This window comes from Sceloporus occidentalis, unplaced genomic scaffold (assembly GCF_023333645.1).
Source record: "Sceloporus occidentalis isolate IW3139 unplaced genomic scaffold, rSceOcc1.0.p SCAF_9, whole genome shotgun sequence".
Lineage (NCBI taxonomy): Eukaryota > Metazoa > Chordata > Lepidosauria > Squamata > Phrynosomatidae > Sceloporus > Sceloporus occidentalis.
In genome coordinates this window covers 3,587,449-3,875,043 of record NW_028316989.1, presented here as the reverse complement: position 1 = coordinate 3,875,043, position 287,595 = coordinate 3,587,449, and the positions used below count along the sequence as shown (strand labels likewise).

Genomic DNA, 287,595 nt, shown 5'->3' with positions numbered 1-287,595 from the left:
GGCTCTGAGATGGAAGATCGAGAGAGAAAGGAGACATAGGATGCATCCGCATTGCAGAAATATTCCGGTTTGAAACCACTTAAACTGCCATGGCTCAAGGCTATGGAATTCTGGGAGGTAGTGGAATGAATGTTATTGTATGTTGTATGTTATATTTTATTTTATTTGATATCGTGAGCATTATTACTATTTATTATACTGCCACAGGAACTTACCACCATTCAAGTCTTTGAGAGCTTGTGGTACTAAAGCACAGCACCCTAAAGTTCCCAAACTGTGCTCCTCCATTTCTTTTGGACGTCAGATCCCAGAAGCCCCAGCCAATTTGGCCAACCGTCAGGAATTACGGGACATGAAGCCCAAAACATCTGGAGGACCAAAGGTTGAGGAACCATTGTACTAGTAACCTGTGGTTAAGAATCACAATGATAATCCATCAAGGAGTAGAGGGAGGCCTGCATTTCAAACAACAGCTTTTGCAAAGCCACTTAGAAACACGTGAGCAAGAAAATAAAAAAGGTGGCAAACTACTGATAAGGAAGGTAAACAAGTCTACATGAATTCAAGGCCGTGGGAAGAGGGCTGTGCAGCATTTCTAGTGTAATAACTGATTTTACTGCGGAACGTTCTCCGTTATCCTTTCCAAATTGGGAGAAGGAAGCAAACCTGCTGATTAAAGCGTCTGGCTGTTTGTCGAAAGGGTGCGGGCTTTTGCCATGGCATATAAAGGGTGAGAGAGTGCATTCGCCTTTAACCCTCTGTGGCATATCAGATGTACAGTGAGGCGGAAGAAAATGAGGACTATATTGTGATCTGCCTTCAAGCCATTTCCAGCTTATGGCAACCCTATAAGGTTTTCTTGGCATTTCTTCAGAAGGGCTTTGCCATTGCCGTCCTCCGAGGAAAGGCCAGGAGAAGGGACACTGATGAATTTCATCACAGGAAAGATAAAGGTTATGGCCAGATGGTAACGCTGGCCCAGGTGTCTCTTTCTCACTCTTGACACCAATACTGCTCCAGCACACTTTGTGCTTGTTATTTTCCATGACCAGGCATTTGCTCAGGGAAAACACAACCTAATCAACATCCTCTTGAGAGTCAGCCAGTTTATTGGCAAAGAGGCTGACCTTGCTGAAGGGTTTTCCTTTCAAACCTTGTGCTCCCTGCAACCAGGAATCAATACTTTATACGACGAATGCAAAGAACCTAGGTTGGCCTAAGACAATAAAAGCTAAGGTTTCATATGAAGACTGAAAAGCGAAGCAGCTGACTTGGGATGTATTTAGAAATTACAGCCCATGAAACAAATGTAGTATTTTCTTGGCACATTGTGTATGTTATATAAACACACCTCCGACTTCACATCACCAGTCCTCACAATGATAAAAGTAGCAGCAGAAATGTCTCAGGTGGGTTTTGACTCCAAAGAAAATTATTTACAACCTTATAGCAAGGGTTGTACTTTGCATCCTTCTGTTTCATTCTCTCCCATATCTGCACCTGTGCTTTAATACCGGTGGCTCTAATATCACTGAAGAACTGGATTGATGTCCATGAAAACTCATGCTAAAATCAATCCGTTGCAAAGGTGCTACTCCATTTTTATTTTATGTAAGGTAGCCCCCCCCCACTAAAAACTAGGGAGTTAGCAAAAGGGTTCATAGTATGTGGAAAAGCTGGTGCAAGAGCCCATATGGAAAAGGACTTGCAGACTGAGCACAAAAGTACCTGCAAAAGGCCCAAGATTCAGCCTCTGCCAGTCTGATAAGAAAGGCCAAAAAGGAGGCAATAGGAAAGACTTTTTCCCAGGGCTCTGGATAGGAGTAGCCAGGGAGAGCAAACAGTACTGGAGGGCATTATCATCCAAAATCTACATAACAGATATCTTTATTGGACCAACCAAAATGCACATTATACACCTTACAAGCTTTCGAAGCTCCACTGGCTTCATCATCAGGCAAGGTGTTAAAAACCATACAGGAGAAAGAAAAAAGAAACATTGACCATGCTACTCACAGACCTGCATTTGGTCAAGGTGTGGTGGTGGTTGTCCTCAGTTCAGATAGCATGGAAGGGCATTGATGCAAGTGGGCCCCTTCTCCTTCTGGCCATGTAGGGACTGGGGGGTTCTTAAGGTCCAGGAAATAAACATTCCATCCATTAGCAAGACAAAAAGCTACTGTCTTTGAGATCCAGTTTGTCTCCAATCCTTTGTGAGGCTAAAAGCTCTTTTATTGGGAAAGCTCAGAATTTCCCAGTAAGCCTTTAGATGTTGTTAAGGTAAAACTCAGATGCTTTCCCCACTTACTGTGATTCTTTCACAGTTTATTATTTTCATGAACTCTTACAGGCATTAAACCTGTAATGAAACTGAGCCTGACAAAAAGGGATAAGGATTTCCTTCTGCCAGCTGCTGGTAGAGAGCATGTGCCAGCCTTTGACAACCACCACCACCACCATCACAAATGAGGACTCTGCAAGAGCTTAGTCCTAAATACATTTATTTAGAAACAAGTACAGGAGACATTTCACATTCTGCAATGAACAGCAAACAGTAACACTGCTTTACCATAATATCTAATTGCTGGCAATTTGTTGGTTTTTGTAAAACCTGAATATTCCCGGCAGCAGTATGTTTAGTTGCTGTCTCTCTTCAGATTAACAGTAATATTTTACATTTTAATTTGATTAGAAACTACCTGTCACCAAGCCAAATCTCTAACATTCTTACACTTAATTAGGATTGTTTAAAGGTTTATATAGTTTAAATCCAGTTGTTAATCCCTATTAAAATATCAGAATAGAGTAGGTTCTGACCACACAGATAGCCCTTATGGTTATCTGCCCCAAATAACAGTTCTCATTGTATTTGTGTTGTAAAAGACAGTGAAGGTCGACATTCCTTCTGGTAAGACCAGCATAACTGCAGCAATCTACAGTAAGGACCTGAACCATCCTAAATACTTAAATATATATATATAAAAATATCTACATTGGCTAGCTGGCATTTTCAGCAACTGGTGAATTCACTTGTTACAGCAGGTGGCACTGTGGTGCCAAAAATGTCTAAAGCAACAGTCCCCAAACTTTTTCCGGCTATTGCCCCCTTTCCTCTTGGGCGACAACCATAGCGCCCCTCCTCTGAGCATATTTTTTGGTATTAGGGCTAATGTTCAACTACAAATGTAAAGCAGCCAGTCTCAGTCACTGCTCCCTTTGAACCCGGTCAGCTTGGGAGAAGCAACCAAGCAGCAACCAAGAAGCCTCTCTCTCAGCCATGCCAGCCTTGCAGCAAAGGCCAATGGAGACAAGAGGCCTCTTGGTCGCTGCTCAGACAGCTGCTCAGTTGCTGCTCCCAAGCTGACCAGGTGTAAGGAAGAAGCTTCACCCCAAAGAGGAGGGACTCTTAATCCTTCATCAGGGCAGAGAAAGTTTCAGCTAGTGTGTATATGTAGATGGTTTACCGAGGCCACATGCTCTGGAATGGAGACTGGTGTGGACTGGGAAAGGGAGAGATTTTAACTATAGGAGCCACTCTGAGACTAAGGACAGATACTCCTTCCCCAGAAACACTACTCTTTAGAACTCTGAGAGCAAGGGACATGTCTTCCCCACACAGCTTCAAGTGTCCACTCTCCCACCAAAAAACCATTTGTTCCGCTACCTCTTCTCTCAGCCTGTCTGATGAAAGAAAGCAGGAGCAGCATTGCAACTCCAACCTGTCAGCCAAATCCCAGCAAAGCTCACAAAGCTGAAGCAGGGTCCCAAATCTGAAAGCTCCATTTTGCCGCCACTTCTCCCCTGCCAACATGTGCTCTAACTTTTTGCTCCAGTCTGTCCCAAAATGGTGCCCCTCTGAGCCATATAAGCAGTGCCCTGTGCCCAAGCCTCGCAGGGGTTTCCCAATTGCCACTACTAGTGAAAGACACCGGTGAGGGAGTGAGCTCACATGGGCAGGAGGCAAAGGGTGGGAGATAGAACCACACAAAATGATCAGCAAGACTGTGGGGTGGTGTTTTTGAGGATCCTGAAAAGATGATTCATGCAACCCTCATCCCCACCATGGTCCTAAAGGCTCCTGGTTCCCCCTGTCTTTCTTGCACACCAATACTTTGACTGAAGGGCCCCCCTCCGCCGCCCTCTTTCCTCCTCATTGCCCCACTTTTCCCTCACTATCACCCTTGTACTATCCCAATGATCCTACAGAAAATCACAAGGATGTGAATGAGGTTAAAGTGATTTGGAAAAGATTTCAGAAAGAAACGTCAAGCACAGCCCTGAGAGCTGCATACTACCAAACTACTTGTAAAGCTGGAATCTGTTTTTAAGGGGTGCGTGGGTTACATCTCTTAAAGGACCAAACAGATCTTGTAGTATCTTTGAGACTAGCTGAGAGTTGGGAGCTATGAGTGTTTGAGGGGCAGAGACAGATTCGTCTATTTTTGTTTTATATGGTGCATCACTTAAAATATTTTCCTACCGAAGGACTGCTGCCCAGAATAGAAACTATATATTACTGTAAAAGTCCATCTGGTAAATTTTGTGTAGTGGTTTAAGTGTTGCCTGAAAAGCAGCAGGTTTCTTGCACTGGAAAAAAGGAGTGCTCTGCTTTCTAAAGTGAGAAATTAAGTCCACATTATAGCCTAACCTGACCAAGGATTTAGGTTTCCCGTTGCTTTGATAACTGATATCTAGAACACAGCAAGAGCTAACTTTAACAGATTGGTTAATAATTTACCCTGTCTGCCAACATGTACCTCCTAATGTGCTACTGATAGTATGTTATCCAGTTTTATTTCCCAATCATGCCATAAATTTGTCTGGACTTTGACTTGGTTTATCAAAATATAGGAAACAGGTGATGTAAATCTTTGCAGCATTTAGCAGTATATAGCTGGAAGAATTTGAAGAAAATGACATTCCCAACTGATGGAGGGGGGGATAGATATAGATGTAATGTAAAGGTGATGGTTTACTTCTGTCTTTTGGGAAGAAATGGCAAAAAGTTCTGTGTTGGCCTAAGGCTCACTGGGGATACGGGCTTCTGCCAATGTGATGTGGGATAGACATGGAAATGCTTCTTTGGAGAATGCTTCTTGTCCACCTCTATTATGCTGAACATGTGTATTAGTAAATAAAACTGATATTACAAAGTCTCCAGTGTGTTCTCATCCAAAAGAAACTGGAACAACATTGCTCCAGGACCCTCTCAGTTTGGGGGAGCTGGGAGCATGTAACAACATCTGACAGGCCTGCATGGAAAGTTTTACGATTGATTATTTAAATCTAATTGTTTTAAACTTTGTAACCTTTTTGTCATAGGGAAGTGGCTTATTTTGGGCACATTCTCTACCACTGTTTTTGAAATGCTGCCAGAGGAGTTACACACAGTATTCCAAGTGTGGTCATGCCAGTTTGCTGTTCCAGTTGATATGCAGGGCAGGCTGTGGACCCTTTGGAAAATGGAACACCATTTGCTCTTCACCCTAAATGAATTCACCAACTTTAAACCTGCATAAACAAAATGCTCAGCCAGCAGCGAGGAAAGTAAATGAAACTAGCATTGTTGGTCATACCAGTGCCCAGTGCTCACTACTACTAATGGCTTTTTCTCTGCCAATGTACCTTTTTACCTTATTACTGCAGAACAAAATCAACACAAAGCATTATGTGGGTGTACATACAGGGATGTTTATATTTCTACAATGGGATTTGCAGGGGGGAACACAGCCTATCTCTGCCTAGGGAGACTGCATTCACCACTGCCTTGAAGTCATGTTGGCTACCAAAGTTATAAGAAGAAGAGCTTATCACACAGCTCAATTGCTGGTTCATGGTGTAGAACTTGTCCTGAGAGAAAGGCCAACTTGTGAGCATACTTACAAGGGGCTGGAACCCGAATAGTTCCTGGCCAGTTCCAGTACATGTGGCAGAGCTTGAAAGTCAACCTATAAAAAGCAGGAGGAAGAGGAGAGGAGAAGAGAAGAAAAGAAATCCCTGATTAGAATTTCTCACCCTACACTCTTAACACTTTGTTTGTTCTACAAATAAATACTGGGAAATATTTGTGTTATTACTTGGCCTTAAATCATCTGATAAATCTCTTGGTATGCTGTAAAGACTGTTTCTTTGTTGAAAGCCATCAGACCTGGCTTACCATGTTCACTATTGGTGACAAGAAACAGAAAGGGAAATGGAACGAAGGAGGGCACGTAATGGAGAAATTCCATCAAAAAGAAAGGAGGAAAAACGGCAGCAAAGAAGCACTGAAGAGACAGATGGAAGCATAAATGATCACAAATAATTACAGGGTTTTAAAGAGATGGCAAGAGAGTAAGTAAGACAGAACACAAAGGAAGAGATCCCATCAATATCTTACAACTGAGATACTGTTTTAAGGTGAGACAGTAACTCCAAGCCCAAATCTCCATAAAGGATATTTTGCAGCCCCCTCAAAAAGTCCTGCTCAAAACAGTTTGCATGAAAACATAAAAATCATAAAATAAAAAATAAAAAAAGACAGCAGGTTTTCCTCAGCTAGAGCAAATCCAATGAAATGAATGAAATCTCTCATTCACCACATATAGGATCATCTAGCTGTAAAGGACTTATCAACTCCCTGCCAATGCAGATTATCTATTGCTAAAGCACTAATGTGAGGGGGCTATCTAATTTCTGTTTAAGGACGTCTGATGATGGAGAGCCTACCATCTTCCAAGGTAGCCAGTTCCTTGGAAGGTAGCATACTGGTCTCAATGGTTCTGTTGTTATTACTGGATCTGGCTTAGTATCACACATTAAATGCACTCACCTCTGCATGTGATCAGGACTGAGATTCGCAGTATTAATTACACAGACGTAATGAGTAGGGATGCCACAGCCTTGCCGTGCAGAGTGAGCTATCAAGTAAAAATCCACCCTAAAAATATTTTTCAAAGAGAAGAGAAAGATAAAAACCACAATTAATACCATTTTTACTTAGAGGAAAATTGGCGCAATATTGTAAGACAAAAGCAACATCTTTCTCCTGAATTTTATCCAATGACCATCTGACGAAGGTCTTTCTAGGCATATGTAGATCCTCCAGCATGGTTTTCTACATATGCCTAGAGAAAACATTTTTTGGGGGTTGTATATAGAGCAGAGGCAGTGGCAAATACTGTAATCCACGAATAATCTGTTAATGCTTACGCCATAAATGTGGAGGTATGACTGTGCATAAGGAGAAAAAAGACAGATTATCTAGATAAAATTAGTTCATAGTGTAACATTTTTATTTTGGAGAAAGAGACAGGAGAAGAGCAAACGCACAGAAACAACCTCTCATTTGTTAACAAGTACCTCTTACGAAGTGCAGATGAGCAAAGAAAAAGGAAAATGAACGCCTCCTTCTTACTCACCAGTCTCGGCTGGTGATTACATGATCTACCACTGTCCCAGGAGAAGGAGTTGTGAAGTGATCAGTGGCTGCTGAATAGATGTTTGTACTGATTTTCTTTTGGACTACAAACACCACCATTTTAGGATTATAATTCTCAAAAGCTTCAAAGCATTTCTGTAGTTGTGGGATCTCATAGCTCTCTACCATTTTTAGCTGGCCATCCGATACTCCATCTCTGTAGACCACTATCTTCTCAGGGAGGCAGTGGTTGACCTTCAAGAGGACAAACATACAAGGTAAGAAACTGAAGCTTGGATTATTTCAGATCAACATTTTCTCTGAGCGGCCTATATTACTTCCATATTAAGGAAAAACCGGTTGTTTACCTTTAACTGTAATTCTTCACATGGTCACCTGGTAACTCAATAATATGGGTTGTTAAGCGCTCTTGCAGAGCCAGCTAGAACCTTCTGGATCTGAGCTTAGTGTTTTCAGAAAGAAATGTGCCCCTCTTCCCTACACTGTAAGTACCTAAACCAGATTTCCAGACACCCAGCCTGTTCCACAAAAACAGAGAAATAATACTGACATCCTCATAGGGAGGTGGGTTGGTTGTGCGAGTTCACAAATGCCCCTTGAAGAATCACAGGCCGAATCCTGATACATACTTTACTTGACATGAATTCTCCTGTTTCCCCCTCTGTTAGTTATGGCACACTGTTCATTTTAAACCACTGTAGCAATTAATATTATTCCATTGAGACGTCCCCCTTGAGGTACTGAAATTTGCTGTGCGGAGGAGTGCAGTCAATTTTGGTTGCCCTTGTCTGCCACGCAGTTCCCCACTCCTGGCCTAGACAATGTCAGTCTTTCCCCTCGGTCTGAGGGAAAAGAGATGCCAAAACCACTGATTTCCTCACCTCATGGAACTTCTGTAAGGCCCCCACCATGCAGACCTTCAGGCTGTCGACAATTTCTTGATGAGGCATCTGGAATACAACCCTAGAGTACCATCTTGTCAAAGTGCTGTTGGGAGAAAGAACAGAGCAAACATTAACCCATGTTAATTCAAGACGTAACACTTCATTATTCACAGGCCATGCTCTAGCTTTGGAGGTTGACAATTTCACCAAATTATCAGTACCCACCAACAAGACTGCGACACATCAGTTCTCTGTCCTCTTTTTTTTTTTTAATATTTTTGCAACAATATGTTTGAATACTGTAGGAAACAAAACTAAGAATAAATTGGAGCTAAAACTGCAGTCATGGATCTAGATGGATCTGTGTGGGCTTTTACAAACAAGAGAAACTAGATCAAAGGATTCAATTATACATTTAGCATAATTTGTAGTATGAACTCAGAGCTTATTGCGAACAACAGAGGAGCATCACTATTCTGAATTCTTCTACAACTCAGACTTTGAGTTAGAGAGGACACCATTTACTTGCTGGATACTCATCGTCCTTCCCCTGCATCCACATACTGGGCTAGATTTGGAGTGCCATTATAACAAAAATTATAAGCTGCGAGGAATGGGATAGGAGGGAAGGAAATCTTTTCTCTCAGACAGATGCAGTGGCAATAACTGATGGGGAAAATCACATTTATTAGGCTTATTCTGGCCTGGTTCAGCATATCTCAAAGGATGGGAAGTGAATGAGTCCTCCTTGTTCAACCCTTTTGGTGGCTTGCTGCTAGTCCAGCATAGTACAGTGAGATGAGACAGCATAGAAAGAGAAGTGGGCTGAGCAGAGAGAGATCATGAACAAAGGCTGTCAGGTTACTCTCCAATAAGGAGAAAAGTACTTCGATTCTTTTCTGAACTTACGCAAAATAAAGGGATGGGGGAACTCACTTAACATTAGTTAAGACTTTAAAAAAAATTACAACAGTAGTCAATAATGTTTGTGGTGGGTATCTTCAGGTTGCCTATCGACCTATGGCAATCCCATGAATTAATTTCACAGGCTTTTCTTAGGCATTAAAAACACAGAGGGGAGGTTTCTTGTTGGTTCCTTCATCTGAAATATAGTTTAAAGCACCTGAAGGTCATTGGTGGTCTCCCATCCATGTACTAACCATAGCTTCTAAGATCAGATAGGATCTGTTGTCTTTAGGGTATTTTGACCAGATACCTGGAACTAAATTATTGTACACTGATATTAGCAGTGTGAACAGCAACAGCCACCATGGTGAGGTAGTCCCAGAGACCTAGATGGCAAACAATGTGGATGCACTTACTGATTGATACTTGCTACAAACCCAACAACTGATCGCTTTCCCCTGCCAGGGTCATGATACACATCCATGCCGATCATCATCAACTGTTTCTGAAATGTAAAAACAAGTCTGGTTGCAGTACAATAATTCCTGTTCAAAAATATAATTCAACACTACACTTGGAGAAAGCATTACATACAGAAAAAAGTTTTGCTGTAAATTTGCTGAATGGTTTCTATATGCAAAGGGCACTGGTCAAAAGCAATAAATATTTGAGATGTATGACTTCCTGCAGGTTTCACTGCAGTATGAAAAGGTAAACCAATTAGCTACATTGTTTAAAAGAGTTACAAGTAAGACTCTCCATCGGAATACTGCAACATTGTCCATGGCACCCAAGTTTGTGGCTGCAAGGACTGGGAAAAGAAAACAATCAAAGGCAAGCATCGTAACACAAATCCCTCTTCTAGGTACTGTCTTATTTCAGGTGATGGGCTGTGGGAAGTTAAGGAGCCTTCCAGATGCTCTTGAACATCAGAGAACCATAGCTGCCCACCCCTGAGATAGAATAGCGTGCATATGTGTACATTTCTGTGTGTATATACATAATGTATATTATACATACATGATTTTTTTTATTTACAAGCAAAACTAGTCTAAAAGCAAGTCTGTATGCTTGATTTAGCCTAGGAGATGGTTTTATGGGTGCCACAATCCTGCTATTATATGAGATCGTCACATAACAGCAGCATTTTCAATTTGTACAGACTGATGATGTAGACAGGATCCCGAGGATGTGGACAGGCCAGGGAGAAGTGGGAGCCACCACATGTTTGCTAGATCCCTGCCATTCCAGGTTCATTAAAAAGGTGACTTAGCTGGATGAATGAAGGGAGAAGTCAATGCCTGTTTACAATAATGCAGGGTTCCAGCATGCCTAAAGGAGACATTAACTCTATACAAATTCATAAGTGCATCTTAAGTCTATCTCAAGACTTCTGTTGTTATTGGTTGGGCAAGAAGGAAAGATGAGACAACAGGTGTGCAGTACAGAACACAAGTGTGTGAAAATTAGAACAGGTAAAACAAACTGAGCTCTTGCTTATCTACTTTTTCTTTCAGTAGAAATGGTTTCATAAGACTTACCAAAGGGATATCCACCCCCCAGAGTTCTCCACCCAGCTTGCAGTTAATCTGTAGCAGAATTTTTTGTGCTATGCTTCTAAGTTTGTTAGGCTGAGCTGCAATGGTTCGCGCATTAATAACCTGCAGCAAGAAATCAATATTAGGATTGACAGCCAAGACATTAACTACCGTTCCTTTCATAACTCTCTATTTAAACTCTAAAAAATAAATTATTTTAGCACATTCACAGAATACAAGATACTGACCCTTAAAAGAAAAGTTAACGATTTTCTGCATGCATGTACAGGACAATTAACATTTTTAATTCAACAAAGGGATTTAGTACATATTTCCAAACATCATAGCAAGAGGATGTTAAGTAAAAATACAATTATTAAATTCAGATCTCATTACTGAATAAATGCACAACAGGAGACATGGCCTCTAAGGTCATTACAGCCCAAAGGAAAAGGGGTGAGCTAGGAGTATTTCTTGTTGAAGATGAGAAAATATTCAAGGAAGAGCCAGAATCTTATTTTTTAAGAGGCAAGGCAATACTATTGACTACTCAAATGGCAACTTTAAATTATTAGCATTCCACCATCAGTTCATTTGTTCTCCCAACAGAGAACCTTGAAAAGGAAGTTTAAGACTTGTGATGTGAAGTTCCTACAAATGGTGCACTTCTTCACAAATAAAGAAGGTGTAAAAACCATTTGTGTGTGGCACTGAGACCGCGGAAAAAGAACAAAGATTTAAATTAACCCGTAATATCCTCAGATCAGCAACTAAACAGCCAACCATTTGACTCACCTGAGAAGGGATTGGAGATTGGACACAGCAAAGTTTTTTAATAGCTCCATATAAGTCATCTCTGGTCCCAGTGATAATACAGACTATCAACTGTATGGTGCTCTTAAAAAATAGAGTGGGGAAAAAAGTGACTGATTTAACTTATAATGAAGGCAAAGTGGAGAACTGGTAACTACAACTGAATTGAAATCATACTGAAATTGAAGTTAAAGTTGTGCAAGTACTATTACTGAATAAAATGTAGACTAACAATGAGACTGTAATATCAACCTAAATTTATAGGCATTTTAAGCAACAGAATACTGAATCAAGGAACAGTGCATGGATTTCAATCTAGTCTGGCTTTAGGACACTCAGGTAATTTTCTGACAATGTTGCACTCATCCAGGATTTATACCGTGAAGGTTCAGGAATGCTGACATGGGCAAGTCCCAGGAATGGTTTAGTTACAGGAGCATTCCTGGATCTTCACAGGATAAGTCCTGGATGAGTGCAATGTGTCTGAAAATCTTCAGCGTTATCGCACGATTATGCCAGGAGTATGTCTTTTACTCCTGGCTTTTTCCCCATATGATAATCTCCTTTGTCTCCTACAGAATATCAACTATTTCATCAGATCACATCTTTGGCCAGTATATTCAGGAGACTTCATCACCCTAGACCTGGCAGAGAAACTACCTGATTTCTTATTCTGACTCGGAAGGCCTTTCTTGTATGAGTGCATTATTTAGCCATCACTGAAGTGGTGTGAATTCCGAATCAATTAATATTTGTCGTGGCAGGATAACACATGGAGATATACAATGTGCGTTAAGAAGGCAGCACAGTAGGGTTTACTATAAAAATACACAATTAAGATTAATGGCTCTATGAAACACTGCATCACAGAAGACTTCAGAGAAAAACCAGGATCCACTAGTATTATTGATAACAGAATTAGTGTTCTATATGTCTATTTTTAAAATTTGCAGTAAAACTTTTCAAACCATGTAAACCACATTACCTCACTATTTACTAATGATTTGATGGCCCTGACATAAGTCTCTGTCCTTTCATCCTTCAATTCTGCCCAAGCAGGTGGGTTTAATGGGATTTCAAGAGGGCCTGAGATCTTCTGCAGCGTGTTGACCAGTTCACGGGCTTGCTCCATGGTCCGCTTTGGATAAATCAGGGCCCAGTAATGGACTGGAATCTGGGGAGTTGAACAGAAGTCAACATATATAGCTTCTTCGCCTCAGAAATCACCAACTTGTTATTTCCATGAGCTTTTGAAATATATCCCAATGGATTAATGACAGCATATTGTTATTTTTACCTCCCCCCGAGCTTTGAAGCGCAGCTGAAATAGTACAGTTATAAAATAATTAAAATAAAACAGTATTTGCAAAGCCTGATTCATGACCTAAATGTAAGTCACAAAATCCTCAGGGAAGCCTATAGATGGCAAGCGTATTCCAACACTGCATCTTTGTACAGTCACTAGAAATAAGGCAAATATCTAAAGAAGAGGAAGTGAAGGTAGGTTCTTGTTCTCAAGCACACAGATGTAACAAATACCACCCAATCTGCTTCACTGCTGGAAGGATATATAAATGCTGTCAATGTTAATAAACCTAAAACTTTAACAAATCCATTTTATACACACAAATGTGCATCAACAAGGAGTTGGAAGATACGTACCACAGGCTTCACCGTTCGTGTTTTTCTAACTACATATTGAAGAGAATCTATTATTGCAGCGCTATACAACTGTGTTTACATGTACAATAAAAAACTTACAGCAGAAATACAGGCCTCCCTTGTGACTTCTTTGGTCCAGTTTAGGTCCTCTGAAACACCAAAAGAATTCTTCTTCAGGTTAATTCTTTCCATGGGAAGAATACGCCCTTTTGCCTAATTAAAAAAAGAGAGAGAGATCAAAACACACAAATATAGGGCTTAACCCAGGTGAGGTCTCAGACCAAGAGCATGCTTCTTTGGCTGGTTTAGTACCAAGTACACCCCTGAACCCTTCTCCCTCACCAAGTCACTAGTGACTCAAACTCATCCCGGTTTAGGAGATCTTTTGTTTTTGTTGTATTATAAAAGATTTTGAGACCAGAAATGAAACATTCTGGGAGACTGAATTATCTACCAACACTACCATCTTCAGAGCCCAGTATCACAAAAATGATACTTAAGCAAAACATATGATAGGAGGTGGCTAGACCATGGCATAAACATATTCTTTTGGGAATCCCATCTTATAGGATCGATTAGGCATTTTGAGACCTCTGTACCAGACTATGGAAGACTTAACTGAGACTCTCCTTGAAAAGCTCTATTACTTCAGGTCTTAATTGGGAAAGAAGTTGGCTATGCTACTACATGATAGTAATAACTACAAACTGACATAAGCAATTGCCCTGCTCTGACGAAAAAGTGCTGTAAGTGGTTAGTCAATCTGTAATCATGTTTCCTTACTCTCAGTAGTAGTGTTGTAACCCATTTAATGTGGATTTCTTCCCTTACTAACCCTGAAAAAGTATGAAATTCTATTACTCCATGCCACATAAATTGATAATTTATCCATGTGGAATGAAGGCAATAAATGAATATTTTATTGGAAAAGAGACAACTGTCTTTAGTAATTAGTGCAAATACAGACTTACACCATAATTTTAACTTCCTGGACCTGTTAAAAAAGCGAGAGCACCGACATGAAATCTGACATTTGATATATGACTAAGTTAATTCCTATTTTTATCCCTTTGGCAGCTGTTTAAGAAAAAGTGGTCATATGATGCTGCAAATAGGATAAATTGAAGCCATTCCTTTTTGGAATACAGCTAGAATTGAGTTTATTTAAAATGATTGGCTATCAGAGAAACCTGGAAGGCGTGCCAATCTATGCCTATGGAGATCTTGATTCATTAGGATCACAAAATCAGACAAGGTTAATCTAATGACAAAAAGGTTATTCTTGATTTTAATTACCTTGCAAACATCACTGTCCAAACGAAGTCCCCACCGTGATAACTCATTATGAGCAGCCTCCGTCTTCTTAATTCTGCTCAGAAGCTGTCTCAGAGATATATGGTGTTGCTTAGGGCTCAGGCTGATTTGCTGCGCAAGCTCCTAATGAGTGTGGGGCAGGGAGCAAGAGAGAAAAGGCCACATGAGCGCTTCCACATATATTTATGAGACATACATAAATAGACTGTCCATACACCAAGATATCTTTTATAGCCTCCAGAGGTGGCTCCTTGTTTTTCTCATCATTTCACATACACACAGGTATACCTCAGTTAACAAAGTAAACGTGTTCTTGGGCATTATTGCTTTAATAGAAAATTTGCTACCCGAGGCAGAAATAACATGGAAAGAACAGGGTAATCTCCTACATCACAAAAAAGAAGAGCAGTTCAAACATTTCATTTCAGTTAGAACAATATGGACATGGGAAACGGAAGAACCAGACGTTTGAAGGGTGACAAGGGGAACTCCATGATGGATAAGGCATGAACAATTTTAGGTTGGCCTTAGCCAAATCAAAAATCTGCTGCCAGTTTCTTAGAGGTAAACATCTCTGCTCAAGAAACAAAGGAACCTTTTCTACAGAAAACTGACTTGAAGAATGTTGATTCTGAAGAAGACCTCCTGAGTAACATGTTTACGGACATCAAACAAAATCAAACTACAGTTGGACCTTTGTATCCATGGATTCTTTATCCATGGATTCAAGCATTGACGGCTCAAAAATATTTTTAAAAAAGCATAAGTTCAAAAAAGCAAACTTTAATTTTGCCATTTTGTATAAGGGAAACCATTGTATTTAATAGGACTTGAACATCCACAGATTTTGTATCCATGGGGGGTTCTGGAACCAAAGTCCAGCGGATACCAAGTACCCACTATATTTCTATATTTTGACTTCAGGCTAACTTTTGAAGTAAGAAGTTGGAAGTTTTACAACAAAACTCCAATTCCGCACACTATAGAAAATGAGCTCAAGGCACCTTCATGACTCTGAAGTCTTTTTTCATCTTCTCAGGAATTCCAGTCAAGAATGAGAGTTCTGGCAGCAGTAGGATTTCACCCCTTTGCAACTGCAGGAAATTTAACCAAAAACCATCAGCATGCATGGGTAAGTGCACATAATAAATAAAGTTTCACTATTATTGAAATTGGAGTTGAGATGTCCCTCCTAAATGTGTTCTAGCACAATTAGGCAGGAATGGTGGGGGGAAGAACTGCCGAGAGCAGCACTAGGAGCAGAACTTAACATGCATTTCCTTGTTTCAGTTTCCAATGGATCTGATGGCCATGTCCTATTAATTGTCTGACCCAACTCCACCCTGACAGCCAGTTAAATCTAATGTCAGCTGTGGCTTCTGGAATTGAATGTTCTTGTTATTAATTGCCCTTGAGTCGGCCTCTACTCATAGCAACCCTGTGGATGAGACATCATCGCCAAGACTCCCTGTCCCCCACTGCTCTGCTCAGTTCCAGCAGGGTCAGTCTAGTGGCCTCTCTGATGAAAAGTACAGAAAGGGTATTTTTCTGTTCATGAAGATAGGAAGATTCTTTTGTACTTCCAACAGCAGTAACCTTCCCCATTTCTAAGTTAGAAATTACACAATATAGCTGCAGAGCAGATGAGTTAATCCATTAGGGATGATAAAACTTTATTATCTCTCCTGAGCAGAGGTGTGATTTTCACTTTTCCTCCTCCCTGCCAAGCTTCCTTTTGTTTCACCTCCTTCCCCCTCAGTCATTTTCTTGCTTGGCTGTTCCTTGCCCAGCAAGTAAGGACTAGACAATTACCAGAGGTATGAACTGATCAATTGTAGAGGGCTTCTCCACAACCTCCATTAGTTCACTCATTATGGCTTCCAATACAGTTTTCTGACATCTGAAACTATCATTATAAAGGGCCTCCCACCCACCTCAGCATTTTCCAGCTGCCCTGGCTCTCTATGAGTCCCCCCCCCCAACACACTGTTAGTATGAAAGTGGCCTGAAGGGTCCATGTGATCCTTAGCCTACAGGTTGCCTTGCCCTGCCTACAACCAAGAGCTACATGATTCTCCTATGCAAACTGAATAGACAGCTTTGTTATTTAAGGCAATCAGTTTTCTATTTGTGCTTGAATTCTGGTTAATATAACTATCTAGTACCGCATGGAATGTCAACCTGCTTACCTTCCCGGGAGGATTTTTTCTTTCATTGGGTCTGTGAATTAGCAGTGGTTGGTCAACCTCCCTGATCGTAATCCCATAGTTTTTACTAGAAAAGGAATGTCATATGAATCCTAGAGTAACAAATTCATTTGAAATACAAATGGGAAGGATAAAGGACTAATAAAAAAAAAATCTCTATTAAGCCACATCAAAACAACATTTTTAATCAGGGCAGGCAAATTCTATGGGGTCGGTGCCCCTTTTCAGGTTCAGCAACTGCTTAAGGCTGGGTGCCAAAGGAATATGTTGCTATTTTTGTGTATCATAGGGTTCTCTTGGCAGGCTTCTTCAGAGAGGGTTTGCCATTGCCATCATCTGTGGGTGACAGCATATGACTTGCCCAAGGTCACCCTGTGGGTTTTTATACTTGAGCGGGGAACTGAACCCTGATCTCCAGTCTCATAGTCCAACGTTCAAACCACTATGCCAGTCTAGCTCTCTATGGAATATGGCCTAAGGATGAATAGTGACAGTAAGCAGACTTTTTAATGGAAAAAAAATCCATGGACTACTTTTCTATTTTGTTTATATATTTACATGTAATTTACAAATGAAAGCCTCCCATTCATTATTAACCAATAAAATCCCCTGTACATTATTAACTTGTATTTAAAAAGTACTAATTGATTAAATTAGTATTTTTAAAAAGGATTAATCTACTTATTTACAAATAAAACCTCTCACTGATAGTTGACTAATTTTTATTTATATATAATTCAACCTAAAATGTATTTCAACTGGCAAATACTGACGTGATCCTTACTGAGACTCTAACAACTGAATGTAATACAGTCAAAGGGATATCAATACCATCGCCATTTACTTCTTTTTCCACTCACTTCACTGCATTTGGCAGTTTCAGAATGTCAGTGGCAAACCACAATGTCAAATTTTGAGGGAGCACTGAGGGCTGCCAGATAAATGATTTGAGGACTACATGTGGCACATAGGCAACCCTTTGTCCTCCCCTACCTAAACAAGACAAACGTACAAATGTTCTCTCATTAAATGTGAGCTTTATTCCACTATCTTAATACTTCAACAAGTGTTGAGGAGTGCATCTCACCTGTAATATTCTAGGAAGGTGATCTGTTTCCCATCAGACATGGTAAAGCTGTCCTTTGGTGTCTTGTTCCAGTCAATATCATCGATACGGTAAGTGTTATTGTTGTAACGGGTTATTATAATGTTGCCAATTAGTTGCTTTGTACACTCATCTTGGAAGTTCTCTTGACTCTGTTGGTAAATTGCATGCCTTGGGAAAACAAAGAGAAAAAACACTTTGATCTCATACATTAAAAACTGATCTGCTTTTATGGGACAGAACTGCAAGTACTTCTAGCTTGAATTTCATTTCTACTTCAAACTCACCAGATTGCCTGATGCATGCTACTCTTTCTCAACATCATTTGCAACTAGCTACAATATGTCTCTGCTTTTAAGGCCTTTGGGGCACACATGTTGTGTACCCTTGTATTACTAAGTAATCTATGAGACACTATCTTAGTATTAATTCAGTACTATCCATTATACAGAGGAAATGTCTTATTTCCAAGAGTAATTCAACAGAGGTTTCACCACATCGATCCAGCTCTGCTAGCACAACCTCTCTCAACCTTTTTACCCTGCAAGAATCCTTGAAATGATTTTCAGGTCTCAGGAACTCCTGCATAAATATAATTATATCTATAGTTCAAAAAAGGTTTATTATTTCAAGCCACAACCTGCCACTCAATCCCTAGAAACGTCTCAAGGAGCACTGGCAGAGAAATTCTGCTCCAGTGGGAGAAATCTGAACAGAGCAGTAACAGAAGGTCATTGGAACTGGTTTTGTTTTACTGTAAAAAGACCAGTTCTCGGTTTCCTCTTTATATACTTTCTGCAATACTTCCCAAGTCTACTGAAAATACTCCCCAGAATTTCTTACTCACATCAAATCCAGGACAGAATCATTCCTAATAACCTTGTGAACGACATCTGCCAAAAGAAACAACCCTCCATCTGTCCTCCGGATACCGGTTGAGTAGCCAGGCCATATTTGCAACCTATGTGGAGGAAAATAATATGTTGCAGGAAACAGTATTTTCCAGGTTCCTTGGAAGCGATGCTATCAACTCTTATATTATCCGAAGATGCAGTCAACGTAAAGACTGCCAAGATGTTTACATTTACAATTATAATGTTTACCGAAGCCAGCTTTTAACTATTCGCTGAGGCCTCTTACAGACTGCCAAAATAAAGCTGCTTCGGGTCTCTTTGGAGGTATGCTATTTAAATGATGCATGGGTCCTAAGAGTCCGGAGGTCGCACCAAAGCCACACTCCATTCCTAAGCACCGGAGTGCAGCTTTTGGCGCAGCTTCCGGATTCTTAGGATGCATGCATCATTTAAATAGCATACCTCCAAAGAGACCCGAAGCAGCTTTATTTTGGCAGTCTGTAACAGGCCTAAGTTTCTTTGAAATGTATTAAACATACATGAATTTAAATAACTAGCAATATTTCTGCTATTACAAATACTTAACCAGAACATCATTCCCAGGATAAAATTATTCTGAAGTTCCTAGACGTTTGGGACCAGCCATCCAAATCTATGCTTGAAGCAGCTAAAACATCTGAAGAATAAAATCTCAGTTGAAATCCAATATCCAACTATCCATCTCAGAGGAAGCTTTCACAGGAAAGCTTTACCCTCAAAAAAGGAAGGTGTCCGAAATAAGATACTGAAGAACAGAATGCTCTTGCAGACAGTCTCCTTATTGCTTAGATACTATTCTTGTTATTGCTGCGGCCTTCAAGTTGTTTCTGACTTATGGTGGTCCTAAAGTGAACCTATTATGAGGTTTCCTTGGCAAGATATGTTCAGAGGACATTTGCCTTTGCCTTCCTCTGAGGCTGATAGTGTGTGACTTGCCCAAGGTCACCCAATGGATTTCTATGCCCAAACATGGAATTGTATCCTGGTCTCCAGAGTTGTAGTCCAATACTCAAACCACTACACTACACAAGAAAATATACAATTATGCTATATCTTCTCCATATTACTGATGCATATGTGCAAAATAGCAAATATTTTTTTCTGTGTGAATTTTATTGAAACCCAGGAGTATCTGTACATCAAAAGCACAGCAAAAATAATAATGCAATCATATACAGGCTTCACAAAGTATGCATTTTTCTCCTATGTGAAATCAATGTAAGTTTGTAACAGAGACTGTGATGGGCAGTGAAACATGAACTGAAAAACTAAAAGCAGCAGCAAGGTATATCTCCTTCAATTCTAGAGTTAATGTCAGAGATTCTCTAAGTAAAATCAGAAATTGGGATGAGTCAGGCATGTTGAGGAACAATAATGATTTACTGAAATGTTGGGATGTCTGGTTACAAACAAGGAAGACACAAAGGCAAATACCAACCTATACTGCTGTAGTATAGTTGCACTTGTTGGGTCAAAGAAATTCCTTCCAACCAGCTTCATATCTAAAATTCTCATAACCCTAGAACAGAAACTCAAGACAGTTAAGACACTTTAAAAAAAGGAAATGAATTCTACTTTAAAATTAGCATTAATTTATATGAACCAATTTTGAATATTGACAAAAGATACCTATATTTATATAATTTTATATAATTTCAACAGAAATAAATTTTCATTATCTTTTCTAAACAGCAACACTTTTCCCCTAATGTCCTTCAACAGTACATTAGATTAGGAACCTCAAATTATATTTCTCTGCTTGACTGGAAAAGATTTCCCCAAACTGGCATCCTGATCATCTCACTTGCAACTTTACGATGTTCAACCTCTCAAGTAATATGTTTCTGTCCTTTTGTATTACACAGAAAAACAACTTCAATTTATATCATCAAAAGTCACAAATGCAATCTTTAATATATATATAAAATGTATCTTTGCGTTACAAATCTTGTATTTTTAAAACAATTATTTCTAAAAGAGGAGAAAACTCTAGGTTTTACACTTACCTTCTGAAAACAACGTTATAAAATGGAATGCACAAGTCTGAGCTAGGTTCTAGGATTTTGGTCATCTGAATCTTTACAGTAACCTCCACTCCATCTGTCCTTCTTTGACACTTCAGATCGACAGTCTAAAGCAAAAGAAAACAAATTTTTATCACACAGCACAAACACATCAACCCATCTTCTGGCCTAGCATCATGTATGACAGAAAACCAAAACAAAGGGAAGTTTCTTTATAAGGGAAAGACAAATGAACACAGAAAAAGACCACCCATTCTCATCACTCCCAGCATCTGTGTTGTTGTTGTTAACTGCCCTTGAGTTGGCCCTGATTCATGACAACCTTATGGATGAGATGCATCCAAGCCCCCTATTCTCCACTACTCTGCTGAAGTCTTATAGATTCAAGACCTGTTGTTCTCTGATTGAGTCCATCAATCTGGCATGAGGTTTTCCTCTCTTTCTACTGCCATCTACCTTCCCTAGCATTATCACCTTTTCTAGTGAGTCATGCCTTCTCATGATGTGGCCGAAGTACGACAGTTTTAGTTTCGTCATCTTGGCTCCCAGGGAACCTTCAGGTTTACTCTGTTCAATGATCCATTTATGTGTCTTTTTAGCTGTCCAGGGTATCCTTGGTACTCTTCTCACAAATGAGTTGGTTTTCTTTCTGTTGGATTTCTTTACTGTCCAGCTCTCACATTTGTACATGGTGATGCGGAATATAATAGCTTGGACGAAGCTAACTTTTGTGCTCATTTGTGTATCTTTATACTTTAGGATCTTATCTAGTTCTTTCATGGCTGCCTTTCCCATTCCTAGTCTTCTTCTGATTTCCACTCTGATCAATGTTTGATCCGAGGAGCCTACTGAAAGTTATTTTCAGCAAAAGATTATTTTATTTTTCAGCATAATGTGATACATTTCAATCTCAACCCTTCTCTTGCTTTTCATTTTGCTCTCTTGCTTCAAATCACTTATTTCCATGCTGTCCTACAAGCAGGGAAAGGTAAGTTCAAGAACACTGAGACAAATACAAGGCAATTGTTCAATATTTAGTCCTGGTACATCTTGTTTTCAATATGGAAATTGTCTATTCTTTTGCATTGTACGACTCTAAGAACAACAGCTTGTCTTCTTAAAGATGACTTATTTCTAATGTTTGCAGAGACCTTGCACCATGGAATGTCACTGACTCTTCACAACTAAAGAGTTGGTGATCTTGGTCTTGAGCTCTGCTACCCATTCAGGGATGCATCAGATATACCTGAATCAGAAATGTCTTCAGTAAATAACAGCCAATTATAACTATTTATTTAGCTGTTTGGAAACCTGGCTATACTGTTAGTTATTGTAACTGTTACAGCATATTAACTTTTCTTTAGCAGTCTTATACACTCACTATTAGCAACCTGACAGACTATTAGCAACCTGACACTCCCTTCTCCTTCTGTGTCATGTCTTTTTAGATTGTAAGCCCGAGGGCAGGGAACCGTCTAACTAAAAAGTTTGCATGTACAGCGCTGTGTAAATTTACAGCGCTTCATAAATAAAGGTTAATAATAATAATAGACTAAGCGATACCTATGTAATTTTCTCATTTCTACATTGTAAAAAATTACATGAGACACTCCACCAAAAAACAGGTTTCTTGTGTACTATAACTCTACACAGCAAAATCATAAATGGAAATTTAGATGGGTAAGGATGGACTAAAACACAACATTTCAATAAACTTTGGGCCAAAACAAACAGACCTAAAGAATCGCATACCGCGGCCCCCATCCAGCATTTTTCTGGCCCAAAAAGAAGCGGTAAAATGCTGCGCTGCCAAAACACTGTAAAGCTGCTGCAAATGCAGTCAGCTGTGCAGCTTACTGGCAGCATGGAGGCATCATCAGACCATGCAGCGTCTAAATGCCAATCTTAAACGCCACTCCCAACGCAACGCTTACTTCTGGTCTGTTTGCCCTGTTGTTTTAAAAAATTCTCCAGTAGCTTTATCAAGCTTTACCTGAGGCAACTTAACAGGTAAGTAGAGAATAGAACCATCAAATGCAGTAACATCTCCTGTTACAGACTTATGTTCCTTCATCATCCCAAACCGCATATTCTTGCATTCCACATTAGGGCTGGAAAACAATATAAAAGTGCAAAAATAAATTAATAGTTATATAGGACCAGCAAAGTACTTTGTAAGTTAACACTTGTGTATATACCACTCATTCACTTGGGTCTACTCTACTGGGGACGAGCAATGAAATTTAGATCAGTAACTTAGTATGCATGTTCAAAAGAGACACTAATTGGTTATGCCTATCTTAGCTATTAAACCCACTACCCCTGCCCCCCCTCAAATCATTAAAATGGAACCTAGCAACAGCTGAGAATGTAAAACCCAAGCACTACTACCTGAATGTCACATGATATTGATACACAGCATCATTTTGACAGTGGATTTTAATTACGTTCAGTGCCAATGGAACTGTTATTCCTTTTGTGCCTTGCTTCAGTAAGGGTTCCCTGAAAGGGATAAAAGCATTCTTGAAATAATTTTCCAAGACTTAATTCAAGAGACAGACACAGTAATAAATCAACCATGCAGCCCAATCCTATGAATATTTATGTAGAAGTAATCTCGCCTTCTCAATGGCAGCTCCTCTGCTTCTGAATGCCCTCCAAGTAGAGCTGTGATTGAAAGCTTCTTCTGGCCAATCTGCAAATGGCTCATAAACTAAAGAACAATGGCTTTTACCAGCTTTTTTCCTTTTGTACTGCACAGATATTATTTTCTTGTATTTTACTATTCGTGTATTTATCATTGCTTTTGGAAAGGCACAGCCCTCAAAAAAGTGGCTTATAAAGCCCTTGAATATACATTTCTACTATCAATACCCTGATATCAAAGACAAAGAATCTACTGAAATGAAGAATCATGAATCCTTAAAAGTCATCCACTCTCACATACCTTTTCTCTAAATGCTCATTGAAAACTGCTGAAGGAATTTCTGGATTGGGCTGTTCCAATGCTGCTGACTGCAGAACTTCTGAGACAGAGGTAGAAATATCTGCCCGGATTTTGCCACGGCCCATAACTGCTCTTCCAAGTCCCGGGAAAGCCATTTCACCTTCTTTACGAGAAGGAACTCTGAATATAATTTAATGAAGTCACATGTAAACCAAATGGAAAATCTATTTTCCGTAACAGTTTCTACATGGTATAGGAGGTAGCTTTTAAAGCAAAGCTGAGACCCTAAGTAACTTATGACAGTAACTTTTTCCTATGCAGTATGTTGTTTTAATGAAAATAATTCACATTCCAATTCCCAGCAATAATAAAGATAACTATATACCTTTTGGATTTTTCTCATCCTAAAAAGGAGGAAGGGAGTGGAAGTTAAAAGAGGATATGGCAGCACCTTAAAGACAAAATGGTTTTTATTTTAGCAGGAGCTTTCAGGGATCTAAACCCACTTCTTCAAATGCAGTACAGAGTCTCACCCTAGTTTGTCATACACAGCTGTTCCATATGTGCTATATAAAGTAGACTCTGGATGTCTTCTCTATGGGTATGAATGGACCCACATAGTATGTCCCAATGTACCATTCTGTCAGTGGAGAAGTAGTAATGAATGGGATTTACTAAAGCTCAGAGAAATTGGGGGGTGGCAATGGTTTAAGTGGGTCCCACCTGTTGGAGGACACCTTGCCAAATGCAAGCTCTTACAGAAGCATATTTGTTTATCTTCTAGCACTTGGTAAAGGTGGCCTAGACACTAGCTTGCCAAATCTCCTCTAGAGAGGCAGGGGTAAAGTAGTTGCTGCAAATACAGTAGTGAGCAGTTACCCCTGGGGTTTGGGAAAACCCAGGGATTTATATGCCATATAAATATAAGCTTTAGCCACTTGGTTAAAGCAGAGAGAGATGCCTTCTTTCCTTCAGATGTGCAAAGGAAGGGCACAAAGAGGGTTTCAGATCTTCTTAAGAATCTGCTTAGTCTGATAAAAACTGTCAGTGCTCTTTGGACATTAAGTCTATGCCATGGACATGGGTAAGATGTGGACAGAAAGAAGGCAGAATGAGATGAGAGATGTGGAAGCTTCTCTTGGGCAGAAATCCTGAATCTAGCCACAGGGGAAAACAGCTTGCACCATATCTACAGAGGATGTAGCTGTGGAGAGCGCTGCCAGCTCTGGAACTCTTACCAGGGCAATGGCAACAAAATTCTTGATGACACCCAAATCTATTTCTCTACGTCTCGGACTGTTTCAGTGACCAAGGAAGGCATCTCTCCTCTGAATGACTGCCTGAGGTTGGTAATGGATTGGGTGAGGGAAAATACACTTCAGTTGAATCCAAACAAAACGGAGGTACTCGTGATAGGTAACCCCAACCTGGGTATGGAGATATGTTCGCCAGTCCTAGATGGGGGTCACATTTCCCCTGAAGGACTGCGTCCACAGCTTCGGGGGGCTCCTGGATTCGTCACTTCATCTGTCCTCTCAGACTGACGCAACAGCCAGGAGCTCCTGCTATCAGCTTCGGCTGATACACCAGTTGCGCCCCTACCAGGAGCAGCGGGACCTAGAAACAGTTGTACATGCCCTGGTAACCTCTCGTCTCGATTTCTGTAATGCGCTCTACATGGGGCAACCCTTGTGCCATGTCCAGAAGCTTCAACTGATACAAAACATGGCAGCCAGACTGGTCACTGGAAAATCTAGGTTTGACCGAATTACACCTATTCTAAAGTCATTACACTGGCTGCCTATTAGCTTCCGGGGTCAGTACAAGGTGTTGGTTATTGCCTACAAAGCCCTACATGGCCTGGGTCCAGTCTACTTGAAGGAATGCCTCCTCCCATATAATCCTTCCCATACACTCCGTTTCTCCGGGAAAAATCTTTTACAACCAAAAAAGACCAAATTGGCAGTGACTTCCCGGAAGTCTTTTTCTGCTACGGCTCCAAAGGCTTGGAATGACCAATTATTTATTATTATTATTATTATTATTATTATTATTATAAGACGGCTTAAAAGAATATATCACAAAGGCTCAAGTGGCAGTCTAGACTAGCCTTTCAGAACCTTGTGTGGGATCCAAGTGGGAAAGCAGTGCATTAGTTCACCACAGAATCAGTTCACTCACATGCCACGACCCAAAAGTCCCCTCTCCACCTTGCTGTCTCCAGATGGACCTGCTCCCAACTGTACATGTGTACCTTGTGCTGTTAAGACCGCTTTGGTGTTCATGTTGCCCATAATTCCTCGACCTAAACAACAAGGTTTTTAAAAGGCAGAGAAAGTAAGTTCTTCATGCAGCTTTAGATAATGCCCAAAGAGAAATATGACTGCAGCATAAGAAAGAAGTTTACATACGGCAGGACTAACTTACCCAAAGGAGGCCTGGGGGAAGTCTCAAAACCAAGTCCCCTGAACATGGAGGACAGGGTTGGAGCAGTAATGGTGGGGTCCTAAAGTAGAAAAGATAATAAGTTATTACCCAAACTATTTCACAATTGATAATGAGAGAAACGTATTCTGGAAAACTGAAACAGAATTTTGCAAAAGAAGAAAATGTAATGTTTTCCAGCTCTGTAAAGTTGCAAAGTATTTTTCTATCTAGTGAAAGGATTGTACTTTCTGCCCAATCAAAAGTTTTCTTCCATAAGCAATTCATTTCCTAAACTTCAGATAACGGTTTTCTAGCCACGTTCATCCAAAGATTTCTAGACGCATTTAGAATTATTAATTTAAATTTTTTTAAAATTTAATGTTTTAAAGAAACACCACAAATTGATTCACAAAATGCCATTAGAAATCCCAACTATTTTAAAAATATTTGTCCCTGTTTGAACGAGGATTTAAAATCTGGTCAGTTTTTTTTAACAGAGGCAAACTTTATATTCTGTTACATGGTTACAGAAGTTGCAAATCTGGGCTGCTCTTACAATAGGGTCCCTTGAAGGCGATGGGTAAGGAAGCAGAGTGCAAACAGATTTGGCATGCGACAATAACCCCAACTCCTTTTAAGGGGACAACTCAAAAATTGGTCCCATTTAGCAAAGGTCCCAGACAATTTGGCTTGAAAGTCTGTTGTCATTTCAACTCTATGATTCTATTTTATTTCTTCTTTATCTTAGCTGGAGGCCTATTGATAATCAGTCGTTTAAATGTTCCTTGAATAATGTCTCACAATGGTCCCAAAGCTAGTTTCTGTTCTAGGATGCAGGGAGGCTTTCATTACCCCTTTCCCCCGCTCTCTTTACCCTGAAGTATCATTTCATAATTTTAAAAAAGCATTCTGTAGTTAAAGCTTACCTTAAGACCAGCAGAAAAATACTACAAATGCAGCCGATTTCCACAAAATGCCATAGAAGCTGAGAACAAAGTATCCAGATACTCCATAAGAAGTTTTTAAAAAATGAAAATGGCAATTTATAGAAAAGGAAAGTACGGAAACAACGGTCACAGAGTTTTCCATTCTTTCAATGTACTTTTGTTTCATGAATAATAAGTGTTCCTTGAGCAATAGCTGCAAATATCAGCTCACTCAAAACAACAAATCTTTCTATATTCAATTATAGTGTAGAAGCATCCAATCAAATGTGGCCTGAGAAACAATCTGTACCAAAAGAACAAGGAGTAGTGCCATGTGTGCCATGGATTGTTGTTGCAAAGGCTGCCCATTTACCTGCTGCCCGCGTCCTGGTGCCAGCTGTGCCATCTCCCATTCTGCTTGCATCCTCTCAGCTGAAAGGAAGGACCTTCCTCTGGCGTATGCCGGTTTCTCAGCTGTGTGGCCTCCATCACAGGGAGCGTGGGAAGACGCACTCCCTCGGAACGGTGCTCTTGCGGGATGCATGGCACTGATTGAAGGGAAGCAGTCGTTTTCACAGCCATGTACAAATAAGTTCACTTAATTTATAAGCTTTTTCCACACATGAGCCCCAAGGTTGGAGGACCTACAAAAGCCTTGAGAGGTGTTTTCTCTATGCTCTCCAGCACAACTCTATGGTCAACTTCTGGCAGAGTTGCGCTGGAGGACCTAGAGATTCCTAGAGAGAGCATATTATTCCAAACCACAAATAATCAAATCCACAAAAGTCAAATCCACAAATGTGGAGGGCCAACTATATAATGGTGACTACCTGGGGCAGGCATATCAGCTTGAAATTTTCATACCTCAGCTAACAAAGCCTCAGGCAATGAAGATCCTTTATGCGAAGTCTTTTGGTGCCTCTCCAGCACCCCTTTCCTCCTTGTCCTCTGTCAAGCTGGAAATTTGGTAGCAGCGTAAGCCTTGGAAGGATGGCAAAGAAAGATAGGAGAAACACAGACTTTCAGTACTGGGCTGCAGCAATATGCCTGCATTAAGAAATGCAATATAGCTTGAGACCGGAAAGGATAGATTCTACTTAGGGCCATGTGGAACTTACCTTTATTTCATCTGTACCATAAAGCTGTGCCTGTGTATGAGTTATGCACAAGATATGTAAGTAAACCTATTTATGTTACTTTAGATCAGTGGTCTCCAAACTGTGCCCTTTAAGAGATTTTGGACTTCCGCTCCCAGAAGCCTCAGCCCTGTTGGACAACCGTCTGGGATTCTGGGAGCTGAAGTCCAAAATCCCTTAAAGGCACAGTTCGACCACTGCTTTAGATGAAGACTCTTTCCCACCTTTTACTACGATGATAACGTGTTTGGGAAGGATTGGCCGGTCTCCCGTTTCTCACACTTTGCTGCAAATGATCTGTTGCTGAAATTTACCAATGCCTTAAGAGGCTTCCTTTGGAAGACGCATATTATATCTTCTAGCTCTCACATAAGTGATATACATCCATTCTCTCATCCTTTAGTCAGGGAGCTTTGGCACATCCCATGCTAGGATGTTCCCACCTCCATCACTGGAGAAGGAATATAGGTTCTTACCTGTTAAAGGTAGTGCCTTGACATGAATGTCTAGTCGTAACTGACTGCAGGGTCTGGTGCTCATCTCCGTTATTAAGCCAAAGAGCCAGCGTTGTCTGCTCTGGTGGTCATTTGGCCAGCATGACTCCCTATCTATCTACTTACATTTCAATGCTTTGAAACTCCTGGGTTGGCAGAAGTTGGGACTAGTGATAAGAGCTCACCCCATCATATGGCAACCAGGCCTCGAACTGCCAACCTGCCGATCTTTCAATCATCAGAACTGGCGTCTTAAACTACCTTTACCTTTAACAGGTAAGAACCAATGTTCCCTTTTCCAGCGATGGAGGTGGGAACATCCTAGCATGCAACACACCAAAGCTCCCTGGCTAAGGGATGGGATAATTGATGCAAATCACTTATGTGAGAACCAGAAGATATAATAGGCGTCTTCCAAAGGAAGCCTCCTCTGACTGAAAGGCAACCTAAAAGGAGTGGAGTGCAAATGTGGAAGACGAAGGCCATGTCACTGTCCTACATTTGTCTAAGATGGCTGGGACTGTTGCTAGCGCAGGGGAAGCAGCTGCCCTGTAAATAGAGATATCCCAATCTTCTTGTAGGAGGTTAAAATGCTGCTGTGTGTGTGTACCTGCCTACAATAGGAAGAACAAACAGCAACTCATTCCAGGATCAGTCAATGAGCAAATGGGAAGAGCAATGCAGGGAAAGGGGGACAGAAGGTAAGCAAGGATGTTAAAAATGAATGGATCACTTTTCTTTTCTTCTTCTCTCCTTTTTCAACGTCTAGAGTCCACTTGAAGGCTTCTTTGGAAAGAAGAGAAGCAATAAGGAAGGGAGAGAGGATAGGAGGGGAAAGGAGGGAGGGTAAAAAGGAAGAAGGAAGGAAGGAAGGAAGGAAAAGAGGGAAAGAAAGGAAGATAGGGATAGGAAAGGAAAGGAACCCCACAATTAGATCGCCAACGACTTGAGTGCACACAACAACATCAGCACAGGTCCAAAACACACGGCAGAAATGACCCAGTTTGAGACCGCTTTAACTGCCCTGGCTCAATGCTAGGGAATCCAGGGAATTGTAGTTTATTGTGGCACCAGAGCTCTCTGACACAAAAGGCTCAATGTCTCACAAAACTACAGTTCCCAGAATGCCCTAGCACTGAGCCAGGGCAGTTGAAGCGGTCTCAAACTGGGTTATTTCTGCCGTGTGTTTTGGACCTAAGAGCTGATTGCGGAGAGAGTTTGTAAATTGCAGACGACGAAATAGTAACGTTGGAATTAATTACGTACGTTTCGAAGGTGTTTGTGTGTTAAGAGTCTTATGGATTTCATGTGCTGTGTGCGTTATGAATGCTGCGTTCGATAGGACTAGCAAAACTATATATATATACAGTATATATATATATTATTTAGATTGTAAACCTGAGGGCAGGGAACTGTTAGAATAACTATGCGTAAGCTGTTCTGAGAGTCTTTCGGGATGGAGAGCAGGGTATAAATAGCATAAATAATAAATAAATAACTATAACTATAACTATATATATATATATTACACACACACATATGTATATTGAAATTGTAAGCTTGAGGGCAGGGCACTGTCTGTAAGCCGCTCTGTAAGAACTGAGTATAAATACCATAAATAAATATAAGATTATAAATATATTATAATATAAAATATATTTTCTATCTATCTATCTATAATATATATATATATATATATATATAATCTATAAATATTATCTATAGCTATAATATATATATTATCTATCTATTATATATCTATCTACCTATAATATATATATATTATCTATCTATCTACCTACCTATAATATATGTATATCTATCTATCTATCTATCTATCCATATATATATATATATATATATATATATAATCTCTCTCTCATATATATGTGTATATATATATAATCTATCTATCTATAATATATATATTATCTCTCTATATATATATATATATAATATCTATCTATAGATACATAGCTATGTTGCCTATATCACCATTTAAAACGCCTAGACTTCCAAGTTCTTCCACCCAAATAAAGACCATCCTAAACGCAAAGTCTGCTCAAAGCAGAAAATGCTCATTCCTGGCTGCCTTTTGGAAGAAGCCAAGTTGGCGCGGACGAAGCGGTGCCAAACCGGGTTCTCTCTCCCGTGCGGACGCAGCCTCTGCTACTCACCGCGACGGCTCCGTTCCAGTCTTCTCCTTTGGGGACAACGACGACGCTTCAACGCCTGCTTTTCCTCCCTCAAGAGATCCTCGAGGCTCCAGCCACGCAACTCACGCCTAAGCCAGGCGGCAAAAAGCGACCACACCCTCACGCCTCCGCGGATTGGCCCCTTAACCAATCACTTAACGGAAATCTGTCTCCTTATTGGACGACGGGTAGGAATAGCCCGCCCTTTTGTCACCTCCTTCAGGATAAAAAGCAAGGAAGAAGTTGGAGGGATTTTTCCTCTCCGATTGGCCTCTTCTTCAATCACTTAACACAAATCTGTCTTCTTATTGGACGATAGGTCGGAATAGCCCGCCCACCTTTCCCCTCCTTCAGCATAAGGCCTGGCAAAATCACATACGGGGGAGGAGAATGAGGCAACCTTCCTCTCTGATTGGTCTCTTCCTCAATCACTTAAAAAAATCTAACTTCTTATTGGTCAATCCTTCGAAATAGCCCGCCCACCGTCCCTCCTTCAGCATAAGAACAAACCAAGTTTTATGTAAGGGGGAGAAAAAGAGAAAAATGAGGAGACATCTTCCTTTTTCTCAGTGACATGGCTCCTAAGTAGCAACAGTTTAACTTTTGTTCCCCTCACAACGACACTCAGTGACATCTAGCCGAGTTGTATTAGCGTTTCTCTTTAATCTAATATTTCATTCCCCCCTTTAATAAATGGTTTAGCCCGAGGGAACTCTCTGGAAGGGCCTCAGGGCGTGGCCTAACTTTAAAGGGTGGTTTTTTTAAAAATTGGATGACGTTAGTGTTTATATTTGAATTTGAAGCCCCGCCCCTCAGGAAGGTTTGGCAGTTGGAAGGCACTTAGCCTGTTTTTTCTTAAAGGAACAGTTACCTTAAAAGTGAAATGGGGGTCTGAGGGGAGTAGATCCCCTGGATCTCCTCATGATGGACTGAGGAAAAGGGACCCTCATAGAATCCTATGGGTCCTTTAGTCCAACCCCATTCTTGCCATGCAGGAATACACAGTCAAAGCAGCCCCCAACACATGGCCACCCAGCCTCTGTTCAAAGAAGGCAGTCTCTGAAGCAGTCCCAGAAGAACCATAGGCCCTTATCACACAAATCTGAAGTTATCCCAGGGCCAATGTGAAGACAATGCAGCAGCAACCATGGGGTTTCAATCAGGAGCCATCTTAAACACAATCGGGGGTCATTCCAGGGTTAGGTCAATCCTCTTTCCCCGTGAATTTACCTAACCCTGGAATGACTCCTGATTGCGTTTGGCGTCATGTGATAAACAAACCTGGAACCCCATGATTGCTCCTGCATTGCCTTCACATTGACCCTGGACTAACTTCACATTTTGCTCGTGTGATAAGGGCCATAGAACCATAGATTTGGAGGAGACCCCCCCCAAGAGGTCATCCATAGAACCACAGAGTTGGAAGGGACCCCAAGGGCCATCTGGTCCAACCACATTCTGCCATGCAGGAACTCTCAATCCAAGCATCCCTGACGGTGCAGTGCTTAGAGCACTGGCCTTCCAAGGCTGCATCCGCATTGCAGAAATAATGCAGTTTGAGACTGCTTCAGTTGCCATGGTCCCATGCTATGGGGTCCTGGGATGTGCAGTTTGCTGTGGCTCTGGACAGAGAGGGCTAAACATCTCACCCAACTCCAAATCCCTGGATCCCTTGGCAATGAGCCATGCCAGCTGAAGCGGCGGCGTCAAACTGCATTAATTCTGTGGTGTAGATGCAGCCAGTGTCAGCAACACACAATGTCAGCGATACACAACTTCATACTACAGTGATGAGCAGGGCTGGGCCCCTGCAATGGGGGTGCATCTCTAAGCTGCTTTTAAGTGTTGCAGCATCAGCCTCTGGGATCCTGGGATGTGTAGTTGTTGTTTTTTAAAAGGCACAAAACACTGGGATGTGTAGTTTGACAAATGGTGTGTGCCTCTCTCACCCAAACTGCAGGCCCCAGGATTGTGTGGGATGTTGGATGGAGCCAGCAGGGCAGCCAAAGTGATGCTCCCCATCAGAAGAAGCAGCCTCTTCTTTTGCAGCCTTCCATCCTGAGTCTAGGCAGAGAGGCTGCAGATGGGAAGGATCTCGCCCAGGCTCTTGTTGCCTCGCGGAAGCTTTTGCCAGAGGAGCCACAAGGAAGGAAGGAAGGAAGGAAGGAAGGAAGGGCAGGTGAGGATCTCCTCCTTTGCTTTCCCCCCTTTGCTTCCCCTGAGCCCAGGTTTAGGAGGAGGATGCTGAGGATGCTGATGCGCAAAGGGCATCCCCGGCTGGGAGCTTCCTCCTATTTCATTGCTCCCTCTCCCTCCTCCTCCTCCTCCTCTTCTCTCTTCTGCTCCTTCCTCTTCTCCATTGCTTCTATTTCTTCCTCTTTCTAGTCTTCTTCTTCTTCCTCCTCTTCCCTTTTCTCCTCCTCCTCCTCTTCCAGGTCTTTCTCACCTTCCCTTATTTTCTCCTCCTCCTCCTCCTCCTCGTCTTTTCCCCCCTCTGCTTGTTTCTCCTCCTTTTTCTTCCTCCTCCTCCTCTTCATTTTCCTCTTCCTCCTCCTCTTAGTCTTTTTTCTCTTCCTTTCCTCTTCCTCTTCTACCGCTTCTTTTCCTCCTCTTTTACTCTTCCTCTTCCTCCTCTCCTTCCTTTTCTTACTCTTTTTCCTCTTCCTTTCCTCCTCCTCTTTTCCTCTTCCTCCTCTTCTTTTCCTCCTCTTTTCCTCTTTTTTTGTTCTTCCTCCTCCTCCTCCTCCTCCTCCTCTCCTTCCTCTTGTTCTCTTCTCTTCCTTTCCTCCTCTTCTTCTGCTTCTTTTCCTCCTCTTTTCCTCTATCTCCTCCTCCTCTTCCTCTTCTTTCCTCCTCTTTTCCTCTTCCTCCTTCTCTTCTGTTTTCCTCTTCCTCCTCTTCTTCCTCTTCTTCTCTTCCTCCTCTTAGTCTTTTTTCTGTTCCTTGCCTCCTCCTCCTCCTCCTCCTCTTTTCCTCTTCCTCCTCTTCTTCCTCTTCTTCTCTTCCTCCTCTTAGTCTTTTTTCTCTTCCTTTCCTCCTCCTCCTCTTCTTCTTCTTTCTCCCCTTGGACAAACAAATGGGTCCTAGAGCAGATCAAGCCAGAGATCTCCTGGAGATCTGTTGTACTTTGGACATGTCATGAGAAGGCGTGACTTACTAAAAAGATAATAATGCTAGGAAAGGTGAAGTAGAAAGCGAGGAAGGCTGCATGCTAGATGGATGGACTTTATCAAGGAGGCCACGGGGATGACTTTGCAGGACCTGAGCAGAGCAGAGGAGGACAGAGGGTCCTGGAGGTGTCCCAGCCAAAGAGACACCATGGCCAGCACCAAATCAAAGGCAGTTAACAACAACAACATCAACAACAAACCTAGTGACCACAGAGGAGTTACTGAATTCTAAAGCGGACCACAATGAGATCAAAATAGCCGATAGAATCTCGCTTGAGAGTTGTAAACCGACTGGGCTTCTGATTTTGGTCCTTGGTGATATTTATCATTTATCAGCACAGCAACACTCACTTTCATGAAATGGTTACACCCTATATTTTGAAGATATTTTAAAAAGAATTTTTATTATCAAATTTAAAAAAACAACAGTGAATAAAAAGCACAAGCACAAACATGAAACATATGCATACACTATGTCCCATGTACATTCGTTCCAATTTAAATGTAGCTAAGTTAGCATTCATCCAAAATTATAATAGCTTTTATAAGACATTTTTGAAATGTGGATTGTCATATTAGGACCATCATTCATAACGTATCGGGACCATTATTTCCTCATCTACAACCTCTTAGTATTTCTCTGAATTATAGCATTTAGGACATTTATGTCATTGTATGTGCTGGACTATGACTCTGGAGGCCAGGGCAAAGTCACATTTTCTCAGCCACAGAGGATGGCGATGGCAAAACCTCTCTGAAGAAAGTTGTCAAGAAAACCCCATAACAGGGTTGCCATAAGTCAGAAACGACTTGGAGGCACACAACAACAACAACGTCATTGCATGTGTTTTCTGTTTCTTATTTATATAGTAAAGTATCATATATTTTGAATAATCTTTAACTATTTCAACGTGTCCTCTATTTTTGTTTTAGGAAAGAAATCTAGTTCGCCTTCAGATCTGGGCAATAGAAACACCAAAGCAATGTGGCTTGGGGAATTGTACAAGGACCTCCTGATCCGGCCATTGACGCGGAACGAAGCTTTTGGCGTTCTCCTCCGCCTGACTATTTTTGGGGCCGCCACCTATTTCAGCATCAAGTGGGTCTCCGATGCCCTGGATCCGACTCGGAAGCAGAGGATACAGTTAAAGAAAAAGGTACGCAGTGATCAAAATTCAATCGGCTGTAATCATATATAGAACTAATTTCCAGTTCTTCTGCTCGTCTTTTTTTGAGATCCTATTTGTCATATTTAGCAAACAGATCTGTGATTTCATCTGATAACTAATATTTAGAGCCATGGCATTTAAAGCGGTGCCAAGTTCCATATATTGGGCAGCTATTTCAGAGTGCTGGGCCCAAGTCAGTATGAAGAGCCCTTCATTACAGTTTCAGTATTCTGTGCTGATGCTCACATTCAAATCGCAGCCAGGACCAGAATTCAGACCCTTATTTTTGATTTCCTTTGGCAACAGGCAAAACACTTGATGAAACAGATTGGAGTGGAGAAGCTCAAGCTGACAGAACATGAGATGACCATTGCCACTCACTTGGTGGTTCCAAGAGACATAAAGGTAAGATGGGAGGCTACTCCATCTCTTAGATTTAGGCTTGTGAAAATCTGCTAGTTTCGCTTCCATTGCCTTCTCAGAGCCCTGTTGGGATTCTCACCCCATCTTCCTGGCGCAAAGGAAAAGGAAGGAAAAGGAAATCTTAGAAAGTGCAGCTGAATGCAGCATTTAAGTACTTGGAATCGGAAAGACCAAGGGTTTGTCTACATGGGTTATTGCCTCCAATTCCATCCCACTGGCTCACAGTTTATCTGATGCAGGGCCAAAACTCCAAATCTGGTGCACACTGTCTCCATGATGTTTGCACCCCATTTGGTCTTTCATCTCCTTAACCTTACCTTTTGCTCCAGGTTTTCGTCTCTCTTTGCAGTTACAATGGGCACCTGCCTTCCCACGCAGTCCCTGCAAGAAGTCTGTCGCTGTGCGGTCAGAATGAGGTGCCCAGCATCAATAACATGGATGGGGATCTTGTTGTGATCTCAGTGGCAGCTCTAGGTGACAAATGGGGATTGTGTCAGAAGGCAACCACTTCTCATGGCTGCAGAGAGAGCTTAGGTAATGGAGGCAATTTGGGGCCCGAATACTCCAGATTTTCTGGCCAGTGAAGACAAACCCCAGGTCTTTCATCTCTGCCATCTGAACAATCCTCATAGCTCCTCTCATCCACAGGTCTCTTGGAAGGACATTGCAGGCCTAGACGAGACAGTCAATGACCTCCAGGACACGGTGATCCTGCCGTTCCAAAAGAGGCACTTGTTTCGGCACTCTACGCTCTGCCAGCCCCCAAGAGGTATGTTTTGGGAGGAGGATGCAAGTGATGAATTCACCCTCTCTGCCCCAGATGTTTAAGAAGTGCCTTCTACAGTCTTTTGTGAGAGCCTAGATTTCCCAGGAGGGTTGGCTCCTTACTTGAGGGCCACCTAAATAGGGACTGAATATTATTAAGAATGGTATCCTTCCCAGTGGGCAGCAGAATCAAGTGCTCAGCAAATGGAAAGAGAAGCGGTAGTATGCCATGTGCTCTCTTAGGATGAAAATTATTTTGTTTGTTGTGTGCCTTCAAGTTGTTTCTGACTTATGATGACCATAAAGCGAACCTGTCATGGGATTTTTTGGCAAGATTTGGTCAGAGGAAGTTGCCATTGCCTTCCACTGAGGCTGTGATTGTGTGACTTGCCCAAGGACACCCAGTGAGTTTAATGGCCAAGCAGGGAACTGAACCCTTACTTATGTAGGCCTAGACGAGACAGCCTCTCAGCCTCAGGGGAAGACAAGGGCAAAGCTCCTCTGAACAAATCTTGTAAAGAAAACCCCATAATAGGCTCTCCTTAGAGTCACTATAAGTAGGAAATGACTTGAAGGCACACAACAACAACATGAATGAGACCTCCAAGATGCCTTATCATCACCAGCCCTGCTTAGGTCTTGCAGACTTAGGACCATGGCTTCCTTATTAAGTTTATCCACCTGTAATGTGGTCTTTTTCTTTTCCTACTACCTTCTATCTTACCCAGAATAAGTGCTTTTTCTAATGAGTCATATCTTCTCATATGTCTAAACTACTACAGTCTCAGTTTATTATTATTATGTTAATGTTTATTTATATCCTGCCTTCCTCCCAGTATAGGGACTTAAGAAGTCAGTCTAGATTTTCTCTTGGAGAAAATATTGGAGCAAAGATAAGCAAAACTAACAGCATTATCAGATCAAGAGGAGGAGACACTGAATTAGTGTTTATGCCTTTATATTTAACCAGGTGTCTTACTTTACGGTCCTCCGGGCTGCGGCAAAACCCTCCTTGCCAAAGCAACTGCCCAGGCATCAGGATGCAGGTTCATAAACCTACAAGCGTCTACCCTGACAGACAAATGGTACGGAGAGTCGCAGAAGCTCACAGCTGCAGTTTTCTCTCTGGCAACAAAGATCCAACCCTGCATCATTTTCATAGATGAAATAGGTAACTCCTGTATCCATGTCTTCCATATCCTACCATTGTTGCTTAAAGATCTGTTCTGACTTTTAATGTTCCACCTGAGTCATCAGCAGTAGCGGGATGGCAAATTGGAAAGATAGGCATTTATCACAACAACCCTTTATAGTCATGCCTCTAAGAAAAACACAAAAGTTCAGGTAGTTATGTGGATCCATATTACCAAAACAGCTTCAGTAGTTTTCATTTCTACCAGGAGCAACATTTTGGTAGTGGCTTGTTATGTGTCTTTAAATTGACTCTGACTTATAGGGCAGGGCTGGTTACTGCAGGCTGCTAGTAGTGCTTAGGGCTCCTAAAGCCATCTGAAGCCCCAGGATCCCCTGATTTTAAAAGCATTGGACAATTTTTCTCCCCCCAGACTGATCAAAATGGATCAATACTGCTGCTAAAAACAGGTTTTGCCACCCCAGTCCCCCATGTCCCTTAAACTTTTTTAAAAAATCAAAAGAGCAAGGCAAAAATTTGGAAAACAGAGTGTCAGGTGGCCTGGTGAAAAATGCCCCTTTCCTCTCTGGAGTTGCCCAGCCCTGGCACAAGGAGAAAGGAAGATGCCCAGACTTTTTGCCCAATCATTCTTGTTATCCTTCCTGACAGATGCTTTCCTGAGGAATCGCTCTGAGGCTGACCATGAAGCCACTGCCATGATGAAAGCTGAATTCATGAGCCTCTGGGATGGCCTGGAGACTGGGCCCAGCTGCCAGGTACTGCCTAGCAGGAATCACAGCCTCCATTAATACAGTACTGGCCAGAGATGGATCCTTCCTCCTTAAACCACATTTTAAGAGTTCAATCCATCTGTGGCACCCTGGTATCAGATGTTCAGAAAATTATAAAGCCCAGATCCAGGGTTGGCATACATCACCCCCTGTGTTGGGAGTCTGTCCAGAGATTAGAATAAGATGGAATCCTATTGATACAAGGGCCAAAATCCTACTCGGTGTTGGCAAAGTGAAAAGCCTTGAAGTTACTGTTTTATGGGAGTGCCCACTACAGATATTGTACATGAAGTGCTTGCCATCCCAGAACATGATTTCTATTTGCACAACAGTGTGCAAGGGCTGAGAATTTCATAAGCAGCCTGAAATTATAAAATTGTCCTGTTCTGGTGTCTCACCAGCAAGATTGATATAGCAGAATACTCAGGTCAGTCTGCGTCAGGGACAGTCAAACAATCAGTCCAAATGAGAGGATCTCCAAAAGGGCTATCCAAAAGTGTAGTCTGTAAACAGAGCAAAGTCTGAGGTTATCAGGCAATACAAATTATGAACACGAGGTTGCATCTATCTGGAAAGGTTGGTTGTGAGCAACCTGTTGCCTGAGAGAGGTGATGGGATTTATGGTTGGTTGTCAGCATGTAGCTGTTCCCTGATTAATGAATGTCTTGCATTTAAATGCTATGACCTATGCTAGGTCTCTCTCTCTTTCCCTGTTGTGGTGGGTACCATAAGCTCTGTATCTTTTTAAAAGTATATTTTTTATTCTATCGAATGCCTGATTTAAGATGCTGGTCGTGCTCATTAATAATCTAAAAAATTTACCTTTTTCTTTAAAGTTTGTGTTTTATTCATATACAGATTGTTTGAATCAATTAAAGCAAATTAAAAATTATCATGGCCCACTTTTGTTGCATTTCAGGTCATGGTGCTCGGAGCAACCAATAGACCCCAAGATGTGGATCCGGCCATTCTGAGGAGAATGCCAACTACCTTCCAGATTGGTCTCCCTGTAAGCAACCCTTACCCCCCACTTTGCAAATTCTGTTCACATCTGCTCCACATCTATCTCTACTTTCCACAGTAGAATCTCCCATTAGGGTGGCCAAACTACATCGCCAAAACAAAGTGATAGATTAGCATTAACACTTGTCTATGCTAACACAGAGATATCCAAAATTATAACTATTGTTGTGTGCCTTCAAGCCATTTATGACTTTGGCAACCCTAAGGCAACCCTATCACAGAGTTTTCTGAGGCTGAGAGTGTGTGACTCAGCCAGGGCTTCCATGGTTGAATGGGGAATAAAACCCTGATCTCCAGAGGCATAGTCCAACACTTAAACCACTACATCATACTGGCTTTTACAATATAAGATATATTATAAGTTGCAATATAACATAGGCCTGTTACAGACAGGCCAAAATAAAGCTGCTTCGAGTCACTTTGGAGATATGGTATTTCAATGATGCATGCATCCTAAGAGTCCAAAAGCCGCACCAATGCCACGTTCCAGTCCTAAGGACTGGAGTGCAGCTTTGGTGTGGCTTTTGGACTCTTAGGATTCATGCATCATTGAAATACCATACCTCCAAAGTAACTTGAAGCAGCTTTATTTTGGCCTGTCTGTAACAGGCCATAGACAGAAATGCATGCCTAAATTCTTATAGTTTAAATATTTCCACCCAATGGAAATGTCCCACAGCCAGGTTGTGGTCACAGGGGGCTGCCTGGTTCAGTGGCCATTTTGGAGCTAGGCAGTGAAAGGTAATAACACTTTCCTGGATCCTCATGGATCTGGGACACCAACCTCTCCTTTCACTGATTATGCTAAGGCACATTCTTGGAACCACATCATGGAGTGCTGCCTTCCTTGTGGTGGAGAAGGCTTGCAAAAGGCGGTAATGAACATCTCCTTTTGCCCTGCCCCAAAAATGGCAAATTGCAAGGTAAATTCTAAGGCCAAGTGGTAGAATATGCACATCAAACTGAGATTCAGATCATATGCCCACTTCCAAAGATAGTCAGGTTATGTTAGCCCACTTCTTGATTTGCTTTCCTCCTTAAATCCTATCAGAATGAGTAATTTGTTGTTGTTTCTACCTCAAAACTGGGAAGAGGACCAGTCCTCTCCTACACTGCCAAGTTTTCAAAATGATCAATTCAATCATTTTCTGAGTATAAGCCAATATTTACCCTCCACGCATGAGCCTCTAGTTCTAAGTATGCACCAAGTCCTGTTCTCTCTTCTTTCTTCTGGTAGACACAAAGACAGCGGCAGGATATTCTGAAGCTCATTCTTGCTGGCGAAAATGTGAGTCTCTCTTTTCTGACCTACCTCTGGATAAAACAGGGCAGGCAGATTTTGGCACAGAGTAATCACTGCAGCTTCCATCATTCCTGGAAAAGCTTTTAAAAACTTCCAGTTTAGATTTCCCTTTTACTTTGGAAAGATAGGAGGTGCTGTCCTTGGTTGTAGGAGAAAATGTCATCTTGTGGGGATGGCCTTGCCATCTCAGCCAGCTTTTATCTCCTTATAGGAAGGGGACAGACGGATCTGGTTAGCTGGTACAGTACCTGGAGGCCTGGTCCTGTTGGGAGCAGATGCCAGGCAACAATCCGCAGGGAAAGAGAGGTGGAAACAGGCAGAGCACCAACCTCTCCTCTCTGAAGTGTAGTGCTATTGGTCAATGCTGGTTCTCTCCCTGCTCTGCTGACTCCTCCTTGTCCATCAGACCAAGCTCATCTAGGAGCCCATGTGAAGCTAAACATTTGACTCGAGATGCACTGTGTCTTTGGAACAGATGAGCAATGCTGTGAGCTTGAAAGAGCTGGCTGAGAAAACACACGGCTACACTGGGAGTGACCTGCGGGAATTGTGCCGGGATGCTGCCATGTATCGAGTGTGTGATTATATCCGAAAGCAACAAATGAAGCAGATAGCATACATGCTGCATGAGGATGGAGACAGTGATGAGGAAAGGTGAGGCTTCATTGCATTTCTCTCCAGTAACTTTTAAAAGTAGGCAAACATGCTTAAATTCATAATCTAAGGATGTGGACTTTTGAGGGGGGAAGGACTTTTAGACCTATAGTAATTGGGTTCATTGCTGGAATCATCAGTCTTGAGAACGTGAGATATATTTCTTGCCAAAATAACTGCACTGTCGTTTCAGCTCTGCAGTTCGACAACATTTATTTCAATGTAGATCCTTTTTTCTTTATTGGGTGCTCAGTGATTTGGAAGAGGAACAGTTGCGGCCAATTACCCAAGTTGACCTATTACTCGCTCTGGAGAAGATGCAGGAATCCAAGATGGCTTCAGCCTCCATGCCAGCGCTGAAAGAACCAACTTGGTACTGAGCTTGCCGGCCACATAAAGCCTGGAGATGGAAGATGATCAACTCATTTGGAGTGCAGGGAGGTTATGGCAACTCTTTGTTAGGGAGATGGGGTAGAATCCACATGCAAACTGTAGGAGGGGGATCGGAATCTGGCTTGAGCACACCCACCTGAGATAGTAAATGGACCCTTGTGGATATCTGGAAACACCTATGCCAAAGAAAATAAGTTGTAAGGGGTGTGAGTGTGCTTGTGTATGTGGGATGGAGGAGATAAGAGATCATAGCTTTTCAAGAGGTTGTAGAGGAAGGAGAAGTAATAGATACAAGAGAGCAAATGTAATCACGTGTAAGATTTTTGGAGCTACAGTCAGCTCTCCACATATGCGGCTTTGACTTTTGTGGATTTGATTAATAGGTTCTCTCTAGGAATCACTAGGTCCTCCAGAGAAATTCTGCAGGAGGTTGATCATACTGTGAAGAATACTGAGTAAACTCCTGAGTAATGCTGAGTTTGTGGAATTTCCTCGGTCGCTCCAACGTTCAGTAGATGTTATATTTCTTGCCATACTGTTTTCTCCCCTTGTATTTGTTTTGATATTAGCGAGGGAATGTATTTGCTTTTTGATGGATTGGTAAACATTATTCAGTGTCCGCATGTCACTAGGTCCAAGACCCATTGATCCGTCGTTATTTCTGGCCATAATCTCCTGAAAAGCAGAAGTCTTCCTCCTACCTTTACTCTTATATTGTCAATATTGATTTCTACTCTGTTTTGGTAATCTATTTTGGATCTGTTTGAGAAATATCCCTTTCATCCAAATTGATTTCTTGATTTGCTTTACTGAGATCTTATGCTGTCTGTAGTTTGTATTTCTATACAGCCCTTTTCCTCAGTGAAAGAGGTTCCTCCTCGAAAGGACTTTTTCTGTGTTGTTTTCTTTTGAGGCGTTGGCATAGCCTCCTCCAGCATAATTCTATGGTCAAATTCTGGCAGATATTGACCAGACTTCTGCTAGAGGATCTAGAGATTCCTAGAGAGGTGTTCTCAGGTTAAAAAGTTGTGGGTTTTTTTAATTGTGGTTTTCCCACTTTCTTGCAAATCCTGTGCCCCTAACCCTTGCGAATGTGGAAGGCCTACTGTATTACTTATTGCATGAGTAAACAGCAGACTCTTCTAAAAGTGGTCCATATAAAAATACTGGTGGTGGGGAGGTTAAAACAAATGTTTAGGTCTTGCAATAACTAAGGACTTCCTCATATTTGAAGCATCCTCATTCTTTCTCCAAATCACTTCAGCATCTTAAATCCTCCTCCTACTCTCTCATTCTTTTAGAGAAGGCACCAGTTGTACCTCTCCTGTTCTGTAGCTTTTAACACTAATACGCTATAAATAAAGCATACAAGATGTTCAGTTTTTAAAAATGGCTGTTATCCCTTTCCTCTAAATTTGGTGCTTCATGAGGAATTTAGGTTCTGTACTGTTCCAGCTGTAGAATCTGAAGACAACTCCTGACTCATCATTGCAGAGATGTGCATCAAAATATACAAGTGGAAGGCTTCTTCTTTCATATTTGCATGTATCTCTCTCCCAAAACTTTATTTTTTTAAAAGGGGAGCTTTCACTGCTGTCTGCTCTGTTAGATTTGTCCCCTTGAAGCACAAGTGCATTTGAGAAGTGTTAGATAAACTGAACTATTGCTTCCTATTTTTATTGTGGCATAGCAACTTATAGTAAGTAAGTTGCTTTGTCACAATAGAAATACAAAACAGTTGTTTAGTATATCAGCCCAGGTACCGTTTCGAATTCTGAGCCCCTGCCTGGGAAAAGCGATTTTTCAGATTCAGCATGGCCAAATTGGTTTAGAAAGATTGATTCCCCCAAATGAGTGAAACACATTTCTTCTAGTCCAGAGCGGGCAGGAAGATAATGACTCTTGACTGCATTCTGGAAAATGCTATGGGAAATTTATTCCCATCTAACAGTTACAGATGTGTAGCATGTGTTACATTTATCTATAACTGCTCTTGAAATGTGAGGTGGTTCTCAGGATTAAGAAATTCAAGGCCAAGACAACACCAACAGAAAGCAAAGTGATTTGGTTTATCCTGGAGAGAGGTTCCTTATGACATCACAGTCAGAAAGACTGCCATAGTAACAAGGCCAATGGTTCTCTCTCCAGTTGCCAGAGATCTGGAGCTGAGAGCTAAAAGGCCATGAAAAGGAGCTGAGGATTAGTATCAGCAGTGGCTATACCACCAGGGAAAAATATCACAGAGACTGGAGAAGGATTTGGGAGTCCAGAAACTTGCCTCCACATTATCCTTGCCTCATTCACCAAGGACTTGTCAATCCACACTGGAAAGAAAGACACTCAGTAAGTATCAGCATCCTCACCTCCTCTTTTCTTGAAGTACTCCATCTCCCTGGGCAAAGCACATTGTGTGATGGAAAGCAAGCACACCTCCCTGATTCTGCTCCTCCGAAGACTAAAGGTTCGAAAGGTGCCATTAACCTGCTCCGGAAAGTAGAATCTTTCTTCGTCCCAACTTCTGAACCGGTTGCAAAGTAACCTTAAGCCTAACAGCTTACCCTCATCATCAGCAAATGACCGTCTGGCAGCAATACATCCATAACTTTGTGAGATCTGGCATGTGTTGGGATGCTGCCATTGTTTCTATAGCTCAACAGCAACTCCTAATAGCCCACCAAGGCGGCATCTTGGCCCGAATGACCAAAGCAGAGATCCAAGCCCTCCTTGGCAGAAACCGGGATATCCTTCTCACTGAAGGGCTGACACTTGGTGGCCTCAAGTGTTTGGTTATACGTGACAATCTCTACGCAGATGCCCATTACCACACTATGGATCTCCGGACCAAACTTGTTGGGGACAACGGCACCCGAGCAATCGCCGTAGTCCTTGTCAATCCTGTGTGCCTCATCCTCATTGGGGAGAAGGGGATTCAAGGAGGAACACTCAGCTTGAAGGCTTTTCAAACCGCTCAATCCATCAAAGAAAATTACAACAACAAAACAGTGTCGTGAGTGACCACCATGACACTGGCTGCCATGTTCTTCCTTTATCAGGATGAATTCCAAAGGGTGACATTCTGTTCTCTCTCCTGTACCTTCCTTGACTTTGAGGCTTTGAAAGGAGAATCCTGGCAACCGCTTATTTGGGGAGTGCAGTGTCCTATGGGCTTGTGGATGAAATATTGGGAGTCCAGGTGGATCACAGCAAACAGTATCATGACAATAAGCATACAGAAAATGAAAGAGGTCATCATTCCAGCTTTTCTCTGCTCCAAATTCTCAGTGGGAAAAATACACCTCACTACAAAGAACCAAGCAAGGATCCAATGGGATCGTATACCAGCATTGGAGACAACAGGACATTTTATGGGCCATTTGCTACAGCAACAAGTTCAGGTTTCATCTGGAAACTCACAGCTTTTGGACATTTCAAAGAGAATGCTGGTGAAATCTGGGCGTCGGAGAAATGTGTGAAGGCAATTTCAGCACTTGTCGTTTTTGTGTCAAGAAAGTTATTGAATCAAAGAAAGTACTAATATATCCCACCTAGGCTGAAGCACACTTGCACACTGGTGTCTTCTTGAAGTGCCCTTGGACTAAAGCGATCAGCTGAAGCCAAGTGAGCAGCGCAAGCTGCCATCTAAAAAAACAGTGTGGTTTTGTGAGCTGCTGTTAAGACACTGCAAGTTCAGCTTTTACCTATTAATAAATATTTCTTAAGGTATTCTCCTTGCCTTTTAACTGCAAAGAAGAGGGGGAAACACAATTGATTTTTAGGTATGGGCGTTTAAGTAGAAAGCAAGGAAATCCTCACAGATCAGGGTACCCAGACCCACCACACAGTTATAGTGCTAGAAATGATGGTCCTGTTTAAATATTTGAAAGGATGTCATAGTGAAGATGGAGCAAGCTTGTTTTCTGCTGCTCCAGAGAATAAGACCCAGAGCAATGAATGCAAACTAAAGTGGAATAGATTCCTCCTTGAGATTAGGGGGGACATCTTGATAGTAAGAGCTGTTTCAACCAAGGCTGGATAGCCGTTTGTCAGGGGTACTTTGAGTGTGTAGTCCTGCATGGTAGAAAGAGGTTGGACTGGATGACCCATGTGGTCTCTTCCAACTCTATGATTTGTTGTTATTGTGTGCCTTGAAGTAGTTTCAAACTCATGGTGGCCCTAAGATGAACCTATCACATGGTTTTGTGGGGCTGAGAGTGTGTGATTCGCCGAAGACCATGCAGTGGATTTCCATGCTGAGGAGGGATTCAAACACTGGTCTCAAGTCTACACCACATTGGGTCTTGAGGGGAATGTTATCTGTCATAAATACAAAATTGGCAAGCGAGAGGGAGCTAATTCTTGCTAGGTGATCAGTTTGATCCCCTAAAACTCAACACTTGTCAGCCATACATCTTCCCAGTTCTTCTTTATTTTGCTAGATCCCATCACCCACAATGGCCATCCAGGCCACTCTGCAAAGTTCACAAGGTGGCAATGAAAACACAACTCACACTAGCAATTGGTCTTTATCACTGTTCTTTCCCAACAGCTGGTACTCAAGACTGAAGGTACAATGCGTGGATTAAAAAAAAATCAGTGGATATGGAGGGTTGACTGTATAAGCAGCTTTTATAAACAACCCAGCTAGTCCCCATTGGTAACCATACCCTCCATGAATTTGTCCTACCCCTTTCTAAAGCCATCAGACTCAACATCTTCTGATAGTGAGATCCATAAGTTAATGTTGCACTGTGAGAAATACTTTTTGCCTGTCCTGAGCTTTTCCCACCCATCAGTTTCATGGGATGACTTCAGCTTCCGGTATTTTGAGAGAACAATAATCTCCCTCCTGCTTTCTCTTCCTCTTGAATAACTTTGAAATTGGATAAAAACCAGTAAGTCCCTTCCATTTTTATTTAGAGGCCCATAGCCACCAGATGGAGCCTAAAGCTTTATCAGTAAGACTCGGCCTTGTTGAAAAGCAATGCTTTGATTTCAATATTGTTAATGCGGAGGATTGTAGATAGTTCATTTATCTGACTCATGTAAATTCCTAACTGCTCCGAATTTAAAAACAAACAAGCCCAAACACTGGTTCTTAGATACAGCTGAGTACAGATGAGGAACATTTGATTGGCAAAATGTATAAATGATTAACAATAGAAATGGAAGAAGCACATGCTAAAGAGTGTGCGATAAAATGGATAACATGGTATTGTTTATTGTATCTCGGTCAGTGGGAGAAAATGTGGTCAATGGGAGTAATATTTACATTATGTTTTGATCCTAAATAAAGTTTTTATGAGGTGCCTTTGGCATTTGATGCTTGAGATACTTGGAGATGTATAAAGGGGTTAGTAATGTCTGCTGGAAGTGTGAATAACCAGGAATGTTCTACCAATGTGTGGTGGACATGTGATAATGTGAAAAAGATTTGGACTTTGATTCATAGATTTGTTGAAGATACATCCTAAATTGAAACCTCAACTTTATTTTTGGGACTGTTAGATAAACAAGTGGAGATTAAGTATGGGGGAATTACACAATATATGATCATGGCTGTGAAGGACAAAACAACCCTGACGAAGGAAGATTAGATATTGGAATTGTATGATTTAACTGAGATGGATAAGTTGACTCTCTTAACTAGAGAGAAATCTCTGAGTAATTTAAATAAAGTTTGGAAACCAGTAATTGCTTTCTTACAGCTAAAACAGGGGAAATGTTCAGTAGTTGGATTTGAAGATTAGTAGAATTAACCAGTAATAGAAACGTAAGGGATTGGTGATAGAGGAAGTTTGATATCATATCATATACAACTATTAGCTGAAAAGTTGGAAGTCATTATTACCCCCTTTTCCTTTTAGTAGCATGTTTATATTTTAATGTTTATCTATGTTGGGTAGGTATACATTTTTTTCTTTTTGTTTGTTTGTTTTATGTAATTCCATTATATGTAATTTTATAGTATATAAAATTTCTCTTCCTAATATATTTTTAAACATGTGCTCCATAGAAACCTCTGAAAACACATTGTCTTGCTTTCCCCAGACATGATAAACAGTAACTGAATTAGAACTTTCTTGCCATCATACCTACATGAAAAAAGCAGACTAGGGGATGAACGCAGGACCACTCTATGGCAAAGTCAGAGTGTTAATATATGCAAATACTCACTCTCAAATTAGTGATACCTTTATTTTTGTACAATCCCACATTTTGCTCTACTTGACTTCCATGACTGGAGGAAGGGAGAACAAAGCCCTGGGAACATACCCATCCACAGCATTTTAATCCCCTTTGCTCCTGTTGCAGTGTATGGCTGTAGCCACTCAGGCTGAAAAAGCCCAGGGAGAAAGGGCTTCATCTTCAGTTCTCAGAGAGATTTGGAATAGGAGTATCCCCTTGCTCTTCTGCAGGAAGTGGATACTGAACAACAAACCTCTACCCCAAGCCTCACACATGTCACACTGTGTACTGTTTTTTGTTATGCTCAGTGGCAATATGAGCATTCTACAAATAAAGCTGCCTCTAAACCAGACCAGTGAAGGTCAGTGCACAAAGCTCTTGCCTTCTGCAGCTACTGGAATAGCCCCTAGCTCTTGAGGATTGAGCACTGCCAGATGTCACAAAGTTCCCTTCCGCTATAGCATGATTGATCTTGTCTAGGAGAGTCTTCCTTGGAACACCTCTGAATTCATCTTCTAAGGAACAAGGCACTTCTGGACAGCCCATGTCACCACTGTATATAATAAATCTCCAGGAACGTTCAGCAAGTTTGGCACAGGCCTTTGCCACAGGCCATTCTTCTTCTCTATCGATGCTTGTGTTCCAGCAGGGATTCAAAATCTGGTGCACAGACCAGCTTGTGCTTCACATGGCCCAGGACAATCATTTCGCCACTTCTGTTGTCTCCAATGCCCACTGATACCAGTTCCTTCCAAGATAAAGAAAGCTTGGTGTTACTACCAAATCCTATCCAAAGCTGCGCGTAAATAACATGACTGGTCAAAGATACTTTTGTGTAGCAGTCATTGTCCCAGCAAGCAAGGGAGGCAGCCACCTCAGGCAATGCATTTTGAGTACCACAAATAACGGGGGCAAATAAAGGGTCACATGTCCCTTGCTTTAAAGTAACTTTGTGAGAACAGCCCTGCTGGACCAGCCAACAGTGGAGAGCCAGCAGCTCCTGGGGAAGGCCACAGAAAGAACAACAGCCCTTCCAACTCCTAAAAATGGGGGGTGGGAGTAGTTCTCCTTTTATCAGTAGCTAGAAAAATGGACTTTGAAGAAAGGTATTATTATGATCAATAAGACATGTTTTCTGAACAAGCCATACCTGGAGGAAGGAGCAGGGGGTCCCCATGGTGAGATCAAGAGTGACTCTGCCTAGAACAAGTTGTACCTTCCCTGATTTGCGGATCAGCAGCTTCCCAACCTGCCCTTCAGACAGGCCCCCTAAGGTACAGATGTTCTCTGCCTCCTTGTTTTCCTGAAATCATGCAAGGTTACAAGCAGTTTATAATCTTTGTAGAAACCAATTTTACAATATTTAGTAGCTCTCCTTGTGCCCACCATGTCTGAGTGCCCATGTAAAGAGTACTCTCAGTGTCTCTGCCTTTGCTGGCATGTGGCCAAAGTTGGCTGTGCTCATCTGTGTTCAAGAAGGATAATAAAACCAAAATTCTGCCCCTGAACAAGACAAGCAGCTCCTGCAAAGACTAGTATGAGATGAAAATTCAGCAACCTTGACCTTGTTTTTTCATTTACATATTTTATTCTGCACAGGCTGGGGCAAGAAGCATAACTGCACTGATAAGAGTCATTACCACCACAGAAAAATCGAGCAAGTGCCCTGCCTACTGATGTCCCTCAAAACATTCTCTAAAGTGTATCTCTTAAACCATAAGGTCTACACTTTTTAAAGTGTAGTGCAAGAAGGAAGTTGTGCAGCCTGCACTACTACTGTGGGCATTTCTCCTGCCCTCTTGCATTTCTACTCATGGTGCTAAGATTAGGAACATGTGCCATTAAAATCCTATCCATCCTGTATGACATCTTACTCCATCATGAGTAATCCCATACCTGGTTCTTCTCCTGCTTTATCACCATCATCTGCCCATCCTCATTCTGCACCTCTGTCTTGACTGGTTTGGAGTCCTGGGTGGATGGCTGCCCCGGTAGTGTATCTGGCAGCTGCAGAAAGAGGAACTCATCCTCCTTGCAGAGACTCAACCTTTGCAGCAGCTCTGCCACCGACACATCCTGAGGGAAGGGAGGAGGTGCCTTTGCAGGAGTTGCTCTGAGGGCAGATGGTGGTTCTTCTTCATCATGGGGCTCCTCTTTCACTAGAATAAGGCCCAAGGGAGGCAGGATTATAGACCTGGCAGAGATTAGCTGTCCCCTTCCCAAAACAAATCTCTCAGCTTCCCTAAAGCCACGTTACAACAAAAATGAGATTCCAGCTCATTCCTCCAGCCATTTCCAGTAGACTTCAGATACAAGCTGCTATAGAAGTAAACAATGATTCTAATATTTGCCATGAACAGCCTCCAAGATGAAACAAGGTTCTCTGGGCCAGAGGTGCTAGAACAACTAGTCCAGTACTCCATTTGCAACTGTGGTGAGCCAGATGGAAGGCAAAAAGACAGAAGCCATATTGTTTATCCCAATGTTCAAAGATCTATTTTCTCTGACATGGAAAGTTCCAGGCATATCCTCAATGAATTTATGAGCTTTTTAAAAAGCCATTTTCCCCAGCATGTAGTAAAGTCTACTGCTGTCTGTCCTGCTGTCTATTCTGAATCTATTGCCTAATCACTTAGAGCAAGAGTAGGTAAAGTATGGTCCAAAAGCCATTTCTGTGATCCCTAAGGCTAACCTCAATATTGGGGGCCTGGGGTGGAAATGCCCCCAAGTGGCTGATAGTGATTTCACAACATTTTGGGGGTAATTTCGAGAGACCACTCACAGCAAAAAGCCCAATAGCATCATTTCAGGGACATTGTTGGCTAGTTCATGGGGAAAAAACATAGAACACCACATTTGGACCTCTCAGCCCAATCTCACCCTCCATCCCTAGTGATTTCCCTGCTCTGAGTTAAAGGCTTGGCTAGTGAGAAAGTGATCCTACAAGGATCTTCTCCATAAACCCATGTGCCTTCTGGCTGATTCAAGCGACCTACCTTTCACTGAAGAGAGATCTACCTCCATCTCCTCCTCCTTAGGGCTGGAGCGCAAAGGCTTGACATCCTCTTGATCATCCTCTTTGAAAAGCCAGCCTGAATGAGCCAGAGGCAGCTGCACAGGCTTGTTTCGAATGTCATTTTTCAAGCCTGGGTCATCAATGAACTGGCAGAAGAGACCGAGAAAAAGGAAAGATTAAAAATGAGAGCAATCCCTGATGCTTTATTTCAGGGTATCTTTATACGCATGAATGTGTGTGCATGTGCATGTGTGTTTAAAATGAAAAAGAAATATGGATATACTGGTTGTGTAGTAGGATGGGGCAAAGATTACATAAGCAAGTTCATCCAAGCCTCAGATTTTATATAATATTTCATCAGCAACTGGCATGGCGTACAGAAGTAACTTCCAAGACCCTCCCATCCCCCTGTTCCAGGAAAGATTGCACAGACTCAAAGAAAGGAAAAATGTCTGAGCTGAATGAAAAACAGATGATCACTAGCAAAGAAGAGTGTCTGATTTCAGTGAACTGAAGCGCTCACCTTTTAAAGAATGCACACATCCCTGTGTGAGAGGCCAAAACATAGGACCCTCAAGGAGGCTTACAAAGGGTTCAACAAGGAAACACATCAACTCTAGACTAGGCCACACCTGCAGTCTCAACACCTGAAGGCCACAAACACCTGCCAAAACAATAGTTTTCCCAAGCTTTCTAAGACATCATGACAGCACAAGCCTGGCAGGATTCCAAGGGAAATGAACTCCACAAAAAGAAATCCACCACTGAGGCTAGGTTGTTCCGCTTCACACTGCAGATGGGGGCTCCTAGAAGTAATGTTTCTTCCCACAAAATAATGTTGAATTTTTTTAAATGATTCAGAGACATCCAAATTGTTTAGAAACAAAAGTTACAGCCAAAAGTCACCAAACAGTTTCCTAAGATACGAGGTGACTAAAAATCCAGCACAAGGTATTGAAAATACATGGTGAATATCGGAAAGCATTTTTTGAAAAGCAGCATCGGAATTTAGCACCTTCCTGGATGTGAACCAGAAGAAGGAGGCAAGAAGAGTGAGTGGCAGGAAAGTCTGCCAAAGGCCATGCTAATTTCACACCTCAAAATGGCAGAAGACACCACCACTTCCAAAAGAAGAAAACAAAGAAGTCTTAAATGAGCTGGCTGCTAAGGTTACGGCCTCCGTTTTTTTTAAGTTCAAAAATTTAATGTAGACTCTTGTCTCAAATGCAGCTCTCCCAAAACTCACATCATCCTTCTCCAGCATGCGCAAGATGTGCTTGGTCTCCTCATCTGTCTCCCTTTTTTCTTTCTTTATGTTGATGATGTGGGATGGGCCAAAGTCAGACACATCCACAGTCTTATCCCAGGTACCTGTGTAGAAAACAACAATGGGATATCTGTAATCTTTCAAGTGGTAACTTAGTTTGTACAGTGTACAGTACAGTCAGCCCTTCTTATACATGGATTTTTTATACACGGATTCAAGCATCCACGGTTTGAAAATATTTTTAAAAAGTATAAATTTCAAATATCAAAGCTTGATTTCCCATTTTTTATAAGGGACACCATTTTGCTATGTCATTATAGTTAATGGGACTTGAGCATACACGGATTTTGTTATCCACGGGGGATCTTGGAGCCAAACCCCAGCGTATAACAAGGGTCCACTATACTTCATTTGGACAGCCCAACTGGAAGTGGTCTATGCTGAAGTCTGTAGATTAAATTATTCCCTAGAAATGAAGTCAGAGAGGTCTGACTGTTGACGTCACTGTGCTACATCTTCAGCTGTACAAGCAAAGACAAAGGACAAGGGCAGGGATGGGGGCAAGGAAGTTTCTATGCCATATTTTACTTAGTTAATATATCATGAATAGTAAAATTAGAAGTCAACTGCTCTGCAGTTACAGGTTATGCTCAGCAGCACTTCCAGAACATTATTACTGATGTGTTACTGGATTGGCTTTAATGTTTTAATGAAGACTTTGTATTTTACCTCGTATACTGGGCCACTGATATCCACTCGGGTATGGTTCCTGGACCCTTTGTGTATACCAAAATCCATGAATGCTCAAGTATCATTATATACAATGCTATAGGAAAATGGTGTCCCTTATATAAAATGGCAAAATCCAGGTTTGCATTTTGCATTTTATTTCCGTGGAGGAGAATATTTCCAATCTGTGGATGGTTGAATCTGTGGGTGCAGAGCCCATGGATATGGAGGGCTGATCTGTAACATGAATCTTAATGAGATGAAAGAAACAAGCACCTATAGGCTTTCCTACTTCAGATGATGTTGTACTTAATACATCATAGAAAATAAAGATTTAATCCCATGGTGCAGGTTGGGATTAAAGGTGGATCCTGGGTTTTCAATTACAATTATTGCAATATTTTGTATGCATCAAGCAGGGCAAAATAACATCTCTCACAGCTGATAAAGAAGCAATGCTTTACCAGCTGCCCAGTTTTATATCATTGATTCCAACATCCCCTCTGCCATGTACCCATCTGCATTTGTTCAGCCTGCTTGCCAATATGGCTTCAGCTTTTGCTCTATTTACTACCACAACTGAATTTATGATTTACTATCACCCCAAGAGGATTATATATACGTAACTGAAAGCAGAAGCGAACTGTTTCTGCTTATATCCCTCAGGACTGTTAGAGAGGACATCCTGACAGTTTACTCAAAATGCTTCTGTAACAAAGCTAACTGATATTCCTGTTCTGTTATTTGGAAATGTACAGCAGAAGCCATTCCTGTGAGTCCACACAGATAAGCAAGGATCTGAAAGTAAAAGAGCAAAGCTACAAACCTGGGCGGTAGATGACACTGCCTTATTATTGATGCTGATCTTTCACATACCTTTCTTTTTCATCATTTCTGCTGGACCTTGCTCAAAGATGGAGTGAGATTGGATGACCTCTGGCCTCCCTCTGCCTCGTCCATGACCATCTCTCTGCCGATCTCGATCACGCTCCTTCTTCTCTTTCTGGACAGAAACATCCTCTTTTGGCCTAAAGGGTAGCCACCAAAACCAATTCACAATGGGGTCAAATGTTGTTCTTCTGAGTCTTCAAATAGTTTCTGAATTATGGTGAGCCTAAAGTGGCCCTACTGTAGAGGTTTCTTTGCAGATTTTGTTCAGAGAGGGTTTGCCATCACCTTCTACCGAAAGAATAGGCCTTGTTCAAAGTCACCCAGTGGGTTTTCATGGGTTGGTTGATCAGGGACTCGAACCCTGGTCTCCTGGGATCCTAATCCAGTACCCAAGCCATTACACCACTACACTTGGGGATCAAAGTTACCTATTTTTTTTTCTTAAGATACGCTTCAATATACTCAGAAGACTCTCAAGCCCTTTTCTGTCTGTAGCTTCAAAATATACTTTATTTGATGAGTAACAGTGAAATCAAATGTGCAGAAATAGGATGCCATACATTTTTTTCTGGATTGCATCTCTGTACTGCAGATGAAGCATCCATTACATGTCTCAATACCATTCACTATAATAAACTTCTTCCATTTGGAAAGCTAGCATGTCAGCAAGAAGACCAAACTAAAATCCCTCCCACGTAAGTGCCTCCAGTGCATTAAGGCTTTTCATTCCCACAATAGCACCCCATGGAGATAATATCTAAATGCCACTTACTCTTCTTTGATTTTCCTGCTAATTATGTTGGGGGCAAAAGTTTTCTGTTTTAAAGAGAGAGAAAAGAATTGAGATGGTTAATTTTTTAAGACTGAGGTTTCTCATAAAAATACATTTTGTAAAATCAGGGCTCTAATTCTCCAATCTGGATTCTCAAATTTGTAGGAAGGAAGTAACACAGCCTTATAAGCTTAATAACATTCAGAGGAATGAGGAAAATATGTATTTTACAATGTTCCAGCATCTAGAAGAAGGTGCCTCTATGCTCTGTCTGTCTTCCAGACCCTTCCCAGCTTCTGCTATTGTTTTCTCTCATGTATCTCCAGCGGCCATTATCGCCACATTCCTTTCTTCTTTCCAAAACAGATTCTGAAATCTGCAAATACTTAAAGTGGGTTCAGAAGGAAGCATAAAAAATTGTTGAGTTCAAATATAAAACAAGCAGATTTTGCACTACGTACAAATTTTGCATTAAATGCCCTTTATGTTTTTTCAACAGAGTAGCCTTGACTACAGGATACTTCCGTGAATCCACTCCTAGGGTGGGAAGTGTGTCACAATGATATAAGGGAGAAATCACTATCATAACGGCTTTTCAAGGTTTTTGCTAACTTCATATGATCATATATTTGTGCTGGCATTATGGGTCCCAGAAGCAAGCCTCAAATACTGTGTGAAGTGGAATGGGATGTCCAGGTTTCTGCCAGTTTCCTAGCAAGCGTTATAATGAAATCTCAACGCATTCCAGATATTGGGCTCCTGGGCCATCATGTGCCTGGGATTTTTCCAACCTCTCTTGGCTTCTCTTCCTTGCATTATTACAACCCAACAGGTATCCCTATAGTGAGTGTAATTTGCTCACTATTCACAGAGATGGACCAAAATATCTGACTAACTTCCAAGCATACTGGAAAAACATGTTTCAAACAGTAATGTCAAAATGAACATGGAACTGGCCCTACTGCATTTTAAGCTCAGAAAATATATAGTGAACATTTAAGCCATAATCCTAAACATTTCTAAGGAGGTATAAAATCGCATTCTCCTTTGCGCTCGGGGCAGTAAAACAAAGTTATTAAAAGGACACTGAAATTATTACTGGGCACACCTCCTTTTCACTGCTTTCAAATCAAACGAAGACTGAAAAGAACCTCAAGAAAACAATTTAGCATCCAACAGATCAGTTCCAGGAGGTAACAAATTTAATCCCTTTCATATGAAAGCCATTAGCATGTGCAATCCCTCTCAGGCTCTTGCCAAATAGGTCAGGTTAATGTCAACAGCCTTCCAAATTTTCCATAAAGCTACATTTTAGCTGGCAATTGATACTTCTTCCACCTGGAAACCATCTATCTATCTGTTTTGATTAATTTGTTTGCTGTTGATTGAAAAGCACTGGACTGAATTAGCACTTCCAGATAACTCAAGGAGGTCATTTTAAGGGCTCACTCAGACTACCTGAGCCTGCTTCCAAAATCCGTGTGAACTGCTTTCAACACTTGGATTTTCAAATTTTCCACATCAGCTCATCTTTTCAGAGTCCTTCCATGCAAAGTCAAGCATGAGTTGGGACAGTGTGGCCTATGGGTTGCTTGTGGCCCTCAGTACTGTTCTTGGGGCCCTAAGAGCTCCATGTTGTTAAAAACCCTCCCCTCCCACACACACAATGCACTCCAGGGAGCATGTAAGGTAATTCTGCCATGCTTTTGGGCACTGAAGTGGCATTTCTTCTAAGAGAAAGTGAGCTGGGAGTTGACTCTGTGACTTCCAGTTCACTTCCTCTTGTAAACAAAAGACTTCTCTTAATTCTTAAGCAACCAAGAAGGGCCCAAGAGAATAGTGAAATTGCCCCCAAGGAGCATGGGGGCAGAGGGCAAAAATTTGGGATGTTGCCTTCCAACGTCTCTTGGAGGTTCAATGCAGGCCTCTATGTTCCACAGTTGTCCACTCTTTCAGTAGAGTATTACAAGGAATGTTCCAAAATGTGCTCTCAGTTAATGGAGGGCATCGGTCAATTTTATCTGGTGGCACTGGTCAGTTTTATCTTGTGCCACCGATTCTCCAAGTAATAAGTGTGACCCTTAGAACACTAATATGGTTGATAGCAGTGGCTGTTTTCCAGAACCTCCAATAACTTTCTCAGCAACTTCCAAGGTTGGAGGAACATAACTGACTTCCACTGCTGACAGTTTACGACATATCTACTAATCACTAAGTTCTACAAATGTGATTTAATCTCTTTGGCACTATACTATATCTTTTAATAAAGATTCTGTGAAAATCATTTATGGTGTTTTTCAGCAATAATCTGTCTTGGAAGCACTGACCCTCCTCCTATTCTCTCATCCATCCAGACTTTAGTGTGAGCACAAAAGTTATGTCTGCTGGGATTTTGTAGATTATTTAGCATTGTTTTCCTTTACTTCACCCTTTAAATCTTTTGTTATATGCTCCTAAGTTTTACCCTCGACCTATCCACGGGTCATATCAAAATCCATAATTTTGACCCCAAAACCTGCCTTCGACTTATACATCAGGTCAACCTATAGTCAAGTATATACAGTGATTTGTCTCCCGTTTCAATCAATCTATATAAGACTGCGTTATAAGCCCCCAAATCAGTCTCTGACATTTGCTGGTATCTGATGGTTCAGAGGACAAAAATATTATCTGGTACACACATCATTCACAGCATAAACCAGGTATATCTCATTGCTTACTCCCAGGTTCTGGCAAATCAGAAATGGTAAGGATACTCTTGAGTAGGAGTTTTGATATTAAGTTAGGGACTGATTAAGTCTTACTGTTAAAAGAGGTGGATAAGTGGGAATCAACTGTCAGTCCTCTGCCCTGATCCTTTATCTGCATGGGAGTCTCTTTTCCGGATCGCACAAGAACATTCTTGAGGTTCTGCTCTACTAATTGCATCCTTTGAATGTGGAAAAGGCTTTCTTACAGGTTTCTCCCTTCATTAGACACCTACCTTTTTCACTCCGCCAAGGGTAAGGTCCCGAGAGCGGATGGAGGGCAGGCGGCCTGGATTTATGGGGGCCGTGGGTCGCCTTCCTATCAGCCCTCGTGGGGCGTTAAGCGTGGGCCGGATGCCGCTGGGGTTCCCAGGATCGCTGCTTGAAGCCCCTTCTGACATCTTGAATTATCTGCCAAGAGAAAACAGGTTTAAAAAAAGGTTCTTTAAAACTCTCATCTGCCCTGGTTCAATGCTGGGGAATTCTGGGAACTGTAGTTTTGTGAGACATTGAGCCTTCTCTGTCGGAAAGCTCTGGTGCCATAATAAACAACAGTTCCCAGGATTCCCTAGCACTGAGCCAGGGAGGTTAAAGCGGTCTCAAACTGGATTATTTCTGCAGCGTGTTCTGGACCTACGTTGATGTTGCTGTTTCCGATTCATGGCAACCCTAAGGTGACACTGTCATGGGGTTTTTCTTGCCAAGTTCCTTCAGAGGAGGTTTGCCATGGCCATCCTCTGAGGCTGAGAGAGTGTGACTTTCCTACGGTCACCCAATGGGTTTCTATGGCCTGAATTCGAACCCTGGTCTCCGGAGTCATAGTCCAACGCTCAAACCGCAGAGGAAAATAAATACAGTGATGCTGTACCTTCTACATTATATTGATGCCTATTTGCTCACTGCTGAATAATAATAATAATAATAATAATAATAATACATATTTTATTTATATCCTGCCTCTCCATCAGGATCGAGGCGGCTTACAATAAAAAAATAACAATATAAAATACAGCAATATAAAATAAAACATATTATTCCTTCCTATCAATAGAACAATTAAAATTCCCCATATATATATATATATATATATTGTGTGTATGAATTGTACTGAAACACAGTAGTATCAATAGAGCACAGTGGTTTGAGTGTGGGACTGTGACTCTGGGGACCTGGGTTCGAATCCTGGCTCAGCCATAGAAACCCATTGGTTGACCTTGGGCAATCAGTCACACTCTCTCAGCCTCAGAGGAAGAAACTGGCCAAGAAAACCCCATTATAAGGTCGCCTTAAGTCTGAAGCGACACAACAACCACCTTCCCGCCCCCAATAAGAGAAAAACACCCCAATTTCCCCTCAAACCAACCTAAGATCCGACGCTGACTCCAAACCATCAACTCATCCTCTTAGAACGACGAGGGCCCAGTTTTTCCTAGTGCGCATGCGCGGGAGTGCGAGCAAAAGACGTCGGCCATCTTTGAACAGGGCAAATCCGCCTTCTTCCCCGCGTTTCTGATAACAGATGATGGCGCGTCCGCCATTTTTGCTACGGGCACGTTCTTCTTTGCCGTTCTGCCTTTTTAACGCGCCCACTTTAACTGTCATGGCTCCTCCCAATGGAATCATGGGATATGTAGTTTTAGTGAGGCATTCAGCCTCTGGTGTGTTAGATAGCTCTCTCTGGTGACCAAACTTCTTGCTGTTGTGTCCCTTGTTCAAGTGATAGGCTTGCCTCAGGGTTCTCATAACACACTGCAGAAATAATCCAGTTTGAGACCGCTTTAACTGCCCTGGTTCAGCGTTTAGGGAATCCTGGGAACTGTTTCTTATTGTGGCACCAGAGCTCTCTGACAGAGAAAGATAAAATGTCTCACAAAAGTTCCCAGAATTCCCTAGCATTGAACCAGGGCAGTTAAAATGGTCTCAAACTGGGTTTTTATTTCTGCAGTGTGTTTTGGGCCATTCATAGGGTTGCCATGAGTTGGAGTGTTGTTGTGTTAACAACAACAAAAATTGCACAAGCCTGGAAAGAAATGGCAATGTATGCTACCACTAGGTGACACTACCTGGAACTACCTGGATTATTTTCAGACAGTGAAAATAATCCAGGTAGAATCTGGGTTTCTTTGTTGTTCACATGCATTTTGAATACATCTAATTAAGATTTTTTTTGGGGGGGAGGATCTGCCAAAAAACCCCACATAACCCAGGTTTTTATTATTATTATTATTTTATTAATGAACAAATTATCAAATAACTTATAGACCAAAAAAAAAAACAAACCCATACTTATGAACATAAAATACAATGCAATACAAGAAATAATAGTAAGGAGATCAAAACAAACAGTAAAAAACATCTACTCTAACCACTAGACAAAAATAGCAAAACGACATACACAATACTCCACAATAATAGATAAAAATAACCGTTAACATGTTGTTTTTTATTATTAAATTTTATTAATCAAATAACATATAATATAAAATAACTTGTTCTGTTCACACACTTCTCAAGTAATACATGTAAACCAGGTTATTTAACGTAGAGATTGCTCCTTATAAATCGATACCAATTATGCCACTAAGTCTTTTTGCTTAAATATATGTCTTGAACCTCATATAAACCTTGACGCTTAATCGTGTTCCTTTACATAGATCTAGTATTAGCAGTCAACCTAAGGCTAAATCGCTAGTAAACCCAAACAATGCCATTTCTCCTCTGTTTTCTCTGTCGAATTCTCTCTTAACATAGCTGTCAATATATCTATGTTTCTGAGTTTTTCTAAAAGGTTTGCATCGACGGCAGTGTGAATAACTGATGCAAATAATAATAATAATAATAATAATAAAATTTATTTGTATTTCCCCACCTCGATCTGAAAGGGTGAGGCGGGGAAATACAACCTGATAAAAACCTATAGTTACATTCAATAAAGTCCATAATACACCATCTCAACAATAATAATGTCAATTAAGACTTGTTTATAGACTTGGAATCAACTGGGATAAAGCTCTGCGTGCCTTGAATGTGTTTTGAATGCATCCGCATCGTTGACTCCATCTTGATTTGAGTGGTGGCACGGTGTGTGCGCAACCAAATTCGCAGAGATGCGCAGAGATAGAATCATAGAAATGGAGGAGACCCCAAGGACCATCCAGTTCAACCCCATTTTGCCATGCAGGAATACACAATCAAAGCACTCCCAACAGATGGCCATCCATCCTCTGCTTAAAACCCTCCAAAGAAGGATACTCCATCACTCTCCAAGGCAGACTATTCCACTATCTAACAAATCAGTTCTTCCTAATGTTGAATTGGAATCTCTTTTCCTGCAGTTTGAACCCATTGTTCTGCATCCTATTCTCTAGAGCAGCAGAAAACAAGCTTGTTCCCTCCTCAATATGACATCCCTTCAAATATTTAAACAGAACTATCATATCACCTCTTAACCATCTCTTCTCCAGGCTAAACATCCCCAGTTCCCTTAGTCGTTCCTCATAGGACTTAGTTTCCAGACCTTTCACCATTTTAATTGCCCTCCTTTGGACACGCTCCAGCTTCTCAACATCCTTTTTGAACTATGATGCCCAACACTGGACACAGTATTATTGCAGGTGAGGCCTGACCAAAGTGGAATAGAGTGGCACTATTACTTCCCTTGATCTAGATTCTACACTTCTATTGATGCAGCCTAGAATCGCATTGGCCTTTTTAGCTGCAGCATAATGCATAAAATAATTTGCATCGCCGCACTAAAAAAAGGAATCACATCTGAATAATCCCTGAGCAAACTCTAGGAAAGTACTAAATGGATAGTGAAAACATTGCTACCCCTCCCCCCCCAATTAATGAAGAAAAGCCACAGATCAATATGGTGAATTCCTGGAGTCCTCTTTTCAGTTGTAGGACTCAGCTATGGAAGCTGGATATTAGTGATTTTGCATTTCTGTATCACCTGAGAAACATCAGACAGACCATCACCCATTAGGATGCGGGGTACAAATAATAATAATAATAATACAGGCAAGTTTGGAATGGTGTTTCTCTTGCTATCTGATGTGGCCATCTGATGCGAACTGCATAGGGTTTTCCTAGGCAAGGAATCCTCAGAGGTGGTTTTGCAAATTCCTTCCTCCAAATATATAGCCTGCAGCACCTGGGATTCATTAGATGGCTTTAAAAATGGATGGGACATATTTGTATATTTTCTGCAACGTGTTTTGGAGACAAAGCAGTGCCAAAGTGGATCATTTCTGCAGTGTATTTTGGGGCTAAAGTGGCACCTGGGGCTTTTGGTGGAGATGCCAGCATCCCAGTTTGACGTTGTCTTAGGTCCAAAACACACTGCAGAAACGGTCCACTTTGGCACTGCTTTGGCTCCAAAACACACTGCGGAAACAACTCTGCCACAGATGAAGCAGATGCATCATGCTTCTCCTGCAGGGCCTCCTCTGCGTTGGCTCCACCTTTGCAGCAGAGTCATGCAGAACGAAGTGCTCCAAAGGCATGTGGTGAGCCTCAATGCAATTGGAGAACCTGCACCTGATTGGCTGCTCACCTGATGCTGGGCAGGGGGCGCTCTGATTGGCTGGGCGGTGCCAGGATGCTGCTTTCTCCTCCTCCTCTTTCCTCCCTCTAATTCTGCTCCATAATGTTATGATAATGATGCTGATGCTGCTGATGGTGATGCTGCCTCCCTCCTCTTTGGGCTGCTCTCTGCTTCCCTAACTTGCCTTTCCCAAGAGGAGCCCAAGGTGGAGAGAGAGACAGATTGCTTTGCTTCCATTCCTTCTTTTTCTCTTCTTTTTCCTTCCCTCCTTCCTTGGCATGGGAAGAAGCAGCTGCAGGATCTAGCAGCTGGGGGAAAAGGCTCCTTCTGCTGCAGCCAAGTTTCTGCTCTAAGGACGCCCTTTCAATAGATATACATATATACGTATACATAGTATCTCAGTTTTTGCAAGCTTCCTTCCTCCTCCGGATCCCTCTCTTCCAGGTCTCTCTGCTTCTGAACCCAAGGCACGATCCTAACACAACCGCAACCACGTTAACTTCTCAGAGGTCCGGGGCTTCCTGCGGAGCCAGGTAAGGCAGAAAAAGTTCCTTTTTAATAATGATAATGATAATGATGATGATAAATCATCATCATCATCTTGCCAACTTTACAAAATTGACTGTGTTTCCATGAGTTGTGGGTTGTTGCTGTTGTTGTTGTTGTTGTTGTTGTGTGCCTTTGGGTCCTTTCTGGCCCTTGGAGAGCCTATTGCTTTGCAAGGTTTGTTCAGATTTGCTTTGCCATTGCCATGCTCTGAGGCTGAGAGAGTGTGACTTGCCCAAGGTCACTCATTGGGTTTACATGACCGAGCCAGGATTCGAACCCTCGTCTCCAGAATCCAACACTCAAAGTGCTACAGAGAGACAGTGCTGTGTAGTAGTTAGACCAACTTGCTCCCTCCTTGCTGCCCCACAACTTGGTGTCATTTTAGCCCTTGGATGGGAATTCAAGGGCTGCCTGGGGCTAAGGATTGGGATTTGGGAAGACCCAGATGCCCACTTGCAGTGGGTGACCTTCAGTCACTATGGCCTGTTACAGACTGCCAAAATAAAGCTGCTTCGGGTCTCTTTGGAGGTATGCTATTTAAATGATGCCTGGGTCCTAAGAGTCCGGAGGTCGCGCCAAAGCCACTCTCCATTCCTAAGCACTGGAGTGCAGCTTTGGTGCAGCTTCCGGATTCTTAGGATGCATGCATCATTTAAACAGCATACCTCCAAAGAGACCCGAAGCAGCTTTATTTTGGCAGTCTGTAACAGGCCTACATGTCTCAGCCTTAACCTACCTTGCAGGGCTGTTGTGTGGATGGCTGATGCAGAGCTAAATCCTGCAATGCTCCCTTTGAGTATTTTAAACATCAGCCAGGGGCAGAAATGCCCAGACAACTTAGTTATGGGACAATCTGAAAAATAATGGAACTAAATAATAATAATGAACACAAATGCTGGCAAGGACGATGCCAGGGTTCCTTCCGCAAGGGTTTGCCCCAATCCAGGAAGGAAGAGAAAAGGGTGAAGTTCTTCTTAAGTTTTGAACCTGCTTCTCTACAGAGGACTTTTAGCCATTGGCAACTTATTCCGTCTGCGGGAACATCCTTCTCTTTACTTAATTTTATTATTTTTGAAAATATTTTATTCAGTTTCCCAACATAGAATGACAAATAAAAACACATACACACACACAATATAGTCGGCTAAGCATAAAAGAGATTTCCTCATGTACTTTGGCAAACATATTTACAATTTCGTTTCTCATACTTATTAACTTTGTGCCATCCTTAACTAAATCCAGGACCATCCTTCCTCTCCCTTTCCTTACTTCTTCAGCCCTTGTTCTTTTCCTGTTCCTTATCTTTAGTCCACCTCTGTTCCTACAAATTCATGGTTCATCTCCCCTGCAAACACATTATTTTCCTGCAGCTTGTTTGCCCTACCCTTTTATATACCTTCGCCGTCCGTATTTTCCATCTCATTCTAAGAGTAAATATAAACAAATCGCTACGATCCTATTTAAAAGCCAGCTTTTTAATTTCTTCTCCCATACAGCTTCTTATATGTATATTGTTGGCATATGCCTTCATGTCATTTCTTATAAGGCAAACTTATCATGGGGGTTTCTTGGCACGTTTCTTCAGAGGGGGGCTTGCCATTGCTATCCTCTGAGGCTGAGAGAGTTTGACTTGTCCAAGATCACCCAGTGGGTTTCCAGGGCTGAGCTGGGATTCGAACCCTGGTCTCCAGAGTCATAGTGCAGTGCTCAAACCACTGTGCCACACTGGCTCCCTATATATGTGTGTGTACATTATATATATATATATATATATATATATATGCACACACATATACATATATGGTTCCCCCCCCTTCATTTTTGTTTCCTTTTTCCCATTGTAGCTATATCTCCCCATTTCTCAGACCTCACTTCAAAAGGAAATGCCAAGGATGCTTTTAAGGTGCCAACCTTAGACAGGCTGGAAATTTTTCCCCTTTGTAGCAGAAGGGATTGCAGAAGGGAAACCTTTCCCAAGGATGGTTCTGGGTGGAGAGGGTTGGAGGAGTAAGGGGGGCACTAATGCAGCAAATAGCTGCCCCCCAAAAAACAACAGCCATCCCCGCATGTGGCAGGACAGGTAGGAGAGATTTAGTCCAAACATGGAACTGGATGGGCAAAGTGTGCAAGTCCTGCCACTTGGATGCCTGCTCACTGTGCCAACTGCTCAATGAAAGGTGCTGGAAATGTCCAGCTGAATCCCACTGTCCCCAAAGGAATGACCTTCCTTGTCTTGCTGCAGTTTTTTAGGTGGGTGGCGGGTGCGGGTGAATGCCAACAGCGTCGGCTGGGTTCTTGCAAAGGAAGGGTAGAACAAAGAATTCAAGAGCGGAGGGATTAGTGAAAGAGACAGAGGGGGGAAAGAGATGCAGCGGAAGATGCAGTTTGTCGATACATTTATCTACACAGTCAGTGGTTCTTGGATTTGTTGCTTTTCCTTGGGATCTACATTGATTCATGTGTGGGTACGCCTGAACAGGTGTATCATTTATGCTTTTATGAGTATGGACTATGGATAGGGGCACAAATGGGTTTGGGGCATAAGCAGATTTGCCCTAACTTGGAAATGACTTAAAGGCACATGGCAACTACAACAGATCCATGCATGCACCTGTACACATGCTTGCATGACCACAGATCCATGGCAGGTGACAGTTGCAGTTTATGAGTACACTGCTCTGCATGCAGGCATTGTGAGAATGTGCGCTAACATTCTTGCGCACACAGTCAGATCAATCTGCAAGAGATACAGTGGATCCTTGTTATACGCTGGGGTTTGGTTCCAAGATCCCCCGTGTATAACAAAATCCGTGTATGCTCAAGTCCCATTAAGTATAATGACATAGCAAAATGGTGTCCCTAATAAAAAATGGAACATCAAGGTAAATTTATACTTTTTTGGAACATTTTCAAACCGTGTATGCTTGAATCCGTGTATAAAAAATCCGTGTATAAGAAGGGCCGACTGTACTGACATATGCATTTTGCAATATATTTTTAACATGGCGTATGTTTGGGTACTAAGGTTTTAGAAGTACTGTATTTCTTCATAGATCCAATGTTGTGTTGTGGTTAGTGTGTTGAACAAGGTTTTGGCAGAGCTGAATTCGAATCCTTTCTCATCCAGGTAGCTCACTAGGTGAGAATGGGGCAGTCACTCCTTCTCAGTTGAACCTACCTCACAGGGTTGTTGCGAGGATAAAAATGAAGTGTGGGACAGAACCCAGGATATCCCACTGGGATATCTGAAGGGAAGGTTTGGTGTTAAATGTAAGAGCCAGTGTGATGTAGTGGTTTGTTTGTTGGACTAAGACTTGGGAAACCAGGGTTCAGTCCTCACTTGGCAAGTCACACTTTCTCAGCTGCAGAGGAAGATAATGGCAAACCCCTTCTGAACAAATCTTGCCAAGAAAACCCTGTGATAGGTTAGCCCTAGAGCTGCTGTAAGTTGGAAACAACTTGAAGGCACACAGCAGCAACAACAAAATAAATAGGAAATGTTTGTATACAAGGAAAGGGGAGTTATAGTCATTTCGGGTATAGATGGTGGCATATGCAAAACTGGGTATATATTTTAAAAATCTGGGTTTTGCTCTGGGAAAAAATTCAGATCAGGTGCAACAAATGATCTCCTCAAATACCTAACAATAGTTAAGTAATTCAGTTTAACTAGGTAGGCTAGTGCTTAGATCTTTTCTAAGTTCTGCATGTGCGTACAAAGCCACATGGGAATGAATGCTCCTGTGGGTACATACAGAGTTACATGTGACTTGTACCTAATGTTTGTGAATGTGCTAGTGGCCATAGCTGTGAAGAGATACATGTTCAGCTGAGAGTGGGGAATGTCAGTAAATGGCTGTGGGAAGGAATGCATGCACACTGTATATGGTATATTTTTTGAATCGGGTGATTGCAAAGAGGTGTCAAAGCATGGATGCGTACAGCTCTGGAGATGTACATGTGCTTATACAGAGCTGCAGGTGTGTGCTTTTGCCTTTGCTCAAGGCTGAGTTTGTGTCCACTCCTTTGGTTTCAGGGGAGTTGGATGTGCTTGGAATAAAGAGGACCAAGGTATGTTTCATAACATAAGGATGTGCAAAGGCATATAGCCAGAATCAATGAGAACCAACCAGAATGAAGAGACAATGCGGCGGGACTGCAGGGCCAAAATGTGAGGGCTAAAGTAGAGGAATGGCTGGTGCGCCCACGCTTTCATTGCAACCGAAGCATGATAGGACAAAGAATTAAAAGTCCAAATACCCATGCGCACCAACTATTTGCTTAGCATGAACTGCATGACAAATGTCATATCGAGTTTGATCCTGAGATCTGTTTGGATAGAGAAGGAGCGTGTTGGGAGATTCGGTCTCTCCTGTTTGATATCTGAATGTTCCCGTTTGAGTATGTTCAGCGCTTGTTCAGGGTGTTTGAAGAGCTTTTGCTGTGGTTACCTTTTTCATATATATATATATATATATACACACACACACACACACACACACACACACACACTCTTCACCATTATGATCATAGTATTATCAATCCTGTGCCAAGTCATCCTTTTCATTTCTTACTATGAAATTTACCCAAAACTTGTCCACAAATGTTTGGGATATTAGCTCAAGTGTAAAGATTTAATCATGACGGGTTCTTAAAGTGTGCTAGTTTGGTTGTTCCCATTGATCTCCACTGCATTCTTAATGTCTCCAAGCTGTGACAGAAGCACCCCAAATATTGCCGGCACTGGGTGAAGTCCCTCAAGGGACACCAGTGGAAGTTACTTCCAGCACCATCTCCTTGGAACTGGAGAATCTAGTATATAGCAGGGATTTTATTTCTGGAAGGGGGTGACTGTGGAAGGAGGCATCCATAACCATGGTAGCTGGAGATTCAAGTGTTCCTGCATGTGCAGCAGAGAGAGAACATAACTGGAGGGGCGAGGAGCATTATCTAGAGAAACGAGAGAGGAGGCGGAAGGGCTTGTGTGAGTGGGTGCAGATCCACATGGCACAGAGGGTTGCCAGGGTTTGTGAACATGTGAGGGGATGGGAAGTGTGCGCCTGCACCGTGTTTGCCGGGTGGATTGTGAGCTGCTTCTGATGGAAAGGAGGAGCGCTTTTGTTAGATCTACCTGTAGTGTTTCTACTTTACTGCCACACTAGTCCAGGCAGGTGGACACTGCACAGGTAACAACACATTTCTCAAAGAAGTAGCAATGGAGGGGAGACAAAGTGAGTGCATTGCTCCTCTGATCCTCTAAATGACAGTGTGGCATAGTGGTTTGAGTGCTGGACTACGACTCTGGAGACCAGGGTTCAATTCCTGCTCAGCCATGAAACCCGTTGAGTAACCTTGGCCAAGTTGCATGCTCTCAGCCTCAGGAGAAGGCAAGAACAAACCTCGCCAAGAAAACCTCTTGCTAAGTTCATCTTAGGGTTGCCCTAAGTAGAATATGACTTGAAGGCACACAACAAATCCTCCTCCCACTTTCCCCCATTGTCCACATGTTAGTTCAGTTGCTGCAAAGTGGGTTCAAACTGCAAAATTAGTTTGAACTCATTTCACTCAGAGGTGGAGGGAGGAGAGGAGGAGGCAGAATCTTGCCCTTCCCAGTAGGATGAAGCAAAAGCAAAATGCTGCATCCTCTCTTGACTTGTCTGCTCTTCCTCATTAATAATTTCTGCCATCTTGACCACACTTGAGCTGCAACTGCACTGCGGCAATAATCCACTTTGACACCACTTTAACTGCCATGGCTCAGTGCGATGGAAGTCAGAACTGTAGTTTTGTGAGACATTCAGCCTTCTCTGTCAGAGAGCTCTGGTGCCACAACAAACTATAGATCCCAGAATTACATAACATTGAGCCATGGCAGTTTAAGTGGTATCTAACCAAATTATTTCTGCAGTGCAGAGGCAGTCCAGGTCCCATGTGTGAAATGTTGGAAAGTATGAAAACTCCCTTTGCTGAAGATGCCAGATTTCTTGTGTATTTCTCTCTCTCCCTCCACACAACCTTCTGCTTCTCCTCTTTTTGGCAAGTTGATTTGGGTTGTGCGCATAGCGTTTCTCTCTCTCTCTTTGAGAAAGATATTACATGTCTTTTTAAAAAAAGGAATTTAAAAACACTGCCAGCCAACAGCACCTGAAATGGCATTGCCCACTTGCATCTTTCGCAAGGGAAATGTTTTTACCTGCCCAGAGGAGCCATGCTGTCTAGGGGGGGTTCTGGGAAGTATCCCCCCCCCCAAAACTCAGTTCTGAAAGGCCTTTACTCATTGCTAAAATATCTCAGTGTGGCGTGTGCATTTCTGATTGGCAAAGAGACAGTTGAAGTAGGAACATGACGGAGATCTATAAAACCGTGGTGTGCATGAAGAGAATAAATTTTTTGCTTCTTCCTCTCTCTTGATACGAGACTTTGGTTTGTCTAATGGAGTTTGATAGCAGGTAGTAAGTTGAAGGTTGAAGACAGAATGAATCCACAATGCCTAATTAACTAACGGAATCCTGGACTCAATAATTGAGATGACTATTCAAAGGATTAGGCAAATGCACAGAGCTTGTCTGTCAACACCTGTGGTTATTAAATAAAACCTCCAGGTTCAGTGGCACTCTGTCCCTGGATATCACTTGCTGGGAGCAAATAACAGAGAGAAGTCATCTTCCTTGTGTGCGTAGTGTATTTGTAAGCTGGTTCATGCCTGTGTTGATGAGCTGAGCGGCCTGCTATGCATTCCACAATGCTGACTGTCAAGGAAACCTCAACATGCACCTGGATTTGATTTCTTATCCGCCATTGTTACAGGTGAGCAGCCTGTCTGCCTTTCAAAAATCCTCTCACCATCCCTTGCCAGATCCAGAAAGTCAGTAGCACAGCCTCCAGCAAAACTTGAGAGCTGAGCCAAATTTTGCCACATTGCAGGCTGTTCTAGGGCATCATCCCAGTTGCGGGAATGCATGAGGATTTTGTTGTTGATGTGTGCCTGCAAGTCGTTCCCGACTTGTGAGGAACCTATCGTTGGGTTTTCTTGGCAAGATTTGTTTAGAGGGGGTTTGTCTTTGCCTTCTGAGGTTGAGATAGAGCAACTTGCCCAAGCTCATCCAGCAGGTTCTCACTTAAAAGCCTTGAGCTAGCCTGGCATGATGGCAGTGACGGCATGCAAACGTCTTCTGCCCTTTGATGTCAAGGAAGAAGTCTGGCATACAAAAGATGTCTTCCTAGATCGTGTCGGCTCAGAGTTTCCATAGGGAATTGGACACAGTTCAGTCAAAGCTCCCATCTCCAGCTTGCGCATCATATGAGCCATATCGAGAGAGCTGCTTGCTATGCATTTGGATCAGGTTCCAGACCCTGGCTGGCCAAGTTGCGAGCCATGAAAGTCCCACGGTTTTCCTCCAGTGAAATCTCCTTCTCTGAGAAAAAAAAGGACGTAGGGCAAACTTCGGCTAAAGCTTTCCAAAGAGGTGCAGCGTCTTCCAAAACAACCTCCCTGGAAGGAGATTAATGTTACACAACCTCCCCGTGGCGTATCTTTTGAGAAAAGGAGGAAGCCTGCTTTTTGCTATTTGTGTTTACTTTGCTAGGCAACTTGCATCTGTTCAGTTCAGTTCATTTTTATTACGGTCACAGACCAGCGCAGGTAAACAGGAGATACAGAATAAAAGAAGGTAAAAACAAGGTAAAAACACAGGTTAAAAACAGTATTTAAAACATCCTTTTAAAATCCAGTGTGGCAGGGCAAGATTGGCACTTGTCTAGTGCAGAGGTCATTGCTTGATGGATTTTAACCACAGCTCTACAAAATCAGGCAACATTATATGTTATATCAGGGTTGGTGTCTGAAAGCAACAAAGAAGTGTAAAATCGACTGGTGCGTCCTTGATGTTTATACAATAGATGTGAAATAAGGCTGAGGCGGATGTCCCTGTAGTATGAGCACTGGAGTAGTACATACTCTGTTTTTTCTCTTTGGTGAGAGAATGGGATCTTCTTGTATTGGCCTTCAAGGATGGCTGAGGGAAGGGCATGGCATCGTGCCAAAGTCAAGGCTCTCCGGTGTTTAGGTGCTTTGAATTTTGCACCTGTATCTTAGATCCAGATTACCAGACTCTGGCCATCTTTGACAGTAGAGTTAGATCTCATGCCCACATGTTCACCTGAAGGTGCGCTGGTTGCGTCTGCTCTTTTGAGTCAAGCCAGGCATCTGAAACATCTCTTGCATGCAGGTTTCAGCTGCCTGTCTGCCATTGTCAGAAGTGGGAGTGCTTTTGGGCAGGAACTTGGTAAGTTTGGAATCTGGAGAGGCATGTTGCTGGATTTCTTGCCAGGTCATAATGCCCTGAGCGATGCTGAATCATAAGACGACACAAGAACATACATCCACCCATTGATTTTTATATTCCGCCTTTTCCTCCAATCTGGGACTCAAGATGGCTTACACCAGGGGTAGGCAACCTGCGGCCCGGCGAGGCCTTGGGACCGGCCCCAGCCCGGTCCTGCCGCCGATTGCCGCTGGGGCCTTTGGCCTCTTGCGCGCAGGGCAAGGGGGGCAATTGTCTATAGATGACTCAGAAACATGCATTTATATTAACATTTTTTAAAAAATCAGCAAAAATTTTTGCGTGTCCTCCACTTTTTTAAAAAAAGTGTCCACCATTTGAAAATGTTGTCCTACATTTGTCCCGGTTTATTTATTTATTTATTTATTTTTAAAAAAAAATATTTAATTATTTATTTTTTGGCTTCGGCCCCCCAGTTGTCTGAGGGACAGCAACCCGGCCCCCGGCTCAAAAAGGTTGCCTACCCCTGGCTTACACACACACACACACAACAAATCAAACTACACAATGAGACATTCTAGGACCCCCCGTGGATAACAAAATCTGTGGATGCTCAAGTCCCAATACTGTGGTCAAGGAATATGGTGTCTCTTACATAAAATGGAAAATCAAGGTTTGCTATTTGGAATTTATACTTTATAAAAAATATTTTCAAGCCATGGATGCTTGAATCCATGGATAAAAAAATCGGTGGATAAGGAGGGCTGACTGTATAACCAAATATAAAATTGTAAAACAACATTAAAATGCAGTTCCAAATGTTTTAGAGAACAAGAAAGTCTTTCATTCTAGCAGGGTTAGCAAAAGAAGAGAGAGTCCGCAGATGTTCAGGGAGGCAGTTCCAGGGGTACGATGCAGCAAGCGAGAAAGGATGAAGCCGAGCCAAGGAAGAAGAAACACACTGCAGTAATAATCCAGTTTGAGACTGCTTTAACTTCCCTGGCTCAATGCTAGGGACCTCTGGGAACTGTAGTTTTGGGAGATATTTAGCTTTCTCTGTCATAGTGCTCTGGTGCCACAATAAACTGCAATTCCTAGGATTTGCTAGCATTGGGCCAGGGGAGTGAAAGCGGTGTCAAGCAGGATTATTTCTGCAGTGTGTTTTGGACCACTGTCATAAGACATTCTAGGTCTTATTCATTATGAGCAAATTCTGTATCCTGGAGGATGAGGGTTAATCCAATTCATTCTTATGCAACTAAGGTATTGTTTGCTTTGTCCTTCCCTCTGCTACAGGCTTAGAGCCCAGGAAGGCTAGATTGGAGACAATTTGCCTGTTAAGCCCTTTTCTCCCCAAGCAATGCTGTCTACTGGTATCACACCAAAGCCCTAAGCCTTTGACAGACCTGCTCTGGCACCTTACAACATTTAACCTCAGGTTCCAGAAAATCTCAAGCCGATTTAAATAGTTGCACAGAAACTGTAGAGGCCGATGTTTTAAGGAGCAGAGAGCCCTTTCATTTCAAGTGTTGGAGAATAAGTGGCACCTTTGGAGTACAAGAAAACTGTTGGAAGATTTTTGCATTCTCTTTCCCCCTCTTTAGATAGGGATTTCCCATCATGGTCAACCACACGCCTATGCCACAGATAGAGCATGAGGAACATACACCAGTTTCTGTTTCCCCAGCCACTGGTATTCAGAGTCATTCATGCCTCCAGTACTGAAGGCACTGTATTAACTGACTTTAATATATTCCGTTAAAGGCTACAGCCGTAATTGTCAAGCCACATTTGTTGTGTTCGACGCGCTGTTGAACGAGGCTGGAATTATGCAACAGATTTCCAAATCTGCAGAGATGAATGGGATTGCAGGCCCCGTTGCACATTGCTATTTGTGATACTTAATTGGCACATTGTTTTCTATTAGTTAACATCTATTTGACTATTAAAAAAAATATTAGTCCATTTGGCTGCCAACCAGGCCGCCTTTGACTGCTTTGATCTGGAAAACAATGTTCCACCATAATAGGATCGAGCATTTCAATGGCGCTGCGGAGCGTTCAGAGCATTCTGCATGGATCGACATAGCAAGGCCACACAACAACCCTGTAAGGTGGTCCAGTGTGCTATTCCCCCACACTGTAGATGAATAGGGTTGGTGGCTGAAAGAGAATGGTTTGCCTGAAGTCACCTAATAAATTATTGACAAGAGTTGAAGACAGAGGAACACTATGGGTGCATCTACACTGTAGAAATAATGCAGTTTGACACCACTTTAAGTGCCGTACCTCCATCCTATGGAATCCTGGGACTGGTAGTTTTACAGTCTTTTGCCATCTCTGAGGGAGAACCTATTAATCAAAACCACAAATCCAAAGCCGCAAATGTGGAGGGCCGGCTATACAAGTAGTTTAGCACTTCCATGGTGTAGCTACACTGACATAGCTTTTCACTATACAGCTCCTCTGTTGGATTGTGACCATAGGCTGAATCTAATTGCCAGCCCTAGCCAGTGTAGACCCATTAAACCAATAGGGTTTACGTAAGTGTTGATTTGCCATTCAGCAGATGGCGCATTGGGTTTGGTTTGGATGGAACTAGCAACTGGATTTAGTCCTAACAGTGCAGTCAAATTGGACATGTTTATTTCATAGGAAGTCCCATTGGATCCAAGAAGATTGCTCATGGGCAAGTGGGTGTTAAGAGTGCAGCCCAAAGCACCATCTGCTGCAAAAGCTGCCAGCTATTTCACATGCTGCAACATGGATTTTGGAAGAATTCTGCTTTGCTGGGGTGGAGGGAGGAAGGTCAAGCTGTTGCTTTTGAGAAACCCATTTCCTTTCTTATGTTTTAATGCGAGAGCTCAATATAGTTCGTTTTTATATTTTTAATACAGGTTGAGTTCCCTTTATCCAAAATCTATGATTCTATGCCTGGGACCAGACATGTTTTGGTTCTGTTCTATAGCATTGAGCCATGGCAGTTAAAGCAGTGTCAAACTGTATTATTTTTGCAATGCAAATCAAGCCTTTGACTTTACTAGTTGGGAACATAAAATGTCATCTGCACAAAGAACAGAAGTTGGTTTTTATCGCTGTTCAGCAAGATAAAAGCTTGTTGAGAGAATATAAAGGCATCATATTTTGTGGAAGTGATGGAGGCAACACTGGTGTCATTATTGGACTGGCATCTCTAGGTGTTATCTGGTTGAAATTCCCATCAGGCCTTCCCAGCATAGCCAGTGGTGCTGGATACTGGGAGCTGGAGTCATTGAGATGCCCATAGTTGCTCGCCACTGCTTTAAAGTGCCTGTAAGGCACATTTCAATAATGATCAGGTACATTCCTGGTTTTACATACCCAGAATTTAAAAATCTACCCATATCTCAACAGTGCAAGTTATTTCAGGAGCTGCTGTAGCTCGGTGCTGCGCTTATGAAGGTTGCTGACAGATATTTTTGCAGCCTGTGTAATTGATTCTTGCTAACAAGCCAGGGCTCATATTCAACTATTTGTCCTCCCTTTTTCATTTAAAAAAAAACAGCCTCCAAAATAGAGCTCTTGAATGCTTGTTTTGAGCAGGTCTGTACGGACACAGATAAGGCTCCATTCTTCTCCTTCCTAAATTTGGTGCTGATTTTCCCCCCTTTTCTTTTTGCAGCTCTAGTGTCCATCATGAAGACCCCTTGTGAGCATTCAGAGGGTTAAATTCCTATCGACTAAAGTCTGAAACGGGGAACAGGTGTGGGGGCTGCCGGTGAGATAACTAGAAATATGAGTAGCATCTTCTCCAAGCACAAAAGGAGCCGTCACGAACGGAAATGATCTTGACAGGAGAGAGCTGTGATCCTGACACAGGAACAGGTGTTCGCGTTGATAGGCAAGAAAACAGAAAGGCAAAGCCAAAGGAGAAAAGCTGAGGGAACGAAGGTGCCGGGAGGTGAGGGTGGAGGCAATATAGAACTTATTTATTCCTTAGGATGGGAGGGAAACATGGTCAGTTTGGACCACGTATCATTCAACGTTTCACAGACTAAAACCAGGGCACATGTGCCCAAGATGGCAAAATTTATTAGAGAGGAAGAATGCAGAAGCAAGGACTGGCTGCAGCAGTTTGGTTTTGCCCAAGACTACTGGGAACAGCAAGAGTCCACTGCCTCCCAGAGGTGTCACTATGGTGGTGCGAACCTAAGGGTTCCCAAACTTTGGTCCTCCAGATGTTTTGGACTGCAGCGTCTGGCTGTTGGCCAAGCTGGCTAGGGTATCTAGCAATTGAAGCCCAAAACATCTGCAGGAGCAAACTTTGGGAACACTACTCTACTGCCTAATGTAACTACCAATTCCAGGATTCCATGGTAGATAAAGTCAAATCATACCGTGATAATTATGCAGTGTGAAAGGGTCCCAGTATATAAACAGGGAAACCAACCAAACTGTGATGTTTTAGAGCAGTGGTTTCCAAACTTTGGTTCTCCAGATGTTCTGGACTGCAGCTCTCAGTATTCTTGACTGTTGGCCAAGCTGGTTGGGTCATCTGGAGGTTGAAGTCTAAAGCGCATGGAAGATCAAAGTCTGGGAACTACTGAGGATGAGCCGTTTGGAGAACCTTAGGCCAGGTTGGTATTCCAGGAATAATGAATTCAGCCTGAGGTTCTCCTCCATCCAAGCCCTAGAAGTCTCCGCAGAAGTCAAGGCTCCATTCCAGGTTCCCACCAACTCATTGTGAATCACCATTGAAAACGACAAAACAGCAGGGAGACTGTTAGCATGTAGTAATTATTTTTATTACCATTAGTACATTTGCTAGCACTTTTCCGCCTGGGATTTCAGGGAGACCTAGAATTAAAAGAATGAAACAACACCATAAACCAGACGAGTCAGTAAAGCACAGCAGAAAAAGACAGCATCATTTGTTGTTGTTGTTGTGTGCCTTCAAGTCGTTTCCAACTTATGGCAACCCTAAGGTGATCCTATCATGGAGTTTTCTTAGCATGTTTCTTCAGAGGGGGTTTGCCATGACCATCCTCTGAGGCTGAGAGGGTGTGACTTGCCCAAGGTGGGTTTACATGGCCAAGCTGTGATTGAACCCTGGTCTCCCAATATCCTAGTCCACTCTTAAAGCACTATACCATGCTAGCTCTCAACGACAACATCAGACAAGGGGAACAATCCCCCATATATAGCCAGACTATCAACAGGGAGTTAGAAACAGTTATATTAAATGCTTGGGTGCATGTTCAAATAAAACACATTTATTTGGCACCGGAGGAGTGTTTTCCAAACAGGGTGCCACAACCCTTTAAAAAACATCCTTGCTTGTCATCACCTGCTGAACGCTCCTTGGTTATGCTGTGCCCTCCCTTGGAGAGGCCTCCCTGGTACTTGCTTTGCAGTTTTTTGGGTGATGGGTAAAAAATGTTTTTATTTTTCCAGGTGGTTTCACCTGCTGTTGTTTTTCCCTAAGGGTTTGGATGTTTAATTGCTAGCTTTGAACGCTGTCTTCTGATGAAATGATTTAAAATTGTACCATGCCCTGGAACCTAAATAGGATGAAGGCTTGTGTGCAAACAAACAAACAAACAAACCTTAGAAGTCGGTGGGACTTGAAGAAGGGCAGTGAAGGTTTATGAAGGTTCATATGGTCCTTTTGTTTTGAACATGTGTGCTACAATGGCATTTCTATAGCTCTTCTGAGTCTTCAGGTATCTCCCATGTACAGCTTACAAAAACTAAGTGGGGAATCAAACCCTGGTCTCTAGAGTCATAGTCCAACACTCAAACCATTATGCCACGCTAGCTCTCATATTTGGCATATTCGGACAAGACCGAATATTAATCCTCTGTCGTTGCTGTTTTTGAGCTGCCTTTAAAATGTCCCACTTTCTCTCTCCTCCTCCCTCTTTTGTCCTTTATTCATGGCTTACTTCAATTGCTGCAAACAACAAATTGCAAATGTAGTTTGCACTCAGTTAATTCATCAGGGAGGAGCGGAGTAGAGATGGGATGACATTTTGCCCTCCCCCAGTTGGCTCAGGCAAAAGCAAACTGCCGCAGCCTCTCCTACTTTGTCTGTTCTTCCTCGTCGACAAGTTTGGTCATCTTGACCACATTCAGATATTGCTCCATCCCACGTGTCCCAGTTTTGCCTTTGAAATGTCGGCGGACATGAAGTTACACCGTCACCAAGCTGTGTAGATATAACCAAAAATTAGCCCTAAGGTCTCTCGCTGCAAATCCTCAGCTATTTGTGCAACTTGCTCTTTGCTATTGCGACCTGCCAGGAATTTCTACACCTACAGAGTCGAGTATAGCTATGTAATTAAACTGGAAGAGTGGAGAAAGGGGCAAGGACGTTCGCTCGGAGAAATTACTCATTTCTCGCCTCTCCTCTAGACAAAGAGGGTCAACAGGCTTGTCCTCTCTGGAGAAGAACCTCGCCCTGCCAAATCCATGCCTCTTGTTGATATACAAGACACCTATGTTAGACAGGTTGGGGAATTATATGCCCAAAAGTGGAAATCAGAAGAAGTACTTACTCACAAGGACTGGCTTACAAAATCAGCAGACATGATGAAGCTAGATAAAGTAATACAGTGGTTGAAAAATAAATTTGGTTCTTTGGTTATCTGAAGCATTTGTTTGGCCACATCTGTTTCCGGTAGTTTTTATTATTATTATTTGGGACCATTCTTCGTTATGTGAAGTCGAAGAAGAATGGTCTGAAATAATAATAATAATAAAAAAAACTACTGGAAACAGATGTGGCCAAACACATGCTTCAGATAACCAAAGAGACGGTAGTATACATGGGCATTACCTGATGGCTAATATAGAAATCAGACAGACTCCATAATTGGGAGCAGAAAATGGAGAAGCTCTGTTCTCTCTGCAAAAACAAGACTGGATGTGGGATTATGGGAACAAACCATATGAGAAGAGATGGAATGGACCATTTCCATCCTCTAAAGCTGAGAGAGTGTGACTTGCCCAGGGTCACCCAATGGGTTTTTTATCACCCTGGCCTCTAGAACCATCACTTTTGCATTTGCTGTATTTCCATTCTGTTCTGGTGCACATATAAACCTAGATATGCATAGGGCATGCTAATACCACCATTGAAATAGCATTCATGTGGTATAGAAAGCACTGGGCCTTGGGTGAATGTTTTAATGTGGCAGCTGGTGTTCTACCTTCACCTTTTCCCCATAAGACAAACATTTAAAGAAACTCGACCCAGCCATAAGGTTGCATCCTATTATTAACACTGCAACCCTTTCGAAGGTAAGGTTGCATCCTATTAATAGTCTTATCCACGCTGCTCTCTCTGTCTCAATCCCACTTGCGTTTGTTGGGCCTCTTACAAAATTAATCACATTCTTTAGCTTTTGCTTCCAATGTCTTTCACAGGTTAATTGGTACTTTGTGTGCGGAGCCAAGTGCTTTGCGGTGTTTGCTTTATTAATTGCATGGGTGCCTTTTTGAGCTCTTGCTCAAAGAGCCCAAACAGCAGGCAGGTCCTGGTTGTTCGCACACTCATCATTCTCATTGTTTGAGTTCTCCTTTAACACATTTAGCCATTTAAAACCTGGCCTTTAAATTAATGAGATTATTTATTTGCCATCTATAGTCTAGCGCTTTTCAGGTAGGCTCACAAGCTATTTATACGGTAGGGCTGCCATTAGATTTTTAGCAGCAGCCCAGCAAGCAGAAATCAGTGCACGGAATTAAGTGGTCCTTTGGCAAAAGGTTCAGTGATGGATAAAGTGACACATGCTGTTATGTGGCTGTTAAACACACATGGGCTTTGCAAAAATACACACACAGAGAGTTGGCCTTCTGTATTCATGGATTCTGCATCCACAGATTTCGCCATCTATGGCTTGATTATATTCTAAAAACACCATCAAAACAACCAGAAGCAAACCTTGATTTTGCCATTTCATATAAGGGACACCATTTTACTATTTTGTATATACTGGGACTTGAGCATCCAAGGATTTTGGTATCCATGATGGGTCCTTGAACCAGACCCCAATGGTTAGCAAGGATCTGATATAGATAGATGATAGATAGATAGATAGATAGATAGATAGATAGATAGATAGATAGATAGACCCGCAGCTCTGTATATGTTTTCACAGTTTCCTTGGGAGGTATGATTCTGCTACTCACATTTCTCTAGTTTTCTTCACAGTCGAAATAATGCAGTTTGACATCACTTTGTAGTGCCATCCTTATGGAATCCTGGGATTTGTAGTGTTACAAGGTTTTCAGCCTCCTCTGTCCAAGAGTACAGGTGCCTCACAAATCTCCAAATCCCAGGCTAAATCCCAGGCTTCTTTAGGATGGAGCCATGGCATTAAGCGGTGTTAGACTGCATTATTTCTGCAATGTAGATACACACCTAGGAGAATAACTGCATCTGAGTTTTATCATTTAAGGGTGGGAAAAGATTTTGCCCATGGCTCTCTCAGTAAGAACTCTGCTCCCACTGAAAGTTTTCTTCAGTCCCCAAATTTCTAGCATTGCAGTAGTTTAAAACTTCAGTCGAACATGTAGAAATACAGTTTAAGCATCCAAAGAAAAGGGGCAGGCGAAGCCACCAAGGGAATGTGACCACAGCAAATCTAAGAGTTCTGGGTGTGAATGATTGTCACTGTCTTGCTCTCTCTCAGTGCTAGAAGTTTGTGTGTTGCCTATTGACTTATGGTGACCCCATAAATTTCACAGGGTTTTCTTAGGCAAGAACTACTCAGAGATGATTTGGCCAGTTCCTTCCTCTGAAATACAGCCTGCAGCACCTGTTATTCATTGGCAGTCTTCCATCCAAGTACTAACCAGGGTTGACCCTGCTTAGTTTCCAAGATCAGAAAGGATCTGGTATCCTTGGGGTACCCTCACATTTTGTTTTCAACACACTCTGTGTAGTAAGCAGTAATCCAGGGGGGCTACCCAGCAAGCAAAAGTGGGGTGAAGAAGTATTACATCCAAGTAAGAGACATGTAGAAGAAGCACCGCTTCCTTAGATGGCACTGTTAAAGTTGCCATGTGCATCTCCAGGTTGAAACCTGACAACTTTATTTGTTTGTTTGTTTGTTTGTTTGTTTCCAACTAACATTCTTTGTAGGGCTCCACTGGATCTGGCTAATACTGAAACTAAACATGTCTACGTACACAAACACACACACACATCCAGAGTTGTGTTCATACACGTCCCATAATCAACTTCCACCCTTGGCAAGTTATTAGAGTAAGTCGTAAAACAATCCATTTGTAAGCACATTGAAGACAATTAGATAATTGCAAGCCGTCAACATGGAGTATTTGAGGACAAATCGCGCCCAACCTGATTTCCTTCTTTAAGAAGGCAACTGGTTTGGTTTGTAATTAAAACCCAGCGGTGTGGCATGAACTACTGCAGATTGGTTTTAAAAAACAGCCATTTTCATAAACTAACAAGGATTCTGGAAGCCATCTGCCCTGTGGCAGGAGCCATGTCCACTGCAGACATAGTAAAATATGAGCAAGGGATGTCAGATCATTTAAAGTGTAAACTTGGAAACATCTATCTATCTATCTATCTATCTATCTATCTATCTATCTATCTATCTATCTATCTATCTCAGGAGATTAATTTAGTAGATGGTGGGAATGCTGTGGATATCATTTATCTGGATTTTAGCAAAGCATTTGATAGGAATCCCCCATAATATTTTGATTAGCAAACTAATAAAATTGGTGGAGTTTTTTTTGTGTGTGTTAATCCTAAACCAATTTTATATAGGATTCATACAAAAGAACATAGCAGCAGTGACTGAGCAACCAAAGGCTATGACAGTCATACAAACTCACCGGCAATAAAAATCCCCCCCCCCTTCACCAGCTTCATGCTAGATCTGTGCACACAGATGGTACAAACGCACACCATGTGACACTCCATATGGCTTTTATGTGTCATGCATCACACGCCTCTCTTCATGACACAGTGCCCGTTCTGCTTGTGCACACTCACATCCGGGCAACACATGTAACTGTGCGCAAGGTCACCCGGTTGTGCTGATGCATACAATCTGCACACCCTGTTTATTCCCAGACTGTGTGTGGCGTATGCACATTACAACAACACATGCTTTCTCATCCGCTTGTCATCAATGGGGCAACTGGTCGCATAGCATTGCTCTTTATCATTTGCACAGTGAGATCAGCCAAGCTGGGATAATGTAGAATTCAAAGATATAGCTGCGCTAGTCTGTAGAATCAGTATGTAGAGAGATCTTGTAGCACCTTGGAGACCAATTGAAAAAAAAAGTTGGCAGCATGAGCTTTTATAGGCTTCAGTCTCTTTCCTCAGATGCATCTGGACATCATTTGGATAATGTATTGGTTGTTGGGTGCCTTCAAGTTGTTTCCAACTTAACGGTGACCCTGTCCTGGGGTTTTCTTGGCACGATTTGTTCACAGGAGGTTTGCCATCGCCTTCCCCTGAGGCTGAGAGAGAGTGGCTTGCAATGCCAGTACTGCAGCAACTCACAGTCGCAAGGTTGTGAATTCGATACCAGCCAGGGGCTCCAGGATTGACTCAGCCTGGCATCCTTCTGAGCTTGTTGGGGGCAATTAGCTTACACATTGTAAACTACGTAGGCAGTGCTTAGGTGCATTGGTAAGTGGTATAGAAATGTACTTGCTATACGTGCTATTACCCAAGTTTACCCTGTGGGTTTCATGACTAAGCGGAGGAATCGAACCCTGGTCTCCAGACTTGTAGTCCAAAACTACATCATGCTGATGGAAAGTAAGAAATACACATTTGAGGAAATAGCTAGAGGAGGTTGTTTCAGCCACTAAACCAAACTACATCGATCTCCTCCTTCAGATTTTTTCCTTGGCGCTCTCCACATGTGCAGACATGTGTTGGCCTCCCTACCTGAAATTCCTCCCTCATTTGTTCTGCTCTGAGCTTCAAAACAAACCTAGTCCCACTTCCCTGCTCCTTCAGCGCCTGCTGGCCGTGCGTCCTCTCCCTTCCTAGTGCCATCTGCTCCGAATCTTTCCCTTCCATGGCTTGTAATGTACTCTCTTTGCTCTGGCACCTGCGAGCAGCCGTCTGCTCCATCCTCATGTGGGATGACACTCACTCTTCAGATGGCTCCACGGATTTGGAAGAATAAATTAAATGAGGCCAAGGCAAGAACTAGCGACAACCACAGTTACTATCTGGAGTTGGTCTTGGAGCAAGGAGGGATTAATTGTTTATGGTTGGTGAGAGCGAAATGAACAGCCCTTCCACACTGGAGAAATAAAGCAGTTTGACACCATTTTTTACTGCCAAGGCTCCATGCTGTGAAAATCCTGGGATTTGTAGTTTGCTGAAGCATTCAGCCTGATCTGCCAGACATCAAAATACAACAATTGGTCCATCCATTAACATTTCTTATCCATTAGTAACACAACCACATGTTTAAGCTCTTAACCAGAGTCTTGGGTAAGATGTTGAAAATGTTGATGATGTTGTGAAGCATTGTTGATGCAATCAGTAAAGGGAATGCATTTATCTTTGAGGGAATCGTGTGCTATGTATCCTTTTATTATCTTCTCATTGAATGCAAGGTTCTCCATTAGCCATGTATCCTAGATCCTTTTTTACCATCATTGGATAAAGAAATTGCCCATTTTCCATATAGAATAGGTCTTATATTTGTAAAAAAAAAAAAAAAAAAGGGGGGGGGATGATGAGATCTTTGTGATTCAGATGTTTATGTTGTAAATTTTATATTAAGAACTCTGAAGTTCTGAAAATCATTAGTACTACATCCAAGGATTTCTTATCCATGGATTCAACCATCCATAGTTTTAAAATATATTTAAATATATGTATAAATTCCAAAAAAACTAACCTTGGTTTTGCCATTTTATATAAGGGACACCATTTTACTACACCACTGTATATAATGGGACTTGAGCATCCATGGATTTTGGTATCCACAAGGGGTCCTGGGACCAAACCCCAGCGGATACCAAGGATACCCCCACTGTATTATAAAGCAAGCAGTTGATATATGTCCTAATTTTCAGTTTTCTGAATTGTAATATATTCTTTTAACCTCACTTTTCTCTTGTCCCTTTCTCTTTATCTGTTTCAACCACAGGAGCCGAACCGGTCGGATCATGGAGTTGCTGTCCACCCCACACAGCATTGAGATCAACAACATCACGTGCGACTCGTTCCGGATCTCCTGGGCCATGGATGTTGGAGACCTAGACAGGGTCACTCACTACTTCATTGACCTGAATAAGAAGGAGAACAAGAACTCCAATAAATTCAAACACCGGGTGAGCCACTGTGTTGGTGCAAAATGGCGGGGTCGGATGGATCCAGGAAATGCTATTAGGAGTAACACTCAACCTTATGCCCTCTGGTGTATTGGACTTCAAATCCCATCATCCCCAGGCAGCATGGGCATCCCATGGGGTGGGTGACAGGAGCTGTGGTTCACATTTGCATCTGGAAGGCACCAACTGGATAAAGCTGTAGTAATTCTTAGTGTAAATGAAAACAGTTGGATTACTTTCTCAGATCCCTTCCTCAATCATTGCCCATGCTGACAGGGGATGATGGGGGCTGTAGTGCAACACACCTGGGAAAGATTGTTGCAATGATTGCTCTACTAAGGACTTAAACTAAACAAACGTAATAAACATCCCACCAAAGCTGACCACAGAATTTCACTGGAGGACTTACAAATGCCTAGAGAAGTGTTTTCTCTAGGGATATCTAGGTCCTACAGTGATTCTATGGTCAACTTCTGGCAGAGTTGTGCTGAAGAACCGAGAGCTTCCTAGAGAGGACATATTAATACAATCCACAAATAATCAAATCCATAAAAGTCAAAGCTACAAGTGTAGAGGGCCAGCTGTATAAAGAAATGAGACCTTCAGTCCGTTTCCTACTTATGGATCAAATCTTATGCACATTACCTTTGTTATAAATGGGTCCAGAGCAGTATTGCATCCTTTGAAATCTTTAGTAAAACAGGGCAATGGAGCAGTAGTTATAAAGTCAATTTCAACAGGTCTCTCCCTTCCAAGAAGAAGCCCATTTAGGAAAGACGCACAAAAGAAAGTGTCTTTCCTAACAAAGTCAAGAGAGTCATGAAGTGCATTACTCACTTCTTTCTCCCTCTGAAATGGAGTCGCTAATTTCGATGCTACTTAACAGGGTGTGTTGCTATAGCAATGCTATTTAATGTTTAACATTATTTCTTTCCTTCTCGCTCTGTTTCTCGGTTAGAAGATCTCCCCCACTCTCTTTTTTGCCTGTCTCCTGACTCTTCAGCATTTGTCGTTGCTACAGAAACTGCACCGCAGTGCAGAGGGGCGTTTGTGGCCTGTTGGCTTGGCAAGGTTTTCTTTTAATGCACACTGCACAGATAATGCAATTTAATGCCGCTTTCACTGCCATGGGTCATGCTTTGGAATTGTAGTTTTGTGACTTATTTAGCCTTCTCTGTCAGAGTGCTCTAGCACCACAACAAACTACAAATTGCAGGATCCCATAGAGTGGAGCCATGGCAGTCAAAGCGAGGTCTAACTGCATGTGCAGATTAAACCTAAGACAGTCACATTTTACACATCTCATGAGACAACATGGCTCTTTGGAAATGATGATAAAGCATGGGAAAGTGGAAGGCAGTAGGAAAAGAGGGAGATTGTAGTGCAGATGGATTGATTCAGTGAAGGATGCCACGGCCCTGAGTTTGCAAGACCTGAGTTGAAGAGCTGATGACCTCTTGGAGGTTTCTTCTTTATAGGATCAACATAAATTGAAAGTTGATTTAAGAACAAATAACAAATGGATGGAATATTTGACAACATTCAGAACATAGCCATGTTAGTCTGGAATATCAGTATGCAAGAATATCTTGTAGCACCTTTGAGACTGTGTGAAAGAAGTTATAGAATAAGCTTTCGTTTGTTGTTGTTGTTGTTGTTGTTGTTTTATGCCTTCGTTTCATACTTATGGCGACCCTAAGGCAACCCTATCATGGGGTTTTCTTGGCAAGGTTTGTCCAGAGGTGGTTTGCCATTGCAAACCTGAGGGAATGTGACTTGCCCAAGGTCACCCAATGGGTTTCATGGTTGAGCTGGGACTCGAACCCTGGTCTCGAGGATCGTAGTCAGCACTCAAACCACTATGCTACCCAGGGTCTTGTAGATTTGGCCTGTTTCCTGAAATGCATTCACTCCATGCATCTGAGCAAGTAGACCAAGTCTATGAAAGCTTATGCTGCAACTTCTTTTGCAGAGCTAGTCTCAAAGGTGCTACAAGATCATTTTGCATATCTGATAACAGTCCTATATAGGCATGCAAAAAATGAAATAAAATAAGCTACGGATGGGAGTTGTGCAACCCACCCTTTCACACTACACAGTTATAGCACTATGATTCCAGTTTAACTGCCATGGCGACATCCTGTGGGATCCTGCAGTTTGTAGTGTGCCACTTGAGCCCTCTGAGAATACTAAGTGCCTCTTCCTAAACTGCAAATCCCAAGATTGCATTTGATGGAACTATGGCAATTAAAGTGGAATCGTAATGCTATCATTGTGTTGTGTGAAAGGAGCAGAGATGTTTGAGCAAGAACTTAAATTTTCAGGATTCTGGCTTGTGTGGAGACTCTTCACTCATAGAAGAGATTCTCATCTTTAGCATTGTCATTTTTCATGGAATCAAAAGTGTGATGATAGAAGAGGGCAGGACTAAAGCAATCCCTTCCTCGTGCGTGTTGATTTAATCCCTTTTTGCATGCCTGAAGAACAGTAACGTAAATCCTCCCCTACCAGTTGTACTGATGTCACCTAGATATATGTTTTCCACCTCACTGAAAACCCAGTTTTCAAAGACACGAGAGGCTACAAATCCCCTTGGATAACAGGAACCATTTGGAAACCTGAGTTTGGAAAGTGTAAATAGCAACACATTAGTCATTTGTTAAACTTGGTGCTGCCAGTAAAATGCTTTCCTTCTTTCACAAAAGCATACTTACGTCACTCATCAATAATTACTGATAGCCATGAATATTACAGCATCCCACAGTAACAAAAGTACTGTTTTTTAATGAACAGTGTAGCTCGCTGTACTTTTATTTTCCTCCAGCGCTCTCCATCTGTGAACACTGTAAGTAAAAAAGCCTGCCGACGTTTGTCGGATGAAAATAGGTGCACTCTTTATACGCATCACATGGGATGGCAGCTTTTTTCGGTGCTGCAAACAAGGCATTGACGCAGAGGCTGGGATGCTGCTACACTCCAAAGCTTTTGGAAAGCTTTTGTGAAAAGAAATGTACCTTTATGACACCTAATAAATATAGATTTTAAAGTATGGCTGCAACATTTAAATTAGCCCAATGTCTGGAATGGACTACTAAATATATTTTAGTTGATTTAAAGTGACTCCACCAATTAAGCCAAGATAGCAGATATTTGAAATATTGTTAATTTTTAATATAAGTGCTTGCAAATCCCTTTAAGCAGCATGCACCATCTTAGATGAGGACCTCTGCTGTTTCTCACATAGAGATGGTTTTCCAAGATAGTGCCTGTTGTGATGCATATTTAATTATCTTAAACACAAAGAAATGATTGACTTCTGCAGAACTTTGGCTTTATTCGCATAAAGGATTTGATGGCTCGATTAGATTGCTATCCTCTGTATGTGTGCGCACTTTCAAATCGTCTCTTGACTTGTGGCGACCCCATAAACTTCATAGGGTTTTCTTAGACAAGGAATACTGAGGTGGTTTTGCCAGTTCCTTCATCTGAAATGTTTCCTACAGCACCTGGGATTCATTGGCAATCTCCCATCCAAAGAGTAACCAGGTTTGATCCTGCTTAGTTTCCAAGATCAGATGGAATCTGGTCCTTTTAGGGTATTTAGGCATTGTGACTGCTATGTTGGACATAGCTGTATCTGAATGTGGGACTTACTTCTGCTAAACATGCATAGGATCAATCTGTTACTCAATTCAGATTTTTATGCAGTGCAACCATCTCCTCCAGATATATCCTCCAGATGTATTGGGCTACATTTCCCACTATCTCTGGTCAGCATGGGCTTGTAGGAATTGCTAATCCAATACTGTTGGAGTATTGTCGTTTGTTGCGGCATGAGAGCTCTGTGAGAGAAAAAGACTAAATATCCCACAAAGCTACACATTCCAGGATTCCATAGCGTGGAGCCATGGCAGTTAAAGCAGGGTTGAACTGCATTGTTTCTGCAGTGCAGATGCATCCCAGGTCTCTCCAGAGTCCCTTCTCATAGCTAACCATGGCCCAGTGATGGCAAGCCAACCTTGGATTCTAAACTCGAGTTTGATGCTTGATGGCTCTTCAATCTTTTCTTTGTGCAGGATGTCCCTACCAAGTTGGTAGCGAAGGCAGTTGCTCTGCCCATGACTGTGAGAGGTCATTGGTTTCTGAGTCCCAGGACGGAGTACAGCGTGGCAGTGCAAACAGCCGTGAAGCAGAGCGACGGGGAATACCTTGTGTCCGGATGGAGTGAGACCGTCGAATTCTGCACAGGGGGTGAGTATCCAGAAGAAGACATTAAGCACATGGGCTACTGTGAGTCAAGGTGAAGCAGCTTCTTTGTATGGTAGATATTATGTGCCATTAAAGAGGAGCTCTGTGGAAGACAAGTCCAGTCTTGCCCATGGGGTACAAGGTCCCTGGTGTTAGGTTGGCTGAATAATTGACAATTGGTTTGGGCTGTCAACACAGGAAAGCTAATGAGGTTTGGCCCCTTCAAGACTATTCCAGGATGCTCCTTCAATTCTTGAGTTTGCCCCCTTTTTATAAAAGGAAGTTCAGCTTGATTCTGCCATGTCTGGAAATCTGAAATGCTCCCAAATTCAAAACTTTTTTCATGGGTGGCTGAGCTAGTGACACTTTTGCTTTCTGAGAGCTCATTGCACAAGCATTTTAACTGGTATCCCTAAGACCCCTCCATTAAGAAATACTCTGCATCGCCTCTCGAGCTGTTCTGTTTCTTCATCTACACACAAGCAGACGCCTTCTGCAAAAGCACCATTGCCCTCCATCTCAGAATGGAAAGGAAAGGAAGCGTGTGCATGTTTTTTGATGCTGAGGAGCAAGGCAGGGTACGAACCACTTGTTTGGGCTGGCTAAAAGGCAGGGCCTGGGCCGATGGGAACTGGGACAAGCTGAGGGGTGCTGAAAGGCAGTAAATCCAGATTTCGTGATGGAGCAAGAGTTGCTGAGTAGGAGGCCAAGGGTGTGTCCTCCCAGCACGCCCAGAGCGAGAGGTGACAGGAAGGGAGAACTGGCTGGAGGCAAAGGGAAAGGTATGCCAGGTGCAGCAAGAAGAAGCTGCAGGAGGGCTTGGCATTAACAGGGTTAAGGGCAGACTGACCATACAGCTCACAACGGGAGATGCGAGACCTGCACTGTAAGACCTTGTCCCCCTTTTGTGTCCCATGCAGACTATGCTAAAGAGCATTTGGCCCAGCTGCAGGAGAAAGCGGAACTCATTGCAGGGAGGATGCTCCGCTTTTCGGTCTTCTACCGGAACCATACCAAGGAATATTTCCAGCATGTCAGGTAAGGGCATTCCGACTACCCAGTGGCCAGGGTCACAAATGAATGAGGAATGGCACAAATCAGTTGCAGATGAGTGGTGGAAAGTCCATTCTTTGCCATACTTCCAGTTGCCATCTCCTCTTGCTGCAAGTGTTGCTAAAGTGAATCATGCCTCTGACAACTGCTGTGAAAATGAGTGCTACAGTCTGACCCTGTATCTGCAAGATCAGTAACCATGGTTTCACTTCCTTGCATCTGGAGGGGAAAAACCCTTCTGGCAGAAATATAGCATTCACCATTATCTGCAGTTTTCACTATTCGTGATAAGTCTGGGAACTTATTCCCTGTGGAACCATCAGTCCAAAGTTTGGATTTTGGCCAGAATCCTCCAGGATCTCCCCAAACATGGTACCTTCCTGCTATGGTGTTAAGGATCATAGCAAGAAGAGGAGAAAGCCCTCAAAAGGTCCACTCATAGCCTTCCATTATTGACCATTACTGTGACTTGCTTTTAAGGTGAAACTTCAAGCTTTCAAGCTTTTAACCAGAGATAGGATAAGAGATAAGGGCCAGCTTCTCTATCCCCAGCAATCTGTTTGTATCACAAGGCATGCACAACATTGTATTGCTGTCTTACCCTTCTGCCAAGAATTGTAGAGCAATATACATGGTTTTTCTCCTGCCAGCCCTCCTGGTTCTGTTTTCACAACAACCCTGTAAGGTAGGTTAGGCCAATGGATGGTATATTTGGCTGGAAGTTTTATGACTGAGTGGGCATTTGAAACCAGCCTGCCACCACCCTTCTATGGTAGTCTAGGAACCAAAGTTTGAGAAGCTTCTGTAGATGGTAATTCCAAGTAGGACCAAGTCCTTTCCTTCAGCTGAGTAGAGCTTAAGGCCATCCCCAACCAGAGTTCTTGCCTGACTGTCTGTGTCTCCCTTCTGGTCAGAATGCACAGTGGGAACATCATGAAACCGTACCTGAAGGACAACAGCGGCAGCCATGGCTCGCCCACCAGTGGAATGCTGCACGGCATCTTTTTCAGCTGCCATACCGAATTCAACACAGGTCAGCCTCCCCAGGACTCACCTTACGGCCGCTACCGTTTCCAGATTGCTGCCCAACGCCTCTTCGGCCCCAACACCAACCTCTACTTTGCGGACTTCTACTGCATGTACACCGCCTACCACTACGTCATCCTGGTACTGGCACCCAAGGGCTCTCCGGGAGACCGCTTCTGCCAGGAGCGCTTGCCCCAGTTGGACATTTCCTGTAACAAGTTCCTGACATGTTGCATGGAAGATGGAGAGCTCGTCTACCGCCATGCCCAGGATGTCATCCTGGAGATCATCTATACTGACCCAGTTGACCTCAGCCTAGGAGTGCTGGGGGAGATCAGTGGCCATCAGCTTATGAGCCTGTCGACTGCTGATGCCAAGAAAGATCCCAGCTGCAAGACGTGCAACATCAGCGTGGGGCGCTAGAGACTGGAGAGGGGTGGAGAGGGAAAGGAGGTGAGGTTTTTGCAAAGGGAAGGCCCTCGGGAATGGATGTGGCTACCTGAGAGCTCCCAATTGGGAGCCAAAGGCGGTTGGCTGGAGAAGCCATTCACTGCATTCTGCTAGCACTGCATCCATCTCTCTCTCTCTCTCTCAACTTCTTTCTCACTGTTTTGCATGTTTGCTTAGCCGTTGTAAATAAGATCCCAAAGTAGGAGAGAGATGGAATCAGGGCAGCTTTGCACGGCCTGTTCTTCTGGCCAAATAAATAGACACCTGCCTGCCATTTTCCAGGAGGCTCTGTACAGATACTAGAGAAAGGCTGCTCACCTTGTTTCCCTTGCCCCAGCTAAAACAGATGGACATTTCACTTTGCACACACACACACACACACACACACACCCCAAATTGTCCGGCCAGTGTGATTAAAAATGCTCCAGCTTCCTTTAAGAGGACACCACAACTGGAATGTTGTCTAGTTCTCGTTCTCATGGCTTCCTTTAGCCCCTTCTTTTCATGCCATCCACATTCCCTTCCTGTGGGATCGCTGAACCTCCCTAAAGGTGCTCTTTCCATGCGCCTTCATCTATCACATTCTCTGCTCACAGGAGTATGAAGGAGGTGAACTTTCCAGCAGATCAGCTGGCCCAGAGGCCACCATCACAGCCAGGCTTTGTGGCCTGAAGATTGGCTTTGCGGCTGGCACCAAAGGGAATCAAAGCCATGGTAGAGGTGGGGTAGGAGGTCTCCTTGCCAGTGAAGAACCCAGAAGAAGAAATCACCTGGAGATTCTTCCCTCCATCCCCCAAGGTGTGGCATCCTATTTCTTCATATCCTTTATTTATTTTGATCAAATTCAACAAGGGGAATGACAGGTTCCAACAGATCTGTTGGCAGTTCGGAGGAGGACTGGAACGCTGGTGGGTGGTGGCTGCACAGATGTACCCAACCTGTCTCCTTTCTCTCTGTGTCATGCTGCCCAATCTTGCCCGGTAGCTCTGCTTATCTAGGTTGGCAGAGAAATCCCATCTGCCCATAAAGGTCTAGGCTGCATGTCCTTATAGGACTGCCTTCTGAAGGTAAAAAGGGACTCCTGCAGGAATAGGGAGAGCTGAGATTGGAGGCACACTACATGGATGTACGTACAATGGGTCCTTGGTATCCACTGAGGTTTGGTTGCAGGACCCCCCATGGATACCAAAATCCATGGATGTTCAAGTCCCATTAAATAGAATGGATAATAAAAGAGTGTCCCTTGTATCAAATGGCAAAATCAAGGTTTGCTTTTCAGAATTTATATATATATATATATATATATATATGAATATTTTCAAGCTGTGGATATTTGGATTCATGCAGAAAGAATCCATAGATAACTGCTTCTGCTCTGTTCTCTTTGTCACAAGTATCCCCATAAGCCTCTAAGTCTAATTCAAACAAAAGAATTGCATAACGGTCACGCTGGAGGGAAAGAGGTTGCTTATCCCTTTCCCCTCTAACTTCCTTAAAATGTTATCTAATGTTCCTTTGCTCCCAACTGCAGCTTCTGAGGTTAATTTTGGAGTGATAAGCATTTGCTGTTCAACAGCCAATTTCTCTCTCTGAGGGACAGTGACTTGACCGAGTCAACTCATCAGGGCAGTAGCAGAGGAAGGATTTGGATTTATTCTTGTTTAGCCAAATAACCAAACCCACCGGACCACAGTGAAGCCAGTCTGTGGCAAAGCAGCTGCTGATCCTGCAGCTGCGCAGAAGAGGCTAGCAGGGATGGAGAGAAAGAGGAAAATCAGCCCGGCCTGCAAGGAGTTAGCAAGGCATTTGCGGCCGCTCCCTGGCCCTGTTGAGTCTCAACTTGCCCATTGCCTCACTCAGCCATCAAGAACCTGCTCTGCCAAGACTGGCTAGACCTGCTCTTGGCGGCTGCTAATACCACCACCCCCTGTCTCTATGCCCCAGGCTTGGCTTCCTCCTCCTCCTCCAGTATAAGTAGTTTTTATTTGTTTGGGTTTTCTCGTGCTGAGTGGGAATATTTTATCTATCAAGGGAAACTGCCTGCCATGCAAGTGCCATTTCTTGGCATGGCACTGTGACACGACAAGGCAAATTAGGGAGGGGAGAGAGTGGCTGTCGCCAACTGTCTCCAGTTGGCATGGGAATCTTACAGAGTAGCATGGGAATCTTATGCAGTGGCTTGGGAATCTTGCAGAGTGGCTTGGAAATCTGAAAAGAGATTCTTTTTGCATTGAGGTGTAACACAGGACTGCTGCCCTAGAGAACTTTCTTCTGTCCCATGGGAAACCAAAAGGAAAAGCACAGCCTCTCTAACCAGGCAATGCTCTCGCCTTGAGACGAGGAACTCTTGAGCACGTTGTCTTGGCCAAAAAAAGACTCCACATCAGGGAGCTTGAGCAACAACATGCTTGTGATTCTTTTGAGTCTACAACAGGGATGGGAAATGCCGCCACATTTCCCCTAGGAGCATGGGAACATTTTCATCGTGTTTTGGTGTCTTCTTGGGCCATTTTATGCTCAAGAGAGGCTATATAGATATATAAACAGAAAATGACTTCCATTCACTTCCTGTTGTTTTAAACAAAGAGGCTTCTCTTGGATCTAAAATGGTCTAGGGGAGCTGAAAATGGGGCAAAATGCCCCCACATGCCCAAGAGGTCATTTGAGAGCAAAAAGTCTCATTATTCTTCCCTGTGTTTTAGAGGATGCAGCCGCCAAAGGTCCATTGAGGGGGCTCATGTGCCCCCACTAGCCTTCCATAGTTTCCCACCCCTGGCTAACAACTAAGCTGGACAGCATCAGCCTCCACCAGATGAAACAAAGCCCACCAGCTATGTGTTGCAGCCTGCCAGGTGTGTGACAATTTGCTCTGCGCAATTTTCACAGTCCTAGGAAGCAGCAAATTGCTACCTTGCATGTCTAGCGGGGAGCGTTTCATTCAGCGAGACCAGTGTGCCTGTAGGCCACTTCCATAGCATGTGCTTTGCCGCTCTCGGTCTTCAAAGTTTTTCTCTAGGTACGGTGACCACCCTTGACAAGGAAGGATCTGCCATAGGGCACAAGTCTCTGGAAAAAGAAAAACAATTGGACAACCTTCTGGGGATGCTTTAGATGGAGATCCTTGCATTGAGCAGGGGGTTGGATTCGATGGCCCATGAGGCTCCTTCCAACTCTAGGAATCAAACGTATATTGTGATTAACCATCCTCCTTTGTTAAGTTTGGGTATGTGCACGTGCCCCAATGGCAAGGCTCTACGGACTTGACCTGGGCCCCCAAAGCTTGTACAAAACACAGGGATTTAATAACGGAAGTCCAGTCCATATGGATTAGGTTCCCAGATAGTAGGAAGAGAGGGCAAAAAAGTCATGGACTGAAATCCTACATCACTTGGGTAGAGCATATGTGTCTCATCCCTGCATATATCTATTTTGGGATGGGGTGTATGCCTGTAGCCTGGCATAGGCAAAGTGTGTCCCTGGGGCTACATATGCCCCCCCCCCCAGGGGATTTTTTTGGTGGCTATCTACACCACCAGAAGCCCTGAACTAACCTTTTTCTGGACCAAAAGTGAGTACAAGTGCTTTCCTGGAAGCTTCCAGGTGCAACAATTCATCCATACCCTCCAATATTTCACAGGTGAGAACTGGGACAAGTGTGGCCAAGCAACATTAGGCAGTAAAGGTTATTACCGAGGAAGAGCACACAGGCTAAGAGAGGCTGCAGCCGTTTGCTTTTGCCTGAGTCTGCAACCTCTTTCCCTCTCCTCCCTCCTATTGAGTTAATTGTGTGCAAACTATTTTGCGCACAAAAGCAAAAGCTAATGCTAAAATAAAAAACAGTTAGTCTTAAAGGGGTGTTGCCATATTCCTTTCTTCCCCCTTCCCTTCTTCCATTTAAACACAGAGCAGCTCCGAAAGGCTGAGATGGTGGGTAGAGGATGGCGGTGAGCAAGCATTTGAATTTCCAACTTCATTGTTCTGTTCAATGCCTCACCATTTTATAGTTGTCTGGGTAGACAGCTTTTGATCACTACATTTCAAAAGCAAGTGGTTGGTTTTGTGTTGGGCCAGGACTGTGGGAGAGCTGGAGCAATGGAACCATGTTTGGCCAGTATCCAGTTGGGGCATTAGGCTAACATAAGGAGATCATTGTGCAAGTGGCTGCACATTCTCAGAGGCAATAGAAGTGTGGTCCCTAGTACAATCAATCACTGTGCAAATATACACACAGACTACTTTCGCCATCAAGCAATAGGTGATCTCAGGAGCCATGGAATTGCTTTGGTTGTGCACAAATGGGATCCGGCAGGAATGATACTGGCATATATTTGTATTATGTAAAAAGTGTATCAGATCCCAGCCTCAGTGCGCTTTTGGTCATCTCATGTTAGGAACAATCCTTAAAATAAGGGCCGTCTAGCAACCCCTGTATTTTTGGGTGGGTTGGGTAGACAAAAGAAAAACTGCCCAACCACAAGGAAAATGGAAGCTGTTTACAATGAATTTGACTTGCTTGGATTCTATGGCAAGATCTATATTTCTCTGCAAATATTCCATGTATTATTTTGAGGGCATTTCTTCATAACCATTCATTGGTTCGAAGAGCCCCCATGGTAGATGAGCAGTCTTTATGCGAGCATCACAACCAGAGGTTGCAAAAGAAATAGTTTTGACTACAGTTCCCAGTATCCCCAGAACCATTGTTTGTTGGAGATGTTTGGAATGGTAGAACAAAGTATAGCTTTTCCAAGCTCTGTTTAAAGCACTATGCTACACCAACCTTCACCACCCCAGCAAACCTCCTTGGTTATTGATTGGACTACAGTTCTCACCATTACCCACCAGCATGGAAAAATGATGATGGGAATTATAGTCTGACATCTGCAAGATGCTGGGCTTATGAAGGTTGTGCAATACTGAGGTGGCACAGGGTGTAGCCTACCTATTCTGTACAATATTAGGGAATCCTATCACAGTCGTATCAGCTGAATTTGGATCCTACCTTGACTTTGGAGCAAGTGGCCTTCTCTTCAATGAAATCCAACCAAGGATATGTTTTAGAAGCTCTCGAAAGTGTGTAGAAGCATCTCCCCTTTTGCCATGGGGAGGGCTTAGCTTTCAGAGCAGCTGACATGTTTTTAGTCTCAGCCACATTCGGAAACGTGTGAGCGTCCAGATGTTCAGTGCAGCCAGCTGTGTAGTGTTTTTGCTGTGTGCTGTAGCAGTACTGTGCTGTGAATGCTGCCTGGCATGGAGTCATGAGAACCTCTGGCTTTTTCTATACTGGCTTTGAATTCTTTTCCCTCCCTTTGCCCCGTTGCAATGTGTCTTGCAATCTTGCTGAATGAAAAAAGTGCCACTTGCCTCCAGGAATGCTGTATGTACTTCGAAGCTGTTGGGAGGTATGTCCAGCTGACCTTGGCTCCTCTCGGCTTTGTATATGCCTGCTAAGAAACTTTCTCCAACAAGAAAATGTAGCAAATGAGCTCAGAAGGAGCTGTGGGATTTGCACCTTCCTGTCTCAGCAAAAGCTTTTCCCAATTAAATTGCTGTGAAAAACAGGGCTGAAAAGGTACCGCAGTGTGACAGAGAGCTTTGTGGTGAGATAGGCACACACTGTGGCTCTTCCAACACCGAGAAGGATGCAAAAATAGCAGGGTGTGCAAAACCAATCACTTGCCCTGAACGGCGACAGCGAAAGAATAATGCTAAACCTAAGTCTAGTGAGGCAGCTCATTGTTGCTAAAACTGTTTCTGTACTTGTATTTGGCAGACAAATTGCATGACTGAAACATTCCTCCATAGACTGGAGCAAAGAGAAAAACCAGTCGACAGTGTCTGGCAGGGTAGCTGCGTTAGCCTGTCGCAGCAAATGCAACAACAAAATTATACTGTGGCACCTTAAAAGACTAGTCTTGCTTGGCATAAGCTTTCCTGGGATTGCTTACTGCTTGCTTCTGGTGGAGTGGGCAGCAGTTCAAGAATGCATACACCATATAAAATATTTAAATCGGGTTGGACCCAAGTTATGGACTGTGGCATCCATTGGTAAGTCCCTGCCTTGAGTCCCTATATTTGGAGAAAAGTGGGATATAAGTAAATAATAATAATAACAACAACAACAACATTTACTGTATTGTGTAGGTAGTTATGCAAGTCGCAGCCCTAGGGGCACAGATTGTCCACCCTGATTGTTCTATTTCGGTAGATAGGGTGCAACTCACCTAACCTGCGGACTCACCTCTTAACCAGCAAGGAGATACAAGGGCTGAGATCCTACAGGTCAAGCACAGTGTTAAGAGTGTTGCACACTACTATAGCTTCCGTGTCACCAGTGCCAGGACTTGTCATGTTGCTGCAATAACCGCCTCCTATCCATTCTGTGGCCATAGCCAGACACAGACCAAGGATACCTTCCAGCAAGATCCACTGAGGTCCTCCAAAGGTCTCAGTAGATAATGTCATTGGTCATCATCTAGTTATAGGAACATAGCCAGACACACCTCTGATTCCATTTGCTTGCATTCCATCAGTCATGAAATGACTGTTGGGAGCAGCTATCAGAGTAACACAGTCTTTTGGTCATTGTAGAGATAGGAAGGGAACACCAATCTCTGCAATGAATGAAAAAAATACATATGCAAACATAAGGGTGAATTATGTTTGCATATATCACGAACAGGATGCTGGCCAAGATATGCTTAGGAACTGCAAGGAAGGAGTTTGGATAGCAAAATAATATAATCGGGGCCCCTCTGGGGACCCCTTGACTCAGTTTTTGGTAACCATTTGGTTATCTCTTTGCTCCTAACTGCAGCCCCAATAGACATCTGCCACTAGTGCTTTCAGGTGCCACAATACTCTTAACTGCAATTGTCAGTTACAGTCCCGTGCAACTCTAATGAGAGGTAAGACCCATTGATCTTAGTAGATGCTAAATCCCAAATCAGAGGTATGGAATTGCAATGTAAATTAGGGGAAAATAAAATGTTAGTCCACAATTTGGCTGCCCAGAATTAGCATACTAAATTTTATGCAGGGAAGGCTGGAGAGGCGAGACAGAGAAATTAGATTTTATCAATATTATTTTTAATACTGGGCATGTAAAATAGGGAACTAACATAATTGGATTGAGATGGTATCTTATTGATGGAGCTTAATTGATTCATTGATGATGTAAACCTGAATGACACTAATGTCCCAGGAAAAAAAGATTGATTGATTGATTGATTGATCTCATGGTGAATTATAGCCTTAGGAGAAATATTCAGATATATAAGCTGCTTTATATACCATAACAGACTTTTTATCTGTCCGGCTCCATATTGTCTACTGAAACTGGCAGCAGTTTAAGGCAGGTGTTTTAAAACAATGCCAGCTGCCTGATCCTTTTAGCTAGAGATGATGGGCATTGAATGTGGTGCTTTCCACCTGAAAAGCCAGGGCTTGCTACTGAAATGATGGTTAGCTACTGTATGTGGTTAGCTTGAGTGTGCAAAATTTTCTTCAAAAATAAAATAAAGGAAGATAAATATATCACAGTGAAGCTCTGTTTCAGGCAACTGATGGACATAGTCTGTGCAAGGACACATGGCCACAGCATAACGTCTCATAAGCCAATTTTTCAATTGCTAACTTAGTAACATTTGCTCATGCAACCAACAAATGGAAACTTTGGGAAAGTATAAATCTATTTATTTAAATGCATGCCAATATGAGGAGGGAGATATTTTATTTTAAAGGGAATTTCTTAACAGTATAGGATAACACATCCAGGGTAAGTAAGGCAAAAAAGGAAGAAAGGGTAGGGACACTTGTAACCTTTTGCTCAATCCCCAGTTCTTTTATTGTCTTAGCAGATGGTCCTAAAACAAAGATTCACCACCCAACTTCAAATGCCCTTATAAGCATAGCATTAGTGGAAGAGCCAAAGTTCAATAGTAGCACCTAGTTTTGCATGCCAGAAGTTCTTAATTTTACTTATGGCATCTTTGGATCAGCTAGGAAAGGCCTCTAAAGTCCAAAAGAGCCCTTTCCACATAGACAATTGGTATGACCAAGATGGATCTATGGTCTGACATAACCTTCTGTATTTTCCTATAGAGCCAATTCACATTGATTGCAAATCCAGAGTCACAGCATGAACATTATTTCATTATGAATTTGGAACAATAGGATCTTATGTTCATGTCCCTGAAAGGTACTGGTTTCCAAACCTCTCAATGAGAAGTCTGTAAATGGAGGACAGGCTTCCCTGGTAGATATCTAGCCTGCCACTGTCGCTTTGCCAACAATTGTATAGCTGTTACAGGAGAATATCAGGACAGTCTGTCCCAGGCTGGTACCCTTCACATGTTTTGTAACGTAACTCCCATCATCTCTGACTATTGAGTTTTTTGTGGCACTGATGGAAATTATAGTACATGAATCTGTAGGGTGCTATGGTGGGGAATGGTATTGATAGAACATGAGGAAATCCAGCAAATATTGACCATTTCCCCATATAAACAGTATATGAGTCCTAGACTTCATGCCCCAGAATCTTTTGTGTCTTTTGCTCTTTGGGATGTGATTCCTCTGAAATGTGGGAAGGTTTCTCTGAATGTTGAGCTCTTGGGAGAAAACGGTATTTTGCAAGAAGACGACAGGGATGATGCAGAGCCAGGTTTCTTTCACACTACACAATGATAGCACTTCCATGCCACTTTTTAACTGCCATGGCTCCAAACCATAGAATCTTGAGGTTTGTAGCATTGTGAGACATTTGAATCCTCCACCGGAGAACTCTAGTGCCTCACCAAAGTACAAATGCCAATTTCAATGGGATGTGGCCATGGCAGTTTAATGATGCAAAGTTTGGAAACCATGCCCTGTGAGGAGTATCTTAGGCAGCTGGTTATATTTAGAAAAGGTTGGGAGGTGATATGATAGCCATGTTTAAATATTTGAAAGGATGCCATAGGGAAGAGGTGCAAACCTGTTTTCTGCTGCTCCAGAGACTGAGGCACGGAGCAATAGATTCAAACTATAGGAAAAAGAGATTCCACCTAAATATTAGGAAGAACTTCCTGATGGTAAGAACTGTTTGACCATGGAAGACGTTCCCTCGGAGTGTGGTGGAGTTTCTTTCTTTGGAGGTTTTTAAACAGAGGCTGGATGGCCATCTGTCAGGAGTGCTTTGACTGTATTCCTGCATGGCAGAATGGAGTTCGATTGGACGGCCCTTGAGGTCTCTTCCAACTCTAGGATTCTATGCCATGAAACCCATGACAAGTCACAGCCTCAGGGGAAGGCAATCACAAACCTCCTCTGAACAAATCTGACCAAGAAAACCCCAAGACGGGTTCACGTTAGGGTTGCTATAAGTTGGAAACGACCTGAAAGCACACAACAACAACAAATGCAGTATCAAAGTGTTATCACTGTGTAGTGTGAGAGAACAATCAGGATAATCTTTAGCCATGACTGAATGTGCCATTGAAGCAGGCCCTGCTGGATAGAGGGCTGATGGGTGTTGTAGGACAAGACATCTAGAGAGCATCAGGTCAAGGGAGGCTGATTTGGAGTTGTAGGCTGCAGTATTAGCAAGGCAGCTTAACAAAATTGGTCATCTGTTTAGCATCCTTATCCATAGCCTTCCAAACCTTTGCATGAGGCTACCTTCTGCATGGCACACCCACAGCAGCCCAAGGAGCATCCCTGGTGCCAAGTGGTGCTTTTCCAGACTGTATGTACGATGCACGCCGTAAAACAATATCCTAAGCAAAGACTGTGCTGTGCTTACAGTGTGTGTCAATAAACTACAGACCTGTGTTGAAATGCCTCTCTGGTCTCACTCTCTGTGACATCGCAAGAGATTAAAGCTGAAAAGGTGTTGAGTGTGTTTATTTATCCTCGATCAGGGGGATGCATAGTAGTGGGAGTCATACTTACATGTTTTTTTTTTGCACAAGTGCCATTGGTTTATGGAAGGAGGTTATTATTGTCCAGGTCTCCACCCATGTGGGCACATTGGCTTTGCCACTTCATACTTCCCATGCAGCTATTAATGGACATTTTGGCTGCCTTTGAGATTCTCAAGCAAAATTCTCTTGTCCTTTTACACAACCAAGAATTTATCACCCAGTTCCAAATGGTGTTTCACAAGTTGATGCTTTCACATTGCTTTGAGTAGGAAGTGACTCACAATCTAAGTCTGCACACAGGTCAAAGTGTAGCCTTGCTGTTTTCTAAACTCCGCACCAGAGATAAGAATTGCGCTGCTGTCACACAATTACAGTGGGCCCTTGTTATCCACTGGGGTTTGGTCCCAGGATCCCCATGGATACCAACATCCATGGATGCTCAAATCCCATTAAATATAATGACATACTAAAATAGTGTCCCATATATAAAAATGGCAAAATCAAAGGCCTCGTTCATACTACATAATAAACCGGTTTAAAGGGTCCTTGTTCGCACTTGCGGTGGATTTCTGGTGCAGTTTGCCAGGGTTTGTGTTCAGCACTAAACCCTGTGAAACTGGTTCTTCCAAATCTGTGCCATTCCCCGCATCTTTTTAAATGAATCGATTCAGCGCAAGTGTGAACGCATTGTCAATTGGATTTGGTTCCTTGTGACACAACTCCATTTTGATTCGATCCTATTGATGAATGTGAATGCGAAGTGGAGTAAATTGAAATGGACAGATTCGATAGTGGTTGGAATTGTGTGAACATCTATTCGGCGCTAAATCGCTTCATCAATTCGACTCAAAAATTGGTTTTATTATGTAGTGTGAATGAGGCCAAGGTTTGCTTTTTGGAATTCAAAATTTTTGGTGAATATTTTTAAGCTATGGATGGTTGAATCCATGGATAAAGGATATGTAGATGAAAGAAACCCTAGTTCTCCAGAAGTGACTACCTTCAGCTCACCTTACATGAAGAAGCAAAGTTAAACCCTGATCAAACGTTGCTTATTTTCATCAGGCAAAGAGGGGTCAGACTAGCTCTGCCCAACTACTGTTGTGTTCCTTGCATGGAAAGCCTGAAAAGGAAAAAGTTCCTGTTCACATGGTATAAACTGAGATAATAGTTCCTTGGCACACATCATATATCAATATACTTGTTCTCACAACTACAATTTTAGCTAAAGAGTTCTCAGAAGAATCTCTGATTCCAAGGAAGCTGTGTTTTGGTAAGTAGATTTATTGCCTTTTCACCTCTGTACTACAAACTACTTACCTGAATGGTCTGCACTGTCTTACACTATCTTACACAATTTGCATCTTTCCATATCCTATTACATTCTGATCCCACTTCCACAACTATTTAATTGCACACAAATGTCAGCTGCAATATTGATCTGAAGAAGCAGATTGATATCCAAGAAAAAGTATGCTGAAGTCAACCATTTGGTGTCAAAGGTGTTGCTGGGTTCCTTCTTCCCAACAACCTCCTTTTCCTTTTATGCTGTTCAAATGGAGATACTCCACACAAACAAAGGAACTTCTGCTCTTCAGAAAGCAGAGTTTATCAATGAGGAAGAAGGGCACACAAGCTAGGAGATGCTGCAGCAGTTTGCTTTTGCCTGAACCTACTGGGACTAGATCCTTTCCTTTCCTCTCCTCTCCTCTCCTACTGAAATAATGGAATGCAAATTACTTTTACACTTTGAACCCAATTTGCAGCAATTGAAGTAAGCTGAGGAAAAAGTGGGAGAGTAGAAGGAAGAGACAGAAACATTTTAAAAGCAGATGGAAAAAGTGGGATGACAAGGATTAATTGTCTATCCCTGCCAAATTGGGACAGTTGGAGGCTATGCGTTCACTAGACGCAACCAGGAGGCAGAAGAAAATGCACACATATTTAAGTCTTTCGGTAACAGTGAGCTTTTTCAAGTCTGTACGTTTCAACATGGCCACCCTTTCAGCAATGTGATGAGAGAGTTATTTCGAAATTAGTCATCTGGAATGCTGCATTTCAAACTTAGTTGCTGAAAGAATGATGCCTAGCAATTAACCCACCAGGGCTTGGCACGTGCCTGAAAATGTACTTGGCACGCTGTGCGAGGCTGGGCAAGAATGGGGAAGGATTGTTCCAGACCCTTGGCAGGGTTCTTCTTTGGAACGTGGGCAATTTATATCTCTAGCCTTTGCAACTCCAAATACACACGCCCCTGTAGATGCTATTCTTATTCTTTGACAGTTGTTGCTATGCACAACACACACACACGCACACTTGCAAATCAGACAAGTCATACAGGGAAAGAACAGTTGGAACAAGAGCCTAACTAAATGGCAATTAGTTTGCAATTACTCGACATGCTCTCTGCCATCACTGTCCAGCTTGGAATATCAAGCATTAAGTACATAGCAATCAGTGAAAAACTTGCTGTGTCGTCAGTTCATTCTTCTCCCTTGCAGGGATGGCATGCGCTTTCAAATACTCCGCTCACCAGCAGCACCCCTAATAAGATCAGTTGTACAGTGGGACCTTGGTATCGGCTGGGGTTTGGTTGAAGGACCCCCCTGTGGATACCAAAATCGATGGATGCTTGAGTCCCGTTATATACAATGGCATCGTAAACTGGTGTGGCTTATATAAAATGGCACGATTAAGGTTGACTTTTTGGATTTTAAAAAATATATATTTTCAAGCCATGGATGCAGAATCTGTGGATAAGACGGGCCAACTATACCATAGTTCTTTCACACATCACATCAGTTGTTGGTGTTGTTATCTGCTCTAGAGTCAGCTTCAACTCATGGCAACCCTGTGGATGAGACATCTCCAAGCCCATTTGTCCTCCACTGCTATGCTTAAGTCTTGCAGATTCAGGCTTGTGACCTCCCTGGTTGAGTCTATCCATCTGCCATGCGCTCTTCCTCTCTTTCTACTGCCTTCCACTTTTTCAAGCATTACATGTCTTTTCGAGTGAGTCCTGCTTTCTCATGGTGTGGCCAAAGTACGATAGCCTCAGTTTCATCATCTTGGCTTCCAGGGAGATTCCAGGCTTGCTCTATGACTCATTTGTTTGACTTTTTGACCATCCATGGTATCCTCAGCACCATATCTCAAATGAGTTTATTTTCCCCCATCCATTTTTCTCACTGTCCACTTGCATGTGAGATCCCCCAAAAGTGCACATACCTATTTAGTTACCAGATCCACCACCAGAAAATATCAACATTGTGTTTTATCTCTAGATGCATCAGAAGATAAGCAACCTTACTGCCTTCTTCATTCCTCAGCTCTGTTGTCCATCTCTTCCCTAAGCTGATATAATTTGTCTGAGGGCTAAAGTATGTCATATGGCAAGTAGAGGCGATGAGTTGCCAAGATGGGCAAGGCTGGAGAAAAGATGAAGCTGCAGGTGCCTTGCTTACTTCTACTACATTACTGGGTGAATTGAAGAAATACAACTATTATCTAATTGACATCCCTTCATAGCATACTTTCCTATGGGAAAATATCTTCTTGGAGGGAGCTTGGTCCCAGACCATTCAGGATTCTTAAACCAGGCTATCTCAAAGAGATGTGTACATACAAATAGTGAAGCATGCACAATAAGCATCCGTAGTCATATGTTCAAGGCCAGGCCATCGCCTCTGAAAAAGGCACTGCCACTTCATCCCTGCTCCTTAGTACAGAGATGGAGAACCTAAGGTCCTCTAGCTATTAGATTTCAACTCCCATTAATGATAGCAATTCTAGCCAATGTTTGAGATTTATGGGGACTGTAGTCCAACAACTTCTGGAGGAACCACAGATTTGCCAGGGGTTCATTAACTGATTTAATGTATGCATTCCCACCAAAAGGTTGCTCCTCAATCAAGTGCCCCCATCTCATCTTAAATTGTACACTTTCATGGGTTCCATCACTTCTGTGTCTGCCTATGGCACTCTCCCCCTCCATATCAGATTTATCCCAACATGGGTGAAGGGAACGGAGAAAAATGTGCTTCTGTTGCTAGGCAAAGGCAGTCCATGGTCTATAATCAGTTCGTGATGCCGACTGAGATGCTGAAGACACATTGCTGTCCAAACAGCTGTGAATGATGACTAAAGAAACACTTTCTCTTGCGCAGGGAGGGGAAATGTATGTACCCACCAAGACTGCTTTTGTGAGCCCCAACCCACCCCTGCAAAAGAAAAAAACCTCTGGTGGTATACATTTCAGTAGATGATGATGATGGTGATGGTTTATAATGCCCTTTCCACCACCCCAGAATCTTTTGTGTTTTGTTGTTGGGTCTTTGGTACATGGAATGTGATTCCTCTGAAATTTGGAAGGTTTCTCTGAATGCTGAGATTATTTTTGCAGTGGAGATGGAGCTGGAGACTTGTTTGGTTGGTTGGCTGGCTGGAAGACTGAACAGGAGCATTCCTCGCTGCAATATTTTCTCTCCAGACTCACTTGTTGGATCTGGGAGCTTGGAAAATGTGCCCAAATTGTTACCTGTAGGAAGGTGATAGTTGCGCTCTTGGCCAACACTAGAGGGCCTTCGCAGCTAACCATGGACCAAAACCATTTTAATGTGAGCCAAAGAACTTGAAGGAATGATAGGCACTAAGCATAGATTCCAGATGGCTGGTCTCACTGAACACTAGATGCCCATGAAAGATTACAACTCAGATCCCTGTGAATTTAAACACATTTTAAAAGAAATTTGCTATGAAGTTGTATTTCATGAACTATCTGGTGCAGTTTTCTATTTACTTTTCAAAGGCTGCATCTGCACTGCAGAAACAATCTAGTTTGACACCGCTTTAACTACCCTGGCTCAATGCTATGGACTTTTGGGAACTATAATTTGTTATGGCATCAGAAAAGTGACTGAAACGGGATCAGAACCCCAAATGCAACTGTTCAAAGACTTGTGTGAAGAAACAAAAGAGAACCGTTATAAAAACAATACAGAGGAACAGAAGGTAACAACAACAAAAAAGGATGGATGGATGAATAGATAGATAGATAGATAGATAGATAGATAGATAGATAGATAGATAATAAAATGGCTGGAATCTTTTTGGTGTCCTATGCATGGCAAGTTTCCCTAAGCAGCTCTGATAGTGCAGTGGGTAAATGCTGTACTACAGCCACAACATTGTAAGTTGGATCCTAGAGGAGGGCTCCATGGTCCACTCAGCCTTCCATCCTTTTGTAAGTCAGTGAAATGAGTACTCAGCTTGTTGGGGGCAACTGGCTTACACACTGTAAACTACTTAAGGAGTACTAGTTCGCTTAGAAGCAGTATGGAAATGTATTTGCTATTGCTATAGAAGTGGCTGTACATGAGCATGGGTGTGTTTGCATATTACCCATTCACATTGCACATTGAGCGCCATGTAGATGTGGCCGCACATTCAGGTGTCAGTGCCATAATTCACTAAGGAGGTGGTGACGCAAATTGTCAGGTTTACTTCCCAAGTGTAAAATTGCACTTCGACTCCCTGAAGGAGGCTGTCAGCCAGATATATTCGAGCCACCGATTGCAGCTCTAGACTTGGTGTGCTGACCGATACAAAATAAAATAAATGGAAAAATATTCCTCACTAGCACCAAAACCAGTTACGTAGAACAGCTAACATTTATTTGTTAAAGAGGTCAGATAGGACTCAAGGAACATCATGCCCTCTCTGATCTTTTCCCACCAAGGAGACTGCAGTTCCTTTTTGCTTTGTGTCACCTTGCTGAAGTCGCTTTCTGAGCTTTCTGAGCTGTGATCTTCCTGCAGGAAACATTTCTTCATCTTTGGATCTTCTTCATCCTCTGTTTCCTCACACCATAGCTTTACTTTTCCCTTTGTCCTTTGACATTCATCGTCTGGGGGTTCACAGATGCTTTTGCTTTGATGGGATGGCACTTGGGCAGCTGTACTCTTGTCTTCTATTTGCTGGCACTGCTGGGTCTCACAATCTAACTCTACACCCTCATCATCATCCAGAAATATATTTAAAGGCACATCTAAGTGGATGTTTATAGGGAACATCTTGCGTTTCTTCCTGCAGGGCTCTGCAGTGCAGTTGCATTTGATTGAGCTGTCGCTCTTTGCCTTTGTCGCCTTGTTCCTTCCACGCTCAGCTATTTTCTTTCCTCTTGAACATTTTGCCTTTGTAAAAGGACTGGTCTTCTTATTCTGTTGCCGGCAGAAGCTGGTACAAGATGAGGTACGTGACGTACAGCTGTTGTGGTCACTTCCCTTCCTCTTTGCAGTTAGGCACGGAGGGTCCATGGTCTCATACCTCTCTTTTGTTATGGTGGAAGCACAACAATAAGAAGGACCTTCACAGTCACTCAGCTCCTCATCTGACCATTCCCTCTTCCTTCTAGAAGATGCTGATGGGGCTGCAAAGCCAGGTACTTCACCACATCCCCCTTTCCGTGTAAGGTTGCTTGTACATTGGTTCTTCTTGGGGCACTTCTGATGACGTAGTGGGGAACGGGCACAAGATGTTAGTGGGCCTTGGGCATGAACGGGTATGCGGTAGCTCTGGGTGATGAACTCAGCCATAGAATAGGTGACCCCGATCTTCTTGGACAACTGCCTGGGAGTGAGGCCCAGTTCTCGCCACTTGGTCTTATCAATTTCCATTCTACCGGTATGTTTCACTTACCCCATGTTCATGCCCACCCTTACTCTCCATGGCTTGCAGTGGTCCAAAGAAACCAGTGGCTCTGTGACATCAGTGGCTACAGAGCTGATGTCATAAGCATGACCACACCTTAGGCTTTCCTAAACAGGTGCTGTATCTGTATATCAGAGAAGTGTTGGATCTGAGTGTCATGTTTCATTGAAACCAAGTCCCCAGCCTCTTGTGTTCTCTGTCAAGGATCCAGGAACTGGTTCATTCAAGCCTTCTCTCTTTTACAACCAGTTCCTGGATTATTGCCATGGAACACAGACACCATCACAATGCCCTCACATCTGCAAGTGTGTTTCCAAGTCAGTTAGTTGCTGGACAAAATACAAAGTGTTGTATTCAAAGTCCTACATGGTTTGAGTGCAGGTTACCTTCAGGATTGCCTCCTCCGGTATAATCTGCCCCATACACTTAGGTTTTCTGGGGGATATTTGCTTCAACTGACCACAACTAGAGGGTCAACTGTCAACTAGAAAACCTTTTTTGTCAGCTGCCCCTAGACTGTGGAATGGCCTGCCAGAAGAGATTTAAAATGGTTTTAAAGACCTATCTCTTCTGGCAGACCTTTGTTCTTGTTGTGGGCCTTTAAGTCATTTCCGACTTATGACAACCCTAAGGCAAACCTGTCATGGGGTTTTCTTGGCAGTTTCTTCAGGGGGGGGGGGTGCCATTGCCAACCTCTGAGGCTGAGAGAGTGTGACTTGCCCAAAGTCACCCAATATGTTTGCATGGCTGAGCTGGGATTCAAACTCTGGTCTCCAGAGTCATAGTCCACTGCTCAAGCCACTATACCACATTGTCTCTGTTTAGCTAGCCATTTACTCAGGGAACAGTTTACTTCCCAGCTAGTATCACTCCATTGGTGTTATGGGTGTGTTTGTGTGTGCTAAAAATGAAAGTAGGGTCTTCATGGTACTCTGTGCAAGTGAGAACAGCAATGCTGTTGGTATAGTAAACTAGTGGTTACTACTAGTGGTATCAGACAAGAACTATACTCCTAAACATATGTACAGTGGGCCCTTGGCATCCATTGGGGTTTGGTTCCAGGACCCCCCATGGATACCAACATCCATGGATGTGAAGTCCCAATAAATACAATGCAATAGCGAAATGGCAAAAACAAGGTTTGCTTCTAGAATTTATGTTATTTGTAAATATTTTCAAGCCGTAGATGCTTGAATCTGTGAATAAAAAAAATTGTGGATACAGAGGGGTGACTCTTATTGGTAAATGTGTGTCTTACAAACTGCAAAATAGATTTTGGAGCTGCGTCACTGCAGCTGCTGCTTACTCCATAAGACGGCCATGCTGTTTTCTTCATTCAAAAAGCTATTGCTCCAACTCTCTTGTCATTCTCTCTCTGTGTGTGTGTGTGTGTCTTCTGCTCACAAATACGGCTTCTAGGATTACAGTCAAGGACAATAGAGTGTCTTGATCATTAATGTGACCATGGAAAATCCATTTGCAACCATCCATATGTGGCTTGGGGATTCATCCAGCCAGGCACGTTTGTGAGGAACCCAAACATCGAGATGACCAATATCATGGGATTTATGAGAGCGCATTGTGCAGGCCATTAACACAACAACAACTGACTTAAGGGCTGCTCATCACAACTAGGAGCAAAAAGAGAATGGCAGAACTGGGAATGGGAAACCAAAGGAGGAGATTGCTTGAAAGAACAACCGAAGCCACTCCAGAAAAGACTGCCAATGGAAAGGGAAAGAACTGGTCAAGAGATTCTCTGAAAGGGCTCCAAAAAGACAAGAGTTGCCTTGAATCCAAAAGCAAAGAAGAACCCCCAAAAATAAAGATTCAATAATCAGGAATAAAGAACTCTGGCAATGTCTTTCCCAACTGGACTCCAGAAGTGGAAACGGCAGGTTTTGCTTTTGTTCCAATTCAAATTTTAATTTAAAAATTATTTTTAAAAAAGTTAATGAAGGAGCAAGGAATTCTTCAAGTTACATTTTTTCTTGGAAACGGAAGAATGAAAAAAAAGAACAACAACAACAACAACTTGGAAATGGTAAAGGTTTAAAGAGGCTGATGGGCATTTCTTTAGAAGTACAAGAAAGTGTATTTATTACATCATTACAACAGACAGACAGCTTCTGCAAACATGGCAGTCTCTCCACTGTGTTTGGGTCTGTATATTCAGAAACCTGGGCTGGCAACCTTGCTTTATGGCGTCTATGATGGAAAATGTCTGCCACGAGTTGGATCTCCCAGCATTATTTTAAACCATAACCTCCAGAATTGGGGGGGAAACAGTGTAGAAAAAAAAATCAAACGGTAAATGGAAGCTGCAAAGTGGTTAGTCCCGAAGACACTCTGCTCAAGAAACAAAAGAGGCACAGAAATTGACATTTTTCTTTTTTAAATGAAAGGAATTCCCCCACTTCCCCAAGCCGAGTCCGTAAGAGTGGCTGGCAGCACCTTTATTTCTGTGTGAGTGTTTCATACTCTGAGGTGTACTGTGTATTTTCTCCTTCCAGTCTATCTGAATCTTCTCCACGGGTGTCTTTACGTTGGTTTTGTGAACAGCAGAGATCTGTCCCTCCAGGAATGGAAGGCCTGTTCTCCGTCGCAGGGGGTCAGGCAGCCGGGGGTCACTTCCGTGTATGCAGCGTATCTTGGAATTTGGTGCTGGTGTATCGTAAATGGAAACCCTTCTTGTTGATGGTATCGTCGGAGTGGAATCTTACCATCACGGAGTCGCCAGCAGAATAGACCTCTTCTGGAGGCTAGAAGGACGAAAGGGTTGAGAGAAAGACAGCAAGGTAAGGTTAACTGGGAAGGGAAGGGTCCTTCTTAGCTCTAAAAGTAAGATCTTGCTTTCCTTGGGTCAGGTTGGCTACTACAGGCTGAGTCTTCCTTATCCAAAATGTTTTGGACCAGAAGTGTTTTGGGTTTCAGTTTTGGGGGAATTTTGGAATATTTGCATATGCATAATGAGATATATCTTGGAGATGGGATCCAAGTCTAAACATAAAATTCATTTACAGCCAAGCCTCCATATCCATGGATTCTTCATCCACAGATTCAACCATCCACGGCTTGAGTGTATGTGTGTATATATATATATATATATATATATATATATATATATATATATTCCAAAAAGCAAACCTTTTTTATATAAGGGACACCATTTCACTATGCCATTGTATTTAACGGGATTTGAGTATCTATAGATTTTGATACCCACGCCTGGAACCAAACCTCAGCGTATACCAAGGGTTCACTGTATGTTTCGTATACATCCTTATAAATATACCCTGCAGGTAATTTTATACATAATATTTTAAATAATTTTGTGCATGAAACAAAATGTGTGTACATGGAACTATCTGGAAACAAAGGGCTTGCTACCTCAGCCACCCATGTGGGCAATTTTGGAGTATTTTGGATTCTTGAATTCTGGATAAGGGATACTCAGTTGGGACACAGCATATTGATGTTTCCACTCCCATCTTCCAGCAGTGTTTGGAGTGAGGAGGAATTGTGATAAGAATGGAAATATCAGTCTGCTGGTTCCAGACTGACAGGAGAACAGATCTCCATTGGTAAGTCTGGATTTGGCAGGGAAGATTCCATTAGGACTGCATCATGCTAGGCTAGTTAAGAATAATTAATTAAGTAAGTGATCGAGAATCATAGCCAGTGTTTTAAAATGGTGATTTACAGTAGCAACCAGAAACTTTGTTTAAATGAAAGCCATTGTTTAAATGAAAAGAGAAAACATTGTGCTGTCTTTACGAAAGCATACAAACTCTGGAGTATGCTTCAGAGTTACAGGCATACACCTTTATTCCATATTGATTTTTATAGAATCATAGAATCATAGAGTTGGAAGAGACCACAAGGGCCATCCAGACCCATTGGCTGAAGTCCTGGAGGTTAGGAGCACACTGTGCCTGCAGTCAATCCTACCAGACACCACTATCTCCATCTTCCTCCTCTTTTAGAAAGCCCAAATGTATCATGTTATTATCAGTGCCTTTTGCCACCTTCCTGCAAGAAAGACTCTTGCAACGGTTGCAGAAAAGCAGAGACTGACATTTGCAAAATAATCAATCCGCTTACCCCAGAGCCACAATAGCGTCCCAGACGTGGGGCTGTCCCATCATAGCCATCAAACAATTCCATGTAGTCGTAACCGCAATCCGCCTCTTCCTCGATCTCAAATGTCTGGAAGATCAGCTCAACGCCATAGCCTTCCTCAGCCACAATCACCCATTCACAGTCTGAGCCTCCAGGGTAGTTGTTATCTCCAAATTGGGCGTGCGAGTAAAGATCCTTGGTTTTCACTTCGGCTCGCATCTGGCCTCCACATTCTGGAAACACAAATAGACATACAGTGAAAATCTTGACTCTTCTGTGCCCAATGACTCCCTGCTCTCAATCTTCCAATAAAAAAACAACTTGCTATTTCATGTTGTGGGTAAACCAAGGGCTCATCTACACTTGCCAGAATAGTCTGGGTTGCCCCTGGAGTATTCTGGCCCCAAATTCCCCCCTCATTTTGCAAGTGGCTCTATTCCCCCAGGGACAATGGGTAGCTGTATTTTCACTTGTGGTCCCTGTTCGTTGTCCGGTGTCATTGCTGAGATAAGAATGAGGCACCCAGCCATGTTATCAATGCTGGGCACCTTGTGACTTTGAGTCTCTGAAGTGTTCATGTGAATCAAAGATGGGTGATCTTATGATGTTTATGTAATTTGTGGGCACCTTGTGACTCGCACCTGCAGCACTGGCACCGGAGGATGAATGGGGACTGTGACTGAAAAGGTATTGGGTTGTGGGTTGTGGGGAGGAAGCCCCAAATTGGGTACGGACATCATGAAGACATGCTTTAATGTGTCTTGTCTCCTCTTGTACTGCAAATCTTCTCATACAATCTGTATATTTATAGGGGAATGGTGACAGTCCTGATACAGGGCAAGTATACTCTATGGCAAAAATCACACCTGAAACACCAGCTTCGGTTTACTAGGCCTTTCTAGCAGACTTCGATAGTTAGGGCCAAAATGTAGCAATGAGCATTACCCGATGTGTAGGTTGCCTCAAAGCCTTTCTTTTGGACGGAGTTATCGGAGAAGAACTTGAGGAACATCCTGTTGCTGGAAGAGATGATAGGCTCTGGTTTTTTCGATCCACAGAATCGACCCAAGACAGGAGCTTTGGTATCTTTGCCGTTGTAAACCTCCAGGTGGTCGTAAGTGCATTCTTGGTGTCCTTCAATATCCAACTCCTTGATGGTCTGAAAAAGGAAACTTGCTAACAAGGACAGTAGGAGGCATAACACATTATACAGCATTATCCTTGTCAGTAACTAGGTAAGCTAGAGGAACACTCTAAGCTGGAGCTGTTGGGCTACAGACCAGGAGTCAGCCTCATCTTCTGAAATGAAACTGATGGCCATGATGGCCATGGCTTCCTACATACATCCCTACCCCACCTGCTTTACACTGCTTTACCTGCTATGACTGTCCTACAGAATCCTGGGATTTGTAGTTGGGTGCAGCACCAGACCTCTCTGACATATCAGGCTGAATACCTCTACAGATCCCAAGATCCCACAATATAGAGCCATGACAGCTAAAGTGGTGTCAAACTGCTTTATTTCTACAGGATGGAAGAATAACTAAATTTTCAATTGGAAAGCCAGATTATATCTTCCAAGGAGAATATTGAGCCACAGGGATGCAAGTTGTTGACTCCTAACAAGCATCACATAGAAACAGCAAAACAGAGGTCTATGGGTGAAGCCCACACTATAATCCTTCCTAGGAAGCATATTTTGAACAGGTCACATTGACAGATCTGGCTAACTTCATTGCTGGTGTTCGTTCCCACATTGCTCAAGTACACTTATAGCTTCAGCCCTGTAACAATACAGTATTACTACAGTGTTACTATAGTAACACTACATGGTTACTAAGATATTTGCATCTCCTGAGTATCACTGTCATACTGCATAGTTCTGTAAAGCACTGAAACCATGCGTGGCAGAAGCATGGAACATGTTGAGACATTACAATAATGGGCATGAGGTTTTTCAAGTGGTGCTTAAAAATCTTCTTTTGGTTAAGTTTTATTTCTTTATGGTCAGCAGAGGACTTCCTACTATGCAAACCCTGCTGCTCTTTCCATTATACAACAGGGAACAGTTAAAGTGCAGTATGAATCCCTTGCTAATATATGCATTCCAATGATCTCTTCTCCTGCACTTTACCAGTTTGACACGGTGTCCCGGCGTAGTTGTTATTGCCCAGGTGCACTCCTTCTTGCTTGGGTATTTATCTGGCCAGTTTGGGCTGGTGATGGTAGCGCTGATGGATGTCATCTTGTGATCACAGCCAGCTGTAAAAAAAGCAGGACTCAATAAACAGGCAAGGGCCAGAAGGCTGTTTTAAACAAATCCATCCTGTCTCATTTTGGAGAGCTGTTACAAAATTAGCTTCAAAGAAACTTAGGAAGCTGTCTTACTCCATGGTCTGATTAGTTATCCATCTAGCATTTGCTAAGGCACTGAGCTCCAAACAAGAGATAAGGGCTCGGTGGGCTTTACTAATTTATTAAATACTTCGTTGTTGTTGCTGTGTGCCTTCAAGTCATTTCTGACTTATGGTGGCCTTAAGGTGAACCTATAATGAAGTTTTCTGGGCAGGTTGTGTTCAGAGGGGGGTTTGCCATTGCCATCCTCTGAGGCTGAGAGACTGTGACTTGCCCAAGGTCACCCAGTGGTTTTCCATAGCCAAGCTGGGATTTGAACCCTGGTCTCCAGAGTCATAGTCCAAGACTCAAACCACTACACCATCTGGGCTCACATATATTTATTTATAGCATGTAACATTTAATCCTTATGCTGTAACCCACCTTGATCCATTGGAAAAGGCAGACTAAAAATATCATCATCATCATCATCATCATCATCATCATCATCATCATCATCATCATCATCATCCTGGAAGACACTTTCAGCTCTTTCACTGTTTGCCCCACAACAAACTTGCGGCTACAAGTTAGTTAAAATGCCGATTCCATCATATTCAGAAGATGGAACCTTCTTGCCTCCATGTTCTCATTGAAGATCTTTCTTGGGGTGTGACTAGCTGCTAGTGCAAACATGATGGTGGATTGTCCAAGGCGACAAACTGAGTACAAGGCAATACTGGGGTCTGACCCCTTACCCCCACAAGTTATCTCTTTCAATTAACTTATCTCAAAAGACCTGTCCCTTCCCGGACACTACCCCACATCAATTCTCTGTAGTTGCATTCCACATTTTAGATTTTCCATTGAGCTAGATGTTGCATGAGATAACTTCCAAAATCCCTTTCAGCTTTAAAAGTATGTGATGCCTTGGATCTGATTTATCTCTTATACAGACATTTTCCACCCAGATTTCATCATAGTCAATCCTCCATCGATATAACCCCAAACGCTTGTTTCCCTTCAGCTCATCCCCTGAGAAAAAAATCCTTACTCCTTCCCCATCCACTGAAAGGGTGCTTCCAGATGGAAAGCTTTAACACTATCAAACAAAAAGGTATTACATAGATATCCCATATTTTCCCCCCTTAATATATATATATTTCTGGTTAGAAACACAATGAGACATAGGAGGGTTACAAACTGAAGACCGTGTTATTTGGAGGCTCATAAGGTAGGAGTTGACTCCTTCTATCTGTCCGACCTTTTATCTGTCTGATCAAAGCTTTGTTAAAGAGAAAAATAAGGTGCAAAATCTAAACCCACCGTAATACCACCATATTAAAAATGGGAAGAAAGAGAATGGTCAGAAAATCCCCCTCCCTTTGAACCCAATATTAAGACAACAGTGCAGCAATCTGTGTACTCTAGATAAGGAGTCACTACTGGACTGACACTGACCCAAAGGCCATTGTGAATCTCCAGCCTCAAACAGCTTTGATTATTGATCAACTAAATGAAGGCCAGCATTCTAGTCCCTGAATCACACCAGCCATCAAGCCTCTTCAATCATTTTCATTTCAAATGGAAGCGGGTACATTTTCGGAAGACATCATGTCAGACTGTAGCTCTTGAGAAGAACAAGGAAGCCTAATCAAGCCTCTTGACTGGGATTTAGAGAACAGTGTGACCCATTAAAGTTTTATGTCTTTTTAAAACAAAATCCTGAAGCTCAAACCATGTATTTTCATACCATATGGACGCCTTTGCTTTTATGCATCTCTTATGCTACTAACGCATTAGCCTGGTATTGTCTAGTTTGTCTAGGAAGATTACCACACTGGCAAAAAAGACAGGAGCACAGTGGTACGCTCCCATCAATACGGCATGATAATGCGAACATTATCATGTGACGTCGTGCAACGTCATGATTATCCTGTGAATAAAGAGGAATTCTAGCACCGCTTTTTATTCACAGAGATTTTCTGTGAATAAAAACTGGCACTATAATTCTTCTTTATTCATGGGATAATCACAAGATATTGACGGCAGCATACTGCTATGCTCCCATCTTTTTTGCCAGTGTGATAATCTCCTAGGAAAGTATGTCAGGGACTCAGCTAGGAGTTCTTTGCATGCAAAGCATGCTGATACAAAAAGAGATGCATACTTGGTATCCATCATAACTTGCATTTTCTGTCTTGGACCAAACTGTCTTTTGTATCCACAGAGTGTCAGGAAAAGGTTATACCAGTGAAAATCGACAAGGGGTAAGGGACTGAACCAAGAAAAACCATGGAACACACCTTCTTTGCAGTCGTGCTTGTTGTCGTGGAGCACAAAACCACTGCGGCACTGGCACTCGTAGCTGCCGAATGTGTTCAGGCACTCATGTTGGCATCCACCATTATCCTTCGAACATTCATCTTTGTCTAGGAGAGAAGTGTCACTGGCTTAGCAGGCTGCCCCCTTCTGAGGAACCTAAATACCGCTGGCAACAAGGTGACACCTGGATCAGCTAATCTGGAAACTGACCACCTTTTCCCAGTCTAACTAGTCTCATGGCCTGATTTCTGCACAATTAAGGACTTCTTAAATGCTTTGCTTGAGCCCCATCCTGTACCAGGGACACTCGCTTTCAACCTGTCTGTGCAATTTGCAGAAGAAACGTGAAGACAACAGCAAACTGAAAGGGGTTCAAGCCTAGTCTTTTTCCAAATATGTTGCTTTTCCACTTGATTCCACAGAATATATAGACTAGCCCTTTCATATAACTGTTTGCCTGTTTCATGGCTTATGTTAGGCTAGCCTAGTGACCAAACCTGACTGCAGGGTAGTCACATAACTCCTGCATTTTCCCAGCTATTTATCAGATTATTAAAACCATCAGCCTCCTCTTATGGTCAGTGGCATCCCTATGCACAGGCCTACCTCTGGTTCCATCTCTCAGCAGCATAAAACCAGAATGCAACCATGCGGGTAGCAAGACTGATGGTGTGAGAGGAAAACCAAGCAGTGCCCACAACTCTAGCCAATGCTACCTCTTAGAAACCGCTGGCTGTCACACAGCGCCATAACAGAATGGGCATAACCATTACCTGCTTACTGAGCACATGAGTGAGTAGAAAAACAGACACATGGACAACAATGAGATGCAGGAAAGAGACCAGGACATGGCGTCTGTCTTTACTTATCAACGGAAAATGTCACACAGACACAATAAAAATGTCAAACAAAGTCAGCTGGTCAATAACAAATCACTGAAATCTAAAAACAAAAAACAAAACACCAGCATTCAGTTCAGTCAAGTAAGGATCTGGGGGGAGATTTGTTCTGGGAAAGAACAGCATTGTTCACATGATGGCAAAAGCTCCCCACTTAGGACAGAACAAACAGTTGGACCGGAGGACGACCGGTGGACTGTTCCTTTGGAGGCACTGTAGAGTTCCTGAGAAACAAGCGGATTGGCAGCCAAGCTCAATGCGGGGCTTGCGTGCGCTTCTTCAGACGGAATTTCAAGCCTGGAGGACGCATTTTGGGCAGCTGGTTCTTTTCTGAAATCAGAGACGGAAAGAGATGGAGAAAAGATAAAGGGGGATGAGTTCACACAACGAGTAGCACAAGCGTAGAGGATGGGATGGGACTGGGTGGGAATACAGTTCCTTTTTAAATCATCAGATATAGGGCATGCAGTGAGAGAGGCCATACTCTTACAATACATATCAGAAACAGCCAAATTAAGAAGCAGCTAAGATATAGAAAAGAACACAGCTACAGGAGAGAGACTGGATGAGGAAGTTGCATTAAACTCTAGTAGAGGCCAGGAGGGATCTTATCAGCTGGTTGAAGATTAACTATCCATCTGACACTTTTAGTCCAATTTCCAGGGATGGCTAGTCCATCAGGATAATGTTGATATGGGCAATGCAATGATGTGTTAAGAGCAGACATGTGGTTGGGACCTGGGAAAGGTGTTACCCAAATACCAAGAAACTTCCTGGGAAGGTGAACAGGGCCTTCTATCTGAAGTCTTGGAAACGGAGCTCATCCAACGGTTGACATCAAGACTGAACCTAACAACACAAAGGGAACTTGGATTCTCAGGTCTTTCGTTCAAATTCCATCAGATCCCAGGGAGAAGCAGCAGCATCAGGATGCTAATAAATGTCTACAACCCAAAGCGGGTGGAGAAGGAGTGTTCACCTCTTTCAGCCTGGATGCCCAGTTGCAATGAGGTGCGGAAGTGTGAAGACCAAAGGTGGATCTAAGGATGTGGCAGGTTCATGCTTTGCACTTATTTAACCAATGATCTTTTAACCTACAGCAGGGGGTCAAATGATCATTGCTTCTTGTGCTCTCTTCCAACTTTGTGATTCTATGATTCTGGAGTTAATCGTGGCCAGTGGGGCAACTTACCAGCTGACTGCTGCCCAACCTCACAAATCTTTACAAGAAACAGCTGTCTTATTGCCTTAAACCACTGTTCCCTATACTTTGGTCTTCCAGATATTTTGGACTTCCACTTTCCAGAGGCCCTATCTAGTTTGGCCAACAATTAGGTATTCTGGGACCTGAAGTCCAAAACATCTGGAGGACCAAAATGTGGGAACTACTGCCCTAAGCCCTGAGCAAAGGATTGGGCCTTGGGCCCTGTTGCTTATAAAACCCTGTATTTCTGTTTTGTCTAGAATGCATACTTGATTTGGTTTAGTGAACCTACAACTGTGCCTCAAACCTCAGAGTAGGATATTTCAAATTCTCCCCAGCAAGCCTTAGCTTACAGAGGAACAGGGACTTCTGTTTGCCTGCTCCAAGACTTGGCAGGCAAAGAGACCCATTTGCCTCTGAAATGCCAACAACTACAACATTGGGATGTATATCACCTTTCATTTATGTCTTCTGGAAATCTGATAACCTAGGAAAGGAAAAAGCTTCAAAGCACAACAAACTACAGGTACCTCTATAAAGTCTGAGGTCTAAAAGAGTGGAGGTGAAGGATGCGAAATCTGGTACTCAAGTAGACATTTTTATTTGTCTAAAGTGGACAGAGAGAGCCCTAAACTGGATCCAAAGAGTGGTGCTGGGGAACAGGATACTTAATCTATTTTAGTTCATCATTTCCTAAATCTAACTGGTCTCCTTGAAGCTGCTACTAGCGTATATACAAGTAATACACACAAGTATCTTGACTGTTTTGCCGTTCCCTTATGCAACACATAGACTCTAAGCATCTACTTCCTTTGTTCCAGGTAAAGGAAAACAGGCAATCGCCAAAAAAATGGGCTCTTCTCATTCTCTGATGAGTCAAGTGGAAAAAACACACTCAGTGCCATAAAAAAATACTGAGCAACGGAAACTAAGACCCGGAATTGCAATGATATGATACTGAACATAGTACCATAAAAATATCACATAAAAATAGTCCTCTTATATAAGTTTTAGACATAATTTTGAAGGAGTAAATGCATGAGCAGATTGTCTTAAATTTATTTATTCAGCATTTTATAAGAACGTATTCCATAATCTAATGTTTCCCCATTTTTTCTTAGGGGGAAAAATGCCTTGGAAAAATGGGGAAACACATGTTTTCCCCAAATTTGTTTCCAGTCCTTCACATCGCTAGTCTGTGCTACTTGTGAGTAGATAAGCCACCAGACATAGTTCTCAAGTTGGGCCAGAAGATCTGATATGCCTTTTGAAAATAACTTTTCCTCTTCTTTTCCATATGCAAACTCAAAACGGGTGACCACTACCTTGGATGGAGTCAAGCTACATAGTTTTCCAAGGGTACGTTACAATAAAATTGCATGTCCTACTTACTCTATCACCTGTATGCAATAGGATCTTGTTGCACCTTTGAGACTGTGTAGAAGACGTTGTAGCATAAGCTTTTATAGACTTGGTCTACTTCCTCAGATGCTGATCTACCATCCTTTCGGAATATAATCTTTTGTAAGTCTATTGCTCACCATATCCTAAGATTGTTGATGAAGACTCTGATCTTGATATGTCCCTGATCTAGTGTGTTTCAACCCTCTAATGTCATACCTTGCTACACCCAAAGCACTGGATAAAACACACACACACACACACACACATATATACTCTTGAACTCTGTACATGGAGCATTGATGCACACAAAACATAGGGCTGGGTACATATCTGAATCACAGATAGACAACAGCATGGATATGCAACCACTCATAAGCAAACAGCATAAGCAGCTTTGCAAAATGCTAACCTGTAATAATTCTTGGTGTCAAGGTGTGCTGGAATACCTGCTGACAAATATCACAGTTTTACAGCTCCCTAAAAATTCTTCCAGGATGGGAGAAGCACTTTAAAAGGGACCTTACCTGAAAGATGGTTTGGGGACCAGTATGTTGAACAAGGCTTCTTGATGAACCATCAGAGAAACGCTAGGTACCTGCAGCACTTTCTTGTGGACATGGATTCCTCTGCTTAGCAGAAATGCTACAGAAATGCTCGCTTACCATCTCTGATCGCCCTAATGGTTTGTTGGTTTGCACACTTTCGGCAGTGAGATGTATTCTCACACCAACCAGTTTTCATCAGATGGATTCAACACTCCTTCTTCTCCTAACAATTGCCTCTGATATACTGCGGTTCCTGAGACAACCTGTTGTGGCGGGAAAGGTAACTTCCCCGCAATAAAACATGGTGCATGGATGCCTCTTTCCTAGCACAGAAAGGGAACTGAAATCTCAGCCCGTTCTTCTGTCCTCGCATGTAGCTTTAACAGCGCCAGGAGTCTAGAGAAAATTTAGGACCTACTCTCCAGTTACTGAGCCTAACTGGACCACAGTATTAATATTAAAAAACAGAGGATGCAACTGGAGTAACAAACATTTTTGGGCAGGGACTCCAATTGTTGCTTCGTATTTGAGTTTGGGATGCGCAGGTGGGATGCTGTGACCTGTGTGAGAACAAAGAGAACAGAAGAAACTGGTTCATAGCTTTATAAGCACTGTGCTTTCAATATCTGTAGAGACAAGTTTAATTTTATGTATCCTGTTTTACATAATTCAGGGTTCTCCCCTCCAGGGTCCTCCAGATGGACTTATCATGCCCATCATCCTGTGCTGGCTATAGATAATATGGCTGTAGTCCAGCAGATCTGACCAGCCTGGGTTTGGGAAAGGTCCACAGAATTTGTATCCTGCATCTTCAATATGATCACGTACTCCCAAGCACTTAAACAATATATGTATAATGCAATACAAAGTATATTAACAAAGATAGTCACTGGCATCATGATAGTCCCAGCTAGAGCAGACCCATTTGATCAGTTGTTGAATGGTGAGTCAATATATAGATAAATCCAGTGGATTTGATGGGTCTACTCTAGTCAGGACTAAAACCATTTAGGATTATAATATTAAAAGGGAACAGCCTAAACAGCAATAGGGCTTGGGGAGGCTGTTTCTGCTGTAGACATTAATTTGTTTGTCAAATTATCATTTTATTTGAAATACCAAAATCAAATTTTTGGATGTTATTGTATTATTGCATGTATCCATCTTTCTCCTATATTTTTTCCAGGCATTTTCACAGTCAAGCTGGAAATTAATGTAAATCCTGCATTGGCTAGAACTTTCCACTGCAGTACAAATACTTCTGCTATCTCTTCTGACCAAGCGATATTCAAATAATCAATAATCAGTAATCAAAGCTAAGGTAAGACCCTTGTATGAGAATGTCCTCAGTCTCTCTCCCTTCTCCTTCTCTAACTTTCTCCTCCTTTAAAAAAGCAAACAGTAAATGGAAATGGCATCTGTTTGTTTGCTTCCTGGATCTCCAGCAAGGATGCCCAGCCGGCCTCTACCCAAGCATCTCCATCCTTCCAAACCTATTAAATATCCATGGCACACTATCCGGCCAGGGATGCTGCTTTCCTCTTGTGAGTTGTGTGCATAACAAAGAAGGAAGCAATGACTATGTCCTTCTGCCACATCTGTAAAGTGACCTACACAGGTGTAACCCACAGATAAGCTGGTTTATGTCACAAACAGGATGCCAGCCATTATGCTGAACCAGGGAAGTGTATGGCAAAAGTGTCTGGCAAGAGGGAAAGTCAAGTTCAAATCCCTTCCAAAGCCTGGCCTGTGTTTGAGGGTTCTTGTGAAATTAAAACAGTGCTCCAGGTTCTGTAGAGGAGAAAAATGAGTAACATTCAGCTAATCCTACCAATGACAACCAGAGCGCATGATGGCAAGCCCATAATATGGAGCTGTTTCTGTAGCTTTTTGTTTTGTTTCCTTGCACCCTTCTTCACTAAGTGGCCTAAATTCAGTAGCAACAAAACAGAATACAGATTTAAGAAGGCAAAACACTTCATCTAAACACTGGCCTTAAAGCACCAATGTACCCAAGAGTCAATAAGGCAGCTGCTCAATCCCTCTGAACAAAAACAAATAGGAGTAGGACAAGGTACTCACCCTGCTGTCTCTGAGGTCTTGTTGATTCAGTTTTATTCTGGGACAGTTTCTGGCTTCTTGAAGGCTAGGTGACTCCTGTGTACCTTACATGCCTTGCTTTCATTTAAAAAAATAGACTGGTAACACGCCCAAAGCATACCCCCAAAGAATGTTGGCCACCCTAAAAGATCTCCAAGTATCAGCCTAAGAGCATCGTTCACCAGCTATGCATCTCTGCCATCTTCATTAGAACCTGGATCCCAGTAATGCCATACATATACTTTGTTATTTATCTATGCTGTGATTGTGGCATTGTGGTCTGTCCAATTGTTTGGGGTGGGATGGTGAGGATATGGAATTTGGGAGAAGGAAGGGCAAACAAATGTTTGGGGGAATGATTCAGAGAGTTATCGCATGAGAAAAGAAATCCAAAATGGAGCAGGAGAGTAGTGGCTTTCTTCATGCCTCTCCGCATGACGTCAAAGCATTTCCATTCTCCTTCCGATGGAGAAGGTCATAAAATCATACCTTTTGTCATGCTAGAAAAATCTGTCATTTATGACCGTTTCCCTCGGGAAGGAGAACAAAAGTGCTACAGTCCCATGCATCCTTCATCCTTTGGAAAGGTAGTATATGAATAAAAATTATTATTATTATTATTATTACTATGATGATGATGATGATGCACGGAGGTATGGAGAAAGCCACTGCTGTCCTGCTCCATTTCAGATTTCTTTTCTCATGAGATAAGCCTGTCATAGATTTAACTGGCTTTCCTTTAAAAGATAAGAGAGAACAGAAAACAGCTGCTATTTGGAAAGTATCCAGTGCTCATTATATGCACTGCATGATAGGTTGCCACTTAGTAAACAGCTCCGAAATCCACATGTGTGCTTAAAGTCATCCTCTTTATCATATTTGTAAATGTTTACAAAGCTGGCTCACAATATCGAAAGATCTCTTATGTTATAGAAAAGCACAGTCTTGGAGAAAGAAGAGGCTACCCAGAACCAAGGTTAAAGCAGCAAATAACCCAGTAGCTATTTGCTGACTAGTACAAAGCACCCAGATCTTTAACTCTACCAGCAGTGGACATCACAGACTAACAAAAGCTGCAGAAATCCTCAAAGGTTTAAAAGAATGGCAATTTAATATGCTGATTTCGTATACGTCTGAATAAGAGTTTCATTCCAAGTAAGAGCTATGCTTAAAGCACATACAAAAAAACTTAGGAAGATATTATATACAGGGGAAGGAGGAATTCCCCTCCCCAAATACCTTATAGGGGCTATGGGGACACTTCTGGGACATATTTAGCTTTCTCTATCTAAGAACTGTGGTGCCACAACAAACTACAAATCCCACAATTTCAAATCATTGATCCATGGCAGTCAAATGGCATTATTTCTGCAGTGTAGATGCAGCCTAGGTCCCTCTGTCTTGTGTGCAATATTTTAGCCAAGTTACTTTTCTTTTAGCTTCATCGATGCGCTTTCTAAGATATGTGTATTTTGTGCCTTCCTACACATGCTAGGGCTGCCATTTTATGTGTGAGTAAGTCTCTCCATGGCAACCATTTTGCGAGAATGCCAACAACTCATTCTCAATACAACAAAATGCGTTGTGTTGAGAAGTTGTGGACCACTTATGCCACATCTTTCCAAAGTCTAAAGGCAATGACGGTTCCCACCCTTGCTATGCAATTTATTTACCTTTTGAGATAAAGTGATTGCATTTTGCTCATGCACTTTACAATGGAGTTAGGCCCCATCCCTATATATATGGGACGTGATTTCTTAACAAACCTTGGAGAGCTTCTGCGCCTTTTACTCATCTGTGAGATCACTTTTGCCAGTTCCGCCATTTCGTGCTGACAGCTTTTAAAAGGTTTAGATAAAGATTGTCCGAACATCAAGTATTTTTAATTACACTGACGTGAAAGTAGTAAGACAGCATGGAACAGAAGACAACATAAGCAGGTAATGGTTTCCCAACAACTTCTGCCTATTCTGAGATCTCCAACAAACATAACAGTTACCTGGCTACAGACTATAGTATGTTACTCCAATAGCTGTAGGGGAAGGTCTTACTCCACCTTACATGTTGTACATAACACACTCCCACCAGAAAGAAAACAGTCTTTAAGATGGACTGAAAAGGATGTCTAATGATTAGGCGCTGACCACTCTGAGAGTGAAAAAAGGGAGTATCCCATCACTTGTCCTACATCAGGGTTTGTTATGGCATGTAGAGAGATGGAGAATGAGGGCCATCAAGCAAAGCAAAAGCTACGTTGCCTTTGTAAATGGTCAGGAGAGGGACATGCAACACTACTTGCCAAGTGTGTAGCAGTTTAGAGTGGAGTTTGTATCGGAATACATTACAGAGTCAAGCAGACCAGAGTATGCAGAATCACAGACGGGAGAAGCAGGGCAGTTGCTGAGGTCAAATTCTTAGGTTATACATTAAAAAGTACAGTGCTAGAGGATGCAGTGCCTTGGGAAGGGAAGTCTGGCATAACGTGAAAAACTGAAAACTCTGGGCAGCCAAGGAATAAGAAGGTCACATTGGGTCCTGAATCTGCATTGGTACTAAGAGAGGCTTTTCACTCAGGGTTTTCCAATGTGGTGTTCATAAGCTCTGTGTACTGGGGGAATGCTCATTTCCATGGCTGCAGAAATATCAGTGGGCTAAATCTACATGATTAAAATACTCCTCATTCTAGTAAAATAGAATGTGATCCAGACACATGCAATTTGAAGGAATTCAAATGGTTAGTCTTTAAAGAACCTTATTGCATTAGAAAAGAAAGCTAAAATGGAGTATTGGCTTTCTCTGAGCCTGTTTGCATGCTGTTGTAGCACTTCTGGTCTCTTGCTGACGGACATGGTCATAAAAATGTGTATTTTGTCATGCTGGAAAAATCCATTTAGCAAAAGGCATACTTTTACAACCATCTCCCTTGGGAAGAGAATGAAAGCCATATGGAGAGGCACAGAGAAAGCTGCTACTCTCCCACTCTGTTTCAGCTTTCTTTTCTCATACCATAAGGTTCAAAAGGGACTACTAAATTGCCTTTTTCTTCCCTTACTTCCTTTAGTTTTTTTATAGAAACGGACAAACATAATTTTATCTTTTAACTGGAACAGTTCTTTCAAGTATAAATATAGGACTAAAGATACTACTGGGATCTGAGTAGCTACAACTAGAGTCTAGTGACGCTTCCTAGAATAATTTTTAATGTGATTCACCAACTCCATTTTCAAGAGCAGCTCCTTATAGCTATTATGTGGCTTTGGAGACACAGGCTCCTTAACCAGCAACACTCAACTATGTGACACAAAAGAATGGCACCAAATATAAGGCTTACATGACCACTGGTCAACCAGTAGATTTAAAGGTCACTGGGCAACCAGTAGATCTTTTTATCACCGGTAGTATGCCAATAGTAGTATCTTTAGCTGCCCGTATACTGGTTATTTAGCTACCCTTAATTTTACTTCTTGATACATAAACATACAAACAAAGGTGGTGGAGGAACACCACTCACTGCCATTTGATGGCCATCTGCCCATGCAGACTGAATCCAAAATAAATGATTTAGGAATGTGAGTAGAAATGAATCAGACGGCTGGCTGGACCTAAATCGGTGGCATCTGAACTTACTCCGAACATTGTTTATGCACAAAAACTCACACGTTTGAAGTGTATTTTTGCTATATTAGATAATCTTTTGTAGTTCAGCAATCACTGGGAGCCAATCTTAACCTTGCGTAAAGTGAAGGAAGATTGCTAAGGCAAAGAAAAATTTAAACTTGCATCAAAGGCTGGGTTGAACAATTCTCTCCCTTTTACTAGTCTACTAGCTTTCAGAGAGTTATCTGTGCCAGTCTCTTGCAGCATAAAAAGAGGGAAAGGAATGTAGCAGCACTTTTCAGACTGATTTTGATTTTAGTGTGAGCTTCCATGGATATAAACCCACATCTTCAGTTGCAGCACAGAGTGATATCCAGGCCTCAAGAAAGCCCACGAAAGCTCATGCTAAAATAAAAACCAGTTAGTCTTAAAGGTGCTGCTATATTCTTTTTTTCCTCTCCCGCTCGCTTCCTTCTCCTTTTTGCTAGTTATTTGCTTTCCATCGCAATGACAACTGCTGTCCTCCAGAGGACATTATGCCACATTCTCCTCAAGGAATATAGTGTCACTTTTTGGGTGGGAAAGGGACTGCACCCTCTAAGCAAAGATAAATATATGAAAGGCGTTAGCTGCAGGGGACAAAGAAGCAAGTAAGAGCTATCCATGCCTTGGGTGGACCAAGCAGCATTACCTGAGAAGAAATGAGCCTTGAAGCCCTTCTTGGAGACAGTGTTGTCAGACTTGAACTCGATGCGCATGTTGTTGTACTGGGAGGTGATCACGTCGGGCTTTTCCGCCCCGCAAAACTTGCCGTGCAATTTGGCCTCGGCTGTGAGGCCGCTGCGCACTTCTACGAAGTCATACTTGCACACCTGTGGGAAAAGCATCCAGAGATACTTCACTACTCTTGGGAGAAGGCAATGGGAAGATGGACATGGATAAAACAAAAAAGGCTGCCAAGTACTTGGTGTGGATTTTCCAAACAGCCGACAATACTTTCCCTCCTTGGCGAATGCCTCCTGGGTGGTTGAGATAGTGACACCTTTGCTTTCTGATGGTTCAGTGTATGCAAATTTTGTTTCATGCACAAAATTATTCAAAATGTTGTGTATAAAATTACCTTCAGGCTATGTGCATAAGATGTACATGAAACATAAACAAATTTCGTATTTAGACTTGGGTCCCATCTCTTCCAAGATATCTCATTACATACATGCAAATATTCCAAAATGCAAAAGAAAGCTGAAATCCAAAACACTTCTGGTCCCAAGCATTTGGGGGTAAGGGCTACTCAACCTGTATTTAGACCTGTTCCTAAGAGGCAAGGCTGAATTAGCTGTGAAGGAATAATGTTTAAAATAACTCACATCATTGCCCTCTGTCTCAAAGAAGTCAAATTGCAGAGATATGCGATACTGGGTGGGTGCCACAAGCTGCCAGATACAGTTCTTGTTGGGTGGGTATTCCTTTGGCCATCCAGGGCTTGTGATGGAGCCATTGAGTTTGGTGAGGAACCCACCACAGGCAGCTGCAAGGCAGAAAAGCCAATGGATCAGTTGCGAAGGATGTGCGAACCTCCTGCCCCGAGATGCTGTGGTTGTGCCATTGCTGTGGAACTTCGTTCTGCTACAGATGGAGCAACCATTTAATTTAAACAGCGTGGGAATACTTTGTTCTATATGTGAAGTGGGCGAAGTTTGTTCAAGAAGCAATGTGTTTATAGAGGTTGAGCCATCTCTGCAGAATCCCCTTCCTAAAAGGAATTGCCAGACTCCCAAAATTATCCTCCTTCGGTGTATGACTAATATATGCCATTTTCAGAAAGTTTTAGACCGATGTGGCTTCGTTCTTAGACACTGTCGACATCTGATAGCAGCATAAGTAACTGCTATATGGCAGTGAAATGGGTTTATATGTTTATTCTGCTCGCTATTCTTGCTGGTTTTATACTTGTAATCGTGTATCTTGCATTTGTTTGTTAGCTTTTTGAGAATTGTATTATGAGCAGCTTTGAGTTTATTTCAATACCGAAAAGTCATCTCAAACCTTCAATAAATTACATGCTACTCTCCGATCAATACCTCTGTAAGGCAAAGGAGGCCAGAACTGCATCTGAATAGCCTCTTCTTCCTGGATGCTCACCTTCACACCTGCGTTTGTCCGAGGCCAATTCATAGCCTGGGTCACAGGCACATTTGTAGCTGCCCAGGGTATTCACACAACGTTGCTCACACCCGCCATTGTTTGGTCTTGAGCACTCGTCCACTTCTAAAGTGAAAAAAGAAGACAGGTCTCAATGCTTTCATTCATATAGAGTCCTACTGTGTCTTCTGTCAAATTTTACTCCACTATTACAGTTTAGTAGAGACATCCAGTTTCATTTCACCTGCATACCTGGTACATCACAGAGGTACCTCCTGAGACTAAGGCCTTGTCTGCACAGGTCCAAAGGTACATCCCACCCATCCCTGGTTCTGGCATTGTCCTGTTCAGTTGACACATGCCCCAACCCCTGATATGTTCTGGTGCAAACAGTTCAGACAATAGTTTTTTGTGGGTTTTTCAGGCTGTGTGGCCATGTTCCAGAAAAGTTTCTTCCTGATGTTTGCTTCTGAGGTCAGAACGAGGCACCCAGCTATGGTCGCATGGCTGGATGCCTCATTCTGAACTCAGGAGTGATTTGTGGTGGTGGTGGACTTGCTGGATCGGCCAGTGGGATGCCCATGTAGATAGCACCAAAGAAGGGGAACGGTGGGTTCCGGATCTGACACTTTGCACACCACAACCAGGCTGTACACCCCTTAACATGCATTTTAAAAGTTACCTATTATTCTAGATCTTCCAGGACCATAGCTGGGTGCCTTGTTCTGACCTCAGAAGCAAATGACCCACAACAGCAACCCATGCGCTAAGTGATTCAGTGGGATGCCCATGAAGTCACCCATCATAACGTGGGAATGGAGGGCAAGGTAATCAGGTAGCTGTGGGGCCAGAATACTCTGGGGTGCCTTGGATTTTGGTCTTGTGGAGCTTGGATGATACTTGACTTTGCTATGTGGCCAACCTGGCTATCCCTGGATATGTTTTCTGAGATAAAACTATGTTCTGTGTCTAGCAAGAAAGAAACTGGGCATCACTGTGTCCCATAAGAGAAAAGTCTCCCACTTTCGGACAGAAAAGAACTTGGTTAATAGAGTGGTGCTTTTAAAATCTGAGCAAAAATGGGAGTATTTTTCCTTGTGAGACCTGCCTCCCAGTGGCCAAAAGAAGAAAGCATCCACTTGCCCAGAAATATATAAGACGAAGGCTGCATATTTGAACGGACATGCATCTGTTGTGATTGTGTGCTTCTGCATGGCAGGGGGGTTGCACTTCATTGCCTTTGAGGTGTCTTCCAACTCTATGATTCTCTCCAAAATACCATGCTTTAGAACCAGGATGCCCTGTGCTAGATTTGAAGGCTGGACATGCTGATCCATTGGATCCAAACCAAGTACAAAGTGATGGATCGGTTTTATTTTCTGTTGGCTCAGTAGGGAAGCTCATCTCACTGGCAGTCTGGTATCTGCTCCCTGTTCCACAAAAACCTGATACCTTTGAGGCTCCATTCAACGATACACTCAAGGGAATCAATGGGGAAACTGCAGTACCTTTGAAGAAGTTGACCGCAAAGCCAGCCTTGTTGATGGACCCATCTGAGACAAACTTCATCCACAACTTGTTGGAGGTGCTTTTAATGTCATCGGGCTTATCGTAACCGCAGTACCTTCCGATCAGTTCTCCTGACTCGGTGTTACCATCCCGGATCTCCAAATAGTCATAAGCACAGCTGTCATGACGCTCAATCTGCGGGGTTGGCAAGATTAGGAACCATGGGTATTCATGCAGTACTAGTGAGATACATTTGCTTATAGATGATTGCCAGCTACATATTATATGCAAAGACAAATTTAATGGCACCTCTATTTTGCACCAGGGTGCATTGTGTTCTTCCACTCTTTTAAATGGGAGAAGCTACAATCATATGGACCAGCCCCTTTTTATTTCACAGGCTTGTGACAATGCCTTTGTTACCTCAAAGGATAGGAAGGAGAGGCCCACATGGTATCCTTCTGAGACAGTGACCTTCCAGATGCACAATTTATTGGGCCGGTAGTCATCAGGATAGTTGGGAGACTGTATGTGCCCATTGTCTTTCTTCACATCTCCTCCACAGATGGCTGCAGGAAGAACATAATGGCATGAGAGATGAATCACAACTAGAAAGCTTGCGAATCCTTTAGGAAAGGGCTTAGCTGCTTCCAGGAATGAGCATGGTTCTAAAAGAGGATGAGGCTTAGCACCACCAACAAATACAACTGGTTGTCTTAATATATAAAAAGAAATGTCCCCTAAGGCTGGAGCACAGAGTGACTAAAAGCTGAAGAAACAGACTACCTTTGAAAACAGTTGAAGAAACGGACTGCCCCTTGTACATAATTTGTACAATGGACCTACAGAGGAGGAACCTAACTCAGTTAGCTCCCTAATGTTTCCAACTGGAATACATGGCAGTGATTTCCAAACTCTGGTCCTCCAGGTGTTTTGGATTTCATCTCCCAGAAACTTCACTCATCTTGGTCAATGTTCTGGGACTATGGAAGCCGAAATCCAAAATACCTGGAAGGCCAGAGTTTAGGAATCACTTTAGCAGAGAATTGGGACAACTGAAATTGCCCTATTTTATTTATTTGTTGTATTTATATGCCATTTTTATACTAGGATTTGCCCTAAAGAAGGAACAGTACATACAAATTTTATCTTGATTTTGGAATATTGTGTATACATAATGAGATAACTTGGAGATGGGACCCAAGTCTAAACATGAGATGCATTTATGTTTCATGTGCACCTTATTCCCACATATCCTGAAGTTAATTTTATACACAGTATTTTTAATAATGTTGTGCATGAAACAAAATGTGTGCCTGGACCCATTGGAAAGCAAAGGGGTCACTATCACTATGTGGACAATTTTGGATACTGGAATATTTCGATTTCGGAATTCCAGATAAGGAAGACTTAACCTGTAATCTGTACTTCTTTCCAACTTTGATTTTGCTCTTTCCCTAAAATGAAACCCTTCCCATCCCTCATTTTGCCCACAGAGGGGGAAAAATGCAATACCTTCATAAACTGCATAGAAGCCTTTGCCAACCCAATTGCTGCTACTGCGAAATTCGATCCAAAGACGGCTGTCAGTCGAGTGGATGGGCTCTGGGAGTTTATTGCCACAGAATCTACCTGGAGAAAGAACACATGCTTTCTTGGGTATGTCACCTATATATCAGAAAGATATTTGCTACTGAGTGTGAAAACATTACTCTTGCTTTCCTTTCTTGCATGGCAGGGGTGGGCAACTGCATGGGACCAGGAGGCATTTTCCCACCCTGTGCCTGCGGACGGAGTGCGTCTGTGCATTTCAGCATCTCTGAAGTTATTTTCAACCTATTCTTGCCCTTTTTTCTGGGGCAGTTTGGGGAGGTTTGGAGTGCTTTGTGAGCTTAGGGTTTGGGTGCATTTTGGCTGGTTTAGAAGTAAAAACAATCAGCCTAAAAGCACTCCCCCAAATCTGGGAGCTTTTAGTTTAGGCATGCAACCTCCTGCCCACCCACCCCCCAAAATCTTGACATATAGCCAAGTACATGCGGTATTTAAAAATCAAACAATTTATAAAGCTGAAAATGTTAAACATTAAAAAACATTATAATTCATAGACTAGCATCCCCCAAAACATGCCTCTCCATGATACCAAATGTCCCTACCCAGAATGCTGTTTCTTTAAACACACATTCCCTTATAGCAGAATAACAGTACAGTATTACCTGCAGAAATATGGGAACACATTTTATCCATGTTCTGTTAGTTTAAAGGCACCTGAACATGGCTAACAATAGAACCCTGACGAAAGAGGTTTTCTGATTGCAAAGGAATTATAATCAGCTATTTCAATGCGTGTTTTGACAAATATTGCACTACAGAAGGGGGAAATATTTTAGTCAAAGTGTTTACACCTATACTTCCAAAACGTACTGAGCTTCAAAAAGAGTACTTCAGGAAAGGCAAAAGATATACACTTAATGTTTCTCAGATAATGAAAGTTTTTCCCTAAAATATGTATGAGCTCAAGTAAATTCTAAGCTGGCCCTATCAATTGGGACAAGGTTTGCATTACAGGAGGTCAGGAGTAGATTGCAGTATTTAAACCTACACCTTGGTGAGATCTAGCCATGTATCATGGCTTGGTCAGTAGTACATTCCCATTGGTTACCTCGGAGAGTTGCTTTCCTCCAGAACCCGTCTCTCACCTCCACGTAGTCATACCAGCATAGCCGACTTCGGTACAAATCCAGGGATGTAAAGTTCAGAATGATCTGGGAAGCAAGCAGAGGTTACACCATGCAGAGTAAGATTCAAGCGCTAAACATTACTTCAGAATATGCAGGGCTTTTGCTAGTTCTTCCATTCTTCCCTGATGCCCACAATACTTGCAAGAGATATAATGGCTGTCATTGATGACTGCAGATAACGCAACTGCCCCAGCAGCAATGATTTGCACCTGGAAACTTGTGTTACTGAGAACTCATTGATGGGTTTTCTCTGTCAATGAAAAGGGACATCCTAAACATGGTTGCAGCCACTACAGGTTGGAGGCGTCATTGTGTAATAAGTATTGCCAAAGCTGCTTTTTTTCTGGATTTAATCATGATTTAATCATGTAGTAATCTCCCCAGACCCTGCTGTTATGCAGACTGTTATGCCTATTGTGTGGCAGTGAGGGTGGCAAAAAAGTACTCATCTCATCCTCAATTTGTCTCCTAGGAGGGCTATTCCAAATGATGAGGAACTTGTGTCACACATATTCACTCAGAACTGGATGCCACAGTAATCACAAATTGTGCCGTCCAGTCAGTTTTCTTGGGATGAATTATGTGGGCCAGACACTTGAATTGGTCTATCACACCTCAAGCAAATCCTGACCCTTATCCATCTTGGTTGAAAAGATCTAGCAAAGATAGATTGATAGGAAAATGGCTCATTATGTCAGAAAGCGATGCCTGGTGCCTTGAAGAAGGCTGTAATGCACTCCCTCCTGGAGTGAATCTCACAGGTATGGGACAATTCAAGTAAGGCCCGGCACCTTCAGATGTTCTTGGAGGAAACAGATTGTCTGGATCCATGTCCGTCTGGCCTTAATGGCCAAAAACCTGGCCATCCATCATGACAGAACTGAGCAGATCAAGATTTCCCCATTAGTTATTTTTATGCCAGGAAAATCTCCACTAGCTAAAACTTCTGTGAATATCTCTGCAACACACAATCTGGTAAAGAACCATTGCAATTTGATTCCCCCGGAAATGGTGAGACGTAAAACCATCTCCAAAAAGCCTGAAAGATGTGTGCCATGAACCTTGCTCAACTCTCTGCAGTTGTTAATCTGGGGGTTCATTTAGACCACCCAGTTTAAAGCAGTCCCAGAAGCTCAAAACAAACAGCATCTGACTCTAAATTCAACTCCGACTATTGAAACAGCATGAGGTCTTTTTTGTATTTTATTTGTGGAAAACATTTGGACTGCAGACATTCCTGAACCAGATAAGAAAAACGGTTCCAAGAGAGCAGTCATTAAGGCTCTTCTGTCTAGAAAGGACCCCAAATCTTTGTGCCAGAGTCCAGCTCAGAATTGGCTTGACATGTAGCCTTGGACCCTTCTCTAGAAGAACACTCATGGTCCTAAGCCACTGAGAACAGTGATAAGGCGCCAGTTCAAAACTGCACTACATACAAGAGAAACTTGATCTGGCAAGAGGAGCTACTGGCAGGAAGCTACAGTTACTGCCTGCAAGCCTGATAAATAAGAACAAAAATCAGAAGGCAGTTCGGCATCCATCACCCTGTTTTCCTATTCAGGTCTTCAAACTACGAGATACACATCTCTGTAATGATGTGAAAGTACGAAAGTGTTAAGTACAGCAAGGGTTAGGGACCTTTGAATCTGCTGATATCCTGGAGGTTGTTAAAATAAAAGGTAAACCTTGCATTTTGGAAAAAGCTTTCAGGTGGTATCCAGAAGGTTCAAGCTCTTTTTGTTTACTTATTCAAGGCTTACCTAACCTGGTTGTTTCATTTTACAGATGCATGTTGTTTGCTTTGAACAAAATTTACCAGAACATGTTGAATTGCTCTTCTTTTTTGTGGTGTAGTAACCTATCCATATCCTTTCCACGTTATTTCTGTCTCTGGTCTCCAAACTTTGGTTTTCCAGGTGTTTGGAACTTCATCTCCCAGAAGCCCCAGTCGGTTTGGTCGACAATCAGGAATTCTGGGAACCAAAGTCCAAAACATCATGAGAAACAAAATTTGGGAACCACTGAATTAAGGTACATATCCATCATCCTATGCCCTGTCTTGCCTTTTTTTGGTGAGGCCAGAATCCATGGACTAAAAAAGACCTGTCCACTGCAGACCTGTAATGGAGTTCTTTTGCATTTGTTTCTTAACAACATAGCCTATATAAGCCCAGTGTCCTACTTTAAAAAGACACCTGTGTGATAAAGAAAGGAAGACTGGAAGACGCAGGGATTGTGAGTCAGTTCGAACAGTGCATGTGAACTGGACCCAGCAACTACAGTACCTTTTCCCCTGGGGTGACGGATATTCTCCAGATACAGTGCATGTGTGCAGAATATCCATTGGGAAACTGAGGCGAAGAGAAGTTCCCTTGACTGTCTTGTAAGGTCTCTCCACAAGCTGGTGGGAAAGAAGAGAAAACGCAGGCACACGCATTAAAAAATAGCCATAAAGTTGCTCATTTGAAATTATTCTTTGCAGTGTAGTGCTTTGAATGATAGGAGATTAACAGACGGAGGGAAATCCAGGAGTAAAAGGCGTACTCTTGGCATAATTGGCATAATCACACTGAATTTTCAGACACAATGCTCTCATCTAGGACTTATCCTGTGAAGATCCAGGAGTGCAACAGCAAGTATTCCTGGGACTTCCCTGTGAATGGTTTGTTGCTAGAGCATTTCTGGATCTTCACAGGATAAGTCCTGGATGACCATGACCATGATGCCATCTGAAAATCTTCAGCGCCATCACATGATTATGCCAGGAGTATGCCTTTTACTCCCGGCTTCTCTTCCCTATCTGATAATCTCCTTGGACTACGGTGGAGATCATGGTTCCATTCCCAGCTCAGCCATGAGACCCACTGGTTGAGCTTGGGCAAGTCACATGCTCTCAGCCTCAGAGGAAGGATATCCCAGGTATTTATTAAGTACAACAAATACAAATAAAGGATTTTAAAAAATATTTAAATCACCATGATAAAGAAATAGTATTGCTTCATCATCACAATAATGAAATAGTAATGCCTATGCGGCATAGTGGTTTGAATGTTGGATTGTGATTCTGGAGACTAGGGTTCGATTCCTTGCTCAGCCATGAAAGCCACTGGGTGACCTTGGGCAAGTCACACTCTCTCAGCCTCAAATGATGGCAATGGCAAACCTGCTCTGAAAAAACTTGCCAAGAAAACTCCATGTTAGGTTCACTTTACAGTTGCCATAAGCTGGAAAAGACTTGAAGACACACAACAGCAACAGCAATGTAAGTGCACATGTTCCAACCTAAATTTGCAGCCTTAAGGACTGGAAACTTGCTTTTAAAAAAGGACAGAAGTGGATATTCTCATGATGACAGCAAATCTTATGTGCAATCCCACCTGAGCCATTAGTAAAGAGGGATTGCAGGATAGTCCCCCTTCTTCTCCTAAACCATACCTCCCACTGGAAGTTGTCATTCATTTCTTTTTAAAGCTCTTCTTTTGCTCCTAAAATTGGCTCATGCAAGATCATATCCTCTCCTCTGGTTTCCATTTCTTCCCCCAAAGTATCTATATAGCCTGTTCTACAGCGGCGAAGGTAGCTATGGAAACTAAACCCGATGCCATGTTGCTACAGTGATGGAAGTCAGGACTCGAGCCCAGGCGATCTAAACCTTTACAAGAGTTTTCGTGTTCTCTTCTGTCGCTGTCTTTTGCAGGGAAACACCAGGGGATCCACAAAATCCTCTTAGAAACAATGCTCCCGTCCCAACTCCTCCTTTCTCTTCCCAGCATACCAACCCACCAGGGCCCCAATCCTCACCAGCTCTTAAATGCATCCAAATGCTAGCAAAAGCTTCCCAAGAGCTGCAGTCTGGCAAGATGATGTGTGTGTGTGTGTCTGTGTTTGTTTGTGGTGGCAATGCATCCCTTGCACAAATCCTGGCACAGGGAGATCATCTCTCTACGTTGCCACGTTGTCCTGCCTCCAGCCAGTGAACTCTGCCCAGCTGGAGCCAGAACAACGCCGTCTGGAACTGGACCAGGACCACCATCTGGAGACCAGATGATCCGACTGGGCAAGGATTTGCTTGGAAGCTCACAGGGACCACAATACCTTCACTCCTTCCTAGGGCTTCGCAAAAGGCGCAAAGGAAAAACACCTGGATGAAGGGAAACGGGGCCGGAGTAGACATCATCATCATCATCATCATCATCATCATCTTACAAACAACTCTCTAGACCTTATGACTCCATGATGTTGCATGGGTGCAAAAATGACAAAATTTGGCTGCTACCGACAAGATTCTACATCTTGACAATTTTGGGTGTTTTTTTAAAAAATTATCTTTATTAGCTTTTCCACAAGTAAAATAAAACCCAAATTACAACACACATCCTACACACTGTACAATCTTACAAACATGTTAAACAAACACTTCTAAAACAGGGCTTCCTTAATTCAGCTTTATGAGGTGATACTCTAGTCTATCCTTCTTATTTGTTTTGCCTTATTACTTAGTTCTTATAGTTCTTACTTAGTTTGATTCCTTGCTTTTTGTTGGATGGTTGTTTTTCAGACAACATTTGAGGTTTAACCCAAACAGAAAGTTGGAAAAAAAAACCCGCATTTGTGGGATTTTTTTTTAAGACAATGTTTGCATGAAAGAGAAATAATATGAAAATAACCCGAATGCAAAGTCATCAAAACCAGATCCTTTTTACTTTCGCTAAATTCAGAAAATACAAAGGAGCTTTCCGTTCGGATGAACGCATCTGACAAACCACTTTTTTTTGCTAATGAGAAACCATACGTTTTAAAGAACTGTCTTGATCTGAGACAAAATGCCTTTTGCAAAACGCTGCATTTCTTAGAAATTAAAATGATCTCGGGTTCATCCGACTCCTTCGCCCCCAAAGAATAAACATGGCAGAGTTTTGTTCAAAAATTAATATTTAACTGTCATGCAAGTTCTTTGGAAATCGTATTTCCAAACTGTGTCATTCTGGAGATGACTTTTGGACCACTGATTTTGTACTTGGACCACTTTATTATATTTGTATCTCAGTGGTATGATGCCCAAAATGGTAGATGACTTCTGGGAAGTCCTAAGAATTTCACTGAAAGTTCTCACAGGGCGGTTGTGAACATGACACAGAGACGAAACATTACTGACTCATGTCTCCTTTGATGACACTTCCACATCTCATGACGTATATGTGAATACACATCTCCATGGAGCAGCAACATGCCTCTCTTGAGCTTTGGGGAAGATGTGGAAGTGTGGCAAGATGGACCCTGAGTCATCCTGGTCCTCCTCTGCGTCTCATCGGAAACTGACCACAGTCTCATTGCAAAGGCCAAAAGGGACGGTTATGTAGCAAAGACTCCCAAGAGTCTGATGGTCATCTACACCGATTAACAGTTTAACATCAGAACAGGGCGGATTTTTGTGTTCAACAAAGAACCAAAACATCAGTGATGTTTACAGAGCTGAGTCTGTTTCTGGAAACAGCAAACAATTTATTTTTAATCTGCAGGGAAATGAAACCCCTTTCCTCTTTACTTTCAGTCCCTGGTTTAAAAAACCCCACTGGTGACACTGGAGAAAATGTTCTTCCCATAGCAGTTACTGATGCTATTTTCATTTCATTTCATTTGTATGCTGCCTCTCTCCCAGAAAGAGACCCAAGGCGGCTCACAAATGAAAACATTTTCTAAGGCTTTACAATAAAAGTTTTGAAAACAATTAAAAACACCAAATGCGTAAAAACAATACAAAATTTCATACATTAAAAACTGCACTGCACACCCCATATAACAAACACCCCATATAAAAGGCTATACCATGGGTATGTATTAAAAGCCTGCCTTAAAAAGCAGGCTGATGTTATGCTATATTGTGACAAACAGTATGTGTGCACCTCCAACGCTATGAGCTAAGAAAAGCTGAAAGACACCTTTTGCTATATTTTAGAGTTCGGACCACTGACATTCGCATGTCGCTAACAGTATACCTTAGTTTGCAATCTAGCCTTCTGTAGTCATGAAAGAAGATATGTCCCTTTCCCAAGCTTTCTTTGAATTCCTTAAAAACCAGGTCACTGTGTTTGCCAAGCTGTCTAACACACGAATAATGCCAACCTGGACAGAAGAACTAAACCAACTCCAGATTCCAGTGGGATATCTTTATTCAAGAACCAAGCAGAAAGTAGGCTAGACAGTCATTTATGCTCCAGGTGATTCCTGCAGTTACATAATTAATACAAAACCAAGCAATAAAGAAGTTGAAGGGAAGTATCCAACTGGATACAGATTGTGATGTCCATACCTGCCTGGCCATATCTAGGCAATTTCTATTGTCCAGAGACACAGATTGCTGCCACACTGCAAAATTAATGCAGTTTGACACCAGTTTAACTCTCATGGCTTCAAGCTATGGAATCCTGGGGTTTGTAGTTTGTTGTGGCACCAGAGCCCTCTCACAGAGGTAGCTAAATAGCCCACAAAACTACAGCTTCCAGAATTCAATGTCATGGAGCCGTGGCAGTTAGAGTCAAACTGCATTAATTCTGCAGTGTAGATGCAACTACAATTAAGGTAAATGTGGGAATGGTCATGCAAAAATTTATCATCCCCAAATATTGGCATATAAAAGGACCCTGAGAGGGAGAGCGAGCATAACACTTTGCAAAAAAGAAGAAGAAATGCATCCCCTTCATGCCTTGCACATCTCTTGCTACGTCAAACTGAACACAGGAAAGTATTCGCTTGGCACCGCAACTGAGGGATAAAATACTATGAATATTCAAGTCCATAATGACAAAGGTAGCACTGCCTTTTGGCAACACAGCTAGATAATAAAACATTCAGGATAGAGACAAGTTCAAGAAGCATACTGACAAGTTGGAACGTGTCCAGAAACCAAGATGATCAAAGGTCTGGGAATGTTTAGCTTGGAGAAGACAAAACCAACAGGGAACATTAACAGCCACCTTTAAATATCTGAAAGGATGTCACACAGAAGATGGAGCAAGCTTGTGTTCTGTTGCTGGAGAGATCTGAACATGAAAGAATGGGTTCAAATTACAAGAAAAGAGATTCCACTTAAAGATTAGGAAGAACCTCTTTACCATAAGAACTGTTTGACAGTGGAACAGACTGCCTCAGAGGTGGTGGACCCTCCATCGTTGGAGGTCTTTAAATAGAGTTTGGATGGGTATCTTTCAGGAGTGGTTAATTTGGCAGTGCTTGGAATAGATGACCCTTGAGACTCCTTCCAGCTCTAAGATTTTATGAATTTTCCCCCTGACTCCAAAAGCTGACTACTTGGTCACAGAGCAGGAGATAATGCTAGCTGCAAATGAAGCTCCTTTTAATTTTGCTACATCTACACATTTGAGAGCCAACATGATGTAGTGGTTTAAGCATTGGACTAGGACCCTGGAGACCAGGGTTCGAATCCCAGTTCGGCCATGTAAACCCACTTGGTGACCTTGGGTAAGTCACATTCTCTCAGCCTTGGAGGATGGCAATGGCAATCCCCTCTGAAAAAACTTGCCAAGAACACCCCATGATAGGTTCCCAACTTACGGTGACTTACAGGTCACGGTAAGTCAGGAACAACTTGGAGGCACACAACAACAACAATCTACACACGTCAGCATAACTCACAGACAACGAATCCTCGGTGCTTATGCTTAAAGCTTTCTAAGGGTTCACAATCCTGACCAAAAGCATCTTGCCTAACTCAGGCTGACCACAGGCCCTCCTTTAGCAGGACATGTCCTACTTATCAGCCTTCTGACCAGGAGGAATTCCAAAATGTCCTCCATTCTGAGCATGACCAAGAAGCATGGATTTACATTCCTATGAGTGTTTTTAGCTTTTATTTGGTAACGTCCCACAATTTTCTGGACTGCCTTGTCCTCCTTTGCAGTTAGGAAATCTGGTCACCTTGGCCTAACCCTGACCAACAGCACAGGATCTCCCCATTAGATTCACATAGGTGGCTGAAATTAGAAACTGCACAAGTCTCAAGTACTAAAGCTGTCAAGGAGGGCTGCAGGAGCCGTGAAGCTTTCTGATGGCTTGCACGCCACAGAACCAGATGCTGCCGGAGGGGAGATCCATTGAGAAAACCCCAGGTGTGTGTACACATGTCTGCAGCAGATGCAAACCTGGGGCCTTGGGACTGGAGACATAGTGCTCTTCTGCCAGGTACAAAGTATCTGGGAGGGAGCCAGGCAGCTGCAGTTACGAGGCCGTTCCCTCACCTAGTTTCTCACGTCCCCTCCCCGCTTTGGGACGTCTGAGCCCTCATGTAGCCTTCTAAATGTTTGTTTAATAACTCTGGTCTTAATAAAGCAGAAAATCTCCCCCTCCCCAAGGGAAGACGTGCAAAAGCCTCCCTTCACATGTTGCTCCGACCGTGCCAAAAGAGGAAGCGCATCTCACTCAGGAGTCCTCTTTTGGCACTTCTGCGTAGCATGCAAAGCCACCTTCTGTCAACATCCAATTCCTAGCAGCTTTGTTTGGAGGGACCGGGAGGGAGGGGAGAATGCCGGTTAAGCCACTGTAACTAAGCGCATATCTCCATGGTTATGTTATGTGGGCAATGGTCCAGGGCCCGAACAGTTGGCTGCCTGGTACATGGTATATAGTTCCTCCCCTCCTCCCTTTGCAACCTTCACAAAAAATGCAGAGGGATTTATTACAGCCCAAGACATCCGAGAGAAACAAAAGCAGGGTGATGGGAAATGTGGGGTAGAAAGGCAGTGGAGGAAAAGCATGTGGAGGGAGGAACATAAGCCAGTGGGAAAATAAGTGCAAGTGCACTGCACACGAAGCCTTCAGCGGCTGGTTCTGCTAATGCTCCAACTCTGAACTTACTCCACACACTACTCCTAGCCCTCGTTTCTTCCTATTTTTCCCTATCCACTTTCCTACCAATGTTTTCCTCTTTCTCCTTCATGCACACCCATTCTGCCTTTTATTCTGGGTCACTCGCCCCGTTCAGAAAAGCAATCCCTGCTGGAATGGCTGCATTCCTCCCTAGAAAAACAACTCGATTCTGTTTACAAGTCTGTCCTCTCCACGGAAACAGAGAGACCCAGCAGAGGATGGATGCTGGGAAGCTCCCCAACCAGATCAGGTCTTGGGAGTCCAACAGGAAGCAAAAAGTTTCACACACTCTTTGGCATGTCTTTGGCTCCTGGTCCCCCTTTGCCTTCTGTTCTGACATCTGTTCGGTGTGGAGAGCCAGGGCTGGTGTCGACTGGATGGTCTCCAAAGCCGTGGTGAAATTGGGAGCTATCCATTCAACCCTGGGCTCCAAAACTGTGCGTTATGTCATGTTGTTTCCATTCATAAAGCAATGGGAAGAGCTCAGACGGGAGCATGAGGTCAGACCCTAGGGGGATTATAACATGCAACAGAAAGGCCGGAACATTCCAGGCTCAGCTTAGCCCAGCCGCAACGGATGATGCCAAGAGACGGGAGGCAACCCATCTTCCTTCAAGAAACTCCCCAAAGGAGTTGCCTCACTGCGAACCTTCATGATAAAATAAAGCAGAGGCCAGAGGGAAATTCAGATGTGCTCCTTGTTTGAGGGCAGAAGAATGGCCCACTTTGCAGTTTTGAACTGACTGGGAGCATGCCTACGTGGGCCATTTACTCTGGTTTCCCCTCATTTTCATGTCACCCTGTACATACGACGCAGGACCAAAGTCCTGATTCAAATATGGACTGTCTTCATGAGGGACGGACAGTTCTGCGTCTGCGGTGGCACCAGGTGGAACAGTGGGATGCCTAGTTGTGCCTGTTCTCTACTCCGTTATGTTCAATTCTAGTAGTTTGCTTTTGCCTGAGCCTACTGGGAAGGACAAGATTATCTCCCCCCCCCCCCCCCCGAGTTAACTGAGCACAAATTAGTTTTGCATTTTGAACTTCATTTGTACAAGCTGAAATAAACTGAGGACAAAAGAGAAAAGAGAGAAAAATGGGTGGAGGTGAAAGAAAGGGATATTTTAAAAGCAGCTGAAAAAGTGGGACAAGAGATGATTAATCAGAACCATCCCTACCAAACTGAGACAGTTGGAGGGTATGGAGTAATGGGAAAAGACAGAATGGATATAAATGGAAGACATCATCATCCAGTCCTCTCTGTACATTTCTGGGAATCAAGAGCCATGGCTGCACAATAGCACCCAAGAGCTTCTCTGTGGATGGCAAGCAGCCAGCAGTACTTACCGGGGCATTTATACAGCTTGCGTGCTTGAGCGATATCTCCCTTGCTCAGTCGGGTTCGTTGGCCAATGGAAGGCTGCATCCCATTCACATTATATTTGGGGAGGATGGTGTCTAGGAAGATTCCCCTGAAATGAAAGCACAGAGCAGACAGTGAACCCTTCCAGGTCTTTAGCTCCTCTGCACAAGCACACCCTGAAGGGCAAGCAACTTTTCACATGGGGTGGATGTTTTATTCAGAACTTTGAACTGGAATTGGAACTCAAGACTGTTTGGAAACATATGGTAGTTTTCAGTGGAGAAAATGTAAATGGTAAACTTTGCGGTGTACCTTACTATTTCCCCCTTGTTCTGACACCGTCCTGTTTGGATGATGCATGGTCCAATGCCCAGTTTTGGTGCACACAATCTGGATGGCATCTGGCACGTTAAGCACCGGAACCAGGGTATAAAAACCTTTAAGCCAATTTTTAAAACATACCTCTTTTGAGAAGATTTGGAGCCATGTGGCTGTCTGCATGGGCATCCAACTGAGCTGTTTGGCACATCTCTCACTGTCTCCAGTTGCTTGCACTGAGGTCAGAAAGAGATGCCCAGCTGTATGATCTTTGCTGGGTGCCTCATTCTGACTTCAGAAGTGAGAGATCTGTGATGTTGGCAGATGAAACTGGGCAGCGTAACAGGATCCCCGTGCAAGACAGTCATTCTGGCATGGATACAGAAGGCCAGGTAATGGGGAGAAGGGGAGATTGATACAAGCTCTGAGGCCAGGATAGTATGGGTGCCCCTGGAGTGTCCTGATCAGTGCAGACAAGACCTGGGGCTCACATGCATCTAAACTGAACTGCCCACCCCACTTTTAAAATGCATCGAAAGTAACACTGGAATAGGGGTGCAGCTGGATTGTAAGTGTGCATGCATGCACACCAGACTCTTCAATAGAAATACTGTTGATCTGATAGCTAGGAACATGCAGGCAGGGGCATGTATGAACAAGAGTCATAACTCCCCCTTGCAGGTCTTTCCAGTGGATTTTAAATTAAGGAAGGAGAACATAACCCTAAAGTAACGTCCCACCGGCTGCAAAGACTATGCTGGTGATCTTTTATTAATCAGCCTTGGCCGCTCTAAGCTGCTGAGAGTAACAATAATCTAGTTATCAAGAAAATGTTAGCAACCATTTAAATTATAAATCAGTTGGGTTTCATGGTAGCACACAGAGTATTAAAGCTTGTAAGTCTATATTGCTGTAATTATTACTTTCCAGTGTAGAAATGAAGACGAAGCAGGAAGGTGAAATCACAATTAACTGGAGCGGAGGGAAAACAGCAGCAAGCCTCTCTCTAATAACTGTGTTGCAAGGTTGGTGCATCCAGAAGCTGTGCTGCTATTGCACCTCGCCAGCTACTCTTGGCTGCATCAGATTCAGGGCTTGTCTACTGACTAGTGAATATACTCATGTATAAGTCTAGAAATTGACCCCAAAAATCAGAGTCAACTTATCCACGGGTCAATGTTAGTATTATACTTTAACTCTTGTTTTAAAAAAGAAACAATCCCCTGGTGAAAAGCAAGAGTATAATTTTTCCTGGAAACAATGGCATCCCTCTATTCTCTATTGTACCCAGGATATACACATCCTATAACCAAATGTAACATATCCCTAGATTTACAAGTCTATGCTTTATTTACTGCAATCAATCTTATTCCAAGGCTCAGCAGGACAAGTCAAGGGACACAGTTGGAAGACTGGGCTGCAGTATGAGCAATCTTTACAAGGGTAGTTAACACAGATATGCTTTTTGTAATAGAAACAAGAAGAAGTTATTTTCAGAAGCAACCAGATATTCGGAAATCCTGGATTTCCTGCTATTACGGTGAAACATAGTCAGTTCTAAAGATATTAAAGTTTTCTTAGCACTGAACAGGAAGCGAACAGTGCTGGTTGTACTCCGCTACTGATATGCATTGTCTGGATAAAAAATTGTCAAAAAATACAGAACATTATTAATACTGATTAATACACAATAATAGCATAACCTCTCTATATGTGCCACCTTACCCTCAAACGTTTGGCAGATAAAAATTGGAAGCCCAGGCTGCAGTTAAGATGGCAAAAGTCATCAGTGAAAAATAATGCAGGTAGAAGGAGCTGCAGCAGTTTGCTTTTGTTTGAGCCTCTTGAAAAGTGCAAATGTTTGCCCCCTCTAAGCATGAAATTCATTTCTGTTTCCTATGCACCTTATATACTACAGCCTGAAGGTAATTGTATGCACAGTAATTTTAATCATTTTGTGCATGAAACAAAGCTTGTGTACATTCAACCATCAGAAAGCCAAGGGGTCACGATCTCAGTTACCCATGAAAAAAAGTTTTGGTTGTTGGTATATTTCAGAATTCCAGATAAGGAAGACTCAACCTGTAGCAATAGCAGAAAGACTGGCAGACGAGCCTCACTGGACTTTATGGCATTTGAAAGCTGGGCTATATGTTATGCCCTTGAAGGTAAAACAGGAAAATGCACAAAAACATAAAGCAAGGACATAGACACATTTCTGCAAAAAAGCAATGGGGATGTTTCCATGGAGATACCAGCTGGGAAAGAGTACATATAATATGTCAGAGTGACATTTTGGCTTGTTATGGCCAAGATGGATGCCACCTGTCAGAATGGCCAAGAAGGAATTGAGAGGAATTATATGTTTTCTGGAGATAAAGAGGGAGAGATGGTGGCTTTTCGTGAAGGTCTACATTTGGAGAGGTCTCCATCTTGCCTCTTGTTAAAGGGTTTGTCTTCACAATTTAAATACTCCTCATTCTATTCAAACAGAATGCAATCCCTCCATATACAATTCAGAGGCATTTGGGTTTTTTTGCAGAGAAAAGTCCAAGAAAAAGGAATGGTGTTTTTTATTGGAGTATCCACAAGGATGTGGATTATCAAATGTATGACTGAAGGTCCACCTCATATGGATTTGCATGGCTGCACATTTTTGACAGAGGGAGAGCAAACAGATGCAAATTCGTGCAAGAAAGTGAAGACAATTAAGAGCCGATGCGAATGTGTGAAAATCTGCAGCCTCTTATGCAATATACTTACATGGAGACTAGCCTGGAGTTGCTCATGTAAACAGGAAAGTGCTGGATGAGATACTGCACATTGGCAAGCGATGCTGAAAGGAGATTGCCAGTTTGGAGCAAGGGGAAGCCATAACTGAAAAATTGTCTCTGTGCAAAGATTTTTAAAATTCAAATATTTTAGAAGCAAAAACAAAGCTATAGCCAAGATGACTAAAATTTTGCACTAGAAGCAAGTATGTTCTGCACTCTGAATGGATTTTGGAGGGATTAAGCACAGCGATGGAACATATGTTTTGGATACAGAAGAGCCCGGGTTCAATTTCTGGTAACTGGAATTAGAACAGTTATGATTTAGGCTTGAAAGCTTTACAAAATACAACGGCACATGGGACCTCTATGGCTACAGCAACAGTGAAAGAGACCTGAATGAATATAGATGGAGGTGGAATAGAAAAAAGGAAGGGAAAAGTTGAGAAAACTGTTGCAGGCACGCTTCTCTCTCTCAAAACATGGAGATGCCATTGTCAGCGGATCGAACCTTGCCTTCCCTTTCTTTGGTTGTCCATATGGACATGCTTAAGTCTGAAAAAGGAGGGGAGGTGGGCCATTTTCTCCAGTGACCTACACTTTCCATCCAACTGCCATGAGCGATTTTCAGGAATATTTTCCTGGCCTGCAGCACATATTGTTACACCTTCATCCACTTGGCATGGCCTTACATCTGGCAACTGAAGCAGACCAAACGTAGCAAAGGAATTTGGGGGAGAAAGGAGCAAAGGGAAGCCTGATGCAACATGGCAGCCCTGCAAACAGCTGCACGTCATTCGGTAAAAGTCCTCCCTCTTCTTCTTCTTCTTCCTGTTTCTCTCCAAAACTTTATCCAGGAAGCAAAGTGATAACATCACACAAATAAACTTCCGTGGAGTTTTCCTGCAAACCTTGGCATCCGAGTCACAAAATGGCCAAGACCATCAACTGTCCAGCTGACAGCCAGCTGATTTCTCAAACAGGCTTTAAAAATATCAGGCTTCTTCTGCGAATATGCTTGTAAAACCATTGGGATTAAGCAAATCTCTTGGGAGAAAAGGCTGGCAAATATGGGAATGCAGAGAATCATCTTGGTACTATCACAGGAACTGTGTATGTTGGGAAACAGGGCAATGTTCCCCATTTATTTGGAGGTCTCAGGATTTACTTCCAGCCTCAACACATTTGGAAGATGTTGGGGAAAGAGAGGAGACTCATGTTTTTCAAACCGAAGGGTCATCAGCAAAGTGAAAATTTCTCTGCTTCTATTCCATTGCAGTTCTTCAAATCCTATCTGCATTTACTTCACATGCATCCCTTGGATTAGTTTTTAGTTCCCATGTATATTTTGGTAAGTATTTTTTCCTAAAGTACATACTTTGCCTCCTTAATGTACACATTTTAATACATTTTCCCAATTCATAAATGTGTGTTTATGACATTATCTTTCCACAGCGGTGGGATTGCATGCTCTTGAAAGGCAAGAGGCTATGCTGATGACAGCGAAGAAAGCTGATGGGAAGAAAAGCAATCGTGGAGCTGGAGAAGAGTTCTGTGGACACCATGGATTGCTAAAAAGATAAATAAATGGGTCCTAGAGCAAATCAAGCCTGAATTCTCCCTTAAAGTCAAGTCAAGATATCCAAACTGAAACTGTTGTACTTTGGACATATGATGAAAAGATTCACTAGAAAAGACAATAATTCTTGGGAAGGTAGACAGCAGCAGGAAAAGAGGAAAACTGAAAATCTTTGTTGCGATCTCGAGACTTTGCTGGGAAAATACCTTTTTAATCCCAGCTTTTCCCTGCTTTTCCCCCATGTGATAAAGTCAGGTCAGGGCTGCTGGTGGACACAGCAAAACCCAGAGCTGGAGTGTGTATTCTGCAATCTAGAGTCCTTAAGTTGCTAGAACTGGAAGTGTGAGCCAGAAATAAAGGAAACAGAAGACAGTCCCCTCCGGTTGAAGGGCAGGATCCCAAAATGTATGCTAGGCCCATCCCAGCCCAGAGACATCATACTACCTGTCAGCCACAGGGACCAATGGCTGAACCTTGGCTTTGCATTCACACCATCTCATTGACATTCCTAGTCAATGCTCTGGAGATGGTGATAACTGGTTTATCAAAGAGGATATCAGAGTGAAGTGGCTAGACTGCATTTGCACAGGGAAAGTCCAAGTTTGGTCAGCTGTTAAGGGCACAGGTGCTCTACCAGAGGAAACGATGGCAACGCAAATGATAAGGGATCCCTCCCTTGCACAACAAGGGGTTTTGGCACAATAATCTCCCATCCATCGCAGCTGACGCTGTGTTAGTCTTCCAGAAGAGAGACCCAGAGGCACGTCCTCGGCAGTTTGGAATAAGGCTGACAACAATACCAGCCTGAGCATGCTGAGCAGCAGAAAAGTGCTGAGCAAGAATCAACATTGTGCGGGTCACACCCTCCTTGCCTGTGGCCATCGGCATCTGTAGAGCACACAAGAATCCTTGCACTTAAGCTTGTCTTGCCAATCCAAGCTCCTGAGGGAAAAGAGATTGACAAGCCCCAAAATAATGAAGGGTAATTTGGAGACAAGAGGCCCAGTAGATGACAGCATAGGCTGATGACAGGCAAAGGCATGATCTGAGGAGAGATAGGTTTGTGGCACAATGCAAGAAGGTTCACCGCTAGGAATCTCAGCTTAACTCCTTTGGCCTGTTTCCAGGGGTTCAGAAGCAAAGCTATAATAATTAACAACTTGCCCTCCAAATTTCCAACCTCACATTGGTAGTGGAGAAATGAAAGGCACATCTACGGATAGATATATGACGCATGTCTCCCGAAGAACGAAGAGAGCCTATCCTAATGTGCCTCTGAGAAAATGGCAATGTATCTCCTGTATTAAGGTCAGCCTCTGCTATGTCAGAGCTCTGCAAAGAGTGACAGGGTATGATCACAGATGGATCAAGGAAAAAGAGACGCAAAGCAATAGGCCTGGCCCAACAATGCAGCGTATATTAAACTTTCCAGGAAAGGGTTAACATTTCACAGTTCTCAAGACTACTGCAATCCAAGCTCCTGAGATTATTTTCCAGAGAACAATTCTCTATTGAGGGAAGGGGCTTCAACAACCAGGAAATGACAGATATAGTTCCCCTCAGCTGGGATTCTAGCTGCAATCCATGCGCTCATTCGCCAAACTGCATTCCATGCAAGGTTACACCATTTGGAGAAAAGCTGTGAATTTAATTAGGTTTGGAGTGGGAACTAGCTCACAAGGACCAATAGAGTTATTATCCTTCTTTTCACAATGTTCTCTCCCTCTCCTGCTGAGAACAGATGAACAGGCAGGGAAACGAGAAAAGAAGATGGCATATCCATGCTTTGTCTACCTATGGTTGGGCATTGGAGCTGGACTACTAGCTTCCATCAACAATTTAGATGTGAGTAGACAGGATACAGGAAGAAAATCCATTCATTTGAGATGTGGTGCTGGAGAAGAGTGTTGAGGATCCCATTGACAGCCAAAAGGACAAATAAATGGGTCCTACAGCAGATCAAGCCGGAAATCTCCCTGACCAAACTGAGGCTGTCATACTTTGGAAACATCATGAGAAGGAAGGACTCATTGGAAAAGACAATAATACTGGGAAAGATGGAGGGAAATAGGAAGAGAGGAAGCCACATGCTAGATGGATGAACTCTATTTAAAAAGGCCATGGGTTTTACAGGGTTGCAGGAATTAAGCAGAGCAGTGGAGGACAGAGGGTCTTGGAGATGTCTCATCCATAGGGTCGCCATGCATTGAGATCAACTCAAGGGCAGTTAACAACAACAGGATCCACTGTTGGACAGCCAGCATGGCATAATGGTTTGAGTACTGGATATGACTCTGGAGACCAGGGTTTGATTCCCATCTCAGCCATGAAAACCACTTTGGGCAAATCACACTCGGTCAGCCTCAGGGGAAGGCAATGGCAAACCTCCTTTGAACCAGTCTTGCAAAGAAAACTCTATGATAGGGCTGCCACAAATCAGAAATGACTTGAAGGCACACAACAACAACAGGCTGCACTGTCAAGCAAAGGGGCATCAGAAGACACAGGAGAAAGGTATATACAGATGGAAGGAGTTCAATGTTGTGTACATAGTTTTCTGTTTGGCCCTCCTCTTCATTTTATCCTTGTAACACAGCTATAGGTAGATTAGGCAGAAAAATGACCCATAGTTACAGCACTGAATTTTGCAACCAGATGAAGATTTGGAACCCAGACTCCCTAGTCCTAGCCTGACATTCTAAACATTTGCAGTTCTGGAATGATTTATCTCTCCCTTTCCAAGTATAGATGAGGACAACCGCCTGGCACAAACATCACCCTTTGACTGCCATGGGCAAGAAAAGAAGGCAAGAGAGGTAAACAAAGACAAATCAGGCTCAGCTTACTGCAAACAAACCATTGCTTGTCTGATTTGCAGGTCTTATACGCAACCTGGATGGGTTTGGAGTTTTTTTGAAGCTGAATTTTAGTTAAATTGGAAAAAAAAAGACTCTGATATATTGCTAGGATAGATTGTGGAGTCATATCCTATCTGCTTCTGCCTGACCCAATCCCTTCAAATCCATGCCAGTAAAGCTTCTGATACACAGTGATTCCCTAGTCCTTCACACAACTTACAACAGGCCACACTGCCAGACAGCTCCAAAGGGCCTATAATCTGCAAAGCTTGCTTCGTTTGTTTTGGGATTGTCCTGGGGGAGGTAGGGAATGCTGTATTTTTTAAACAGAGGCATTTCCCCGCCTTTACACACACACACACACACACACACACAGGGCACACAGCAAAATATATCAGAAAATGTGCAAAAAACATTATGCAAGCTTGCAAAGCTCACTGCCTTTTCCATCAGTCATAGATGTTAGTTATGCAAGCTTTTGAAGCGCACAGCCTTCTCCATCAGTCATAGACATTAAAAGTCATTTTAGGGGAAGAAATGTGATGATGGGAGGTTACAGACCTTCATCTTTCTTGAGATTCTGAAGCTGAATTTAAGATGGAGGGAGGTTCAACGCAGGTAAAGGCCATACCCCTTGCTGGCCATGAGGCATTTGGGACACAAAAGCTCAGCAAGGCAGTAAATTATTTTCCTCCCTTTTAGAAACAAAGGCAGTGCCTTTGAGATCTAACCTGTATTTGTCCTGTGAGAGGCTACAAGGTACAATACAGTGAGTTCCTTGACACAGCTCTGTACTGACACATCTGGAGGCAACTTTGCTGCATTTCCTACAATGTTGCTTGTGCACTGCGCATAATGGTGCACTGTACACAATGTTGCTTGTGCAACACTGACCATCTGGATGTGAACTCAAACAAAAAAACCGAACAAGGAACCCAGGAATGAGCAAAAAGAAAAACAGAACATCACACTGATATTTCACCAGCGACTGCCTCCCATTCTGCCTTTCCTAAGGTAAACATTTGAGCTTGCTCTTAATTCCTAGAGAAAGCAGGAAGCTGCTCGGTCACTGCCAGCCCTTGTTAAAGTCTGCCAGGACTGTTTGGATAGGGGTGCTGGTGTTTGCCTTGGGGCCCTCATACGGCAAACTCTCATCTACAGCAAAGCTTATTCAGTTGCGGCTACTAAATGACGCTGTTCCCCTACCCCCCAGGCCTCCAAATGGGATGCAAAGCAGAGTTGCCTTGGGGCTTCTGGGAGGAATATCCCCATTTTTTTTCAAAGCAGCCAGACCAAGTCAACAGTGTTTCCTCTTCACTGCCCCCGACAGCAGTCCTGCATTCCTGCCCCTGCTCCGCCTGTCCCCCAAAGCCCTCTGCATGCCCTCTGGCACCAGCGCACTCCTTGCCACATGAATGAGGCAGCTGTTTCCTTTCTCTCCCAGGCTCTCCAACTCTTGCCTGGGCACACGCAGGAGCACACTCAGCAGTCCTTTCTGTGCCTGATTGCGCCTGGACTTAGAAAGACCCACTGTGGTGCTATTCAAAACACCACACTAGGAGAGGAGAGACCGTCAGGGTTCCATGCGTGCCTGGCAGCTTGGGCATAGAAACCCCTTCCCATGGCCTCAAAGAAAAGGGACAAAGGATGCAGGGAAGACTAGAAGTCTCATGACATTGACAGAATGCAGCCTGTTTGTGTCTGGGGTGTGTGTTTGTGTGTGTAGCACACACATGCATATGAATGCATGCATGCTCCTTCAGCTATCCACAAGACTGGATTTCATTATCCTATTGATTTTCTTGGGAGTCACTCCTTCCCATCCAACACACTACTCCAAGTTGTTTCTCCACCAGTATCTCTTCTTTGAACTGCTGCAGTCCACACAGACAGAATCAACTCTAGTGCTAACCAACATATGTCAACAAATATGAAGGGGTGGATGGTGGCCAGCAGATTGGAAATGATCAATATACCACAAAAAAGGAGACACAAAACACTGCAGCAACTGTAGGACTGCAGCATTGATCTCCCATGCAAACTCAATGGAAAAGATAATAATGCTAGGAAAGGGATGTAGAAAGAGAGGAAGACCGCATGCTAGATGGATAACCTCTATTACAGAGGTCAAGGGTATGAATGTACAGGACCTGATCGGAGCAATGGAAGACAGGGAGTATTGGAGAGGTCCAGCCACAGGGTCGCCATGAGTCAGGGTTAACTAAAAGGTGGTTAACAACAATCTCTTCTTCCTCTAACAACTTCCATTTCCTTCTAGTACTGCATCAGATGAAGATTTGGAATACATTTCAAACCTTCTTCTCATGTCCAATCATTATAATTCACCCCATAAAGCAGCAACCAGGAGAAAGAAGGGAAAAAGGAGAAACGCTGTAAGGTGTATTGACACTTGGAAACAAACCCTCAAGGAAATGGTCAACCACTGTGATCATACTGTTGCATAAGATGTACAAAATAAAATAAATAAAAAGCAACCCTAAATCCAAAACACCTCTGGTCCTAAGCATTTTGGATAAGGGAGACTCAGCCTGTAATAAAGAATATGGGACCACAATCCAATTAATCTCCTTTCTGAACCCAGGCTCCTCGACAAACAAAAGGCAGCCTACATTGTATTCACAGATCTGGCCAACGGCTGCATCACTAGGCCCCTGAATAAGATTCACATACACATTACAGTGCAAGGAACAAGCTTAGTTTGACAACTGATGACTTTGATATCTCTGGGACTTGGATCTCTCTCTCTGCTTTGTGGCTGGAAAGAAAGGTCTACATAAAACCTGGAAATGTTTTACCCCAAGGTGTGGGCTTCCCCTTTAAGACAAGTGAGGTGCGCATGTGCATGCAGGAAAATGAATGTGGGCTAGGTGAACATATTAAACAATATATCTTGGATGCTCACTTGGAGAAAGTGTTCCTGGAGTAGTGCATTATGCTGTCAAAATCGTACGTCTCGCCCAAAGACTCCACCTCTTCAGGCTCCATCTTCAGGAAGTTATACTCCTGCCCTGCGGAAACAGGAGGCAGAAGCATGAGAAATGCAAGCTATACAGGCAGTAACTATCTGTTCCACAAATGTTATTCATTCCCAAGTTTCCCTCTTCTGCTATACTGCCAGTCAGCTGCTGTCATTTCTCCTTCCTTCTGGGAAGACAAAAGTGACATTCTCTTCCATACAAAACATTCAGTAAAGCAGAGCCTTGCTTTGAATGAATGCCGACTGAGCCGAAGGTTTATTATTTCTGGCTTGGTGAGTATGACTCAAGAGTCCAATTTAGGACATATTTGCATCACTCTGCTGCAGGGCTCTCTCCAAGCATGTATTCTTCCATCACTTCCCTCTTGGGCAGTGTGCATATTTTCTAAGAAGGAGAAATCATAAGCATTGCATAGGCAGATACATAAGTGGGCCAAAAATCACTGCGGCCGGGGAGAGTGGCAAAATTACAAAATTTATCTATTTATTAAAATACAGCACGACCGCTGTATCTATGGGGGATATGTTCACAGCGTCACTGTGGAGAGTGAAAATCACAGATAATAGTGAATCCTATCTCTCCAACAAATGTTGACCATAGAGTCCCATTAGAAGACCTCTAGATGGCTAGAGAAGAGTTCTTCCTAAGCATCTGGAGGTCCTCTAGCATGATTATATGGTCAACTCCTGCTGGATGTTGACCATAGAATTGCATTGGTGGATCTCCATAAATGGGTGCCACAACGGAGAAGATCCTTTCCCATGTCCTCTGACCACATCACTCAACCAATGGGACACAGAGGAGGACCTTTCCAGTTGACCCTAAACCTTGGGCAGGCAGATATGAAATGGGAAGTGAATGGGGTGCAGGTGTGAGTGGGTAATGGAAGGACAATAAAACTAAGGGGAGAACATCTGAAGTTCATGCACTCCTGGTGCTGGACTTTTCATGCTTGCTCCCTTAGGAAGAAGGGGAAAGAGACAGGAGATGGGAGCCTTTACCTGGTTGGATGTTTTCACCGATAATTACGATACACACTTAGTCAAAAAGTCAAGAAATGATCAGCTCAATTTCCGAATAGCTCATCCCAATCTATTATAAGACCCATATATAAAAAAGGAGGCAGATTGAACCTAATGAATTCTTGTCCCATCAGCTTATTGTTGGTAGTAGGCAAATTGTCAATAACTGGCTATTAGAATGGATAGAGGCCAAAGGTATTCTAGGGAATATGCTGGCAGGCATCAGAAAAGGAAGGGAAGTTATGGATCACTGTATAGTTTTAAGGTTGTATGCAAAAGTTTGCAGAGCAAATGTAATTTGACAGATAGATGATGGGGCTTTTACCTGGTTGGATGTGTTCGCGGATAATGGAGACGTGGGCATCCCGGTCTGGGCGCGTGTGCTCATGCCAGAAACCAATGACATGGCCCAACTCGTGTACCACAATTCCAAATTTGTCACAGTTTTTCCCAATGGAGATGGCCTGAGGGCCGCCACCTCTGCGCCCCACATAGGAACAGCACCTGGATGGAGAACAGCATTAAATCCAATGCTTCAGTTACAAGCCGGCTGAGAAGTCTCAACAGAAAACAGACATACAAGCTTCCATCCTTCTTCCACGATGGGAAGTGCAAAGGTCAGAAGAGGATAACATCAAGCCCCTTTCCCTCTCCTATCTCCCTCCCCAGGAGAAAAACAGAGTTTTTCCCTTTTCAAGGGAAAAAGCTCACATTGCTGGGATTGATCCACGTGTCTAAAAACTATTCCCAGATGTGCATTACTAAGATCCTTGGAGTACAGCTGCAGGATGGAGCTTCTACAGCTGACTCGAATGATGCAGTTTTAAAAAGGGGGTTGACAACAAAACCATAGTAACAAAACCGAACAGAAATATACAAAGACAGGCGGAGTACACCTTTCCAAAGGCGCCGTCCAAAGAAATCACTCTGGAGCAGGCAAGAAACAGATTTCTATTAAGGCCAGAGAGGATCAATCTCTCTTTAGTGATCATCCTAATTTACTAATTTTGGAAGAGAACTCAAAGAAAAAGCAAATTAGTAAAATAATGTGTTTCAGTCTACTGGGTTTTTTTTATGGATGGGAAAACAGCAACCTTATAAACTATTAAGAAATAATTAAGAGTAGTATTATCCCTTCTGGCTTAGCTTTTTGGATATTGTTTTACATTGTCTTGCAGATATTATTAAAAGGGGTGGTTTGTTTTTTGGGATTTTTTTTTTAGTTTCATGGTGGTAGTCTTTCTTCGTTGCAAGCGAAACCTTGACCCCAGGAAATCCAAATCCAGCAGCTGTTAGTATCTGCTGAAGAGTTAAGAAAAGGAGATGACATTTGGAGAGAAGATGTGATCCAGGTGTTTATATTTTAGCTCTCATTTCTGCCTCCTATATCTTTGCACTTTGGTTAGAACTGTGTTTAGAATAGGTCCACCAAAGCCTGTTCCAGTTTGCAGTTTAGAAAAGGATCCGGTCCTCAGAACAATTTAATCTGGCCTTCGGGAACCCTCCCCAAATTGAATCCATATATCTATATATATTATAAGATGTACAAATTCATTGATGAGCTTACAAAGAAAATAAATTTTCAGAAGCTGAGTTAGCACTGTAGGTATGCCATACTTTAAAGCAGGGATGAATCAAGTGCAACCCTTCAAAGCTGTATTTGAAGCCCTTGAACTCTCCAAATACTCTCAGGAGTCTCCAAACTGCTCTTTCCTGGCCAAAGGTGAAGAGGGAGGGTACATTACCTCTTCTGGAAGGTTTGAGCAGTAACAATTCATTCTTTAAATAGTTTGCATGGTCCTCCTACACAAGGTGGAACTTGGTGTAAAACAGGATGCTTGATCATGGAATGGTGGAAATTATCTGGAACCTAATGCTTGCCCAGAGGTTGCCCCAGTGTAATATCTGCCAAAGAGGTGGCTTACATAAAATACTTCTATACTATGCAGTGGAAAGTTCCAGGTTCTTTGAAATAAAATAACAGAGGTCAGAGCTTTGCTATTGTTCAAACCAGGAGAAAATCCTGGGTTGCTGTCCCAGAAAAGTTAAGCAAAATCCCAGGGGTCTTTCCCTTTCTCTCTAGCTACTCCAATCTCTGATTCAGCCTTTGAAAATCTTAGGGCTTTATCACACGTGGCTTTTAAACTGTGATTAGAGCTGGGGGGGAAGTGCCTTTGGTGATACCTATCGCATGACAACACCTCTAACCTGTTGCTGCTGTGTCTGTGTGTTTGGGCAACCTTTTGCATTGAGGGAGAAACCCTGTCAATGGGTTCACAATCATTCTAGTCCCCAGGTGTAAAATGTTGCTGCTGGGGCAGTTGAGATATTGGCATCATGTGGACTGAGAAGACATGCAATAAAGGCTGCTCACAAACAGGTATAATTCCACACACACACATACACATTTACAAGTGGGATTGAGGCAAGAATTGGGCTGGCACGGTAATGTCCCTAGTGAGCCCCGAGGTTTATTCTTCTGCTTTCCCAAAAGAGCTGCCTGCAAGAATACACCCACACAGCAGACAGGGCTGGATGAGCAAGCAACTATCTTTGACCTCTCATCTAATGCATTAATCGCTTGGCAATGCTCCACACGTCTTGACAAGTAGGTTGCCAAGCAGCTTTCCTTTGCCCTTGCATAGCAGAGGCCGTGTCACCGGCGGAGACGCTCTGCCTCTTGCTTACCCACATGGCCGGTACGTAAAAACGATGTAGCTATCTTCATCGTTCCGCTCCAAGAAGGTGACGCAGGTGTACTTCTCCCAGTGGCGCATGGCTTGTCGGAAGATCGCTCGCTGGCTACCTGAAGGAAACAGGAAGAGGACAAAAGCTGGCTAGAAGGTGGCTAAACAAAACCTAAACCTGTAGCCAAGACTCTGAAATATGTAAGCAGTTGAACAATTGTCAAGGATGACAGATAACATATACAGTTGGCCCGCCATATACACATTCAAATATCCATGGCTTGAAAATATTTCTAAACATATATAAATCCTCCCCCCCCCCCCCCAAAAGCAAACCCTGATTTTGCCATTCTATAGAAGGAACACCATTTTACTAGCCACTGCATTTAATGGGACTTGAACATCCATGGATTTTCATAAAACATTCAGGAGTAGTCAGATTGGCCATATAGCAAATTCAGTTCAAAAATCCACAGGGCATCCTGGAACCAAACCCAAGGGCCTACTGTATAACAGTTATGGGGGGCTTCAAACATAATCTAGATTTTGAGTAGTGGGAAATGAATTCAGGACTTCAAGAAGGCGGAAATTTAGGCCCCATACAGACAGGCCAAAATAAAGCTGCTTCGGGTCACTTTGGAGGTATGCTGTTTAAATGATGCATGTGTCCTAAGAGGCCAGAAGCCATGCCAAAGCCCTGCCACAGTCCTAAGGACTGGAGCACAGCTTTGGCGCAGCTTCCGGACTCTTAGGACGCATGCATCATTTAAACAGCATACCTCCAAAGTGACCCCCGAAGCAGCTTTATTTTGGCCTGTCTATATGGGGCCTCAGTTACCATTCACGCTACACAGTTATAGTACTACAGGCTGAGTCTTCCTTATCCAAAATCCTTGGGACCAGAGGTGTTTGGGATTTTGGAATACCTGTGTTTGCATATACGTACGTGCAATATTTGGAATATTTGCATATACATAATGAGATATCTTGGAGATATCTTGGACCTGAGTCTAAACATGAAATTCATTTCTGTTTCATAAACACCTTATGCACATAGCCGGGAGGTAATTTTATGCAATATTTTAAAATCATTTTGTGTGTTAAACAAAGCGAGTGTGCACTGAACCATCAGAAAGCAAAGGTGTCACGATCTCAGCCACCTATTTAAAAGAATTGTTTGGGGGAATATTTCAGATTTTGGAATTCTGGCTCAACCCGTACTATTTCATTTTAACTGCCATGGTTCCATCATTTGGATTCCTGGGATTTGCAGTTCAGGAAAGCATACTTAAAAAGCCAGAGCTGTCTAACACCTCACTGAACTACAAACCCCAGGATCCCATGGTATGCAACTGTAGCAGTTAAAGTGGGACAATAGCGCTATAGTTGTGCAGCGTGAAGGAGACCCTTGTGTCTATGCTACAGTCTGCTGACTCATGTCGGTCACATTGTATGATTATGTAGTCCAATTTTAGGAGACAATCACAGTTTCAAGGGGTCTGGACCTGCCAAGCTGCTTTTAAATTGCCATCTCACCACTGAAATTCCCACTGATCACATAAGGAATGACGCCATCTGGCCAGACCCGCTCCGCACGAGACGTGGCGGCCCTGCGACTTCGAGGCCGTCCCCGGTCCTGCTTCCATCGCCTCCTCTGCTGTCTTCCAGATCTGATGCTGGTACTGTTGGACCCGTTCCCTGTTAAGGAGACATCAAGCACAATGGTTTGTGAGTTAACACAGACGTTCCCCATTTAGTGGATGGAGATAACCTTTTGAACTGTTGGTTCGTTTTCATGTCAGAATTATTAGCATGATAGGGTTAACATAAATCAGAAATGACTTGAAGTCACACAACAACAACAACAACAACAACAACCAGGTTCTTTGCAACAGATCTTATGCCGACTTCCAATTTTTTGCTGTTTCACAGTTTTAGCTGCTGTCAAAAGAATTCCAGACAGCATCTTGCTTCTTCCCTCCCACAACTGAAAGCAAGACGCCCCTTGCAGTCCCATGCAGCCCTATGGATCTGTGATGCAGGGAAGGCAGAGAAAACCACTGCCAGCTCCCAAGCTTACCCAGGTGGGTAGCTTTCTCTCCTGATGGCCATGGCTTCATCTCTCTTCTCCCACTCCCATTGGCACTACATATCCCTGCAAAAAGGGCACCATGCTTGTGTAACCAAGATTTCAGCCTGGCAGCTGAAGTCCAAACCACTTGGGAGAGATATGGTTCAGAACGATTGTTTCAGTAGACTGTAACACACAGAAGAATTTACTGTCATAACACTTTCTGTAAAAACTGAATTGCACATCCTCTCTGATTCCACTTCTTGCACAAACCAACTGGCCTAACCTTCCAAAAAATGCTTATTTCTCGAGGCGTCTTCCAAATCCCAACCTACACTTTTGATTTGTGTGGACTCAGGGCTTCGAAGGGTTGGATATTTATTTTGGCCTTCAAGGAGCAGAGAGGCAGATATGAAGCTACGAAAAACCAGCAAGGCCATGGGGTAAGCTGGCCGCTGTTCTTCCAGTCTAACTACAGCATTTTGGCTGCTGCTGTATCAAGGGGGGAAAATGGTTTGTTTCTTATTTTTATTCTGGTGGACAGTATTAGGGCAGCGTAGGGCATGGCTGTTTTTTTCACAAGCAGATCACCTTTGGCTGTGAAAAGCAGCTTTTCCTCCAGAGTTTTTGGCTGGTGTTGTAAAAGCAAGATCAGAAGGAGTGTAACTCTGTATGCCAAGATCTTTGTCTCCAAATTGTCTCAAATGCTCTCTATCAGCCAAGCTGCCGCCAAAGCCTACAGAATTACCTGGCAGGAGATCCTACCCTCCAGGGCCAGGGATGAAGGGAAGAAACCACAAGGTCCAAAAGCCAATACTGACGCCTGACTGACTGATAAAGAGAAACCTGTTAGGGTCATGTCTGAATATAAATCTCCCACAATTAATTGGATGTTTTCTGTTCAGTCTCTTTGGTGCAAATTGTGCTTACTGGTAGGTGATGCTGAAGTTTCAATACATATCTGCTAGTCCTGCACAGATTCCTCCACTGCCTTTTTGTCTGGCCAGGAAAGCAAGGCCATGGGAATGCCTGAGTTCAGAAACCTATGCTGCTCATGAAGAATAGATGGATAAAAAGCCTCCATGTATGAGAGAAAATTCCCACTTGGGACTCCTATGCAAAAAAAGAATAGCATACCCTCCAACTGTCCCAGTTTGTCAGGGACAATCCTGATGAATGTTCCATCACCCCAGTTGCTTTTAAAATGCACTAGGCCTGTTACAGACTGCCAAAATAAAGCTGCTTTGGGTCTCTTTGGAGGTATGCTATTTAAATGATGCATAGGTCCTAAGAGTCCGGAGGTCGCGCCAAAGCCACACTCCATTCCTAAGCATTGGAGTGCAGCTTTGGTGCAGCTTCCGGATTCTTAGGATGCATGCATCATTTAAATAGCATACTTCCAAAGAGACCCGAAGCAGCTTTATTTTGGCAGTCTGTGACAGTTTCTTTCTCCTCCTCTCACTTCTTCCCTTTACCTTCAGCTGACTTCCATTGCTGCAAATGGTGTTCAAGGTGCAAAAGAAGTTTGCACTGAACTCAGGAGAGAGCAGAGGAGCCTCAGGCAAAAACAAACTGTCAAAGACACTTCTCACATGTGTGTTTTTTCTCATTAATAACGTTTGCAGTCTTGAGCTAAGGGGCTGTTATTGTTGTTTTTAGTTTGTTGTTGCTGTTGTGTATATGTTTTTAACCTTTGTATTCTGTTTGCACTTGTTGCATCATTGTAAGCCGCCCTGATCGTTTGGAAGGGCGGGATACAAATAAAGATTTTATTATTATTATTATTATTATTGACCACAGCCTGATGTTGCTTGGCCACATGCGTCTTGGTGAAATGTTGGAAGGTATGGAAGACTTGTTGTTGCTATTACTGTTGTTGTTCTTGTTAGAGAGAATTTATGAAACAAAGACAAGCGAGAAAAAGACCTACAGGAACATAAGGCAGGAATGAAGACTGATCTTGCCAAGAGTTGCGCTCACTAGAGGTGTCCTTCAAAGGTTTATTGGGGTAAGAAGAAGGAGCAACCCATCTCAGGATGTTTCAGCTTTTCATTGTTGGGAAAGGCATGATATATAAGGAAGACTCTTGGTCCTATATTGGCCAACAAAATGTCCACAAATCCAGCACATAATCCACCAACAAAATCCAGGTGTGTCAGATTTGGCCAGTACCACTACTCATTTCCTCCAGAAACACAATCACATTCTGAAACCAAACAACTCTTATACTGTAGGCTCTTTGTATCTGCTGGGGTTTGGTTCTAGGACTGTTCCTGTGGATACCACAATCCATGGATGCTCAAGACTCATTAAATACAATGGCAATGTAAAATGCTATCCCTTATACAAAATGGCAAAACCAAGGCCTGCTTTTGGAAAATATATTTCAATCCATGGTTGGTTGAATCTGGGGATAAAGAATCCGTGGACAGAGAGGGCCAACTGTACCTGAATCACTTATTTTTATCTTCTACTTTGGTAGAAGTACTTGAGCTGATTTTATGAGATTCTCTGGCCTTTTATCCTTTCTTCTCTTAGGGGGAATATCCAAGGGTTACACAAATGCCGGGAGCATCTTTTTGTGGAGCTGCAGGAGGGGGATTCTCAGTGATCAATCTTTTAACCCACTGCCTTTGCTACTAAGGAAGTCCTGACGCTCTTTTGAAGACAGCTGAGGATGGACACATGTAAAACCAGCTACTTTTGCCCTCCCCTAGATGAACCTGGATCTTGTCAATATTGTCAATGGAGCCTTGCCAAGCTAGTTGGACTCTTTTTCTAAGCTCTTCCCTCAAAAACAGCAGCTGAGCTAACAGAGGTCTCTGAAGGCCTGGCTTTTGACAGGGGTTTGATCAATAGAACATGTCCCCCAGAACACACTATTTATCTTTGCTTCGTGGACAGTAGTGATCACAAAGAAGTCTGGCTTTTTTGTTTTTGAAGTTTTTCCACAAAAATGAAAGGGAAGGGATTTTGTACAGTGCATTGACCATACAAAAGAAACGGAGAAGGTTGGTTTAGAAATGGATGCTCATCTCAGTCACACTGAGAACTAGTCACACTTGTCAGAAGATGGTTGGACACTTACCATGACTAAAGTGATGAACCAAACTATGGATCTGATTACCTTTGTAATCAAAGACATGCTAGTTGTATAGAAAAGTATTAACTTTGATACTAGCCTTTCCTGCTGCCTCCCTCCTTGGTTGGCCTCTATTGGTTGGTGGGTTGCTATTTCAGACCTATATCTATACCTCCGGGATCTAAGTGACAGGCTTTGTTTCTCTCTGTGGCATATGAGCGCCTATCCTTTGCAGAATCCCAACACTACCTGAAGAGTTGGTAGCAGTTCTCTCAATTGTGTGCCGCGTAAGATCCACAATCCTGTCCACCTGGAACATCTTGAGGTCTTCCTCATCCAAGGCAATGTCTCCAAAAAAGGCAGCTGGAAAAGAGGAGAAGAATGTATGAGGAAGGAGTTTGGTTTTGATGCCTTTCTTTAAAGGGATGTTTTGCAAATGAATTGGAGAGAAGGGCGCACTCATTCCTTTGCATCTGTGTAAGAAATAACAAGGTCCCTTGAATAAGCTGAAGGAAAGGACACAGGATACCATGAAAGAAAGGACTTCCAAGGTATATGAGCAATAACGTATCAAAGTTCTAATAACAACAATAACAACAACCATCATAATCACATCTCCTGTTTTCACTCCCTTTAATCAGTGTGGTGCAATGGTTTGAGCATTGGAATAGGAAACTGGGAGACCAGTGTTAGAATCCAACAATTTCAAATTCTGAAGACCACTGAAGATGCAGATGTTAACTATTCAAACCACAGCCTCCGGTTTCTTTATTGCACCATGGACAGCCCCTAGTTTTTGGACCTCTTTCCACAATCCTGAGCATTAGGAACCCGCTCTCCATTTCTTTTCCACCAATATATCATTACTGATATTTCCTTCATAGATGCAAACATCCTCTCTAACCAAAATGTTATCCTCCAGCCATACAATAAGGAACAGCTCGAGGTTTTAAGCTCAAAGGCTGTGATGGATTGGCTTTGTTGTCTGAAAATAAATGCTAGGAGGGGAGCAACTAATCCAGGGATAATATTTGCTCTCTCCTTTTGGCAGCTTGGCCTTTTCAAAATCTCTGGATAAGAAAGGTGGGGGAATAAAATGTCCGGTTCAGCTCGGATGCACCTTTGAAAGAATGCAACTTTCCAGTCTCATCTCCCAATATATGAGAAAGCAATGCATGAAAAGAAAGGAGCTGCCATGATTGATCGCATTTGAGCATCGCCCCCTTAGCAGCTTACCAGCTCCGCTGGCAGCTACAATATATGAACATCTGGTTCTCATAAAGACTGATGCACGTCTCTGAGATTTTTTTTTTAATTACACAAATTGTTTTAACCTCAAGCTTCTTTTGCAAGTTGCCTTTCTAATACACCCCCCCCTTTTCTTTATTGACACACACACACACACACACACACAACTGAACCAATCTGAGCTCATACAGCCAAGGGATACTCAAATAACCTCCCATTCATCTGCCTCGCAAGAAGAATCAAAACCATATGCTCTTGCTGGAAGGAAAAAAAAGGACAACAAGGCCATCAGCCTTGGAGAACTTGGTTCCCCTCTCCCAGTCCAAATTCAAGGTTGTGTTGTTGTGGTTGTTGTTGCTGTTGTGTGCCTTCAAGTCGTTTCTGACTTATGGCAGTCCTACGGCAAATGTATCATGGAGTTTTCTTGGCAAGATTTGTTCCAAGGAGGTTTGCCATGGCCTTCCCCTTATGGGGTCCCATGATAGGGTCACCTTAGAGCCGCCATATGTTGAAAGTGACTTGAAGGCACACAACAATAACAGCCACAACAACAAATCCACCAGGACTTCTGCAGTGATGCACAACAGGTCAAAATATTTAAAACAACAGAGAAACGAAACAAAAACAAAATACTCTTTGGGTGCATCTGTACACTGCAGAAATAATCCAACTTCATAACGCTTTAGCTGTCATGGCTCCAATGCTAGGAATTCTAGGAGAGCTTTCAGGCAGAGAAAGCTAAATATCATACTAGACTACAGATCCCATCCTTCAATAGCATTGCACCATAGTAGTTAAAATAGTGTCAAACTGGATTATTTCTGCAGTGCAGATGCAGCCTTTAAAAGCAAACTAAAAATAGTCCTTAAAAATCATTTCAAATTGAACAATTAAAACAGGCGGAGTGGTTCCAAATGCCAAAGGCCATGAAGAACAAAACTGTTTGGCTTCCTATATGAATTTCAAAACAGATGGAGCCAGCCTAACTTCCTTTGGCAGCAAATTCTATAGATGCTGCTTCGGAGAAACCCCTGGCATGAGTCCACACCAACCTAGCCTTGCAAAGTGATGGGATATGCAACATGGCCTCTGGTGAACATTTCATATTTTCGACAGGCTTGAATGTGATAAGCAGGATCTATAAAAATGGGGTTTTGCAGGTACATTGATCTGGGACCTGGACAGCCAAAGAGCAGAATGAGAACAGTCTTGCTAAGAGGTGCACCATGCACTTCTTCCACAACCACTTTAGGAGCACCTTTCGCATACCTGCAGATTCTTCATTCCATTTAAAAGCATTGGGTCAATAACAGGCAAAGGCAAAATCTTGCACGGAGCAAAATGTACAATGGAAATAAAGGCTATGTGGCAAAGCAGCCCTGGAATGTGACACATGAGAATCGCTGGCGCACAGAATGGAAACAACTACAGCAAATGAGTGAAACCAGGCAGCAGAAAGAGGCCTCTTGGTACCCGGCTTCCAAAAATGCATCACTTGCATCCCAATTCCACAGTCATCTGTTGGCAACAACACAACTGCCACTCTCAGCAATTCCACTGCCTCTCTTGTGTTGTTGTATTTTAAAAAACCCAGCTATGGAGGTAGACAGCCACCCCCATAGAAACCATCTATCTGATCCTTAGGTATGGAGCAAATCATGTGTCTGATAGATCCAAAGCCACCATGCTGGCTGGTGGATTCTGGGAGCTATAGTACAAAGCTCCACCTATTAGCTCTGCATTTCAGCAGTCAGCTATCAGCTTGAACATGTTTTAAGGACACTTTGAATGGCATCTACAAAACCTTGTTAGCTGATTTTACTATAGTTTATTTCCCCCATCCCCTGAAAGCGGTCTAACAATGCTTCTTTGGCTGCTGCCACACTGCAGAATTAATGCGGTTTGGCACCGCTTTAACTCTCATGGCTCCATCCTATGGATCCCGGGATTTGTAGTTTGTCCTGGCCCCAGAGCTCTCTGGCTTAAAAAGCTCACTATCCCAGAACACTACAAATCCTAAAACTTGATAGTATTGAACCACAGCAGTTGAAGGGGTGTCAAGCTGTATTAATTCTGCAGTGCAGATGCAACCTTTGACAGCAGTTTTCACTGTTGTATACAGATGACATGTGAATCATGCCTCCAGCCTTTCAAGTACAGCTGCCTCTAAGTTGGAAAGAAAGAGCGGGCAGTTAAACAAGGTCAGGGTGCGGCCAAGACATTTCCATTTCCACTAATTATCTTTGGGCAAAGCCCACTGGAGAGATCTCTTGGGCAAACCCACTGAAATCAACAGAAGCTGAGCAAGGGCAATACCAGAAGCATATTCTGCCACACTCTACAATGCAGTTAGTGCTACTGAGCTGGAAAGAACTCCCCTATTTCGATGTAGAAACTGTCTGGGAAATCTTGCAAGCCTTTCCAAAACTGTTTCTTTCAAAATTCCCCTAGAATTTCCTCTAGCAAAGTGTGAAGATCTGAGTGCCCTTGTAATGGGGGGAAATCAGGGCAGCTTTGGGGCCAGAATACTCTGGGAGCAGCCCAAAGTAGACCTGTCTATTGAAGCCACTGAATTGACCTGGTCCGGTGTCAAAACCGCCCTTCTGTCCTTGTTTGGTCAGCAGAGCAACAGTTTTGCCAGCTGCATTTCAGGTTCAGGCTCTGAACTTTGAAACCTGACTTCTTCTTCTTTCTAAGATTACAGTTGCCAGAAACCATTAGCCAGCAGCTAGTCAAAGAAGCCACTTTGCCAAGCTCCACCTCATCTTAGCTTCAGCACCAAGCATTAACTGCAACAGAGCAACTACAGCCGTTTAAACTCAAAAACCCAGCTCCAGTTCTGCAGTCAGGTCCAGTCCCCCACCAAGGCCTTGACAGTGAGCTTGAGAAACCTTTGCATGCACTTGGTTTGGTGGGGCTGGATGCATGTGTGAACCTGTCCACTTGTTCAGTTCAAAGCACAAGGGGAAAGATAAGCTAAATTAAAAGAGAGGGGTTGGGGAGCGCTAGCTGTTTCCCTGGGCAAAGCCGAACTGCAGAGCCATGGTGCTTATGTGGATAAGGAATGGCGAGATTCACAGACAACTGACACAGCTGCACCATGAATGACCTCCTGAGTAATCTGAAGCAAAAGGGATTTGCAGAATTGGAAAGAAAGGCAGCCCGTTAAAGTACGGTTATAGCAGGAGCACGTCGAGGGGGAAAGCAAAAGGGACCAACAAGCTCCGACTAGCAAAGCAGTGTTAGAAACAATACCTGCAACGTCCTATAAAAAGACTCAGACAAATGAGAGTCTCGCACCTTATCGGAAGCATCTCAACCCACTCAGGATACGGACGCTGCGGGACTTTGGCTTTTCAACTTGCAGGAAACTAAACTTTGATGGCCTAAACACATGAGTTTGAACTTCTCATCCAAATGTTAATCAACTCATAAATTAACTGTTAAAATATCACCATTAGGACTTCTGCTTCCAATGCATCCGCTGGGTGAAAATCTACATTAAACAGTTTTGCATTCTGCCATAATTGTTTTTAAATCTCAAGTTCTCTCCATCCTGAAGATGAAGAAATAACGCTGAAAGTAGACAGATTTCAGCAAATTCGTCAAAAATGCACTGAAACGTAATTTTCTCCATTTGCACTGGCCCAACTCAATCTTTAACCAAAGAAATATTCACATTTTGGCAAATCCCAATCTAAAAGGAACGCAAACAAAAATTTAATCCTATCAACACAGGCAGAATAAACTTAGGTATGGATAGCAGCTGCTTACCTTGGAGAGATTGCAATCTCATTTTTGGCAGTAGATGGAGACAATAGGAAGAGGACAAGGAAGGGAAAGGTGTGGGTAGCACTGGATGGGTAATACCTTTTACATGTGTGCAGAAGACAGGTTACAGAAGAAGCAATGATGTGATAGCTGGCATAGCCCTTGTTGTTGTGGTTGCTGTGTGCCTTTCAAGCCATTTCCGATTCATGGTGATCCTAAGGTGAACCTATCATGGGGCTTTCTTGGTAAGATTTGTTCAGAGGGGCTTTGCTTTTGCTTTTCTCTGATGCTGAGAGAGTATGACTTTGTCCAAAGGCATTCACTGAGTTTCTATGACAGAGCAGGAATTTGAATCCTCATTTCCAGGTTCGTAGTCCAGTGCTCAAAGCACTACACCACACTGGTTCTCCTGGAAACTTTGCTTGTTTCCAAATAGTTCTGATGTTAGAATGAGTTAAATAATAATCTGGTATGTGTAGACTGGGAGTGGAAGCCAGTATGGCACAGCAGTTTGAGCATTGGACTATGACTCTGGAGATCAGGGTTTGAATCCCCACTCAGTCATGGAAACCCACTGGATAACCATGGGCAAGTCACACACTCTCAGCCTCAGAAAATCCCATGATAGGTTTGCCTCCATAAGTTGGAAACAACTTGAAGGTATACAACAACAACACATGTGTACTGAGAACTAGCCACAATAGTGAAGTGTACTTTACATTTAGGGTTCATTTTAGCATGCAAGGGCTAACGTCCCAACTGTACACATATTTACTCAGAAACAAGTCGCTCTGAATTCAAAGCAGGTAAACGGGAAGAGAACTGCAGGAGGAATGTGGAAGAAGAAGGCTAGCGCCTCTCAAATATCTGGGACCTCAGCTGCACTGCAGAATTAATATAGTTTCACATCATTTTAACTGCCATGACTCAGTTCTGGGATTTGTGGTTTTGTGAGCTATTTAGTCTTCTCTGTCAAATAGAGCTCCAGGGCCACAACAAACTACAAATCCCAAGGTTCCATAAAATGGAGCCATGCCACTTAAAAGCAGAGTCAAACTGCTTTATTGCTGCTGTGCAGATGAAGCCTGGGAGGGAGTTCCATGCCATGAGGAGGAGTAATATAGGCCTTAAACAAAGCTAGCACGCAGAGAGAGACAGAATGACAATAGAAATCTTCTGGCAGCCTAAAAGCCATCCCATTTCTTGTGTCTTAAGCTCTCTTGGACTAAAGATTACTTCATTGGATTAATGAAGCATTATCCTTAGTTGGCAGATAAGAATACACATGAGGTTGGGGTGGGTGGGTTGTAAACAGTGGGGCCAAAAGGCCATGAACTGCAAGAGGTACAGTGCGTGACATTACTGCCAGCTGAGAATGGTCACTGTGCTTATCTTGTGTACACAATACAGAGTGTACTTGCAACAAAGCTCTTTCTTCTCCATTTGTTGCAACAGATCAACAGCACTACTCCCTCGGAGTTTAACAGAACAGCTCCAATGGTGCCAGGGTTAAGGGTAGGGGTGCCTTGTGCTGTACATGCAATTTCCTCCCTCCTTGGAATAAAAGATCACTATTGAGTGGGGGGGGGGGAATTGCACTGTAAGGAAATGAGCAGCATTGGCATCAACATAGTGTAGTAACTCATACTGTCATCCCTTAGCCACCTGCCTCTGCGCTAGTCAGGCCACCTCTGTTGTGGAGTTTCCCGCTTGCCCAGTAGCTCTGCCAGATCGAGAAGAGCCTGCTGGGTGGCCAATGGATGGCAGAGGCAGGTGGCCAGGAGAGTCTTACAATGGATGGGAGTGACTGCCCACCAGGTGTTCATTCACCTCTGAGGTGTCGCCTTGTGCGATCTGCACCCTCGCAAACCCTAGTGATGCTCCTGGGCACAATAGATAAAATAGTACTGAAGAATATTTGCTTTTTGTTGTTGTCTGCCTTCAAGTGGTTTCCGACTTATGGGTACCCTGTCATGGGGTTTTCTTGGCAAGATTTATTCAGAGGAGGTTTGCCATTGCCTTCCCCGGAGGCTAAGAGCATGCGACTTGCCGAACGTCACCCAGTGGGTTTCAGGTCCGAGCTGTGAATTGATGTGGTCTGGCACCCCCGCACCCCTGCGTGATGCCCCTGGGCACCATAAAATGTCATCAGTACTGAAGTACTGTATAGGACTTTCTATTTGGAAATGCAAGAGATTCTAGAAGATATAGCATAACTTGTAGTCCGGAAGCAAAACACGTAATGAAATTGCCCTGATATGACTTGTAACATGAATGTCAGAAAACTGGGCAGATTCTGTCTATGGGTGGCACGGGGATTTGGCTCACATGGGAATTTTTCTGTGGTTTCCTTTAGATGGAACTGGCATCTGGTTCAGAATTCGGATTCCCCCAAATGAGCAGCCTTCTTGTCATTTTAAACAATCTTTTCTTGCTCTGACAACTCTAGAACAAACAAACTTTTGAGAATTCAGAGTGTTTCCCCAGAAAGGCTCAAGAAATGGTGGTGTTTTTTCTTATGTGCCTTCAAACCAATGCCAACCTATGGCAATCCTCCTTGCTAGGAGCTTTGTCACTGACTTCCTTTTAGGCTGAGAGAGTGTGACTTGCACAAGGAAAGCCAGTGGGTTTCCACAGTTGAGTGGGGATTTGAAACCTGGTCTAGCAACATCCCAGTCTGACAAACCAGCAGGCAAGGCTGGCTTGAAGAAAGGTTGCAAAAGGAAAGGAAAAGAAAAGAAAAACAAGTAGCAGTCCTGTTGCTTCTGTGTGGGACCACTGGCTATGGAATGCATAGAAATGTGTGTGAGAGAGAAACTACTAAACAGGGATCAGTGTTGCAAATGCAGCCAAAAGATATAAATAAGGAAAATACAAAGATGGTAAATAGGAATGGGGAGAGGGAGAAAGACTGGATTTATAATGTGTCTGAGAAATGTCAATGACCAAATTGGGAATAGCCTGGAAAAAATCCAAAACCTGTGTAAGCTCAAGTCTGCTTTGACTGGAGAATCATTTACACCAGTACGCATCTGGCCTTTGGATTTCCAAAACTACGCAGCTTAAGGGATGGTGGTTTCACCCCCCATTAAACCAGGGGGTTCCTACAGACTCCAGCTTCTCTCCTTCCATCCTGGTCTGCTAGTGTTCCAGCCAAGCCTGAAGGAAAGCCAATATGTTCCCCTTAGGGTTGCCAATAGGTCAGGACTGTCCCAGATCCTGAGATTTAAGGACTAAGGATGACCCTTTACCATGTCACAAGACACTTGCTGTTATCTTTGAGCATGATGCCTTAACCATCAACCATGGATGCACAGAGTACACTACTCAACTAAAAAACATCACCTCTAAATAATGAGGAAAAAATGAATATACACAAATTATGAATCTTGTAGGTTTGCAATTTTCTACTCCCCATTACATTTACTCAGCCTATGTGATTTGCATAGTAGGCATAACCAAGCAGCCACTGCCTTCAGATGGAACTGGCATCTGGTTCAGAATTCAGATCCCCCAAATCAGCAGCCTTGAAGATCTATCAAATGCACCATCATTTAACAGACGAAGCTGCTCCAGGAATGAAATATTGTTCTGTGCCATTTTTGGTATTGCTTCCAATTGTCCATCTCTACTGGTGACTCCATGTCCACTTACTACTGTACTAATGCACTTACTAATGCATATGAGAGAAGAGGAGATCAGAGAACTAACACATAAATAAGGTCTGACTTTTCCATGATGCACAGAGAGGAGAAAAAACACATTACACAGACTCTGCAATGCATGTGTACAAAGATTGGATCTTTAAGAAGCTGCATTGGGGCCAATTGAGAACAATGGAGATGTCACTCAGTGAGCCAAACTATGAACCATGACAGGGTCAGTTTACTCATCACTTGCTGTAGCCTATTCCCCCATTTTAACAAAACAAATAGATACTCATCACTTTCTGCACATGTTTTCTTAAAACCTTGTAAAGTTGAATGGAGAGCCAGCGCAGCATATTGTTTGATCGTTGGATTATGGGTGCATCTCCACTGTGGAAATAATAAAGTATGATTGCATTATTTCTACAATGTAGATGGCATCCTAAGTGAATTAAAACGCAGCTTTTTAATGTCGATTATAAAATTCCCTCTGATTTCTAGGAGGCCAGCTCCTCACAAGTGGCTTCAATAAAAGAACAAGATACTGTAGATGATAAGCCCAAGAGGGCCCCGAAATCCCTGCAAGCTGCCCACTGCCTAACCAGGACTTCACACAACCAGAGATGAGCCAGGACCTCAACTGCTGTCTCAAGTTTAAAATGAAGTTAGCTTATCTCCCCTAACAGGAATTAGCTAATTTGAGTCAGGAACAAGCTCCTTATCTACTAATGCTTGATCCCTTTTTACTCCTGGTCAAGCTGAAAGAAAAGAGCAATTGAAAACAAAGCCAGTGTGTCAGGGAACCAGGTCCTGGGTCAGGTTCAAGACTGCAGGGACAGGCAACAGTTCAGATCCAGAGGCTACAGATCATGCAGAGCATTTTTAAAAACTGCATTATGATAACAGTTGAAGCTTACATTTTTCCCACTAGGAATAAAGAAAGCTGCGTAAACTGGATTCCGGTACATTATGCCTCCATTAAAGTCACAGAGACCTTTGCCAAGGCAGAAAATGCATCAACCCTTCCTTCAGATACTGAAGACAATACTGACCAATTTAGAGAAATTGTTGTATATTGTTAGAAGAAAATATATGCAGAACACTTTTAATGCTAAATGCTAAGTGTTACAAACAGCAGACATCATTATTCTATTGTATTAATAATGTTTAATTCTCTAGTGTAGTCAGAATAATGAGATTGACAATGGCTACTATCTGCCCATGTTTCACTATTTGCTTCAATACTTTCTTGTAGACCCCTGTAGGTTCTCAACCTTTGGTCCTCCAGACATTTTGGACTTCAGCTCCCATAATTCCTGACCGTTGTCCATGGTGCCTGAGACTTCTGGGATCTGAAGTCCAAAACAAACAGAGGACCAACGGTGGCGAACCATTGCTGCAGGTGCTTGTCAGGCTGAATTTAGCTGTTGCGTTGCTTAATCCAGGTTATCACAGCACCAAAGCAATTGTTATCTCGGGCGCAAGGCACATCTCTTGTCAAGATAAGCAGCTGGGTACCTGTGGAAACCTGTTCGGAGCTCACAGCTGGGCTTCAACAATTCAGGGAAAACTACTTCGGTTTCATTTAATTTTTTACTATAACTCCCACACTCCACCAGTGAGTATGGTAACTGACCATACTGGGGGACGCTGGAAATTTTAGTCCCCAAAGGTAATATTTTGGGTGTTTACATGGTCAGGCAAATCAGCCTTCACAACAATAGACAGAAATTGGAGATACCATGGCATGGAAAGTCCACACTCTCTCAACCTCAGAGGATGGCAATGGCAAACCTGCTCTGAAGAAACTTGCCAAGTAAACCCTGCGATATGGTCACCTTAGGGTCACCATAAGTCAGAAATGACTTGAAGCCACACAACAACAACAACAACAGTTAATAACAGTAGTAGTAACAGTAACATTAGCAACAGAAATGTCATCGCGTTGCAACAGGAGTTTATGAGAGTTATACAGTCGGCCCTCTGTATCCACGGATTCAAGCATCCATGGCTTGAAAATATTTTTTAAAACTATACATTCCAATAAGCAAAACTTGATTTTGACATTTTATGTAAGGGACACCATTTTACTATGCCAGTGTATTTAATAGGACTTGAGCATCCACAGCTTTTGGTATCCACAGAGGGTCCAAACCCCAGCGGAGAGCAAGGGTCCATTGTATAATAGGGAATATCGACAGGTCATGATTCTCAAGGAGCACAAAACAGGCGAAAGGAAGAACCAAACTGAGTGAAGCAGAAGGGTGTTGGTAGTCAAAAATGTGGGAAAATCCTGTTCTGTGTACTTACAGCTTGGCTACAGCTGGGATCTCAGACACAGGAGAACACATCAAGAGATAAAAGCCTGTGGCTCTGACATGAGAACTCAGATGTGAAGAAGGACGCAAGCTGATAAGAGGAAGAAGGAGCCATGGACTTGGCAGCAATGCGCCAGTCCTGGAGGTTGAATCATCACACCTGATGGAGAAATGGCTGTCTTTGAAGATTTAGCACTTCCACAAGATGGGACAAATGTCTTGGCAAATGGAAAGGGCATCATGAAGGGACTGGGTTGGTGGTGCAGAAGAAACAGGGAGCATTGATTCTCCAAAACAGCCTTGCAGATAATTGCAAGATAACATCTCAGCCAAATTGGCTACTGAGATAACACAAGCAGTTATTTCTGCACTATGCATTTATCCCTCTCTCATACAGCACTGTCTTCAGTTTGCGACTCTCCCATACTTTTCCCAACCACTTCCTTCATTTTTCTTTTTCTTTTTGCAAAAAAGTCTATTAACAAGAGAAAGGCAGAATAGCCATTTATGAAACATTTATGAAACAACTGGCTTGTTCCCCTCCTTTGAAAAATCTTCCAAGAGAAATTGGTAGCATTAGCTTTTGGAGACCTGAGCCTCCTTCCTCAGATACACAACACAGCAATGTCTTTGAATTTGAAAATGTGGTTATTACTTTATTTGCTTATTTCTTTGTTAGAACCGATGATAGATAACGGCTGACGAAAGAAAGATGCGCTTGCATTGGGGAAAAGATTCAGCTACAAACTGCCAAAATGTTCTGCTTTTAGACAGTGATGAAACCAGGGCTCTGTGAATTCACCAGCTGTCCATCTCTGGATGATGACTCTATCTTCTCAGTTAAAAGGACTGAACCATTACAAAATTATTAGAGTGCAACATTGTGAACCCATTTCAAAGGAAAAATGTGTGCGGATGGTGCAGTGTAGTCTATTTCTCTGGAATAAGGCTGTGAACTTGAGCCATCTTGTTGCTTTTGGTCTCTTCCCATCTGCTTCAGCATCCGCCTCCTTCATGTCTTAAAAGACTCTGGTTGCCATGTCTGAAAAATTATGAAATGGCTAGTTCTTCTCAAGAGGCTATTGAGAACACTTGGCAATGGCAAATTTGGTTTCGAATAGACATGATGAGTTCAGGGAGACAATTTGTAGGCCCAAAATACTATCTAGGAATTCCACAACAGTGGGCCATGGCAATTGAAGTAGTATCAAACTGTAATACTTTTGCAGTGCAGATTAGACCTGAATTTTATTGTTGTGTGCCTTCAAGTCATTTCTGACCTATGGCAATCCTAAGGCATACCCATCACAGAATTTTCTTAGCAAGTTTATTCAAAAGGGGTTTGCTGTTGCCATCTTCTAAGGCTGAGAGAATGTGACTTGCCCAGGGTCACCCAGTGCATTTCCATGGCCAAGCTAGGATTCAAACCCTGGTCTCCAGAGTCATAGTCCAATGCTCAAACCACTATGCGATGCTGGCTCTCAGACCTGAATTCATCTGGGACCAAATTCAGAGGCATGATGTGCCAACGGTTTTGCTTTAGATGTATTTTTCCAACCTGTATTAGTAATTTCACTGTAGTTTTTTTTTAAAAAAAGGGTGGGGATAACATAAAAGGATCCTAAAAGCTACTTTCCACATTCAAACCTGAAAATAATTCCAATGGTTGATCCTCGAAGCTTGGTTAGAAACCATCCCCGATGCCAAAATGGTTTCCCTGCTGCCAGGCAATGATTAAACGGAGCTGCCTTCAGCTCAGAAGCTGGCAGCCCACCGACAAGATGGTCTGATAGGAGTAGGATGGGGGTTTGAGATGGGGGAGTTTGGGGGCACATATGTAGCAAGAGGAAGAGACTGGGGACAAATGCCAGGCGGTGACAGCAGGCCAGATTGTATCAGTGGGGTTCTCTTTCGGATTAAATTAGATGCAAATTACAGGCGACCTGCAAATGTCATCAGCTAGCACCAGACGTTTCGTACTTTCCTCCCTGGAAAAAAACGAAAAGGCCCTTCTGGGATTAAACTGGCTGACCTTCGACTCCATCAAGTATACAGTGTGATTTTGGCCTGAAGCTTTTATTTGAACCGGCTAGGAATAAAGACGGCTCCGCTCTGCCTTTAATCGGTTCTACTGCCAGGCTAACTGTTTTATCTTGTTAAAAACAACACCAAAACAGACTTCTTCTTTTTTTGCCAAACTGTTCTTGGAGGAGCGGCAAGCCAAGATGACCAGATAAAGCCCACGGATCAAACCATTCATATCATTTTTCTCAGCTGGGAGAGGAAGTTTTGCAGAACAGCAGGGTCAAAGGTGGAACAAGATCATCTGGAGTGTACAAGTCATTTAACTTTTGCTCCATTTGAGTCACAAGACTGGGAAACGGCGGAAGGAAAAGAGCCACATCCATTTTTTAAGGAACATTTTGCTTCCCAAAGTTCAGTCACCCACCGCCTGCAATTTTAAAATCAACAGCGGAAAAAGCTTTAAAGCAGAGCAGCGTATTCCAAGTCACTGGGAAAACGCATCTTTAATTTTTTGCCCTTTTCAGCTGGCACAATACAAGCATGCCTCAGTTATCAATATTACCAATAAAGTTGTTCCTTTTTGCAAAGTCTTATTATACCTATACAACCCCCCTTTCCTTCTTGTTTTCTGTCTAGCTAGTTTTGTAACAGCATCAACATTGGAAGGACGGTGAAGGAGGGCTGGAGAACCTCAGACTTCACGTGCTGAGTTGCAGAAGTGTGTTTGCATAAGTAATATAAGAAAGACATGGAGAATAATGGTATTCTGCTTTAGCCAATCCTACTGTGGCTTTGTGGGCCACACTACAACAGGCAAGGTAAATACCGGCTCATGCACAACATTATTTAGAAACTTATTACCTTCCAGCTATGTATACAAAACAGAAATGAATTTCATGTTTAGACTTGGGTTCCGTCTCCAAGAGCTCTCAGTATGTATATGCAAATACATTGCAAAATTCAAAACATTTCTCTGGGTTTCAGATAAAGGAGCATTTCGGGTAAGGGAGACTCAACCTGTATTTGGTAGGACAGGTCACCAAACACCAAGAAAATGACTTGTTCACTTGGGTTTGCCCATCCATTGTTTTAGCAAGTACTTATTCATCGAAAATAAAACAAGAGTAGCTATTTCTCTCTGCAAAATATTGGGAACATCCATGCTTATTGCACTCAAGAAATCAGAAGAAGACTAGGCAGCTATGAAAGAACTAGACAAGATCCTAATACACAAAGATATACAACTGAATGTGAAAGTTAGAATCGTCCACTCCATCGTATTCGCCAGATGTACAGATGGAGGGTTGGATAGTGAAGAAAGAAGATAGGAAAAAAATCAATTCATTTGAGATATGGTGCAGGAGAAGACCATGGACAGCCAAAAAGACAAACAAATGGGTCCTAGAACATAAAATCACATGAAGTTGCAACATAGAGTTGGAAGAAACGCCCAAGGACCATCAAGTTGAACCCTTGCCATGCAGGAATGCACAATCAAAGCACTCCTGGCAGGTGGCATTTTCTTGTTGCTGACTTTCATACACACACACACACACACACACACACACACACACACATATACTCACACACACACTTTATTTTTCTTCTAACATAAGCATATGTGTCATAAACATAAGCATATCTATCCAATAATATACATTAGAATTTACTTAGTAACATAAAACACATTGCTGACTTTCAACAGATTGCAGCAAGGGAGCTACTATATGAAACCCCAAACCTTCGTATGCACCGGAACAGCTCCCTTGCTGCGATCTATTGCAAATCAGCCCTCAACACAAGAAAATGCCATCTGATCTCAAACAGACCAAGCCTGAACTCTCCCCAGAAGAAAAGATGACAAAACTGAGGCTGTTGTACTTCGGCCACATCGTGGAAGGCATGAATCACTGGAAAAGACAATAATGCTAGGGAAGGCAGAAGGCAGAGAAAGAGAGGAAGACTACATGCCAGATGGATAAACTCAAACAGGGAAGTCATGGGCCCAAATCTGCAGGATCTGAGCAGAGCAATGGAGGACAGAGGATCTTGGAGATGTCTCATCCATGGGGTCACCATAAGTTTGGGTTGACTTAAAGGTAGCTAACTACAAAATGAGCCTGGAACTGCATGCGGCTTCTTGGTCTCTCATTACCTTGCTTTCTGTGCAGACTCCTCAACACAGAAGCAACGCAGAGAGAACTGCAGAATGGAGGAGGATTTTTGCTAAAGAAGCTGCTGTGTCAGAACCACAGGGAATTCTCTCTGAACCATAAGGAACCAGGTTTGACCGACTTTTTCCGACAGTTGGAAGATAGCTTAATCCTCCATTGACGTTTAACTTCTTTAAAAAAATGTATATATATAATTTTCTTGGAATGATGATGTAATATCAGGACTGCACTTTGTGCAAACAAGGCTTTTATTATGACACCGAGCCACCTCTGGAGCGCCCAAATGGAGAAGAGGCAGCCCTGGCACCAGCCCTTTTGGGCAAACATCAAAGTCGTTCCTTCCTCCTGGTTGCCCTTTCAAATCTTTCAGGCCGTCAACTGAGCATCCACAAAGAGAGAGAGAGGGAGAGAAAAAATCAATCTCCCCTCAGTTGCTCGGAAAGGTTTGCTTTGGCAAATCATTTATAACAGCTCAGTTGCGCCAAACTGGAGATGATCTTAAGGGCAACACAAACCGTGCTGCTTCAGTGAAGGAATTTCTCTTTTAGTAATCTCAGAAAACACCTGGAAAAGTGCGGTTTCAGAACACACTCAATTACAATGGCAATACCACAGAGTATGTTACTCTGTGCTCAACCTGCAAGCATGAACAATAAAACAAAATAAATCACCAGAAATAGCACACAACAACAGGAGTAAGTTCTTTAGTACAGTTGGCCCTCCGTATCCACAGATGTTTTAATCCACGGATTCAAGCATCCATGGCTTGAAAATATTTCCCCAAAATATATACATTCCAATAAGCAAACCTGGATTATGCCATTTTATATAAGAGGTACCATTTTACTGTATCATTGTATATAAAATGGTGCATCCATGGCGCATCCACAGATTTTATTATCCATGAGAGATCCTGGAACCAAACCCCAGCGAATCCCGAGGGCCCACTGTAGATGATTTTTAAAGACTGTATATATATATATATATATATTATTTACTGATGATAAGATACATCGTTTTTGTGGGTTTTTTCAGCTATGTGGCCATGTTCTAGTAGAGTTTATTCCTGACATTTTGCCAGCATCTGTGGCTGGCATCTTCTGAGAAGATTCTCTGAAGATGCCAACCACAGATACTGGCAAAATGTCAGGAATAAACTCTACTAGAACAAGGCCACATAGCCCGAAAAACCCACAAAACATTATGGATGCTGGCCATGAAAGCCTTCAACTTCACATAAGAATTAAGATAGATAGATAGATAGATAGATAGATAGATAGATAGATAGATAGACAGACAGACAGACAGACAGACAGACAGACAGATAGAGGGAAAGGCAATCCTTCAATTCACCTGGCCCCAAGCCATCTAGGGCTTTAAAGGTTAATACCAGCACTTTAAATTCACCCCAGAAACAGACTGGAAGTCAGAGCAGATGGCAAAGCAGGAATTTATAACTTCCTGGACCCAGCTGGACTCTACCCTCACCATTAATGTAATAAGCCAAGACACGCAAGGGTCAAGAATACAAGCGGTCGGCTGGGTTTGGCCAAGTACCATTGCCCACATCCTCAGTAACTACAAATCATCCAACAAAACTGGGCCAGATGGTGCTTGGGTCACCTTCACTAACAGAACTGTATTAACTGTGTGGAGTTTAAAGCTGAGGCAGATGTGTGCAACGTTACCTTCAAGTGTCTCGCTTGTTCACTGTAGGTGAACATCCAAACTTAGATCTCTCTGAGACAGAATTCAACAAGCCTGTTGCCACTTAGAAAATCTCCGCTGGATGACCCTGCAGTGCATCTACAAAGCAGAAATAATGCACTTTGGCACCACTTTAAACTGCCATAGCTTCATCCTGGGATTTGAAGTTTGGTGAGGCCCCAGCACTTTTTGACGGAGAAGGCTGAATTCCTTGTGAGGCTACAAATCCCAAGATTAAAATGGACTGCCAAAACTGCATTATTTCCATGGTGTAAATGCCTGGGAAGACACAAATGGGTGGGAAATAACTTTTTATTTGCTTCCATCACCATCACAGAATTGGTTCAATAATGGGCTCCCCTTGTGTGCCGTTGCACTTGGCAAAAGTCTTTATCTACCTCTGATCCTGCTATCTTGTTCTGAAGTCAGGTGTATACCAAGGTGGTGCCCAGGTACATCTCTCCTTAGTGTGAAGAGCATTAAAGAACATTGGACTTGTTCATAATAGAAAAGGCCAAACTTTCCTGCAGATGGACTGGATGAACAAGCCGATACGTAATAAAATACTGCCTCCACAGTTGCTCAGAAAGTGAAAGGAAAATATACAGATAAACAGAAGCTACGTTGGCTACATTTCCGAGGAAGGAACTGGCAAAACCACCTCTGAGTATTCGTTGCCTAAGAAAACCCTAGGAAATTCATGGGGTTGCCATAAGTCAACAGGCACAGACTTCAAAGCACATACACACATACATTACTAATTTTGCCATGTTTGCAAAACACACATACACCGAAAGCACATAACAGTACTAGGCTGTTTTTACCCTGAGCTCGGCTGTTTTATGGTCTACGGCTGGCCGGCTGGCTTTTTATAGGAAGGTTTTTAAAGGTAATCACTGTAACTACAAGGGCTGGTTTGTATTTGTTTTCTGTCTGGGATAGTGACCTATGATTTACATCTAAATAAGTGTCCTTTCAGACATCTGTTGGGGAACTAACACAGCCAGACAAAAGCATCAAAAGAAGCTCCTTGGGGGGACAGAGAGGAGACAGTTTTTACGATCCAGAAAGTCACAAAACTTGAACCGAAGAAGAGAGGCCACTAGACCTGCAAAAGGATGGAAACGCTCGAACGGCTCCCTTGCATGTTGCAGGGAAATCTCACATCCTGCATCTTGAAGGCAGGGCAGATCTACTCCAATTCAATGAGTGGCAATTTACTTGTCAGCCCTGGAAAATATAGTAAAAGCAACGACGAGGCGACACCTCTCATTTGCTTTGCGAAAACCACACTCCGGGCGGTTGTACAACAGGTAAAGCATTGGCTTTCTCCTCCATGCATTTGGCCCTTTTGGATACCTGCCAATTTTGGGCAGAAAGATGCCCTCCATCCTGAGGCTTTCGAAAAAGAGCAGCTGGGGGCGATCACAAAAGGCAAGGGGCTCAATCCTCTTTGTTTTCCTCCCTGGGTAATTCCTTCCAACCTCTCCATCTGGCTGTGCAAAGTGCGGATTGGTCAGCCTTTGTGGCGAACCCATTTTAGACCCACTTCCCAGGTTCACCCTTTGGAAGTTTCCCCCATGGGAGCGAATGGCTTCCATTCTTTCCTAAAACATCAAGGGCTGCTCTTGGGTGCATCCCAGTTTGGAAAGGTTGAAACGCACCCTTGACCCAGGAGACCCTAGCAGTTGTGTGCATTGCAGACATGTTGTTTTTAATGGACAAATGTGGGTCGGTTTGTTTTTTGCAGTACACAGTGCCTGACACCCTCCACCAGGCAGAACAGCAAGTATTTCTTTCCCCAGCCTCTAATATATTTTGGACGAGACCTACGTGCCTAACCCAAGAAATGTTCCTAAGAGGAAAAGACTCCAAACTGAAGTTGTCTGCCCAGCTGAAAAGTCATCTATGGGCCGCTTCAGATACAGAAATGATGAACAGCAGTCACATTTTACACTTGGAAATGAATATATGCACACAGCAATTTCGCCTGGGAAAAAGGGCACTCACAGAGCTACAAGCAATGATTTCACACTTCTCTCTCTCTTTCTCTCTGTCTCTCTTCTTTCTTTAATTTTTCAAACAGGTCAAATTTCGGCATTAAAGAAAGGTTAAAGCGCCTTTAAAGCATCCCGCAAATAAAGAGAAAATGGTGAGTAATTGCACGGATGATTATCACATGCAATTGCGCAAATAAAGTGATATCTGAAATGCATTGTCGCTGAAATCCAGAAAGTAAAAAGATGCGTGTTAATGCTTCTTTGTGACCACTTTAATGGCGAGTTTTGTGTAACGTGTGAAATCGTTTCATGTAATTATGCGATTTTTCTGGGGTATGCACAGGATAAACTCCTGATCTCCTTCATGTGATAAACTCCTCAGAGGAGGGCAAAGGCAAACCTCCCCTGAACCAATCTCGCCAAGAAAACCTCACGATAGCTTCATTTTAGAGTTGAAGGCACACAACAACAACAAACAGGAAAAGTAGTGACATTTCTATAGAGTGCATGCAGGATGACAAATGATACATGTAGCTTGGGTAGAAGGCACACTGTCATTCATACCTGGTTCTTTTTTGGATGCATACCCAAACGTCCAAACTGACCTGCCTTGAACATTAACTGGTTCTATCCCTAGCCAAGAAAAGCCAATTATTTCAAATGCTGATTGCTATAAGGGAAACCCAGTTAGGAAAGCAATTGCTTCTCACCTCTCCCATCTGGCTCTTCAGAGGGTCTAATGGCTGGCCCTTGCGGCAAGCAAAAAGCCACTCTCTGCTCATAATATTATAAAGAAAAAAGAGACTAATGGGGCCAAGGATCAGCTTTTTAAAAAATTAAATTGGTAAACACACTAGATAAACTCTTAGGAAGGGCTAACCTTCCAATCGGGCTCAACAGTTTCTGACTTTGGAGTCCTGTTTCTATAACCCTGGGGAAAGCTATCTTCCATCCACCTCATCTTTGGGAGTTGCACCAAGCCTATGGTACTAATATGTGGTATGTATGTGATGGACTTTCTGATATATATTTTTATGACTATGGAAAAGTAATAATAAGAATACAATAAAATCTGACCATTTTACAGAATGGAAAGCAAGCAGAAAAGCCCAGGAGTTGCCATAGCTGGGCATGATTCCCCCGTTTATTCCGCACTGCAAAGTGGATGTGCTTAGAGAAAATATATTTCTGCCAGCTGCTCACTGGGGGGAAATACTAATAATGATAATAACAAGGCAAGCATAGAACCAGGAGATCAGCAGTTTCGACTTACTTCCCAAAGTCGTTAAATATGTGAGGAATGTCCCTCGCCCGCTCTCCCCCTCATGGCTCATGCCAGCCCAGCTGCTCCATATATAACAAAGCACGCTGCTGGCTGTAAAGAATAAATAAATGGAACTGCGGAGGGGATGAATGTGCCAAGTTCAGACAAAAGAACAGAGGCTCCACTTCAAGAGGAGCTGGCTGACCTGGAGCCCAAACATGAAGGAAGGACTGGACAGCTATGTAGTAACCAAGTTCTTTCATTTATTTATCTTTAACTGCAAATACTGCAAATATAACATAGGTGTCCTCTAATACTGCCACAACATTGACGCTTCAGTTGATCTTCCAGTATCGCACTACACTGTTGCGTGTGTGAGCATCATGTGCCTTTGAGTCATTTGTGACTTATGGTGGCCCTAAGGCAAACAGATCATGGGGTTTTCTTGGCATGTTTTGTTCAGAGGAGGTTTGCCATTGGCTTCCCCTGAGGCTGAGAGTGTGTGACTTACCCAAGGTCACCTAGTGGGTTTCCATGACCGGATTCAAACCCTGGTTGCATTGAAACCCCTGCACCACGCTGAATTTGTGGTATGGTAATCCAGAGTTTGGACAAGTTATCATTTGGGGCTATAGCTCCCAGAATCCCCCAGCCAGTTAGAAGATTCTGGGAGCTTTAATGCTGCGATCTGTCATGTAAAATAGATCACTCAATATACTTCCTTCTACTAACAGGTGTTGCAGTCGCAGGATAAGACTGCAGCCATTTCGTCTAAAACAGCAAATGCATGATAAGACACAGCTGTAAGGGTCATCATGGAGAGTTAGTTTGCTGAAAACAAGGTGGAAGGGGCTATTTTCTGCAGCTCATCCAATCTGCTGAGCTTGTTTTCCATGCATACTTCCTGCATTATGAACTCAGCAGATGTGGAATGCAAAGCCACAGAATGAATGGGCATCGGAGGGTGTGTCGGCACCAGTTGCTAAATCTTACTCAGGCCTCCATAAATCAGCTCCCTGACTGCCATAGCAAAGCCCCATGGATACAACAGGATTAAAAAATAAAATCCCCCTCCCATCTCAGTACATATGGGAAGGGGTTCAATTAACCGCCCGCTCCGAAGGATTCCTGTTGTGTTACTCCAAAGTTCCTCCAGCCTTGCTGTGTTAGACATAGAGAGTTTTTCCTGTCCAGGGGAATTGCTTACTCCACTGAGATTTGGAGCAGCAACTCACACTTCTTGGAAGGAGTTAGTGGAGACCAGAAATCATGGTCAATAAGGAAGCCAAGTCATTATTTGTGGGATCCCTGACTGTTTGCACTTCAATTTACCACAAGCACCCAAAGCCTTGTCTTTGAATGCAAATGACCTCTGGATTTGTTTGCTTCAAAATTAAGATGCTGCTTTTCCAACAAGCTGCCACAAAATGTCTGCGCATAGGGCCCTAGCATAGTGGTTTAAGAGTTGGACTATGACTTTGGAGATCAATGTTTGAGTCCCAGCTCGGCCATAAAACCCACTGGGTGACCATGTGCAAGTCACGCACTCTCGGCATTAGGGGAAGGCAGTGGCAAACCTCCTCTGAACAAATCATGCCAAGAAAACCACATGATAGGTCACCTTAGAGTCACCATAAATCAGAATTGACTTGAAGTCACACAGCAACAAAAGTAAGAGAACTAAACTAAAAACCCTCTGCCAGAGTCACAGTCCATTGTGCCAATGCAGTGCACTCTGGCTGTGCAGCTGCTTTGAGAGAAGACAGGCAAAGCCACCGCTGCCTTTCTGGTGTTGAGCAGATTGAGAGCTCCTTTTCTTCGATGCCTGGTTTCCAGGTGGGTCTTCAGAGCCAAGGTGTTCTGGGAAAACTGCCCTGGAAAATCACCTGAGGCAGGGCATTCTGGCAAGGCTGCCTTGTAAAACTGTTATGTCCAGGTGATTTTCCAAGACAGCCCTTCCAAAAAACCCTTGCTCCAGGGGTCTGCCCAGATGCCAGATATTGGAGAAACAGGCTGCTCAGCGTTGGCATCCTTCTTTTCTTGTTTGTGTGCCACCAAGTCGCCTGTTTGACTTATGGTGATTCCATGGATTTCATAGGGTTTTCTTAGGCAAGGAATACTTCAGAGGTGGTTTTGCCAGTTCCTTCTGCAGCTAGACTATAGCCTACAGTACCTGGTATTTCTTGGTGGTCTCTCATCCATGTTTAGGTCTTTTCTTGACAGTGACAACAATGGCTTTGTCTGCCTTCCCTTGTAGTCATGGCACTTACTCTCTTGATGTTACCACTGCAACACCTCCGCCAGGTGCATTGAGCACTAACAAAGATTCCAGCTAAAGTCTGGAGATGATATCAGGTTATTCAAGACAGTTAAAATCCAATTAGACCCTCTCATGCCAAAGCCAAAATCTTCTTGGCAAGAGTTGTTCAGAGGAGGTTTGTCATTGGCTTCCTCTGAGGCTGAGAGTGTGTGATATACCCAAGGTCACCCAGTGAGTTTCATGGCTGAACTGGGAATCAAACCCTGGTCTCCAGGGTCATGCTCAAACCACTATGTCATGCTGGCTCCATACTTGGCATAGGTGTCCATTTAAATTTTAACAAAGGAGCCTGGACTAACAATGCACGGTAAGCAATTTAAATCCACAAACTATGTAGATCGCAATCCTATATGCTGCAGAAGAAGAAAGTAATGCAGATCCAGGAGAGTAACAACTTGTCAGATGAAACCAACTCTTCTGCAGCTGCCCTGCTAAGGTTACGATCCTCCGAGTTCACTGTGTAATAGCAGGGTGAAAATTTCCAAATTTGTTTTGGGTATCGGAAAGGGAAGAGGAGGAGGAATGAAACCGTCTATTAAAGGTCTCTTGGACAGCAGCACAGTCAGAGATTCCATGGACCGCTGTGGCCAGTTACCTAGCAGCCGTCTCACTAGCTGGTGAAGGGTTGTGTTTTTTCCCTTCTCCTTCCTCTGCTGGATGCATGATCTCTCCAGTGTTTGCACAAGCAGGCTCCAGTTCTTGGGATGTTTGCCTGGCAGCAGCTTTGGCTGTGTGAAGAGACTCTGAGAATAGCAACAAGGCACAGACGCTCAAATGCAAAAATATGGGAAGACGCTCTTTACTCTTGCAGTGAGATACTGGAACATACATTCATGGCCCTCACTCAGTTGGGGATCAGAGGCACTTGCTGGGATGGCTAGTGCAGCAAAGAAACTCAAACTTTCTTGGCATGAGCCAAAATACCTACACTTTGAATCTCAGCCCCAGGTAAGCCCTTTCTCAGCCTTAGTACCCATGTTGTTGTTATTGGATGACTTCAAGTCATTTCTGACTTATGGCGACCCTATCATGGGCTTTTTTTTTCAAGTTTCTTTAGAGGGAGTCTGAGGCTGAGAAAGTGCGACTTGCCCAAGGTGACCCAGTAGGTTTACATGGCCAAGCCAAGATTTGAACCCTGGTATCTAGATCTGTAGTCCAATGCTCAAAGCATGGGCACATATTTATAAACAACTCATAACACCCTCTTTCCAGTCCTCAAAAGAGTTCTTGGGTAATCTGCAATAACTGAAGCCTCACCACAATCACACAATTACATGAAAACAAAGGCTAGAAAAACCTCCAAACAGATCCATCTGTAGCTCTCAAGATTAAAACCCACTAAAAGCCTTCTGGAACGAGGATGACTGCACTACTTACCTAAGAGATGTAAAAGAAGGGACTGGTCATAGCTCTATGCTTTACTGATATTAGGGAACTACAGAATTTATTTCTGTCTGCAATTTAAAGCGAATAAACCCAATTCTCTGCTTCCTGGACTTACACACCGATCAGATTGCAGCTTTTCATTGGACCACGCAGCAAATGTTGCAGTTTGGAGTTCTGCTCTCCGTTCAAAAAATGCCACCCAAAATTTATTTGATTTTAAAAATGCATTCAAGATTGTGTATTTTTCTGTGGAGTGAATACAAAATGCTTAATCTATAGAAAAGTGCAAATAAAATACATATTATACACTCAAAAAATGTTACAGCTGACGTGTGACTGTATGTGTGTTTTAACTGCAGAAAACCAGATGGATCAGACTATGGTTTTAAATTATGGATCAAAATGGCCCAGCGAGAAAACAGATTGATCTGTTCATCACTAGATGAGACATGTGTGAAGAACTTTGAATATTCTAAATGGCATTGTATCTCTATTTTCTATGTATGGTAGTAAAAGCTGGACAGTGAAGAAAGCCGATAGGAAGAGAATCAACTCATTTGAAACCTAGAAGAGAGTTCTGCAAAAGAGAAAGAAATGGGTCTAAGAGTAAATCAAACTTGAAGATGATTCAACTGAGATTGTTTTACTTTGGACATATCATGAGAAGACAGGACTCATTAGAAAAGACAACAATACTACAGGTGGATAGATTTAATGAAAGATTTCAGGGCTCTGAGTTTGCAAAACCTGGGCTGGGTTGCTGATAGCAAGGTGACTTGGAAGTCTCTCATTCATAAGGTCACCATAAGTCAAAGTCAACTTGAAGTCAATTGACAACAAACTGCCTCTAGCGGTCTGAAAGGCGTTTGTTCTCTCTCAGTATACAGGAATTAAGAGACCTGATTAAACCCAAAGGGTTAGGTTTTAAACAAAGACTCGGAAGTACACAATGCACAGGATGCTGCAAAGGCCAGCAGTACAAATGAGATTCAAAACCCAAATGGACTGTTCTGGTGGAGGATGGGTCCATTTGGGTTTGGCTGCGATGAGCCGCATGCAACCCCTTATTAAGAGGACACTCTCGACTGCCGGAATTTGAGCGTGAACAACTGGGCAAGGGACCGTTTGTATCAATGAGAAGTGTTTGTTCCTGTAAGTGTAAACACGTCGCATTTACGTAATGAACATCCAGAGAGCGTTAAGGACAAACATGAGCCATTTTCAAATCATGCACAATTGGCAAAACATCTGAAAGCTGTGCAATGAGTTGGCCAGATGGCAACCTCTGGATCATTTCTTAATTGCTCCGTGGCTTCCTTTCAAGCATCCGGTTTTAAATGATGCTGGAAACGGGAGACTGGGTTGGATAAGCCAATGGCCCAAAGCAGCAAGGAGTTATTTCAATGAGCAGTAACCCAAGGAGAGGTTGAAACAATAAGGAATAATAGAGTCCTATCCTGTTACATATTGGAACATGAACACAAGCCCACACCCTGCACACATCCTATCAGTATGACCCTGAGAAACACAGAAGAAAAGATGCTATCTATATAGGGTCCATGTTTCCCATTGCTATGTGAAAGCCAACATTTAGGAGGCCAATTTAGGGCCAATGCCCTATTTGCCTTGTATAGGTTGCTGGGATTCCACAGCAAAAAAGTCAAAGCCGAATTTCCTGGCTCTTCTGGTTTCTCAGGGCTATATCCAACTCTGTCGCTTCGGGAAAAGGCATGGCAATGTCAACACACGGCCCTATTTCTTAGCATGCCTCAGAGTTAGTTGCATTGTTGGTGCAACCAATATACATACAATGGAGCAACTAATTCAGATGAGGAGGGTCACTTTTTCAACAGATGGACATGGAATTGCTTATGCGTGTTTCTTTGGGAGGGATCGATTCCATATTTAGGACCCTAGATCCCTGTTAAACCCTGCATATGGAACTGTTCCAGGAATAAGCAATTGGATAATTAACGTAAGCACCATCTTTATGCATTCACAGAACGACTTCTGAAAATTACCGCTTATTGTTACATGAGGCACAGCCTCCAGCTGCCGGTTCTTTAATGGAGTTGGATTCTGATGCGCTACACAATTTCCATTTTGACTCATCACTACTTAAAATTTACAACCAAAGGATTTACAACGGCAACATCTACAGTCCTGTTTCACTTGTGATTCTAACCAAGGAGTAGCCAGGCACAGCTCCATTGTATCTGGGCCCCAGCATTTTCTGAGAGCCACTCCGTCCATGTTCCAACTACTACTGCTTTGGCCTCTGAGGGAGGAAAACAGCCAGGAAACTGAACTCAGTTCCACTCCACCATCCCCTTTTCCTTGTGCATTGTGTCTCTTTTAGATTAAATTAACTAATTGTAAACCACTACGGGAACATTTGTGGTCGACGGGCAGGGTATAAATACTATGAATAAATAAATAAGGTGAGTCTGTGTGGAAAGCTGGAAGGGCATTTGGGGAGTAGATGTGCAAACTCTGAGTTGTATCCATGTTTGCAGGCGCCACCATCGCTCTTCTGTTCCCTCCTCCAGCTTGTATGCATAATAACAGACTATCAGGCCAGATGTCTTGCAGATCATCACCAATGTTGACTCTCTGCTGGAGAAGATTACATGGAGCGTGTGAGGAAATGGCCAAATATCCCCACAAGAAGTGGCAGGTGTTCGGTTTAAGAAGCGTTATGGAAGAAATTCCCATCCTTCGAACTCTGGACAATCCACTGCTGTGTCAATACAGGGCTTCCTTCTCATTTGGCAGCAGATGGAGCTGATGGTCAAGCAGAAACATGATACCAGCTCTGCAAACCAACACAAATTTGACTTGCATTATGTTGCAGCGTGTTGACAAGCCCAAAGATACATGAGCAAGCGAATGCCATTCCGGCATGAAGAATTAATCCCATTTGTTCAGGCATCATTTCCGTTCCCGGACGATAGGCTTTTTGCACTGTTAAGTTGACTTTCTGCCATCGCTTCATGAATAGTACCTTCATTTTTGTAAGCAGCTTGTTTATGACCCCAGTCTCACATTTCAGCCAGAAAGATTGGAGCAGCTTATAATGGGTTCCCAAGCACTCTCCATACAAGCTCTCATTGACCATGGTTAAGATCTGTTTACTGTTAAGCATTGCCTGTCAACTTATGGTGACCCCATGAATTTCATAGGGTTTTCTTAGGCAAGGGATCCTCAGAGGTGGTTTTGCCATTTCCTTCCTCTAAAATACAACCTGCAGCACCTGATATTCATTGGCAGTCTCCTCTAAACCACATTCAATTTGTACTGTACTATGATCTGCATTTGAAGTTATCATTTGTGTACAAATGATGCCGCTATCCAAACTGCTCACCAAATCACAATACACTTTCCACATCCAATGGAAGCAGGCTAATGGCAAAATGGCCAATCTTCACATCACATCCCAGGGTTTCAGTTGTATGCAAACTATAGCCATACACATGGTGGAATATTTATGTTGTAATGGTTTATTCATGTCCACAAACATAACGTTATGCTGCTCATGGAATAATATCTTGGTAAAGACAGGTGGACCCTGGATAAGCCCATCCAAACACAGATATCTCCAAGTCAACATATTCGCTATATTCCTCCTTTTTTATAGCCATGCTCATCCGCAGTCTAGATTGTACCTCTTGCACTGTGCATTGAGATACATTCTATGCAAAGCGAGTCCATGGCTTTGCAATAATACAGAATTAGCCTACAAATTAAAGGGATAAGAAAAAGGGTTGAAGGCCATAACTTCTCACATGGGTCTGTTCGATCTCTAAGATTTGCAGAGGAGCCAGACACCTCTTTATTCCACCATCTTCACAGACATGGTTGGTGGGAACATTGGAGAAGACCTTCTCCATGGCTGGTCCCACACTTGTGAACATCTTCTCTAGGGAAGCTATCACAGCTCCTTCTCTATTGCCTTTTCAGTGACAGGTTAAGCATTTCTTTACCAGCAAGCCTTTGGGAACTGATTTGTAACAGATTTTAACTCTGTTGTTGTTGAATACAGTGGGCCCTTGGCATTTGCTGGGGTTTGGTCCAAGACTCCGCATTGATACCAGAATCAGTGGATGCTCAAGTCCCATTATACACAAGCAAAATGATGTCCTTTACTTTATATAAAATGGCAAAATCAAGGTTTACATTTAGGAATTTTTTAAAAATTCCCCCCAAAATGGTTGAATCCACAGATGCAGAATCCATGGATACGGAGAGCCAACTGTACTGTTTTAATCACAATTTGTATTTCTTTAACAACAATATATGCTTTTATTCTAACCTTCTGCCTTTTTGCAAGCTACTTTGAGAAAGGCTGGATACAAATAAAGCCATGGATGAATGGGAGATGGCTTTTAAAAATGAAACTTTGTTGTTTCATGTGCCTGAGGTGCTTCCAATTTATGGAAACCTTAAAGTGAACCTATCATGGAGTTTCCTTAGCAAGATTGGTTGAGACTGAGTTTGCCATTGCTTTCTTAAGAGAGTGTGACTTGCCCAAGGTTGCCCTGTGGGTTTCCATACGATGAGCATCTTTTCTCGTCTCTAATGCATCTTCATTTTAAACCTGCAAATATTTAAAACATGTAATGCAGAGCACTACCACTGTGTAAAACCCTTTAAAATGTGGATATAAATTTTAAATGATCCAGACCTGAAACACATTATTCCACTTCAGTTTGGAGAACTGAAAGTTGTTGGGAAAGTGGGATGGCTGCTCAGCCGACTTTTGCTTCTGGACAAACTGTTTTGCCATGTCTTCATATAGGTCCAATATCCTGCAATGTCTGTTTGGCCAAAGTTCAATGTGGGATAAAATAAGCCTAACTACATATCATTGGGAAGCCAAGGCTTTTCCTGCTCTCTTCCAAACTACTTTCTGCCTGAAGCCGTAATGTATGCATGCTATTTTCTTTTGAAGAAATGTGTTCTTAAAAGTAATGGAAGAGCCATAGCTAACAGCTTATCTTTATATAAAGATGGATGGATGAATGGACAGATAGATCGATCTATAGAGATCATTGTACAATAGAGATACAGAGATGAGATGTGACTCTCCTATATTAAAAAATCGGCCCATAGAGCCAGTGTTGCATAGTGGCATGAGCATTGCATTATGACTCTGGAGACCAAGGTTTGAATCCCAGCTTAGCCATGGAAACCCAGTGGGTGACTTTGAGCAAGTCACATACTCTCAGCCTCAGAGGATGGCAATGGCAAGGCACCTCTGAAGAAACTGACCAAGAAAACCCCATGATAGCTTTGCCTTAGGGTTTTCATTAAGTCGGGAAAAACCTGAAGGCACCCAACATAATATATATAGAAGAGCTCACATGTTAACAATTGTGCAATGAGAAATAGGGAGGGATGTGTGGCATCATGAAACAAAAATATATCAACATTTCTCATGAAAGTATACTTTGCAAAGGAAAAGGGCTGTATTATTTCAAAAGGAGAATGGGGCAGGGACAAAACCAAACTCTCATTGAAAGAGCTCAGATTTCATTTGTGACTTCAAGCCAACTATGGAAACACACTTCAGCCAGTGGGCAAAACTGACTGGGCACTTGCTAAAAGAGCGATTAAGAAAGAATGATAAATTATTGGCATGGTTTATTTGGATTCTCTCTGTCTCCCTGGCCAACTTTGAACATATTCTAAATTAGACTTCTCTCCAAGCAGGTCATCTTAGTCGATTTCAACACAGGGGTCCGAAAGAGTAAGTATAGACTGTTGTTTTTCTAAAGAAGGGTGGTTCAAAAATTGAGAAATACAGCCCGGAACTTGCCAAATAACTCTGAGAAATCATCTAGCATTGTCAAAACCATTATAGAGATATGAAAACCCGGCCTCAAAACGCACTTGGCTCCAGAATTCCAACGAAACTGGGCACAACTTTAGTGCAAGCGAGTGCAAAGTTTAATTTGATTTCAGCAGCTGGCTATACTTGCACTGGGAACATCTGGCAATTGGTTTAGCTGCCAATGGAAATAAGACTTTACAAAGTCCAAAATGCACAGCTTTAGAAAAGGGCCCTGTTCAAACCGAATGCTATGCACACAAACCACAAAAAAGAAAGATAGATAGCAAAAGGAAAGCAGAAATTCAGAGATGACCCAAAAAATTTAACCATCATTGCTCTGAGCTGAACTGCTTAATCGTCTTCTCAATCCTTCCCTTCTGTATCTGGATAGAAGAGCATTTTTTACTGCCTGGTTCTAGAGAAATCAATGCGCTGGCTAATTTCCTTTGTGGTTCACAAACACAACACATTTGAGTACAGCCTTGCATTTTTCTATAGTTACACTTATTTTTTTGGAAGCAAGGATGGCAAATCTCAGTTCTGTAAGCCATATACAGGCCTGGGGTGGAGAATATATGGCCTTTTTGGCATAGCCAAAAGCATGTCCCCTATTTTGGCATCATTTGGATGGCATATGACCCAAACCCTGGCTCTGGTGTGGACAGTCCGGACGAAGCCCCAGTTGGTAACAATGGAGGCTGTTTGAAAGCCTGGTTGCAGTAAAAGAGGGACTCTCTCTCTCTCTCTCTTTGTATATACTGTACATGCATAAATGAGTGTACATTCGTGAGCATGTGATAATAAATGGGTTCTGGGCAATGTGACAAAAGCTGCATGCCAGCACTGGAGACGCTCCTGACACTTTGAGAGTTGGCCCATCCTCTGCTGCTGGCATGGTGCTTTGCCCAAAACTTGGTTTGGCCCTTAGATCATAGATGTTTTCAATTCCATTTTGAAAGGATGGTGCTGGAAAAAACAGTCACAAAAGGAGTCAAAAATTTAAAAACCCAAGCAGCCTCAAGAATGTGCTTCACGGGATCATCCACTACTGTATAAAGACAAATTCTATTTGCAGATCAGGAGCATCAACTATATAGGAGAAGCACCTGCAGAATGCAAAATATACATAAGGAACTTCACATTCTTGTGCTAATGCTAAAGCTATAAGAAGAGTAGTTGAACTATCACAGGCATGTTGTGTGCCTTCAGGTCGTTTCCGACTTAGGGCGACCCTAAGGTGAACCTATAATGGCGTTTTCTTGGCAAGATTTGTTCAGAGGAGGTTTGCCGTTGCCTTTTCATGAGGCTGAGAGCATGTGACTTACCTAAGGTCAGCCAGTGGGTTTCATGGGAAGCAAACCCTGGTCTCCAGAGTCATAGTCCAATACTCAAACGACTATGCCACACTGGCTGTCTATGACAGAGCAAATGCATAAAGTACAATACACAGCCTTGATCTCCAGGTTTTAAATGATGTGTTGTTGTTGTTTATAGTTTGTACAGACAACAATAGAACTATATGATGCAACTCACTCTGACATTCCACTGTTTCTATAGTGATCAGCCCCAGAATCTGCAGCTCTTTCTTATTATCAGATCCTACTACAAAGTGATCCCTTCTCTCCCTTCTCGTGCACACAATCCTGTTTTGGAAGTCGCTTTGACCCCTTTCTTCCTCTGCAGCAAATGGAGAAGACAGCCAGATACATATGGCATTGCAAACCCAACTTCACCAACTGATCCCAAAGCCGAGAAAAGCATGAAGTGGCAGAGGAGCCAAGCTGTGTGTTTTATATGCAACATATCTGTCTGAAAACGCTGGTGCCACAACAAACTAGAAATCCCAGGATTCCACAGCATTGAGCCATGGAAGCTAAAGTGGTGTCAAACTGCTTTATTTTTGCAGGGTTGTCTTACATTGGAAACGATCAGAGGACACAGAGCAAAAAAGCTTGGAAAAGACCCCTTCCCAGCAGTTTGTGATTTGAATCTTGAAGATGTTGAGGAGGTGCCTCTTTCTAACAAATAACACTCAATGCAGTGGAAACCTTCTTGTATAATGCGCAGGACCTATGCAAGAACAATTCTGTGCATTTGCACAGATACCCTTCCTCCAAACCGGTCAGATCTATTCACATACACTCCCACTCAACCTGCTGTGTTTTCACAAAGCCCCAAGTGCATTAAGCATTGCTGCAGTTGTTCCCAGATGTTGCCTCCTGGAATGGCTGCTTCCAATTTGTGCCTCTGCTAACAACTCCAATTCCTTGCAAAGGCCTGGAGCATGCTTTGGGCAGATGCACACATGGCACATGCCCAAGCTTTCAGTTTGGCATAGGAGTGTACTGTATTACTGGAAGGATCCCTGGAAAAGGCAGGTAATAATACTTAGGCCACTCAAATGCACCATTTACGAATGACACCTCACCTCTCTCCCCAACTTGAATTCTTTCCCCCAGCTCTTTCTTGTCTCAGCTCCACAAATGGAGAAAGGAAGAAGAAGCCCCAGGGAATGCTTATTCTTACCACACCTACAATCGCCTCTGGCCTCCTTGTTCTCATGCTGCAACTGTGTAAGGTCAATAAAACTCAGGAAATGCTTCTCCGCACTGCTAGCTGATTTATTCCTACTTCTAATTCCAAGTCTGTATCTCACTTCTTTGCTGAAATTACTAGGCGGACGGAAACAAGACACAGAGACAGTTGGGCTGTAATGACAGACCACGGTTTGGCCCCCAATAAACGGAGCCTCCAAAGAGCCTCTTTGGGGTTGTACAATCCTCCTTTTCCTTACTCAAGGCATCTCCCTCCCATCTTGACTGAATTGTGCTTTGCTTCAAATCAAGGAGAGATGGAAACTTGGGGCCTGCTTTCAGCTTATCTTTTTGTTGTTATGGCTACATCTGCTATAACTTTAACACACTCAGCAAAATATTGGAAAAAAGAGGAGGAGGAGGAATTTTGATGCTTGCATGGAAAGAAGAGAGGGAAGGAAAGATTGCATAAAGCTGGATTGCTCATTCCCCTAGTGTCAAATCAGGTTTTGGTGTTATGTCTGAACTGCCTCCTTGTATCTTTGCCACCTTTGTCCCCACTGCTCCTTAACCCAGAACATGGATGTAACTTCTTGCTGTTATTATGCGCCTTCAAGTTGATTCCAGCTTTGCTGTTGTCATGCAGCTCAAAGTCATTTCCAACTTATGGCAACCCGAAGGCGACCCTATCATAGAGGGTTCTTGGCAAGCTTGGCATGAACTACAATATCATGGATTACATGATATGAACTACGATATGATATGGCATGAATTACAGTATCATGAACTACATGATATGAACTATGATATGATATGGCATGAATTACAATATCATGAACTACATGATATGAACTATGATATGATATGGCATGAACTACAATATCATCATCACCATTGCCTTTCTCAAAGCGATCTTCCATCAAAACCAGTTGTGATTTACACCTGGCTTCCTTTCTTTACAGTTCTCCTGGGAATGTGTGGGATTTAATTTCTGTTGTTTAACAAAACCCATTCATCTCCCAAGGGCAATGTCAGTCCAAATATTCTGGGGCCATGTGTTTGGTTAACACTTAGTAGGGCTTTGCCCGTGCCAAGATCTTAACAATGGCTAAGTCCACTTCTCAGCAGACGTGAGATAAGAGCAAGTATTTCAGAATATGTGTGTTGCGTGTGTATGTATACACACAAATTCTCAGAGTCAAGTCTAAAGTAGGCCAAGACCACAGAACTATTCATGTGACTATGCAACATATGTAAGCACTACAACATGGAGCCACAAAGATAGGAAAGATTGTGATGTTGTTTCCCAATAGGAGGGGGGGAAAAGTCTTACAAGATTCCCTGCCCTCCACTGGTCCAGGACATCGTGTTTCTTGTTTTGAAATGAATCTAATCCCCAAACAAGCACCAATAAATAATTGTATTATGTGACATTCAAAACTCATTGGTCTGCAACTAGAGAAAGACTATATACAACACAGAAATGTAAACTAACCCCCTTGTGGTCTCCACTACCTACACCCACTCGGAATGATAGCTGCTTAGAGACAAAAGACAGACGTACGTCTTATCCTCAGCGTGCCCACATACAGCCACGAAAGCAAGCTTACGTATTGTAGACTGAGCCTACAATTCTGAGCACAGTTGCCTGGAAGCAAGTCCAGCATTGGACAAAGGAAGACGCACATCCGGATCTCATGGCATGTTTACTCAGAAATATACAAAACTTTCTGGAATCAACAGCTGGCGGTTTACTTAGTAAGCAGCGGCCGGGCTTGAATGGTTTTTCTGAGATGTCATAAACCCTAGTTTATTAAGCTGAGAATGAGCATTGAGACTAAACATTCTTTCTTTTATCCATTTTTGCTTTGGCCAGGATGCAATGCTGGCTTAATACAGGGTTTGATCTTTGCATTAAAGTGGGTGGCATAATGGAAGGTGTTGAAGAAAGGAGCAAAGTAAGAATGCTTGGTCCCACTGTTCATTGTGAAGGCTTTCATGGCCGGCATCCATAGTTTTTTGTGGGTTTTTCAGGCTATGTGGCCATATAGCTAGAAGACTTTGTTCCTGACGTTTCACCAGCATCTGTGGCTGGTGTCTTCAGAGAAAGATCTTCTATGAAGATGCCAGCCACAGATGCTGGTGAAACATCAGGAACAGACTCTTTTAGAACAAGGCCACATATAGCCCAAAAACCCACTGGTTTCACAGGTCATGGCATGATTCTCTGAACTGGGTCGTAATTGCTCGAAACGTTTTTGTTTTTAGAGCCATATATAGAGATAGCCATTAAATGAACCCAGTCCATAATTCAGGTAGAGGAATACAAGATCATCCCTTGATTTTAAACATGAATTTGGTAAGACAGAGGATGGCGCCATTTGGTTCCCAGCATTTATGATGACCACTTTGCTGGTTCCTGGATCAAGTAAGATACCCAAAGCAATGGCTAAATCTGCACTGTAAAAATAATGCAGTTTGACACTGCTTTAACTGCCATGGCTCAGTGCTACAGAATCCTGGGATTTGTAGTTGTTGTGGCATCAGAGAGAAGGCTAAATATATTGCAAAACTATAAATCCAAAGATTCCATAGCATGGATCCATGGCAGTTAAAACGGTGTCAAACTGCACTATTTCTGCAGTCCAGCCAATATGTGCAAAGCATAACATACTGTCATGTCCATTGCTTACCCGACAAAAGTCAGATATTCCTTTTCACAGTGGCATTTTTATAAAAGAAATATAGAAAAGCGGCCTTAAATTTAGTGCATTGGACAGACACACTTGATCAGTTTTAAGAGATTATGACCACAGCCCAACACAGGATTATGTGCGCTTAAGACCAATGAAATCAATGTGCTTAATCAGGCTTAATTCTGTGCTGGATGGAACTCTATATGTGTAGGCCTTAACATGTTTGTATGGATTAAATTTACATTTCATTTTAAACAAAGAAAAAACATGGTTTAATTCTGACTCCTATTTAAATCGCCAATGCTGATTATGCATGTAAATCAATTTTTAGACATATCAATAATACTATAACACAATGTAGCATAGTGTCATTAGTATAATATTTGTCTATAGCATTTCATGAAATATGTAAGCAAAGAATAACACGTACATTGCTTTCCAAACCCTGTCAGTACAACAAATTGGCTCTTCTCAACTCTAAGCAACAAGGGACCATAAAACCTAAAGCCTGTCTATTCCAATATGCATTACATAGATGGATCTTTAGACTATAATATGGATTCAGCATGACACAGTGGTTTGAGTGGGGCAAAATATGGTGGAGATAATCTTCATACTTTTGAGAGGATATTTGGGGCCAATCTGGGACCAAAAAGGCTAGGGGTCTCATGCGGTCTGTGCCCATTTCGCAAAGGTGCTTCGGGGATGGCTCCCTACAGTGGAAGGAGGTTGAACAAAGTGACCTTTGGGGTCCTTTCCAACTCTGGTTCTGGGAATCTACTACATGAAATCACATTGTTAAAAAATGATTTCAGAACATGCATGCCTAAAGGAACCACCAGTGTAGTGTAGTCATCTGAGTGTTGGATTACAACCCTGGAGCTCAGGGTTCGATTCCCCGCTTGGCCATGGAAACCCACTGGATGATGTGGGTGAATAGAGTCACCGACTCTTAGACCCAGAAAACCCCATGTTAGGGTCACCATAAGTCGGAACCAACATGAAGGCACACAACAGTAAAACAAATACTTAAAAGAACGAAGAGCGAACAAGGCAAACCAGTGTCTGAAGGAATATATTTTATATAGGTACTGTTGGAGAGTTGGGTCTGGGTCCATCTTTCCAAAGTACAGTGTTAGACGATTCATGATGCAAGAGCCTCAGAACAAGTAGCCGAGCCTCCCATGGAGTTTGTTTTGAGCTCTTCAGCAGATTCCAGCCGCTTCCTCCACAGCGGCGCAAGTGGGTTGGTATAGGGGACCTTGCTGGGTCATCATGGCATGTGGGCTGCTATGGAAACAGCCTTGGCTCCCACCCAGGGACAGGGAGGTTTATTTGGAGAGCCACGCAGTTTTGCTGACCCAAGGCAACCTCGCTTTCCTTCCCCATCCCACCCTTGCTTCCATCCAGGGAAAGGGCAAGGCTAGATTGTGGGATTTCTAATGGCAAAGCTGGCAGGACCTCAAGCTGGGTTGCAGATCTGGAGAAAACGCCTATGGCCACCGCCGCAACAGATGTGTAGGTCTGAGGCCAGCGGAAGTGGGAAGGCAGAGCACCACAGCTGCTGTGGAAAATCGGGGCAGCCTTTGACTGTGAATGATTTATGCCTGCTGGGTAGCCCACTTCAGGCCTACCAGAAGCAGGAAAGGTCATGCCAGGCTGGTGGGCAGGAAAGAAACCTCACCCACTCCCTCAGGCCTCTGTGCAAAGGGTTTAAAGGAATGGCAGCCGGAAAGGTTTTGGGGCACAACAGCTCTTTTGTGCTGAGAATAAATTACAAAACAAAATGGTTTCAACTCTTCTGAAGAAGTGCTCTGTTACTTTGATGTTGCAAAAATCTCAGAGGGACCACTGTGGCATCTTTAAAAGTTTCCTAGGCAGCATGGTGTAGCGGTTCGAGTGTTGGACTATGACTTTGGAGACCGGAATTTGATTCCCAGCTTGACTACGAAACCCACTGGATGACCCTGGGAAAGTCACAAGCTCTCAGCCTCAGAGGAAGACAATGGCAAACCTCCTCTGAACAAATCTTGCCAAGTAAACCCATGATAGGTTTTTGCCATAGGGTCACCATAAGTCAGAAATACAACAACAAACATACATTGTACAAGTACAATTCTCTAGTGGCGCAGTGCTTAAATGCTGCCACTGCAGCCACAACATTGTGAGTCCAACCCCAGGGCTCCAAGGTACACTCAGCCTTCCATCCTTTCGTAGGTCAGTAACATGAGTACCCAGGTTACTGACTTGCTGGTGGAAGTGTGCAGAGGAGCATCTTGCAACAAGCTAGGGCTTCTCCACCATCATCCCCTGTGTCTGCTACAGAGGCAATGGCAATGTTGGGAGGGGATGGATACAGCTGAAAGTTGTTGTTTGGAGGTGAGAAAAGACAGATACCTTCGTCTGTATCTGCACTGTTTGACACCACTGCTATGGCTCAGTGTTATGGAATCCTAGATTTGTAGTTTATGGTGGCACCAGAGCTCTCTGACAGAGAAGACTAAATAGCTCACCAAACTACAAATCCCAAAATTCCATAGCATTGAGCCTTGGCAGTAAAAGCAGGGTCAAACTGCATCAATTCTGCAGTGCAGATGCAGCCCCAGCTGACCTTGTGTCCCACACTTCACCATACATTTTAAAATGAAGACCACGTCCTTTCAACATGAAATAAATGTCACAGCCCCTAAGGAAGACTGAAATCCATATCACTCACACAGACATACTCTCCCGGGTGAGGAAAATCATTCATTCCCAATGAACTTAACTGTTCTGTAATAAAGGCAGAAGTGAAGTGAGTAGGATCTATATTAAGTAACCCTGATTTTTCAGGCTTTCTCTGATTCTGATAAGATGCCATGATTCCTCGAGAGAGAGAGAGAAATCTGCACAATTGCATATCTAGAAGTGTGAATGTATTTATGTGCAAAATAGAAAGAAGGACCCTGAGTGACAGATACCTAGAAATACCTAGAAAAGTGTTTTCTCCAGGAGTCTCTAGGTCCTCTAGCACAACTCTAGGCCAACCTCCAAGTTGCACTGGAGGACCTAGATATCCCCAGAGATAACGTATTACTCAAATCCGCAAATAATCAAAGCCACAAATCTGGAGGGCTGACTGTATTTCAAATTTCAATGTAGGGTTGTGAAAGCTGGAGAGTGAAGAAAGCGGACAGGAAGAAAATCCTGTGAAACATGGTGATGGAGAAGAGTTTTATGAACTGCTCAAAGCATCTGTGCTGCCATAAGCCTGGATGTTTTAGGATCTCACATTTATGCTATCGCTTGATATCTTTACAACAATTCTGATTTTTAACCAACCGTTCAGATGTTTCCTGACTGGATGGAAACTATGAACGCTCCCAGGCCACTTTGTTTTGACTCAACGCTAAAGTTATAAAAATGTGAATCTGATTTCAACTCAGTTAAGGTGACCCTTGTCCTTTAAAAAGTCTTCTTTAAAAAGCCCTGTGCCTGCGATGTCAGTTGGCAACCTGTCCTGCAATTAGGGTCACCCAGGAAAGTGCCACGTTCACACAGTTTACATAAATCATGACTCAGACCTCTGAAATAAGGAGATGAGCTTCCTAGGAATGGGATTGGAAAACCTGAAGATCGGTGCAGAACTCATATTTAGCTTCTGTTTAGCAAGACTTGGAAACAAACAATATAATAGCTTTTTATATCTCAGAACTATGAGAGCTGTAAACTTAATAGTAGCATGGTGAGGAGTGGAAGGTTCCTTCTTAAAGAACCCTATGTTTCTAGTATTGAATCATGGGTTGCATAAAAAGGATTTGGATTCAAAATCCTAAACATGTCGTATTGTATTAATGAAACAGACACCAGGCAGAATGGTATCTATATCTACTCCATCTCAACAACTGTAGACTTAACACAATAAAGCACTCTTCTGTCTAAAAGGAGAAAAATGTCAAACAGATAACCTTAAGCTCAACAATAAATGCAGCTATTTAGAAATAGCTGATGTTTTCGTTGTGTGTCTCCAAGTCATTTCTGACTTATGGTGACCCAAGGCGACCGTATCATGGGGTTTTCTGGGGCCGAGAGAGTGTGACTCACCTAAGGTCACCCAACAGGTTTCCAGGTGTGAGCGGGGACTCAAACCCGGATCTACAAAGTCTTAGTCCTATGCTCAAACCACTACACCATCTTGCCTCTATTTGGAAATAAGTCCCACTAGTCCCAATAGTTCAAAAACAAGGATAATAAATACTGGGTCAAAGAAAGCTATACTGACTAAGCCACTATGTGATGGCTTTAATGCCTGGTTTCTTACATTTTAATGGACATTACCCTATCTTTTTCACTCTTGTACTGTATATAAACCACAGTTACCTGCTCCAGATGCTTTCTAGGACAAACATTATTAAGTGGCATATTACAGCCATAAGGGAACTATTTCATGAATGTACCCAACACTCCCACTGTGCCCAACTTTGGAAAGGCAAAGAACTCTAGAAGGGCATAGAGCCAGATGTCATGTGAAATTTAGCAGGGATTAAAACACAGAGCTGCAAATCGGAGTGTACATGTCCCCTACAGATGTGTTCCTAAGCTAAGTGGGACGACTTTCATTTCCACTAAAAGAAGGAGGGAAACTGCAAGGTCTGGCAGGGACTTGGCATGAGTAAGGAAGAGCACCTTTGAGCAAACTAGCCTACTGTCAATGCAGTCAGAAGAGGGCAAAGGCAAAGACCACTGCTGGGTAGCATTTGTCACAAAACGTTCTTGGAGTTCTGTTCTGGCAATGAGGGTTTGGCTAGTGAGAGACCCAGAGAGCCGAACTGTCATGTGGTCAATGAAATTGTCAATCAGATGGGCTGTATAATGACATTTTTAAAAACAGTGTAACCTCTGGATCAATAGAAGATTGATTGATTGACTGACTTGGGACTTCTTTGCTTTAATGACTCTGTTTCACTCTAGAGCAGCCTTGGGACAGTGGCTCTGCATTGCCCATTCTCTACTTGATGTGCATCCACAACCAACAACCACAAAACTGAGCACTACTACCACTGCTGTCCAACCATGCAACCCCATCCTCCCCACATTCTTCTCTCTTTGGCTGTTTGTCTGAATGAAGGGGAGCGGAAAGCAGGGAGGAGGATGCAAAACATGAAAGCCTTTCAGCCTATTCTTGCTCCATCAGCCGCCAAGATGGGACTGTCAAAAGTCAATGAGAGTTTCCCCCATTGATTGTATTGGGAGGAGGGTTAAAATACAATGCTCAGCAGAGTTCAAGTTCAATGGCATTACAACCCTTTGGGATGGGAAAGGAGACCTGGGCCCTTTCTTGAGAGAAGTCCAGAAGGTTCATCAGTTTATTGGATGAGATATTTGAGAAAGTCTGTATTATCCCTAGGCAGGATCTTGTACCTTTCCAAGGTCCACTAATAATAATAACAACAACAACCTCAAGAAACTTGCCTCTTTGACAGTTGTGATGGTGGTGGCGTGCCTACAAGTCATTTCCAACTTGCGGTGACAAACCTATTGTGGGATTTTCTGGGCAAGATCTGCTACAAGGGGTTTGCCATTGCTTTCCCCTGAGGCTGAGAGAGGGCCATCCAGGGGGTCAGTGTGGGGTAGTGATTTGAGCATTGGGCTACGACTCTGGAGACCTGGGTTCAAATCCCTACTCAAGCATTTAAAAAACCCATGGGGTGATCTTGGGCTAGCCATACTTTCTCTGCCTTGGAGGATGGCAATGGCAAAAGCCCTTCTGAAGCTACCTTTAGGGTTGCCTTAGGGTCACCGTAAGTCACAAATGACTTGGAGGAACACGACAACAACTTGCCCCACACTTCATGCACTACATCACACTGGTCCTCTCCTTTGACAGCTACCCCTCATGTCAACTGTCTGTTTGGAAGGAAGTTTTGGAAAGAGGAGGAGGAGGAAAAGGCAAAGAGGGTCCATCTGAAGTCCTCTGGCCTTTCCGGACACTTCTGTTTATTTCCTCGCCATCATTCTCAGTGGAGCATCTGTTTACTTCCCTGGGATCCACAAACACCCCCCTCCTTTGGGCCCCCAAATACATTCAAGGCCTCCATCCCTTGCCATCGTCGCACAAAGGACTCCTGTCACACAAGTCATTGTTAGGGGACTGAGAAAGAGATGGGAAGAAACAGACATTCAGGGGGCAGATGGAAAACAGCTTCATGTCCTGCATCGAGGAGGGTGTGCATGCATCTATGTGTGTGTGTGTATATGTGTGTGTGTGTGTGTGTGTGTGTGTGTAGAGAAAACTGGCAAACCCTTCCTTCCAAAGCCCCAGAGTTTCTTCCATCAGTGACTCTTTCTCTGGATCTGAACTTTCAAAGTCCAAGTTTTGCACCAGAGGAGGAGAGAAAAGGGTTTGGAGGGAGGTGGGATTTGTGTTGGTATTATCTTGTTTTTGGAGACAAGGGAGACTTCTCTTGCCTTTTGTCTGGCAGCCTTGCCTTGCCTTGCCTTGCCAGCTAAGCAGCCCGCCTGACCCAAGTTCAACCCAGCCTCCCCCCCAGTCTAGCCTTTTCCTCTCCTTCTTCCCCCCAGCAGTGACTTTCTCTAGAGACACAAAAGGCCTTCCAGGAATGCCCCCCCTCCTCCTGGTGCCAGCCTTGGCATGGAGAGGTGGGCACAGGGGCAGCCAGGGGGAGGCCATCTGCCAGAGACCCCCAGAGAAAGCCAAGAGAGACTCACCAGCCTTGCAAGGGTCCTTGTAGTCCAGGGGCTCGGGCTCTTCCTCCTCTTCCAGGACGTAGCTGTAGTCGCTGAGATCCATGCCTTGTCCCAGGAGCAGCAAGGCAGAGAAGCAGCCCAGGAGGAGCCCCCCTCGGGAGGCAGGCATGCTGGCAGGTCCTGGGCAATGCTGCTCCACGCAAGATCCACGGAAGGGGAGGGGAGGGAGGGAGGGGAGGGGAAGGGATGGAAGGAAGGAAGGAAAGGAAAGGGGGGAGAAGAAAAGAAAAGAAGGAAAAAACACCCACAGGAGAGGGGGAGAGGGAGGGGAGGGGAGGGGGAAAAGAGAGGAATGGAAAGAGGTGGGAGGGTTCCCCCCTTCCTCCTCTCTTTCTCTCTCTCTCTCCCTCCCTCCCTCTCTTCTTCTTTTCCCCTTCTTTTTCTTTCCCCCCTTTTCCTCCCCCTCCTCTTCTTCTTCTTTTTTGGCTTGTAGGGAAATGAGATCTGGCGGAGGCGGGTTCAAGCCCCAGAGCTCAGCCCCCTCCAAGCTGGATCCCAGGAGGAGAGCCCTGGGAGGGAAGGAGTGGGGAGGGATGGCAAGAGAGAGAAAGAGAGAAGGAAAGAAAGAGAGAGAGAGAGAGAGAGAGATCGAAGGTAGATAGATAGATAGATAGATAGATAGATAGATAGATAGATAGACAGACAGAAGTGGGGAGGATTGGCAAAAGAAAGAAGGGGGATAGATAGATAGATAGATAGATAGATAGATAGATAGATAGATAGATAGACGGACGGCTAGGTGGTGAGGGCTAGCAAAAGAAAGAAGGGAGAAGAAGGGAGCTAGAGATAAATATATGAGAGAGAGAGAGAGAGAGAGTCAGAGTCAGAAGTGGGGAGGGCTGGCAAGAAAAAGGAGAGAGAGGGGGCAAGTGGGGAGGGCTAGCAAAAGAAAGGAGAGATAGATAGATAGATGATAGATAGACAGACAGACAGACAGACAGACAGGGGGCCAGCCAGAAGTGGGGAGGGCTAGACAGACAGAGGAAAGAATCCTACTTTTTTGGCTCTATCCAAAAGATGCTCTATACTCCCTCGCTCCAAAAACGAACATCCAGTATATATATATATATATATTTGGAGAGAAGTGAGGTGTCTAGGGTGGCTGCATAGATGCATGCAAAGCATTGAAGGAGGGGAGGTTGGGGAAAATAGGGGGGGGAGAGAGGTGCTTTGCCCCCCTCCCCTCCCCTTCCCTGCAAAGTTTGCAGCCAGTCCAAAAACAGGAGCCTCTCCCCCAAAGGCTGCCAAGCAAGCGCAGGGCGCATCGGCCTGGATCTCTTCTCCTTCTCGTCCTTCTCCTTCTCTTTCTGGTGTGGGTTTATCTAGAGCAATCCAGGGAAACCCTTCCAGGGGGTGGGAAGGAGGGAAGGAAGGCAGCGAGGAGGAAGGCGAGGGCATTCTAGGACAGAGCTGAAGCTTTCCCTTCTCAGCCTGGAACCTTTTCAGGAAAAAAGGAGAAAGGAAGAGGAGGCTCAGCCTTTGCAAATCATCCAAAAGGAAGAGATCTCCCATTGCAAGCAAGGAAAGCAAAGGGAGGAGAGGGCTGCAATTCTAAGGGAGAGGGAAGGGGCTTTGCAAGTCCTGGGGGGCAACAGGGAGCTTCTTTCTTTCTTTCTTTCTTTCTTTCTTTCTTTCTTTCTTTCTTTCCAGAAGGCAAAAATGTGAAGGGAAGGAAGCTTGGCTTTCCAAGCCAAAGTCCTCTCTAGGTTTGATCCTCCTAAAAACAAACCTTTTCTGTGCTATGGATGAAATTTTGCATTGCTAAACAGAACTGTGCACTTGGAGTTGGCTTTGCTGCTGCTGTATTATTATGGTGTGTTGTGTGTTTGGGTTAACAAAAGGCATCACAAGCCCTGAGTCACTTGAGACTCAGAAAGAAAACACAATGAAAATAAGTATATGGAGAGACCTTGTAGCACTTTTAAGACTAGTCAAAATAAAGTTGGCCACCACGAAAATAAAAGCAACTACAGAAAACAACCCTTCCAACATAAAACGCACAATGCACACACACACAATAAGCTTTACATATAAAACTTCCGTCCCCCAACTGAAAACATTTAACTCAAACTATAGTCAACTTCCAAATAAACATACCCCGGTTATACTTTTACTATAGTATCAACTTTACCTTACCTTATATAACACAAACGGATCAATAACCCCAAAAATCACACACCCACAAAAATATTAATGCACAAAAAGCCCATAGAGCCATTGGAAGTGCCGTATGCCTCATGCTAACCCACTCCAGTGCGCCTGTTTTTTCAGTTAGGATTACACTGGTCCAATGCACACTGCAGTAATAATCCAGGTTGGCACCACTTTACCCTGGCTTGGTCCTAGGGAATCCTGGGAATTATAGTTTGTTGTGGCCCCAGAGCTTTCTGGTAGAGAAGACTACATAGCTCACAAAACTATAGATGCCAGAATTTCCTAGCATTGAGCCAAGGCAGTCAAAGCGGTGCCAAACTGGATTACAGTATTTTTGCAGTGTGTTTTGGACCATTCTAAATCAAGCATTTGGAGTAATGATGTTTGGTGACTATACCAGACACTGCAGGCTATATTTCAGAGGAAGGAACTGGCAAAACTGCCTCTAGAGTATTCCTTGCCTTAATGGCATCACCATAGGTCAACAGGCGAGTTGAAAGCATATATACCTGTACGCCAATAAACCATATGTTTGATTAGTTTGTGCTAATAAAAGTACATTTGCTCACAAATCCAAGCTGACAAGAGATGCGTTAATACTCTCCAAGGAAGAGTCCAATGTAATTCTAAAGCTTGCACCTTTACACAGATTTGGCTTGCTCCCATTGGCTTGAGTTGCCAGGAGTTGGGAAAGCCATGCATCATTCCTCACTCCTCTCTTATCGCAAAGCAAATTCCTTTAAATAGCTGGAAGACAGATGCAGGGTTTGTAGCAGAAAATAAAGATTTAGGAGGTGCACGTCAAAGGACAAGTTGGACCTATTTACTAAAGCTGTGCGGGAGAAATAACCCCATCTGCAAACTTCTCCCTATGTTTCTCTTTTTCAGTTCTTAAAGGAAGCAAGATTTCTTATTTAGAAAGCAACCAGGTAGTCCAAAGGAGAAGGTTGTGATGAACAGGAATATCAGAAAGAAAGCAAAAGGGAGAAATAAATGCACTTTTCACATGCTGCATTGGGTACAAAAGTGGTCCTTGTTTGCATGGGAAGGGATATTGCCACACTGAATTTTTGAATTGCATCTTGACTGTGGGTGACACCTACAGGTCAGACTCTGTCACTTTAGCAAACATAGCCGGTGTAGCTGTGTTGGCCATACGGCAAAATTGTTGTTTGTTGTTGTGTGTCTTCAAGTCCTTTCCAACTCATGGTGACCATAAAGCAAACCTATCATGACGTTTTCTTGGCAAGATTTGTTCAGAGAAGGTTTGCCTCTGAGGCTGAGAGCATGCGACCTGCTCAGTGGGTTCCATGGCTGAGCCGGGATTCGAACCCAAGTCATAAACCAACACTCAAAACGCTATACAACACCCAAAATCCACGAAACAGCTCTACCTTTATTGGGCCAACTGAAAATGCACAAAACATGCCATGCAAACTCAAATGGATTATTCTTCAACATGCAAAAGTATTAGAACTCATAGAGGAGGAGAAGAAAATAATGATGTTATGAGTCACAGGCCTACATTTTGGTTGTCAGTTAAGATGATCTGGATGCCTTAGGGTCGCCATGAGTTGGAAAGGACTTGAAGGCACACAGCAACATACAACAACACTGCAGGCAATGGCCATTCCTCTCTTTGGCCACGTTGGCTCTGGGAAACAGTGTTTTTGAGATATTCTTTTCCCCTTCTCCTGTCATTTTAAGAATTTCTAACATAAAGGATGGTACAATAACATCCAAAATCCACTGCCAACCTCATGTATAAGTCAAGGGCAGGTTTTGGGGCCAAAATTAAGGATTTGATATGACCTGTGAGTAAATCGAGGGTAAGAGGGACATAACAAAGGATGTGACGGATGAAGCGAAGGAAAACGATTCCAAAGAACATACAAAATTCCTGCAGGCACAACAGTTTGTGCTCACCTTAAAAGATGGATGGATGAGAAGGAAACTACGGCGAACGGCGCTTTTGCGATGTGGGCAGGGAGGCGATCAGGCACAGGAGAAAACACACAGGTCAAAAGGATGAAAAGGCAAAGAAAACAGCAACTAGGTTAGCAGCGATTGCCTTTAATGTGGTCCCTTTGCCTGATTTTAAAACAGAAAAGCTGCCAAACATATACAAATGTCTTATTTGAATCCTTCAAACCCCAATTCCTCTTGGTGCATCACTGCCTCCATTTTCCTGCCCAGGTATTCAACATGATTAATTTGATCATCGTGGCTTCCAGGGAGATTTCTGGCTCCATCTGCTCAAGAACGCATTTGTCTTTTGGGCTGTGTGTAATATCCTCAGCACTCTTCTAGCATCCACATCTCAAGTGAGTTGATTTTCCTTTTACCTGCTTTCTTTGCTGTCCAGCTCTTGCATCCATACGTGGTGATGGGGAATATAATGGCTTGGATGATTCTAACTTTAGTATTCGGCTGTATATCTTCAGTCTAGGCTCTTTTCTAGTTCTTTCATAGTTACCCTTGCCATTCCCAGTCTTCTTCTGATTTCTTGACTGCGGTCTCCATTCTGATCAATGCTTGATCCAAGGTATGTGAACTCTTTTAACTATTTCAATTTCCCTTCCCATGCTTTCTTCTGATTCTAAATAATGAGAAAGTTTTTGGTCTACTGAGGATTAAGCAAAGAGTAGCACATGGGCTGTACATGAAATTGATGGAAGGGCATTTAGATTTCACAACCAGAGAGCTCTAGTGCAACTCCAAACAAACCCATAGGATGTCGCCATGGCAGTTAAAGTGGAATCATAATGTATTGTGAAAGGTCTCCCTAATTTCTTTTCACAATACTTACACTGTTCACAACTATATCCTTTGCACTTTCAGAGACTGAGACACAACAGGCACCGTTCTGACATTTTACCCATATGGATTTCCTCCGTTTCTTACCTGCAATGTGAAAAACAGTCACAGATATTCTTATATATTAAGCACCCTTAATGCTTGCAATGAGCAAGAGGGGGAAGAAAGGAAATAAAGCCGCATACTTAACTGGAACATTCAGAACAATTTATTGAAGTCAACCTCAAGCAAAGATTTAAATCAGTGGAATGTCATTTTAAAAACCTTTCCAAATTAATTCTCACAGAAGCAAAAACACATCTGAATTCCAAAGTATTTGTAAAATAAAAAAGGCAACATCTCAGTAAATATAATGTACAAAAATTATATGTTCCTACTATCACTCACATTCGATAAGAAGCTAAAATATTACAGGCAATTTCTAGATACACTATATGACTAGTAAACAATGAGCTATCTATATACAGGTTAACCAAGCTTTATAGAGTTCACACTATGCAAGAGAACATAGGCTAAACAACAAAACCCTCCAAAATGTTGTTAAGTCTCAAAGTCTACGCAGCAACATCAAGAGTCATAATACAGTAACGTCCCCATGGAACACCCCCGGGAATAGTAACACTACTTGTTAGTGTCGAGAGCTTCTATTTGCATTTGAGAAACTCCTAAGATATTGATTTGTTTTTTTAAAGTGAATATCAATGATTTCGCTATTAAAGACTCTGGTGAGATCTGTTAAAATAACATTTCACAGAATCTACAAAGTTTGGTACATAGTAACAAGGTCTACAGAAATAACGATTCTACAAAGTCATTGTTACAGATAAAGAGTACACAGGAATGGAGACAAATTGTTGGTACTGGTGTCCTTTGTGCAATTATCACATGTGTGGGTACAAATGGATTTCATTTTCCTTTTTCTTTCCCCCCCAATAGCAACCTCAGAATAAGCACATATCCTTATAAACAATAAAAAGACACAGTCTTGTTACTAGCCAGTCATCGTAGCTATTTTACGGTCTCGGGTTTTCAATGGCAACACAAGTTATTCGCTTCAGAAAACAGGGGAATGACACTAACTAGATACAGGTCAACAAGAACAAATGTTAAGCAAATATAACGTTTTCATCCAGTTCTGGTGGTGAAATTGTTTTTTTAAGGATGTCTGGTGCAGCGGCTGTGGCGTTCTGAAGATGCTCTGACCTTTCCAACGGCAGACGGAGAACTTGGTAGAAACAAAATCACCTTCAGTTCCCGCGTACAACTGACATTAATACCACTAATGGAAGCAGTGGATTGGGGAACAGCTTTGGCAAAGTGGCAGTTTATCCCCCCCCCTCCTCGATTTGAAGTGAAGTTACATATGGAAAGCATATGTAAGGATGCAATCCACCACACACTGCTTCTGGGCATCTTCCACTCAAGTCAATAAAGCCTGTGAGGTTTTTACATAAGCCTCTAACAGAAATGGCATACAGACAGAGCTGATGGTGTTTCTATACGTCTGCTCATGCTTCGTCTCCTCTTGTCCTCTCCAAAACCCAGAAAGAAAAACCCAGAAAACCTCAGCCCATTATATTTGACACACAGCAGGACGGAATAGGATATTGACTTGGTCAACTTTAGCCCTAAAGCTACCTGCAAGACATCCGGGAGTGTTTTGAGAAGTCTAAACATTTCTTCATGAATTGTGCGAAGGGAGCAGAAGAATGTTGGGAAGTCATAGTGCTATGGATGTATCCTATAACTGCTCTTTTTAGCAAACATACACACAAACACACACACACACTCTCTTCCAAGTCCTTTCAATCTACCTTGCATCCACACCGTGCGACAGAAATGGAAATCAATTTCAGAGTTCATGGTAAGGTGGGGAAAAAGAGACGCTCAGAATGTGGTATAAAAGGCATAAATAAAACACAAGCTGTAAAGTAAGAATGGAAACGGCTTCAAGTACATTAAACCCTGAATTCAATGAGGCAGAAGTTCCAATGTTAAAGTGACTAAATTCGTACCAGTGGCAAACATTCTCCCCCTTCCAACCTTACCCATAACGTCTCAGTATATACAGTCACCTATGGTTTAGAAGGTCATTGCCAATGATATACTAATAATGTACATGTTACCAAAGCCTCCTGTACATGTTAGGGAGTCCAAGAATACAACCCTTATACTTCATGTTAATACAAGTTTTAAAAGTGTTGTTGCTCACACTGCCTTTTTAAGTATACAGGTGCACACTTAAGGGCTGCTATAATATAATGTATGAAGTGTGCACCACCTTCTGTTGTGTGTACTTAAGAAAACTAACCTTCCCACACCCAACAGCACACACGCTAGTTTTACAAAACGTAATTCTTCACTTGGTGCAAACTGCCAGAAGTTCTGGCATTTCCTATAGTAGCACATTCATGTCTTCATATAATACAGCTTGAACTCACAACCATGTCTGGAGAGGAATGAAGAAGCAATGCACAGGTGGCAGCGCAAGTGGCTGTCCCTGAGACAAACCCAATAAATAAGTTGTTATGCTTCCTCTCATCCTCCCTAAGACTTGGTTGTGGCTTTTGTGAGCTACCTTCAACACCAGCAGTGTTTCTAGTCTCCACTGCTTGCACATACTGTGAAAACCATAATATGCCACAAGAAAGCTGCAGGCCTAGAAATACGTAGCAGAAGCAGTTTGATCCCTCTTCAAACAGGACAATGTTCATCATGAGACACTTAGCGGACACCCAGGCAACAAATCTAAAGGACCAAAATTGTGGTCTTTATTATTCTCTAGTCTTTTTGGAAACGGAAACATATTATTTCAGCTTTCACAGTACTTTTACTTGCCCCTGCAGATTAAAATTGTTGTAATGACCAAAACTACAGTGTGAGAGGAGACATGATATCTACCTTTAGATATCTGAAGGGATGTCATAAAGAAAGGGGAGGAAGCTTGTTTTCTGCTGCTCCAGAGACTAGAACATGAACCAACGGATTCAAAGTACAGGAAAAAAGATTCCACTTAAACATGATAAAGAACTTCTTTACGGTTCAGAGTTCAACAGTGGAACAGACTGCCTCAAAGGGTGGTAGACTCTCCATCTTTGGAGGTCTCTAAACAGAGGTTGGATGTGCATTTTTCAGGAGTGATTTATTCCTGCATGGCAGGTGGTTGGACTGGATGGCCCTTGTGGACATTTCTATGAAGCAGTCAAGAACTTCTTTGTTGTTGAGTGCCTTCAAGTCATTTATGAGGTGACCCTATCATGTGGTTTTTTTGAGGCTCTCTGTGTGACTTGCCCAAAATCACGCAGTGGGATTCCCTGGACTTCAGAATCATAGTCCAATGCTCAAACCACTATGCCACACTTGCTCCTAGTGAACGGTAACACAGCAATACAGCCAAGAGACTTCTGTACTGTAAAGCAGTGTTCGTCATGCTACCAGATGTTTGGGACCCATGTGCCAGGGATCAGTACCACACTTGTACCCATTGGTTACAGCCATTTTCTTTGCTAGAAACTCTCTGCAGACCAGTAACTAATAACTGATAATCTGATGGTCCATGCACCATGACTTCTGAGTAGCACTGCCCTAAAGGAAGAAATCCTAAACAGAAAGCATTTTCCTAATGGCAAAGGTAAGCAGAATAGCAAGATGTAGTAGTTTAGTGGACTACTCCCAGTTAAGCTACAAGCTGTTTCTAGGGGATAAAGCAAGCCCTAAGTGGCTGTACACAAGATGCATTGTGCATACACACCGCAACACTAGCCCTACTCAGAGGCAAGTCCCACTAAATCCATGTTTTCTTACAAAGAAATATCTTTAGGTTAAACAGTGCACACTCCCCAGTGTATAGAGGATTGCAACTTTTAGTGGAGACTTACTCTTAGAGTTAAGTGTGGCTGGACTGCTTTTCATTTTCTAAACTTTTCCTGGTTGAAGAAAATCTTACACCTTATTTTGAAAGAAGCAGCAGCGAGGAAAGGAAAATATGTTCTGCTGAAGAGCTGGAGCATGCCTGGGGATGGGGTGGCTGTTTGCAGGCAAGTGCTGAAAGAAAGCCAGTCTTCAGACCTGCTGGGTTTCAACTGGCTCATTTCCATCTGTCCTAAATGCCATTGATTCAACTGTCTGTTTTAAAGAGAGAAGTCAACTAAAGCATTAGAATTTGGAGGTGGGGAGATCAAGGAGTATTAGATAACAGAAAGTGCCACTGCTTATAATGAAACACTGTCTTTTCCATGATTATTGGGAAAAGGGCAAAAACGGTCACAGTGGTGACTGCATTTGGAATAGGAAAATATATACCTTCCTGCTCCATTTTATTATCAATTATTCTAAACTAAGTGCTATAAAACTCACATCATGAATGAATATTTTTTTAAAAAAATAAACATGATTTTCTGCAATGTCTTAGCCTGATGAATAACCTTCTACTTTTCACATTTAAAGTGGACAAAGTTCAAAACAATAATATATACTGTCCAAAGCGATGTGGTCCATTTTAGTCTGTGGATAGGATTAGCCTGCCCTTTGGCAAGGTGGGACTTTCACCTTTTGCGGGACAACTACCCAGTGATCAGAACCACAGTTAATTCTATGTATTTACAGATTATTTGTCACCACAATTCCCTCCAAATTTGTACCCAACTGACATGTAAGCAATGATGATGCTTCTGAGTACCACTCCTGTAAAGCCTCAGGGCTGCTCCAATCAACTACAACAGGCATCTCTTTATTCTTCTAAACCGTATAAAAAGGCAGGGGCTGAAAGCGTACACCTCTGTCAAGAAAGGTAGGGAAATCTGAGAAGATGAAGATACAATGTAAGGTACTAAAGTAGTGTGGGTTATGTGATACCCCTGATATTGGATGGGGTGGTGTTTTTTTTGTTTTGTTTTGTTTACAGTTAGTTCTATCCACAGTTAATTTAGTAGCTACAATTCAAAATGCCATCATAACTTTAAACGGTACCCGTTGCCTACTGCGGTCAAGTCTTTTGGAACTGGCTTTCTGCCATCTAAAACGGCACCATCAGAAAAATGGGGCACAGCTTTGCTATTCTGATTTGTCAAATGACAAGGGAGTGTATGGAAGAAAGCACAAGAGTGGCCCTCTCCCCGGTGTGTGTGTGTGTGTGTGTGTGTGTGTGTAGTATTTGCACAATCCTATACCCGCCAGCTTTAAGAAGACAGAGCAGCTCTATAAACTCTGTTGCGCTCTGTTTGGAGCACTCTGGGATTTTAGATTGGAGCAAAACTCTTTTACAAAGAAAGAGTTTTTTTAAAAAATGAATTAAAGAAAGAAAAGCTGTCAAACAATACAATCAGAAAACTAAAAATCTAAGTTTTTAATATACATTAAAAATGTAGTGTTTCATCCCCCCCTTCATTAGTTTAATCAAGTACTTGGCATCTTCCTTTAGGCTCAGTACCATTCAACTAACATATATTGTCAGAAAAATGCAACAAAACCACAAAGTATTCAGTGGGTTGCAAAAAGGGATTGCCACCCTGAACTGAAGCTAAAGGACATTTTCAGGTGCTTCAAAGAAATGTAGTGTAATTGTTTTAACTTGTAAACAAATGAGGTAAAAAGAAGCTGCATTTTCTTTTCCCTTAGATTACAAGCATTTTTAAAGCAAGAAAAAAGAGCCTTGTCAGAAGAGCTAAGCAAGGAAATCTATGGTTAAGGAGATATCTGCTTACTATGTTTTCTGGTACAGACAAATCTATGTCTATACACTGTCTCACAGATCAATGATATTATTAATCAGCCACATACAAAAAAGTTTCAAGATTAAAAGTACCCATTGGGAGTAAGTGTAAATTAAACCAGTCACTTCAGTGCTATACTGTTGCATTGGGAAGAAGTACTAACAAAAGCGTTTCTGCGATACACGCACGCTCTTTTCTAAGACTGACCGGTCTTATTCAACGAAGAGATTCCATTTGACAAAACTGCACAACAAACCAATTATAGGACCCCAGAATGAAAATGCCGATCGCACAGCATCCTCAGCATCCTAGTTCTTCTGGGGGGAAAATGAAGAAACCTGGAGCAGGGATACACAAGGCTATCGAATCATGTGGCATGAAATAAGCTCGCATACTGGCAGCCAATTTTAGCCGCTAAAATTTAAAAGATAAAGCATAACCGGGGCCTATATTGGCGAATGATCCCACAGGACAAAGTTAAAAATCCTGTCCAGCACATGATCAAATGAGTACGTTTTCACTAAATCCCAGCTATGGGAAGGATTGGGAAAAAATTAAACAAGCTGTGAAGTCAGGAGTTCCCCACTTTGATTCCTATAGCATGGCCAAGGCTTGTAGCAGGCAAGAAAAGCACTGTTCCTAATCCTCTCTGCTTCACCAACCTAAAATTCGACAGCAGCAGGAAAGTGACATATGCATAATTAAACAGGACACTGAGCAAAACACAAGACAACCCCATGCTGCTCCACAGCCTTTTCACACTACCATTATTATGGGCAAAGCCTACTGAAAGTCCCTCCTGCACAAACCCCTTTGAAATAAAGTGAGATTACAAACATTGCACATAGGAAGTTCCCTGTGGATGGTGCTTTTTGAAGTTGCTGGAAATGTAGTGTCAAATAGAATTCACTTCAACATTTAAGTGGATGGCATCTAGTTTCCTGTGGGAGAACTTCTGGTATCAAGACCACCATTCATGCTCTGGAAAGTAAAGTGACATACATCATCTTCCTGTCTCAAAATTCTTGTCACAGAAAGGTTACTGGAATGGAGGCATCTCACTAACAAGTGCCACAATACACTTTTGATTCAACCGCCCCTCCCCCCCAAAAAAAAAATGTTTTATCTGAAAGGCTCCTGGTGAGCAGAGCAGCTTTTTTCCTAGTTCCAAACTAGACCGCTTGGAGGGGAGGGAGATATAGATACATACACAGATAGATACCAGGCTGGTGCTCCTCTTCCTTTTAAACACACTGACTGTAATAGGACCAGAAACTCTCAGAAGTCCGTTAAAAATTAAATAAATAAATATTTTGCTATGTTTGGTTTCTACACTCAAAGAACGTATTTTAAACTTGATGTCTCTTTTTTTCCCCAATGTCAGAAAGGTTTCTTCTTCTAACAACAAAATGTTGCTAAGACACTTCTTTCTGTTCTTCAGGAGCCCAAAGGACATGGTCGCGGGCTAATATGGATCTGGCCACTGATACCACAGGCTGCTAACTGCCACTCCAGATCAGGTGGTCCCTGTTTGAGCTATGTGAAGGCAGTTCTAAAGACAAAGTCTGAGGGTCCCATGGCACATTATCTCAATTCACAATGATTGGGGTGTTTCGTTTTGTTTTGCGTTTTGGGGGGGTTAGGGAAGAAAGTTCATTCTTTTGCCTCTTCCTCAGGCTTCTGCTGTTCCAATCGGCGTTTGATCTTACACCAATATTCTGGTGCCACCGGCGCCTTGGGATTGTGTTCAGAGCAGCATGGACGACCATCCAATGCTGAGGACACGAGGGCTCCCTTTTCATGATCTCTGCAATAAGAATGGGGGCAGAACTCACAGAATGAAGTAGCAGGGCTGCCACAGATGTCACACTGGTGCCATGGACATTCCCATTTCCCTAAAGGCAGCAAACACAAAAAGAGGGAAATATGTTAGCTCAGGTATTAGGAAGCAAATAGCTTGCCAAGTGATGGACCAAACCTACTTAGACTCATGCGCTTCTCACTCCACCTCACAGATTCCAAGTCAATTGTTCAATTGTGCTCTGCAAAATTCTTAGGGGGGAAAAAGCCTGAACTGTGTTTTTTGGGGGAGGGAGAGGGGCACCAAAAACAATGCAATGAGAATTTAGTATAATCAACAGTTGCAAAATGTTGAGTGCCTAATAGTAAAACATTTGGAGGGAAGGGCTGAGGATCCCAGAAGGACACAAGGCTGGTTGGCCAAAACTCTAAAGATGATCCTCCACATTGTAACAATATATTGCAGGCTCTGCATATATATCTTGTTTTAGAAATATCACACTATTTCCTAGCTAATTTCTCCCTACCAGGCCATAATGAAATTCAACCAGAAACAACTAGAACAAGTATGCCCTAAATAATTTCATGGCTGCTAAAACAATCTGTAAATGACTGCCTCTTGCACCTACCAAAGGGCGGCTGTGTCAAGTTAAGGCAGAGGAGGTGGTACGCTTTGGGACAGTCTTTCTTGTCACACATGACCAATTCACCCCCATCTCCACACTGGAAACAGTTGTCCTCGTGCATTTGCTTCTGCTCTGTTTTTATCTTCCGTTTCTTCTGCTTCAATTTTGCATTTTTTGCTTTCTCTTCATTTGCTGTTGCACACGCCGTCTAGTAAATAGGAGGTAAAAGTCACAGCAGTACAAGATTAGAGGTACCCTATCAAGAAAAAGAAAAGCCAACTGCCACCCCCACTCCTACCATTCCTCTTGCTGTTCCTAAAGTAGAAGTGGATGGCAGGGGCTAATGTTGTGCTGGCAGGGACTGATGGGAACTGCAATCCAACTGGTTCTGGAGGCCATACCTTCCCCACCTGTTTGAAGGACTCATGCATTGGGCCTGATGACTAAGGCATCCAATAACTGGAAACAGTACATTACCCAAATTGCTTCAGTCAGACATCATGCGTTTAGTTCTACCCATGTAAGAGTGTGGGGAAGTTAACACCAAAGCATAATAGGGAGGAATGGCCTCATTTAACTGCCAAAATAAGCCTCACTGCCTATGTATGGAACTGTCTGGAGAGTCAGATGCAACATTACATCTATCTGCTGACAGAGTCCCAAAAAGTCTCCTCCGCTTCACTTCCACAACTAACCTTTGGCCGCACTCCTAGGAACCCACTGCAGTTATCTGCTCCGCAATGGCATTCTGTCCTGCCATTCCCCAGGCAATCCAAATTATAGTTAAATGTTAACTCCATCCCTGGAAGTTCAAAAGAAATAGTTTACACATCAGATGTTTGGGGAAAGGGTGCCAAGCACGTTTGCTTTTATACTTCAGAAATGTCCGGTGCCCTAACTTAGGTCAAATCTTGAAAAAAATGGTCCAGTATGCGAAAAATTCAAAATACATGACTACAACCTTGTTTGTCAAGGTTAAGAAAAGTGCTTCAGTCATAGGCTTCTTCCTAACAGATTTGGTCTCTTGGCTTGTGGGATCCAGATGTTGGCTTTTCCATTCCCTGCCTTCATTTCTACAGCAGCACCAGAAGCTGTCTCTCCTCCATGCCTCTCAACCAATAATGTGATTCTGAGGCATGTAACACATTGGGTTTTCTCTGCAATACATTGTCCTGCACATACTTCATGTTATAGAAGCCAGAGACTAGCTCCACAGCCCCAGATTAAATGGCTGCTCTCCTAAATGTTCAGTAACTAGCAGGAACAATTGTTTAACAGTTTCAATTGTTAAACTGTTTCTAAAGTGCTTTCTTTGTTTTACAGTATTTACAGTATTTGTTTTGAAATCTTTTGAATTGCTAATGGAATCCCGCTCTCTTATCTGTTAATACAGGGTGTGTTTGAAATTGTTTAATGAGCAAGCAAACAAAATTGGTCTATATTATGGTAGGCACTTGAATGAACTATTCACTCTTCCTTCTCATATAGAAGGAATGCATTTCTCAAAGTTGCCAATAGGCACCCATAGTTTTTATACATTCTTGTACTCATAACCTGCATAACCAAATTAATTTAAGTGCAAACTTAAGAAAGAAGAACAATATAGTACTTATGCTTCAGACAGAATCTATAAATTTGTTTTAACATTATGGGCACCCATTTATAAAGAAAAAGACTTCAAATATGCAGTGCATCAAGGAAGGATGACAATACAGACCAGACTTGGAAAAGAAAAGAGGAAACACAGAAGACACTTTTACCTGCAGGAATATCACGCACAGCAAAAAGCCCAACCCGGACATCTCCGTTCACTGTCCACTTTTGGGTTTCACAGTTGGGGTTGCAGCTGTGGTTCATAAAGCGAGAATAATTCCCTTTTGGGCCAGCGTCTATTATGCGGTCCTTCAATAAGATCAAAGAGAATACAGTTAGTGACTTATCCAGTATCTAGAAGAGAAGTGCTGCTCTTATAGAGTGACAATACTTACTTTACTGCAGTGTTAACAAGAGTCTAGTGTTACAATATTTCTGACAAATTCTATGTTACTAGACACTTAAGTTTATGCAAATCTATTGCACCATTCAAAGACATAGCTGTGTTAGTCTGGATCAGTATGCAAAGCGATCATGTAGCACCTTTGAGACAAAGTTGGTAGCATAAACTGGGTAGACTTAAGTCTACTTTGCATCTGATAAAGGAGACTTAAGTCTATGAAAACTTATGCTACCAATTTTCTCCCGGTCGTAAAGGTGCTACAGGATCCCTTTACATAGTATTTCACTATACTGTTGTTGTTATTGTGAGACATCAAGTTGTTTCTGACTTGTGACAATCCTAAAGTGAATCTATCCCAGGATCTTCTTGGCACTATTTATTCAGAGGGGTTTTGCCTTTGCCTTCTTCTGAAGCTGAAAGAGTGACTTGCCCAAGGGCACCCAGTGGGTTTCCCTGGCTGAGCTGGGATTTGAACTCAGTTCTCCTGAGTCACAGTCTAATGTGCAACCCACTACACCACACTGACTCTTTTACAATGTAGTTAAATTATCATGTACATAAATTACATAAATTAATTGTAGATAACATTCGTTTTGTCTGGAAACAGAGTTTAAGGAGAAAACAGTTTGAGTCAGTATTTACAGAAGGGATTTGCTCAACAGATGAAATACATACTGTAGCTGTTTTCTTCTACCATATGAAATCTGGTGCTTTAAAAACACTTAGTGGTCAAGACAAATTGAATTTAAGATGAACCAAATACAAGGTTATAAATATGCTTAAAATTAGGATGAACTGAATTAAATTTTCACGCACTTTCCCAAAGTTAACGTTGGAAAACTAGACACTGATCAGAGAAATCAAAACAGGCTGCTTTGTCTGCCCCTAACAGAATGTTCTCCTTTTACCTTTGTAACAGTTAACATATAAAAATTAGTCACGCTGTTCTCGTGGGCACGTTTGATTCGCAATCTGCATTCTTCTTCATCAATTAATTCACCCACATATTCATTGACAAATTCACCCTGAAAGAAACAGAAATAAATGTAAATTGCTATTTTGCTTCTTGCTGACCATTTAAAAACAAGCACTATATATATATATTTTAAAAATTATTTATCCTAAATTGTACCTTTTTAATGTTCCGCTTTGTCCTGAGGCCCCAACCACGTCGGTCAGTTTTTATAATTTCTGCTTCTGGATAGAGTCTTTTGGTGAAAGACTGGTTTTGACAACGCTCTCCTGCGGGACAAACTTGCGGATGGCACTCATACTGCAGCATTCGATTTAGACACTCAGATTCCAGGCCGCAAGGATTCTCATCGGTTGGCTTACAGTTACACCGAGGGATTTCTGATAAGTCCGCCACTTGAATCTGAACCTTCCCTACTACTTTATTGGACTGTGGAAGAGAGGACAAAGAAATGATTTAAAATCTGTATTTCCAACTGTATTTGCAGATGTGCAGGCTTTGCTAACAGAGGCACCGACACCACCACTTCCCTCAACCCTCCATGGACAAATACTACCTTGAAGGTGACATGAAACTATGGCTTTGTATGGTCAGGATACGCTTTGCACAAAGAACATCGAAAGCAAGGATGGGGACATTTTAGCTCTTCAGATGTTTTGGACTACAATTCTCACTAAGAGGCACTTATGGAAATTATCAATAAACTGTCAAAAGAAACAGGTACTAGGAAATACAGGTATTCCTCAGTTAAGAAAGTAGGTGTGTTCCTGGGCGTTCCTTCTTTAACAGAAAATCTGATACCAGAGGCAAAAATAGCATGGAAAGAATAGGTATAGCACTAAAGAAAGGGAAAAATAGCTGAACATATTTCAACAACCTTTTTACTGAACTAACAATATGCATACCTGACACGAAACAACCGTATCAGGTAAGCCTTGTGCAAATAATCAAAACATGTTGAACATTCTAGAGACCACCTGAAAGCTTCTTTTTGCCAGTCTCTGCTTTTGTTCTAATTTTCCATTTTGGCAGACTTATAGGAGTATAGTTTTTTAACATGCTGGAGGGAACTGTTTAGGCAGATCAATCAATTTCCCCCCATTCCACCCTTTTTTGCTCTTAATGCGTGCCTGCATAACTGCACATCTGTCAGAGAGATGCATCCACTTAGAACAGACAATACCAGGCTAGATGGACAACCTAAAAATGAATAAAGGAGCTTCCTATTTTCCAATAAAGTCTCTTTCATATATGTAAACCATCAGTTGATGTTGCTGTCATTGACAGATCAATAAAGAGTCACAGATTTTGTTATGAGAAGGGTTCAACTAGATGATCTTACTTTAAGGAATTAAGACAGAAAACAAGGAAGCACGACTTCCAATTTTAAAACAGAACTATATGCATCTGATTTTGCTGAACGAGCATGTTTTAAAATAAAGTCATTCTGACATGTGAGTAGTACGTCTTTTAAAATCCACACGAGACCATTTTTTATTTATTGAATTTATATCCTGCTTTTGTCCCAGGATCCAAGATGGATAATATACATAATATAATATCTTGGAACTGCTAAGAAAAGGCAGATTAACAGCCAGTTCAGATGACCTTGTTTAGTATTATATAGCACTTAGCACTATGGGAGCGTAACAGCCTGGATCCCTTTGTCAGGTATTTTACCAAGAATGGCAAAAAGCACCCCACTGCAGAAAGGATTCTGCACTGTGTGCTTAACACATCCAGCATGAAAAAAGAGACAGAGAGGAGGACTCACCTTAATATGTTTATAAGGTGGTGGCTTTCTGGAATTCCTCTCAATTTCAAGTGCTTCTTTGCTTTCTCTTTGTGCTTTCAGTTCCTGGAAACGTTTTGCTGCTTCTTCAAGTGCTGCATGAAAGGAGTCCAAAATAGGTGAAGGAGTTAGTGTTAGAACCTGTTGGAGTACTTGACATACAGATAAGACCCGGTGAGCTACAACAAAACAGTTTTAAGCAATCTTGCAACTAGGAATGTCACCCCATTAAAGAAATCTTAGGCTTGTTACAGACTGCCAAAATAAAGCTGCTCTGGGTCTCTTTGGAGGTATGCTATTTAAATGATGCATGGGTCCTAAGAATCTGGAAGCTGCACCAAAGCTGCACTCAGTGCTTAGGAATGGAGTGTGGCTTTGGCGCGACCTCCGGACTCTTAGGACCCATGCATCATTTAAATAGCATACCTCCAAAGAGACCCGGAGCAGCTTTATTTTGGCAGTCTGTAACAGGCCTTAGTGATTTATAATCTATTATTTCATTGTATTGATGCACTTAAAACTGTGCAAATATAAACTAGTTTTAAAGGAAAGGTATTTTTAACCTGAAGCACCTATCATGAAACATGTAAGAAGTATACATTTACCACAGATAGGACCTAACATTCACAACTTTTTTCAAGGATCTCTGTATTTAAATTGTTTTAAAAAATCTGCTGCCTGACAATTACGGGGGGAAAACTTTTAAATAATTGAGCTAATTAATGATCGCATCAATTAAATGTTGTGGCATGAAGTATAACATTTCACCATGTGTTCTACTAGATTGCTACCTGAAAGATATTGCTGACATGGAAAATATTGGAAATATTTAAGAGATGGAAACATTTTAATTGATAGAGAGTCAGATTAAATGGAGCTTCACATAGGACACAAAACATCATTTCCATGCAATTATTCAGTCACGGAGGCACAAGAAAAATGTGGAGCTTTTGTCATGAAACCACTAGAAATTGTGTTTAATTTTACCTTTCTTGAAGGTCTTGTTAATATTAGTTTGCCCCTCAGCAAAGCTTTTGTCTCCTTCAACATAAGGGAATACTCTGCCCTGGTGTACCCAATAGTAGTCATGTGAACCAAAGAAAAAAACTGGGAAGTCCCCGATATCATGTTTGAGGCCCTGTATGTTGAGAGGAACAGACCTGGGATTGCAGATCTCAGCTGGCCACCACCTAAAAATAATGGAAACAAACCAAGAGAAGCAGAACTTCAGACAGAAATTTGTGAAATAAAATCAACTGGTTTAAATTTTCAGCTCTTAATCTATCTCCATGCTAGTAAAGTTGCTTGGTAGGAGATGCTCTTTTTGGGGGGGGGGGGGGTGTTTAAATATAGGTAATGCCTTGAGTATATTCCTTGCACAAAGAAACTACTTATCACTCAGGAGCTAGCCACCAAGCTTTGGTGGTTAAAAGTTCCATTCATTTTGATGGGCCTGTAGAGGACTCTACCCAACTGAGGCAACCTACAGTGAACCTCAGCAAATACAGATAGGAGGCTGTAATTCAGTATTGCAAATATAGGGTGATTCAAAAAGAATGGTGCAAAATTGAATAAAAAGAGCTTTACTTTTTGCACCATTCTTTTTGAATCACCCAGTAAGTCGACAGAAGTTAGTAGTCACTGGAAGAGGCTTTACTTATTATTCTGGTCACTTCTTGCTTGTATTGTATTTTATACCAACTTAATTGGTATCTGATCCATTTCCAAACACAAGTCAAAATCCTAAATAGCTTGGGAAAAGCTTATCCTAAAGGACCCCCTTTTTCTGTACAATTCTAGCCATTCACTGGCCAGCTAAGAAAGACTATGTGTTTTACAACCACTTAATGTCTGTATGGTGGGCAAGTATGAAAGGGATACGGAGAACTTAATTCTGATTTGTAATCAGTCATGCTGCCTCTTCTATGTTCTTGGGTCAATCTCATTTTTCTCAGACCATAACCTCTACCCTAAAGGTTACTGTGAAGATAAAATGGCAGAGGGAACCTCTTTCTGTGTTCCACTGAGTGTTCTGGGGTAAAAGGTATACTAAAACTGCTACAAGGAAGAATATCCTCTGCATCTCTACCTAAAGGAAGAAAGAAGCAGTCAGGATTGCTTCCTCCCTCCAGTGGAAGCTTCAAGTGGATTGGAATCCCTTTTGCACACTGAAAGGTCTCTTCTATCCATGGAAGAGGACTGAGGATCCAACTCCAATAGTAGTAACAGATACATGTGTGATAACTAACATTATTTTTGTTCTTAGCTGCAACTTGCCTGTAATTTCCAAGTTTGACCCAAACAATCTGCTTGTATCGTAGCTTCTTGCCAGCTTTACAGTCATTGCAATTCCAGGAGCTGGAGCCATTTGGCATCTCTATGTTAAGACATTCCGGATGGAAGGATGCAGGACATGATTCACAGCACAACAGTTTCCCACCTTTAAACAAACAACATTGCTCACTTTATAGTTAAAGGCATCTGGTGGAATACATGTTTCTTTGTCTCTCCTTTTTTAAAAACTGTAGTATCTTCAGGATTACCAAATACAAATAGCATAAAGGATCTAGTCAAAGTTGCAATGCTGGAATAGAACATACACGAACATGTACAAGACTAGTCAGACACAACTCCTAAGCCAATTAATGACGTGAATTTAAGAATTTTGGATAAGATAGTCAAGTTGGTAAATTGAACCCAGTTTCCCCCCCAAAAAAGTGGTTCCAAAAATTGCACAAGATTTTCCCTTTCTCAGATAGTCTTGAATGTCCTCAAATCTGTTTTAACCCTGCATTGCCGTGATCAGATCCCTTAGCAGTCAGTTAGTAGGTAAATGCAGCCTATAGGTTGATCAATTTTTTTCTGCTTCAAAAATAATGGAACAGAAAAAGGAGTTCCAGAATTTTAAGGTCCCAAATCTTTATCAACTGTTTAAAATAAAGTTTTCCTACTCTCAAGTGGTCTAAACAGATGCAACAGTTCCCAATCTCTTAAACATAGAACAGGCTATGGTCACTTGTACACCCCTGACACACATGCAGTATTTTCTTTTTCAGAGTGAATCACATTTTAATGTTACACTGATAACTACAGTAAACTTCAAACCAGAGTGTGCAAGTGGAGTTAAGAGATGAGGAACATTATATCTGCCTTTTGCATCAAGACAGTGATTTCACAATTGTTAAATCTTTATATGAAAGGTTAACTGTAGATGGGTGTGGGGACTATTATTTCACTTTCCTTCAAATATCTGTATTGTGCATTGAAAGCATCTTAGCAAAATTACATATAAAAAGATTAGAGCATTTAACTCCTGCAGGGAAAATCACTTAAAACAGCCTTTAATGTTTTTTTAAATCTCAAAGAAATTTGGATTATTATTTTTCCAAATAGCCATCAGAAAATCTTGTCTACCTATAGACTTTAAAAACTGGTTGTAACAGAGTTCAAAACATTTAATACAACAGCAACAAAACCATTACCATATTTCCTCTGTTGTGAAATGCAATAAAGGCTTAATGTTTGAATTTCCCTTTCATTTCAGAATCCGACAATTAATTCTTGAAAGCATTAACACTACTTCAGAGGAAATACAGCCCCAGTCATTGAAACAAAGCCCAAACATGGTAAAATGCCAAAAGATGTGAAAACTAAAGCAAAAAAACCAAACAAACATAATCACACAAAAAATTCGGTGCTAAGCAAGGAAACATGACTCTTACAATGCATTAGTGAGATTCGCTGAAACTAAGCAGGAAAGAGGGCTCAAAATAATTCTGTTTGTCTCAAGTGACGGAGACCCACCTAAGTAAAGCAACATGGTAAATAATCCACTTCATGTAGACTAGTAAGGGTACCAGTTCTACACACATTTTGAGAGTTCAAAATACTCAAGTGAGGTTATGCTTCCTTTCCAAACTGAATAGATAAAAAATGTCTAGCTTGGTAAAGGCTCCATAAGTGTAAAGCCTACAGGGACTTGGGAAAGCAACACCACCAGAGGTTCTCACAACAGATGTCATGTATGCTTAAGATCTACATGCATCATGCAGTAAACTGGACCCTCTCCAAAAACGAATATAGAAACTGTACATGAGTTTCCCTTTGTCAGATAGTCTTCATTGTCATCAAATCTGTCTTAAACAGATGCTGACGCTTTCCATCAAGTGGAAGTGAAGGCAGCTGCACTCAATGGGGTGGTGACAGATAGGTTCCCATTCTTCCTAGGCTTCCCACAACCGCTCACTCAACCCTTAATAGTTCCAAAGCCGGGGTAACTTTCTGGCAATCATTTGAGTTTAAAGACTGTTGTATAACGTTGTCTTATGAATAGTTCTGAAATGGCACTTTTATCGTCTTTGTTGAGCCTCAAAAATTAAGGAAAAAGCCATTCTGAATTTGCAGAAATTTAAATCTGCAAGGAATGACAGTCAGTTCCACAAGCATACACACATGCACACACACACACACACACAACCAGCAGTGATGACTCTACAGTGCTATCTAATGGTGTCATAGAAGACCAGATTTCTTCCAAAGCTTTCCTTTCTATTTGCATCGTTTTCTTGCTACCTAACTGCTTTCTGCAAATGGTTCCTTAGTACAGCTGTTCTGAATCTTCAGTTTCCAGATATTTTGGACTTCAGCACCAGAATCCCTGAGCACTGGCCATGCTGCCTGGGGTTTATGCAAACTGAAATTCAAAATGTCTGGAAGGCCAAAGTTCACGATCTACTGACTCAGGTTACTCCCACAAGAGGCAGGGTTTCATGGAAGGAGGTGACAAAGGAATCAGGCATGTGGAATATACACATTCTGTTATGCCATATCCATTAAAACTAGTGTGGAGCTGCAAGCCATTGGAAGGAAATCCCTGGGGATTTAACAGTTCAATAGCCAAAGGGCATCTGTCTCAGGAAGAACCAACACAGCAATAAAACAGGGGTGGGCAACTGTGGTACATGCAAAGAGCCACGGTTTTGCCCCTGTAGACCCACAGTGGGCCATACCATGCCATTTCAACTAATAATCAGCGGAATTGAGTGCCTAGGAGGGCCCTTAAATTTACTTATAACATTTTGGGGGAGGTTGATTTTCTGTTGGGGGAGGATCAGGAGGGTTTCAAGGTAACTCACCACTCCAGGAGATGCAATTTTCTATCTAGAGGCATTTTGCACTCATTTGCTTTTTAAAAACAGTGTTCAGGTGCTAGGGAGATTAAAGGTGCTATACAAGGGGGTTGAGGACCACATTTTTATCACCCCTACAATACAACATTAAAATGTATTCTTCCCATTGGGAAGCCTGGAGACTAAGATATACAAAAACAGGAGCTAAGGCAGAGAAAGACAGCTGAGAAATACGAACTCTTGCCAGGTAGGGACTACTACTGAAATGAAACATCAAGGCTCACTTCATATATATGGCAGCCTTCTTGTAAAGTTGCCCCTGCAATCACACATACCAAGGAAGCTATCTGGGTAGTTTCCCGCTAGAGTCACTAGTTCCCATACTTGGAACCCACAGACAATCCCATTCTGGCTCCAAAACAGGGTAGGGATTCCACGTAAAGGGAATCTTAATCAGTTGAAATGGATACTGAACTTTTTTAGCATGGTTAATAGGTATTATACATACATGCAACACAGATACACAACATAGTCTGTAAAGATGTAGCTGCACCTCACAAGTTAGGGAAGCCTATGGGACTGGCTGACAAAGTATGACTAAATACTTGAGTGGAATTTAGCAATTATTTTAAGCCCTTTTGCAATATTTTTTGCCAACATGAATATACACTCACAAAAAAAGCAATGAGTGAAGCTTACAAAGTGCAACAAGGAGGTGCTAGATGAGCATACAGAGCTTGATTTTTTAAGAAGCAAACAAAAAGAAAGTAAAAGCAGGAAAAGTGAAAGAAAATTAAAAAAGAGAAAGAAGCTATTTTGGTTACCTTTCTCACATTTCTTTTTGGAAGCTGACGAAGAAGGAGGAATCATAGGTAATTTCATCAACTCAGCACGATTTGATTCATTCAGTAGGTAGTGGGACTTATTGGCATATGAACTGAACAGGGGGTCTGAATGATCCTGCACTATCAGCCCTATACGAAACAAACAGAAAGAAATGAGTTGCAATGAAACTACCCATGATTCCGTAAGGAAAAAATTAAAATAAAACTAAATTAAACACCTACTATGCATATTTTACTTATGGCTTAAGTATAAAAAGAAAAGTGATGTGATGAAGAGAAACAAAAGGTGAGAGAAAAAAGTTTCTATGTCTACTGAAAGGTTATGTTGAGCAAGATGGTATCCATGCCTAAGTATAGAAGAGTAAAAACAAAACAAAAGAGCTAGATCCAAAACCTGATTTCACTGGTACTCTATTATAAATATAGCACACTTGATTAAAAGGCATCTGTGAAAGTTTCCCTATTAGCTTTCATTACGGAAAAAAGGAGAGGTATCTAAATGTGGAACATCAACAACAGGAATTAGGAACTTAAAACTACATCCTGACTATTGCATATGCCAAAGAAAGGGTATGTATCACCTAGAGAGAACTTCACATGACTTGTTGGTTGGTTTTTCTGTTGTGCAATGCCACTCTGAAACAATGGTATGTTCATCTGCTACATAATGGGGAGAAACTCCAACCTGCCTTCTTTACCGATGGAAGAAACCATCTGATTGAGACTGCGCTGTGTTTATTTGAACATGTCTATTCCTGACTCATTACTACAAGAACTGGGGTGGGGGAAGTGGCATGTCAGGACGATATCATGATCAAACACATAAAAGTAAACCGGCATCAGAAATTATCTTCTGCCCACAATGTAGCCAAGGCCTCTGACCCTAGCCTCTCACCAAGTTGAGCATTTACTTCAGTTAGCACTGGAATGCAGGTTTTCTCATTCAATTTGTACCAGTCTCCAGCAATCAAGGGGGAAAGCCTTCAAATACAAATGTTTTAAAGGAATAAAGTGACTTTTGAGGGTGTGCAGGAAGCTGCAGTGAAGAGAGAAATTACCCTTCCCATTTCTGGTTGATTCCACTGTTCTACCTGCAGAAACACAGTATTTGATATTGCTCAGTGGTTCATCTTTTAGTGTGGTTTTGTGTGTGTGTTCTAAGGCTTAGTTAGCATGTGTTGAAAAGGTGTCCCACCCCATCCTCCTGATGCTACAAACCTTTCCTCCCCTTTCTTCTTCTCGTTGTTGTGTGCCTTTCAAGTCACTTCTTGTGACAAGGCCCTAAGGTGAACCTATCACAGGATTTTCTTGGCGAGATTTATTCAGAGGATATTTACCAGTGCCTCTCTCTGAAGCTGAGAAAGAATGATTTGCCCAAGATCACCCAAATGGTTTCCATGACTGAGTGGGGATTTGAACCCTGGCCTCCCACAGTCACAGTCCAGCATTCAAACCACTACCCCCAATTCAAAGTATGGTCTGTATAAATAGCCAGCCCACAAACACTGCATGGAATCAGAATGCACAAATACACTATCTTTCTGCTTTAGAAAAGGAAACTTCAGTGGTCCAGAGTATAAAATTTGAACATGCTAAATGCTGAACAGGAGGTAAATAGATGAAATGGGCTGGCAGTAAGGTTCTTGGATACCTCCAGCTATTTCTTTGGTAACATAGCTTGCCTTCTTCCCCAACACCAACAGAATCCTACCGCGCCAAACTGCTACAAATCAAAATATATTGCCTTTTTGACATAAAAATGGTTTAACAATGCTTGCATTTTGTGTGTACATTTCAAAGTACATACAAACACCAACCACATAGGACCTGAAGTGAATACCTGGGCACCCAATATTAGCTATTTGGAAGTAGCGCCATTATCAGCAAAGTCACAAAGGCTACATATTCCCTCCAGTTCCAGAGGCAATATGACTCTGAATATCAGTGACTGGAGAACATAACCTTGAGGGTGCTATCACACTTGTCTCCTACTTTGAGCTTCATATCTGGTTGGATTTTCTGAATACAGAATGTTGGCTAAGACAGGGCTTTGGTTCATGGGGAGTTCTTCTTAGGTTCATACATTCAGCAGTTGCTGAAGTAATTATTTACCAATTGCATCTAGCAGAGAACTGATACTCCTTTGCTCTAACAGGATTTAATTGCTAGAAGCCACATAGGGATGCAGAGAAGGAAAAATCTTTCTCCCTCTCCCCCATCTTCCTTTGCAGCTGGAGTACTGCAATCACCCATTTGTTGTTGTGCCTTCAAGTCAACTGACTTATGGGAACCATTTCGGAGAGTGTTACTCACAAGATTTATTCAAAGGAAGTTTGCTATTGCCTTCCTGTAAAGCTCAGGGAGAGTGACTTGCTTCAAGTCACCCAGTGAGTTTCCATGGCTGAGCAGGGATTCAAACCCTGGTCTCTCAAAGTCCTAGTCCAACGCTCAAACCATACCACGCTGTCTTACACACATACAACTGGAAATACATGGGGGAAAGAGTCTCATATTTTAGAAGGCATTTATCAAATAATGACGAGAGAGGGGAGACCTCTGTGCCAGAACGTACTTTGCCTTTTCTCCTGATGTGGAGAGAAAAGTTTCTCACTTTAGGAAAAGATGAAACAGACTAAAGGAGCTGCTTGTTTTCATCTGCCAGCAACAAATGAAGTATGATTCAGCTTTACTGAAGAAGGGAACTTTTTTTCAGCACCAAGGGAAAAGAGCAAAGTATGTTCTGGCAGGAGGCAGAGCCTCTTCTTCTTGTCTTTATGATAAAATAAATGCCTTTTATTGTGCAACTCTTTGCTTTATCTTATATTTCCAGGTGGATGATTGAAATGGGGATTGTGCTATTGTGGCTGCAACAGCAGCAGGGGAACAGTTATTGATGCTTCTATTTTTAAAAAGGGGGTGAAAAACAGCTGTTCTTTCTCCAAGGGTCAGCAAAAGTTTGAGTAAAGATCAGCGGTGTCTCCAAATATGATTAGGATAGTCAAAAAAAAAACCTCCCACATGCTCCTGGTTTGACAGGGAAATGGAGCACAGGTGTACAGCAAGGTGGAAATGCAAAACTTGACTATTGTTTCAAAATTACAGCTCATGGTGGAGAACAATGAGCAATGACAAAGAGCAAAGGAAGAGATTGCCCACTGCTAAAAAGGACCCATGTGAAAAAGCCCTAAGTCAAGCCAATTTTACAATCCCATTCTTACTATAAATAATGCCTGCGAAAAAGTCACACTTCTCTCCTCACCCCTTTCATTTGCTTTGAACTTCTTCCATTTATCTTTAGAAGATGATTAATAGCACATCTAATGAGCAAGCACGACTTTTTGATCAGCAGCAGGCATTACTGTGCTTTTAGAAGAATAATGCTCAACACCAAAAGCTCTGGCTGTGTGTGCTGGGGAATCTTTGAAAGTATAAAGGCGAGGAAAAAATGTGTCAGCATATAAAGTGCCCCCCCTCCGCTCGATTTCATAGAAAATGCTTGACAAATTATTTCTCTAGAAAGAATCATATATTTTATAGGCAAGTAACTAGCTACAGAACCCTTGTACAAACTCTATAACCCAAGAAATCTCAGTAACAAACTCAAGAAGTGCAAACGTTTCATAACATGTATTTCTATAAAATACACTTTTCTGTCTTTTCTAACACTGCTGAACACAACTTTCTTCTGCATATCTTATCACTGGCTTCACAACCAAACAATGCTTCTCAAGAAGAGTGTACACAGATTTTAAAATGCTGCAAGCCAACAGGAAGAAATCAGCAAGCCATCTCTTTTGTACATACACAGTGTGACAGAGCCAATTTTGATACCTCTGAAATCTAACTCTTTGGTGGAAATTTTCTTGTTACCATTCCTAGAGGACATTGGCTCAACTGTGTAGTTTATCTTTGCATCAAAAATGAAGAGTAGCTTGGTATAAAGGCATTCCATGCATGTGGGGCAATCTATAAGTAAGGCTACCGGGCAACATTATGAGTCTGCTGTGCTCCAGTCCTTAGGACTGGAGCGTGGCTTTTGCACAGCTTCCAACCTCTTAGGATGCATGCATTATTTAAACAGCATACCTCCAAAGTGACCCGAAGCAGCTTAATTTTGGCCTATCTCTTCGGGCCCTTAGATATCTATAACTAACTTAAGCCATACTTTTAAAAATGAAGATGATGTCAAAATTAAAGTGAGAGGAAAAGGCAGCTACAAGCAATCTAAACCTGGTAAAGGATACCGAAACACTCACTAATATCTGGATGTCTACAAGCAGAAGTGAATACTTTGTACCATTCCCTGTGTCACTGCTGCCACCCTTACAGGTTTCAGACTGCCTCAAGGCACATAAAGGGATTCAGACCACCCTTCTCTTCAAAATTTCCTCTAAAGTAAATTAGAAATACTTGCTTTCATACCGTTTCAAGAACCCCTGCTCAAACTCAGCACTTTCAGAGGGTGATAAGGTTCCCCAAATCTCTCACTACTGTTCATACTGGCTGGGGCTTCTGGATGCCAAAAACAACATCTTGAGACCCAAATTTGGGTATCACTGATCTAGAACTATCTATATGCATTGTACATATAATAATAATTTTACTGGACCAATTTCTATTGATGATACTTTCATGAACCAAACAGAATAACAAACTGTCCATTTACTTGCAGACACATCCACTGGGCTCCATACTTGCTCATATTTTTCCATTTCAGCACAAGAAAGGTAGGTACCATGAACTGTCATTATGGAACATTAGTGCCTGTCCTGGCATTGAGGTACTAGTGCCACCCCAAATCACTGCTTGTATCCACAGAATATAAACTAATAGCCCCAGCACCCAGTTATTACCACTTCTTAGCACTTTCTTCCATAAATGCTTCTATGAACTTTGTCACTACATTTGAAGAATAGAATAGAATCTATATACAGTAACAGATTCCATTATATATGTAGTCATCTTTTACTTTGTTGTTGTTGCTAACCACCCTCGAGTCAATCTTGACCCATGGCGACCCTGTGGATGAGATATCTCCAAGAATCCCTATCCTGCACTGCTTTGCTTAATTTCTGCAAAGTCATAACCATCTTTTACTACTCAGATGTAATATAATTAAGTTCATATAGAGAAAGACAAATTAACTATCAAGTCTCTTTCCTTTAAAACAGAAAAAAAAATGGAAGGTGAAAGATTACTGAGATACTGGTAAAAATTAACTAGAGAACCCCTTCTTAAATATGTCCAGTTTAATAAAAAGTACTTTTTCTAAGTCATGTTAGTCATGTTGAAAATTATTTCATATAAAAGCAATTAGTTCATACTATATGAAAAAGGGGCTGTTTTCTAATCTATAAATGGCCCAATCCACCTAGATTCAAGATGACCCAGCAGGTTCCATTTATATGCCCTCAAGATATTCATGCTTGCAGTGGATGACTGAGGAAATCAATATCGCAACATGCTTAAAAGTCCAATGGCTGGCCTGAGGCACTAGGCATCTTAAGAATGGGCATGGACAACTACAAGGCTATGGGAAAATTCAGAGCTGAGACTATCTGTAAAAGCCACGGGGGAAGCTTGAGAACAAAATAATCCCCTGGGGCTTGGTATGTATGGATGTTTATGAATATACAGTTCAGTTTTTTAATAAAATCAAGGACTCAACATCAAAGATATAAACAGAGGAAGACAAAAAACAGGGCTCACCTCTTGCACAAACGAAACAAAAGCCTACATTTACAGCTGATGAAGAGTGATTGCTCCTTTTGGGATGGTTACTACAGATGAGAATGTGAGATGACACAAACAAACTTCCTGCAGCAATACAGCCATCTCCCGAGTGATAGGCAATAGGGCATTTCAAACATCTCACCATGCGACCTGTTCAACATAAAATGTATCACATGATAGTCAATTTAGAACATGGTTTGATTTTAGTTTGATATATCCAATCATGGATGTAACAGTTTTCAAAAAGGAATGACATTTTAGCTTTCCTAACATTTCAACACCTCACACAATACAGAGAAGTTGTGGATAAATCTAACAGCTACATGTATGCTGGGATTACTCCAGGGGAACAGAGTTTCAGAACATAGCTGCTTAAGAAGATTGAGGGAGAGAGATGGAGAGAGTTTCTTCTGTCCCTATTTCCAAAAACATCCTTGGAGGTATGCCTGCTAAATTTCAGAAGGGAAAGAACTCCTCCCCTCCATCAATGGACAGCCTTGACTATTTATGGCACCTTAAAGAGTAATCATTTTCATCTGGCATAAACCTTTGTGGGCAGCATCTTGTTAACTGTTTAAAGTGTAACAGACTAATACAGCTGACTCCCTGGAGGTCCCTCACTCCTGCCTTGGGGCTACAAATGAGATAGATGCAATGTCCTTCATCTCTTCATGAAGGGCAAACCCAAATCAGTTTTTTTTAAAAGGCGTGTGTACGAGAAGAATAAATTATACAGATTAGTTCTGTTGGCATAAATGGGTTAATATTTATTATTATAATTAAAAACCAACTCCCTTGCAAAAAATGGACTATGGACCATGGACTAAGATCTGGATTTCAGAATTGCAGGTAAGGGAGACTCAACTTGTAATATGCTCAATAATGACTGATGGAACAATGGATACTTCCGATATTTTCCACATAATTTCTTGTTCCAGCTATACATGAAGATCAAATCGCCCTGCTGTTCCTCTTTCAGTTTATACATCACTACAGTACATGAATGGTGAGTGCCACCTACACTTTTTCCTTTTCGTCACTAGATTGCCAAAGTTCAAATATGCTGCTTGCTTCCCTTTGGATTAACAGAATTAGACTAGGTCAAAATCTGAATGCCCAAATCTTTCTGTTCTCTTCCTCAACTTTGGAAGCTGCAGCATTAATAGGCACACAGCAGGGCTGGAAAACCTGTGATTTTCTCAGTGCTGACTGACTGTAACAGCCATATATGGGGGTCATATAACCCCTAACCTTCTTAAAAACTATTACCCAACCAAGACATCAAACAGTAATGGAATTCTTTGTGAATGCTTAACAATCTAATGCAGAACGTCTGTAGCTACCTATGCTACTGTAAATGAAAGTTCCACTTGTCTTCTAGCACTGTGCACAGAAACCATGCAAAACATAACACTGCTTAATGCTACACACATCTTCTTGCCCCCTTCACGCAGCACAGCCTCAATGTTCACTGCACCAAAGAACTGGAAAACTCTATAAGGTAAGTGAAAATAAAAGAACAAACTTTGCTTTATTCATTGATAGCCTAAAACTGTATCTACAGTGCAAACAGCATTAAAGATAAACAAATTATGTTAGAACAATAAATGACACTCCAGCTCTTGGGAGTGAAATTAGTAGCGGCAGTCAGTAATCTACATGTATGTACCTGATTAAGAGTCATACAGATTAATGGAGAACCTGGGACTAATTTAAGCATACCTCTGTATCTGATGCATGAACATCAGGCAAACACACAGCCAGACACTATGATTTCATTTTTGTTTTTGACAACTGCAATATGAAAGGGCACCCTGAGCTCCAACTGCTGTAGTTCAGCCTAAATGATCCAGAGTAGATTCACACATTTATTACATGAAAGTCTACAATCTCCTCCCACCATATCTACTCCAATCTTATAAATGCAACGCCTAGATAACAAGCACACTGAAGAAATTCTGCTTCATCAAAATAAATGTAAATTCATTCTCCCATCCTGGCAAGATGCAAATGCAGGCAATGCTACTTATGACTACTAGTAGCCTGTTGTCCCACTACTGTGCAAGAATAAATCTAACACATTCTCCAAAGTAATGCAGTGACATAGGGTGTCTGTTTCAGCATTATCAGGTGCCTTTAGTTGAAAATCCCACCCAATCCGCCTTTAATGGCAGCTAGAAGTCCGTTTCTCTGGTCAGGTTACTGGAATCCCTGTGTGCTTCCTTATTTTAGCAGTAATTCTAGCTCAACAAGATGTGTGGAAAATGGAAAGTCTGAATACCTTGGGCTTTCATTTAATGCTCTGGAGAGCATGCGGCATCTTGCTCTTCCCCAAAGGGAAGATCTAGCTGTCTTACCTTTGCTTGCTTTATGAATATCCTTGTCTACAGAGCAGGCAGTACAGCAATGCTGTGGGCAACGGAATCCTCGGGACTCAAAGACAGCTGTGGCAAACTTGCGCACACAGGCTTCGTGGTAAAATTTACCACAGGTGTTGACAGAGCAGCGTTTCACGTCTTTGCCAGGAATCTTGCAGGAAAAGCACGTATGCTGCCCTTTAGGGGGGAAAAGGAATGAAAAATATCAGTTTGAACTAGAAAGAAAAAGCAAAGACCAAAATAATAGTGTATTAGGACAGAGCAGAATTCCTCATTCAGAGGTGACCAAAAAAGGAAGCCATAATAGTAGGGTCACCATAACTTGGAAACGTCTTGAAGGCATATAACCACAACAAAGCTGATGGCACATCAATGCCATCTTCCTGAATACTTAGTGAAAAGGAAAAGGATGGGACTCAGAAAGGAAACAAGTCAGCCAAGAGAATACTCGATCAGAATTTACATGCATAATCATGCCAGTGAATAAGATGTAGACTGGGAAACTGAACACTTTAGTGCATTTTGAAAAGACACAGAGAGGAAAGCCATTACATTTGTTGATGAATACGTCAGGGTAGGAACATGAAGGCTGAGCTGAATAAGCTCCAGGCAGCAGTCTTCAGCACTTCAACCAGCTGAGTTTTGTGTGGCAAGATATCATTGGCTCATTTACCATTTTTGCATTCCAGACAGATGAACTTCCCATCAGGCTGTGAGCTGAGTCCTAAGCATTCAGTGTGGAAGACTCTGTAGCACTCGCCTTCACAAGGTACTAGGGACTCGCCAGAGCTTTCACAAATCTTAAAAGAAAGTAATCATTGTAAGAGAACAAAGCAACTAGCAGAGGTTTCAAATGTAACCAACTAGAGAACATAAAAACTGAATTTTCCTCAGCCTGAGTATAGCGCTTTTCCACTTGCACCATTTCCCCAGATATCAAGAGTAGCACGAGTTGAAAGCCCCCAAGAAAACACGACTCAACCCCAGATGGGGCTATTCCAATGAAGACTATGGAGACAGGGAAAGGACAGATTACCAATGACTAGGTCCACCAGGAGAAGTTAGCCCACATCCCAGTGGTGTATTTTATACCCCCCTTTATTTTCTTCCATAAAACTGAATGACTGCCATCCACTCCTATGCCAAAAAAAAAAAAAAAAATCATTTCTGCCATGCGGCTGCCTGCCCCTCACTGTGAAAGATCCTGAAAAAAGTGATCACCGGGGTGGGCAATATAGCCTGTCCTACAAACTACATGTTCCTAACTCTCACATTATAAAAAACAAATCACAGACAGACGATCCAGAGTATGATCACCTATTCTTATTTGCAGTAGCAGCCAGCACCAGAATATTGTTTCATTCAATGGGTGATTATGCCGAAGTCACAGAAAAGCTTTACCCAATCTGGTGCTGTGTTGGACTACAATTCCCATCAAACCCATGTTACATTTAAACAATATGAACCATAGTGTCAGACTAGTCTTACCCACACTTTTTCTCTGAAAACAATACAGTCATTTCCATGGATGTTTATGGTAAAGTAAATATTTCAGCTACTTAAATGGGACTTGCAACACTGTCGGGGATGCTCTGACTGAGAGATCCTGCATGGCAGAGGGTTGGACTGGATGGCCCTTGTGGTCTCTTCCAACTCTGTGATTCTATGTGATGGGACTGTATTCTTGACCTATCTGACTGATGTACACCTCTCATTTACCTGACAAATAGTGTCTTTTTTACTAGTCCCAGAACCTCTTCTTGATAAACTGGAGTCCACAGATTGTACATCTGAAGCATCAGCATCTGCTGCAGCTGATGGGCTGTCCGACTGCTTTCCAAAGCTACCCTAAAAGAGAAATCACAACCATTTTTCATGCTGCTAAATTTCTGAAAGAGCACCTGCAAGCAAGGATCAATATAAATGTGGCTGATAAAAAGTGAAAACCCCAATCAGAATCCATGATTCTATATGATACATATTCAATTTCCCATGAAATCTTATGGCTCTCATTTTAGGTCAATTCAGAAAAGCATGCTTTGCTGTTTCCAGACAGAGCTGAAGAAATGTTTTTCAAAAAAATCAATACAATGTGCAAAACGGAAAGGCTCATAGTCAGTGCTATTTTAAAAAAGAGATATTGCACCAATATGACCCAAAGGGAGTAAGAAAAGCCAACTTCTGCAACGTGTAATTTATACAAATATGCCTGATACCAAGAGTTTTCTTCTGCATCTCTTTTGCCCTTATTCATCAGGCACTGCCCATACTTTCCAAGCACATTTTTCATAGTCATAAGGGCTGGAAAGCTGCTTATTATTAAAAGGGAAAGAAATAGAAACAGCAAGCTAGATTCTTAGAAGGTTGAATTCTATAGCCAGCAAATTTTCCACACACTTTAAAAACCACAGTGTTCATACAGCTTCACGCATCATATTCATTTAATTTTGCATTCAATTTAGGCTCTTCTTCCACTACCCTCAAATAAAATTCTGTGAGATTTTCCTATCAAGCAGTAATAAAAGTGGCTAATTATTTATCCATTTCAAAGCTGCAGTGTATGAGAAAATAGGAAACATTTTACCTGTAGATCATTAAGCCCTCTTGAATCAGAATCAGACGTATCTCTGTATGCTGAACTAGTCAGTTCCACATCTGTTGAAGCACGACTCCTTTTCTTTAAAGGCTTACAAGAATCTGAAATCTCACTGGCACCTTAATGCAACATACAGGAATTAATCACAATGATCTCTCATATGTACTCATCATTCAAGGGAAAATTAATGTTGACAGCAGGAAGGGAAAGGCATAGGGGAAATGACAAAATTTAAAAATCTCATTAAAAGTTTTCAAAACGTCAAGTAATCCAATTATTTACAAAAGCAAGCAAATCCACTGTTTTGAAAACTACTCTTTCGCTACTGCAAAATGTCAAATGATTTATGATGACAGGGCGCACTCTACCCTGCACTGATGTATGTACTGAAAGGTATAGAAGGCAGTGTGTTATCAGATCTGGAGTTAAAGAATCTAGAAAGATAGGTGATTATTTCATACTTGTTTACGTAACATGAAAGGGACAGATGAGTAAGAGTAAACTGGCTAGTCACCAAGAGTGCTGTGTTATAAGCAGCAACGCTCACCTTTCTGTAATCCAGTCTTCATTGCTGTCTGTGGGGCTGTTTCTACCTATTTGGACAGGAAAACAAATAGTTAATAGAGGAATTTTCTGTTCCCTAGTTTATTAGCAAGAGGAAATTAATTTCAATGCAAGCAATTAGCATTTAGGGGAACTCATGTTGTCAGTCCAATCCATCCCACCCATCCCACCCCTCCCCAGCTAGAAACTTCAGTTCCATCTCTTAGGGATTTCACTGAGGCTGCCTTCCCTGAATCAGGGAACAAGGCAGGTCTGTGTTTACTTCAAGCATTTATTTTGTGTATTAGGTGATACAGCATGGCTTTATCTTTGGTCCAAAGAGCAGGCGAAGGATTTTAGCAGCTTTGCTTTGGGCTACAGGAAAACCTCACAATAGCTAAGGAAAGGAGAGAGAAGCAGGACGCTCAAGTTCCACGTGACACTTAACTTACTGCCCCGCTTTTAAAAGGTGCTTCCACCCAGCAAGCGCTTGAGCTCCTGAGGCCATGGGCTATTCCTCTGTATAGAGTGCTGCAAAGGCAGAGGGGAGCAGAAGAGAGAGAAAATGCATTGCAGGCCTCTATACAGCTGGAAACGCAACGTCGGTACAGTGCTTGGGGAGACAAGATGGTGACCTTGAGAAAGCACTTCGTAGCCCTTGTGATCAGTGTCTTGGATCCTATATTGGAAGGCGACTTTCTGCCAGGGTACACCCAAGTTGTGAATTTGGTAGTTGCAAGCAGCTTCTTTGCTAAGGTCTTGCTTTTAAGCTAAAAATTGTAATTTGAAAATAAATAAATAAATAAATAAAAATAAAATAAAATTCTCCACAGTGTGGTTATATATGCATGTAAGAAACACGTGCCATAAATATATTTATTAAGGATTATTCTATACTTTTTTAAAAATAATTTTATTTCATTGTACAATGGATAAAAACATACAATAGAAGGATTTGTATAGGATACAATTGATAATACAAATATAAAATCTAGACAATCACTTGTATTTCGCTACCACTCACTGTAACAGAATTAACATTTTGACTCTCATTTGTCGTTAAAATTCCAGTTATAATTTTAAACCCAAAAGGATGCAGAATTAATTTGGAAATTCACTGAAACAAAGCTCACCTCTGGGAACAAATATGGTTGTAGAATTCTCAAATATCAATTCGCCTTTCTGAACATATAACATAACGAAGTTTATGCATTACAGTGCATCTCTGACCGTTAAAGCTTCCTGCCATACACTTTTCCTGAAGAACATCAGTACAATATACTATGTTGTTTTAATTAGCTACATAGTATAAAGCAAGCAAGCAAAACTATTTGGGAAAAGATGACATGTGGCTCTTGTGCTGCAGATAATTAAAAACATATAAATTACTACAAGTTTATCTTTAGGAGGGGATAGTTCAACAATGTGAAGGGTTTTTTAAAATATATGTGTATGTGTGCATATGTGCGTGTGTGCTGTTTCTAAGTGTCCAAAGTTTAATCTGAGCAAAAAAAAGTTGTGCTTTAGTCTAATCCATCCAACTTCATCATTTTGGGATCCATTCACGGAAGTATTGTGCAGTGGCAGCTCAAAGTCACTGTAACAGAACAAATACTTAAGTAGAGGAATGAAGGTGTACTTTCAAACTGAACCAGGAAATTGTGTGCACCATCCTTATTAAAAGTGCCATCTTAATTTTAAGGATATTAACTTCTCCAACATGATCTGGCTTTTGAAAGAGCTGTTGGGGGACGATTACTAAAAAGTGTCATGCCTCAAGGTGAATTCCCTTTAAATGTAAAATTAGAGCATACTGAAGAGGATGTAGGAAGAGGGGGAAAATCCTATGATGCTCTTCTTGAAACCTACAGAAGCCACAATCTTTATGAGTGGTGCAACTGTGAAGCTTTCCTATTCTTCTTCACTTGCAACTGGCTGTTTTAAAAAGCAGTATCCGGTTTTCCTAGGTCCGTATTCAAAATGAGCGCCTTCTGCAGGTTGCTCCTACTTTTCCTGCTTACTCTTGGCACAGAAGGCTTTTTGCCTTTAAAGAACGATCGAGCTGAAGAGCCAATTTTCAAGAGTAACCAAACAAATCCATCTAACTTTGTTTTGGGAGAAAACAAACAAAACCAAAACCTCAATACAGATCAGCAGCTAAACCAAGGGTAAGACGAGAAGGAAGCTGATAGCAATTCCAGAGATAAAAACACTGAAACATAAAAATCACTCTGCCCGTAACAGAAATAGCAAAAAAATGAAACAAAGGCATCAGCTTCATGAAGAGGGTCTTGTGTCACTGTGTTCCCATTCATCCAAAGCATGACTGATGCTGTAAAGTGATACCAGTTAACAACAATGTTTACCGAGGGGGCGGATCTCAGGAAGATAGTCCAAAAGTAAACCCAATGAGAAAAATGAAGGGATGGGTGGGCGGGTGGGTAGAAATGGAAAAAAATAATAAAGGCATCAATATAAAAGCCACAACAAGTATGAATACAGTATATTTTAACTCTCTACATGGAGGAAGCCAACCTGCTCCTTTTTGATCTTCTTCTTTGGCACAACTTCTGTGGATTTCTCAGACTCTGAGCGAGTTCGTATTGATCTTCTCTGTTGCTTCTTTTCTACAGAACCTGAGGGAAGAGAATGGTTTTCCATTACAGGAGTCTCTGTTTCTCTTTCCTCAATGAGGGATGATGTTCAATAGCAAAGTCCTGATTTCTCTACATTCTTCTTTGAGCGCACAGACTTTAATCTGCCAACTGGCGTTCTGGATGCAGGCAATACATCTCAGCGCTTCAGGGAGAGTCCTGAGTTCAGGAAAAGATCAGCTTTAATATGAAGATAAAGGGGAAAGCTAGTATTCAAACTATGAAGAAGGGAGGTCTGTTGTCTCCAGAACTTTCAGATCAACTATGAATGTGTTTACATTTCATAAGTTTACCAAGGACACCTAGGATCCAAATATGATCTGAACTTTATTTTCCATAGTATCAGTCTTCAGGAGGTGTTTCTACATGTCTTTAGCTATGCAAACATCCAATTCACACAAAAGGAGTCAAAAAGCCTGACTGCTCAGCTGCCATTTAAATAGTCTGATGCAAACAAAAGCAAGTGGAGAATACTTCTACATTAACATGGACACAAGCCACAGAAAGACTCCTAAGTGGTTTATTGTCACAGCTTAATTCCTGCCTCAGAGTAAAAACTACCTTAAAATCATGCCCCTTCTTCACCAGCCAAGACACACACAGGAATTGGGTCCTGAATACATATTCATAGACATTGTTCACATTGCATGTCCTGGACTGTGTATTTACAATGAAAACAACGATCCGATGTGAGCTCTATTTCTAGTTGTTTTGCCAGGACATGCATGGAAATGGAAATGTGCCTATCCCTGAACTCTTTTTCTAGTCATTCATCAAACAGTAGTCCCTGAGATATGATGTGGAAGTAGGAGAAAGGCTGGTTCCAGGGAGGAATTGTGGAGGCAGTTTGCAAACAACTGCTCACCCCAGCAGCAAATTGTGACAAATATGGAAAATAAGGCATCTTGGAAATGAGTGGTATTCAACCATCACCCAAATACTGTCAACACCGTAGATCCCCCAAAAGATATGAAAGAGTTCTTTTATCCAGTACTAAGCACTTGCAAGTAGGTTGTGTCACACAGGAAACACACCACTGATTAGATTAGAATCTTCCTAATTCAAGCTAAAATCACCAGGAACTACATGCATACTCAGTTGCACACCTACACTGCCATTCATTTTAGAGAGAGTTGTGCATGCTTCAAATGATCAACACTTATTCAACCTTTGAGCACTGCGCATCTGAAACATCAGATTAAAATCAGATGTGCTTCACTGATGAATACTTAAGCCATGACATTAAACATATGACCAGATTTCAGTCAGAGTGGGAGGATATTTGCAGGAGTTCTTCCATTCCTAAAAGGTCAGCTCCTGTTTGGTTGCTTGCATCAGTCCATCTGTTACTGCAGCACTGGCTATTCCCTCCTCTGGATGGATTCGGCAAGATTAATAGTTACTTCTTCTCACAGAAGAAAAGATAGGCCAGTCCAACAAATGTTTCAAGTACATGAGGGCCAAAGTTCAATCGCCCACATATCTTTGCTGGAGGGAATAACATCAGACTTCTTCCCTAGTCAGAATTTGACAGCACAGAAGAAACCATGCTATTGTTCTGATTGTAAGGTACTTCCTTTATAACTGTCCCCAGAGCTTTCCAAATTGTATTAGCCCCTACCAAACCCTGAGGCTATATCTAAAATCTGAACATCTGATACCGTTTGCTTCAAGTATCAGAATGAAGATGGGCACACACCACCCAAATCTCCATCCCCTCTAACAATATGATTTTAATCTTCCTTGGAGGAAACACATATACTAAGTTTGAAATCAAGTGAAACAAATGCAATTTTAAAACTTGTGTATTAAAGACTTCTGCAGTACTGTGTCATAAAAGCCCATTAACCCAAAATATTTTTCTCCATGATCGTTCTGGATTCCACATTAGCTACAGATATGACACTGCTGAACAATGCTCATGGCTTGAGTATTTTCAGAATACCCACAGTCACCATTTTATGTCAGTTGTTTGGACTTAACCCACAAGTCTTGAATTTTACCTACTTGCCAACCCAGAAGACGTTTCAGGAGAGGGTGACCTCTGTGAAGAGGCTCTCTCATTTCGCTGGCTTGAGACAGAAGTAAGTTTGTCATGTCCCTTGATTATTATTTCTGGTTTGTTTCCTAAACCCTGTTGCAAATCAAAAACAGAAAACAAAAAATCAGTAAGAACTGGAAAAATATTTTGGTTAATTACTATACTGATTAGAAAAACACCCTTTAAAATTATTTTGGCAGAGAGTGTGTGGTGTAAGCATGCACTATATACGCAATTATGTGGATAAAGCAGAACACACACACAGTGTGAGAATAATTCTGCATCTTTGGGAGGGAAGAGCTGAAAATGTAGATCTTCACTGAGACTGGAGTTTTGCAAGGCCTTGCCTCAAAATACTGGGATAGTGAGGTGTTTAGCAACTTATGTTACTTATCATGTGCGATGTTGCCATGAAAGATAGCACAGACACATGTACTAAGTAGCTAATAGCCTCCATGCCATCAATGTTCCAAAGGATCTCTCTATCCAGTCTGCCTCATCTGACTTTTTTAGCCACTAATGTAGGAAGGCCAGGTTGGCCAAGAAATGTCATCATATATTAAGGGAGGAGAAAGGTGAGATAGCAACAATGAGTTAAAGTGAGAGGAAGATAGAGAAAAAATGTGCATGGGAAAAGAACAAAGCAATTTAAAAGCAATATTAGAAATGGGGATGATTGGGGGGGGGGGGGGAATCAAAAGTGAGAGGGACAGGGCTCCCAAAGGATAGGGAGCAGATAGGATGGGAAATGCCCTTTCTGCTTTACTCAGGTTCCCTGCCCATTACAAAAATGTATTATGTGCATGTGAGAGACCAAGACAGGTGTCTCCATACCAGCACACACGTTTGGGGAGTGCCTGAAAATGAGGGGAGATATGTACCTGTTAGTGTATCGGGTGTGGGGAGCATCCACTGTTGGTGGAAGAATGAGAGAATGGTCTAGGTACAGATTCTCCCTGTGCCAGGTTTCCCTTCTGAAACATGTGCCCTCCTGAGAGTACTTATGCCCATGATCCCATAAAACAGCAGATAGAATGATAGACTTTTATTTGACTGTTTCATATGAGATTGCAGGTAGTGGCTCACATAATTAAATAACCCCTACAATCATGCCAGTTTTCTATACTCAGAAATGAGGCAGGACATGTAAATCACCACCTGAAGTCTCAGGTTTTACAGTCCAGGCACAGGCTTATTTTCTTTTCTATTTGTGAAAACTAGGCCCATTAAGAACAGCCTTCCAAGATGAGGCAAGGGTCACTTAGTCTAGAACAGAGTCCAACAACAGTCAGCTACAAAGACTTGCTTTTCTAAAGCAGGGTGTGAAGAGTCAGAAAAGAACCATAGCACAGAGTTCCTCACTCCTCTCCATAACTCTCCCATGCACGTCCCTCCTTTGCTTTCTGGAGGTTTTTTTTTGGGGGGGGGGTGTCATTAAAGCTTACTGCGATGCTCATATTGGAAGACATTTTACAGACAAAATAATTAACTCAAGTATCTTAGCTTGCAAAGATCACATTTTGAAACATAAGTAAGCATACAAGATTGAGGCTCCTATCTCATGTATGGTTACCTGGGAATACGTCTCAATTCAATGGGGCACACTTTGGAATTGTAATGCTGCCATATATTGAGTTAGACCACTGGTCCATCTAGCCTGCTGACTGCCATCCATCAGATCTCTGTGGTTTTAGGCACAAATTTCTCTGCCCTACATGGAGATGCCACAGACTGAAAAGCAGAAAGTCCTTTGCCTTCCTAAGGCATAGGAAATTGCCTTTATACTGAATCACACCATTTGGCTTAGTTTTGTCTGCATCAGAGATAAGGAACCTGTGGACCTCCAGATAGAGTTAAGGTTTTAATTTGTTAGGTTCACACAACACCATTGCAGTAGGTGTAGTCCTTTTGAGGATAACAGGTTCATCATCCCTTGGCAGCATCCTTCTAAGGTTTCATTTAAGCAGGAGCCCCCCCCCCCCCCCCCAAATCCAGGGATTGCCAAGATGCCAGCGATTGAACCCGAGATCTTCTACATACAAAAGTGCTCTGTCTGTTAAGATGCAGCCTTTGGGAACAAGGGTAGGCTAAGTGACCCTTGCCTCATCTTGGAAGGCTGTTCTTAATGGATTTAAACCTTTTAATTCACTACACATTTATGCCCTTTACATAAATACACATCTCTTTACCTTGGTAGAGTAAACAAACTGATCAATGAACTTTCCATTCCCAGCTGCATTCTGAAGAGCAAAAACTTGTTCAATTTTAACAACTGGAGACATATTACATTTCTGAAGGTCCAAGGTGCCCTGATGCATGGTTATTGATGCTGGTAAGGATTTTCTGGCTGCAGCAGTCTTCCATGCTATTTTCACGGGAGGCGGCTCTTCTTCCACACTAGGCTGCCTTCTCTGACTATGCCTCCGCACCTCAGTATTGGATGGAGAGGATGTTGCCAAAACCTCACTGGTCTGTTCTGGCTGTGGACTAGGTGACGGTTTAGATCGACGATTCTTTTTAAGCTCTGCCTTAGGCACACCAGTTCTCTTGGGTTTTGTCAAACCCTCCACGGGCTCCTTATCTACATAGATGAAAGTGTACTGTTCTATCCTCTCTTCCCGGCTCATTTTCAATGCTTTCTCAGCATGGGCAATACCAATATCCCACTGTGCACGCTCTCTCTGTGGCCTTGGTTTGCGAATCTTAGGAAGAAAGAAGATAGGCTTATTGCATGTTTTCATTTCCACTTACTAAGAATATCCAGTTGATAACAAAATGTTTGTATACAGCCACAACTTTCTCTGTTCTGAACATATAACTACATGTTCTGAATCTCTCTGTGTTCACATGTACACAAGGCCAATCATGGAAGAGAAGCATGAAACACTGGAAGGAACAGTCAGTAGAATTCAGGATGTACACATGGTGATATCCATAGCATACTGCCAACATCTCTCATCAGTTAACATAAAGAATTCAGACTCCAAATTCCCATTCTCCTCATCTTAGTGGACAATTTGAAGTATGCAAACAACCACTGTATCTTTAGATAATATTTGGACTTGGAAAGTCATGAACAGAAGAGATTTGGTAAAAATCCAATTAATAGTATTGCTGCTGGATAGACAAGGCACACGGGTTTTAAAAAGTGTTTAAGAAGTAGTTTGGGGAGACTGAAACTAACCAAATACCTCTTTTGTGCATTCAGATATGCAGGTACATTTCAATTGTGTGCAGTGTCAAAATCAGGGCTGCTTCAAGACACTGACATTAAGTTTATTTATTGATTGATTTATATCCTGCCTTTCTCCCACATTGGGAGAAATAAGTTATTCATTCATGGATGGTGCATGCAGATGCTTTCATGGTTTTTAAATGGCTGCATGCAGAACACAAACCAATCACAATGACACTGAAATAAATAGTAGCTGTTCTAGACTTCTCTTTGCCATTTACAGTAGGTAAGTGCAAGTAAAGAACAAGCAACAGGCACACAAGAGAGATCAATACTGACTGGACATTTGGATTTAGACTGGATCCTAACAAATCAAAAGAAATTAATTAGCCCTTATGTCCTGTTACCGGTAAGATGATCTGAAAATGTCTTTAACTTGCTTTTCCTCCATCTTTTCTAGACTTTCAAAAATATACCCACATTCTCAAACAAAGGTGTCTAAACAGGATTTTATCAATATTGAAATATTGTGACTGAAATGGAAAATTGTACATTCAGAACCACAGCAGCTATGTGGCTGGCCATCATCTCAGATTGCTGGCACTACTTTCCTGCTCCTTTAACCCAAAGGGGTAAGCCTAAGGAGCAATTTCCTACCCTGGCTGGTGAAGTACCTACATAAGCAACCCAAGAAAATAATCTGAACAGTTATTCTCTCATCCAAATGGCAAAGTGATGTGAATACTGGATTAGTACTCCTGGAGACCAGCGTTCAATTCCCTCCTTGGACCATAGAATCCTACTGAGTGACCACAGGCAAGTCACACGTTCTCAACCTTAAGAAGATGGCAATGGCACGTCTCCTCGGATCAATTTTTGTCAAAAAGCATTGTGACAAATTTGCCTTAGGATCAACACAAGTTGGAAATGTCTTGAAGATATGCAGCAACGGCATTAATTTCAAACCATACTCACCTTTAGTTTTTCAGACTGGTTGGCTTGCTTAGTCGCTTCTGCCACCAACTGATCATACTGTTTACGCCCTTTGTACTCTCGTACCCGCTTTTCATGCACCCATGCCCTCTCAGGCTGGTTACTAAAGAACTGAACATGATATTCTCGTGCACCTGAAATTGATAGAAAGCATTCTGCTAAGAAATCTTTTAGCACAAACCTCCTTTATGTTTTGGAACAAATATCCTCCCACACTTTTTTCAGCTGCATAGACAATAAAATTTTAATAAAAGGGTGTGTGTGTTTTACGAACAAAATCATCAATTACGTTAGCTACACATGAAAGATTTCTGATGCACCTACTAAGAATTCTTATTTTCTTACCTCTTGTGTTAATTTTGGTATGAACCTCAAGTTGTGGGTCTCTTGAAACCATGCAGGGCCACCACGGATATGTCCCCACTTTGGACCAGACAAGATCTCCAACCTCAAAATTGACATCACTCTCTACTTGTGTTGGATGAGAAGGAGAGACTTGCTGTGCCTAAACAAAAATAAAAAAGAGGTAGAAAGGAAATTACCTATCAGACCTTCTGCACATAGTGTATACAACATATGAAACTATGGAACATGTGGATAAATCAGCAGTGGGTAACTGTGGAAGAGTAGGGGACCAAATCAGTCAAACATAATTTTTGATCCCCTGCAAGCCAGGAAATGGTCACACTTTGTCCACCCCAGGAAAAAACAGACCTTTCACAAGAACACCCCAACAAATGTAAATACTATAATATGTTTCAGGCCTCCTGTATTTAGTTTTTGTATAGCTGGAAGAAAGACTGAGTACATAAAAACTGTTTCTATGGAGTTATCCATATCTTCCTTTTTTGGGCTGACTACACTCTTTAATCAATCACCTAGATAAATAGCTTAAAAGCTTTTCTAAAATAACTAAAAAATCAGTCCGCCACTTAATTGGGCAACAGTTGAAGAAAAATTTAAATTGCAGACGATATACATAATTTCAAAAACAAGATTTCATCTTCTCTAGGGAAGAATGCGTCTTCAGAGATGGTGCTGACTGTGACATGTATATGGACCACCGGAAAATATTTTGCTGCAATATTACTGTCTTAGTTATAGGCAAACATACAAAGTCTTAATGAGTGGACCAAGTGAAATTCATGTGATCAGTCAGTAGCAGCATTCATTTTTGAATCACTGATTGCTTCAGCACACACATGGAGTCTATTCATCATATAAACTCCTTCTCTGTAGCAAGGTCTTGGGCTTTTACATTCTCTCAGCTGCCTTCCACCCCTCTGAGAAAAATTGCTCTAGGACACCTGTCCTGTGTCATGACCTCCTCAAACCTTGACCCAACAAGCTCATGACATTTCTGGTAATCAAGCATCACATTTTGAGGCATATTTGTTTCAACACCATGAAGTATGTAGAATTAGAAATCCACATGTACTAACCGGAGTTTCGTCCACCACTATTGGTTCTTCCCTTGGTCTTTCAGGCGGTGTGCTAAGTCTCTCATTTGGTCTCTATAAAATAAGGCAAAACAAAAAGGGAAAAATCAAACATGGAACAAGCAAGAACAAAGAGAGGGGGGAATTACAAAAGAAACAAATCAGCAGAGACTGATACAAGATCTCAGTAGTGCTGCCCTAAGTCCCAGTAATATTCACTGTGAGCAACCATGTGCTAACTCCTTTGGAGATTTATGTTAACAGGATATAGGTATATAGCAATGGGAAATACAGGTTGGGAGAGCTATTATAATCAATGAAGACATGCAAACTATAACTGTAGAATGGTTATATGTAGCATTGTTTATATTTAGAAGCCCAAGGATCCTTCTTCAGAAAAAAATACCCATCTAGATCAATAGGTTATTTAGCTGGTAATGAGGTCCAAAGCGCTAAGTTCACTAACAAGCCACACAGATGAAGGTGGAAGAGAGGATACATGATATTAAAGACAAATTTCCACAAGATATTTACCTTTGAAACAAGATTGCTGACTGTACTTCTCTTCAAGTACATTTATTCTGTAATTAGATTTATATTTTGTGCTACAAAACCTGTTTAATACTGAATTGACTATCTCTGTATGAATTCAGTCAGTGCAATGGGTTCAACACAAACAGACGACTGCTCTGGTCCATTAAAATCAAAGGGGGTAAGTTAGGAATAACTAATTTTGTCATTTCCATGGATCAACCCTAAACATGGCTAACGTCTAGCCCAATTTTCTGAGCTAAGGAAACATTCCAATACCCACAGCACTGCAATGACCAGTTTCACTAGCAGACAAGCTGATCAACTAGAGACAGGAAAAAAGACAACAGTCATGGGTTTCATCATCATCAAAATTCCACTACAACCTCTCTTTCAGTCTTCAACTCTGTTTGGCAACACTGCAGATCTTTCAACCTGGCAGTTTGCAGCAGGGATGGACAACCTCCAGCCCACAAGCCAAATTTAACTTCTTTAGGCTAGCCTTTCCAAACAACGAGATGGGTCAGGATGAGACCCAACTCTGCCTCCCCAACCAATCCCCTCACAGGTGTCAGTAAATAGAGAAATGACTGATTCATAAATTTGAGGCCATGATTCTGCCAGCTTGCTCCTTTCTAGCACTTCCTAGGCAAGGAATGTTAGAGAGAGAATCAAACTGGCTGTGGACACATCCAAAATACTGGCCTAAGCATGAACATAGAATCATAGAATTGGAAGAGACCACAAGGGCCATCCAATCCAACCCCCTGCCATGCAGGAAGTCTCAATGTTGGCATGTGTTCCCCAACTTCACCTCATAGTATAATGCCATTCTAGCGCATACTGCAGTTCATATAAAGATTGGCCTTATCCTATCTCATTCCAGCCTTGCTTCTCCTGATCCAAGGAACAGTTGCCAGCATAATGTGAAAGAGGCAGAAGATATGTAGAGGCCCAACGACAGCACAAAGTCTACAAATGCTTGATACATGGTATAAATTGTGGCTTCAGTGCTTCAGGTGGACAACTTAACAATTTGTACATTAGAAAGGAAACACTACAGCCTTACAAAGTATGCTACCCATTTCACTAAACAAGCAGTTTAGCTGCTAAGAGTTTAATGTTGGTGTACACTTATATGGGAACAAAATTCAGTGAATAGTGGGATGTGAAATAACATGCATAGCATTATTCTGCCTTTTAAGAAAATGAATTTGAATTTCTTGAAGAGAAAGGGATCACATAACTTTCTTGTTCCAACAGATTCACTGGCTGCACATGTGTTATGATGTGTGTTTTAATCTGGTTTTAATTTTTTGATAGTTCAATCTTCTTTTAACTTTTGCATTTTGTGAATTTTTACCAATGTGTGTTTTAATGTGTTGCAAGCCCCCTTGAGCCAGGAACTGGGAAAAAGGCACGATAGAAATAAACATAATAACAGTAATAAAAAGAAGTATGGGATCTCTGAAAATCTCCCTCTCCTCTATATTTTGTCTAAACTTTACACAATATTAGTCTGATGACCTAAGCAAAGTAGATTACATTCACTGACAGTTTCATGCAACTACAACACATGTAGTCAGTCTACATTAACTGAAGTCTGTTCTGGGACTTATATATACAGAAAACCTTTTCACACTATTGGAAAAGGCGTCCTTTAGACAGAGTTTGCTTGTTTGCATACATTCAGGTTTCACAATAAGCCAGAATCTTCATTCATTGTAAATGAGACAGTATATTAATACATACAATCCACTACAAGAAGGAGCAGCTAAACAAACTACAGACCTCAAGAGAAAATATGATGTAGTTTTTAATAGCTGTCATCTTATCCGGCGGTAATAAAAATCACTGAAAGGTAGATTAATCCTATCAACAGTACAATTTAACTGTGGCAGGATTTCAAGCTTCTGGCAAACCTCTCTGATCATTTGCATACTTTCTTATGAAGGCAGAGTTTGCAGTCTCTTTACATAGAGAGCAATCCACCAAAATAAGTTTTAATCACAAAAAGAAAGTAAACTGTGGGATTCTAACTGCAGTGTCTGATTTCTTTGATCATCTTTTAGCATGTAAACAATAACAAAAACAAAATGGAAACAAAAAGGAAAGACAAAGCTTATTACACTTACATTTTGTTCCTCTGGCTCTAGTTTTGGAATTTTATGTGATTTGCGCTCTTCTGAGTGGGAGGCGTCATGTTTGTTACTCTTTTTCCTTTTCTCTTTCCTCCCTTCATGCTTTGACTTCGCATACTCACTTGCTTGTACTTCATTTAAAAGGTCCCCGCATAGAGAGGACTCAAACAATTCCCTGCCGTTCTGGATAGTTTTGGTTATTTTTAATTTGATTTCTGGTGAACCAGTCTTCTTTGGGATCACCGTTTGGGATACGGAAGGAGGTGGAGGCTGTGGGGGAGACTGTTTTTCCAGGATTTCATGTGCCCTTAAGTTAGAGTTCTCCATTTGATAATACTCAGGTGGACTAAAGTTTCTAACTGAGCCAAAGCCATTGGCTGAGCCATTGGGATACTGACTGTACGACTGATATTTGGCTTGGGGTTCATACATGCTGATTGGTGGGAATCCATTAATGAGGGGCGGAAGGTCCTCCGTGGTTGGCGTAGGATACTGAAAACCTTGCTGCAAAGCAAGGGCGGCTTCGTATGGTGTCTGCCTGCCATCTTCAGTGATGTCACTGCTGGCGTCAAAAGCATCCTCTTGGCGGTTGTTAGCCGAGTCAATGAGTTGAGGTGGTTGCTGAATTGTGTTTCCCATGATCCCTTGCATGAAAGAGAAGGAGAAATCCATTGTTCTGCTCCAGCATCCTTAGCTTTCCCTTTTTCTCATAGGGCCTAAAAATGAGAAACAGAAGGTAAAGCAGTCAGTGGAAATCCTGTGCTGAAGCTCAGAAAACCAAGGAAACTGCTTGGAAGTGGATTTATAAACAGTTCCCCTCTTCAATAATACAAAGGGCCTGGGGCATCTCAAAGGTTTACTGTGAGATGGGCGTTGTTGCATTGGAATTCACTTCACATCAGATTCATGAAGTGCTATCTATAGTTAATAATTATATGTATCTCTCTCTGGTCCAAAACACACTGCAGAAATAATCTAGCGTGAGACCACTTTAACTGCCTTGGCTCAATGCTAGGGAATTCTGGGAACTGTAGTTTATTGTGGCACCAGAGCTCTCTGACAGAGAAGGTTCAGTGTCTCACAAAACCAGTTCCCAGAAGTCCCTAGCATTGAGTCAGGGCAGTTAAACCGGTCTCACGCTGGATGATTTCTGCAGTGTGTTTTGGACCTCAGACACACACTGGTACAGAGGGGGAAAGCAGTGGGGCTAAAAGGCCATGAAATGCAAGGATGCTCTGACATTCCTAGAAACATCACAGATTATATACCTTCTTGCATTTTGCCACGTTGTCTCCATTATCCTCTTGGTAGCTGCTATGTACATGCATATTTGCCAACAATAAATCTGCTTGCTTTTTAAGGCATTGACTACACGGCTCTTGTAGGGACAGACTATCTCTGTGAATCTTAATGTATTGCCCTGAATCAACTGTTGTGTTTCACATGTATTATCAGTCAAGAGATATCTACCTATACATTATCCCACTGTACTCCTCCTGGGGATGATTCTCCATTATGATGATTGTGTATAAGAATAAAATACATTTTGCAGCACAGACAACAAACAATGTTAACATGCATCTCCTATGTGTAGTTCCAAAAACAAAGTTTTGACATGCAAATTTTGTCAACCCCTCTTGGTTAAACAGTCAACTAATTAATCTACAGAAATGCAGTGTTAGAAGGTAAAACATAATCCCTCTATGCTTATATAATTCAATCTAAATAAATGATTCTCAAACTTTGGTCCTCCAGGTATTTTGGACTTCAGCTCCCAGAATCCCTAGCCAGCTTGGCCAGCAGTCAGGAATTCTGGGATCTGAAATCCAAAGCATCTGGAGGAACAAAGTTTGGAAAACCACCTATCTAAATTAACTGAAGGCTCTTTTCATGGTGGTGGTGGGAGAAAGTGAAAAAGGTGGTAGGATCCGTATGTGATTTTGATAAATGACTGACTGAACAAGGGACTATCTTTGAGAAAATGAAATCCTTGGTAAACTATTTTTACAGGAACGTAATATCCCAACAAGGCTCTGGTCCTAGGATAAGGTCCCACCTCGCAATAATAACTGCTGGTTCAGGTGGTGACACTCCTGGCAGCAAGAAATCACAACCCCCCCCCCCCAAAGTACAAAGCAAACAACGTGGTTTTGTAAATTATTTGTTTCCTTCATCCATTTGAGATGCTTTGTGGCACATTTGCCTATCTATATCTTCATTCACACTGAACACACTACACTCGATCCTCCACATTTGCTGGGGTTAGGGGCATAGGACCCTCATTAATGTGGAAAAACCACAAATAATAAAAATACTATGTCTTTACCTGAGAGAACACCTCTCTAGAAATCTCTAGGTCCTCCAGTGCAACTCTGTGGTCAACATCTGCCAGACAATGGCCAGAGAATTGCTCTGGAGGAGCCACAAAATGCTTAGTGGAGTGTTCTCTCTAGGAATCTCTGGGTCTTTCAGTGAGTCTTTTAGTTAAAGTTGACCACAGAGTTGCACTGGAGGACTTAGATATTCCTAGAGAGAACCTATTAATCAATTCCATGAATCATTAAATCCACAAAAGTCAAAGCTGCAAATGTGGAGGGATGTAGTTTTTTGGTACAGTACTGCTGATCCCTATCCAGTAAATTGAAAGCACAGCCCTCCAACAACCCACAAACTATTTTGAACACACACACACACCATATCCGCAATTCAAAAATCTAATCCTAAATGTTCTTTCTTGATGTACAAAGCCAATATCTTTCTGCATTCATTAAGCATTACTTTGAACTTCTCTAATTATTATATCTGAGGAACTGGAATCCCAAAATTCAACAGTGTTCCTAGCATATGTAAGAAGCGGCATATTTAGTTGGCTATACCCCTTCATACACAAGACTTGTTATTTCGTCTGGAGATAAAAGTAAAATACACTGTCGACTATTTAAAAGCAGTATGAAGAGACAGGATTTTACTTTTTTAAAATGGCATTCAGCATTAAAACTCTTTCCATAATCCTGCAAGTTAACTTATACCAAAAATCAATGGGTGCTCAAGTCCCATTAAATACAGTGGCATAGTAAAATGGTGTCCCTGATATATAAAATGGCAAAATCAAGGGCTGCGTTTTGGAATTTATATGTATTTTAATATTTTCAAACAGGGGAGGGTTGAATCCGTGGATAAGGCATCTGTGGATAAGGTTACTGTGCTGCCATTCATTTATACAGTGAAAAATGAACTGCTGCACTGACAAAAAATTGCATGCCGCTGAGTGCAAGGTGTTTGAGTGCGATATACAGCTTTCCTATAGCGTCTCTCTCATACACACGGTTAGCATCCAGCATTCCCTTAGTGTGGCATAAATATTCTCTCTTATGCACAGGCTGCCATCCAACATTCCCTCAGCGTAGCGTAAAATATCTGTATGTGAAGGTACACTATGGCAGCACTACTCGGCACCCATGCAGAACAGCAACACTGCATAAGACATAGCAATGACCAAGTTCCACTGTGCAATGCATATTATGCATAATGTGCAATCACAATGGGCAACATTGCTGTATGCACAACTTCATTTCCTCCACTGTCAGCAGAATACATCTGCTGTACGACACAAATAATTCACCCCAAACGCATATACGCTTCTGTATGTCGCAAACAGTATGCCAGTCATTTTTGATAGTTAAACAGACATACTGCACAACATTTCATTCTGTGGCTGTCTAGCATCCAGCTTCCCAGAGGTTGCCCTGGAATTGTGATTTTATTCACAACCCATTTGCCCAATGACTTTGAGGATATTAAATCAAAACCTGTGGGCACTCAGAAGTTGTCTGGTTTTAATTATGCATAAACCAAAGAAAAAAGGGAAGGAGGGAACGAGATACTTCTTCGAAACAAACACACTGGTCACAGCCTCAGATTTACCCAGACAAACTGGGAGAAAGGTGGGTGACGAACCAAGTCAATCACAAAACTCTCATTGTAAAAGCCAAATCAAATGGCTGGTCACCAAATGGAAAACCAGCCATGAGTTACAATATAATGTGATCTACAGATTCACATATCTACTGGTCGGGTCCAAAATAAAAAGGCAAATTCCACACTGGGGATCATATGGAAATGAATCATTAACAAAACTGGTAATATCCTTGTGCCTTTTACAACTCTGAGGTGTGATCACACCTGGAATGTATACTACATGTTTACTATAGAAGAAAATGTATACTATTGTATACACTGTATACAAGTATACTGTAAATGTGTACTATAGAAGAAAACAAACAAAACCAAAGTACAGTATGCAACTGTGACCCATCACACATCCCTGCAGTTATGGAGGGAAAGAGAGAATTCTCATATTGTATTTGTAATCTAATGGACAATTTTGTAATGGAAGAATGAAAGATTCTTTTAAAACCCACTTATCTTTAAAAGCTAATGCTAAGTGACTTATTGCTTTACCTCAAGGAGTGCTACAAGGCCTCCCTTTATCCTTCATGAGAGAGGCCTTCTGCGATGTGGGAGTGGGGTGTCAATCTGTATGCAGCTGACATCAAACTTTGCTTCGCCTTTTCACCAAGTGTTGCTGGAATTGTGGCAGTACTAAATGTGTGCCTAGGATAAGTAATGGAATAGTTATGTGCCAAGAAACAAGCTTAATTAAAAAAAAAACAGAGATGCTGTGGGTAGGTGGCTCAACCATACCAAGAGATGGTGATGGGCTTATTTTGGACTGGGTTGCACACTCCTCAAAGAATCGGGTTTGTTTGGTCTGTTATTAGATCAGTCTGGTCCTTTGAGGATCAAGGGACCTCAAAATGTCTAGCACCGAGCAGGGCTCATGTTCCAGCTAGAACCTCTCTTGCACAGGTACATAGCCGAGAAACAGCCTTTCAGACTCTTCTAACATCTCAATTGCCGTAATGGAGTGCATTGTACCTAGGAAAAGCTCTGACAATGGCTTGAAAGCCATAGTTAATACAGTGGGCTGTTGTTATCCGCTGGTGTTTGCTTCCAGGACCCCTTGAGGACACGAACATCCATCGATGCTTAAGCTCCATTAAACACAATGGTGTAAAATGGCATCCCTTACATAAAAAGGCAAAATCAAGGTTTGCTTTTTGGAATTTATATATTGTTGAAATATTTTCAATCCGTGCATGGCTTAATCCATGGACATGGAGAGCTGACTGTACTTAACACAGCAACCGGATTACTAACTGGGGTAGGCATACAAAATGCATGTTGCCATTAAAAAACAACATCTAGCCACAATGCAAAGCGCCTGTTTCAAGTCTGAAACCAGTCCCTGTACTGGTAGGATGGTGGGATATAAATAAACAAAATATTACTACTACTACTACTACTAATAATAATAATAATAACAATAATAATTGGCTGTTTAGATGCTGAGTGTGGTAAGAGTTTGAAAATGTGATGTATTGATCCTCATGCACTCTCTATCTATCCATCCATCTATCCATCCATTTTTTTGGTGTTTTACCTGTGTTAGCCACTCATCTGAATAAAGGCCTTTAAATGAATTAATTCAATATCGCTGCAACATAGAGCAGAGCTCAGATCATTACAGAAAAAGCAATATGTTACTCATTAGATTCCCCCCAGTCCTGCATAACTCATTAGTAGTAAGCAATGTAATGTATTATTAACACATTACTCTCAATGTTGTTCTGTTGTTTTTACAAAAGCAGTCGTTTAAAACAGCCATCAGTGGTTGCCAGCCCTGCCAGAAATGCTTCTGAAATAATATGCAAGCATTTGTTGTGCAAAAACAAACATCAATAGCACTGTCACTAAAGCAGTTATAACTAAATGTGCTGGCCTTTGTTATACAAAACATTTTTTAAAATGAATAACCACATCACTTTCACTATGGCATTTTTGACCTCTGACATCGAAAGACGGAGATCAGTTGAGGCAGCATGAAACTTTACACATATTGTATTTTTACACATACAGTTATGTATGTCTTGCGTCTTGCATAAAACCCACTGGAACTTGAGGAAAATGGCTGCAAAAAAGGAAGCCAGCAACATTTTCATGGTAAATGTTTTTTTCAAAGAATTCATAATAAAATCTGATACCCCACAAAATCTGTTTTTATGTCAGAGGCTTTACTTTCAGTGTTTTGCTGGAAAAAAACATGACATTTGCTGGAAAAAAATCATGACATTTGCACTAGGAATTATATATGGATTATTGGGTTTGACTGAGAGTGTGAATATATTAGAAAAGGTGTAAGAAGCTTTAGACCCAAAATAATTAGAATTCTGTATTATCTCCTAGATTTATAAACACAGAATTCATTACTAAAATATCTGTAGCTGAAATGGAATATTTCCTCAAAGCGATCAACAATATGCTACTCATTTTTATCTTGGGAGGAAAAGATTCACATTTACATTTCCTGGAGATATGTCACTATCGGCGACAGAGGAGAGTTTTTATTTTATGAAGTAAACATAGAATTCAACTCTAAATGTTTTAATATTGTGATCAATGACCATTATTCAGCACATACTAAGTACGTTGAAGTCCCACCATTCACTTAGGTCTTCGGCAAAAACCGGCAAGACCCAAAAATGTTTCATAGGTCATGCGCGTTATTCCAAGTCTATGTGAAAGAGCAGCAAATGGCTGTCGATGTTTTATAAACTTTGAAATCAAAGCACAACAACTAGTTTTAAAAAAAAGAAACTTGATGCACGCTGTGAAAATTGTAAGGTATCAGCCTCACATATTCAGCGCGATCAATTGAAGTGCTTCTACCCAGGACTCAAAAATCGTATTCAGAAACAGAGAAAATGATCCTGAAGCTTTGGAGACGTCAAACATATTGACCCAGTTCTGGAAAATCTATTGTAACTTCCCACTTGCTTCTGAGCCCAGTTTAAGGTGGTAATTGTTGTGTTGTTGTTAACTGCCTTCCAGTCGACTTCAACCCATGGCTACCCCTATTTGCATGAGAGACCTCCAAGACACCCTCCTTAGCTCCTCCAGACTCATGGCCATGGCTTTTCTGATGGAGTCTATCCACCTGGAATGCATTCTTCCGCTTTTACTAATGCCCTCAACTTTACCAAGCACTACAGCCTTGTCATGAGAGGACCAACATACAACCACTTCAGTTTAGTTGTTTTTGCTTCCAGGGGAGATTCAGGCCTGATGTTCTCTAGGACCAATCCATTGGTCTTTTCTGTAATACACAATAGTCTCAGAATCCTCCCCCAGCATCACATCTCAAATGAATTGATTTCCCCCCACATCAGCTTTCTTTACTGTCCAACTTTTACAACCATACAAAGAAATGGGAAGACGGTGGCGTGGAAAAGCCTAACTTTGGTATTTAATGATATAACTTTACACTTCAGGATCTTGTCTAGCTCCTTCATCGCTGCCCTTCCAGGTCCAAGTATTCATCTGCTTTCTTGATTATTATTTTCATTATTGATCTTTTAATTGTTGATTTCTTCATTACAGTATTATTATTATTTCCCAAATCCCATGCTGTGTTGGTCAGCCTTCAGCCAACCTTCTCTTCAACAGGCCAGGGACATGGGAGTCTTTGACCAGGGCCAGCGCAAATCTTCATAGGGATTGGAATAGCTGAATTACAGCAGCTAAATTAGGCTGCTAAAAAGATGGAGTGGTTTTTGCGGAGTCCATTTGTCCTACAATTTTGAATGGCAACTGCATTGTGTCTTCCTTTCCCTTCCTTCCCTGAGAAAGGGCAGCTCTGATTGGAAAGCCAGGGAGGAGGTGGCTGGCAATACCATTTTCCCTCCTTCTGCTACTACTCAGTAGTTTTCCTTCCTCCCCTTTGAGTACAAACCTATTTCCCTCCCATGTCGTCTGTGTTGCTTTTGCCTTCTGCAGCCCTCTCCTCTCCTGGAATAGCTTCCTAGTTCACAAAGTCCTGCTACTTAATCCCAATTTTAGTTTTTTTTATTGAAATATAAACTGATTAACTGGCAGAATTGGATAATGCGGAATACGATTTCAAATCTTCCTTTCAACTCCCCTTTATTTTCTTCTCTACAAGCTTTTCTTCACAAGCATTTATATACTACAGTCTTTTCTCTCTCATTCCACTCTTCGCCATCAAGAAAAAGAAGCTTTCATGATCTGGGACAGTGGATCCAGTAACCTCCTGGCATACCTTCCATGAAAAGCATCTGTACATGAAAAGGCCTCCTAATTAAGGTTATATTGCTACTTTTCACATACAGCTTGGTATTCTGTTTTAATCTTAATTGTATTGCTTTATTGACTATTTGTACTAATTTTATTTTACACCTCACTCTATCCTGTACTTAGGAAGTATACGTAAACAGCACAGAGGAAAGCGCATTGAAGGGCTGAACCTTATGACTTAAACTTCAATAGCAAACATAATAAATTACATGGAGGTTTCTCTGAAATCAATGGCAGTCCAACAAAAGTGTGTTTGGACGAAGGTGTTAGGAATTCATCACCGTCAGTGTTGCAGACACACAGTCCTACAGAGAAGCAGGGCCTTCCTTCTGTCTGCCATTTTCATGTGCATCTAAGCAGCCTTTTACTCTACAAGACCTTCTCATGGATCTATTTCTCCTTGGCAAAATGAAATAAAATTGTGTTTTTATGCATTGAGAAACACAATGTACTGATTTTAATGGATCGACTGGCTTTCAAAACACGAGAAAGCATGCATCACAAGCTCAGTTCTAGTATTTTAAAGCAAGATTGGTCCATTACAGCTATTGTCTTAATTGGCGCCTGTTTCACATTCCAGTATAACTATGGACATTTGAAGTGTTTAAATGGTTAACACAATCCAGATTATGCTTTCCATAAACAGCAAAACAGTTTATCAGACCAGCCATCATAAAATGCGATGAGTCATTTCAACCTTTAAATACATGCTGCAGCCAAGTTGAAAAATAAAAGCGATTAAAGTGAAAAATTACAATTCCTAGAAAGCATTTTGCTGCAAGCTTCCTTCCTTTCCCCTTCTGCTATGAGGGTTTGTATGAACCTTAATGTATCTTGTCCTCTCCACTGAAGCCAAAAATCACCACTCGATGCAGTTCAGGAACACCTTGTGTCACCCATTGATCATCTTTTACTATGACCCACTTAAAAGGAAAACAGTAACTAGAAAGAAACGCAGCAACACCACAGTTCCGACATTGAACATGACCGAGTTGTGAAATGCTAATGAGATATTAGTATATTTAACCAAATTATTTCGGCCAATTGTAACGATAAATTGTATTTTGCACCAACAAAAGATATATATTTCTAAAAGGCAAAAAAACAGAATCACTGAAAAATACCTGAACAGGGGCATAAGAACGAAGGGAGCATTCAAAAATCTGCTAGTCGGTTTGGGCATAGGATTTATCAACACTGACAACAGAGAAAACACACAAAGATTGTAGCTTATTTACAAGGCATTCACATTTATGCTCCAGTCATGTCAACACAGTAAAAAGAGAAGGAACAAACTGAAAAATATTAAGGAATATGGAGTCTTCCAATGCACACACACACACAAAAAAACCCTGAAATGCTATCAAACTGAACAATATTAATCGAAACATCACACAAATATACCTGCTTCCCACTAACCAGATACCTGAACCGCAATTTGTCTCACATCTCTGTTGTCTGCTGTACGTGAAATTCAAACAACAGCGTTTGCTCAATTCAATGACGGTTAAAATATAGGCGCATCTAGCCATTTGCATGAGAATACAGGCAAGAAAGAGCACTGAGGGGAAAAACCTGGGGGTGGGGGGGATCCTTCCATGTATTATATTTAAACATAACCAGCAAATAAGTTTCAGTGAGCTGTTCACAAACAAGTGTGCTTTTTGCCAGCAGCCTTGGCAAGGAAAATTCCTTGTTTACTCAAAAGGAAATCACGGGGAAAACGGTTGCATCTCTTTCAGCCGTTTATGACGGAGGTGCCCCCCCCCCTCTACCTATTTCTGTTTAAATCTTCGTGGAAACGGAGAGGGTGGGAAAGAAATGTTTCTATACAACCCCACTGCAGATTTGTATTGAAAAGGGTTAATTCCTGCACCGCAGTCCCTTAGCAGTCCTGGCTGCAGAGAAGGAAAGGAGGGAGGGAACGATGTTGCTTCCTCGGCTTGCCTATGATAAATGTCAAAAAACGGTATGATTGCAGAAAACAGATTAAGGAGCAAGGAGTCGGAACCAAAACACCATTTTAAACCCAAACCTGGCCTATTTTCCTTTTGGAGGGAGGGGGTGTCGGGAAGGGAAAGAGATTTACACTGCAGTATCTGGCAGCAAACATGGCTGCCTCGGCCCCTTTAAATCCAAATGGCCCTCCTCTTCCTCCATCATATTATCTGGTCTATCCACAATTATCCTTCGCCCTTTTTAAAACAAAAAAGCAAGGGGAGCCTCTTCTATGTCAACAAGAGAGCAGGATTTTGGAACCCCAGGTCCCAGCTCCAATGGGATATCCATGCAAATGTATATACGTAGGCACTGGAGGCACACACACACACACACACACAAAAGGCTGCTTCATTACCAGTCCAGGATGAGACTTCCCCAACTCCAAGCCCAGCGCCGTCCCATGACTCTTCACGCCTTTCCACTCAAAATGTCACACAACAGCAACTGGCGTCACACAACCACACAACCCACCGAGCCTCTCTAATCCAAAACCTCACATTTCTTCCATACTGCTTTAACTTAAGGCCATCTCTTCAGGCTCCCACACATGCCTCTTCTATGACTAAACTGGTCAACGCACAGCACAGTTCTCTGCAAACCCTTTCCTTCGCTTTGTTTTGTATTATTTAAGCCTCTGGTGTTGAAATTCAAATACTCCAAATCACCTAACATCTGTCTTTCCATCACATACAACCCTTTTACTATATTTCCCCCATAGCCTTCATATATGCCAATGGAGTTCCTCCTCATCACAGAGCCACCCAAACAATTCACAAACTGGGTTGGTTGCTTCAAACCTCCTCCCTGACACCCATTGCTTCAAGTATTCCCAAAATCTTGATGCCCAGCCCTTCATACAAGGCCTGTGTTGTTGTTATCATTGTTGTTATTGTGTGTCTTTTAGTCATTTCCAACTTACAACGACCCTAAGGCAAAGCTATCATGGGGCTTTTGTTGCAAGTGTATTCAGAGGGTGTTTGCCATTGCCATCCTCTAAGGCTGAGAGAGTGTGACTTGCCTAGGGTCACCCACTGGGTTTCCATGGCCAAGCCAGGATTTGAACCCTAGCCTCCAGAGTCATAGTGCAAGGCTCAAACCACTACACCTTGCTGGCTCTCTACAAGACCCATCCTCCTGCAATTTTTCTACTTCTATTTCACTTATTCTCAGCCCTTATGTTCCCTGTTTCCTTAACGTTATGTCCTCACGCTCCCTGATTCTCAACTGCTCACACTTACCCCAAAATGTCTGCTTCCTCCTCAAAACACTATCACATATTGACAGGAACTAAACTGCGGTGACTATTATTACCCCATTCTATGTTCAAGGAAACACTCCGCAATGTTATTTTTATCATGTTTTGGAGACAACTACTCTTAAGCTTCTAATGTGAACAAATACTATGCTCCTGTCTTATATTAATGCCCAGGACATATCCTTCCCTATGTAATGGTCTTATAAGACTCTCTTCCCCAACCTGCTGCCCTTTAGAAGTAGCAAACACTACAGTACTACCTGCAACCAGCATAGCCAACATAAACGTTGGCTGGGAATCATCCAAGATATTCCCCAAGACATCTAGGGTTTGCTATTTTAACTCCCTTTCCATAGGAGTAAAAGCCTCAATTTCTAACATCACCTTTGCCATGATCTTAAAGCAAGTCCCCCTCTCTCAAGAAGTACCTGAAGAATATGAATAATGTTATTGGCTATTTTTCTATCTTGCAATTTCTCCGAAGACTTTAAGGCCCCAGATGTACATTTCTTCCAATTTAAGTTTCATACAGATTTCTGAATGTTAAGGTTGAGAAATGGTGGCTGGCTTGAGGTCACATAGTGCGCTTAATGCTCAATAGGGATTTGAACTCCTATCTCCCAGCAACACAAAAGCTCAAGATTACTGAGGACTACTTACTTTGGAATATTATGATATTATATATAATCGAAAGTGCTCTGTAGTTGCTATTAAAACAGGCTCCAAAACCAACCAGCTGCTCTTGTTGACAGCATGTACAATTGGTTTCTCAAAAGAGGAAGCTCTGCTTTCCTAAATCATCCTTCCTCTCCCCTTTTAAGTCCCCAAATAACTCAAGCATAGGTGGGAAAGATGGAAAGAACAAATGGAGGCAAAGCACCATGCAGCAAGTAAAAAAGAGAGGAAGAGAAGATACTAGGACTCTGGAGACTAAAGTTCGATTCCCCGCTTGGCCATAAAACCCACTTGCGACCTTGGGCAAGAAGTCACACTCTCTCAGCCTCTGGGGAAGGCAATGGCACACCTCCTCTGAACAGATCTTGCCAGGAAAACCCCATGATATTTTCTTTTTAGGGTCGGAAATAAGTTGGAAATTTCTTGAAGGCATGTAACAACAGCAAAGATGTGGGGAACCTAGTAAGAAATGAAGAAATGGAGGCAAGACGCAACACAGGAAACAAGAAAGGAGAAGAAGAGAGGTACACAAAATTATAATTATGCCCAAATAGATGTGGAAAGTTGGTAAGAAAAGAAGAATTTGAGGCCAAAGAGAAGGAGAGAGGTACACAAGATTGCAATTATACCCAAGTAAATGCGGGAAAGCTAGTAAGAAAAGAAGAAATGGAGGCAAAGCAGGAAGGAAGGAAGGGAGGGATACACAAAGTTACACTTATGCCCAAGTAGATGTAGGCAAACTAGTAAAAGAAGAAGCACTGGAGGCAAAGCAGGAAGCAAGAAAGGAGAGGAAGAGGAGATACACAAGATTACAATTACGCCCAAATAGATGTGGGGAAACCGTTAACAAATGAAGAAATGGCGGCAAAGCACCACGCAGAAACACGAAAGGAGAGGAAGAGGAGATACTCAAGATAGTCATTGTGCCCAGTTACATTTCTACAATACAAACTGTCCCCCATTTCTTTTTGTCTTCAAATTTTCACACATCTATTGGGTATAATTACAATGTTAGGTATCCCTTCTTCTTTTTTACCAGCTTCCCCACATCTTGTGTTGTTGTTGACGTTGTTGTGTGCCTCCAAGTCATTTCGGAAATGCATTTGGCATAATTATAACCTCATGTTATAATCTTATATCTTGTGTTTTTAACTTGGTAATGTTTTTTTTTTTTTTGGGGGGGGGGGCTTTGTTCTAGCAAGCAACTTTACACACACCAAAAGTCCCCCAAAATCAGCAGAACTCTTAACAGATCAATCTTTTAATAAGCCTACACTGAGGTCAATTTCCATGAAAGGGAAACTTTCTATCTGACCCTTTGCATTATCATTCTTAAACTTCTCTTTTTGCTTCCTTCCTTCAAATTCAAAAGCAAAAAAGGGGAAGAGATTATTCGTTTAGGAGGACTTTGCACAAATCAAAATTTCTTAATGCATTTCAACTTAAACTTCTATCTTCATTTTCATTTTATTTTTCCTTTTATTTTCTTACTATGCTGTTCTGATCACCTAAGATTGGCTTGCTTTCTTTAACCTAAAAAGGGAAGAGATTATAGCACAAGATTGGAATTATGCCCAAAGCATTTCTAGTAAACAAAACAACATGCACCAGCCCCCTCCAAAAATGCTCTCAATGGCAATGAACCTGGGTTCAAAAGACACAGCAGACATAATCCAGTCTGAGACCGCTTTAATTGCCATGTCTCAATGCTGGGGAATCCTGGGAACTGTAGTTATGCGAGACATTTAGCCTTCTTTTGCAGAGAGCTCTGGTGCCACAACAAAATACAGTTCCATAATTCCAGTCAAAAAGTGGTGTCAAACTGGATTATTTCTGCAGTGCGGATTGGACAGTATGCGCCGAGGCTGCTTCCGCACTGCAGAAAAAAACAAATCCAGTTTGATACCACTTTAACTGTTGCAGGGTTTATGGAATGCTGGAAACTGTAGTTTGTTGTGGCACCAGGGCTCTCTGAAAGAGAAGGCTAAATGTCTCACAAAACTACAATTCCCAGGATTCCCTGGTACTGAGCCAGGGCAGTTAAAGCGGTCTCAAAATGGATTATTTCTGCTTTGGACCATGGAAAAAGAAGGAAAAACCCACTCCCACTCAGGACTAGAAACTCTGAGAGGCTCATCTGCAACAATGGGAGGCGTGTGTGTGTGTGTGTGTGTGTATATATATATATATATATATATATATATCTCCATAGATCTCCAGATAATGAGCTGCAACTGCAGCAGCTTCATCCAGTGTTTTTCGCTCCTTGTCTATGTATAATATAATAATAATAATATACATCATATAATATTATTATACATTATATTTGATATTACATATAATATTATACAACATATTAATAATGCATATACTATATATAGTATAATACACAGTATTTTACATATATATAAAAATGTATATTATCATATACATTATTAACATATAAATGTATAATATATCATTATATATATTATTTACATATAAACATTTAATATATTACTATATATATTATTTATAAAATGTTGCAAATTTTGCACAACGCTGTATATACAGAAATAAAATTAAAAAATTAAAAACCTGCCTAAGATGTAAAATCTTAAAATACAACAAACACAGATATGTAATAATAATATAATATATAATAATAATATAATAGATTAATATAATGTATATATAATATGTTATAATATTATATATATAATCCTATATAAATTATATATAACAATATTATAATAATAACATAATAATAAAATAATAAAATAAAAACAAATAATTTATAAAGTGCTGTAAACAAGTACATACTGAAATGAAAACAAAGTTAAAAATTAAAGTGTTCAATCGAAGAAAACAAAAATAACACCATTAAAAATTATCTTAAAATACATCAAACACAGAGATATAATAATAATAACAAAATATATAATAATATAATAGATTAATATAATCTATATTATATATATTAGATGTTATAATATATTAACTATATATATATATATAAATACTATATATAATAATAATATAATAATAGTAAAATGATAAAATAATAATAACATAAAAACAAAACTAAAAAATTAAAAGCCTGCCTGAGGTGTTCAATCTAAGAAAACAAAAATAACACCATTAAAATATATATCTTAAAATACAACAAACACAGATAGATAATGATAATGATAATAATAATAATAATAATAATAATACAGTAATGCTAATAATTCAAGTATGAATTGGGAAGCTTCCCTAAAGACTGAACTTCCCTAAGCCCCGCCCCTTATACAAACCCCGCCCCCTTCCCAAGCTCCTCCCACCCCTTCTGAGGCCCCGCCCCTTGCTCCCTCCTTCCGCCCCTCCTCCTCTCACCTTCAGTCTGTTCCATTCTAACTCCCCCCGCCGTATCGGACCGATGGCAGCCGAGACACAAAACGCGGGAGCCGAGGAAGAGGAGGAGGGCCGAGCCAGGCTGGGCCCGGCGGGAAGGGGCGGGCCAGGCCCCGCAGTAGGCCGCGCTCGATCCCCGGCCTCAATTTCCGCGCCTTCCCGGCCTCCCAGCGCGGCTTCAGGCACGGCCGCCGCCGTCGTCCCGGAAAGAGGCCTCAAGGAGCCCCGTAAGGAGGGAGGGAAAGCGGCCTGGCTGCCTCACGCAGAGTCCCCCGTCTCGGCCCTGTTCCTTCCCGCTGCCGCCTTCGGCCTCCGCCTCCGCTTTCTCCTCACGCACACAAAGCAGCGCCACACACAGGCAGCGCCGGAGAAAGGCGCGCGCTGATTGGCTGAGCGCGCTGTGACGCGCTATGACGCGCACCGAGTGCATGCCGGGAAATGTAGTCTATCCTCCCCTTTGACAGCCTTGGGGAGCTTCTTGAGGAGGGGACTTTGCCCTCCTTTCTAACCAAGGCTGCTGAGGGGGGAGGATATTAAATATTTAGATTTAATTAATTTAATGTAACTAATTATAATTAAATTAAATTAATTATTTAATTTAATTAACTATACTTAAATTAATTTGATTATTTAATTTAATTAACTATAATTTATTTAATTATTACATTAATTAAATTATTAAATATTATATCTGACATCCTTTTAATTTGTTGTCTTCCTTATTTCATTGAATGTTTTAACATGTACTAATATGTATTATCTTTAATTATATTCGTAGAATATATGCCACTGGCGGCTTTATTTAAATCTATTTAAATATATGCAAATATTACAATTTTCTACAATATCCTCCTATTACCAGATATGCTCATGTATAAGTCTGCCTCATGTATAAGTCGAGGGCAGGTTTGGGGGCCAAAATTATGAGTTTTGATATGCCCCATGAATAAGTCGAGGGTAAAATTGAGGGGTTTTATAGTAAAGGATGTAAACTAGGATGGAGCAAAGGGGAAATGGTGGCAAAGGACTTAGAAAACTCTGGTTGGTATAACTGTTTGTGCTTTCCCTAAAGGCTGGATGAATGAGGAGGAGACTATGGTAAATGGAGGCTGTGTGATACATAGAGGCTAAGAAAATGTGCGCAGGTCAAAAAGGATGTAAAGTCAAGAGTTAAGGTAGAGTATTAACTCTCATCATAAAAGGAGCCATCATCTTCTCTGAGTACAATGATAAAATGTGAGAGCTGAGTCTGTCCCAGCCAGGAAAACTTAAAGAAGCACTGACTCTTTCTACTCTTTTGGCACTCCTTTGAGCAGAAGTGCCAAAGGGCTGCCAACACTACTACTGCTATTTGCCCACCCAGGCATCCAAAAAGGCCAAATGATGCACCATAATGATCCAGTGATGCTGAACCTTTCAGAGGCCAAGTGCCCAAACTGCAACCCAAGACTCACTTATTTATTGCAAAGTGCCGTGTCCCTCTGGCTTTCTAGTAACAAACTCTGGCAAACTCTGCGCTGGGGCGACGGCACATGTGCCCACAGAGAAGGCTCTCAGTGCCACCTCTGGCACGCATGCCATAGGTTCGCCATCGCTGGACCAGACTTAGGGACCTGTGGCTAATGGAGAAAATTGCAGACAGTAATAATAATCCAGGCTCACACTCTGGATTGACTTTCCCCACGATTTGGCACCCACTTATTGAATATGTCCAGCGGGCCTTGGTTTCTAGACACCCCCCGATCTCATCTAAATTTTTACAGAAAGATGTCTTCCAGGATCCCTGAACGCTCCTTTTGTCTATAATTACCAGGGCCTTACTTTGGGTTATGGTTTCATTCCTGCTTTTTCGATGAATTAACCACATCTGAGGGTTTGTTGTCTCTGCCATTATTTTTATCTGTTATTGTTCTTTTAGTATATTGTTGCTCATTTAAAAAATATGCACCAGGGTGGAGAGAGTGGAGGTATTTGGCGCATCATTTAGGCTCTCTTGGGTCAGATTAAGCTCTCACCTTTCAGAGAATGGGATGGTTCATTTTCTTTTCTTAAAATAAGAATTAAGGTACAGTACTTACACTGAACCTTTTAATACATTTAAGGTATACCTAAGAATGGTATGCGCACTGGCACCGCACAGTGTTACTTCCAGAGAAGTGCCCATAGGACTTCAACTTCATTAAATATTGTCTGACGTGAGCAAGGCAGTATTTGGTAATGCTGGATATTACATGCCGTTTTGAAACAGAAGGAAGCAAATGACTGAATGTCTGAAACGGCTCCCTCCTCCTCCCCTTTGCAGCCAGAAATGTGCGGCTGTCATGGGATCTTGTAAAGATAGCAAATCAGGAATTAAACTGGCTGATCAGTTTTACATCTTTAAATTAAAACGTATACTGCATGCAGCAGTGAGATGTGGAAATGGCTTTAATTAGGGAATAAAGTGCATTTAATTATGAATGCATTGTATACAGAGAAGAGAAAGATGGGGAGAGGGGGGTCATGGATCACAGCATCTGTCTTGGTTTCTGATTGTAGCTTCTTAAGGTTTGCTATCCTGGCAAGAGAACTGAGAATGCCTACAATGGTTCCAATGCAATTTCGGATGGGAGCTATTTGCAATTCAATCCATTCTTGCCTGGATCTCAAGCACCCTAAGTAAATAGCTTTGGAGATCAAATCTCTTGCATCTCTAAGCCAACCGGACTGTGGAGGGGTGGGAGGAAAGGACCACTGAATTGCATTTGCATGCATTTACAATAGCTGTTTAAAAGAAGGAAAGTGGATTGGGCGAGGTGTGAAAACAGTTGCTTGTTACTAGAATAATCAGCTGAAGAAGCAAGATAAAGGAGCGAGGGAAAGGAGCAAAAGATCTGAGATGTTTCTCACTTTCTCAACAGAGCCTGAATATGCATCCTCACACTTCTCCATTTGCAACCACTGTCACAAGCGAATAAACAAGGTTTTTGTCTTCTGGGTTCATGATATAGTCAGACTCCTCAGAAGGAATTATTACATTTAAATGTGGAAGCCTGTCTAAAATAGGGCTGGCCTAGAAAATGGCCATAGGTTGCCCTTGCTTTCTTAAACGGAGCCCCCCCCCCCAATTAATTGATATTACTGAAATGATCTTGCCAGAGAAGTAGAGTAAACGAATTTAAACCAAAAAGGATTGAAGTGTGTCCTGGTTCTTATCGTGTTTGGAATTGAAAAATAATGAAATTGTTTGCATTTCCCCTCTTTCTGTTATTCCTCTGCTTTCTTCCTTTTACACACTGTCTTGGGAGTGAATCTCATTGAATTTGGGGGACATTCCCCAAGTGGTGGTTGTACTCATACAAACAGTCAAAATGGCAGACAAGGCAACAAACCGACACCAACAAACTGTGGTGGGGCAGCGGACAGACAAGATTGTATCAGCTAAGTACCATTGGTAGTCTATTCCTGCTTCACTCAAATTTTGCAGATGTGGGGAGAGATGCATCAGTGGAATAGCCATCATTCTTTAATGTATGCTGCCTAAGTGTTTTTATGTGATCGGTGGCTCAGTGGTGTCATAGCCTGTGCTCTGTCACATGGATGGGCAATTGTCAATGTGTGTAGGTGTTAAATATTTCCCCTTGCCATAGTAGTTAGTAGGAGGCAGTGCCTAAATTGCCTTTGCCATCCTCTGAGACTGAGAATGTGACTTGCTTAAACTCACCCAATGGATTTCCACGGCTGAGCCGGGATTCGAACCTTGGTCTCCCAGTGTCCTAGTCCAACACTCAGGCCTCTACACCACGCTGACTATCCCTCTGAAGAAACTTGACAAGAAAACCCTATGATATGAAAACCTTTAGGGTTGTCATAAATCAGAAACAAAATCACACCACAACAATGGGCACATACAGACAGGCCAAAATAAAGCTGCTTCGGGTCAGTTTGGAGGAATGCTATTTAAATGATGCATGCGCCCTAAGAGTCCGGAAGCCACGCCAAAGCCATGCTCCAGTCCTAAGGGCTGGAGTGCAGCTTTGGTGCAGCTTCTGGCCTCTTACAATGTGTGTCATTTAAACAGCATACCTCCGAAGAGACCCGAAGCAGCTTTATTTTGGCCTGTCGGTATGGGCCCAATGTGGCCTAAATACCCTCAAGGCACCATACACTGTGTCATATCGTACTTAGATGTACTTAGTACTGGGATGGGAGCTGTGGGCTGTTTTTCAGAGCAAAGACCTGGCAAAACCACTTCTGAGGATTCCCCAGCTAAGAAAGCCCTGTGAAATTTGTGGGGTCATCTTAAGTCGACAGGTAGCTGGAAGGCATATGTACACACACACATATAAATTCTTTATGAGAGATGGAGGGATGAGGCATAAAAAGGCTGGGCATGGATTGAAAGAGTGTTCAATATTACATAAGCGGGCTTTTCTTTGCTCTGTGTTGCTCACAACACTGCTGTGTTGTGACTATTCTTCAGGCTTGATAAATATGTTTTCTTTCCCCTGGATGTCATGTTGTTGTTCTTGGAAAGTGTGCAGAAATCCTGCTTTCAGGCTTTCAGGGATGCTTGTTTTCCTCTATGGCTCCTCTCCTCCAAAACCAAGGACACTGGGAGTGTGGGAACGTTCATGAATCGGAGGCACCTGGAGACTGGGGAGTCTTAGCTGGAAGCTCCTCAATGGTTGTCCAGTTTCATTTCCCTGGCTCTGTGGTTCCTCTCAGTCAGATCGCAGCTGGGTTTGCAATGAGTCATAACAACCTTTCTCTCTTTTTTGGATGGTGCTTTTTAGCCTGTTTTGTCGTATTTTTCCAACAGATTTTACAAATTAAAAAAAAAAATGCAACAATATTCAGAACAAGCCTAATGTATAAACTTGTAATTTTTAGTAATCCCAGTAACATATGTCATCGTTGTTTGTTGTTGTTGTTGTTGTGTGCCTGATTTCTGATTTATGGCAACTCTAAGGCAAACCTCTCATGTGGTTTTCTTGGCAAGATGTGCTCAGAGGAGGTTTGCCATTGCCTTCCTCTGAGGCTGAGAGAGCGTGACTCACCAAAGGTCACCCAATGGCTTTCTATGGCTGAGCTGGGATTTGAACCCTGGTCCCCAGAGTCCAACGCTCAAACCAAAACTTTTGCACAAAGCGCAAATTGCCAGTTTTATGACTGTATTAGTCTTCTTGTTTGTTTTGTGGTTTAATAAATAATAGTAATAATAATAAATATTATTTTCTTATATCCCACCTTTCTCCCAATATAGGACTCAAGGCGGCAAAGAAGTAGAATAAAACAATAGTTTTTAAAAACAATGCAAAATATTAAAATACATAAATACACAATTAAAAAAAAGACAATTAAATAATTTTAAAGATTAAAATAGTAACCCTGAGGACTGCTTTAAAGCTAAAATGGACGCATATATCTTGTCTTTGGCTGCATCTACACTGCAGCATTAACGCAGTTCCACCTCACTTTCAACTGCTGTGGAATCCTGGGATTTGTAGTTTTTCTGTGGCCCCAATGGCTCTCTGACAGAGAAGGCTAAACACCTCACAGAACTAAGAATGCCAGAATTCCACAGCAGGGAGCCATGGGTGTTAAAACGGTGTCAAACTGCATTAATCCTGCAGTGCAGATGCAGCCTCAACAACAACAGTCCTTGTTTGAGTCTAATTTAACTCTGAGGGCAGGAGGAGGCCTTCAATCATCCCTATCTCTGCTGCCATTGGCTCCTTTTGAAGCTATGCCCCGCCTCCTGGCTCCGTCCTGCGTTCCGATTGGCTGGATTTAAAGCCGCCTGGTCTCATCCGCGGTGGAGAGCAAAGCGAGGGAGCAGTAGAGGCGAAGTGCTAGAGCGGCACGCTTACCTGTTTCCTGGGCGGGGCCGCTTGAACTGATTGGAAAACACGGATAACCCGGAAGAGAAAGAAAGAAGGGCGGAAGTGGCCTGTTGTGGGTGGGGGAGGGGTAATTCATCCCTGGAAAACAGGTAAGAAGGAGAAAATGGGAGCATTGTGTAGTTTTTAGGTGTGTGTGTATATATATATGTGTGTGTGTAGCTGAAGGTCTCTAACTTAGTTTATATATATATATATATACACACACATAGATATGGATAGATGTGTGTGTAGCTGAAGGTCTTTAGTGTGTATCTATCTATCTATCTATCTATCTATCTATCTATCTATCTATCTGTGTGTATATATGTGTGTGTGTTGTTGAAGGTCTCTAACTTGGTATACACACACACACACACTTGTTTCTTTGTGATTATGTTTGTATGTATGTATATAGATACTGTGTGAGTGGTTGTGTTTATATGTGTGTGTGTGTGTACATGCAGGTCTCTTAATTTGTTGTTTGTGTATATATAGATAGACACACACACACACACTTCTACCTCCTTACCTGTGAGTATGCCTGAATGTGTGTATATGGTAACGTGTGTGTGTGGTTGTGTTTATGTCTCTGGGTGTGTGCTTGGAGGTTTCCAACTTGGGGTGTATATGTGTGTGTTTATATGTATGCATATATGCACACACACACACCTGTGAGTTTACTTGTATGTATGTACTATCTATATAGTATGAACGCGTGCTTGCATGGATCTAGAAACATGTGTCAGTGGTTGTGTCTGTGTGTACTTGGAGGTCTCTAACTTGCTGTGTCTGCGCATACAGTGGATTTCCATTCACATTGTTCATCGCTGCGTTTGTGGAGGGAATCTTTTTAAAGCAAACCTAAAGTAATAGTCATCTCTCAATGCATCTTTTCTTCCTGTTCCAGGCCATAGACCCAACAGAGCGGCTCCAAGGGACCATGGCCATCTATTGCTATAACGTCTTCCGCGCAGTCGCTAGGTCCAGGTAAGGAAGCGTTTCTGTGGATTGCAGCATGTGAGTGTATCTGTTTAACGTTAAGTGTATCTTCCTTGTACTTATTGATTAGCTGAAATATCTAAGTTTGGGGCAGAATAGCCAGAATATACTTATTCAAAAAACTGAAATGGGACTTTCAGGGCACACTACTCATAAGGAGACTACTGAACACATGAAAATATATTTAAGACTCACATGCATGAACAATGATAAAGAGTCCTCACCATCCGCAGGTTGCCATCCTCGGATATGAGCATCCACTCATGGCAAACCCTGTTGTCCCCAATAGTGGTGCACAGCTGTGTACATCACCATTAAGGACTTGTGACCAAGGCATGCCAAGATGTGTCCATTTCCAGATGAAGTTGCAGTACTTTGTTATAGCAAAGATTAAGTCTGTTTTTCCTTACAGGGGACCTCATCTGCTTGTCCACTCCAGCTGCTCCCCATTTTCCCCACTGGTTGCATTTGTCCAGCTAGTGGATTCCCACTTTAACAGCACACCTCTGAAGGACTCTGTGAGCCAGCAGCTTTTCTTCAACACACAGCAAGGCATTGCGCTACCTCACTTGAGAACTAAATCTGTGCGTATGATACACACATCGGCTTATTGGCACCAAGAGCTTCAGGACAAGCCTCCGCCTAACCAAAGCACTGCCAAAACAGACAATGAGGCAGCCAAGATTCCAGCGGACCAAGCTGCGCAGGTTGCTAAGAAATCACTGCGACAGAGGATTGTAGATGAAGTGAAACACTATTACAATGGATTCCACTTGCTTTGGATAGACACTAAAGTTGCTGCTAGGATGGTATGGAGACTGTTACATGGGCAGATCCTCACCAGGAGGGAAAGACGACGGGTGAGCACTGGTGAATGATGTCGGGGTAGATGAGCGCAGTGATGAGTGCAGCAGAGCTGTTTCTCCTTCCTGAATGGGTGGCTTCAGCAGTGGGTTCCAACCCACTAGACAAAGCAAACAAGCCCACTTTTGGAGCCTTCTCCAAGTAGGAAGGGCACAACCTTCCTGACTGCCCAATTTGTTTCTGGATAAGGGGCAGGCAGTGTGGGGGGTTTGGGTGGGGGTTGGATGGATGGCTGGGTCTCTCTTTTCACCTCTTTAGTCACTAGTCTGATGGAACCTCTTGCACAGGTAAGCCTAACATTAAAACATGGAGTAACATGACATTTTAATTAGGCTTCAGAGTTGCTGCTTTATACTGCTTTAATAGATGGAAAGTTTTGTCATTCTGATTCAAAATTTAATTTAGCTTAATTTTATTTCTAATTTTATCATTCTACTTTGAATCACTTGCATTGAAAAAATGTTTAGATGGATTTTTTTGTTTTCTTGCAGAGTTCAGTTCTTTCAAGTAAATCTGTTGGAAATTATTCAGCATCATTCTTTACAATATCAGGGCAGTTTGTTTTTTAAGTTGGGTGGGTTGCCTATGGGCTTCATCCCACTCCATTCTGTGACTTCCAAAAGCCGCCCACTACTGCATTTTGATATATATATTTCCCATTTTCAAAAAGGAGGATTGTAATCCTGGCTCCTACAGGAAGAACATCTCTTTTTTAAACAAGAAGGATTCTGTCCCTCCATCCAACTTCTTTTTTCAAGCAGGAAAGGTGTGGGTTAAAAAACCCATATTCCTGGAATCTGACCAAGGGGGAAAAATATAGGAGAATGGAAAGTTGCCTAAAGAGAATTATTTACCTGGCTTCCCAAACAAATAAGCAGAGATATGTACTGGGAAGCCTTTTGAAGTAAGAAGTTCTAGACAATTCTATCTACATGTTCAAGGGCCTTACTCTTGCGAATAGTTCTTCCCTAAAATTTGTTCTATGGTTCAGGGCCTCCCTGGCTATCTTTGTGGGCTGAAGATCAATGTACTACTTTGCTTTGTGGTCTTTGTCTCTGCAGCTGATGAGAACATCTGCGGATCTCTTCCGGCTGGTCCCCTTCTTGGTGTTCATCATTGTACCTTTTATGGAATTCCTGTTACCAGTATTTCTGAAACTGTTTCCTGAGATGCTTCCCTCAACATTTGAAACTGAATCCAAAAAGGTCAGCCATGGTATTTCCTGGGCTAGTCATCCTTACTCAGCCTGACCTCTGCCTGCAGACTCTGGGAGAGTAAATGGATGGAGGGAGAGTGGCCTACATTGCTTTTAAATCCATGGATTGAACAGGGAGTTGGATATGGTCCATGAGGCCCCTTTCATTTCTAGGGTTCCTTGTTTTTTATTGCACCCTCCCCCCTTGTTGGCAGAAAATCTGTTACAGGGAGATAAAAGATGGAATAGCTGCATAGTATCTTCTGATTGCTAGAGCGAGGAGCCCCCATTTTGGAAACACTGTCAGTAACTGATCTACTATAAGATAATGCTATGAAAAATAACTATCACTGTCAACATGGCTGGGGAAAAAGAGTGAGTGGCTTCAAGTGAAAGGATAATTATATTGCTCTGCTTTATGGAGTTGTTGGAAGAATAAATGAGGAGGGCTTCTAAAACATAGATGGGCAACTTTGGCAGTTTTAGGGGCCAGTCTTGGCCTTTTCCAGAACCTGTTAGGGATTATAGCTGGAAAAACTGAGTGGTACAGTTGCGTGGAAGTAGAGAAGAAGTATAGTGCTAGTGTAAAACAAGGAATGTGGAGAGTGCCCAGTTTGCTTTAAAGGAGAACTGTGCTCCTAGGAGGTTTCCAGGAGCATGAGTCTCATTTTCAATAAAGTGTGCCACTTTGGTGTAATGTGAAATTACAGGAATAGAGAAGGGTATCGCTGTACTGCCGAGCGTGATGGGATGGCAGGAGGCTGCCACCTCACCAGGGTGGGGAGGACCAGATGTGGATTGTACATTAAGTGACTGCTGTTTTTAATGACTGTTGTTTGTTTTCAGGAAGAAAAGCAAAGGAAGAAACTGAGTGCGAAGTTGGAACTGGCCAAATTCTTACAGGAGACCATTGCAGAGTTGGCTAGAAGGAACAAAGCCAGTACAACAGACGCTACTCAGCAGTTCTCTTCATATGTTCAAAGGGTACAAACAACTTACTAATTCGTGCAATGGTAGTTCTAGAGCAGTGGTTCCCAACCTTTGGTCCCCCAGATGATTTGGACTTAATTTCCCATAATTCCTGACTGTTGGCCAAGTTGGCTGGAGCCTTTGGGATCTGAAGTCCATAACAAATGGAGGACCGAAGTTAGGAATCACTGCTGTAGAGGAAGATACTCCAGTCCCTTCATTTCAACACTATAGGTGGATTTTAAAAACCTAACTTGCTATAATGGAACAGAAAAATCTTTAGCTCTTTTTAGAAGATACTCTTAAACCAGAAAAAAACCTTCCCCTTGTACCAAAGCAGCCTAAAACCAAGGCAAAGGAAGCAAAGCCAGCAGAGGGAAGAGAAAGTAGAGTCTCAGTACCATTAAAACCTCATAAGCACAAGAGAGATTTTGAATCTTATCCAAAAGATTACATAGTATCAGATGATCTTGTATAAGGATTGAATTCTTCAACTTGTTTGTGGTTTGAAAGGAGACAGAGTGACATCCTTTGCTTTGTACAGGTTCGGCACAGTGGCCAACAGCCCAGCACCAAGGAGATTGTACAGTTTTCCAAGCTCTTTGAAGATGAGCTGACCCTGGAACACTTGGAGAGGCCACAGCTGGTCATCCTCTGCAAACTGCTTGAGCTACAACCCATTGGCACCAATAACCTCCTCCGATTCCAGCTTTTGATGAAGCTCAGGTCTATCAAAACAGATGATGAAGTAAGAAAGGGGGAGAGGGGGAAGGTTGCATAATAAATATGGTTAAATCCCCCCCCCCTTTGTCTCAGTTATTTCCCCATCTGCCTTTCTGTCAGTCATTCTTCTTTTCTGATTTGTGATTTACTACTTGAGTTTAAAATAAGTTTAAATGTGTGCAAGTCTCAGAAATAGGAATTTGTTGCTTTAAAGTGACAGTATTTCAGGACCCCCATTTCTAAAAATGGTAAATCCAAAGTCATGTGTTCAAACTCCTTGAAGTTTTCAGCTGATGTAAACCAGGGAAGGGCAGGTTGTCTTTATCTAGATCATTGATTCATGGGGGCCGCCTAAGACCATTGGAAGACACCTATTTAATTACAGTTATGAAGTAGCAACAAAAATAATTTCATGGGTTTGGGTCACCAAAACATGAGGAATTGTATTAAAGCGTTGCGGCATTAGGAAGGTTGGGAACCACTGTTCTAGCTGCAATTGGACTGAGATTCTCACCAGTCCAAGCCAGGTAAGGCTGATGGGAGTTCAACCATTTAAAAGTTGCTCACAGTTTACATTCAGGCTTCACTCAGTATGGTCAAGTTGAGCTGTGCCATAGCATCTCCAACCTCTCTGCTTTCCAAGGCCACTTAACCAGTTAGTTGCTGCTGCTGAAGCAGCTGAACCAGTAGATGTGAGGGGAGCCAACCCAGCCAAGATATGTCCACTGTGAGATTCAAAACAGCTCAGTTAATACCATTAAGATGCATGGCATAGATGATTAAAAGCTAGGTAAGAGACTGTGAGAATGAAGGAGTCAAATTTTAAGTAGGAAACGTTTTACAAGAGAGTGAAAATACAGCCCTTTGTTCTTAAGAGCTTTATCTGTGATTTGTCACACCATTCAGTGGTGTTAGACTGAACACCAAAGTATTTGGTGACACTTCCTCAGCATCTATTGCTGTTGGCTTCCATTGACTTTTGAGTGTGTGTTCTTGCAGTTTTGAATTGTAAGAAAGGGCTCTTAATCCCTACGGAGTTGTTAATGAATTGACTTATCTACCTTTGAACCCACTGGTTGCTTAATTGTTGAAAGAGCATTTCACTAAAATGTCGGTATAGCTAAACTTGAGCAGCTAATGGAAACATGAGAGTTTTAAAAAGAAATCTGCTTAAATTTACAAACTAAGATGGAAGTTATTTCTTTAAAAATCATGCCTAGGCATCCACATCACACAGAGTATTTTAATGCACTGTTTCCTACTTTGCTTATGGCTTTCTCTCAGAGTGTGCTGCCTGCTGAAAGGGATTGCGTTTGATTTCTGGAAGAGTTAAGCAAGGTTAACTTGATTTCTCTTCTCTGTGTAGATGATTTCCAGGGAAGGGGTTAATGGCTTGAGCGTGTCTGAGCTGCAAGGCGCATGCAGGACAAGAGGGATGAGATCGTTGGGCCTTACGGAGGAGCAGCTGAAAGAGCAACTCAACCAGGCAAGTCAAGGAAGAGGGAGGATGAGGTGTAGAGCCAAGAAGGAAACCTTCCACCTGAAGCATTTACATGTTACTTATTACAGATGCATACAAGGTGCATAAGGAGTCTAAGCACAAGGTTGCATTCACTTTTCTTGGGATTAGTCTTAGCCATAAAAGATTTGGGCACCTTCCAAGGAGGCAGTATGTGGCTGACCAGCAATCAGTTTTCTGAAACATGTAGGACCAGAAAGAGTTTTCTTGGAAAAGTGAAACTGGGAAATTTTCCGGTGCTCTGACAATGCTGTCAGATTTAGCACATTTAGTTGAAATGTTATATTAAAACATATTCTACGGCCCGTTACAAACGGGCACTTTAGTACGTGCGGAGCGCGCACTAGGGTTAGAAAGGGGCAGTTCTTCCGCACCCCCCTAACCCTAGTGCGCGCTCCGCACGCACAAAATGGCAGTGGCCGTTCCAAATGGGCGGTCTGTAACCCGCCTACGCTTTATGTGGAAATTATTGGAGTATGATTTTAGAGAGCCACTGTGGTGTAAAGGTTTGAATGTTGGATTAGGCCTCTGAGAGATCAGGATTCAAATCACCACGTGGCCATGGAGAAATTACAATTCTCTCAGCCTTAGACAAAATTAAAGCCAAAATCCCCTCTGAATAAATCTTGTCAAGAAAACCCTGTGATAGATGTGCCTTAAGTTTCACCATAGGTTGGAAATGACTTGAATACACACAGCAACAATAATTTGTATTGCAAATATAATTCTCTCTTGTGTGTAGTGTGTCATGTGGAAAAATTTCCACAGAAAAAAATGTTTCCTTGGAAAATGTTCCACTCTACATATCTGCCACTGAATACCAGTTGCTAGGATATGGCAAAGGGAGATGCAGATGCTCTTCATTCCCTGCTTGTAGGTTTCCTGAAGGCACCTCATTGTCTGCTATGGGTCTGGCTGGTTTATTTTGGGAAGGAATGCAAGGATGCAATAGGATGGTTTCTGTAGTTTAAACCTGGCTCTTCTTGTAAGATAGACCTGGTGATAGAGAGTGTGAAAGCAGGTAGCCCAATAAGGGTCTAAACCCTGACCTCTGTTTGAACATCAGCGTAAAGGAATGCACTCTAAGGTAGTCCATGTTCCAGCTCTGTAGAGACCTCTGTTTCCCAGCAGCTTCCTTCCCCATAGCAGTCGTAAGTCAAAGTTCTCTTGAACAATCTTTATTTTCCTCTCTATTTGCACAGTGGCTTGATCTGCATCTTCGAGAGAACGTTCCTCCTTCTTTGTTGCTGCTTTCCCGTGCCTTGTACTTGACAGAGGTGAAGCCCAAACCAATTCCAGTGATTCCAGCAGCTGAGGTGAGTGGCATCTACAGTCTGGATTTCACACAGGCTTGGCCATCTCTCACAGTTGCCTGATAAAGGACTCTGTTGGGAAGCCACAGATATGGTAGCTATACTGGAGATGATTTCTAAAGAGGTACAGAACCCCCATTGAGTAAGAAGAGCTCTTCCTTCCTTATCTTCAGACAACACACAATTATTTGTCAGGAGCACCAATATGTGTAGGAGAATTAAGAATTAATTTAAGCAGTGCTCTGTGTTTGTGTGCACATATTTCAGAACATTAGGAGATGGGAGGGCTGGAGAGCGAAGCAAAGGAGGTAAAGGAAAGGGGGTAAGAATGAAGACTAGGAAGCTAAGTAAGAAGGGGGGGAAAGTTGTTTGTGTTGTGTACTTTCATTCTTGGCACAATTTTTTTTCTCTGTGCTTAATGTACAAGCAATGGTTCTTTTTTACGTTTCCTGATACCCAGAGAGTATTACTGCAAGCTCACATTGGTGTAGCTTGAAAAGTTCATTTTTTTCACCGGGCAGCTTCTCAATGTCAAGGCAGTATTTTTTCTAGGAGGTGATCTAAGCTTTTTGTTCTTTCTTCAGCCTCTGAAGACTGAAGAAGTAGATGTTGAAGATCATGAAACCTTGTTGGATTCTGCTCCCAAAGTGCAGGAAAGAAAGGTAAGAGACAGTGTTTGTGTGTGCTTGTTGGCATGTGTTCCCTCATGAGGATAATCCTGCAAAGATTTGGCTCACAGACAAGCTACTGCATTAAATTGGTATGAATGGGTCTGCCTGGTTGGCAGGCAGTGGAGTGGGTTCAGTACAGGTGCAGCATCTGTGTCTCAGAACAAAATTGCTTAAATCCAGTAATATTTCCCTTCTTCTCATATCTTGGTTTGAAGCCTATGGCTTGTTAGTGAATTTCTTTTTCCCCCCCTCCATTGAAGAGTGAAGAATTTATTGTGCAGCCCAATGAGAAATTACCAGTCCCTGAGGTATCAGTCAAGCCTCCTGGAAGTGAGGTAAGTTTTAATGTCAGTTGACAGCAGCACCCCAGGACATGTTGCTGTCTGAGACAGAGCAGCAGATGGCACCCCACAAACCCAGAACTTTAGTACCCAAAACTTATTGTGCTCTATGAGACAGAAAATCCCACAAACACCTTCCTCCACACTGATAAAGTAAATAACTATTTGCTGCCCTTTCATTGTACCCTAAATGATCTTCCCTAATGGTAGGCCCAGTCTTGGTAGATACATACTACTTATAGTACCATAGCTTGTTAAGAGATTTCTGACTGAGCACACAAAACCTAGGAGTGTTGTTAAGGGGCTCAGCATCAAGATGTGACTATTGCTATGATCGTTCCGAAGTGGTACTCTTGTTACTGATATTTCCCTTTTTTCTTTCTTCTAGACAAAATTGGAAGCCTCTCAGAGCAGCAAAGCCAGTGCTAATGGAGTCTAGCTCTTCTCCCAGCATGGACCTGGGCAGTGGAAAAAACAGTTCCACTTTGAACCTGATTGGGGTTCACAGAGGATGGACATTCCTTGTGGAGGAGCCCCTTTCCACGCACAGTTTTCCTGACCCCCTGAACTGCTCCGATATGATCTGGATGGTTTTATCCACATGTAAACCAGATGAAAAGCACCTTGCGTATAGTGGCAACTTCTCCATTTATTTTACCTTGTGTAATGTAACTTATTTTTGTAGATATGTACATAATCTATGACCAAGATGTACTGTAACTTAGGCAATATTGTCAGACGTTAAGATTTGTATTTCCTTAAATTTTTAGTAAAGCAGTGATTTATTCTTAACTTTTCTTTTAAAAGCCAAACTGATGGCAGAACTTGGAGTGGGCACTTTCATATGGAAACACAGTCAAGTGCTGGGTTTCCTAACCTCATAAGATGATATATTTGGACTTTAATCTGATTTACAGCCTGATGCTAGGCATCTTTCATTGGAAGTAACTACTCTGGGACTAACCGCTGTATAAGGAAGGAGTGGTGTGTACTATTCCAAACATGGGTGCATAGCCTCCATGAAATCGGTGGGATGATCCCACTTGAGTAAGTGTTGTCCCAATGGCATTCGTGATTCCATTTATTGCATTAGTATGGCGTTCCAGAAGTATTCCATTGAGCTTCCCTTTGCAGTGCCTATAGACCTGTAATGTTTTCCCCACTCTCTCTCATTGTCTGGGGGGAAAAACACACCACTCCAGTGACCCTTTACATGTTGCACAAAGGACCAATGCCATGGTAGAGTCCAAGATTGTGCCATAATTTAGTTTAAATGGCAAGGGTTTCCAGCTGAAGTATGGCTTAAGCTACAAGGATCCAAACCAGCCGGTAAACATCAATTGTAACTTCATTACCTGCTTTATTTGAATTTTGAAAGTGAATTAGCCTATGACAGGTACCTCTGAGAAAGGAGGAAGAGTTTGAAAGGTCTTTACTGCTGGGACTCTGAGGTCGTTGTAAGCCCAGTAAATTAAAGCTATGGGGTCCAAAAGGTCAATTTAGCCTGTATCAATGCAGCTGAGCAGCTGGGCAATGAACAACCTGGGGCTTGCATCAAAAAAAGACATTAGCTCTCAAATGGTCTTACAGAGGATCATCTATTTTAGCATTACCTTGGTTTGAAATAAACCCTCCTGGTAAATGTATAATTGGGGGGGAAATCTTCTCCTTTTACCTGTGCAATGCTATATTTGACTTATTTTTAAAAACAACAACTTGCTGTAACATTTAAAGTACATTGGTCTACTTAGGGCTAGTGTTGCAACCAGACTGACCTGGTGACGCCTGTTGTTGGAGGAGCATTCTAGGCTTCTTGCTTTTTTCAAAGCAAGCTGAGACAGCTTTTATATTTGATGTGCTGCATCTGTTACATTCAGACGTCACAGCTGAAGCTCTGTTTGGGCTGGGTAGGTCCAATAAATAGCCATACTGTGCTGTTGTGTCTCCTGCCTTTGTTATTTGCATTGGGGGCATCCAAGTGAGTTGCTTAGGTTCATGCAATGAAATGACCTGCTCCTCCCCATAGGGAACACCTTGAAATGAACCCTATGGTTGGATTCACTGAGGGCAGCTTTTAGGTGGAAGTTCCTAGCTTTGCATGTGAGAGCCATCGCAGCTCTAACACCGAAGACAATTTCTGTAGTATTTCAGCAATTAGTAGGCTTTGTTAGGAGTCCCTTCCCACGCTCAGCTGCAAAGCAATGGGCAGAGTAAACCAGCGTGGAAGAAATCGGTCTGAACAGCCTGCTGGTAAAGTATTCTTCACAGTTATTTGCTTTTTCCTCTGCAGCTGTAGTGGCTTGAGATGTTTGTAGAGCAGCAGACAGCAGCTGATCTAACAACTGCCAGGCAAGGTGCCCTGCTTGGATGGGTCAGGCTGGCCTGGTATTTATGAATTGCTGGGTCATATTAACATTGGTCAACCCCTGTTGCATATTTACAGTGTCATAAACCAATTTATAATTGCGCAGTTTAAAATTGCAATGTTGCACAAGAGGCATATTCCCAGGAGGGAAACTTCGTTATAGCTGTAGCATTGGAATCATTATGTTAGCAGGATCTCATATCTCCATCAGATATTCTCCTCCTATACCGATGTTGATCTCCCTAAAGCCACTTTAAATTCTCTTTATTGTCCCAACAGACGTGTAAGAATGGACAACCATTCCCCCTCATGTTCACCAGGGGGCAGCACAGCATTTCTCTGAGGAACCATCATTGAGAGTCATTGATGGAGTGGGGAAAATACCAAATGAAAGTATTGGTATCAGCTAACTTAGGCTGCTGCCACACTGCAGAATTAATTCAGTTTGGCACCACTTTGACTACCTGTACCGATCCCTGATCTGCTAATCCCTAACAACTTTCCAGGAAAGGAAAAGCCATTGTAGCTGATGGATAAAAATATGATGCTGGTCCTTGGCACAATAGGAAAAAATAGCTCTAAGTCTCCCATATCAGATATGACTAGGAAGCACCAGTGTCAATACATTGACTCTTTCCACTTTGTGTGCACAACAACCTTGCAAGGGAGGTCAAGTCTGGGAAAAGTGGTTGACCCCAATGAGTTTTGTGGCTCAGGGCTTATCCAGAAAGGTTGCGGGGGATGTCCTGAGATGTTGCTGTGTGCCTTCAAGACATTTCCAATTTATGGAAATCTATCATTTTCTTGGCACAATTTGTACAGAGGGGTTTTGCCATTGCCTCCCTCTGAGGCTGAGAGCGTATCACTTCCCCAAAGTCACCAAGTACATTTCATCTCCAGAGTCGTAGTCCAATATTCAAACCACTGTGCCACAATGGACTTCCCAGTTCTTTTTGTTTTGGTTGTTCCCTACAGAGTCTTCATTTTGCATCCCAACTCTTTATTGAAATGTGAAGTCGAAGGCTTTCATGGCCGGCATCCATAGTTTTTTGTGGGTTTTTCGGGCCATGTTCTAGAAGAGTTCCTGACGTTTCGCCAGCATCTTTCTTGAAATAATGCAATGTTTTCCTCATTCCCTCTTACCTTGTCTCCTCCAGCCTTTCTGTCCCATGGATCACGTCCCACTACACAACACTCAATCCATACACAACACTGGCCCCCACCATCTTCTACACAATTTGAAAACCACTGAACTGTGCAACACTGGGTTATCACAAGACAACCGCAGAATTCTTACTGGCTTGAACACATGGCACAGCTCTTTGAGTTTGATCAGTGGCTGTTAAGGAGATGCCAAGGCAACTAGTGTGTGTTAAAAGGGGGGAAAGTCTTTGAATGAGCAATCTTTTCAGTTCACAGGAGTCATCAAGAACTGGCATGCCAAACCCTTCCCAGACAGGAGTTGTTGTTGTTTTTCTGGAGAGAATAGGAGTGAGATAGAGAGCGGGAGGAAACCATGCAAAGGGATCCAAACCTGCCAAATAAGCTGATCATTAGTGGGCGGCACAATGAAACGTTTTTTGTCCCAGTTCAGCTTCAAAAGCTCCTGCTTGCTCCATGGCAGGGGCTGCGAAAGCATCAAAGCTTGGGCCATGGCGATGCGTCGTTCCAGACGGGTTCCAACCAAGTAGAAACGAAGGCTGTGGCTTGAACTTCCGAACTCTCTTTTGGTTCCTTGCAAGCCAGTGTGAACGTCAGGCCTGTGCCAAAGAACAATTGGGGCCGGCAAGGCAAGGCAGTTTGTCTGTGGGAGCTCTCCCCTTGCCCCCCCAGATAGTTCCCTGCATGCAGAAAATTGGTATGTCAGGGACAAGGATTTCAGCCTAGCCTTGATAGGCTACCTGTCTTCCTGCAAGGAGTTCCTTATCCCATCTAAACAGTGGGCAGAAAAAATCCAATAGAGTGAGCCCTTGGTATCCGCCAGGGTTTGGTTCCATGAACTCTTATGGATACCAAAATCCATGGATGCTATACTCCCATTCAGTACAATGGTATAGTAAAATGGTGTCCCTTATATAAAATGCCAAAATCAAGGCTTGCTTTTGGGAATTTATATATTTTAAAATATTTTTCAAGCCGTGGATGTTTGAGTTCATAGATATGGAGGGCTGACTGTATGCATCCAGCGCTTCATCTACATTGCAGATTTAATGCAGTTCAGCACCATTTAGCCTTCTCTGTCAGAGAGCGCTGGTGCCACAACAAACTACAAAGCCCAAGAGCCTTTGACAGTTAAAGTGGGATTAAACTGAATTAATTCTGTAGTATGGCAGCAGCCCTAGTCCGAAAAGGAACTCATAGGGGAAACTTTAGCATTTTAATCTCCTGATCGCATAAGTTGGCTTTCACACCAGGATCCATGCAAGTAAGTCAGTGGAACCTCTGATTCATTTGCCATATGGTGACTCCTTGCCTCATACAAACAGCCGTATTGGTCTAAATTCAGTTGCTCATCCCAGTTAAAGTAGACCCATTGAATAAGTAGAATTTGCATGCATTGGCTGTAGGACATCGCTGCAAAATGGCTATTAAAACGCCCATGGAGGTTCCTCTAGGATTCTTGCCCAAAGGAAAGTTATACAGTAATACTAGTCTCAGCCAAACTCCTACGTACACATCATTTTTTATTGCTTGTGTTTTTCCGCATTCTCACACATCATGTATGCCTGTTTTCCATCCCTCTTAGCCTGCATCCTCGAAGTCCCGTTCTTTGTTTTCTATAGCAACTTCGGCTAAGAACGGAGCCACCAGACAGGCGTCTGCAGAGACGGAGCTCATTCCTCCGCTTGTAACTTTGGAAAAGATCACAATTTCCAGTGTGTGGGCCGAAAGGGCGCAGGCCTCTTCCTCATAGTTTCCTTCGCCACTCAGAGGTTGGTTTCTTTTGCATCCCCAAATCACAGACCCAATCTTCAATTGCTGTTTGTTGATGTTGGAAATGCAGAGTTTCGCCTCTCTCTGCCGATACATTTCCCTACTGTTTTCTAGGAACCCTTGAATGGTCAAGGTAGGCTGGAACAAGGGCTGAAAGGGCTTGCAAAATTTCTTGCTGTACAGCCAACTCTAGAACTCAATAGGTCTCCTAAAAGGGAACTCATACTCTGGTACAATTTCCCATTGAACAACAGTATATAATATTTAGCTTTCAGAATCATGCAGGGTATGGAACAAACCAAGCTGGAACACTAAGAGTTTCCCCAGACAAGGCGGGAGGTTGCAATCTTTGTTTTTGTAGACCATCATCATCATCATCATCATCATCATCATCATCATCCAGATGTTTACCAGAATCCTAGATTTCCTAGACTGGCTGAGTGTTTGTTTCCAAGCTAGTTTAACAAAGGAAGAAAAGTCCCTTTTCATAGACTTGGTCTACTTCCCCAGATGCATGCAAGACCAAGCTACGAAAGCTCATGCTACAACTTCTTTTGCACAGTTGGTCCCAAAGGCACTACAAGATCCCTTTGCATAATAATATTCCAGAATAACACAACTTTGTCTCTGAATTCCACCCTGTTGATGTTAGTTTCCTAAGGAACATTGTATGTTGACCCTTCTAAACCTGCTGTTCCTCCTTGTTTTGCAACCCACAGACAATATTAAGCTGTCCTCTATTTGTGGAGCCCTAGAAAACCTCCCAGAAGACAGCTGGGAAGCTCTGTCCTGTTGTGAAAACCTGACAACAAACCAAGACAATCTCACACATCTTTCTGTTGTGTGTTTGTATGGCTCTAGCATCACTGGATCAAGGCAGGACTTGATCCTTTTGGCTTGATCTGGCTCAGATTTGAAAGCCCCATCCGGGATCCGAAGGGCGTTGAAAGAACAATCCTTTGGATAAAGCCCAGCCTTAGGCCAAGCAGCCAACTTGTTTGGAAAAGTGCATCTCAAGTTCACCTGAAAGACCAAAACAGAAAAACCTTTGAATGATTGTCTAGAGATTCGGTCCCTTCCCATTATCCTGTATTAAATGGGATAAGATGTTCTCTTCAGATACATTTAAAGCCTCTCCAAGAGAGCAGCTTTCATGGGAACCTTATCCCTTTGCAGGAAATTAAGGATATTATCTCAGTCATTTTCTTTTCCGTTTCTTGAAGAGAAACCAGGGAGGAAAATGTACCAACAAACTGTAACTTAAATCCCAGTTATTTAGTATACTTAAAATATTGCAATTTTATGTTTGAATAAAATCAGCCTTGTTTCACCGGAGGCACAAAACATACGCAGCTGAGAATGGCTTGCAAAATAACCATCTTTTGTGTGTCAAACCGCACTGGAGGAAGAGACCGAAAGAGCTAAATACCCAAACTGGCATTCTCCAGATGAGATGGACTAAACTCTTACAAAAATGATAATAATAATAATAATAGTACAGTAGTAGTAGTAAAAAAAAATCAATGAAATAATGTTGAGCTGATCAATTGGTTGCCTTTTAGTCAACTGATAGATTTACACATTGTCATAACATCAACAGGTGTGTCT

The 287,595-nt window shown here is 42.2% G+C and overlaps 7 protein-coding genes and 1 pseudogene across 16 annotated transcripts; 4 read left to right on the top strand and 4 right to left on the bottom strand.

The window, feature by feature from the left end:
- Window positions 1-1,871: 1,871 nt before the first annotated feature.
- PIWIL2 (piwi like RNA-mediated gene silencing 2) lies at window positions 1,872-33,111 on the bottom strand. 2 transcript variants are annotated; one of them, XM_089537338.1, is made up of 25 exons: window positions 32,841-33,110; window positions 30,874-31,108; window positions 27,931-28,047; window positions 27,440-27,614; window positions 26,141-26,219; window positions 25,895-26,018; window positions 23,714-23,893; window positions 23,158-23,268; window positions 22,760-22,877; window positions 20,749-20,873; window positions 20,181-20,261; window positions 18,697-18,810; window positions 17,832-18,020; window positions 16,727-16,811; window positions 15,542-15,631; window positions 14,520-14,660; window positions 13,323-13,436; window positions 12,547-12,735; window positions 11,544-11,645; window positions 10,752-10,871; window positions 9,627-9,715; window positions 8,302-8,407; window positions 7,401-7,654; window positions 6,812-6,919; window positions 1,872-5,948 (listed from the first exon to the last, which is right to left on the bottom strand). In XM_089537338.1, the coding sequence occupies exons 4-25, from the start codon at window positions 27,608-27,610 to the stop codon at window positions 5,792-5,794; spliced, it is 2,847 nt and encodes a 948-aa protein (XP_089393464.1). In that variant the 5' UTR covers window positions 27,611-27,614; window positions 27,931-28,047; window positions 30,874-31,108; window positions 32,841-33,110; the 3' UTR covers window positions 1,872-5,791. The 2 variants fall into 2 exon arrangements, with proteins under 2 accessions (XP_089393464.1, XP_089393465.1); XM_089537339.1 differs by lacking the exon at window positions 11,544-11,645 and having other exon boundaries at window positions 32,841-33,111.
- Window positions 33,112-34,998: 1,887 nt separating this feature from the next.
- On the top strand, window positions 34,999-47,572 carry LOC149306758 (outer mitochondrial transmembrane helix translocase-like). Of its 3 annotated transcripts, XM_089537341.1 has the most exons (9): window positions 34,999-35,218; window positions 35,537-35,635; window positions 36,302-36,422; window positions 37,389-37,589; window positions 38,220-38,326; window positions 39,261-39,350; window positions 40,602-40,652; window positions 41,143-41,321; window positions 41,575-47,572. In XM_089537341.1, the coding sequence occupies exons 1-9, from the start codon at window positions 35,045-35,047 to the stop codon at window positions 41,699-41,701; spliced, it is 1,149 nt and encodes a 382-aa protein (XP_089393467.1). In that variant the 5' UTR covers window positions 34,999-35,044; the 3' UTR covers window positions 41,702-47,572. The 3 variants fall into 3 exon arrangements, with proteins under 3 accessions (XP_089393467.1, XP_089393468.1, XP_089393469.1); XM_089537342.1 differs by lacking the exon at window positions 40,602-40,652; XM_089537343.1 differs by lacking the exons at window positions 41,143-41,321; window positions 41,575-47,572 and adding an exon at window positions 40,879-41,093.
- On the top strand, window positions 44,288-44,725 carry LOC149306759 (profilin-2 pseudogene; annotated as a pseudogene).
- A 318-nt stretch (window positions 47,573-47,890) lies between the features above and the next one.
- Window positions 47,891-58,751, bottom strand: POLR3D (RNA polymerase III subunit D). The gene is made up of 9 exons (XM_089537340.1): window positions 58,686-58,751; window positions 57,559-57,733; window positions 54,576-54,619; window positions 53,789-53,940; window positions 52,163-52,287; window positions 50,897-51,062; window positions 49,797-50,059; window positions 49,051-49,203; window positions 47,891-48,648 (listed from the first exon to the last, which is right to left on the bottom strand). Exons 2-9 carry the CDS (start codon window positions 57,721-57,723, stop codon window positions 48,526-48,528), a joined length of 1,191 nt encoding a protein of 396 aa, XP_089393466.1. The 5' UTR covers window positions 57,724-57,733; window positions 58,686-58,751; the 3' UTR covers window positions 47,891-48,525.
- A 3,569-nt stretch (window positions 58,752-62,320) lies between these two features.
- Window positions 62,321-91,108, top strand: PHYHIP (phytanoyl-CoA 2-hydroxylase interacting protein). Its single transcript, XM_089538765.1, has 5 exons — window positions 62,321-62,404; window positions 82,848-83,031; window positions 87,108-87,282; window positions 88,200-88,317; window positions 89,247-91,108. Exons 2-5 carry the CDS (start codon window positions 82,867-82,869, stop codon window positions 89,779-89,781), a joined length of 993 nt encoding a protein of 330 aa, XP_089394891.1. The 5' UTR covers window positions 62,321-62,404; window positions 82,848-82,866; the 3' UTR covers window positions 89,782-91,108.
- A 17,348-nt stretch (window positions 91,109-108,456) lies between these two features.
- Window positions 108,457-202,809, bottom strand: BMP1 (bone morphogenetic protein 1). Its single transcript, XM_089538015.1, has 20 exons — window positions 202,605-202,809; window positions 161,223-161,336; window positions 157,357-157,518; window positions 155,822-155,939; window positions 153,459-153,637; window positions 152,036-152,141; window positions 141,571-141,695; window positions 133,626-133,741; window positions 131,262-131,364; window positions 130,118-130,234; window positions 129,026-129,171; window positions 128,602-128,797; window positions 127,094-127,219; window positions 126,319-126,479; window positions 125,643-125,823; window positions 115,184-115,309; window positions 112,678-112,805; window positions 111,489-111,702; window positions 110,526-110,776; window positions 108,457-109,183 (listed from the first exon to the last, which is right to left on the bottom strand). Exons 1-20 carry the CDS (start codon window positions 202,750-202,752, stop codon window positions 109,049-109,051), a joined length of 2,952 nt encoding a protein of 983 aa, XP_089394141.1. The 5' UTR covers window positions 202,753-202,809; the 3' UTR covers window positions 108,457-109,048.
- Window positions 202,810-207,813: 5,004 nt separating this feature from the next.
- NSD3 (nuclear receptor binding SET domain protein 3) lies at window positions 207,814-266,578 on the bottom strand. Of its 6 annotated transcripts, none has more exons than XR_016282323.1 (25): window positions 266,213-266,578; window positions 250,705-251,426; window positions 248,042-248,113; window positions 246,945-247,104; window positions 246,582-246,733; window positions 244,621-245,133; window positions 242,398-242,524; window positions 240,272-240,372; window positions 237,741-237,786; window positions 237,182-237,312; window positions 236,317-236,445; window positions 235,271-235,397; window positions 234,577-234,774; window positions 232,196-232,369; window positions 226,466-226,615; window positions 222,790-222,952; window positions 221,500-221,702; window positions 220,495-220,607; window positions 218,880-219,149; window positions 218,656-218,772; window positions 217,512-217,653; window positions 216,447-216,553; window positions 215,755-215,959; window positions 214,536-215,220; window positions 207,814-214,306 (listed from the first exon to the last, which is right to left on the bottom strand). XR_016282323.1 is itself a non-coding variant. In XM_089538343.1 (25 exons), the coding sequence occupies exons 3-25, from the start codon at window positions 251,380-251,382 to the stop codon at window positions 214,979-214,981; spliced, it is 4,320 nt and encodes a 1,439-aa protein (XP_089394469.1). In that variant the 5' UTR covers window positions 251,383-251,426; window positions 255,172-255,324; window positions 266,213-266,578; the 3' UTR covers window positions 207,814-214,978. The 6 variants fall into 6 exon arrangements, 5 of the variants coding, with proteins under 5 accessions (XP_089394469.1, XP_089394468.1, XP_089394471.1 ...); XM_089538343.1 differs by adding an exon at window positions 255,172-255,324 and having other exon boundaries at window positions 207,814-215,220; XM_089538342.1 differs by having other exon boundaries at window positions 207,814-215,220.
- A 5,542-nt stretch (window positions 266,579-272,120) lies between these two features.
- On the top strand, window positions 272,121-282,604 carry LETM2 (leucine zipper and EF-hand containing transmembrane protein 2). 2 transcript variants are annotated; one of them, XM_089538336.1, is made up of 11 exons: window positions 272,121-272,204; window positions 273,002-273,081; window positions 273,506-273,953; window positions 275,019-275,162; window positions 275,999-276,136; window positions 276,666-276,869; window positions 278,211-278,330; window positions 279,566-279,679; window positions 280,261-280,338; window positions 280,608-280,682; window positions 281,077-282,604. In XM_089538336.1, the coding sequence occupies exons 2-11, from the start codon at window positions 273,035-273,037 to the stop codon at window positions 281,125-281,127; spliced, it is 1,419 nt and encodes a 472-aa protein (XP_089394462.1). In that variant the 5' UTR covers window positions 272,121-272,204; window positions 273,002-273,034; the 3' UTR covers window positions 281,128-282,604. The 2 variants fall into 2 exon arrangements, with proteins under 2 accessions (XP_089394462.1, XP_089394461.1); XM_089538335.1 differs by lacking the exon at window positions 272,121-272,204 and having other exon boundaries at window positions 272,840-273,081.
- Window positions 282,605-287,595: the final 4,991 nt, after the last annotated feature.

What these genes read in the sequence shown, in the direction of transcription:
- PIWIL2 (XM_089537338.1), bottom strand. Translation starts at nt 27,610, where the DNA reads ATGCATCCCGCAAGAGCACCGTTCCGAGGGAGTGCGTCTTCCCACGCT. An exon ending in AAGACTTCAGAGTCATGAAG is followed by an intron (nt 14,661 to 15,541) that starts GTGCCTTGAGCT and finishes CACACTCATTAG; the next exon opens with GAGCTTGCGCAGCAAATCAG. An exon ending in GTAATCACCAGCCGAGACTG is followed by an intron (nt 6,920 to 7,400) that starts GTGAGTAAGAAG and finishes AAATATTTTTAG; the next exon opens with GGTGGATTTTTACTTGATAG.
- LOC149306758 (XM_089537341.1), top strand. Translation starts at nt 35,045, where the DNA reads ATGTGGCTTGGGGAATTGTACAAGGACCTCCTGATCCGGCCATTGACG. An exon ending in TCATTCTTGCTGGCGAAAAT is followed by an intron (nt 40,653 to 41,142) that starts GTGAGTCTCTCT and finishes TCTTTGGAACAG; the next exon opens with ATGAGCAATGCTGTGAGCTT. An exon ending in GGAGACAGTGATGAGGAAAG is followed by an intron (nt 41,322 to 41,574) that starts GTGAGGCTTCAT and finishes TTGGGTGCTCAG; the next exon opens with TGATTTGGAAGAGGAACAGT.
- POLR3D (XM_089537340.1), bottom strand. Translation starts at nt 57,723, where the DNA reads ATGTCAGAAGGGGCTTCAAGCAGCGATCCTGGGAACCCCAGCGGCATC. An exon ending in CCCTTGGCGGAGTGAAAAAG is followed by an intron (nt 54,620 to 57,558) that starts GTAGGTGTCTAA and finishes TCTTTAAAACAG; the next exon opens with AAAACTTTTGCCCCCAACAT. An exon ending in AGATCTCTCTTCAGTGAAAG is followed by an intron (nt 50,060 to 50,896) that starts GTAGGTCGCTTG and finishes GCCTTATTCTAG; the next exon opens with TGAAAGAGGAGCCCCATGAT.
- PHYHIP (XM_089538765.1), top strand. Translation starts at nt 82,867, where the DNA reads ATGGAGTTGCTGTCCACCCCACACAGCATTGAGATCAACAACATCACG. An exon ending in CCAATAAATTCAAACACCGG is followed by an intron (nt 83,032 to 87,107) that starts GTGAGCCACTGT and finishes TTCTTTGTGCAG; the next exon opens with GATGTCCCTACCAAGTTGGT. An exon ending in CGTCGAATTCTGCACAGGGG is followed by an intron (nt 87,283 to 88,199) that starts GTGAGTATCCAG and finishes TGTCCCATGCAG; the next exon opens with ACTATGCTAAAGAGCATTTG.
- BMP1 (XM_089538015.1), bottom strand. Translation starts at nt 202,752, where the DNA reads ATGCCTGCCTCCCGAGGGGGGCTCCTCCTGGGCTGCTTCTCTGCCTTG. An exon ending in AACTGCTACCAACTCTTCAG is followed by an intron (nt 157,519 to 161,222) that starts GTAGTGTTGGGA and finishes TCTCCTTAACAG; the next exon opens with GGAACGGGTCCAACAGTACC. An exon ending in CGGGACACCGTGTCAAACTG is followed by an intron (nt 111,703 to 112,677) that starts GTAAAGTGCAGG and finishes TTCCTTTTTCAG; the next exon opens with ACCATCAAGGAGTTGGATAT.
- NSD3 (XM_089538343.1), bottom strand. Translation starts at nt 251,382, where the DNA reads ATGGATTTCTCCTTCTCTTTCATGCAAGGGATCATGGGAAACACAATT. An exon ending in AAAAAGACACTATTTGTCAG is followed by an intron (nt 235,398 to 236,316) that starts GTAAATGAGAGG and finishes CTTTCTTTTAAG; the next exon opens with ATTTGTGAAAGCTCTGGCGA. An exon ending in TGTGCGTGATATTCCTGCAG is followed by an intron (nt 216,554 to 217,511) that starts GTAAAAGTGTCT and finishes TTGAACTTCCAG; the next exon opens with GGATGGAGTTAACATTTAAC.
- LETM2 (XM_089538335.1), top strand. Translation starts at nt 272,978, where the DNA reads ATGCATCTTTTCTTCCTGTTCCAGGCCATAGACCCAACAGAGCGGCTC. An exon ending in CTATCAAAACAGATGATGAA is followed by an intron (nt 276,870 to 278,210) that starts GTAAGAAAGGGG and finishes TTCTCTGTGTAG; the next exon opens with ATGATTTCCAGGGAAGGGGT. An exon ending in CAGTGATTCCAGCAGCTGAG is followed by an intron (nt 279,680 to 280,260) that starts GTGAGTGGCATC and finishes TTCTTTCTTCAG; the next exon opens with CCTCTGAAGACTGAAGAAGT.